At 38.3% G+C, this 269,327-nt stretch overlaps 2 protein-coding genes across 3 annotated transcripts; one reads left to right on the forward strand and one right to left on the reverse strand.

Annotated features, from left to right (window-relative positions):
* Positions 1-9,997: 9,997 nt before the first annotated feature.
* On the reverse strand, positions 9,998-230,174 carry USP32 (ubiquitin specific peptidase 32). 2 transcript variants are annotated; one of them, XM_058560459.1, is made up of 34 exons: positions 230,060-230,174; positions 167,386-167,513; positions 122,882-122,987; positions 118,974-119,092; positions 113,122-113,281; positions 84,662-84,793; positions 82,393-82,500; positions 80,072-80,187; positions 79,641-79,703; positions 77,350-77,433; positions 71,899-71,960; positions 62,322-62,424; positions 53,859-54,054; positions 51,883-52,058; positions 51,217-51,357; positions 46,177-46,336; positions 42,688-42,842; positions 41,174-41,255; positions 40,305-40,379; positions 39,451-39,589; positions 39,082-39,187; positions 37,505-37,678; positions 36,670-36,844; positions 36,044-36,195; positions 35,027-35,138; positions 33,424-33,635; positions 27,527-27,711; positions 22,937-23,023; positions 21,877-21,997; positions 16,939-17,130; positions 14,872-15,160; positions 13,334-13,758; positions 12,766-12,858; positions 9,998-12,283 (listed from the first exon to the last, which is right to left on the reverse strand). In XM_058560459.1, the coding sequence occupies exons 1-34, from the start codon at positions 230,115-230,117 to the stop codon at positions 12,110-12,112; spliced, it is 4,860 nt and encodes a 1,619-aa protein (XP_058416442.1). In that variant the 5' UTR covers positions 230,118-230,174; the 3' UTR covers positions 9,998-12,109. The 2 variants fall into 2 exon arrangements, with proteins under 2 accessions (XP_058416442.1, XP_058416443.1); XM_058560460.1 differs by having other exon boundaries at positions 46,219-46,336; positions 230,060-230,173.
* Positions 230,175-253,793: 23,619 nt separating this feature from the next.
* CHCT1 (CHD1 helical C-terminal domain containing 1) lies at positions 253,794-260,186 on the forward strand (the record flags this gene model as incomplete). Its single annotated transcript, XM_058562027.1, has 5 exons — positions 253,794-253,916; positions 254,197-254,372; positions 254,828-254,927; positions 256,784-256,979; positions 259,907-260,186. Coding segments are annotated over 5 exons (681 nt in total), but the record flags the coding sequence as incomplete, so codon positions are not given.
* Positions 260,187-269,327: the final 9,141 nt, after the last annotated feature.

Genomic DNA, 269,327 nt, shown 5'->3' on the forward strand with positions numbered 1-269,327 from the left:
GTGTAAAATAGGGATGATGACGGCATTTACCTCAGAGGGTTACTGTAGAGATGAAACAAGATGCCCGGGCAAGAGGCTGTATGCAATAATTTATAGTTATCATTATGATTCTTTTTGTTAGAGAGAGCATTACGGATGGGTAGGACCTACAGCTGGGGAGAAACTAGTGCTTCCAGGGAAGGGGGTAGGGAACGGCGGGTGGAGGTTGGAATTCCGAGTGATACACCGGCTCCCTCTATGGTAAGCAGCAGATGCATGGTGGGATGGCAGTCCTGCTCCTATGCAAGGGAGAAACTGCAAGACCCCTTGTGGGGCCCATCTCTCTGCTCAGACACTCGGACATCCCCCAGCGCTGCACCCCAGCCATATACAGAGCAGTCCACTGAGGCAGGCCTCCCAGCCTGACCTTTGCCAAGAGTTGCCTAAGGTCACCCAGAACAACAGGGGGAGTCAAGGGGGCCAGCTGAGGCCCAGGCTGCTCTGTAGCTCTCATGTCCCTGCCTTGTTGGGTGGGGGTCAGGGTTGGAGTCAGGCTGAGCCCACCCAGGGCACCTCTGCTTTCCTGCGATGGGGATGGATCGGGCTGGGGACCAGTTTCCCATTTCACTCTCCTCCAGCCCTTCCCCTCCTTCTTCCCAAGGAGCCGCAGGATCACCGAGTGTGCCTGCCGATGTGTCCCTTTCTCCATCACTGGCTCTGTCCCTGGCTGTCTGCCAGGAAACCTGTCCCATCTGGTTTTGCTGCAGTCTTCCCCCAGTGCATGGTCTGCGCCCACCTAGGGTTGCCAGATAAACCTGAATTTCAGATAAAACACAATTTTTTTTATTAGTATAAGTATGTCCCCAAAATTGCACGGGGCATACTTACACTAAAATATCATTTGTTGTTTATCTGAAATTTAAATTTAACTGGGCATTCTATATTTGTATTTACTAGGTCTGGTGACCCTATTCCCATCCCACCTACCTCAGGGAAACTGAAATTAAGAGAGGAGGGTGGACAAAAGAAGGGACAAGAGGCTGAGACTGCCACCACCACGTCCTGTCCTCTGGGCCATCTCCCTCCCCCTCCAGCTGGACACTTTCCACCAACTGGAGCAGATGAGGGGGCTTCCCTCCCGGAATGGGTGATTCCAGTACTGGACGCCCTGTGGGGAGGGCAGCTGGGCACAGCTCAGAGAGGGGCTTGGAGCAGGCCCTTCTGCCTGTGGATTTCCTCATTATAGTTTTCTAATGGCTTGGGAGAGGCCAGTGCCAAGGAAATCTCTTATTCCTTCTCCCTTGGTCCCTGCCTGACTCCTGCCTCACTGAGCTGGAGGTGCCAGGGCTCCCTTCCTGCAGCCCAGCTCCCACCCATCATCCCAGCCACCTCTTGCAGAAGTGAACTCTCAGGCAGCATCTGGCTGCCATCCCCGGGGAGGTGAGGTGGGCCTGATGCCAGGGTTTTATTTACAAACTGAGGAGAGACTGCAGAGGTGCAGGATCCCATCAGGATTGGAGTGCCTGTCCATGGCATAGCCTGGAGTGCAGGAAACGCAGGATCCAGACGCCGGCAGGCAGTGGAGTTCCCTCTGTCTTTTCACCTGGTAATCTCCTAGGTTTGTTTTACTATATTTAGCTATCATTGTTTTCACGCCTACTCTGTTATGCCAGGCCCTTTATAAAGTACTTTACACCCTTTACCTCATTTAATCCTAACAGCAACCTTTGGAACATAAGCTCCCACTGGAACAGCCTCTTCGGGAGAGCAGGGATTCTCCTCTGTTTTATTTACTGCTTGTGGTGGAGGCTGTGATGCATGGCTCAGAACCCCCTTCAAGGAACGGCTTGTCCCAGCTGTGAGTGCTGTCAGAGGGCAGACGCCTTCAGCTGTTGGCCTCTCCAGGGAGAGGAAGCCTCTTCACTCAAGGTCACACTTCTTTCCCTGGTGGCCCTCAGCCAGTACTGGTCAACGTTGGGGTATAAGTGGCTGGCTCAATTCAGGGTGACTCCGATGGGCCATTCCAGCTCCAGAGCTCCCGGTGGGGCCACAGAGGTTACCGCTGGGCCTGCGTGGCTGTTCCACTTCGCCTTCCCCATCTTGCTTCCGTCCTCTCCCTTCCACAGCTGTCAGTCCTCGAGGCACTTCTTAGTAAACATCCTGAACACGACTCTGTCAGTTTTTTGGGGAAGCCAGCCTACGGGACTGGGGCACATCCGTGCCCAGAGAGCCCAGAGCATCTAGTAGGCTCTCAATCAGTACTGGATTAAGAACCCTGGGGCAGGCATTGCTGGTCCTGACTCCACACAAATAACAGTACACAGTCATGTGTTGCTTGACGACAGGGATACGTTCTGAGAAACGTGTTGTTAGATGATTTTGTTGCTGTGTGAACATCACGGACTGTACTTGCACAAACCTAGATGGTATAGCCCACTACACACCTAGGCCATATGGTACTAATCTTATGGGACTACTGTCATATATGTGGTTCGTCGTTGACTGAAACATCATTATGCAGCACAAACTTGTACTAACAGCAGCTAATATTTACTTAGGTAAAAATATTTAACATGCTTTATATCTCACTTAATCCTTAGAACAAGTTTCTGAGTTGGGCATTTCCATTTTCTCCATTTTCACATGAGGAAACGAAATACACAGGACCCATGGCTAGCAAGTAGGAGAGTAGTAGCAGGATTTGGACCCAGAGAATTTGATACTCAAGCCCACCGTCTGATCATCACCATGCTCCGCCATTTTTCTGAAGGAAACTGAGGCTTAGAGAGGTAAAGGAACTGGCCCTTTGCCAGCCAGCGAGTGGCCACCAGACCTACAAACCCTGCAGTCCATGCTGCTTCCCTTGAACTAGTGCTGCTGGCCTTAAAGAGCTTCTAGGGAGTTCTCACCCACAGGGAAGACCGGATGTAGAAATCACCAAGCCAGCTAGAGATGCTGGGGACACAAGCTGTTCCCTAGACCTGGAACGCTCTCCCCTGCCCCTCGCCCCCTTGTGGTTCTCATGAGGTCTACACACCAGCCAAAACTCAGCTTAAAAGTGACTCTTTTGTGAAGACTTCCCCAATCTCTGCTCCCCTCCTTCTTCCCAACCAAGACCCACTGACCCTGCCCCTCGCCCCCTTGTGGTTCCCATGAGGTCTACACACCAGCCAAAACCCAGTTTAAAAGTGATTCCTTTGTGAAGCCTTCCCCAATCTCTGCTCCTCTGCTTCTCCCCACCTAAGACCCGCTGAGGGAAGACTGGAGGATCACATCTTAGCCATCAGTATGGATGTGCCAGGCCAAGGCTGGCCACACAGAGTGGGGCAGGCAACAAATGTTTGCAGGATGAATGAATAAAAGGAAAAATGGTAGCAAAGCACAGATTAGCAAGCATCATTCCCAGGACTAAATATTTACCTTACTAAATATTTACCTTGCCCATTGGGCAATCTTGGGAGACAGGCCTGGTTTTCCGAGCTCTGTTTATGCTGACTTTGCTTCAGTGACTGACACAATCAACCTGGTTTTGTTACAGTTTGAACAGCTGTTTCCACACAGGGGGCCTGAGTGGACAAGATGCTTGATCCTCGGCTCCACTGTTCCCCAGCATCATGCGTCCTCCTCAGGGAATCCGCTTCCCAATCCTTGGGCCCTAGGTGACTTTGCTGCTCCATTCTGCAGGCCTGGCCTGGCCACAATCTCCATGAAGCTTCAGGTCATGTTGGGATCTCACTCTAGTTTAAGCCGTGGGTTCCTGTGAAGCCATGGTGTTGAGCCAAAAGCAAGAGCTGCATGGAGCATGGTAGGACAGACTTGCCTGGGTCTACTGCCTGAGTGGCCTCCTGGGAGACACCTCTCTTAAGGTAAAGGGGTTGGGTGTGACATGCTGGGTCCAAATGAAACTTCAGAGTTGTAGTGGAGGAGGGACTCGGAGTTTGGCTTGGCCTCTGGGATTCACATTGGGGTCATGAGGGGGATGGGAGTGGCATATGAAAATAGAAAGAACAATTTCACTAAAACACTAACACTGCTTGTGGGGGGCAAGCAGCTCTTTGGGAACACTCTAGTGGCGTATGAGAGTCCAGTGAGCAACTCCGACCCTGGTGCCCAGTCTCTGAGAAGATGCCTGGGGGAGGCGGTGGTGGGGTTGCCTGAGGGGTACCCAGATTGAGTGGTCCTGCCCAGTGGATACCACGTGGCAGCTGAAATGACTAGTTTAAGGCACGTCTGAGATACTCTCCAGAGGCTGCCATCAATATGTAGAGGGAGAGTGGGACTTTGAGGGGGTTAAGAGTAAGTAAGCTCCAGTGAAACCTGCGTTATCACAGTGAGTGACCTTTCACTGAGCCTGAGACTGCTGTGGCCAGGCCAGCACAGCCAGCACAGAAGCTGATTCGTGAGATGCTGCTGCGTGGAATTTGGTGATGATTAAGTTCAGGGAGTGAGGCGAGGCTGGCCTATGCTCTAGAGGAGGAAAATTTTTCCTCAATACTGTCAATGCAAACAGGATGACAGGTGAAATGTCATCCAAGCCTCTGCCACCTCCAGAGGGGTACTCCCTGGGCTGTGCAGCAGGCCCTCAATTCAACATGCCTTTTCAAATCAGTTACGGCGTTTAGATTTTCCTCCAAATTTAGGCATGCTCTCTCTCTCTCCCTCCCTTCCTTCCCTTTCTTTCTCTTTCTTTTCTTTCCCTCTCTTTTTCTCTTTCCTTTTCTTTCTCTCTCTCTCTCCCTTTCTCTCTTCCTCTCTCCCGTTTTGACGTATATCAGCTTTGGATTGAGGCAACCAAAATTGGGCTCATAAGCCTTGGGGTAAGAGACAGACGATGGGCTGCCTCTCTGAGGCTCAGCACAGCCAGGATTGAATGGAAGGCAGCTGAGGAGTCTGCCTGCTGTGTGACGGGCCTGTCATGGTGGCCGGATGGACATGTGGTGTTTGGTTTAGAGCCCAGGCTGATGGGCGCAAACACCTGGGTATAGACCGTCAGGCTCAATTGTTCTCCCTCCCTTCCCAGGAAAGGCCAGGAAGGAAAAGCCCCCAGCTTAAGGGAGGAGGTATTGTCCTCAGTGGGTTAAGCATCATTAGGTAGCCCAGTCTGGCAGGGGGCCACTGGGGAGCACGGGAATCTCATGGCTGCTGTGGTTGGTGGCTGGTTTCCCAAGAACAGCTCATTCAATCCTTGTCTTTCCCATCCTGCCTCTGGAACTATCACATCCTGTTAAATCCCTGATAAGATACTGTCAGACACTCCAAGCTCCATTTTGGAGCTAGAGTCCTTGACCTGACCCAGAGTCCTTTCTCCCTCCCTCCCTAGTCCCACCTTCCCTTTCTAGCCCCCTCTTCCTCCCTCTGTCCAGCTCCTACACCCCCCTTCCTCCCTCTGTCCAGCTCCCTCGGCCACCAGGAAGAGAACAAACCTAGCATGTCAGTCTGTGCATGGCTACGTGGCTCCCAAGAGTTTTTGATCTTCCAGGAAGAAGGGGAGGAGGCTGCTTTCAGGACACCCACTTCCTCTCCTATGTAACAAAAAGGGTTATTGTTTATAAAAGGGTTTATATTCACTTTCTCATTCAGTACTTATCACAACATTATAAGAAAGTCAGGGTCATGATGACTCTCATCCCTTGTCAAAGGCCACTGAGGCTGAGTGATTGACTGTCTTGCTATCAGTTGCTAAGTGGTGGATTACAGACTCCAGTTCAGCGGGAAGTGGGGTGGTACAGAAGCAGCCAGATTATCCTGGGTTTGAATCCAGCTTGGAAACGTTCCATCTGCGTGACACTTTGGGCAAGAGACAATCTCATTGAGTGTGTTTGTTTCCTCATTTATAAAAAGGGATGATGACACATCCTCACAGAGCTTCGGTGAGCATTAAATAATAATGAACCATGCATAGCATGAGGTCGGGCAAATAGTAGATGTCTGTTCAAGGTCTAAGTGCCCTCTCCAACTTTTCTTCCGGTTCCAAGTGCAAGACTATCTTTATGCCACGTAGTAGGTACTCAATAAACATTTGACATGTCAGTGATACTCTGCCCTCTCCCTTTGCCATCTCTCCCACAGGGAGAGGATGTTTATTTGCAGCTCCAAACCGCAGGGAGCTCTGCAAACAAGGAGTGGCAGCAGTAACTTTCTCCAGCTGGCACAATGAAAGGCCTCAGGCCCTGAGGCTGGCTCCCCATAGATGCTCAGCCACAGGTGCTCCAGGTACTACCCGTGGTCTCTGCAGGGAGGGAGGCTGACTGGCCTTCACCCTACTTGACTGGCTTTTCCTCCCTGCCCAGATGTTCTGAGAGTAGCAAAATGGCTTCGGAAAGGTCCCCCTTGCTGCCACCGTGATTTCCAAACCAAATGAGACTCTTATATTGCTGGGGACAATTCTCTAGGAGCTCCTCAGGCCCTGCAGCAGCACTCCATGGTCGACTTTCTGAATGCTTAGAGGTCAAAGGTGCTTTAGTGGAAATTTGATCCAGAGCCCTCGCAGGTTGCTCAAGCAGCACCCCACCCCCACCCTCACTTCAGCCTGAGCAACTCCAACCTCATGCTTTAGCTATCGGTCCTTCAGATAAAACGTAGTTGGAAGCAAGGGTCCACTCCCAATTTTGTTTCAAAATAAAAACTGAAGAGCACTGACCTAATGCAACCCCTTCATTATTCACAAAGGGAACTGAGGAGCAGAGGAGACAGGTGACCTGCTCAAGGTCATACAATTCTGCAAGGAGCAGAGCAAACACTACAGACTAGATTTCTAGTCCATTGCTAGACTAGATCTAGCAATGATCTAGCTGATCCTGTGGTATCAGCTAAGATGACTGCCTCGAACTTGGGGCTACAGCAGCCTCTGACGACCATAGGCATCTCCTGATCCACTGTGGGAGGCTCCCTGCTGATCCCTAATATGGAAGTCCCCATCCCCCTACCCCACCTATAATCCCAGTGAGCACTGGAGTTTAGCCATGAGCAGCAGAGGATCCTGCTGTGGAGAACTGAAGAAGCCTGCCCCTGTGGCCTCCAAGGGCCTTGGACCCCTCCACCAGCCCACCCTTCTTTCTGGGCTCTCCTCTCCTCTGTTCTCTAGGCTGCACCCAGCTGTGACTGGGCTCCTTTCTCTGGCATGCCTTCTCCCTTTCCAAAGCCCTTCTAGTTTTATCCCATTTCTTGCTTGATTCCTTTTTTCTTTTTCCTCCACTTACTTTGATCTTCTCAGGGCACTTTAAGCCTCGTATCCATCTGTGTTCCTCTTGGGCTTGTGGTAAGGTCCAATGTTCATTATCAAGAGAAATTTCAGCAAAAGTGAATTGTGTGTATGGAAAAGAGAGTTAAATTACAGCAAACAAAAATTTGTGTATAATAAAATGGTCTCACATAGATTAGTGTTTACTTAAGTAAATCATATGAAAATGTTTTGCAACCACACCAAAATACGTGGCAACGTGAGACACTTTTATTATAATTGGTCTGACGTTCAAAGGCTTTCACAACATGGTTTCTGCCTGCTTGGTATCTTCTACTGTGCTCCTCATGCACCTTCACCTCAGCTCTAACAGGTCTACACAGCCTCTGGGATGCACTACCCCTGCTCCCTTGTCTGTCTAGACTGTTAGACTATTCTGCACACTTCTGACGATAAAATCCTGATTTTACTTCATGGTGCAGCCCACTTCCCTTTACCATTCGGTTTTCTCTAAGAACTTTGTCAACGGCCTACTGTTTAATGTCCTTAGTCGGCACTTCATCAGATACGATTCTATCTAGGGAGCTTTGGTTAATTACCATCACGCCTCCTTACATGCGTGCAGCTGCATATCATCTTTCCCTAATTAGACTGGAAGTAATGATTCATTCCCTGGAGCAGTGGTTTCCATAAATGATCAATCTGCAGACCAGTGCAAACTGGCTCCAAACTTATTAAAATGCAGATTCTTGGATTACATGGGAGATGATCTCATAAATCTAGGTGTAGACAGGCACAGAACACAGGTGTAATACGACAATGATGGGTGGGACCCTTGAATCAGCACATTTAACAAGCTCCTAGTTGATTTTGATGATGATAATGAATTGCCAAGTTGGGAACTGCTGCCCCCAGAAAACTTAGCACAGACCTCTGCACCTAGACTGTGCTCACATGTTGTCAGCTGTATGCCACTGGACTGGTAATAAACTTGATCATAACATTATTGTTATATTGTACCTGTGTTCTGTTTCCCTAAGTAAGGAAACAATACTATTATTTGAGTATCTAATAGGTGTCAGGCTCTGTGCCTATTTACAAACGTTATCCATTCCTTATAACAACCCTTTAAAGTAAAGGGGTATTCTCATTGGGCATGACAAATCTGAGAGTCTAAAGAACTTGTTTTAGTTCACAGATGTTGTAACAGCAAAGCTAGAATCTGACCTCTGACTTAATGGGCTCAAAGTCCATGACCCCTCTACTTATCAGAGTGCATAAACTGGTGGCTTGTATCTGGCTTGCAGATAGGTTTTATTTGGACAGTATGATGTCGACAATTTTTAAAAAATTAACCACCATTTCTAAATGGGATATTTTGTATTAACATCTGGATTTCTGGCCTCTCTTTAGGGGAAAAAACGGATTTGGTAACATTGGGGCCCACATTCCTTCATGGCAACAATCAAATGAAACCTTTAGATGGATGTGTACCCTAGAACTCACCAAAGTCCCCCCTACTCTCCATTCTCATCCATGGCTGGATCTGCTTCTCTTACATCCTGTTCCCAACCTGGTCCCTGTAGGCTCTCCGAGTTTGCAACTCTTGCCCTTATTTACTATCTTGCTTCCCGTTGTTCAGAAAGTTTGGCAAACCTAAGGACAACCTCTTTTTATTGCTCTGACTTGTATGGGTCTCTGATCATAAAGGTGTGTGCATTTCTGACTGTGAGTTCAATACTAAGGAACCTGCTGGTATACCATCCAGGAAAACTGGGATCTCTAGTCTCTAAGCTACACATTCTGGCTCTGGCCTAGTAAAATTCTATATTGAACCTTTAAAATAGTTGGGGAAAGTGTGGCAATTCATCTAGTTACTCCAATTCAATGGTATCTGCAACTAAGAAAAGAACTCACAGTGAGCAATGCCACTAAGTGATGGCGAGATTCCATGTAGAATTGCCACCCTCAGCCAGAGAGGCTGGGAGGTTGAAGATCTCCCTCAATTTATAGGGCCATTCAGAAAGTAAAAACAAAATGCTTGCCTATCTCCATAAGCTGGTCCTTTTCAAGGTCGTCTTTTAAAGACATTGGCAGTTTAGAAGCTGTGCTTCATTTTTGATGACTTTTTGGATCCTTTTTCTATTTGTTTCCTTAAACAAGCTACCACTGCTGCTGATTCAACATGTTTCACTCTATACATTTTTAATGTGTATTCCTGTTTTTGGAGAATGTGAGCAGAGAGCTATTAAATTCTTTTAGCATCAGGATAGCAAGGGAGTAATAAAACCCCTTTGCAAAAGAGGACTGAATCTCATGGGGGTAGTATTTCACATTCCTTGAGCACTTACCAAGAAATTGTGCCAGGCGTTTATATACTTCATTTACTTAATATAAGCCTGAGAGGTAGGTATTCTAATTTTAAAGGTAAACAAACAGGAACTGAGGGTGAAGGACCCATAGCTCTAAATCTTTGACTCTTCTCAATACTGCCAACTGCCTCTTTGGAGACAATCAGGACATCCCTGGTTTCTCAGTGCCCCCTAGAAACCCAGGATCATTTCCAGACATTACACAAATAAGAAATCTTCCTCTTCTTCACCTTATCTCCTAATCTGCATGAACACTATTGTAAGACCTCCTTCATCAATTCTCAGCTCACCACTAACAGGGATGTGAGCCAAGTTTAAATCAATTCACCTGGTCACTGCAGGTATCTTGTTCTACCTTCAACACAGTTTCCATTCTCTCAGAGATGGAGCATCCACTCTATAAGTCAGGTAGGTATTACTCAACTAGGAGAATTAAAACAGGATCACAGAGAGAGAGGCTGAAGAATTTGACTTTTTTTGTGTTTACTTGTATAGAGGAAAAACAGCACATAGATGCATCCACAGTATTTAATTTGTTTGGATAATAGTTACAGATAAACAGGAACACTCCATATACAATTACCAATACTTTTTTATACAGTTCATATTTCAGTACATCAACACTATTTTATTTACACTCTATTTATGTACATTAACATCTTTCTAAAGTCAGTGCATTGTCAACAAGTTTTATACACTAATTTACAAGGTGAATGTAGTTAATAGTTAATTTAATAAATTTCCTGCTAGCCATGAATTTAAAAAATTAATTACAACCAATATAACAAACACAGATCAAACAACATTAGTAGATTGTGCTACCTGCTTAAATAAAACATCTATAATGAAATTATTTAAAATCTTCCACTTTTCATGGGGCTTGTCCAGGTTGGAATGGACAGATTTTATATATTGAAAATCATGGAACTATAAGTCTGCATTTTGTCTGACTTCATCACATTACACCATTTAAGCCATTCCTTCCCACTTGCAACTACAGTCTTCTTCTGAACAGGGTTCTTTTTAGGTAGCCACTTAAGACAACCTTTCCAAACACTCTGAGAAGAAGTGGATAGTAACCAGCTTCAGATATCAGAACACAAATGCTTAATTACACTGGTACCTACAATCTATGAGGAAGGAAGGGTAATGGAATCTGACAATTAATGTAAGAATCAACTTCCAGGGTCCAGATGAATAAAAGAAGACTTTTGGAAAAAAAAAAAACGAAATATTTACTTTGAATATATATTTAAAAACAACAAAGGAAAAAAAAATGCTGCCTGAAATAAATAACATTTATATTTTTGTTCCAGTCTTGAATTATTGGAGGAAAAAATGAAGTCAGCAAAGAAATATAACTCTTGATGACCACTACTGTGCAATTAAAAAAAAAGACAAACACCAAAAAAAAAAAAACACGCAAACAAAACAAAAATTTACTTCCTAAAACCACCAATTTCATTAAAAACACACATTATCAATGTTTGAGATGTGTTTTGTTTTTAAATTTAATATGAAAGGAGAAAATAATCCACTCAAGTTAATTTATAGCCCTTACAGCCATCAAATATGAACAGATTTTGAAAAGTTCATTTGCATGTATTCTCTTTTTAAAGTGCAAAACAAAGAAACGAAGAAAAAACCACCACTAATAGTGAAAACCATCTAGCTTTGATGACACTTTCCCTCTCAGAAGCTCTTTGTGCAACGTGTGCATGTGAAGATGGTGCAAATATTGGCAACTACCCTACCATACTCAGCAATGGGGGGAATATATTTTTGAGGACACTTGAAGTATCCTCAAAGTAAGATGCCTCTTATCTGGAGGGCCATTTTAGCTGGATTTCCTAGGGTGCTTTTTTTTTCTACAGGGTCTCCCAACCAAGGCCCTGGGTAGAAGGCACACAGCTCTTAAGAGATTCTCTCTTTCAGACTGACCACTATATATGCCTCTGCCACCAACGACTAGTTGTGTCTCAAACACAAACACAACAAAAACAAAAAGCAAGAAAGACATACAAAGTGGGAAAATGGTTTAAAAAATAAATTGAAAAGTCTGTGTCTATGCTATAAGAATCCTTTGCACACCTTCATGATCTTGCTTTCTCCATCTTGTCAATATAATGGAATAAAACTTCAGGAAAAAGGAGGTAGCATATCATGTCGTCCCCAGACAACACTACAATTTTTTGTTTTGACTCCAAGGAAATTCTTAGTATTTTGTTATGATTATTGATAACTCTATACTTACTTCATGTTTGTTCATATCTGGACAAGCAGAATTTAGTTCTTAGTTGGTCCCAGGTGGCTGGTGCCAAACCCTTTTGTTTACAGGCTAATGGTGGGCTCTGCCTGAAAGTTCTCTACCAGAGAGCTTGTGTGAGACACTTCCAAACAAAATTATTACTACTGTTATGTTAACTGCTATTTTAATTAGAATCTTTATTTTGTGCTTCAGGGTCACAGGATAAAATAACTACATTTAGCCTGCCTTTCAATGATGCTTTTGCCAAATGTCAGCTACAGGGAGTCATCTCCCTCACCACCAGCCTGTCTAGCAGCCAGAGTGGTAGCTTTACTGTAACACACAGTACTTTTTGTAATCGGACTCAAAGTCTTCATCCATGCTGCTTGTGTCTGCCATCTTTTTGCCATCGATCTTTGGCAGAAATTGTGCATAGTCTATCCCCTGCTGCTCATAGAAAAGAATGTAGGCAGAGTCGGTGTCAATCTCATCAGGGTGAAGTTCCTGAAGGGGCAAGAAAAGTCTTGAACAAAAAACTCATCACTATGCTGGCTCTTAATCCTTACCAGGGAAGGGAGGACCAACCCTCTTTAATTACCAAATCTGACTGCTACCAATCAGCTTAATATTGTGGCTGTCTCATACCTGCCCTAAAATAAGCCCCATTATTTTCAATGTTTGTTTTGGGGAAAATATTCTGACCATAGACAAGTCAAAAGAATGGCAAAAAAAACCTCCATTAAATTCTAATAGTTCAAAAGACAAGAACTTTTTTTCATTAACCAATACCTTTTTTTCCCTCACTACTCATGTTTTCATTCTCTACTCTGCATATCACTTTTTGTTCCTTTAATACTGAAGGCATCTATACACTGATTCTAGCAGAAATATTTACTTCCTATTCGAGCAAGTCCATTATTTCAACAAATGTCCCCCAGATCTGCTGACGTTTCTGTTTCTTTTATTCAAAGATTGGAGATATTTACCTTACAGCTGCTGTCATTGTAACAGTACCACTTGCTGTTTGGGTTTTTGGCATAAGTGACGTAATGGCCCCCGCCCAGAATTCCAGAATGGCACTGTAAGACAGAAGAAAGTGGAGGTATGTTAGTACTAACAGTACTCTGGCCAGGGCACAGTACTAGGATCTGATCAGGAAAACAGTGAATACTTAGATGGTTAAGAAAGAATGTTGTGGAATCATCTACCTTTTTCCAAAAACAAAACGCAAAATTTAAAATTCAAAATCTCCAACTTTAACCATTTTATAGTTGTAATTATTTTTTAGAAAGTAAAAATTCTTTAGGAACACACAACTGTGAATGACTTGAACCTGTGACTCTAGTTATAATGAATATGTGACTATTCCCAGCATTACACTATATCTTGGATTCTAACCAGAAGGCCAAGACATCTACTGCTAACTTTGTCCATCACCAAGCTCAATGTCTAGCAGATATATAGGCCCTGAAAAAAGGATGAATGAATGAATATGAATGAACAAGCTACTGAAAAGTGCAGATTATTCTGAAAACCATACAACAAAGCACTTACCGAAATTGCATACAGATTATAAATAGGCCTAACATGAATATCTTCTCTTTGGTCATCAGTGCTGTCTTCTTCACTGTGGTTTTCAAGCTGACCATTGCTGTAGCCATTGCTACAGGCCTCATGCTCATAAAGGAATCCATTGGCCAAAGCTACTTCATGGTCCTGAGCGGTGACCAGCTCAGGTTGGCTGCCCCCTAGCACTTGCCCTTGGCTCAAAGTATCAGCCAACTCACAAACTTGCACAGTCCCATTCTCTTTGCTGGAATCCAAGTTCTCCTTACTACTTGACAGTTTATTTTTGCTGCCGATCTGGGGTAGCCGGAGCCTCCCTTTGCTCCTCCCTAAAGTCCGTGGGCTGCTGTTAGGGCTGCTGTTTTTGCTGGAGGGACAGCTGGTTCCACTTTTTCTTGATGAAGAAGGTGAACCTGTGAAAGGGAGAGAGGGAAAGATTTATAAATTCAAATGCCACAAGTTAACCGGCCACCAAATGCTAACTTTGAAGTCAACTTCACAACTGTACAAGGTAAAGACAGGGGCGTCCTGACTGACTACTCTCCAGTTCCTTTTATGAAGCCAATAAGTTATATTCTGTCTTCCTCAATGCCAAGCCTCTAAAGGCAGCAATGTCCTGAAAATGTAAAGTATCATGTAGGGACTTAGAAAATAGCAGAAAGGTGATTTTGGTCAGGTTCACTTTAAAATAAGATTATTAGACTAAGGAGTTTTACAAATACGTATTTTCCTTTGTAAAATTAGATTAAAAAAATACGATCACCAATTATCAAGCACTTAGTATTGCTAGGTAAGGTATTGGGAACTCTATATTATCTCTACCGCTCACAAAAATCCTATACAGTAGTGAGTCAAACTTTTTGGTCACAGCCCCCTCACCTTCTTATATACTCTTAAAAATTGTTGAGGACCCCTAGAACGTTTGTTTGTATGGGTTATATCTAACAATATCTACCATATTAGAAATTAAAATTGAAGAATTTAAAAAATATAATACACAGCACATACTTCACTGATGATATCATCATATGTCATGCTGGCTCTGACTTCACTGTCCACTTGTGAGAAAATGAGAGTGAAAAGGCAAATGCTGTCTTAGTATTTTTACGAAAATAGTTCTAATCCTCCAGGCCCTCTGAAAGGGTCTCAGGGACCCTGTAGGGATTCCCAGACTATACTTTAAGAACTTCTGCTGTAAGGGAAGAAGGATGACAACTTGCATTCATGTTCACCTATGTCAGGCATTATGTTAAGTGCTTCACTCCTGATGTATCAAATCCTCACACTGTGAACTTGGTATTATCTCCATTTTATGAAAGAGAAAATACATTTAGAGAGGCTGTATTTCTTGCTAGAAGTCACACAGCTCAAATCTAGATAGGTCTGATTCCAGACAGGTTCCTTCTACCTCACCAAGCTGTTGCTCCAGAGTGGAAGACAGAGGGAAATATGCAGTCTACATGGGTCCCAGGAAAGCCCCTCTCAGGGTGACGTCTAGCTCCATGAGCTCCCCCAGGCCTCCTCACCTTTTGGGCTACTGACGATGTTTGCGCTAAGTGAGGATGGGCTTTTGCTCAGGAGCACATCCTCTTCCCCAGCTGAGTTATGGGCATCCACTTTCTTCACCTCTCCTGCAGGAATCCTGGGCTCAGAGAGGTCATCCCCCTGGGGTGTGAGTGGTTTATGCTGGCAGAGAGCCGGGTCTCTTGGTACCAAAAAAGCACTAGGGTCAAAACTTTCACGAGGAAATTTAACAATTTTCTGCGATTTTATCCATCGACCATTTACAAATTGAAATCGTTTAAGGTGAATAATCTGGTGAAGAAAAGGTAGACAATGTGGTAAAGGGTTCTGAAGATACAAAATTTACGTTAAAAAAAAACAACCAAGTCTCATACACGTGAATGTTCAAGAATATACAACATTCTTCCTTCAAAAAGAATATATTTTATTATGTAACATAGCTATCAGTGGGGCCAATACCCTTTAGATATGTGGCTAACATGGTAATCTCCCTAATTTCATAGCCAGTGTGTATCTAAAACTCTCTCCCAAATTTCTTCAACATCCTAAGAGCCTATATTTCAATGTCCTCCTCTGCTTTCTGGGTTCATCACCCACACTGACCTCTACCTCTTTCCAACATCACAGAAGATCCATTCACAAACATACTTATGAGGATAGGAGACTATACTGAATAATTTGAAGAAAAAAGGAAGAGTTTTTTATAGATGAAACTTACCTAATCTCCAATAGGAGGTCTCTCCTTTCTTACCATATCCTTCGGCTGCTACCAGGGAATTTCACTGTCATGAAGAGCATAAGAATCGCCCTTCTCCTTTTTGGCTTCTCTTCTACTTTTCCAGAGCAATGAATTCCTCTACTATTATACGGTGTTATTACGCTCTCTAGTGTGGGCACAGATCTTTGGATGGCTACCTTTACCATAAATGCTTAACAATTTGCTGTTCATATAAAGAGAATCCCTTCCTAACGGGCATGCTGGTGTGTGGATCTAGTTGAAACCCACCAAGCTCTCAACATTTACTCTTTATTATTCTTTAAAGACTTCAAAAACATAGTTTTTATAAATGCCTTTACGCCATGATATGTGTTATGCGATGGTTATATGAGTATATATAATTGTCAAAACTCATCAAACTAGACATTTAAAATCCAGGCATTTAATTTCACGTTACTTATACCTCAATTAAAAAACAACCTTCCCTCTTCCCACCTGCCTGTCCCCAAGCCTGCCCCTGGCCCTCTTCTTCCCTTCCCTCAGTTCCCATCCCCAGAGCTAGCTAATCAATGTTATTAATTTCTTGTGCCTTCTTCACTGGGAAGTTGTTCTGGTCTGAGGAAAGAAAAACCTAAATTCACAGTCTCACAGAGTAGTAGGAAGAAGATACAAATAAAAAAATACAAACCCTGGTTAAAATATACCAGTGGCTTACAGTTATAGTTGATATGATACTTCTACCCTTAAGGAAAAAGCTTTCTTAAATGAATAGGAAGATTTGTCACTTCAAGCTCTCCTGACAAGCAACAGGAGAGTCTCCTAATCCATGAAGAGAGAAGGCAGAAGTAAATCAAATGTAAAAGAATACATAAGCCCCAGGGCACTTGTGTGCTTGTGCACACAAACTTAACTCAGCAGTGTGCTGTGACCATATGACCAGGCATAGCAGGACTGGAAGTTCCAGGCTCAGTTGCTCGTCTCTAGTCCACTAAGGGCAAGCCTAAAGCTTCCTCTCTCCCTACAGCCAGAAGCACTCGCACCCTCTTCTGAGCTTCAAATGCACCACATTGCACCACTTGTGGCATTTCTCACATATCATGATGAACTGCAGTTATTGGTCTATATGACTTCTCTCTCTTTCTAGGCTGTAGGCTCTTTAGGAAAAGGAACTAGTAAATACCTGTAGAACAATTAATCTCTGTGTGCAACATAAAAACCTTGCACAGCAAAGTGTCTTAAACATTGCTGCACGGTGGGTCTTACTCTCAAAAACAACAAAAATTCTTATTTGTTCATGGCTTCTTTCCTTTTTATAGACTCTTGCTTTCTCAGAGGTAGGGCTATAACATACCAGGACGGGGGGAAGCCTCCAGAGATCCAGCTTCTTGGTTGCCAAGCAATGGGTCTTACACTTGGAGCAGTAGTACATCTCATTTTCCCCTAGCTCCTCCTCACTCGTGAAAGCACGGAGACAGCTGTCCAAGTTGATGGGCTCAGCTTGTGCTTGTCGGCTCTGTTCCACACTCTCGTGCTCATCTACAACCTGCAGGTGGAGAGAACAGGAGGAATGGATGAAGGAGTGGGAGGGAGGGAGTGAGTCTAAAATGGTCACTTGGGGGCCGGCCCCGTGGCTTAGTGGTTAAGTGCACACGCTCTGCTACTGGCAGCCCGGGTTCAGATCCCGGGCGCACACGACACACCACTTCTCCAGCCAGGCTGAGGCCATGTCCCACATACAGCAATTAGAAGGATGTGCAGCTATGACATACAGCTATCTACTGGAGCATTGGGGAAAAAATAAAAAAAAAAAATTAAAAAAAAAAAAGGTCACTTGGCTATGCATCAACCTCTAGGTGACCCACCCTCATTTTTATTCTACATGAAGAAAAAGAAAATACAACCCAAATTAGAGTCTGTGAGCAAATACAGCATTTGCACATTTATTCACAAATATCACATCAATAGCATCCTGGATGAAATTTCTATTTATATGACCATAGCTTTTCTTGAAACATTTCTGAATGCTTCAAAATGACAAAAATAAAAACAAATAAGGAATTGCCTCTTTATTTTATAGTTCTGAAATCCTAAAACAGCTTACATGTGAGCTGGCCCTCAAGCCAGGGGTATTGAGATTAGGTCATTTATTTTTTAACCAGAAAGACAGAACATTATTAGTATGCTGCAGGCTTTATAGAAGCTAGGAGAAATAATATCACTGGAACACAGATGCCAGATCTGGATTAAATAAGAAAGGGCACAGAAAAGCTCACCATGAGAAGAGAACACACCAGAGTGTTAAACTCCGCAGGATACAACTCATTTGCATATTGATATCATGTACCACAGAGTTATCAGAATCCCATCTCCTGCTTCATGGGGCCCTTTTATCTGAGATGGAAATAAAAGGAAGAGCAGGCTCAAAAGAGCCTGATTTTGTTGAGAAGGCCTCTAATACCTGCCCAAACCTTTGTGGTCCTGTTAACCAGCATGCTAGGCTTTAGAGTAAGAGAGTGGTAAGTATAAGAAAGGAGAGAGGGGGCCGGCCCCATGGCTTAACAGTTAAGTGCGCGCGCTCCGCTGCTGGCGGCCCGGGGTTCGGATCCCGGGCGTGCACCGACGCACTGCTTGTCCAGCCATGCTGAGGTGGCGTCCCACATACAGCAACTAGAAGGATGTGCAACTATGACATACAACTATCTACTGGGGCTTTGGGGAGAAAAAGGGCAAAACAAAAGGAGGAAGATTGGCAATAGATGTTAGCTCAGGGCTGGTCTTCCTCAGCAAAAAGAGGAGGATTGGCACGGATGTTAGCTCAGGGCTGATCTTCCTCACACAAAAAAAGGGGGGGGGGGAGAGCAAAGGGGAGTAGGTATGTAAGGATGTGTGCTGGAGGTGGCGTAGGATCAGGAGGAGGGAGAGGAGGAGAGACCTAGAATGCAACAGAAAAGGAAGAATTTTTCCCTTTCCAATTCTTGGCTGCCACTTAATAAGCAATCAAGAACCATGACGGGTGAGGCACAGCATCAGGACTATGAACGCTACCATGAGACTTTACATAGGGATCTTTTCAGCCCAAGGTGGAGCCTGGACTACAAGTCCAACAATAAATGTCTCTCTTTCTGGCAAGGTCACACACATATCCATCACTCCACTTATTACTCCTCTCTTCCAGAGGTGAACTGGTTCTCTTTGCCTGAGGCAATTTCCCTTCTTTCTCTTCCTGAACTCACTGCCTAGATTACAAACAGGTGCAGCTCAGGACATTCAGTTTAGAATAGGTTTTCAGGTACAACTTTCTCCCTACACGAAAGGATGGCTGAGTCATAGGCTATCAAATGCTTCGATACACTACCAAGGTTGAGGTTGATCATGAAATTTGGGGATTTAACACTGCATCATCATCCATTTCTAAAGAACTCATTTAAAAAGGGGAACTTAAGAGGAAAACTCTTTTTTTAGAAAGGGAAATCTGGCTTGACCTTGGGTCACTGATACTACCTCTCATCATCTTTAGAGCTGGTCATCCAAAGGAAAAATTCATACGCTTCAAAAAGAAACATGCCGTATCACGGCTGTTGGAATCAGAATAGCAAAAGAGGTGTCTCAAATACAGTAGTGTCCTTTTTCTCATAGCCAGTTAAACATTATCTCTATTATCTCTCTCAAAGATGCTTTATGGCCAACCATAAATTACAGTAAGCCAGTAAAGAATGTTGATTTTTATTGACTATATTTTCTATGGAACATACAGGCTATAGAGCTAGATGGAGACAGGCAGGAAGACTGATAAAAAAACATATTTGTGGACTGACAATAATTTTTATTTATCAATAAAATTTCCCTAAATGACAAAGATTCCCTTTACCTCTTGGGATCCATTCCCACATACTCTACTATTAATAGTCTCAAGTACTTATTGGCACCCTTTTCCTTTTTTTCGAAGATTCCTGAAAGCTTATCCTTAAAACAAAACATAAGGAATGAAGTAATAGCTCTTACACATTATAAGACTATTAGAAAAAGAGGGAGATCTAAGAAGTTATCTAGTTTAATTTTTTATTGAGGAATGTGAGGTCCAAACAGGGGAAAAATAAAAAGAATAAGAGCAATTGCCTCTCTAGTTTTTTTTTCTGCTTTACCAAATAAAATATTCAGGTAGAAATGTTGGAAAGCAGAGAAAAATGTAAAAAGGCAGGGAACCTTCTATATTCTTTTTTTTTTTTTTTTTTTTTTTTTGGTGAGGAAGAGGGGCCTTGAGTTAACATCTGTGCCAAATCTTCCTCTATTTTGTATGTGGGTTGCCGCCACAGTACGGCTTGATGAGTGATGTAGGTCTATGTCCAGGATCTGAACCCTGGGAACCCTGGGCCACCAAAGCGAAGCATGCTGAACTTAACCACTACACCACCAGGCTGGCCCCAGAACCTTTTATATTCTTAACAGAAATGCAAACACTGTCAAAATATTGGCAGATTTTCTTCTGTCCTTTTCCTAACTAGTATTTTTTTATATTGAAGAGATTTTTCAGTATATAAAATTTTATATTTTGCTTTTTAAAAAACTTAACATGATATCACAAGTATCTTCTATGTCAGTAAAAACTCCTGGTAATCATCATTTTCAATAACTGCATAATATTTTACCCAATTAATAGTTCACACTTTAGTTAACCATTCCTATAATGCGGGTCAAATGGAAGTTGTGTCTAATTTTTTACTATTCTAAAAAATGCTATGATGAAGACTTGTCAGCAAATTACAGACTATTTCCCTAGGATAAATTCCTAGAAGGGAAAATCACTGGAATAAGACACATAAAACATATGGTCAATAATCTCAGTTTTGAACCAATGTATCTTCTTTTGTCTACGTGATTCTCTAAGCACATGCAAAAACCACGTGTGGGAAGAGAAATTATGTAGGAAGAAATTAGTCATGTGGCTCCACTCCCCAGCAAGGCAGGATATCTCAATAGCAACTTGGTTTCCATGGTGTCCTAAAAGCATCACTGAAAGTGGAAGTGCGATGAGATTTAACAGGTCACGTAGGCCCTTCTTCCTATAAGGAGGATGTCCTCCAGAGCTTTTCAGATTGCACACTGGGCTTGTTAAAAAGGGAAAGAGATTTACAGAGCCACATAATTTTTCAGCTTTGACAGGAGTGTCTTGTCACGATAATGTCCTGTCAGATTTTGTGCTAACAACGATTTAGGGATCTTTCTATCAATTGCTAAAATGTTCCCTCCTCAAACAAAGCATGGCTGAGGTTACTAAATTAACCTGGTGCAGTGAGCATGATCTGTTAGAACATCAACTTCCCTTCAGCTTCCTTTAGCATAACGATCTTTCATTTGGCAAGTATCCACAAATTATACTCATCTTTGGCTAGTGAGAGCTGCCAGGAGCCTCAGAGTGTGTGGGGGCATATTTAGGGATCCAAATAAGGAACTAGGTCTGGAATTGGTAGCTTCCCCACTCACTCCTCAACAGCACAAAAGAGAGAAAAGGCAATTATCATTACTAACTTAACTAAAGGGTACAGTTTAAGAAATCATGAAGGAAATTTCCATTGACAGCCATACAACTGCAAGAGCCACTGCAATTTTTCATGTGACTAAAAAGACTCCTCTGATTCTGTTGCTTTTACCTCTCCATCAGATTCTTCATATCTCTACCCACAAGCTACCCAGTCAATCTACCCTTCAAACAATATTTGGCAAACATTTTTGGGTATGGAGTTAGTATTCTTTTTGAAGTAACATTTTCAAAACTTAAAAATTGCTCTGGCCAGACAGTGGCAGTAGAGAATGCCAAGTGTGAAGAACAGCCATTGAGACGTATTCTCAGCTGCTCAGTCTTGAAATATTCCAACCTTTCTCTAATTTTTCTGATCACTATGCCCATTAAAGGTAGCAGCTATAGCTCTGGGATTCATTTGAGCTAAGTAACTGTGCTTCAATAATAATTAATAAGTAGGCAGAGAGATATTTACTGGCTGGTATGTCATGGCCACAGAATATAACTTTTTAATTACACCCAGAGTTTTGTTATAAGATTTACTTATTATTAGTATTTTTGAAATGTAATGCCCCAATACAATTAACTAATAGTGGGAAAACTGAAACATTCATGTAATCATGTCACTATATTATGTGTCATAGAGAATGCCAATGAATGTTTTTCTGGTTGTTATTTAAATTGTCTAAAACATAAATGGCATGATAGAGTTAAACTGGGAAAAATTTTACATATAAAGGCCACCATCTTATGGTGGCCCTGAGTACTTACCCTTTCCTGTGATGTTTGATAGCGGAGGTGAAGGGCCGTGGGGTCCCAATCCACAGCAATATAGGCATTTCCAATGAAAGCTCTGTCTTCCCCACAATCAATTTTACAGCCTCTGCAAAATCTAAAGGGGGGGTAAAAGGTCTACTGAGGAAAGAATAATTATGAAGGTATCCAAATTTTCTTTACCAGAAATATTCTCCCTTTCTACTTCCCTCCTTTCTTTCTTGGGCTTCACAATTTGTCATGGGCTTACTTCAGACTGATAACTGCATGAATATGTATTAATAATTATTAGTATTTCAGGGCATCATGCTTATCACTTCTCAAGTCTCCAATTTTTCAAAGCACTTGATAACCATTTGTTAACCCACATGAATATGTGAACTTTATGGCAAATAAATGTTATGAGAATTGGATATTTGAGATAATACACTGCTAAAGAAATTCTAAACTCAGTTACATTTAATGCTCTGAGGTAGGACAATTTATCAGGTATAACAATGCCTATTTCCTTGTTTGTAAAATGGCACATTAAATAACTGTGTATAAAAATTTATGGGGGCGGGGGGAGAGCATGACAAAGTCATGGTTCCAATGCCTATTTTAGACTCAATTTGGTAAGTCTATTACAGTTCTCAGAAGGCTGACTTCAGTATTCAGGCATTTTCCAAGCTGGAACAGTACTGATCAATCAATCTCCATAATTCTTCTAAAGACCAAAAACAGACTTCCATCAAGGTCTAGTAAGTAAACTATGTTCTACTGGGCTCAGAATTGCTAAACTGATTTATATTTAAGGAGCAGAAGATACATAACAATAAATGTTGGTCATAAACTATGAATTTGATGAGGATCGTAAAGTTCACAAAACCAGCTAAGTCTCAAGAGCAAAACTTAGCTATGGATCTCATAAGGAAGAGATAAATGAACAATTCCTAAGTTTATCTCAAGCTTCTCATTATTCACTACTACTTCTAAAAACTGAAAACCTTATGAAAAAGGTATAACATCTGAAGCTGCAATTCTACTAAAATGTTTCTTCTGCAGAAGGTCACTTTACCTATACCATGGGCACCATGCACAGGAGTTCCCATCTTTCTGCACAACTCGTAGAGTGAATGGATATTGATAGCCCATACTGTCATCACTGAAACAGAACAGAAACCAAAGAGTATAAGAAACATTTCTGATCTGAGGTCTCAACTCCTTTTCATCTTCTCTTGAATTCTAGGAAGGGACATCTGTCATAGCACTATGCTCATGATGACAGCTCAATGCTGCTTATCCTAACCCATTAGCTGCAGCCCTACACCAACCATACTCAGCATCTATGCTGTATCCCTGCTTATAGAAGGGTAGACATACTAGACTGCCAGATGTCTCTAAGAGAGACCATGTGGTCCACACAAATTTTATAAGATAAGCTAATCATGAAATCAAACACCAATTATCCTTCAGCCTTAATTCTATCAGAAGCCTTAATTCAAATTAAACTAAAATAATTAGACCTTTCCATGGCAAGAACATTGACACACCACAGAAGGCTGAAAGGTCATAACGGTTTTTTGTGGAGTTGACTAACTGTATATTTAGAAGTTTTCTTTAATCAGAATCCCTTATGTGGTACATGTTAGGTACGCCTTTTTCCCTGCCGTAACTACTCAATGCTATAAGCTACATAACATTTTTAGAGTAACACCTTTTTTTTTGTGAGGAAGATCAGCCCTGAGCTAACATCAGTGCTAATCCTCCTCTTTTTGCTGAGGAAGACCGGCTCTGAGCTAACATCTATTGCCAAATCTACTGTCAATCCTCCTCATTTTTTTTCCCCAAAGCTCCAGTAGATAGGTGTATGTCATAGTTGCACATCCTTTTTAGTTGCTGTATGTGGGACGCGGCCTCAGCATGGCCGGAGAAGCAGTGCGTCGGTGCGCGCCCAGGGATCTGAACCCAGGCCGCCAGTAGCGGAGCGCGTGCACTTAACCGCTAAGCCATGGGGCTGGCCCTGAATAAGTTTTTTTTAAAGTTGGAGAACACACAAAGCTATCTCGCAGTCAAAAGATGTTACTCTAAAAGGGGCTGGCCCGGTGGCTTAGCGGTTAAGTGCATGCGCTCCGCTACTGGCGGCCCGGGGTTCAGATCCCCGGGTGCGCACCGACACACTGCTTCTCCGGCCATGCTGAGGCCGCGTCCCACATACAGCAACTAGAAGGATGTGCAACTATGACATACAACTATCTACTGGGGCTTTGGGGAAAAAAAATGAGGAGGAGGATTGGCAACAGATGTTAGCTCAGAGCTGGTTTTCCTCAGCAAAAAGAGGAGGATTAGCACGAATGTTAGCTCTGGGCTGATCTTCCTCACACACACACACACACACAAACAACTTATTCATCCTTGCCCCAGTAAGAAGAAATGCAATGAATATAATGTAAGACCAGTATACTTTATGGCTCATTTGGCAATTGGTGGTGGCTATTACATGGTTGCTGAAGGTAATGAAACCATGATAAGGACTCATTTTAAGGGCAAAAGTGAGTACTGTATCATGTCTGTCACAGAGTTCCCATCTTTCTGTATGACTTGTCAAGTGAATGATTATTGATAGCCCATGCTGTCCAGTATTATGTCATAATCAGGTCAATAGTAAATGAGGAATCAAAAGAAAGATAAAGGGGCAAAATCACCAGGAAGCACTCTGGCAGAGAACTGTGCAGCACCTCTCTTCTGAACATTTTCTTTACCGTTTTGCTCTAACTGAAGACTGGCTTTCCTGAGGACTCTGCTTCCCCTACAATCTCTTAACTGCTGTCTCTTCTCATACATCCCAGAACCTGGAGGTGATATGGGTCTCCTCCTTACTCCTCTTTGCCACTTCTAGATGATTTCTCCTTCTAAAAATTTCTAGTTTCTTCGTACCATGTGCTATTGAATTATACCACCTGCTACTCCTCCTTGGTAGGCACATCTCTTCTCTATTCACTAAAGATTTTAGCATTCGGCTCACTGTTTTTCTGTCCATTACTTCTCCTGCTATTACTCTTGGTGACTTCAACATCAATGTAACTTATCCAACAACATCTAGGCCTTCTCTCTTCCAACAATAATTTCCTCCACCCTATATAACTACCCTCTCCAATGGTCATATTCTAGACCTTGTCAATTGGTAGTGGCTATTACACGGTAGTGAAAACAATGATAAGGACTTTACTATCTCCAAAAATCTCAATTCCAAATATCCTACTTTGCAACAACCATCTCCTATTTTTTTGGATCACTTATTCAAATATCACTATTCTAACAATTCTTTGACCCAGTAGAAATCTCTAATCACTGCCCTCAAAGCCTCACTTTCCTCCTCATCCACCGTCCCTCAAAATAATCACCTTTATATAGATCCTCAATTCTAGGAATTTGTCCATTTAATCTAATTTTTCAAATTTATTGACAAACATTCACAAAAGTAGAGAATTGCACAATAAATCCCCATGTATTCATCACCTAACTACGACAATCATCAATTCTTGGCCACTCTTATTTCATCTATACCCTTACCTAGCCCCACTAGATTATTTTATTCCATTTTTTAAAATTGTGGTAAAATATACATAAAATTTACCATTTAACCATATTTAAGTGTACAATTCAGTGGCATTAAGTGCATTCACAATGTTGTGCAACAATCACCGCCATCCATCTCCAGAACTTTTTCACCTTCCCAAACAGAAATTTCGTACCCATTAAGCAATAACAACTCCCCCTCTCCCCTACTCCCAGACCCTGGTAACCTCTAAACTATTTTCTGTTTATGAATTTTCCTATTCGAGATACCTCATAAAAGTGTACTCATATAATCTTTCTCCTTTTGAATCTGGCTTATTTCACTTAGCGTAGTGTTTTCAAGGTTCATCTATGCTGTAGTATGTATCAGAATTTCATTCCTTTTTATGGCTGAATAATACTCCATTGTATGTATATACCACATTTTGTTTATCCATTCATCTGGACATTTGGGATGTTTCCACCTCTTGGCTATTGTGACTCACTAGATTCTTCTGAAGGAAATCAGAGGCAATTTTATCATCTTCATCCATAAATATTTCAGTGTGTTATCTCTAGAAGATAAGCTCTTATTATCTTTTTAATGTCCATAGGACCATTTTCTCTTTAACCTACTTCAACCTCCATGTCTTCATCTATGCTACTCCACTAAAACAGCTTTTGCAAAGGTCACCAAGGACTGCTATTTTATCAGATCCAGTGGTCAATTCCCAGTTTTCTTACTCAATCTCTCTGTAGCATTTGAAACTGATCAATCCTTCTTTCAAACACTTCTTTCACTTAACTTTTGGGACAATACTCACTCCTGCTTTTCTTCTTATATCACTGGTTCCTCCTTCTCAATCTCCTTTGTTGCTTCTTCCTCCTGTTTCCAACCTCTAAATGTTGGAATGCATCAGGAATTAGATCTTGGGCAACTTCTCCATCTAACTTTTACTCTCTAAATGATATCATCTGCTCTCAGGGCTTTAAATATCAACTATTTGTTGATGACACCTATATGTCTCCAACAAAGAAATCTTAAGTCTATGTCCCACTTGAAAATATAACACACATCTTGAATTTAACTTGATTCCTGTTATCTCTCACCAAAACCTGCTCCTTCTCCAGTCTTCCTCATTTCATTAAACAGTACCACAATTCACAAACAATTGCTCAGGCTGAAAATCTAGCCTGGACTCCTCTTTCCCTCATATTCTATATCCAATTCATTAGCAAGCCCTCACCTAGAGCCCTGTTAATTCAATCAGACTTGGACTTCAAATTTAATCTCGCCCTACTGTTATTTTTACTAAACACAACATTCATCAATTAAATTGCTTATCTATTATTTGCAGTTTTTTTTAAGATTTATTTATCTTAAGCCTTATCCTAATCATCAGTAGAATCCAAACCATAACAAATAACCTATCAGCAAAGAGAACTTCTTTACTCAGTTAACATAGAAACAGAACTCTCACTTGCACCATGATAGCAAGAAAATGATCTGCAATTCAATTGAGATATAAATTAGGCACAAAATCCCAGCAACTGTTAGAAGTAAATAAATTTACTAATTCAACAGAACAGTGATAGGAGGAATGGAAAGAAAAAAGAAAATCTTTATTTTCTTTACCTTATGAAATTATTCTATGTTAAAATGACATAGTATGGAAATAATCCAACTGAATCACTTGTTATGGCATGAAACTTTTTCAGAGTTCAGGTACAGACATGCACACTAATGCTCCCATTCTGAATTTCAGAGGGTGGAGATGATACAAATTTCCTGAGGAATTTACACTCTCTACTTTTGTAACAATAGAAGTCAAGGATATTACCTGAAGCATTTAAAACATTAACAGGAGGGATTTAGGCAAGACACTAGAGAATGAAAGGATTATTAGATAGTAGTGTCTAGGTGATGAAAAGAAGCTGTAGCCTCTCCTAATCAAAAGATCAAACCAAATGGTTAATGCTGTCTGGAGGGTTCTTCACAGAGTGATTAACCTGACATGGAATGGGTCCTATAAATCACACAGAATTCACAAAAATTCTTCTCTCTCTAACGTTTAGAAACCACAGGTCTAGGCTGATCCCCTGAACTCACCAATCCTGAGCATGGTTACTAGCTTCCTGAGGTGGGAGTGGGCTGGCTAATCGAGATACTTGAATCCAAACGGCATCATATAGGTCTTTTTTCCGGGTATGCACAGTACATGGAACAATCAGTGGCATTCCAAAGAGGCTGGGACGATTCTTCTGAGATGACAGGAAATACAGTTCTGTCCTCATCTATACAAACAAGAGAAGAGAGAGCTGAGAAGACAGGCCTCTAATTCCTCCCTTTTGTTCTTCTACAACTGCCAGTAACAGGCGTCAGCGCCATTTTCAAATTAGTCACTACCACTCTTCTCTCTTTACTTATAGAACCATCTTTATTAATACAAAGAGAATGGTTATTGAAAGTGAAGTCATTGAAAGGCTGAGGTAATTGCCAATTTCAGAGTTGCTGTCTATCTATCAAACTTGGGTTTTCAGCATTTAATATTTTCAAATTAGCTTTCTCTTATAAACATTTCTCACACACGCTGCATCGCATGTAAAACTACTAATAGTTTTGGGGCCGGCGTAGTGGTTAAGTTTGCGCACTCCACTTCAGCGGCCTGGGGTTCACAGGTTTGGATCTCGAGCACGGACATACACACTGCTCATCAAGCCATGCTGTGGCAGCATCCCACATACAAAAATGGAGGAAGACTGGCACAGATGTTGGCTCAGGGACAACCTTCCTCAAGCAAAAAGAGGAAGATTGGCAACAGATGTTAGCTTAGGGCCAGACTTCCCCGCCAAAAACCAAAAAACCCTAGTAACAGTTTCATAGCTCAAGGCTTTTAACAATTAAAACCCTTTCTCTACAAAGTATGCCAGTAAACCAAAAGTCCCTCAAAATGCAATTTTCTAAGAATAAGCTGTTGATAACTGTTGTTAGAGCAGCAATTCCCAAACTTTTGGAGACTTGTAAAAATCCAGTCATTTAATTTTGTAACAACTTACCCACCTTCCTAAAAGAAAGTGAGTGACTTTAGTTTTATTTTTTAAATACATGATAGAATAAAAGGTAAAATTTAAAAATATTTGCTTTGAGTATGTGAAGATTTTTATGATATTCCTTAATACAGACATAGTGCACAGAATTAGCTTGGAAATGCTTGCTTAATAAAACAAAAATTTAGATTAATATAAAGGTTGGTGGGAGTTCAGGATTACTCAAAAAGCTGTTGAGCACTTGGATATTTAATTCTTTGTTTAATTCTTTATGTAGTAGAGAAGCTAAATCCATAACTATAAACTCACTAAGGGTTAGCTAGTTTCTAAGTGAAAAAACTCTTTTATTTCAGATTCTCAAGCATTTTATTTTGCCATTGTTCCTTTAAGCTTAGTTAAATACATGATTTTAAGACTCCGTTTCATGTGTTGGTATTATTGTAAGACCCACAGAAACGTGGACAGAGTTCAGAATAACTATTTTTTAAAAATCTAACAACTTAGATTTGTTCTCCTCTCCTTAAATTTCTACCTTTCTTCCACTCTCTCAGCAGATGAGATCATTTAAGCAAGGATCTCTTTCCTCTACTCTTTTCAGTCTATCTTTTCTAAACCCACACAATTTTCATCCTCTTGAAGGTAACTTCTCCCAGTGCCCTAGGGCCCACATCTGCTCAGTTCCTCATAGGAAAATGCTCCCAGCTTTACCGCACCAGGAATTTTCCTTTTGTCCTTTCCTAACAATTTTCTCTCTCATCTGAAAAAACTTGACCTGACTACGCTAAATTCTTGCCCTATTTCTTTACTTGGTTACACTGCCAAACTTTGCAGTTTTCAGTGTTTTTAACTTCTCTGGTCCACGTAACTACTTCTTTCTTTCTTATTTATTTATTTATTTATTTTTTTGAAATTGACTTGTCCTTTAGTTGTGTCAATATACTGTTTTTCTATTTCTCCCTTTATTCTCTAAACATCCTTGCCTATGTTGCCTTGCCGTATTGCTCTTCTTTTTCTACCTTACAGAAGGGAGTAGAAGAAAAATAAACTACTTTCAAAGTAATTCAACCGTGAGATCAAAAGGGTCTGAAAGAAGGTGGCAATAAAAATGAAGAAATGGTAAATTTAAATAGTATTTTGAAAGAAAAAATTAAAAGCACAATGATATATTGAATATAGGGTTTCAGAAGAAAAGAGAAAAAAATCTAAGAACATTCCCACCTTTTAGTAGCCTTTAGCACGTAAAGAATGGTGTTGCCTTCCACCGAAATAATGTGAAAAGGGAGCTGACTTGGGACAGACAGATGATAAAATCAATTTTAGGCATTCCCCAAAGCTGGCTAGATCATGAAGGAAACCGGAAATAGAGGACTGGTTAAAAGGTGAAAATTTAGAGCTGCTAATATGGCTTTATGGTCCAATAATTAGAAAAACCTGTACAAATGCTTTAGCACTTACCAAGCACTTTATATAACATATACATGATAACTGAAGAGAGCTGTTTCCTAAGAAAGATTTAAAAAGTACATCGGAGTTCTTAATATATGATCTGATAATGCTTGGTAAAAAAAAGACATGGGGAAATGCATGAATCACCCAATTATTTTAGCTGATGGGACCAGTTGGAGCTGTGCTTAAAAAAAATTCCAAGTCACAAATATATCCCTTACTTCTCTAGGCTGTCTGCTCATACAATCCTGCCTAGAACATGATCCACAGAACATCATCCACGTGGTCAGAAACTCACTTTGAGTCAAGAGTTACTAATTTAAAGGGGAGAAAAAAGTACATTTCAAAGAATTATTACAAAGCAAATAGCCATGTAATCACCAGCCAGGTCAAGAAACAGAATACAGACAGCACTCCAAAAGCTTCCCTTTTGCTTCCTCCCAACCATGAATTCTCCCTTCCTCCTAAAGGTAACAGTTATTCTGAATTTTATGGTAATCATTTTCTTGCTTTTCTTTATAGTTTTATATCCTATGCATAAACAGTAAATTTCATTTTCCATGTTTTAAAAGTTTTTATTTATAAATAGAATCCTATAATTTGTATTTCTTTTGTGTCTTGCTTCTTTCCCACAACATTATGAGATTCATTTATATTGGTTACAACTATAAATCTATTCATTTTCATTAGTGTATAATATTCTATTGTATGAACATATATCAACTTCCTTATCCTTTCTATTACTAATGGGGATTTAACGTTTCATTTTGTGTTTTCACCTTTGGGCTATTATAGACAATGCTGCTATGAATCCTCTTGTATACATTGCCTGGCACATGATCTGCTGCGTGGACACTTAGGAGTGGAACTGCTTATCTTTAACTAGAAAACTATTTTACAAAGTAGTTGTTAATTTACACTCTTATCAGCAGTGTATGAGAGTTCTTGTTGTTCCATTATCCTTACTAACACTTTCAATCTGTTTAATTTTACCTATTTTGGTGGGTGTGCAGTGATATCACAATGTGGTCTTAATTTGCATTTCCCTGATTAGTAGTTCAGCTGATCACTTTTTCATATGCTTATGGCTATATGACTTTTTGTGAAATGCCTATTTAAATATTGACAATTTTTTACGGAATTGTTTGTTTTTTCTTAATGACTGATAGGAGTTCTTTATGTTTTCTGGATTGAGCCCCTTTGTTGGTTATATTAATTGCAAACATCTTCTAATCCAAGGCTTGCCTTTTTACTATGGTGCCTTTTGATGGAACTAAAGTTCTCAATTTTAATGATGTCTAATTTATCGATCTTTTCCTTTATGGTTAGTGCTTTCCATGTCCTATTTAAGCAGTCTTTCCCTACACCAAGGACATGAATATATTCACCATTATTATCTTCTAGCGGCTATTTTATTGTTTTGCTTTCATATGTAGTTCTACAGTCTACCTGGAATTGACTTATATGATGAGAGGTAGGTGCCAAGTTTCATATGGATATCCAATTATCCCAGCACCATTTACTGAGAAAATTGTCTTCCTCTCACTGCTCTGCAAGGCCATCTTTGTTATAAATCAAATGTTCATACATGGATGAACCTGTTCCTGGGCTCTCTATTCTACTCCATTGGTCTGTTTGTCTTTTCTCACACCAATATCTTTACGTCACAATGTCTTAAATATCATAGCTTTATAAAGTAAATCATATCTGGTAGCTCAATTCCTCATGCTTTGTTCTTCTTGAAGACCGTCTTGGATATTTTGTGCTTTGTACTTCCACATGTTAGAATCAGCTTATTGAGTTATATAACACACAAGCATACATACACAAAGTTATATTTGAGTCTTCTTTAATTTCTATCAATAATATTTTATTGTTTTCTATGTAGATGCCTTGTATATTTTTTATAACGTTTATTTCTAGGTACTTAATTTTTTTGATACTATGACAAATGATATCTATAGTGGATTGAATAGTGGCCCCCCAAAAGATATATCCACATCCTAACCCTAAGAATTTGGGAATATAACCTCATTTGGCAAAATGTTTTTTGCAGATGTAATTATGTTGAGGATATCGAGGTGAGATCATCCTAGATTATCTGGATGGCCCCTAAATCCAATGACAAGTGTTATCAGTGAAAGGCAGAGGGAGAAGCAGAAGAAGGCCATGTGAAAACAGAGGCAGAGACTGGAGTTATGCAACTACAAGCTAAGTAATGCCTGTGGCAGTCGGAAAAGACAAGGAAAGATTATCCCCTAAAGCCTTTGGAGGGAGCACGGCCCTGTTGATGCCTTGATTTCGGACTTCTGGCCTCCAGAACTGTGCAAGAATAAATTACTGTTGTTTTAAGCCACCAAGTTAGTGGTAATTGGTTACAGCAGTCCCAAGAAACTAATACCGTGCTTTTTTTTTTAACAACTTCATTTTCTCTTGTTGCTGCTATATAATTAATGTACTTGACTTTTTTGTATTGACCTTGTATCTAGCATCCTTACAAAACTCAGTTCACTTGCTTTTTTAAATGAGTAGAAAACACTACGCTTTATGCAATAAATATAACAAATATGGTGGGAATAAAAAAATAATAAAAAGGAAACCAGAAAAATCTACAAAGAAAATGAGATAAGAAAACAGGAGACAAAGACTGAAGAGAAAAATAAAGAAAATCTGAGAGGAAAAAGTGATGAGAGAGCCAAGCTTGGTGTCTTCTATGATGTCAGGGTGAACTAGTTTGGTCAGATTCTGATGTTTATTTGTGCTTTAATCATAAATGAAAGTTATAACCTGTTATCCCTTGGAAATCAGAAGACTAGAGGGAATTTTTGAACAGAAGTAAAGGTAACTAATAGATCTTAGAAATTATCTAGCAGTCCTATTTCTCATTTTATAAAATTAGGACACTGAGGCCCAAAGAGCTCAATCGGCTTTCTAGTGGCAGAATTAGAACTAAATCATACACCACTGAGTTCCTAGTTCAGTGCTCTTTCTACTCCACCAAGCTGCCAGCATATACAATGATTACCTTTTTAACAATTATCCACTGATCAGAGTTTTCAAATTTTCGTTTTTTAATCAGAGTCAGCCTTTAATGCAATAGCTATATATTAGTCTACCAAAGGAGGAATTATGCACAACTTGTCTTGCCAAAGAACATTCTTGTCGTCCCCCTCCCTCCAATAAACAAACAAAACTTTCCCCAAAGGCATCCACACTTATATGGCAGAGAAGAAGATGAATATGCTTACAAGAACATATAGGAGACACAAACTTTTCAAAGAAAGTAGCATTCAGATGCACCAGCTATCCTGCTGCTTCTTAATTATGAGTGACGAATGTCATTTCATATATAGGCCGTCACGTGTATACTAAATCCTGGCCCCGATCACGTGCAATAGCATACGTAACACACTGAAAGTGCATGCAATGAAGATGATGCAAAGACAGAAAATGGCTATGTTTCACAAATGACACTGGCAAGACCAGCAGTAACTTGCCTAACATTAAACTAACCATTTTTCGGTGGACTGCAATGATGTAGCCTGTAAAGGGATTGTCAGGAAGAGATGGCATATGACCATTCACCATTCCATTTGTGAAGTTCTTCTCAGTTCCACATGGCACAATAGTGTTTGGCATTCCATTGGGGATGAATATTGGTCGGGACAGGTCCCCATTGGTGGTTAGGGTGAACATTCCATTCATAGATGGGGAAGAGGAGAAATCTACAAATTCAAAGATAAGTATAGCATCATAAGCTTGTGGTACCTTCATCTTTGCTCTTTTCTCAATTACCATGGGGACCCAGACCACTGATGGCATAGTCTCTTTTAACAAAGAACAGGGAGAAATCATAGTTCAAATAATAATTGTAGACTGATTGGAAGATTTTAATTTCTGTATTGTATGGCAAAGATTATAGAAGATTTGCATCACTGCAGAGAATTCTACTGGACAGTGATAATCTAAACAAAAAAGTAGGGGCCGGCCCAGTGGCGTAGCGGTTAAGTTTGTGCACTCTGCTGTGGTGGCCCGGGGTTCGCTGGTTTAGATCCTGGGCACAGACCTACTCACCGCTCATCAAGCCATGCTGAGGCAGCGTCCCACATAGAGCAACTAGAAGGATGTACAGGGCTGGCCCCGTGGCTTAGCGGTTAAGTGCGCGCGCTCTGCTACCAGCGGCCTGGGTTTGGATCCCGGGAGCGCACTGATGCACCGCTTCTCTGGCCATGCTGAGGCCGCGTCCCACATACAGCAACTAGAAGGATGTGCAACTATGACATACAACTATCTACTGGGGCTTTGGGGAAAAAAAAAAAGGAGGAGGATTGGCAACAGATGTTAGCTCAGAGCTGGTCTTCCTCAGGAAAAAGAGGATTAGCACAAATGTTAGCTCAGGGCTGATCTTCCTCACAAAAAAAGGAAAAAAAAAAAAGAAGGATGTACAACTATGACATACAACTATCTACTGGGGCTTTGGGGAGAAAAAAGGAGGGAGATTGGCAACAGATGTTAGCTCAGGGCCTACCTTCCTGAAAAAAAAATTTTTTAAATAAATAAATAAAAAATAAACAAAAGAGTAATATTAAATCATCCACCAACCCACCATCACTACTATCTACTAAGTGCCATTGAGAGGAGCCTCATTCTCTCTGAAGCCCTTTATAGTTGAGGAATGACTCTAATTATCAGCAGTATAGAGAAGAACAGGCAACCCACATTAATGGCCAAAAAGACTCACTGAATGACCATATTAAATTATATGCAATATGAGATAAACAGATTCCTTTTTAGTCATATTTATTTTTTTGTATATTCCAAATATACAAAATATTTCTCATACCATCTGTTGCCATTTAGTATTAGATAAAAGAGTTAAAAGAGATCTGAATTCCAGTGGTAGATTTAGCTAATAACTATCTATCTAACTTAGTCACTTAGGTTCGCTGAATTTTAGGTTTCTCATCTATAAAATAAGGAAGTTGAGACAAATGATCACCAAGGTTTCTTTCAGGCTCCAAAATTCTTTTGCTCTAATACAAATATAAAGACGATGACAATGCTTAGACCAACATTTAAAGCTGAAATCATGAGAGGAGCTCTAGTTCTATCTTACCCGTCTGTATTGGACTAGAAGCTGAAATTGGAGATCCAGGGATGGGAATTTCAAATGCACACAAAAATCCACTCACTGAGAGTCGTACTTTTTGGTTGTCCTGAGGGAAATTCTACAGAAAAAGAGGCAAGATGAGAAGGGGGAGATGTTTCAGATAAAACGAAAAATCATCTCTCTGACATATTTGAAATGAATGTCTTAGATGCTTTCATCAGTAACACAAACAAGATGATTAAATAATTTGTCTCAAATAACTAAAAGATGAAAGCTTGATAAACTCACCTTACTGACAAAACTGTTATCCCTTTACATACGAAGGAAGTATATTGTATATAGTTGACTTACGTTTTGCCCTTCATTTCAAGTATCTAAATTGAAAACTCTCAGAGAGATCTCACCTTTGCATTACATATGAAAAAAAAGGTCAAAGAGGTAGGAGTTTGCTCAGAAACCCCAAAGATGAATAAAAATACTACTACTGGTAGGAGCTCAATTTAGGGTAGGCAATACATTTATTACAATGTCTCTTTCTCTAGCTGGTATGCAGGAAGAAGTGATTTGTGTTAATTTGTCTTTACTCTCTTAACTTCTTAGTGCACTGAAAGGCCAGGTATTTATATTCATAAGTAAATACCGAAAGCATACACTCATAAATGCACAAAATACTTTAACCTAGGAAGAATTCCAGTGACAGTGGTAATACAGAATAGCTGTCAAGTGCAGCAGCAGCAGTCACTGGGGGAAACCTATATGGTAGTGACATAGCTAGATCACTCCATACAGGTAGTCTTGGGCTTACATATTTCCCCTCTTCAAAAATATGACCATCACCATTATTCCTTTATTCTGGTAGACAATCCTTTTAAGTTTCTGGGATGGAAAACTTGACAATTTTTTGGTTTAGTTTTTTTTTTTTTGTTTTAATATCTCCCTCAGTCAATCAACATAATAATTGAGAAAACTGTGACCCTTGAAAGATGGAATCAAAGGTTTCCTAGAAAGAATAGTTAATATTACCTTTATGTTGGAACCATGTACTTCTGCAAGAAGGATTTGCTCTGATTTAAGTCCACAGAGATCACTCAGCTGTTTTTTTAAACCTGTGTACTTTTCATCCATATTCAGTCTTAGTCCATATCTTACAGGGGTAGTACCATCCAACTTAATAACTAGTAAAGATAAAAGATCTTTTATCAGTAAAATGCAGGTTTCCTTGAAAGCTTTACACCATATATGTGTGTTGTGTGTGTGTGTATGACTTGGAAATAGCAAACATTTCAGCTTAGAATTTTTATTTTATATGTAAACGCTACAACAGATGGTACTTAAGGATAATATTAAATGAAATCATTATTTTTTGATGTTCACCTGGTATAGAAGTGTGAGTGGCTTTGCAAGAATTTAAAGAGAGTTTCTGGCATGTCTGGACTAATAGAGAATCAAAAATGGACCAAAAATGGACCCATGTTCCGTCTTTCAAACCTCAAATCATGCCTGAAATTAGATTGTTCGATTATAACATGCTGACTACCAATCTTCATGAGAATGCATTATAAACAAATGACTATACTCACAAATTCAGGCTGCTTGAATAAGGTAAAAGACAATGAAGTTAAATGATTTTTCAGAACTTCGTGACCTACCTGTTATTTCTAAGTGCATATAACTGTCCATTGGTAGTGGCAAAGACAAAAAATTGAAAGGGTCAAATCGAACACTTATATGTCCACATGTCTTGCATTTGACTTGGGACCGTAGCTGCCCATGGAACAAATCCACAACAATCGACCTATTCCTTCTCAGATGGTTGTCCCAGGCCTAGCAAGGAAAAACATTAGGGAATTTTTTTTTTTTTCAAAATTCAAAAAATAAGTATTTCTGAACAAATTCAAAGAAACTAGTTAAATATATTGGATTTAAATGCAAGAATATAATCCTCAATCTTCACTTAAAATATAAAAGCTTTCCGCCTACAAATTTACAATTCAGATATGTAATTTAAAATGTATTGCCTACTGAGATAGTAGAGAAACCCAGTTATGAAATAGAATGTGATTCTTTCTGCTCAACCTATAAAATATTAAATTCAGATGGAAAATTTGATTTTTTTCTTTGTTCTTAGCATGGTAACACAGATGAGAATTAAAGTTTTGTCCATTAAAAAGCAGATAAAACACGTCTATTTGTCACTGTACACATTACTTCAGCATTTATAGGGACTCCTGAAGTTCTACTGAATAATTATTCCTACGTCCTTTCTCACAAGCTTACAACGTGAAAAGGCATTTTTCTATTTTCATTAAAGGTGCTTTGTTTTGGCATTACTGCACAAGAATTAAGTAGAAAAATATAAATTCCTTTATTTTCACAGTAAAAATCTGATCACAGAATAGTTTAGTTAGCATTAAGTTGTGCAACACACATTTATGGCCAGAACATTTTACCTATTGCTTACTTAGAAGCTCAAAACCGACAAACCTCTGCAGCCACTTCCCAGTCTGGTCGGCCATCACTGTCCTTCAATTCCACATATGGCTTCTCATGAACTCGGTTGAGATCTTCATGAAGACCATCCAAGAGAAAAGCCAGAAGTTCTTGGGAGTCTTGTTGCTGGAACCCATTAAACCTGGGAGCATATTTTGCTATGGTCCACTATAAATATAAGAGGAATCAAACTCATTATTCACTACTCTGTAAAATTTGGAAAGAATATGTCCCAAAATTCAATCAGAGGGATTATAAGAAGGTAAATAGTATATAGTATTTAGTCTGTCTCTATTTCAGCAAATATATTTTGGATAATCATGAAATCTTTCTACTCTTAATCTCAAAAGACAAAAAAAAAAAAAAAAAAAAAAAGCAAAAAACGTATTTTGGCCAATACTCTATCCCAGTTCAGTATCATATAAGCAAACAGTTCTTTAGGTACACAGAAGACATTTAAGACAGATAAGACTATTAAAATAGCATTTGCTCACAATGAAAGATTTCCTGTTATACTGTTTTCTTCTACAGTTAATTTTTCTGGTCTTGGTATATCCTAATTTTTATTATCAGAGGCAGAACAGCCTCGTGTTTATTTTATTTATTTATTTGTTTGTTTTTGTTTTTTTTGTGAGGAAGATGAGCCCTGGGCTAACATCTGTGCCCAACTTCCTCTACTTTATATGGGACGTCGCCACAGCATGGCTTGACAAGCAGTGCCTCGGTTGGCACCCGGGATCGAACTCATGAACCCCGGGCTGCTGAAGCGGACCGGGTGAACTTAACCCATATGCCACCGGGCCGGCCCCTAGCCGCGTGTTTAACTGTGAGGATTTATTAACTAGCTTGCAACTTTGTGCTTGCTATTTACTGCTCTGAGCATTAGTTTCCTGAGCCATAAAATGGAGATAATAAGGCCATTTAGAAAATTAAATGAGTTAATACACATAAAGTAATTAGAATAGTGCCTGGTAAGTGGTAAGTAATCAAATTTCTAACTATTATGATTATGATTATTAATTTTTAACCTAAAAATTAGCTTTTGCCTTGTTTTTAAATCAAGATAAAAAATAATCCTAACTTCAATAAAATTCACTACATATAATATTAATGTAAAATTTGTATCCGTTAATTACATGTTTTCTTTCTGCTTTTTTTATTCTACAGATAGACCTACTTATCCTAGTAATGTTAAAAGTATTGAGTATTGAGTATTATTCATTAGATTCAGAGGTCTACCCTGCAGTTAGAATACTTCTAATAGTGAAGAACTAACAAAGAAAGGTTTACTATATATACAAGTAAGATACCTGACTAATTAGTAAAATGAATGATATCCCAAATTTAGAATGTGGCTTTGATCTTTTCCTACCCACTACATCTATAGCAATATTACACATATATTTGAACAAGTAAAAGTATTTGACATTCAATTTCTGCCTAGCGAAGGACCCAAAAACCTTAGTTAAACTAAAACTAAAAAGGTAAATATAAAAAACATGTAGAGAAAAATAATTACTTAAACAACTGCTTAGGACTTAAATACTTTCATATTATTTTAACCTGCTTACCCGAAGCTTTAATGGGGCGACGTTCTTCTGAGTTCCACTCCAAAGTTCCTGTACTAAATCCCCATAGCATTTAGCCATATGCCCCTTCATACCAATGGGATTTGTCCTAGAAGTTTGAGAGGAAAATTTGTTGCCAAGGATTCTCATAAATCACAATCACGTAGGCACAGAAAAGCCTAGCATCTATTTTCTCACATCAAAATATCTTTTTAAAACAAAAGAAGTATCCCCAGGTCCTTATTTCATACTAAATACGGCAAATAAGAAAGACTTTTCTCCCCTGGGGTGAAGAAAGAGGATAGTTAGGTGATACTGGGTTCATTTCAAAGTTATAAAAAGTTAAGAGGCTGATGACTCAAGAAAGATTACCTGTTGAGTTCATAAAGATGTCTTCCTGAGATAAAATACTGTGTCAGTGGCTGTGTGTTACTAACACACTGGATACTTGAGTTCATGAAGCATGTGTTTCCCAGATTACTCAGACCTGTGGCTCCCTTTTCTGTGGGAACTGCAACAAACAATATGAGAACCAAAGCCTAGCTGTAGTAAGATAAACAGTTACTTGTATGATGCAATGATTTTTATAACTCTTTTAACAGCTAAATGGAGCTAATATTTCTCTACCTGGTCTTTCAATGCTAAAGTAGAGGGTTTTTTATGGAGTGTCATTGGCAATCATGATAATCCATGCTCATCTATAATCTAGAAGCAGCAATGATTCTCTTTTTTTAATTTTTAATTTTATTTATTTATTTATTTTTTCCCCCAAAGCCCTGGTAGATAGTTGTATGTCATAGTTGCACATCCTTCTAGTTGTTGTATGTGGGACACAGCCTCAGCATGGCAGGAGAAGCGGTATGTCGGTGCACGCCCGGGATCTGAACCCCGGGCCGCCAGCAGCGGAGCGCATGCACTTAACCACAAAGCCACGGGGCCGGCCCAGCAATGATTCTCTTTAATTGCCACAATAGTTTTTTCGAATTCAAACAGTTCTCTCCTAGTATTGTGTGTTTAAAAATATATAAATTATTTTATTGCAAGGATAGAAAGAAATCTGATGTTTTCCTGCTTCAGGAAAAAGAAACATAATAGCAAAAAGAAACATAATAGGCGGCCTAATCACTTTTGAACTAGAAAGCTAAAGTTCCTAACACTTCAATAATTGAGAGGAAAAAAAACAATTTTAAGATAATCTTTTTAAATATAATACACTGGAGACTTACCCTTGTGTCTATCTATTTTACTACTGTTTGCTATAAAGGACATTTCCTCAGGCCAACTCATATCTTTGTTGCGAACTGGAAAAGACAGAGAGAGGAGTGTGTTAATTTCTTATCCATTCAAATCAGACCCACTCAATTACTTCTGTTAAAAAAAAAAAAAAAAGAGTTATTCCTAAATCAGAAACTGAAAAAAAATCAAGTTAATTTTAGTAATTGACTCTGAAACCATTCCAACTCTTTATATTGTGGATTTTATAGTCACTTGGTCAGAATTAATTAGTAAGCTATTCCCTCAATCACCTACCTGAAAGTAAAATTATACTCAACCATCTATAGAAATAATCAATGCTTTTAAACTTAATACATTAGAACTATTACAATTCTTTTAAAATTGTGACAACTGTCAGAGTAATCTATTCATTTTAATACAAAAGCAGCTAGCAATGTTTCCATGAATCTTTTTTTTCATTGAGGTAACACTGGTTTATGACATTATATAAATTTCAGGAATCTTGATGGGAAAAGACACACTTTATGTTTTCAACGATATGTGCATGCCAGTGTGTCAACCTATGTGTGAATATACAAGTAAGCTCTGTTGTGGAGTCCAGTGTTGACGACTAATGAAAGCCTATGCCACTAACTATGCAAGAAAGTTAGTCTCTTTACTCAAACTCAAAGAGGCTGCCTGAAAATTTTAAGAAACTTGCTAAACTTATAACTAAAGGGTTTGATGGATTTTCTTTACCATTAAGAATACATGAACAAATAACAGTTGGCAAAATTAGAAAATGGGTTATTAGTGAGTAAATAAATCTTTAAATTCTTCCCTTAAAAATCTAATATAGATGCATGCTTCCATCTTGTACCTTCAATTACCAGGTGCTGCTCATCCTGGATCTTCAAATATTCCAATCTATGATCCTCATCATCCAGAAGAGTAAGGTAATTCTATGTATGGAAGAGGAAATGTTTTTGTTAATTGATTACTAAACATGAAAAAAACATGGAAATAAAAATGAATGACAATTAAAAACGTCCTTGTAGTTACATAACTCATGGGACAGTATTTGGCATACTATAGTTGTTCAGAAATACTCATAATTTAGGTGGCAAAATGAGAGAAAAATAATGTATACTTCATAAACATATACTTTGTTTCTAAAGCAAAGTTACATAGAATTTTGGGGAGACCAGAAGAAGACTCATCACACATCAAACCAAAATTCACTGAGCTTTAGATTTTCTGAAGAGCTTACAGAAAAGAAATTTTCTTTAGCACCTAGTATGAAATTCCATAAATGTGCTTGTGATTAAGATGGAACTTGATCACTTACTAGAGATAAAAAATGTAAAACCTAATGTCATGCAATAGAATTATATATATTTTCGTTTATGCTCACTCTGTCTAAAGTGCTCAATTAATTCATTTAATTCTCACAACTACCCTAAGAGAGAAACTATTATTTTCCACATTTACTCATGAGAAAACTGATGCAGAAAGTTAACTGACTTGCCCTTGGTTATACAACTAACAAGAGCCAGGATTTAATCCCTGGCCATGTGGCTCCAGGAGCTGTGTTCTTAACTATTATACTATACTGCCTCTCAATGGTGACCAAAGGAGGATGTAAGAAAGAAGGAACTAGGGAACAGAGAACTGGGTAATTTATGATCCAATTTCAGAGTACAATCTGAAAATATATTACATATGTGAGGAAGAATATATAAGCAATTAACATCACTGCCTCTGAAGAGAGTGAAATTTAGGGGTCAGAGGATGGGAAGAAAGAATTTTCACTATACATTTTTGTATTGTTTGAATTTTTTTTAATATGTGTATAATTTACCTTAAAACAAATTCAAAATAAACTCTACTTAGTAAAAAAACAAAAGATATTTGCTGTTACTTTATAAGATGATTATCAACTCTTATTATGGATTTCAGGTGACAAATATCTACATGTATGCATGCAGTAATTTATTTATTTATTTTTTTGCTGAGGAAGACTGGCTCTGAGCTAACATCTATTGCCAATCCTCCTCCTTTTTTTCTCCCAAAGCCCCAGTAGATAGCTGTATGTCGTCGTTGCACATCCTTCTAATTGCTGTATGTGGGACGCGGTCTCAGCATGGCCGGAAACGTGGTGTGTCAGTGCGCGCCCAGGATCCGAACCCGGGCCGCTAGCAGTGGAGCACACGCACTTAACCGCTAAGCCACGGGGCCAGCCCTGCATGCAGTAATTTACAAGTTGAAGTTTTCACTGAGATCCCAGATATGGCTTTCAGCATAACTACTGTAGACAAAACCCCATACTCATGAAATATGGATTTAATCAGGACACTTAATCAGGACACTTCATGACTCTGAGATGCCTCTTACCTCACTATTGTAAAGCCACAGACGCATATCCTCCTCTTTGATACGCAGCCTCTGAGATAGATACTCATGAATTTCCTTGATGGTCTGCATTCGACTAAAACAGCCTGTATAGGCTAAGACCCGCTTTAATGGCGCATTCGGAGAAGGTACATTTCCTATGGTCATAGTAATCACAATAAGGAAAAAGGCAGATGTAAAAAAGAAAAAAAGCACCCCTCTCAGCAACGGGGACCATACTATTTTAGGAAATATTGATGAGAAATGGGAATTACAGGTTTAATAATTTTATATATTAAGAAGCTTTAAAATGAAGACAGGAGACCCAAGTGTCTTAGAGTCAGTCCAAAGCCTTAACTTTGAAAGGAAGAGTAACAAAATCAAAGAGGCCCAAATAATTGGCAGTATTCGGGTCCCAAGAAGAGAGGCAAATATCAGTAATAAGCCCTGGTTTCTTGGTCCCCCTTACACTCAAAAGCAAAATCAAAACTCAGTGTAAGAATGGGGAAGATAAAATGGGACAGGATTTGAATTCCACAGAGAGATAATTGGATTCACCTGATTTACTTTCTTAAAATAAACTGTCTTTGAATTGCTAATCCCATCATTCTGTCATTAAGGGGCCCAATTACCTAACACACTGGTACAATTACACAAAAAAATTTTACTTAAAATTCTAAGCACATGTAGACTCTACATGGCCACACAGAGCTTTAAAATGAAGCTAAGAAGCTTCCTGTGACAAAAAAAATTGCCCTATTGAAAGGCAGAAGGGGGGAAAAAATCATATTGCCTGCCTGCCCAATAAGATCACAGCAGACATGACTTTGAATTCCTGAAGGGCTCAAGGTGGAAACAAAAGGAGTGGCAACAAAGGGAAAGAGTGAAGAATATATCAAGTCTAACCATATACTGTCAAGCACCACATTAACAGACGGACCACATTTATGATGGTGGTCCCATTAGTACCATACAGCCTAGGTGTGTAGTAGGCGAAACCACCTAGGTTTCTGTAAGTATACTCTATGATGTTTGCACAATGACGAAATCACCTAATGATGCATTTCTCAGAATGTATTTCCATTGTTAAGCAACACATGACCATACTTCAAAAGAGAAGCAGGATGAAATGACAAGAGATTATGGAAATCAAAGACAGATCGCTAAAACAATCTGCTAAACCCCGGTTAACTAATCAGCCAAAAGTCCAGACAAAAGCTGTAGCTTAAACTAGTTATCTCTGCCTATGGGAGGTTATAGTTTATTGAGCAACCTGAAACAAAAATAAACAACATATCAATATAATTCATCTAGGGTACAATTAAACATTCTAGGTAGTTTTCCACCCATTCAACGGTGACTTAGCTTTTTTCCTCCCATTAAATGTGCTGGCATCATCTGCTTTTTTATTTTTATTTTTTTTGTGAGGAAGATCAGCCCTGAGCTAACATCTGATGCCAATCCTCTTTTTTCTGAGGAAGACTGGCCCTGAGCTAACATCCGTGGCCATCTTCCTCTACTTTATATGGGATGCTGCCACAGCATGGCTTCACAAGCAGTGTGTCGGTGTGCACCCGGGATCCGAACCGGCGAACCCCGGGCCACCGCAGCGGAGTGCATGCACTTAACAGCTTGTGCCACCGGGCTGGCCCCATCATCCGCTTTTTTAGAGCTTCCAAAAACAATTCACCCACTTAAAATAGGCTGAAAAATCATCTAAGAAATGACTTCTGTAGCCTTGTCTGTCAAAAAGGCTACGTTTAAGTCATGGTAACTGTGGCAACGTTTGTATACCTGTCCACTTCAAAAGGACTAAAAGAGCCTAGTAAACAGCCATCTTAAGTGGAATAATGAGAAAAATGAAAACTATGTTATGGCAGAATAAAACCCAACCATGAACAATTTTTAAACATATAACAAAACAAATCTCTTACTATAAGCAAGCAAAAGATAATCCCTAAAAGAAAACAGAAGAGCAAATTTCTCCAATTATACATCAGAGGATTAGTTATAAGATTACAGCAAGAAAAGCATATTTTTATAAACTTCAAAATGATTAATGATTGATTTCACAACTAATTAGTAAGGAATAAAATTTCAAATTAAGAACAAATTTGGAACATAATAACTACCCAGTTCTAGGATTCAGAAGCATTTGCAAGTGTAGTGTCCAAGTCAATTTCTATTGTCCTAAGCCACATAAGAAATTTATTTGAATTCTAGACAGTTTTTATAGCATAGCTCATTAAGCAGGCGGCCACTTATTACATATAATTTTGTGCTTTTGAATAGCACCAACAAATCTAGTGGAATTTACAGAAGCAGCAAAAATCTAGGATCAGCACAAGAGTTACAAAGAATACTTACTAAAAGCACAACACATCTTGCCTCTCATGTTATCTTTCAAAGAGAATCAAACAAGGTATGCGCGATGGATGCCATGGAAGTAAGGCAAATACTTTTATTCAATGGAAAATTAAATCAAGAATGTTTCATAGAGATGCTATTTCACTGTTCCTTGATTTTGACATTTTCCCCAAAGACAAAGTTTGGTTAGGCAGAGGCCACTGCTTCGCTATAATTCTTACCAAACAATATGTATGAGAATCTCCATATATTATCTGAATATAACCTTTAAGGAAGACATAAAACTAACCTTATTCAATTTCAAAGGAGGGATGGTACTTATAGGGTTGGTTTGGGTTCACAGGTAGTTCTTGCATACTAAGTCATATTAATTATAATAACAATTTGGCATTGTTAACACAAAGTCTGAGACTTTGTGTAAATGGATAAATTCATTATTTCTGCTGAAGAACAATTTCAAATATTTGCAAGGCAAAAGCATAGAGCAAGTGCTGACCATCAATAAAATGTAACCTCATAGAGAAATGAAAGGATAACTTTTCGCATGTAATACATTAAAACGGGCACATATTTATATGTCATTTTGATAGCCTGATGTTTTTCAAAGCATCACTTTCATTTTAAAAAATATATCCTTTGCTCTGTATTATCTGTCTCTTACAAAGGCTCCTTGGACCTCGCATGAGAAATGTATCATGTTCCGTCAAAAACATACCAAAAAGCAAACAAAAAAAGATGATATTGTCCAACAGATTACCTCTTAGAAATTTGAGTGGAGTTGAAAAGACCAGTCATTGACTGGTAGACTCTAACTTAGGTCAATCAAATAATTTATAGTCGCTTGTTCTCAAAGAAACAAAGTTTGTAAAATCTATTTCTGTTTATTATCTTTGTATGTTTACAAACCAGAAAAGGAAACAACCCTTCCCAGTTTGCTGCTGAGATTTTGGCTCTACTCCATTTAGTCTTGCGCATGACCATAGATCTAAGCCCCACAAGTGCTTTACTGATTCTGTATGAAACCAGACGGGAATGTGTATTAGTACAGTGGCACCAGACTTTGAGCAACTTGGTTTTTATTTTTTTAAGGAAATCCATTGTATTCTTGCTGCATTCTTAAATTACCTCTTGGCAAATGCTGAGGAAACATTCTCAGGCTCATCATACCCATATTCACCCAGATGTTAGACTGCTGTGTCCGAGTGGCAGGCTGCTGTCTCAGGAAGAGAAGATATCGAGGAAATAATTCCAGCTCTGGGATTTCTGTCCTGCTATTCTTGATCACCTGTTATTTCAAAAGATATAGAGTGATCACTTTCTTCTTTTATAGAAGAAACACAACTTGTCACTTTTATTTAACTTCTGAGATTTATTTTTAAATGTCCAATGTCCAATAGGTTCACTACCTATATTTCAGTTGGATTACAGAAAATCATAGATTAAAATTACTTGAGTTTATATACTCTTAGCCTCCTGCTCCTAAATCTATCTTCCAAGATTAGAACTCCTGGTAGGTATTTTCTCCCCTTTCATTTAAAAGCAAGTAACATCAAAATTAAGGGAAAAAATCTTAAATATTATCTACAATTCTACTACGCTCACACTATAACTCTTTTCACTTTTACATATTTCATATATATAAATGATAGTCTTTCTTTTTTTAATTTTTATTTATTTATTTTTTCCCCCCAAAGCCCCAGTAGATAGTTGTATGTCATAGCTGCACATCCTTCTAGTTGCTGCATGTGGGACACAGCCTCAGCATGGCTGGAGAAGTGGTGCGTCGGTGCGTGCCCGGGATCCGAACCCGGGCCGCCAGCAGCGGAGCGCACACACCTAACCACTAAGCCACGGGGCTGGCCCAATGACAGTCTTTTCAAAGGACAAATTCTTAGGACTGGAGTTACAAGTCAAAAAGTGTGGAAGTTTTCATGTCACTAACTGTATAAGTCATATTGCCACCCAAAGTGTAGCAATTTGCAATATTCCCAGAAATGTATGAATGTACTACTCTCATAAAACCTTATCACTGGACATCATTTAAAAACATCCTATTTCTTTAATACATATACAAAGTATTATAAATTTGCTTAAAAGTTTATTTCTTGGTGGCGTAATGGTTAGGTTCGCGCACTCTGCTTCCGACCTAACCTAAAAAAAAAAAAAAAAAAGTTATTTCTTGTATTAGTAGTGAGGACAAAAATGTTTCCATACAAAAATTTACTGTCTATGGTTCTATGTAACTGGTTTGTTCATATATTTTTTGTCTACGACTAAAACAATTGTATTGGATGTAGAAAACTGGGAGTCATATTGTTGAAATAGGATTTTTCAGTAACCCCCTCCAACAACCTGCCTGCCAGCCCAAAGACACATGAAAACATTTCATTATCAAAACAGTGCTTTAAGAGTTTTAAAAGTAGCACATAATCAATTTAGTATTCCAAAAGGAGAGCAAGGTTAACACTCAAACTCTTCAAAACATAAAATGTTAAAGAGCCTTCACTAGTTGCAAGTGATCAGGCTTTATTTTATTTCTCTTTGCCCTAGTAACTGTCTTCTGTAACAGCGTGGTTTTTTTCTTTTTTCTTTTTTTTTTGTGAGGAAGATTAGCCATGAGCTAACATCTGTTGTCCATCTTCCTCTTTTTGCTGAGGAAGATTGGCCCTGGACTAACATCTGTGCTCATCTTCCTCTACTTTACATGTGGGATGCCTGCCTCAGCATGGCTTGATAAGTGGTGCACAGGTCCGTGCCCTGGATCTGAACCTGTGAACCCCGGGCTGCCAAAGTGGAGTGTGTGAACTTAACTGCTACACCACCAGGCCAGTCCCTATAACAGAGCCATTTTTAATATCAAGAAGGGTCAGTAAAGAACCAAATAAAAATAACACTACAAACCAAACCTTTAGGATTATTTCTTAAAAGTATTCTGCACATTCTGATACACTACAGTATGGCACTCAGAAAGCTCCATTTGGGAGTTTTTCAACTCCTATTTAAATGGTAAGCAGTAAAAAGAGCTCTCTTGACACTCTCCTCTAAGACCACTGGAAGAAAAGAAAGTCTGGACATCCATCCTTCCCATCCTTCTAGGTAGACACTGACAGCTGCAAAACCAACTGTAATTTTTTTATGATTTCAGTTTAAGTGATTTGGGGAAAGATTAATAATTTAGCATCTGTAGTTGTCAGGCCACATAAAAACATACCTTTGGCAGAATTTGAACTAATACTGAAGTAGTTTTTATAATATGCATCTTGCTTTCCAAGATACATACATAAACACATATTTATTTACATTTTAATTATTCTCATCTATAAACTTGTTAATTTCAATGACAACCAGCAAACAATACATGTAATTCCATTTACAGGAATATACCTTAAAGAGATTATCATACATGTTTGGAAAGAGAATGTGCACCAGAAAATTGTTTTAAACAACTACAAGCTAGAGGCAAACTAAATACCCATCAGTAAGTGATTGGTTAATAAATTATGATTTATGTACACACGTATGTGTATGTGTATGCAATGTATAAAAAGGAACACTATGCAATTATTAAAAATAATGGTATAGATCTAAATTTATTAACCTAGAGAGATATCCATAGCATCTATACTAGATTGAAAATAGCAGATCACAAAATATCAGGTATAACATGATTCAATTTCATAAAATTATCCATATATATCTATATATGTTTATGAATAGGCACAGAGGAATGTTTGAAAAGATGCACTCCAAAATGTTAATAGTGTTATCTCTTAAGTAGCAGGATATGGCATGATTTTTATTTTCTTCTCTGTTTTTTCTATATTGCTTAATTTATCATCGGGCATGTACAACATGTGCAAATTAAATACAGCTATTTCTTTAAAAATGGTATGATTTATGTAAAGTAAGAGGGTGAAAGCATTCATTTTTAACCTTGCCAGGCAAATATATTTAGTATTCTCTAACTGGGAACACCATATTTTAAATGTTTTCACAGCACTTTTTCCTGAAATCAGGAAAGTTTATCATATTTAGAGATGAAAAAATACTGTCAAGCCAGCAAAATGAAGCTTTAATCTAATAAAATTACAGCTTACTAATACTTGTCTGACATCAATGTAAAACACATGACCTTTTTGTGAGACTCTGAAAAAACCCATTTAATAATTATAATAATGATGATGATAGCAGCAATAGTCAACATTTACTGACCAGTCACTATAAATAAGATGCTGTGCTAATCGTATGTACTATTTAATTATTAAAACAACTCTAATGAGGTAGATATTACTGTTATCTCTATTTTACAGATGAGGAAACTAAGACTTAGAGATTAGAACTCTGGAAATCTGAAACCAGGCAGGCTCTAATACATCAAACTATATATATCAAACACAATTATCACAATTGTTTCCCTACAGATATGGAATATTAAAATAGAGCAGCGGGCTGGCCCCATGGCTTAGCGGTTAAGTGCGTGCGCTCCGCTATTGGTGGCCCGGGTTCGTATCCTGGGCGCACACTGATGCATCGCTTCTCCGGCCATGCTGAGGCCGCGTCCCACATACAGCAACTAGAAGGATGTGCAACTATGACATACAACTATCTACTGGGGCTTTGGGGAAAAAAAGGAGGAGGACTGGCAATAGACGTTAGCTCAGAGCCAGTCTTTCTCAGTAAAAAGGGGAGGATTAGCACGGATGTTAGCTCAGGGCTGATCTTCCTCACACAAAAAATAAATAAATAAAAAAAAATAAAATAGAGCAGGAAAGTCTCAGGAATTAAGCGACTAACTCAAGGACCACCCCAATAAATAAAGAATAATATAATATATATGTATATGTATCTATGTATATTCATATTTATACATATCTATCTAGGAGTCCTGATGTCAAACACAGTAGGAACCTTTTGGAGCCAACAAACAGAAACCCTCAATTCCTGATTCCAACTTAAACATAATTTTCAATAAACATAATTATTAACAACTCAAAATCAATGTCAAAATTACAGACTAAGGCTTCATAGCAGACTTTTACTCTTTTTGGAAGTGATCAAACTTACTATATCTCATCTACGCAAAACCTTCCTAGTGTAAGAAAGTTCTAGTTTGGATATTACATAAGGGAGAATGTTTCTTGATATACCAAAAGAATCTTCTTATAAAGTATTTTACTGCATTGACAATGTAAAGAGTATTCAGGGTAATGAGTCCTGCTGTTTACTGTATAAGCACAACAAATGATGCATAGTTAACTCACTAATATTTTGATATTACATGCTCTAGGTCCTTTAAATTATTTTAGAGCATTTTACTTATGCTCTAAATGACTCATTCTAACAATGGCAACAATCAGAATTCACTAACTTGGAATTCCTGTTATCATATGTTATGATCTTTTATATGTCTCTCTTTCAAAAAGACAAATCACAAAAATCCACCAGCAGGTACAAGATGAACCCAATCCCTAACTGGATGTCTGGGAATAACTGTTTCAGAAGTAACCTCTGGGCCAGCCCCATGGCTTAGCGGTTGGGTGCTCGCGCTCCACTGCTGGCGGCCTGGGTTTGGATCCCGGGCGCGCACCGACGCACCGCTTCTCCGGCCATGCTGAGGCCGTGTCCCACGTGCAGAGACTGGAAGGATGTGCAGCTATGACATACAGCTGTCTACTGGGGCTTTGGGGGAAAAGGTAAATAAATTAAAAAAAAAAAATTATAAAAAAAAAAAAAAGAAGTAACCTCTGCACCACTTCCCCTACATTCACTGAACTTTTTGGCACTGGCTCTCAGACTTCTGCTCCAGCCTAAGTCCTGTATTATCCTAACATCTGCATTTATGTGGATGACTGACTTAATAGCCTAGCCTCATAATTCCTTGACTTTATTTAGTCCAGTGACTATTCCCTTCACTCCATATAAGCCACCCACTCCCACAGGCACATCATTGTATGGCTGGTACACAATACAGTGCTCAACAAATGTATGAATAAATGAATGAACGTGAAAGAACCTAAAAGCTGTTCAACTAATGTGAACAGGTACTGAATACTCCTGTTATCATAGGTAAGAACTAATCTGTGGATAGTGAGGTTCATATAGAAAAGTAATAGAAGACCCCATCTACGACTGCTCCTTATATAAGGCATTATTGGCTATACTTACAGGTCTAGGTAGGGCCAGGTTTGCTCCATACCAATGATAAAGTGCTCTCCACACAGGTTCTGGGACCATTTCATAATCTCTTCCATGGATCAGCTGTGGGGTTCGTTTTAATCGTCCTCCTTCTAGTGTTAATGATGTGGCCTTAGAAAGAATGGAATGTAAATGTTGATTTTTAATATTACAGTGTGTTGTGTTTTAACAAAACCTAGACACAGGAAAACAGATACATATGTCACTACTCAGTTTCATGTTACTGGAAGAAAATGAACTTTCTAAAAAGAGATTTTTATTTTTAATTTTCAAAATAAACTAAGAAAGGGAATTCATGGCAAATCATTTGAAAAAAATCACTGGGGCATTTGGAAATAATAAGATTGGTTTTCACAGATTTCTTTCAAACAATAAAAAATATTATTTTGGAAAAAAAAATTCCATATACATATGAAACTACATTTTCACAGTAGCCATCCTAAGTCAAAACAGCATTTCCAAGGATCACCACACTGTTTCTATATGAGAACTAAATCATAAAATATTCTCACAGAAATGAGATTTCCATCCACAACAGGTCCCCCACTAATGTTCTGCTGTGTGCTAAAACCTCTAGGATGAAATTTATTAGCAACTTGAAAGAGAATGGTTTTAAGTAGATGTCAAATTACTTACCTTTACTGGTTCTTGAGTTACTAGTGGCTGGTTATCAATAGCCCCTGGTTTCTGAGGATTGAGGTGCAACAAAATATTCCCATTGGCTCCTAGCATACACTGGTTGTTATTGTCAGAAGTGTTATGTTGTCGAGCAAAGCATATATCTGCCCCTGGTGTGGCAGAATACAGAAAGCCTGTAAGGAAAAAGAGGATGGAATCTCTTTATTTTTAGTTATTATACATAAATAGGCTTAAAGATAGGAACTCAATGTCCACTATTACCTTAATGCTATTATTCTGTTGGCATGTTAGTACACTGTAGATTCTGATAAATATGTAGAAGATAAGAAATACAGATGTATTTCTTTCTGGACAATACCTAGCCTAATGCTAGGTAGGATAAAAGCTTCAAAAATTATTACCAAGTGAACATTTGGCCAGCCTCCTAGAATATCTAATAATTCCCAACAAGAATTATACGTCCTCTGATAGGAAAGGAAAAAGTATGGCCAAGTAGCTGGGATCTCACATAGTCTCCCTTAATTCTTCTCTTCCACCTGCAAACACATTCCTAATGTTCTTGGTAGATACTGGTGATATGAAGTCTCTAAACCAAAGGGAAGGAGCTAAAATAAGAACTCCAAAAGAGGAGTGCCTAGTGGGGTAGAAACTGTTCCCTAATTAATCTATTTGAAAGGAAGGCATGAACGTTACAATAGAAAAATACACATAGGAGCCGGCCCAGTGGCGCAAAGGGTTAAGTGCGCGCGCTCCGCTGCAGCCGCCCGGGGTTCGCCAGTTCGAATCCCGGGCACGCACCGATACATTGCTTGGAAAGCCATGCTGTAGCGGTGTCCCATATAAAGTGGAGGAAGATGGGCACGGATGTTAGCCCAGGGCCAGTCTTCCTTGGCAAAAAAAGAGGAGGATTGGCAGAGGTTAGCACAGGGCTGATCTCCTCACAAAAAAGAAAAGAAAAAGAAAAATACACATAGAAAAATGATTAATGATGACTTAAGAGTTGTGAACCTCAATGGTATTTTAACGTATTTCAACACTCAACTACGTGTTAGTCTCAAGTAAACATTCTAGCCATCAGTTACTTTGAACCTTCTATCTGTGGCACTGTTCAGCCTGTGGATAACACAGGTTATAGAGTGAGCACGTATCAATAAGGACCTTAGAGAGGGAGAAGAAATAATCTTGGCGTTAAAGCCAATCAGGAGAGAACTTCTGGGACTACTAAGTGATCTTTGTAATGTCAGATGGGGAATGAGAAGCAGTAGATTCTACAAAGAGCTTTGCAGAAAAAATACTATCTCTGTCCAATTTGCCTACTCCCTCCACAGAAAAGGAGAAAAGATCTCAAAAATGAAAGAACAGAGTAAGATGGAGAGTCCTGCTACTGTATCAGCTGAATAATAGGGATCAATTTAATTCAGATGGGCCACAAAAACACCAAAGCATCTTCCCCATAAGTGTAGAACAACTAAGTTTTAGGCAGGTACCAAGGACTAACGAGAATTATGGGAAGCATTTTGAATTCTTTCTCAATATTATAACAAAATAATCCTCAAATTCCGGCCCAAAATGTACGTAGAATCTGATATGAGGGTGCATTTAATTCAAAGAAGTTATGCTTATGGTTAGAGAGAGGCATTGAGATGGAAATTTAGATTTTCTCAAAAACTGTCTTCCCAAATCTAAATCTATTGACAAAATAGTTTAATCGCAATATGGAGAGATGTAGCTTATTCAATGAAAACAGTGAAAATAATTTCAAATTGAGAGATTAATGAAGTAGAATATAGAAAAGATTCTTTTTGTAAAGGTACTAATACATTCAAGATTCTTATAATTGACCATTTCATTAAAACTCATTTCTGTGAATGGGAGCCTGATGCTCAATGTCTTACCAAGCACACTCTCTGACAAAATATACTCCTTTATGAACTGATCCTGACTAAACCTCATGGGAAACAAGTCATACTTACTGCTGCCAGCAGTTTCGGAGGCTTCAGATGCAGTAGAAATGTTGTCCGAAAATTTCTCTTCTGTGGGGTTCACATAACTGAGACTGCCTCCTCCGATTCTATCTTCACTCTGCTCTACAGGATGTACTGGTGTTCCAAATGAATATTTTCCTCCATTCAGAACAGATGATGGCTCAATTACAACAGGGCTGGCATCCTAAAAATCATGAAGTCAGAGATTAAGAGGTAAAATTTAATAATCTGACAACTACGCAGCCTTCAAAAATGAATTCCCAAATTATCTATTGTGGAAATAATAGATCCTCTTGTGGTGGGCTACAGACATTTAAAAACATTTTAATGTATAATTAAATTTTTATTTCTTCAAAGGGGAAGAGTATGTATAACTAAATTGGTCAAGTAGACTGGGAACAGACTGCAAAGGACTCTGTGCCACATAAAGGCTTTTTTTTGATACTAAAAAATTAAATAGAGGGAAGGACTCTGTGCCACATAAAGTAATTTAGGTTTTATTCTGTTGAAAACTGGAAACCATGGAAGGCCATTTTTTTTTTTTTTTTGGTGAGGAAGATCAGCTCTGAGCTAACATCTGCCAATCCTCTTCCTTTTTTATTTTTTATTTTTTTTACTGAGGAAGACTGGCCCTGGGCTAACATCCTATCTTCCTCCACTTTATATGGGATGCCGCCACAGCATGGCTTGACAAGCAGTGCGTCGGTGCACGCCCGGGATCTGAACTGGCAAACCCCGGGACACGCAGCGGAGCTTGCGCGCTTAACCGCTTGCGCCACTGGGCCGGCCCTGGAGGGCTTTTTTTTGATACTAAAAAATTAAATAGAGGGCTGGCCCTGTGGCCTAGTGGTTAAGTTCGGCGTGCCCCGCTTCAGCAGCCTGGGGTTCATGGGTTCGGTTCCTGGGTGTGGACCTATACCACTTTTTGGCAGCCATGCTATGGTGGTGACCCACATACAAAATAGAGGAAGATTGGCACAGATGTTAGCTTAGGGCTAATCTTCCTCAAGTAAAAAAAGAAGAAGATTGGCAACAGATGTTAGCTCAGGGCAAATCTTTCTCAGCCAAAAAAAAAAAAAAATTAAATAATATTTATTCATTTTATTACTAAAGATTACATTGTCACTGTAGAAAATATAGAAAAATATGAAGAAAATATTACAAGTACTCAAATTCCATCATTTAGCCTTAACTATAGTTGACATTTTGATGTGCTTCCTTTATTTCTTGTGACTGAAGATATATATGTATATATAAAAAAACAAGTAGCATGGAGTATATACACAGTCATGTGCTGCAAAATGATGTTTTGGTCAACAACAGACTGAATACACGATGGTGAACCCATAAGATTAGTACCATATAGCCTATGTGTGTAGTAAGCTATACCATCTAGGTTTGTGTGTGAACAAAACTGGGACCCCTCTCCCTGGTCTAACAGGCAAATCTAACAAGGGAGCAGCATAGGCTTCAAGTCAGTACAACAAGAATCCGTGCTGTACTGTGAAGCAGCCATGTACGCTTCATAAGCCTGTGTCTAAATGACCTTGCAACCCCTACCTCATGACTGACGACACCAGCAGGATGAATCAGCAACAGGAAGAGATAATGGGTCCCTCACTCTCACATTTCCCAACTATGTTTCTTAGAGATTAAGGGAAAAGTGACGACCCTGGTCCTTGCCTCCTTCCTCACATAGATAACACCAATATTACAAGCATTGTTTGACACACAACCAAAAGTTCTTGTTCATGGTAACTTTCAAGTATGTGACTATTAGATGTGAAAGCCCTTTCCTGTACGTAAACTGCTTTGTTAAACAGTATATAAACTACACTCAGATCTGTAGACTCAGAGCAGTTCCTTAGAATACTCTGTTGGACTGTTTCCCAGGATTCGAATTCCTCACTTCAATTATCAAATGAACTCCTTAATTAACCTTTACCCAGACTCTTTATTTCAGCCGACACTCTAAGTACACTCGATGTTCACACAACAGTGAAATCTACTAACGATGTATTTCTCAGAATGTATGCTGGTCGTTAAGTGACACATCTGTAGTTAGAACTAGGGGCAGGGTTCTGACTTACCAGCTATGTGACTTTTCACAATAAGTAAACTTCTAAGCCTCTGTTTCTTCACAGATAAAAAATAGGTTAATATTAGTATCTACCCCAGAGTTACTGTGAAGATTATATGAGCAACACATATAAAGTGCCTGGTATTTAGTAAATGTGAACTACCATTCTGGTTGTTGTTAAATAGATATCACATTTTAAACACAGCATAGTGTTTCTTTTTCTTTTACTTATTATATTGACAGGATTTTTCTGTGAGAGGCTTTTAAACAGGGGAATAGCATAATTCAGTTTTTGCTTTAAAAATAACTCTAGAGTGTAGAAAGGACTGGAGGCAGAAATTAAAAATTGAGACACAGGTTAGAAGACTCCTATAATAATTCAGGCAAGAGAATATGAGGTACTAAACCATAGACTAGATCCAAAAATAAGGAGATGGAGAGAAAAGCATGGATTTAGGAGATGTAGGAGGTGAAAAAATTTGACAACTATTTGTATATGAAAGAGGGGTAAAGATAATTCCAAGGTAGGTGCTGGCTTAGATGACTAGATGGGAGTTAACACCTTTATAAGATAAGGTATATGGGTGCATGGGATCGTTTTGGGAATGAGCTTATTCTGAATATTCTGGTTTGAGATACCTGGACTTTTGAGTCTAGTGCTCAGGACAGAGAAAGAGGCTGGATATAAAAATTGGGGGCTCAATAGACTTCCTGAAGCACAAGAAAATGGTATATGTAGAATAAGGAGAGAACAATATTTACAGGATAGGTAGTAGAAGAATCTGGGAAGGACAATGAGTCTGAATGATCAGAGAAAAATCAGATGTTTGTGGAGTACCAGAAGCAGAGACTGCTAGCATAGAACTATTTTCTACTAAGTTTAGCAGCGAAAAAAATAGAGCTAAGACTTGAGGAGATACAGGAGGGAAGGTATGAGAATGTGTACCGGTGAGTGTTTTAAAAAGATCAGGAATTTGTAACTCAGAGGGTAAAGAGAAAGACTAAAGGGATTAACCAGTGGAAAAAGATCCCATAGGCATCTGAGAAGACAGACAATAGCATGGGTAGAAGAACTCAAGTGGCATTCAATAAACACCGATGTGAATTTTAGTAGATAAAACTGATCAATGGATGTGAGTCTTGAAGGCACTGCTTATAAGGTAACTAACTGAAACCCAAGAAAAACATCAAATTTAAAAGACTAATTCCAAGCCACAGCATAGTAACAGCATAGTGGATGCTTTAGTTTCTTTTAATGCAATTATAACATCCCTAATTTTAGCCAAAATAGGGAGACATTGTATCAACATTTTATTAGACGTTGTCTCCTCTTTGATCTGTAAGGCAGGTGAATACTATCAATTTGTAGCTCCTTCTGAAACCAGTTCTCAAGAAATTCCAGTGCCTCTAATTGAAAGAGTGGCAAAAAGAATGACAATAAAACCTAGATTTCTTTCCACATACCAATTAACTTTGTCAGATCAAAAATTTTAAAACAGCCAAGATAGCTTTATTGTTAAAACTTCAAACAATTCAGAGGCACAGAGATTCACATTCTTTATTACAGATCCAGATGTTAGCATCTTCTGTCAATTACTAACTTTCTTAAAGTATGGTAAAGGTACTAGACTATTTGGGGCATTAAATAACCCTAGTTCACAATGATAAGGTTATTCCCTATTCACATCTCTTTCAATCCTCTGATTACTTCAAGGAAGGGGTCTTAGTTTGGTACTAATGTGCTAATCTAATACTTGATATGCTAATCTAACAGTTGATAATTTCTCTTTTTAACAGAGAACAGGCCTCAATATCAGTCTTCAAAAAGCGACACTATTTAGATGCAATTTAATAATATATTTTATTTTCATTGAATTTATTTTTATTTTTACTTTCTATTTCTGGAATGTGACACAGATTTTCTGTTTAAGATAGTGATATAAAGTTTCCTTTTAAAATACATTTATTTACATAAAAACGGTAAAGTTATTTATATTGACATATTAAGCAAATAACAGTATGGGCATTATATGGCAAAAAATGGTGACCACCGTACACAAATGACTAAAAACTGGGAATCTACATTAGATACAAATTTTGGGTCATCAGTATTTTAAATTGGACTATCCGCCAATGAGGTCAAAATTGTGTTGACAACAGAACAATAGAACCAAACTGCCCTACAGCCAAAAGTAGAAATGTAAATTAGACCTGAGTAGTTAATATTATTAATCATATGTTTAGACTTCAGTCTGTGAATTTCATAGCAATTTCTTAAAGATAATATTGATCTTCTTACAGCTTTTCTGATATTGAGTCCACACCAACAAAAATGCATTGAATTTAAATTAGGTTTCAAAAGAAAGTTGTCAGTAAATAAAAATGATGTACTATTTAAATCAATTAAACCCTTTTCTTCAATTATGATTTCTGGTCTGGAGTAGAGCACAGCCTTTTTTTTTAAAGCTCTCTATGTGATTCTACTATGCAGTCAGACTTGATAACCATTGTCCTAGTGAGGATTATAATCTCATACTTTTGTTTTCATAATGTGCTCCAAATGGTGAGAGTATAGTAACTGATTTCTTATTAAATCTATTACTTACTCTGGAATTTGTTTTTTAGAAAAAGATTCAGATCTTAATGAGATTTTGGGTCATTTCCATCTTGCATATAAAGCTGGAGTAAGACAGATAGCATAGCTATTTTGAAAGAATGACTTTCTGAAAATTTAAAGTCTTCTCCAAGGTCACTTTGTTATCCTCCAGAAAATCACTATTCTTGCTGTAAGTGTTCTTCAACTTAAATGATGTCTGCGTACCTATCATATGGTTGACAGGCAACTCCTTTTTAAATTTATATTCACTTCTCTATTCCATTTATACTAGGTTTATATATGCATTATAAGTTACTTTTTAAAAATTTGTAAAAATATTTTGGGGAAGATTAGGTCTCCTTAATCCTACTTGAGCAAACAATTTTCTTCAAGTTTTCCTCTGAGTTTGGCATTTAACAGAATTTCGAGAAGAAATATTTGGAATTGTATTTTTAAACGCTTTAATTGGTTTGGAAATCTTATACGGACTCTATGTTTCTAAACAAAATTTACATGAAATCATTCTTATAATATTTCTTATTATAAACAGCTTAGTCCACAGGTTGAATCTGTAGATATCACTGGCAAGAAAATAGGATGATATATTACCAGGTATTAAATCTGTTAGGTTGAGTTTTACAATAATTTAGCAATAGAATGATTATAATAGCTTATGAGAAGCTGTAATCATTGACCCCAGAGACTGCAAACAGTACCATATGCTTTTAACAAGGTACAATGAATGATATCCCTTAGACTTGGAAAATACAGGCTTTTTCTCCACTTCTTTTCCAATGTTTCAATCTACAGCGGTCTATCGTCTCACTGTCTTTGGTTTTCTTTTCTATTCTAGGAATCTGTTGCTCTCAGTGTATGGCACTGCCTGAAACTGTCACTACTCAGGTTCTCTCTTTTTCCTCCTTCTCTGCCCTATTTTCCTTGTCATTGCTTCCACCCTTCTTGGCTTTCAGTAAAATTGTCAACATTTTTAGTCAATTAATTAATCTTATCATTACTTTCCTTCCAAACATTGAACAAACCAATAATGATTATAGATTGTAGTCACTGGCTCTTTATAACTGTGTAATTTGCAGTTGCTCTGGGAGATCTTTTTCCCTAAATATCCAAGGAATCTTGTTTTGTTTTTACTGATTTCTGGGTCTGGAACTATCAGAAACTATCCCAGAAGCCCGGCTTTCAGGAAGATAGGTCTCTGGATTGGTAAAGTTTCACCCATGGTGAGAAATTTTCTCACTTTCTCTGAGTTGATGATTCCTAAAAGGACTATGTGGCACTTTAATATAAAATAATTCTATTTTGATAATTTTATGATTCCTTCTGAATTGTATGAACGGTTTATGACATTCCAAAATAAGGTTCAGGATTCACTTTCTTCTCTATCAGTGATAATGCTACTTCTTTTTAGGCTTTATACATATGTATACAGTTATGTGCCACAAAATGGAATTTCAGTCAACAACAGATTGCATATATGATGGTGGTCCCTTAAGATTAGTACCATATAGCCTAGGTGTGTAGGAGGCTATACCCTCTAGGTTTGTATAAGTACTGTAGGGAAGAAAGAAATTTTTCTCCACTATTCTAGGTTCTTCTGGCTGGTCTAAGAATTAAACTGACATGAGACAGAGTAACAGGAGAAAAACAAACAAAAGTTAATAACATGTATACATGGGAGAAATCCAGTAAAACCAAGTAACCAGCCAAAATGGCTAAAGCTCTCACCTTAAATACCATCCTCAGCTAAAGACAAAAGAAGTTGTTGGGGGTGGGGAGAGTTAGGGACTTCAAAGGGAAGGAAGGCAATTCATAGGTAGGTGAAAAGGAGCAAACGTTTGGAAAACAAGTGTTTGGACACACAGAAACAGAAGACCATGGAGGGGAGCCCAACAAACAGGCTTTTCTAGGTTCCTCCCTGTCTACTACCTAATTCACATTATGCTAAGGTGATAGCTTGCTTCCTGAGACAGGTTTTTTTGTAATCTTAATTCTTTTAGGCAGTTAAGCAGGAGGTAATAAAAATTTTTGAGTCTTTTGTTTCTTAAAAGTAGCCTAAAATAATCGTCATGTTAAAGAGATACATTTTGGAGTGGCAAATTTTGCTCCCCTTCAGTACACTCTATGATATTTACACAACAACAATCGCCTAATGATGCATTTCTCAGAACAAATCCCCATCATTAAGCAACACATGACTGTACTCAATAAGTTTGAGATACCAACTGGGCATCCAAGTAGAGTTCAGAGAGGTCTGGCCTAAAGATATAAATCTGTGTCATCAGCATTTATATAGTATTTAAATTATAGTCATTTTGTCATTGTGCGAACATCATAGAGTGCACTTACACAAACCTAGATGGTAGAGCCCACTACACACCTAGGCCAAATGGTAATAACCTTATGGGACCACCATTGTATATGGGATTTGTTATTGACTGAAACATTGTTATACAGCACATGACTGTATAAAGACCAAAAGGCATTTCAAAACAGACTGTGATGGGGCTGGCCCAGTAGCATAGTGGTTAAGTTTGCGTGCTCTGCTTCGGAGGCCTGGGGTTTGTGGGTTCAGATCCCAGGCGCGGACCTACACACCGCTCATCAAGCCACGCTGTGGTGGCATCCCACATACAAAATAGAGGAAGATTGGCATATATGTTATCTCAGGGCCAATCTTCCTTACCAAAAAAAAAAAAAAAAGACTGTGATGCTTTATCCCAATGTTCTCACTTGCTACCTACAATCATCATCATTATCTACCTACAAGGTCTTTGAAGTCATTTGCCTACTTTTATTCCTTCAGTGACACCAAAGTCTATCTTTTCCAATTTACATATTTTACATGTGACAACACAATACTAAACTCTGCAAAAGAGAAAAAGAACCATGCAGAATAACAAGGTAGATAACGTAAACAGTCTACCAATATTCTGATAAATAAACAATGACAGAAAAGGACATATAGGAAAAATATGAATCAAATTATTAAAATTTTGGTTAGTGATCTTTAGACAACTGACAATGAGTCTATATATCAACTGGCTCTCCAAGAATGAAGAAATTTGATTCCTGGCATTACTCTTTTTACTTTTCTAATTCTGAAAAAAATTCTTTCTATGCTTTAAATAAGACTACAGAATATTCACTAATGAGAATTTCTTTTTTAACTTTTTATTTGGAACAATGGCAGATTATCATTTAAAAATTGAGTTCTAATGTTAGTTCTGAAATTAACTTTCTTGAATAGAAAATCAGCACTTCTTACCCAAGAGTCTTCAACTTTTTGATGGAAAAGGTGAACAAATGAAGGATAACGTAAATGATGTGGCTAACACAACATTCACTGGCTTTAAAGTCAGTCCTTAGCTATGATCCCAGAACTTCCAACCTGAGCAAGATACTCAGATTACCTTTAATCTCAGCCTCAGGTTCCTCACAGGTAAAATGGGCATAATACCACCTTCCTCACAGGGATAGTGTGAGGATTAAATGAGACATGTAAAGTGCATATACATGCACCCCCGTGCCCAGTATTATCTTCTTCACAGAGTTTTTGCAAGGGAGGAAATTTATGTGGAAGTGTAAGCACAGAGCCTGGTCCACAGCAAGTATCATAAAAGTATTCATTTCTTTCCCCTCAAATCTTTATCTAGGTTAGAGCATTTTATTACTGGCCAGTAGTCACACAAAGTCTGATGGAGTTGAAAACACTATGAAAACACTATGAAAAATGTAGATAAACAGGAATCTTACTCACATATTTGACATATTCTTTCCACTGCTGCCACCACTGCATGGAGATGATAAACCAATTGTGTCCTGGCTGCAGACCATACCTGCTCTCTCGTTCTAACCATCCTCTGTACAGAGAAAAGAAATACAGTACATCAAATGGTGTGTGAAACAGATGACCACACACCCACAAATTATCATTAGAAATTTTCACAAAGGAAAAATATGAAACAAATGGAAATACTTGGGAGACTGTCACAATTTCAATTAGTGAAACATTGATAAGCCAATTTCAGGAGTCACACCCCCACTATCAAGCCTCATACTGATGTTTTAAAAACAGCTTTATTGAGGAATAATTTACACAACATAAAATTTACCTGAATTAAGTGTACAACTCAAATGATTTTGGTAAATTTACAAATGTGTGTAATCATCATTGCAATCCAATTTTAGAACACTTAAATTACCCCCAAAAGACACCTTGTGCCCATTTTTAATCAATCTGTCTTACCACTCTCAGCCTAAGAAACTACTAGTCTATTTTCTCTCTTATAAATTTCTCTTTTTTGAACATTTTGTATAAATAGAATGGTATAACACATGTTCTTTTGCATCTGGTCTCTTTTACTTAGTATAATGTTTCTGAGGTTCATCTATGTTGTTGCAGATATCATTAGTTTGTGCTTTTTTATTACTCAATAATAGTATTCCATAGGTACGTATATACCACATTTTGTTTACCCATCTAACATCTGATCATTTGAAACTGGAAAACTATTTTCCAAAGTGGTTGCACCATTTAACATTCCCATCAGTAATGTATGAAGGTTCTAGTTTCTCCACATTTTCGTCAGCACTTGTTACTGTCTGTCTTTTCTATCATAAAATTTTCAAGTGGGGGTGAAGTGGTATCACATTGTGATTTTTAAAACACTATTTTTATTGAGGAAAAATTCACATAAGATAAGGTGGCGACTGCACATTCTGAATGTACTAAATGCCACTGAATTGTATGCTTTAAAATCGTTTTGTTATGTGAATTTCTCCAAAACATTTTTATACATGCCAACTAAGCAGTAATATATTAAGCAGTTATTCCCTATTACTCCCTCACCCCAGCCCTTGACAATCAGCAATCTGCTTTCTGTACCTATGGATTTACCTATTCTGGACATTTCATTTAAATAGACTTATACAATATGTGATCTTTTGTGTCTGGCTTCCTTCATTTGTGAGGTTCATCCATGTTGTAGCATGTATCAGTACACCATTCCTTTTTATGGCTGAATAATATTCCATGGTATGTATATACCACACTTTGTTTATCCATTCACTCACTGATGGATACTTGGGCTGTTTCCACCTTTTGGCTATTGTGAATAGTGCTGCTATGAACATTTGTGTATAAGTATTTGAGTCCTTGTTTTCAATTCTTTTGGGTATAGAAGTGAAATTGCTGGGTTATATGTGGTAATTCCATCTTGAGGAACTACCAAACTGTTTCCTACAGCACCTACACCATTTTATATTTCTACTAACAATGTATGAGGGTTCCAATTTCTCCACATCCTCACAAAATTTATTTTCCATTTTTTAAATTATTACTTGTTCAGTGCTAATAAACAGCAATTCAATTGTTTTTTTTAATATATTGATCTTGTACGTTGCAACCTTGCTGAGCTAATTATTAATTCTAATCAATTTTCTGTGGATTCTTTAAGGTTTTCAATATATAAGATCATGTTAGCTGTAATCAGAGACAGTTTTACTTCTTTTATAATCGAGATGCATTTTATTTACTTACTTAATCTTGCCTGATTTCACTGGCTAGAACCTCTAATAGAATGTTGATAGATGTGCTCAGAGCCAGCATCCTTGCCTTTCTCTTGAGCTTATGGGAAATGCCTTCAGTGTTCCACTATTAGGTATAGCGTCAGCTGTAGGTTTTTCAAGAAACTTTTATTAGGTTAAGAAATTTCCACTCCCCAAAGGTTTTCTTGAATGAGCATAGTTGTGTTCCAATAAAACTTCATGCACATTGAAAGCTGAATTTCATATAATTGTAAGGTGTCACAAAATATTAATCCCCTTTTGATGTTTTTCAACCTTTTAAAATTGTAAAAAAGTCATTTTTAGTTTGCAGGCTGTATAAAACTAGGTAGTAGGCCAAAGTTAGTCAAAGGGCCACAGTAGGATAACCCATGGTCTAGCATATGGTCTGTCCTAGACAATATTCCATGTGCACTTGAATATGCATTCTGCTGTTGAGTGGAGTTGTTACTGGATGCATATATATTTACAATTGTTATACCTTCCTGATGAATTGAAACTTGTATCATTATAATATGTCTCTCGGTCTGTAGCAACATTTTTTTGCCTAAAAGCCATTTTTTCCTAATGTAAGTGCAGCCATTCCAACCCTCTTATGGTTACTATTTGCATGGTTATATATTTTCCATCCTTTACTTTCCATCTATTGGTGTCTTTGAATCTCAAGTAGTTGGATTTAAAAAAAGAATCCTATCTATGTTTAGTTTTTGATTAGACGGTTTAATCCATTTGTATTGAAGGTAATTATCGATATGGACATACGTCTACCATTTTGTAACTTGTTTTCTATTTATCTCATGCATTTTTTTGTGTGTGTGAGGAAGATCAGCCCTGAGCTAACACCCATGCTAATCCTCCTCTTTTTTTTGCTGAGGAAGACCAGCTTTGAGCTAACACCTATTGCCAATCCTCCTCCTTTTTTTCCCCAAAGCCCCAGTAGATAGTTGTATGTCACAGTTGCACATCCTTCTAGTTGCCGTATGTGGGACACAGCCTCAGCATGGCCACAGAAGCAGTGTGTCAGTGCACGCCCGGGATCGGAACCTGGGCCACCAGTAGCGGAGCGCACACACTTAACCACTAAGCCACGGGGCCAGCCCTATCTCATGCATTTTTATTTGTTCCCTCTATCCTCTTGGCCTTCCTTGTTTTGTGTTAAATAGATATTTTCTAGCATATCATTTTAATTATTTTTTTTTAAGAAGCTATATTTTAGGATTATTTTCTTAGTGGTTGCTCTAGAGCTACAATATTCTACTTCAGATTAATACTAACTTATTCCAGTAAAATATAGAAACTTTCCTCAAATATAACTTTACCCCCTACTCTCTCCTTTGTACTATTGTTGTCATACATATTACATATTTCTACATTATAAGAACAACATAGTTTTTAAACTGTTGTCTTATGAGTTTGTATTTTAAGTCAGTAAAAAGAAGAAATAGAAAAAACATATTTATACTGTCTTTTATTATTAACTATAAATTATGTTTACTGGCACTGTATATTTCTTTGTGTGGATTCAAATTACTTTCTAGTGTCACTTCCTTTCAGTCTGAAAACATTCCTTTAGTATTTATTTTAAGACATTTTTACTAGCAACAAATTCTCTCAATGTTTACATGGGAATGTTTTAAATTTACCTTCATTTCCGAGGGGTAGTTCTGCTGGATAGAGAATTCTAGGTTGACAGTTTTTCCCCTTTCAGCACTTCGAATGTCATGCCACTGTCTACTGACCTCCATCATTTCTAGAAAAACATTAGCCTTTAATCATACTGGGGTTGCCTTCTAGGAGGAGTTATTTTTCTCCTCCTGCTTTTAAGATCTTCTCTCTGTCTATAGCTTTGAACAGTTTGACCATGATACGTCTGGATGTGGATCGTTGTGTTTAACCTACTTGCAGTTCATTGGGCTTCTTGAATTAATGATTCTCAACATATTTTGAAAGGTCCAGCCATTACTTTGTCAAATATTTTCTCTGCTCCTTTCTCTCTCTCTCCTCTCCTTTGGGACTTCCATTACGTATATGTTGGTATATTTGTCTCTGGTGTTCCACATGTCTCTGAAGGTTTGTTCATTTTTATTTATTCTTTCTCTCTGTTCTTCACATTGGAAAATCTCTACTGATGTATATTCTATTCTGCTGGTTATCCCTCTGTTAGCGCAAATCTGTTGCTGAGTCCCTGTAGTGAATTTTTATTTCACTTACTTTTATTTCACTTTTCAACTCCACAATTTCCCTTTGTCTCTCTTTTAAAATTTTTACCTCTTTATTGATATTTTGTATTGTTGTCGTAAGACGTTCCTTTAATTCTTTTAGCAAAGCTTTTTTTTGTTAGCTCTTTTAAAATATTCATAATAGTGCTTTGAAGTCTTTGTGTGCTAAGTTCAACATGTGGGGCCACCTCAGAGATATTCTATTAATTAGTCTCTCCCTCCCTGTACATGGGGGTCACATTTGCCGATTTTGTTGCATGTCTCATAATTTTTTTGGTGTTGAAAACTGGACATATTTGATAACATACGTCAGCAACTTTGGATTCTGATTTTACCCTGTGTGTTCTGCCTTGTAACTTCCTGGATTAAATCTGTAGAGTCTGTCTCCCCTGCAGTGTGAGGCTGCTCAGTTTCTGCTCAGTTCTCTTTATAATTATTTCTTGTTTCTTTAAGTCTGGCTTCTTTGGGGAGAGCATAACTTACTGGGCAGCAAATGACTGGTGAGAGGTTGTGCTTAAACATCTTGAGCCAGTAACACCTGCACCTTTCTCCTGATGGATCTGTTCACAGTTTGGGAAACACATGCAAAGTTCAGGCAGGTTACAAACATTCCTTGGCTTTTACTTTCTGCATGTGCGAGGCCTCACATTTAATCAGAAATGAATAGATAGCTAAGGCCATCTTTAGTTTCTTCTGCGCTTGCGTGTAGCCTTGTGTATACAAGCAGCCTTCCAGATCATTTGGGACATGTGGAAGTTTATTAATATTCACTGTGGTCATCTCTTGTACGCTGGATCTCTTTGTTAAAATTTTCAGTGGTCTGACAGTCTGTTGCTTCCCTTTACCAGTATCTCAATCCCAAGCTAGTGATGTTCCCTGATTGTTTGCCACCATGATCTCTATTGTTTTTTTACAATGCTCTTGGGTAGACTTTCTTTTTTGTTTCTTTTTCTTTTAATAATTTTATTTATTTATTTATTTTTGCCCCCCAAAGCCCCAGTAGATAGTTGCATGTCATAGCTGCACATCCTTCTAGTTGCTGTACGTGGGACGCGGCCTCAGCATGGCTGGAGAAGTGGTGCGTCGGTGCACGCCCGGGATCCGAACCCGGGCCGCCAGCAGCGGAGCACGTGCACTTAATCGCTAAGCCATGGGGCCAGCCCCTCTTGGGTAGACTTTCATCCCTGCTCTACTCCAAACCAAGTCAGCCCTCACTGGCCTTCCCTGGTAAAGCTATCATGCAGAACTGCTAGATGGGAGGAAATGGGAACTGTCCCAGGTAAAATTACTATAGAGTCCCATTAGTCTCACCAAGGTTTAGTAGTTTTTCTTGAATAAAATTCAAAATTTGTTGAATACCTTTGGTCAGTTTCCAGAGTCCTGAAATGGTTAGTTGACAATTTTGTCCAGTTTTATATTTTGTCCAGTTGCTTTTTGGGGAGAGGATTTGCTGAGATCTTCACTCAGTCATTGTAGAAATCATGATACCAATTTTCACACAAAGTACTGATTCTTTAAGTTAGAGACAAATATTTCTTTCACCTCACTGCCTGTATACCAACCTGATTCATCCTTTAAAAATCATCACAATCAAATGAATTTTTAGAAGTGAAAAGGGAGGCAAAATAAAACAAAACTCAAAAAACCCAAATGAAATGAACCAATTTGGAATCTAGGATTTGAAATTCAGATTTATTGAAAAATAAGGAATACAGAAAGCAGTAGATTATTTGTGTTTTTAACAAAAATAGTCTTAGAATTGATTTTGCCACTTCTATGTAATTTCAGGTAAGTTCCTCAACTTTTGTGAATCTGCTTCCTCTTTTACAAAATGGGATGATGACACTAATTTCATGCTGTTATTCTGAGGATTAGATGAAATAATGCAAATGGAAGTATTTTACAAAGAACAAAGTTCTATAAAAACATAAGATTATATCAACATAACATTTTTTAAATAGGGATGCTATTAGCATTTACAAAACAATTAAGCCAAGAAATATATATATAGTTTACACATAGCATTCTTAATATCTCTAAGTCATATTGACTTCAGAAGATATTAGTATAACATGAAATTAGACTGCAATATTATAAGAACAAAATTATAACAAAATTATAAGAACAAAGGTACTGCAGCTACATAAAGCCTTTCAGTATTTCCTTACAATATCTCATTTGTACATGTCAATGTATTTTTAAATTTTATTTTAAATTTAGCTAAAAATTAAGAGAAAATCAAGACATTGTCAACATCTGAAAACTATGAACAAGAGAGTCTTCTGAGGGGCCGGCCCAGTGGCGCAAGCGGTTAAGTGCGCGAGCTCTGCTGCAGCGGCCCGGGGTTCGCAGGTTCGGATCCCGGGCGCGCACCGACATACCGCTTGTCAAGCCATGCTGTGGCGGCGTCCCATATAGAGTGGAGGAAGATGGGCATGGATGTTAGCCCAGGGCCAGTTTGCCTCAGCAAAAAGAGGAGGATTGGCAGATGTTAGCTCAGGGCCAATCTTCCTCATCAAAAAAAAAAAAAAAAGAAAGAATGAGTCTTCTGAGTATGAAGATTAAAAAGGCTACATGAGACTAGAGTCTTATGAAAATAACATTTTACAAAATGGATTCTGCTTAACTTTGATTTTGCTTAACCTTATTTAAGAGACAACCATTTTAAAAAATCCATTTTATGGCTATAATCACCAAGACAAAAAACAACAAATGTTGGAGAGGATGTGGAGAAACAGGAACCCTCATACACAGCTGATGGGAATGCAAATTTGTGCAGCCTCTATGGAAAACGGCATGGAGATTCCTCAAACAATTAAAAATAGAGATGCCCTATGATCCAGCCACTGGGAATCTATCCAATGAACCTGAAATCAACAATCCAAAGAGGCTTATGCACCCCTATGTTCATTGCAGCATTATTCACTATAGTCAAGAAGTGGAAGCAACCTAAGTGTCCCTCGACTGACAACTGGATCAAGAAAATGTGGTATATATATATACAATGGAATACTACTCAGCCAAAAAAAAAGACAAAATCGTCCCATTTGCAACAACATGGATGGGCCTGGAGGGTATTATGTTAAGTGAAGTAAGCCAGAAAGAGAAAGACAAACACTGTATGATCTCACTCATATGTGGAACATAAACCAACACATGGACAGAGAAAACTGTATTGTGGTTACCAGGGGCAATGGGGGTGGGGGGTGCGCACAAGGGGTGAAGGGAGACATATATGGTGATGGACAAATAAAAATGTACAACCCAAAATTTCACAATGTTAAAAACTATTAAAACATCAATAAAATAAATGAATAAATTTTAAAAAAATCCATTTTAAAAAGTTGGAAAATATACTTGCCATTTCAACTAATCTGAATCTCAATTGTCAATGCTTGTTTAAATGTTGACTATGTAATTCTGTACTCAGGTATTCCAAACAACTCTATTTCTGTAAACTCTTTTATCCAGTAGTCCAAAGCCAGAAGAAACTACTGAAAAATTTGTATACACACTATTTTTAAGAAAAAGTCAAGTGACAAGCTATATATTAAGAGTTTATTCTAAAAGCAAAGTTCAGTGGAGATTTAGTCCTCTTTCTGAACCTCTCTATACAAACATGTAGTATAATGGTAACCCTAAAGCAATGAAAGATACTCAAGGTATTAAAAATATATCTATAAAAATGTGCAGGCGTATTAACCCAGATATTTCACCTCAAGTAATTTTGTCTCGGTAAATCCCCAACCAAAGGTGTACAGATTTTATTACTAAATTGTTCCAGTATACTTATATTAAAGAAAAATACAGATAAAAATAGGGGATAAATAGGGCCTACTAGCCAATAATTTAAATTATAACTGGCTTTTATTGATATATAAAAGTATCATTTTAAGTGATTCACAGTGAAAAAGGAAGCAGAAAATACAACTGCTTCAGAATATTCTGATTTTTGTAAAAAATTTACAATCACATATGTGGGCATGTGAATGTTAAAAGTGTTAATAGTGCAACCATCAACAAAATGAAAAGGCAATCTATGGAATAGGAGAAAATATTTGCAAACCAGATATCCAATAAGGGGTTAATATCCAAAATATACAAGGAACTCATGTAACTCAATAGTGAGAAGCAAATAATTCAATTACAAAATGGACAAAGGACCTGACTAGACATTTTTCCAAAGAAGATATACAAATGGCCAACAGGTACCTGAAAAGGTGCTCAATACCACTAATCATCGGGGAAACAGAAATCAAAACCACAATGAGACATCACCTCACATCTGTTAGGATGGCTATTATCAAAAACATAAGAGATAAGAAATGCCAGCAAGGATGTGGAGAAAAGGGAACTCTTGTACACTGTTGGTAGGAATGTAAACTGGTACAGCCACTATAGAAAACAGTATGTAGGTTTCTCAAGAAATTAAAAATAGAACTACCATACAATCCAGCAATCCCACTTCTGGGTATGCAGCCAAAAGAAACAAAATCAGCTCGAAGAGATAGCTGTACTCCCATGTTCACTGCAGCATTATTCACAATAGCCAAGGTATGGAAACAACCTAAGTGTCCAACAACGGATGAATAGATAAAGAAAATGTGGTACATATACAATGGAATATTATTCAGCCTTAAAAAAGAAAGAAATCCTGTCATGTACCACATCCTGGATGAAACTGGAGGGCAATGCACTAAGTGAAATAAGCCAGAGAAAGACAAATACTGCATGGTATCACTCATATGTGGAACCTTACAAAACAAAACAAAAACAAAAACATGGAACTCAGAAACAGAGAGTAGAAAAGTGGTTGCCACAGGCTGGCAGCTGCAGGCAAAGAGGGAGGTTGGTAAAAGGGTACATACTTTCATTTGTAAGATGAATAAGGTCTGCAGATCTGATGCATAACATGGTGACTATAGTTGATAACACTGTGTTGTATAACTGAAATTTGCTAAGAGAATAAGAACTTAAATGTCTTACCAAAAAAAAAGGTAGATATGCAAGGTCATGGGTGATGGATGTGTTAATTAACTCAATGGGGGGGAATCCTTTCAGAAGGTACATATATATCAAATCATTTCATTGCATACTTTAATAACTTACAATTTTAGTGGTCAATTATACCTCAATAAAGCTGAAAAAAAATGTCAACAGCAATTATCCGTAAATACAGAGATGATGGGCATTTTTTGCTTCTTTCTGCTTAGCTCTACTTTCTAATCTTTCTACAATAAATGTCAACTATTTTGTTGGAAACAAAATTGCTACCTTTTATATTACGTCTTTTTATTTCAAAAAATTTAATTTATTACTCAGTGCAGTTTTAATATTAAATAGAATTTGATTTCTAAATTAATCCAATCTCTTGGCTAGGAAGTTACTTTAACAAAAATATTTCAATATATAACTATTTTGGAGAAATAGGGTGTCATTATAATGATTACACTAAAACGGCACATGCTACTGCTTAGTAACAATTTATTTCAGGTTTTAGAAATTTCAACTATATAGTGAAAAATACACAGATTGAAACTACAAACTTACCTAATGATTTGTCCTTCCTCTTCTGGAGTAGCTGGTCTTAACCCCAGAACTATGTGACATACCTAGAGAAAAAAGTGGTAAATTAAATTTCATTGACTGGTGCCAATGACTGGAATGTAGTAATTTTTCACATTCTCTGCATGAGAGCCACTTTCTAGATGGGAATTTGAATTAGCAATAGCTTTCAATTGATGAATTATCAATGCTTCACCTGAGCAAATCTGAACTTTCAACTTTAGCTGTTTGTTTTTAAAACAAGCCATTTCAGTGGAGGCCAACTTCAAAATCTCTATGTGAGATAGGAAAAAAAGAAAGATAAAGGAAGAAAGAAAAGAACCAACGACTTTTCAGAGTATTCATTAATACTACATGTTTTAATATATGTCACATAGAGAATATTATTTTCTTTCTTGAAATCTGAAGAGTACATCATGGCACTTGGGGAGGAAGGTAAAAGGGAGATGAAGAGGACACAGAAGATGAAAGATAAAGTATTTTAATTTGAACAGCTCTAAGAAAAAAATCATTGCCACTAATGCTAAATATGCTTTTTAAGGCTCATTTCCTCCAATTTACTTGCTTTCTCTAAATATCATCACAAAGGATGTAATTTCTTTTTCAACATTTTATCATGAAAATTTTCAAAAGTACAGAAAAATCGAAAGAATTTTACACTGAACACGTCATACCCATTACCTACATTCTCATATTAACATTTTATTATACTTGAATCTATCCATCCTTCAATTCATCCATCAATCCATCTTAATTTTTGGATACATTTCAAAGTAAATTACAGACATTAGTACAGCTCTCTGTAAGTATATCAGCATACCTAACATGAACTAGAGTTGAATATCTTTTTACAGTTTTGTTTACCTTTTGAGGAAACATTTACATAACAATGAAATATATAAATTAGGTTTTTGAGATTCATCCATGTATCAGCAGTTCATTTCTTATTGCTGAGTAGTATTCCATTGCTCCAATATACCACCATTTGTTCTACCCTTTCTCATATTGATGGATACTTGGGCTTTTGATATGTTTTTTGTAAGCAAACTTCAAACTTTTAATAAAATGGAAATATAATATACATGCTTAAAAGTGAACAAATCTTAAGGGCACAGTTCAATGACTTTTCACCAAGTAAACACACCTATACAACCTCCACCCAGTCAAGAAATAGAACATTGCTACCTCCCGCAAAGCTCTACTTTGGTTTCTTTCCCAAATACCAGTGCACCCCTTTGATGTATTCACTATCCTAAATTCTATCACCATGGATTGGTTTTTGTCTGCTTTTGAATTCTTTGGCTCAGTATTCTCCACTCAACATTATCTAAGATTCATCCATGTTGTTTTGTGTAGCGTTAGTATATTTATTTTCATTGCTGTAAAATATACCATTGTATGTATGCAAATTATTTATTATTGATAGGTATTTGGGTCATTTTCTGTTTGAGGCTATAAAAAATAGTGATTATAAGACTTTACTCATATGTCTTTCGGTGCTCAGATATACAAATCTCTGTAGGGTATACACATGAGTAGACTTGCTGGGTCACAGGGTATACATATGTTCAACTTTCATAAATACTGCCAAACAATTTTCAAAGTATTCATAACAATTTATATTCCCACTGGCAATGTGTACAAGTTCCAGCTGCTTGTTATCCTCACCAATACTTCATATCACTTAAAAACTAACCATTCTGGTGGATACCTAATGGTATTCCAAGTGTGGTTTTAATATGTATTTTCATGATGACTAAAGAGGTTAGCCCCTTTTCATAATATTTATTAGCTATTTGGATATTCTCTTTTGTGAAGCACCTGTTTAAGTTTTTTTGCACATTTTTGTATTGAAATTCTGCCTTTTCCTCATTGATTTTTGTTCTTTGTATGCCCTAGATATAACTCTTTTGTTGGATATAGGTATCGCAAACATTCTCTCCCACTGTGTGGCTTATCTTTTCACTTTCTTAATGGTATCTCTTGATAAAAAGAATTCTTAATTTTACTGAATTCCAACTTAAAAACTTTTCCTGTATTGTTAGTGCTGTGTCTTGTTTAAGAACTCTTTGCCACCTCAAAGTCATTACAATACTCTCCTATATTATTTTCTAGATGCTTTATTTTTTTACCTTTCACATTTATTAGATTTATAATCTACTTGGAATTATTTTCATTATGGTATGAGGTAGGAATAATGATGCATTTTTTTTCCCATATGGATACCAACTGACCCAGTACCATTTACTGAAAAGACTACTCCTGGAAGATAAACAAACACGTAGAACAGATTAGTGGTTACCAGGAGAACAGGGATCGGAGGAGGGCAAAAGGGGTAAAGGGGCACATATGTTTGGTGACAGATAAAAATTGGACTGTTGGTGGTGAACAAGATGCAGTCTATACAGAAACTGAAATATAGTGATGGACATCTGAAATTTACACAGTGTTGTAAGCCAATATGACCTCAATAAAATAATTAACAAAAAAAAAGACCATTCCTTCCCATCTGCAATGCAATGTCTTCTTTGTTATAAATCAAGTGATCACATATATGTAGGTCTGTTTAAGGACTCTCAATACTGTTCCATTGGTCTATTTGTCTAATTTTATGCAGATATCACATTGTCTTCATACTGTTGTTTTAGAGGAAGTCCTAATATCTGGTAATCTAAGTCCTCTAACATTGTTCTTTAATATTATCTTGGCTATTTTTGGCCCTTTGCACTTCAGTATGTATTTGGAATCAGCTTCTCAAGGTCCACAATGACAATAATAAACTTTTTGGGATTTTGATTGTGAATGCACCAAATCTATCAATCAATTTAAGGGAAATTGATGTCTTTAAAATATTGAGCCCTTCAATCCATAAATATGGATTATCTCCCTCTGTATTGGTTTTTTTATTACTGCTGTAACAAATTACCACAAACTCAGCAGCTTAAAAGAACACAAATTTATTATTTTACAGTTCTGTAGGTCAAAAGTCATACATGAGTCTCCCTAGGCTAAAAATCAAAACATCAGCAAGGCGGTATTCCTTCTAGAAGTTAAGGGAAGAATACGTTTCCTTGCCTTTTCCAGCTTGTAGAGTTCAGCCATATCCCTTTGCTCATGGCCCCTTCCTCTATCTTCAAAGCTAGCAACTTTGTATCTCTCTAACCCTTCTTCCAACATCATCTCTTTCTCTTTCTGACCACAGCTGGGCAAGACTGGGCCCACTTCATAATCCAGGCTAATCTCCCCGTCTCAGAGTCCTTAACCTGATATACCTGCAAAGTCTCTTTTGCCATGGAAGACAACATATTCACAGGTTCCAGGGATTAGGGCATGGATATTGCTTGGTGGGGTGCGGGGGGCATTATTCTGTCTACCACACTTTTTAACATTTGATACTTTTTGACAAAGGTATAGGACAGAAGATTCTGATTATGTTTAGCACGCTTTCTCTGCAAAATATTGGGCACTGAGTTTATAAAAAAGAATTGAAAATAAAGATATTACCACAGTGGTGGTTTTCTAATTCTACTGATACTGACATATGTTACACTTAAATACCCAAAACACTCAGCCAAGAATGGGAATCTTGGCAAATAAAATAAGAGGATAACTCAAGCTTTTATCACTCAACTTACCAGCTAACTCTACCAATTTTAAGACACAGATAGAAAACTTAGCACAACAGTCTGCTTACTCATATATTAAGTGAAAATACAGTTTTAAAAGCATATCTGAATATGGGATAAAGTGAGTATAGTAAAATGTAATGTTAAAATTTAGCTGACGAATAGATGGGTATTCAGTGAAAAATTCTTTCATCTTTTCATAATATAATGTTGGAAAACATAAACAAGCATATGCTTGTTTATGAATTAGAGTCACAGAAAAATAGTGCCACTGCAAGTCCCTGATAAGAATATAGGAAAGGCAATACAAAAGAATCAAAATGCTGTACTATGTGAGAGCTACAAGGTGACTCAGGTACAAACTTAAGTGATCAAAATGTTTATACAATTAATTATGAGATAAAGTAGTTGAGGATATTATTTTAAATAAGATAAAAATAGTTCATCAATTTTCATATTATCAAGCAAGTCATTTCTGTTTACAGTAGCGATTTATATTATTTTTGTACATATTTATATTTTATAAAGCCATTAACTTAAATCTCTGCTGAAAATTATACCTGACAGTGGAGCAATTGATTGATTTAAATGGATATTACAGGTCTATCAGATTGTATGTTTTAAATATACAATAATTAGTCATTAGCCGTCAGGAAGAGACCAATTTCCATTTATTCCAACACAGTTGTGTCACAAATAAGTTATTCTTTATTTACAATGGAAGACCATGATAGATATAAAGATATCAAACCTTTCTGACCTTCACAGGGGTGCTTTTACAAGGAAAGGAAAATGAAGAGAATCTAAAATAAGGAGAATCTAAAATCTAAAATTTGGACTTAGATCACCAGATATCAGGACTTACTATAAAACAACAGTATTAACACTATTAAATCTACTTAAATATTTATGAAGAACAATGAAAAATGGGAAACTGTAAATTATTTTTAAAAATTGGAGCAAGGGAACTACTTTAACTAGGAAAATAGAATCTGGCAACCTCTATGGCTTAATGTTCACTCCTGGCAGCTTCTTTCCCTCCTTCTCCCTCAATTTTTCTAGGGCTTTTTAAAGAATAAAACAAAATTAAGAAACAGCCTTGCAGGGGCCGGCCCAGTGGCGCAAGCAGTTAAGTGCGCGTGCTCCACTGCGGCGGCCCGGGGTTCACCGGTTCGGATCCTGGGCACACACCGACGCACTGTTTGGCAAGCCATGCTGTGGCGGCATCCCATACAAAGTAGAGGAAGATAGGCATGGATGTTAGCCCAGGGCCAGTCTTCCTCAGCAAAAAGAGGAGGATTGGCAGATGTTAGCTCAGGGCCGATCTTCCTCACACACACAAAAAAAGAAACAGCCTTGCAGCTAAGATAATCTCTTATCTGGAGACATGGTATACTTTAAAAAACTTACAGCTGCCTACTTATGATCCATCTCTCTGTTCACACTGCCTCACTTGTTAAGAAGGGCCTTTAAAAAAGACAACAGTGAAGAAAAATAGCAAATTATGATGGCTATTGTAATTTAAATTATTCTCTATGTGTCTACATGCTGTTCTATCATGAATTATGATAAGAGAAACAAACATAATCAGCTATATTTGGCTTTCTTATCCCCCACATCCTGATTTTCAGAAGCTTCAGTAGGCACTCATGCTTTATCTTACCATTTTTCAAGTGGTGTACAGGATAACATAGTTCTTTTTATAATATATGGTTTTGTAGCCTAGTTGCAATTAACTACTACATAATGAAAAAAATGTAGAATTACTGGTACTACTACCCTCTGTACCTGTCATTTACCTTAAACATACCTGGAAAAGTAGATTCAAAAATTCATTGGCAAGAACATTTTTCACACTCCAGATCTGATAGTCTTCTAGAGTAAGATGGCCCATCTGAAAGAGAAACAATATTGAAAAAGATCTCATGTTAGGGATGTTCTCATGTTTCATAGCATTTGAATAAAATCTGGCTTACTAAACTTATATTGGTCATTTGTCTGAAAGTAAACCAATAATTTAAAGCAGATGCTATGTGTTCATCTGAAAAAGTAGACCAGTTAGGATAAGTTTAAAAGTGACAAAACTCTGTTGAAGCAGTCAATGATAATGAGGACAATTTATCATCAACAATCTTCTTCCTCCAATAAGACCTGGGAAATAACTCACAATATCTTCTGCTTCAAGGGTTACCTATGGAAAATCACAAAAGACCTTGGGTAGTGAAAATGGAGTATTTACTAATTCTGAAAGCAAAAAGTAGACTCTCTGGATTACTCCCTTTCACCCTAACAATTCCCTAAGATCTTCATCGAAACATCTGGCAATATTATCAGACTTCTTAGATATTTAAAGGAACTTAATATATATAAAAAATGAATACCTACATTACCATTTCCCTAAAATACAATTTAACATAACTTTTATAAGTTGAGTAAAGTAACATTTTCGTGGTGTCACAGTGTAGCAAAAATAACATATGCATATAGAAGGCAAAATATATATTTTTTCCTTATCAGGCAAAAATATAATCAAATGCTTCTTACTTCATGTGTTCAACGAATTACCTGACAATCCTAGATGAATAATAATGTCTTTAGCTTTTAGTATTTAATGATAATTTATTTAATCATGAATAAGTTACTTATTTAGTATTTAACGATAATTTAGTATTTAATTATAATTATTGGCTTTCCTGAAACTTCTTCCTCTATTTTATATGTGGGACACCACCACAGGATGGCTTGATGAGCAGTGTGTAGGTCTGCGCCTGGGATCCAAACCCGTGAACCCCAGGCCGCTGAAGTGAACTTAACATGAACTTAACCACTATGCCAACCCAGCTGGTCCCATTATGTGTTTTTTTAATGTTCACAGCAGAGCTAGAAGTAGAAACTCCATCTTATATAAAAACAGACAGCAATAATGACGATATATTTATCAAACACCCAGAAAAAAGGTATTAGAAATTGTATCTCTACATAAGGCATTTTCTAACAGAAACTTTTCCAGGTTTCTGTTCTTATACATACCAAATAGAAGTGGATCCCTCAGTATTCTGCAGAGAGAGGTGAATGAAAGGAGAAGACTGCCTAAATTGCCAAACAAAGCTCAAGTCCTGTAAAACTCATTTCTATTATTTGTTTCTATTGAGCAACATTTAATAAGATTATGATGATTCATTTTGGAATTGTGATTGAAGAAAGGAAAAAAACTGATGTTACTTATTTTTTCTAAACCTCTATAATACCACTGTGGTCTATATCCTACCAATCTGTTACTTGGTACATGTAAATGTTTGCATGGAAAGGCTCAAATGAACCCAAATATGCTTCACATGTGGATTATTTTCAATTTTACAGGGACACATGGACATCACAGTAATGTAAACTACAGGAATAAACCTATTATAACATCCTTACCAATAAATGTTGTCAAACTAAAAAATTCAAGAATTTATGTTCTTTGTAAAGTACATGCTAATTCCTGTTATTACATACTTATTCTGGCTGCTATGAAAGAACTCAAGAGAGGCCCTTACCAACACTACTAAAAAAAATTTTTTTTAAGGAATATGTATATGCTTCACCCAGATTGGGATAAAAAATCATTTCCATCATCCCAGAAATGCTTATGGTCCTTCCCAGTTAATCCACTCATCCCTGAAATCATTATTCTAATGCCTATCACCATTTCTTAGTTTTGCCTCTGTTCTTGAATTTCATGTAATAGAATCATACATATGTATTCTTTTTGGTGTGGCTTCTTTTGCTTAATATGAGGGTAGCTTTAACATAACTTACTAAAATGGGAGAAAAAGATCATAAACTATAGATGATAATGTTTGTGTCTACTTAGTTTTTATAAAATGCCTAGCTTATAAAATATAATAAATGTTTTTATATTATAATACTTAATGGAGTTGTTTAAAGATGGAATGGGCTATCTCTAGAGACAATTTGGAAGTATTGTAACCACAGGTCCAAACAGGCACTTGGTGGAGATGATGCAGAAGAGATTCAAATATGTATATCAGCTACATACCCCAATTCAGAGTACATGGTATTTTTAGAAAAGGATAAATTAGTTCTAGCTAGACTCACCTTTGTGGTGTCATGTGCATTCAATATGCCTTCTACAATATCAGATAGATCCGTATGTAATTCCTTTAAAACAGAAATCCAAAGGAATAATTAGAAACAAGTAAATATCATTTTATCATTCAGTGGCTGAAGTATACTATGTTTTGGTCAAGTATTTTTTTAATTACCATATACAGGTTCTTCTATTTGCTTTAAAAAATTAACACAATTTTCCCATAGTTTCATTCTTACTTTATACAGTAAGTTCAGTTTATTAAATTTTCTAAGGCAAATTCTCTTCTCAATTTTGCACCTTTAGCTATGAATATTTTGAGCAGCATTATATAGCAACTAGGAATAATAATAGATCCTTTTCTATTTTTTAAAATTCTCCACTTTATTTTCCTGTTGGAAGTTCAACGTGCAACAAGACGTGCACAATCAGAACTTACGGGGATATCATCCATGCGGTTGTCCTTCCAGACCTCTAGAAGCGCAACCACCATGTCTCTCAGTTCAGTCCTGGAGAGAACTCCATCACGGTCAACATCAAACACCTTGAAGCAAACTAAAGAAAAGAAACTCTTATGGAAGGAAATTACTTTTATATTCTAGAGTACACTACATTTTACTAGAAGCTGCCCTAGAAAAATTACTTAGTTTCTCAAGCAAGTATATTCTTGATTAAGTTCTCATCTGGAGCAGACTATATATGTCATTAAAATCCTCTGAACTTGTAGGACTTCCTGCACACACTTCACAAATCTCTCTCTCTAAATCATTACCTAGGTTGGAAAGCCCTATCCTTCACCCAAATCTAGACTTAAATTCTTTGTAAACCAAAAGAAAAGGGCCAAGTTACTAAACAATAAATATTACAATACCTCATAGGTTTTGAGGAGGTAATTCAAGCCCTTAAATTAATTTCTAATATTTAAATATTATTTGTTATATATTAAATATATATTAAATCAGCAGAGCTGATTCTCTTAACACTGAAAATATTCCAACTACATTAAGAATCAATAACAAGGGGGCCAGCCCCATGGTGTAGTGGTTAAAGTCCAGCACATTCCACTTCGGTGGCCCAGGTTCGTGAGTTTGGATCCCAGGTGCGGACATACACCACTCGTCACCATGCTGTGGCGGCAATCGACATAGAAAATAGAGGAAGATTGGCACAGATGTTAGCTCAGGGCTAATCTTCCTCAAGCAAAAAAAAAAAGAGGAAGCTTGGCAACAGAGGTTAGCTCAGGGCTAATCTTCCTCAAGCCAAAAAAAAAGAGGAAGATTGGCAACAGATGTTAGCTCAGGGTGAATCTTCCTCGGCAACACAAAAAAAAAAGAATCAATAACAAGATGATATAAAGAGTCTGCTTCCATTTTGCCTCTCCAATGTAATTAATGCACACTCAATTTTTTGCCAAAGAACAATTTCAACTCTTCAATGAAGTTTATATACAACATGCTAAGAAGTAAAAATATCAGCACTTTGCTAATGAACTCCAACTGAGTCACTCTAGTTTGTTAACTTTCATTAGTCTATCAGCAAAAAAGGAACTAAAAAAAATTTTTAAGGCAATAATTAACCTCAATTGAGAAACAAAGATTTCAGCCTCCTTATTTAATATTAAACTTTTTGGTGTGTGTGTGAGGAAGATTAGCCTGGAGCTAACATCTGTCGCCAATCCTCCTCTTCTTGCTGAGGAAGACTGTCCCTGGGCTAACATCCATGTCCATCTTCCTCCACTTTATGTGGGACGCCGCCACAGCATGGCTTGACAAGCAGTGCGGTCAGTGAGCGCCTGGGATCGGAACCCCAGGCGGCCGCAGTGAAGTGCGTGCACTTAACCACCACGCCAACAGGCCGGCCCCTAATATTAAAATTTAATGGGAACAAATAATCTATCATAAAGCCAGGTTGGAGTAATGGTGAAGCATCAGGGAAGAAAAAATAAATCTGAATTTTTAAGATTAAATAATTACCTATTTCATACACCCCCATAAAAATTATACTATTTAATCAATTGAATACATCATAGTACAACATTACTAAAGCAGATCAAAATATCAAATAGCACACACAAAATAGGCAACATCTGTGAAGTTGCAGTTTAGAAAGACAGAAAGATAATGACCCTAGTAAATATTTTTTGTCACCATGTAACATGGTGACAAATGACCCTAGTAAATATGTTAGAATTAGGTTCCAATTAAATGTAAACTGCTGTATTTTTCTCAAATATGGTCAGGATCTAATAATGCAATATACTTATGCTTATAAATTATGCTATAATCACACTTTAGCTAGGTTAAAAAGACCATTTCAGTATTTAATAAAATTGTGTTTTGATCATAAATTTAATTTTGCTAATAAAAAATTAATGTATATAATTGACAGAAAATGAGTTGTACTTCAAATTATGCAAGACACAAAGTTACCTATAGAGACCACCAGAAAATATTTTCTAAATGGTAACATTTTCAAATACATCATGGCTGATTATAATTCATTTATCATGAACTGAAAATTCATCAGGAAAATAAACCCCATTATTAATAACAAAGATCCCAAACTATTCTACAGTAAAAAAGAATGGATGATTGACTCTTTAGACTGACCTCAGTAAAACTTCAACATGAGACTGCTATTTGCCAACCTGACAAACTGATGAAAATTCAGGCCTTACTCCACAGATGATTTTACATGAGTGAATGCTAATTTTTTCTCTGTATAGTTTGCAAATTTTGTGACAATGTTTAACACACTTACATTTTTGTCTTTCAGCCAGGGGTCCCCTGCAACAGGCTGATAACCCACAGGATATCTCCTTAAAATCTATGTGATTGTCACGATTTTCATCAAAAGCATTAAACAAACCTGTAAAATGGAAAAAGGCACCGTAAGTCAAAGCCAACAAACTTCTTAATGTTAATAATGATATGTTTATGAAAGGAGGCATGACTCTTTCCCATAAACTGGTCAAATTAAAAAAAAAAAGATTAGTAGTTGCCACTGTCTCAAGAAGTATTTCTTTTTCTCCTGGTATAATTACAACTGAAACTTAAGATCCTAGCAGAAAATACATTACTGTCATTTAGTATTTGGTTATGTTTGCCCATGTGTCTCTTATATCAACTCTAAAATGGCTATAGTATGTAAAAAATAAAAATCAATTAAAAAAATTGAAAACCAGGGAAAAAAAGGTCAGAAATTACAATTATCCTTACTTAGGTTGAGAAGAAAAAGGAAAAAGGAGAAAAGTTGAACTGTATACTCAAAAAGATAAACCGTGATGTTATTAATAAACTCCCATAAAGCTCTTTCATGAAGCAAAGAAAAATAACACACTATATTACAACAGAATGAAATTCTGTACTGCAGAGTCTTCTTTGTACTACTTAATATTTTATAAATGAATATTTTAAATTTCAGAAATAAAAGGGAATTTGAAAATTTAATCCTGTGGTTTTCTAAATTTTTATAAAAAATAGAAATGGAATAATTTTGTTTTCAAATGAAATGATTTATCAATCTCAAATTCTAAAAACGTAAAAACACAACTGCACTGTTCAAGTAGGTGGAAGCCCAGAGCCCTGTTTGCTCTGGCTCCCCTAACAAGTACTTCTGAAGTATCCTAGGAATCTGAAGAATACAGTGTATTTCAAGAATCCAATTCTGTGCCCTCAGTTTATTTTATTTTTTACTTTTTTTGTGAGGAAGATCTGCCCTGAGCTAACATCCATGCCAATCCTCCTCTTTTTGCTGAGGAAGACCAGCCCTGAGCTAACATCTATTGCCAATCCTCCTTTTTTTTTCCCCCATTTTCTCCCCAAAGCCCCAGTAGATAGTTGTATGTCATAGTTGCACACCCTTCTAGTTGCTGTATGTGGGACACGGCCTCAGCATGGCCGGACAAGCGGTGCGTCGGTGCGCACCCGGGATCCAAACCCGGGCCGCCAATAGCGGAGTGTGCGCACTTAACCACTAAGCCACGAGGCCGGCCCAGTGTGCCCTCAGTTTAAAGAGTAGAAAACTAAAGATTAGAAGGGGTTAAGTGATTTGCCAAAAGTAAGAAAAGTTATAAAAGGTCAGTACCACGGGGCTGGCCTGGTGGCTTAGTGGTTAAGTTTGCACGTTCCACGTCGGAGGCCCAGGATTCACTGGTTCGGATGCTGGGTGCGTGGACCTACTCACCACTCATCAAGCCATGCTGAGGCAGCGTCCCACATAGAACTAGAAGGACCTACAACTAGGATATACAACTATATACTGGGGCTTTGGGGAGAAAAAAGAAAAAGAGGAAGATTGGCAACAGATGTTAGCTCAGGGCCAATCTTCCTCAAAAAAATAAATAACTAAAGTAAAATAAAGTAGAGGCTGGTAAGTTTCACCATCAGGCTTTAAAAAACAAAACAAAACAAAACAAAAGGTCAGAACCAGAAGCAAAACCGAAGTATATGTGGTTTTTGTGATATTACCCACAATTACTCTTTGTATTCCTAATTTAAAAATAAAGTCATAGCAATGAGAAGTTTAGGGCTAGCGGGGACCTCAAAGATGGTATAGTCCAGTGGTTTCTTAATCTTTTTTGGGAGGGGAAGGATACAGCAGTGGAACCTTCTTATGTAAAAGAAAAAAGTAGAGGCACTTGAGCTGAGGAAGAGGTGGGATAATGTGTGGAAATCTGGACCTCTGCCCATTCAGTGGCCACCACCCTAATTCCTGCACCAGCTGCTGAGGCACCTCATTGGAATACAGTTTCACAACCACTGACTTGGTCAAATTCATTTTATATATGAGGATATTCAGGTGCAGAGAACTAAACTGATTTATGCAAGGTTACAAGGTAGAAGAGGAAGCTCAAGACTACAAACTTAATTCCCATTTTAGTTTTTTTCCACTAAACTATGCTATTTGCAAGAAACTCGCAAATCTATAACAATATGGCCTTTTGGAGTTAAAATGTATTGGTTAGAAATAAAAGATGGGCTCTGCGTGTTTACCAAAGAACATTTGTAGAAAACAGAATGATTCCTACCTTCACTTAGAGATGGACGAATAGGTGGTGAAACCAATGGGCCAAATGTCTCTAAATCAAATCGTCCAGTCCGAGATTGAGCCTTCAGCAACCAATAGCGTTTCTCCAGATCAATGATGTCTGATTCTTCCACTGAGAATCAAATCAAACAAGATTATAAAACCTCAAACTTCCCTTCTGGGCAGTTAGCTCATCCTGGTAATGTAACTTCCAAGGATATATTTTAATTTCCCAATTCAATTACTAAAAATAATCATTACCTAAAACAAAACACTGAAAGATAAATATATTTAAAATGGCATGAAAATTAAATTCAAATTAACATAAAAGAGGCTTTAAAAGCAGAAAAAATTTTTTTGTAATTTCTTATTCAGTAGGTTGTTTAAATTCAAAAATAATAAACAATTGAGACATTATTTTTTAGTTTCCCACACCACTTTTATCTGTATTCATTTTTGGTAATTTTCAATCTCTATCTTGGATTTAAAGATTCTACATACATAATCTCTCCTGGCTACACTGTAAATATCCTAATAGCAGGATCCATGTCTGATTCATCCTGTCAATATGGTAACTACTAACACACTCAATACTTATTAAATAAATGAAAAAGAATATGATAAAACATGTCATAAATAACAAAGTCAACAAATGACAGAGGAGGTAGAGTAGGATTTACAATGTGATAGGTAACAGGAGCATCATGAAAACATGAACATCTTTCTTTCCTCATTCATCAGAAGGTATATTTAAAAAATCACAGATAAACTCCAACCATGGCTGTATTTTATATGTTTCTTTTTCTCCGAGGAACTAAAGTAAGATTTAGAAAACAAACAAGGTGAGTCCTTCCACTGCCCTGGCTTTCTGCCTGTAGTCACTTTCCAGACCTTGGCAAGGTAAGAGGAACCTAAGCAGTGAGATTTCACTGAGTTAAGAAGAGAAGCTGCACTTCAGGGAGGTTGAGGTAGCTGAAATTTGCAGGGCAGAGTACTGGAGAGGAAAGAGTTATGCAAAGAAAAGAGCTCCAGAAATCTGCACAGGAGTCTTGTTGAATTTTGACAGAATACTAAGCTGTGTATGCAGAGTGAGATTCATTGAAGCTGGGCTAGGAGATGCCTAAATTCTGACCAGCCAAGTGGAGATACCTTGTTAAACACTGGGAGCCTTCATAGACTCAGAAGGTCACACTTAACTAGTAGGGGAAAAACTAACTCTAGAGTAAAGGCTAGTCCAGACTTGCCCCAACAAAGCTTTAAAGAAATCCCTGAAAATATCAAGCTGAACCATAAGTAACTTAACTGCCTAGCAAAACAAAACAAATTCTCTTTTTTAAAGGAAGACAACAGAATCCAATTAGCTATATAACATTCCCAATGTCTAGTATCCAAAAAAAAATATGAAACAAGCAGGAAAAAGTGACCCCAAACCAGGATAAAAATTAGTCAATAGAAAAAGCCACAGAAATAACAGAGATGATGGAATTAGCAGACAAGGCTTTAAAATATCTATTATAAACATCTCAAGAATTTAAGGAAAACTATGACCATACTGAGGAAAGAAATTAAAACTATAAAAAAGTACTAAATAGAACTAATAGAGATGAAGAATACAATATTTGAAATAAAAAAAATCCACTGGAATTTTAACATCAGATTTAAAACTACCGAGGAAAGATCAGTGAACTTCAAGACTGAGCAGTAGAAACTATCCAAATGGAAGCATAAGGAGAAAAAAAGGTGGAAAAAATAATTAGAATCTTAGTGACCTGTAAGACAATATCAAACAGTATAACATACATGCTATTGGGGTCTCAGAAAGGGATGGGCAGAAAACATTTGAAACAATAATAGCTGAAAAATTTCCAAATTTGATGAAAACTATAATCCTACAATTTTAGAAATTCAATGAACCCTGTGCAAGAAAAATTCAAAGAAAACCAAACCAAGGCAAGTCACAATCAAATCACTAATAAAAAGAAAATCTTAAGGGGCCGGCCCGGTGGCGCAAGCGGTTAAGTGCGCGCGCTCCGCTGCGGCGGCCCGGGGTTCGCTGGTTCGGATCCCGGGCGCGCACCGAAGTACTGCTTGGTAAGCCATGCTGTGGCGGCGTCCCATATAAAGTGGAGGAAGATAGGCACCGATGTTAGCCCAGGGCCGTCTTCCTCAGCCAAAAAAAAAAAAAAAAAGAGGAGGATTGGCGGATGTTAGCTCAGGGCTGATCTCCTCACAAAAAAAAAAAAAAAAAAAGAAAATCTTAAAAGCAACAACAGAATGGAGATTACATTACAAACAGTGTAACTAAGATAAGCAATGATTTCTCTTCAGAAACAAGACAGTCAGAAGACAACGGGGAAAAAAGTGTTGAAAGAAAAAAAAAGAACCTGTTAATCTCTAATTCTATATCCTATGAAATCATCCTTCAAAAATGAAGGCAAAATAAAAAATGTTTTGGACAAACAAAAGCTGAAAGGATTCATCAATACCAGAACTGCATCAAAAGGAATATTAAAAGACATTCTTCAGACTGAATAAAACGATAACAGATGGAAATCAGTCCCTAAACAAAGGAATGATGAAAACAGGAAATGCCCAGTCCCTAACTCCCATGGGAGTTCATCATTGATCATATCAGATTTTGGATGGGAGTGTGATTGCAGCTTTGGTTATTTGAAAGTGAGTTCAGATTTCTATTCAGGAGAGCCCAGAAACTGCTAGTGTTTGAAATTAGGAGTCCCTGAACTCCAGCCTGAAGGCTGCATGCATTTTTATATAAATTTATATAAATAATATTTTATTAGAACACAGCCATGCCATTTACTTACATATAGTTTATGGCTGCTAATGTGTTAAAATGGCAGAGTTGAGTTACTGTGACAGAAAGCCACATGGCTCACAAGTCTGAAATATTTACTATCTGCCTTTTTAAGGAAAAGTCTGCCAATCTCTGTGTTAGACCTTGAAATTGTATGACCATAGGACCTCAAGAGTATGAGACTCCACAAAATGACAACACCTCAGACCACAGAGCCATGAGACTGCAAGGCTTCAAGATTCTGAGACTTCAAAATGGTGAGGCCATGAAACTGCAAAATCAAGAGATCTCTTTTCACTTTTTAGCCTGCCCCCAATCTCAGCAAACTTTCCAAATGAGAGAATTACTCAGGGGAGAGGACTATCTTTGCATTTGGACTCTTTCAGATTCAAATCTGTAACAAGTTTGGCTGGTTTCTCCTAATCCAAAAGTTTGGCTGGTTTCTTCTCACCCCAGCAAAGACTGTCCTCAGGCAGGCTCACTCCTCTGACAGCCTTACCCCCAAGCTCAGCATCTGGCCTCAGATATTAAAGCACCCTACATCACTTGATCATCTGGGAAACGCTCGTCCCTCCGGAGTTCAGTTTTGTTTTGTTTTTTAAGATTTCTTTGCATTGTTACATCTTCAACGGCTTTAAAAAAGAAATCAACTATAATGGAGTCATTTTAAAATGGAGTCAGAGGGACCTTTCCAGAAAAACTACCTGGCTGTCTTGAACCTTGGAATGGGCCAAACCTTTGGACTGGGCCAAAATGGCAATTATTTTAGATAAGCAATTGTTTGAGAAGTCAGCAGGAGAACAGACATCCTGATCACAAAGACTGAGGACTGTGGACTTTCTGAAGACAGAATCAACAGTCAATCAACGTTTAGCCAAGACTAGCTCTCTGCCTCCAACGCCAATTAAAATTCTTTGTAATACAACCTCCCTTCTTTGCCTTTAAAAGCCCCTGACTTTTACTCCCTAGCGGAACACTATTTGGGTTTCCACTTGAATCTGTGCTCCCCAAACTGCAGTTCTTGAGACCCCAATTAAACTTTTTGCTTCTCTTGCAGTTTACACCTCTTATTCATTGAAAAGTTTATGTGGTGATTTCATGTTATTATAGTGAGTGTGACGGCTTTTCATGTCCTTCTACTTTCCAATATAAGGCAGAACCCTTCAATTACTACTTAACACGATTCTGAAAACTCTCACTAATGCAATAAGATATAAATATGAAGTATAATAGAAAAGAAAAAGCAAGATTATTTGCATATAAGCAGAATGTGTATCAAAAAACTCAAAGAGAAAATATTTACAAATTATAATTGGGTTAAAAAATCTGTAAGAGATACAAAATAAATATACAAAAATCAACGCTTTTCCTACATAATACAATAACATGTAAGAAAATATAAAAAGGGAAAAAGTGTATCAACAATAACAATTCCCCACAAGAAACAAATATCTAAAAATAAGCTTCAAGAAATGAGATTTTCATGAAGAAAATTTTATAAATAATATTATAGATTTGAATAAATGAAGAGGAATATCATGGCCTTAAACAGGGCCTTGATAGAGGCATACCATGGACTTTATTATAGAGTGGTTATGGAAGATCACACTACAGAAGGGTGACATATGAGCAGAGATATGAAGGAGGCAAAGGGGTAAATCATGGCGAAGAAACATTCTGAACAGAGAGAACCAGGACAGAGGTCTCGAGATGAGAGCATGCCTAGCAAGCTCAAGGAAGAGAAAGACCAGAGTGGCTGAAGTAGAGTGAATGAGGGGGAGAATAAAAATAGGATAGTAGTAGAAAATAAAGCCAGAGAGAAAATGGGGGTCAGATTATATACACCATTGTAATGACTTTGGTTTTCAGTGAAATTGTGAACCCACTGCAGGGTCTGAAGCAGAGGAGTGACATGATCTAACTGACAGGATCACTCTCGGCTGCTGAGTTGAGAACAGCTTGGTGTGCAGCAAGAATGGAAGCGGGAAGACCAGTGAGGTGTTTAATAAAAAGTTAAATCATGGGCCCGGCCCAGTGGCGCAAGCGGTTAAGTGCACACGCTCTGCTGTGGCTGCCCCGGGTTCACCGGTTCAGATCCCGGGCGTGCACCGACGCACCGCTTGTCAAGCTATGCTGTGGCGGCATCCCATATAAAGTGGAGGAAGATGGGCACGGATGTTAGCCCAGGGCCAGTCTTCCTCAGCAAAAAAAGAGGAGGATTGGCAGATGTTAGCCCAGGGCTGATCTTCCTCACAAAAAAAAAAAAAAAGGTTAAATCATCAATATATGCAATTAAAAAGCATTACTGGGGCTGGCCCAGTGGCGCAAGCGGTTAAGTGCGTGCACTCCGCTGCGGCAGCCCGAGGTTCACAGGTTCGGATCCCGGGCGCGCACGGACACACTGCTTGTTAAGCCATGCTGTGGCGGCGTCCCACATAAAGTAGAGGAAGATGGCCACGGCTGTTAGCTCAGGGCCAATGTTCCTCACGAAAAAAGGGGAGGATTGGCATCAGATGTTAGCTGAGGGCTAGTTCTCCTCACAAAAAAAAAAAAAAAAAAGGCATTACGATTACAACAGATTAACAAGCACAAGACAGACAATTCATAAAAACAGGGAGAAAAACTTTAATTTCACTAATAATGAAAAATCATTTCAAAAGAAAAATTTAAACAGAATCATGCTACTTCTCTGCTTCAAAACTTTTCAACATTCTTCCCCAAGATGTCTGCATGGCTATTGCCACAACTCCTTCAGATCCTTACTCAAATGTCACATTCTCAGACCATCCACACTATACCCCATCCAACGATACTCCTCCCTCCCTCTTCTCTGCTTACTTTGCTCCTTAATACATATAAACATTTGGCATAATTTACTTATTTGTTTTCTTTATTGGTTGTCTCCCCCAAGGAGAACATATGCTACTTGAGGGCAGGTTTTTTGGTCTGTTTTATTCATTGCTATATTCTAACACTTAGAATAATACCTGGTACATTTTGAGCACACAATAAATATTTTTTTAATGAACAATATCTATATGTTAGGGGCTCAACAAATCTTCTTTGTTCATTATATATACACACACACATACATATGTAAAATGTATACACGTGTGTTGTTTGTTTGTTTATTTTCAGGATAATGTTAACTATGATAAAAGATAAAGATTCGTATCAGTAGTGAGCCTTGGCCTCCAATAACTAACAGGTTACCTGGGAAGACAAGAACAATGCTCTCTAAATTTCCAGTGCCTTCATACATACTCTACTCCTTAGCAGTTTTTTTTTTTTAAACAGGCCATTTATTTATTTATTTATTTATTTTTTGTGAGGAAGATCAGCCCTGAGCTAACATCCATGCTAATCCTCCTCTTTTTGCTGAGGAATATGGCTCTGAGCTAACATCTATTGCCGATCCTCTTCCTTTTTTTCCCCCAAAGCCCCCCAGTAGATAGTTGTACATCATAGTTGCACATCCTTCTAGTTGCTGTATGTGGGACACGACCTCAGCATGGCCGGAGAAGCGGTGCGTAGGTGCGCGCCCGGGATCCAAACCCGGGCCGCCAGTAGCGGAGCGTGTGCACTTAACCACTCCTTAGCAGTTTTAATAAAAATTTGGGGGGAGAACTTTTCTCCTCACCAGCAAGATAACTAAGAGATACTAAAAAGTAAGTGTATCTGTACTATATTTGTACAAGTACTATCGTCATAAAAAGTGGTGAATAAATGAAAACACATACTCCACCAACTTCCATAAAATTTTAAGAGAAATTATATTCCTTTTGCTTGACCCTCAAGGTGAACCCAGGACTTAATGTTTCTCTCTCTTTCCTTCCTACCACCTACTCTGCCCTGACACTCATTAAGTCTGAAACCTGAGAGGTTTTTACTTAAATGACCTAGAAGCGAAATTCTTTTGAAAGCAAAATATAAAAAAGAAAAAAAAATCCTGCACTGGGAATACAAAATTTTTTACACATTATCACAAATGGAAGAACTGACATTTTCAGAAAGATACTGTTCTAATTTATTCTGAAGTAGGAGGAAAAGTTCATGGGAATGCCTACACCTGCCATAGCTAAAAACAAAAAGGCCTTGACAATAAGTACCTGGGGTCAAGTACACTGATACTAACTAGACCCCACTTTACAAATATAACTGTAATCATAGTAGTACATGTATTTAATTGAATGTCACCTGGGTTGTTTAGGAACATTATTTCTAATACTTTTATTCTATCATCTATACCACTGTATGATTTCTCAGATTACACAAAATCCTAGTTCATGATTTTAAATAATCAATGGGCTAAATTCATTTCTTAAATTTTACAGGAAAATCTTCAAGAAAGACTAATACCAGCTCAACACCAGGTTGACATAAGGGAAGCCATATTGTAGAAAAGAAACCATATTGTAACTTTGAATGACTTCTGACTAACTAACCCAGCTGGATATGCACCCTCCAGGAGACATACATGCTCTGTAGATTTTACGGCCCCTCCCAGCTGCAATAAGTCAATAACTTTGTTCTTTTGAGTTCTTTAGGAAAGTGACGACCCCCAGGCAGAGAGTCTATGCTGACAGCCATCATCAATCACAACTGAAAGATCTGGGTATAGGGTGTTGCTCTGGTCTCTGATGCATATCCAGTGAAACAAAAGATTATCAGGAACTAAGACCAGATGTCTGCCCCCACCCAGAGACCAGCCCCCTATTTAACTGGCCTGTAGTCTTTGCTCTGTAAGATGGTTCTTTCGGACGTTAGTCACCCATCTTTCCCCTTGCTAGCAAGCTGTAATAAAACCCTTTCTCTCCTACCGCCTTGCCTCTCGACTATTGGCATGTCTTGTGGTGAGCAGATGACGCCCCTTGGGCGGTAACAAATTTGGCACCCCAGGTGGGACCTTAAGTCCTGCTCGTGGCCAGTCGACCATGGATGGGCAACCTGTTGGGCAAGTCCCTAGTGGCTGCCAAGGCTCTCTTTGTCTCAGGGAGTTGCCCTTCCTGCTTTCCCGTACCAATTCCAGTTGCCTCTTAACGCTGACTGTGGTAGGAAGAGAAACGGCTACATCTGGTGAGTCCACGGGCTCAATCTGGAATAAGGTAAGTCATCTCAAGGATACCCGTGGACCCCCTTCCCCTCCATCTGGGGTCCTTCTGTTTACGGCAGGGCCATCTGAGGTCCAATAGGACCATCTGGGCACACACACAGAGTGGGAACAGTTGTAGGACTTTTTACACTAAACCTGCGAACTAGTTCACTGGTGTCTGGTTTTCTGTGTCTGTGTCAGTCAACAGCTTAAAATTGGCTGTTTGGGGACTTAGTTTCTCGGTAATTGTAACAAACTCTCTTTAGAAAATTACCTTGTTTGTTGCAGCCACCTTGGGAAAAGCTGCCTAAAATGCGGATACCTGTAAACAGCTGGCAAGATAACCTGGGAAATTTATAACTACAGTGGCTACTTTGGGTTCCTTTTGAGCTTTTGAACTGAGAAACAAAGAAATCTTTAAAGAGTCAAAGGCGCCACCTTTTGACCTAAAGGTTCCAGGAGCTGTAAATGTTTACAAAGAACTGCAGAATCTTACCAAGCTTGTTTTGTGTCCTGAGTGCTTGGCCTGATAATCGTCAGGTTGGGGTAAGATAAAAATGGTTGTACTCCACTTTGCGGTCAGAGATAGTGGGACAGAAATGCAGACTGCACTCCCATTTGTGGCTAAGGGTCCTACCAAACTGCTGTCAGCCTCAGAGAAATTACATTGGCCATTAGAAGACAGCCTTGGCTTGGCCTTCATTCTGAGGGTCTCGGTTTTAGGGACACCTGAAAATTTTCACAATCTGGTTCTAGCTGCAGCATAAATGTACTTTTGACCAGCCGGGTCTAAATTCTGAAACAATGGGAAGCGCTAATTCGATCCCCACCTATAGCCTCTTAGGCTGCATTTACCCAGATTGGGCGATGTTTAGCTATGAGTATGTATTACGAACTACTGAGTACTCATTGGTTTACTAACCCTTCTCCTCCCAGAGATGGTCACTCTATCTTTTGTGTCATTTCTTATAAAAAGGAAAAATCACAGGGCAAGAAGCGGGCATCTCTATAAGCCTGTTTGTCTGGGAATATGCACATGAGGTGAAAGCTGTTGCTAAGGAACATCTTGGAAGCCAAAAAAGGCTGCAATATTGGTGGGCACAGATCAAGCAGTTAAGAGCTATTAGGGCACTCACCACCTCAAGAAGACTCCTGTTATAGGATAAATTGGTTACAGAATGGGGTAGATGATGACAGTTCCCCCATCAACCTCAAGAAAATGTCCATGCTATGATGAAGTACTCTGTAAAGCACATAATCCCCAACCCCATGGCACCTTCTACCTAGGTAGTAATCTGGCTCCAAGAGACCCAAGGCTTGGCTAAAGCTGTTAATGTGCATATAAGATTAGGTTTTTTCTTTTGTCGTCTTCTATGTCTTGAGAGCTTGGCTTTGTGACCTCTTTGGTCTCTGCCCTCCAGAGGATGCACACACTGGCGTGCATCTTGGTGGCCAGTCAAAAAGAATGGGGTTCCAAGATGTATTCTCTCTGCCTGGCTGTGTCAGCTCTCTGGGGAGTTTGTCATAAGGGGTCCCAGCTGCTTTCATAAGGGGCCTTTGTTGTCTCAACCTTCACTGCTTGTTAGTGCACTACTGCTTGTGCAGTGGAACCCTTTGCTTTCTTGGCCTTTTTTTGGGAGTGAACATTTTGGATCTTGTGAAGGCTGTTTCTTTGGCACTCTCTTTTGGAGGATGCCTCTTGTGTCCATGATTAAGCCATAAAGGCTTATCGGTTTGAGTGGCTATTAAGATTCTACTCCTCAATGTGGCCAGATGATGGATTGTTTAAGTTGGAAAAACTTCTAAATTGGAAAAATTTTTAGGGAGCTCTCATCATAATTGTTTTATTGGTACTTATGAAAATAAAAAACAAATACAAAAATAATGATTAGTCTCAAGACCCTGACTCAGGATATCAACTTTACTGAGTGTATTTTGAAAATGGATGTTATGTTTGGCTAGGAATGCTTCCCTTACCCAATATTATAAGACCGAGACCTACTGATAAAGTCCTAATGGAAGCTCTAATTAGAGGTATAAGAGTTGATGGAATTCAGGTAAAATTTTGTAGGAAAATCGATACATTTGTGGGCTTTATGTGAAGTGACTGCATCTCTTTGCCTAACTGTATTATAGACTGTATTGTGGGGATAGACATTGTGTCTCACTGGGTAACGTTTCCCCTGCCTGACTCTAAGACAGCATATAAATCTGCCTTTCAGACAATGTTAATTAAACATGCTAACAGAAGTCATTACGGTTGCCTAAGTCCCCACATAGTATGAGATAAAAACTAGAGGCTAATATCAGGCGCTAATAAAAAGATAATAAAAGCCCCCCCCCAGGAAAATTGGTCTAGTGTCAAACTGCACATTTAGAAAGAAGGGCCTTTGTTAAACACTTTGCGCAAACTTTTAAAGGTGTGACACACTGTCCTGAAGTTTTAGAACATAAAAATCTTTTGATTCACCTCTTAAGTTAAAAATTTCCCTGATATAACGAAGCAATTGGAAAAATGTAGCTGGAAGGGTGGGTCAACCTCTTTTGTCATTCAGACTGTAATCCAGTTCTTTGGGGGAACTGGAAGCAACCATCTTTGTCTTGCAAATCTCTGCAAGGCCAGAGGTAGGGCTCTAGAAGGCAGTTTAAAGTTCACTTGTCCTTTTGCCAATCCCAAAACCTCCCCTGTTCATAGATATTGGGATGTTAGAAACTGATAAGGCAGATATGCCCCAGAAACTTCATCTTGGAGAAAACTTGACTGCTTTCTCTGTGCCTTTATGATGCAAATTCTCTGTTCCCATCTTCTCTAGGACCTAAGAGCCATTGTTTGAAACTCAAACGTTTCTCATAAACTAGTGAGTTTTATATTGCACCTGATTCATAAAAACTTAACAGAAACTATAAGGTCTCTGTCTGTGTCTACCTGTGTGCTCATGTATGTCAATATATATGTTATACATGTGTGATATTTTACCTACAGATGGTATGGCTAAAATTAAGAGCTCTAATCAATTGCCTTAAAGTAAGCGATGACATAAGTTATTTCTAAATGTAATAGAAACTAACCCAAATATCTTTCAAGTTAACAGGATATAAATTAATCTTTGGTAAACGAAAGCTTGTTTAAGTTTGTTGACTTGATTGAAATAGGCATGTCCTCAGAGTTGTCAGTATTTGGATATGATGCAGACATGCAGCCTGGGTTTACTAGTCAAATAAACTTATCTGTTACAAATTTGTCAGCAAAAGTAGCTTTAAATGATAGCCAATTTTGTCTAATGTCTCATGAAGTTTTCATGGGTAATCTAAACATAATTCTTGAGAGCAAATGATTTAGATATAAATGAGATAAGAGTTTACAGATAAACTTTTAGCAAGAAGTATAGTTAATGGCACCTGTATTTATAATAACTTCCAAAATCTGTTTGGTAACTGGAAACTTTGAAGTTTTGCTAGGTAAAATTAAATGATAAAAAAACTCATTGAACATCTGGGTCATTCTTAAATAAGACAAAATATTGAAACATTATTGTTAAACATATCTAAGTTTATCTACTTTTGGCTTCTTATTACAGAGAAACTAAAAAGTGTTTGGGTCTATTAGTAAACATGTCTTGTGTTTCATTAACAAATTGTACTATGAAGTAGCATGTTTCTAGAAATTATGAAAGGTGTTTAGAATGCTGATATAAAACACAGTTCATAATTGCTTACTTTTTAGTTTTTACTAAGTTCTGTAAGAGTTAAAAATTCTAATTAATATGTGTAATTAAAGCTACTAAAAATTAATAAGGAAAACACATTTGTATTCAAGGAAAGTAAGATATACGTTTTCAGTAAAAAAGGTATAAAGAAAGGAAATCTTTTTGTTTGTTTTGTTAAGAAGATAAATCTGTCCTAAAGCACTAGGAAAGAAAAAAGGAAAAAACTTGGGACAAATTCTGAACGTAAAAAAGTAAGCGACAAAAAGTTTGTGAAAGGAAAACCCTGAGGAGTCTTCTTTTGTTTTGTTTTAAGGTTATTGTATGGAATTTATGTATTTATTGCTAAGGAACATTAGCCCTGAGCTAACATCTGTGCCAATCTTCCTCTATTTTGTATGTGGGTTGCCGCCACAGCATGGCTGACGAGTGACGTAGGTCTGCACTTGGGATCCGAACCACAAACCCGGGCTGTCGAAGTGGAGTGCACAGAACTTACCCACTACTTCACAGGGCTGGGTTCCCTGAGGAGTTTTATACATGGTCAAATTGGCTAAGATTAAAGTAAATCCCGGGCCAGCCCCATGGCTTAGCAGTTAAGTGCGTGCGCTCCGCTGCTGGCGGCCCGGGTTTGGATCCCGGGCACGCACCGACACACTGCTTCTCTGGCCATGCTGAGGCCACGTCCCACATACAGCAACTAGAAGGATGTGCAACTATGACATACAACTATCTACTGGGGCTTTGGGGGAAAAAAAGGTGGAGGATTGGCAATAGATGTTAGCTCAGAGCCATTCTTCCTCAGCAAAAAGAGAAGGATTAGCATGGATGTTAGCTCAGGGCTGATCTTCCTCACAAAGATTAAAGCAAATCCAATTAAGGAAAAGAGTTTTAATGTCAAAAGTAAGCTGGTGCAAAATTAGAATTCTGTCTTCTCTCTCTTAAAAGGATAATTTTCTTGAACTTTCAGTCTGCTCTTGATAAAGAGATTATAAAAGGTTTTTCTTTATCTTTGAGTAAGCCTACCTAAAAGACAGAAATTCTATGTTTTGTCAAAATAATTTCCTATGTTCAAAAACCTGAGATCTAGTAAGGTTTTTTTTTTTTTACTGTTTCTGTTGTCACTTTCATTGAATGGATATTTAAGCATTGTATCCTATTTAGCCAAGTGTTTTAAAACTTCTTGATATTTTTGATGAACTTCCCCCCAAATTAAAGTCTTTCTTTTGACTTAAAAAGAAAAAAAAGGAAACTTGGAGAATTTCCAATTAGCCCTGGGAATACGCAGAGAAATTTGTTCTCTCTCTTCCTGTAAAGAGGATACTAAACTAAATAGGCTTATTGAGTATGTTAAATTAAATGGGGGCATTGTCAAATAAGTGATGATAAACCTTCTTAGGTGGTAGTATGTGGGTAAATGTTATTGATATAAGTGTTTTAAAATTATATGACATTCCTAAAATTCTGATCTGTGCTGGTTGTCAGCCATAATTCTGGTTATTATCTTGAAGTGTTATATGTCACAGAATTAGCCAAATTTCTTTGTCAATTGCCATTTTGAAGACTTTTATCGTTTACAGACAGTTATTGTTTTACTCTGATGCTTTTGCAAAATATGTTTCATCTTCAGAGAAATTCATGGAAAGGACTCTAACACTCTAGAGTACAGGTTTCTGATAAACTTCAGATTATAAAACTGAACTGCGTAAGAAATTACAAAACTCTAATGGAGAAGCTGATGACTTCATGAAACTGCTAACAGAAGATTAAAATCAAGAATTGATTACACAGGACTGAATGAACTGATCAGGATGATTATAATTTTTATGACTTTTGTTTGAAATACTGCTGATTTTTTTAATGTTTTGTTTTTTTCAGATTTAAGGAAACCTTTTTCTCTTTTCCTCAAGCTAACTATGACTTGACTTATAACAATGGTAAAATTATACCTTTGTAGGCTGAATTGAAACATTTATCTTTTTCTCCTTACCTGATCCCTCCAGAATTTGGAAACTCTTAGTGAGTGAGTGAGTATTGTTATTTTCATGGCAATATAGTTATTTGCATAAGTTCAATAAGAACCCATTCTCCTTATAACAGGACACAATTGGAAACATTGGTTATATTACCAAAGCTTTGACAAGAATGTCATATTTGAGAGAAACATGCATAGACTCAGATATGACCAGACAGCTTTTAAGGAATAAAGGTTGACTTTATGAAATAAAGCCACTTGGAAATATTGTCCTGGTACCTTGTTTACAGGGTTCCCAGCAACCTTACCAGATGACTGAAGGTCATTTCTCTGGCAGGTGCAAGGAACCTCAAAATATTTGGGAGGACCTGGAAAAGAGAGGAACTCACCCAAATCTATAGGTATTGCAGGTGGAGTCTAATGACAAACCCTTGGCTTGGCGTGGCTTCAAGAGGCCTTTAAACTTCAATTTGAGATTCCTTATAAAAAGTTCCAGGGGCCAGCCCCATGGCCTAGCGGTTGAGTTCGGTGTACTCCGCTTCAGCAGCCTTTGGTTCCCAGGCACAGACCTACACCACTTGTTGGCGGCCATGCTGTGGCAGCAACTCACATACAAAATGGAGAAGGATTGGCTCAGATGTTGGCTCAGGGAGAATTTTCCTCAAGCAAAAAGAGGAAGATTGGCAATGGATATTGGCTCAGGGTGAATCTTCCTCAACAAAAAAATATATAAAAATTAAAATTAAAAAAAAAAAAAAAGGTCCAGCAAAGCAGACTTAAAAAAGAGCCTATACAGTCAATTGCTATTCGTGCTGCATTTATGTAAATAACTGGACCAAGTTTTATTGTGAGACTTATTTTGCAAACCAGTTAGTCTTAATCTAGCTATCTTTGGTAAAAAATGAGGGTGATTTTAGATAGAAAAATTATATTTCAGCAGAAACTGTAGTACACATTCATGCTCTGTTAATTGTCTTTGAGGTTTTTGTTTTATATCTGTTAACTGGACTGGATCCTGAATTCTTCTAGTCTCTTGACATATCTGGCTACAAATCTCCAAACTAATGTTTTTGATTTTTTTCCATCATTTTCATTTGGAATCATTGAGAACCGAATCTGCCCTTTTTCCTGAAGCCTTGCAAACTGAAGCTGGACGACTTGATATACACTTAAGAGAGACTCATGTCTGTTGCTGTGTGAGCCACTCAGAAAGATACCTGAATACCCAATGATATCATCAGAGACATTTCAAACTGCAAAAGATGCTTCAACTCTGACATCCAGAAATCTTTTTAGCTGGCTGCCCCCTGGGCTCAGAAACTGGTTTATAATTTGCTCCCACCATTAACCTTTTTTTTCCTTTTTGTCTCTCTAGAAATGCTTTTTTTTTTTTTTTGTGAGGAAGATCAGCCCTGAGCTAACACCCATGCTAATCCTCCTCTTTTTGCTGAGGAAGACCGGCTCTGAGCTAACATCTATGGCCAATCCTCCTCCTTTTTTTTTTTCCCCCAAAGCCCCAGTAGATAGTTGTATGTCATAGTTGTACATCCTTCTAGTTGCTGTACGTGGGACGCGCCTCAGCATGGCCGGAGAAGTGGTGTGTCGGTGCGCACCTGGGATCTGAACCCGGGCCACCAGTAGCGGAGCGCACGCACTTAGCCACTAAGGCACCGGGCTGGCCCCTAGAAATGCTTCTTATTTAATACCTGGTTCACAATAGAGGCCTAACTTTGGGAGCCGACCTGCATTACTGTCTTACTAAGCAACTGGTTCAATGAGATGGAGCAACTTATGCCCCACATCAGCAGGATGAACCTCGACATTGAGAAACAAAAAACAAAAGGAGGGAATTGATACCAGCTCAACACAAGGTTGACATAAGGGAAGCATGTTGTAGAAAAGAAACCATATTGTAACTTTAATGACCTGATTAACTAACCCAGCTGGATATGTCCAGGAGACATACATGCTCTGTAGATTTTATGGCCTCTCCCAGCTGCAATAAGTCAATAACTTTGTTCTTTTGAGTTCCTTAGGAATTCGATGACCCCTGGGCAGAGAGTCTATGCTGAGAGCCATCATCAATCACAACTGAAAGATCTGGGTATAGGGCATTGCTCTGGTCTCTGATGCATATCCAGTAAATCAAAAGATTATCAGGAACTAAGACCAGATGTCTGCCCCCACCCAGAGACCAGCTGCATCCCCCACCAGGAGACCAGTTTAACTGGCCTGTTTAACTAGCCCATAGTCTTTGTTCTATAAGATGGTTCTTTTGGACATTAGTCAGCCATCTTCTCCCTTGCTAGCAAGCTGTAACAAAAACCCGTTCTCTCCTACCACCTTGCCTCTTGACTACTGGCACCTCTTGCAGAGGGGAGACGATCCCCTTTGGGTGGTAACAAGACTACCATACAAGAAAGATAAAATTTTCATACAGGACTACACACTGTCATATATTTTTTCTTTTTCTTTTTTTTTTTTTGTGAGGAAGATCAGCCCCGTGCTAACATCTGCCAACCCTCCTCTTTTTTTGCTGAGGAAGACTGGCCCTGGGCTAACATCTGTGCCCATCTTCCTCCACTTTATATGGGACGCCGCCACAGCATGGCTTGCCAAGCAGTGCATCAGTGCTCGCCCGGGATCCGAACTGGCAAACCCCGGGCTACCACAGCGGAGCGCGCGCACTTAACTGCTTGCGCTACTGGGCTGGCCCCTATTTTTTCTTTTTTAACCAAATAACAAATATATTACATTCAATACTACATTGTAACCTCCTAATGAATCAATCTTTGCAAAAGTTAAATTACTTTGGAATTGGAACCAACTTTAAAAATATACAAAACTTCTACATAAGCATGTAGCTTTCCTTTTTTAAAACAAAAGTATCTACTTCAAATATCTAGATAATTAAATTTACTTAACAGCAGCACTTCAAAATTTTAGCAATAGGGAGAGCAATCACAAAAGTCTGATATATAAATTGAGATGACATTACTGTTTCTTTTCCTAAATAAGATGTCTGCTAACTCCATTTATGATGTGAGAGAAACAAAGAGAAACCTCTTCTGTTTCTCCGGAGAAACTGCTTTCTCAAATTCTAAACTTACTTCCAAGTAGTAGATCTGCATATAAAAAATCTGACTCTGAAACAAGAGGAAGAGGACAGTAGCCTTCATAGAAACTATGTTCTTATTTCTATACTTTTATGTACTGAGCATATAATGGGTGCTCAAGAAATACTTTGGATTAATTAGCGTTTACATAATACACTAAATTAGAACACAGAGAAATCACACAAACTGCCTCCTAAATTATTTTACCTTTGAAAACTAAGTTTATTAATCTCCTTATGAAACACTGTTTCTTTGCTGAAGTAGAAATGTGGAAAGATAAGTAGAATATACTTAGAAGAAAAAAATGATCAAATTGGTCATGGTCACCAATTAAAACCATGCTTTAGAGCTCCTTTTTAAGCTCATGTGATCTGCTCATTTTTTGGTTATAGACTGCAATTCATTAATGAAATATTTGCCAAAAGTAAATTATATATATAATATTATTACCCAAACATTTTACATGAATTGGCAGCTAAATTAACGGGAAGAAGGCAGGCAACTAACCTTATTTTCACTTAAAGAAGTCAGAGATAATAATTACAGTAGTTACTCCACTTGCAATTATAAATCAATACCAAAATTTATACTTTACTAGCTAAATAGGAATGAATTTATCACTCACCTATAGGTATAATTTTTTCTGGTTCACAACAGCAGCATACCATATTCCCAACATTCTAAATAGCTCTTGGCCTGCACTTTGGGTCATCTTAATCAAGTCCCACCTTACTAGAGGCTCCAGTTGCAGAAATAGCTCTTTAATGCCAGAATTGGACTCTCATAAAAAAAGTCAGGCAAAATATCCAAGTATTTTCAAACAGTAACACAGTTTTTTAACATTTCTGAGGAAGCAATCTGTTCTCAAAAGCAATGACCTTCTGAGATCTACTTAAAATGGCTATAAGCCTTACATCACTTACAACCAGATACGAGGATAATGAAGGAGGGACGTGGAGATTTACTAGGCAGTTTATGGTCTAAAAATCACTGAAGTACTTTTTTTTCTTATTGAAAGAAGGTTTTAACACTGCAAACTAAAATGAGGCAAGGGAATATAATAATATATAGATTTTTAGTTGAGATAATAAATGCTAAAATAGACAGAGACAATAGAAATTTCAGTTAAATATGAAAAGAAAAACAATCAAAATGAGTTCTATGGCCCTAAAATTAGCCAAAAATACTACATTAATTACCTCAGAATCCAGAGTCTACTAAAAAGAAATCATTGAGTTAGCAGGCTTATTTGCACTTATGATACATTTTAGGGAAACTCCAAAAACTCTCTCTTAGTTTATTTAAAAACATATTTACAAGAAAGAATGATACTGGCTCAATACAAGGCTAACATAAGGGAAGCCATATTGCAGAAAAGAAACCATATTGTACCTTTAACGACCTCTGATTAACTAACCCAGATGGATATGCACCCTCCAGGAGACATACGTGCTCTGTAGATTTTATGGCCCCCTCCCAGCTGCGGTAAGTCAATAACTCTGTTCTTTTGAGTTCCTCAAGAATGTGATGACCCCCGGGGCAGAGAGTCTAAGCTTACAGCCAACATCAAAGACAACTGAAAGATCTGGTGTGGCAACTCTGGCTATTCCTTATAATTTAAACTGAGGATCAAACGTGTTTCTAAACTAATCTCTAAACTGTCTGCATCAGTGACTCAACAACTCCCTCTCCAGAGTCGTGGTGGCAAGACACGAGTGACTGTGTTTCATTCTATGGTCGCCCTACGCTGATCCCATTCAGCAGGAAGTAGCCAGATGGACAACGAAGACCCTGTTCCCATTACCAGCATATGATTATGCTGGGTTACAACTGACAGTGGGGAGTTATTGGTGCCACTCACGTAAACAGTAATCTTTACTATACATATTCAAGATTTTGTTCTCACTATCTTTAAACTAAATCAGGCTATAGTGCGTTGCTCCAGGTCTCTGATGCATATCCAGTAAAACAAAAGATTATCAGGAAGTAAGACCAGCTGCCTCCCCCACCCAGAAACCAGCTCCCTATATAACTGGCCTGTAGTCTTTGTTCTGTAAGATGGTTCTTTCGGACATTAGTTGGCCATCTTTCCTCTTGCTAGCAAGCTGTAATAAAACCCTTTCTCTCCTACCACCTTGCCTCTCAACTCTTGGCATGTCTTGCTGTGGGGGAGATGACCCTCCTTGGGCCGTAACAAGAATAGGAACACATATTTTCTTCCAAATAATATAGCTAAATTCTATGAAAATATGATCAACATTAAGGAAAACAACTGTCATTTAGTTCTTAAAATCATAGTTGTTCTATTACCTATTTCACTGTTGGTAAATGGGCAATCATTCAATGATCTTGCCTGGATCAAATAAAATTTATTATTGAAGAGAAATAAAAAATAATCATTTGTAAGTATCCCTAGGGGAAAAAAAGGAAATTGGAAAAGCGAATTTGCAAGCTTGTCTGAAGTGAGTCTAAAGAAGATGACTCACCACAACCACAACTACCACATGACCAATTCCTTTTATCTGCAATTATAAGCTACTCATAAAAGATTAAAGAATAAAATAACTATCAAGAAACTGTCTTCAAGTCCTAAAACGATAATAAGCATGTACTCTGAGGTTCAAACATCCCAATTTTGGCACCTATTAGCCATTTGATCTTGAGAAAGTTTCTTTAACTTCTCATAGCCTTGGTTTCCTCATTTTTAGATTGGAGAGCAAATGAGCCACAGAGATGGCACAAGGATTAAATGGGATAATTGTATACACAGAGTACAGTGCCTTCTCTAGTAAGTCCTCAATCTGCATGTGGTAAATTGGAACCTTCCAGAGGGCAAAGTATTTTTGAAAAAAAACAAAAAGTACAAGAGATATAGTCAAAGATCATTAAACATTCTACAAACATTCAATAAAAACATATTAATATTATGTGCCTGACATTGTGCTAAAAAACTAAGATACGATTGTGACCAGAACAACTATGTTTAGATTCTAGTAGAAGTGAAAACTGGTCATTTTAATCTAGCGTGGAAAGTACAATGAAGGAACAGACACAGCATTTTGGGGGAGCACATAAGCAGCTAGGCCCTGGAGGTCTTGATATTTAAAGGGGTACATTCAAAACATCTAAGGTTGACCAGGGAAAGGAAAAGGAGTATGGCAGAAAAAGAATATTACAATCAGAGGCAAAAGAACATGTGTAGAAGTCTGTAGGCAAGACAGGTAGTAACAGGACCGAAAAACAAAAACAACTGTTGTATTCTGCTATAAATTCAAAAACAAGGAAAAGGATAACCTATAGAAGGACTTACGCCATGGACCCAAGATAAACGACAAAAAACAAGAAAGAACTTTACTTTCCAGTGAGTTACAAAAAGAGTGTTAAAGATGACAGTTTAACCTGGAACTAGGAGGTAGTTTGGTCAGAATGTAGACATTTCAAAGGTTAACATCTAAAGGATGAGCCTTCCAACTCAAGCCGAGAGCTGCCAGATTGTGTTTGGCTAGGACTACGCATGTACAATAGTACAGAATGGGATACACTGATCTACATTTGTGAAAAGCCGATTAAAACAAATTACATTTTGAGTTTATAGCCTGTGTTTCCAAACTCCAACACTATGTGGTGCTAAATAACCACAAACAAAATGGATGGGGATGGGTATCACAAGAAAAAGCCAAAGGACCAGAGTTTGGTCTTAGAAAGTGGAATCTTCTCTCCAATATCAAAAAAAGAATGTAATAACACCTTAACTAACCTATTTCAAACACTTTATTATATAGAACATGTTTATGCTCTCTATACATGTTCTCTGAGTCTGAACATCATCATAAAATGTTCAGCATCATCACAACCATTCTGTCTGTCTATCCATCTATCTAGCTCTAGTACAAATGGCTTTAAAAATGAACTTGTCAGGGCAGGCCTGGTGGCATAGTGGTTAAGTTCATGCACTCCACTTTGGCGGCCTGGGGTTCAAAGGTTTGGATCCCGGGTACGGACCTACACACCACTTATCAAGCCATGCTGTGGCACGCATCCCACATATAAAAAGCAGAGGAAGATGGGCATGGATATTAGCCCAGGGCCAATCTTCCCCAGCAAAAAGAGGAAGATTGGCCACAGATGTTAGCTCAGGGCTAATCTTCCTCACCCCTCCCCACCCCAAAAATGAACTTATTAAAAACACTGTATATGCTTGACAAAACAAATTTTTTTTCGGAAATCTAATCTTAGATCTTAAATAGCAAATTATGATAGAAAAATATAAGTCTTGATAAAAATTTGGTTCAAGCATAAAAATTTGAACTTTGGGCTCAAGTTCTAATTCAATTTCTCAAATTTAAATAAAAGGTAAGCTAACAATAGTTTGGAATTCGCAGTTTTGAAAAATGTACTTGCCCATGACAAAATCTGAAGTCTTGTGTATCAAATCAATTAATTATTCTAATTTTGTACTGAACACAAATAGCTCCCCAGTTTCATCTCTGATTTACATAAAAGAGAACAAAATTTGATTAAATAGGGCAGTGTGTTCAACTTACTATGACTTCAAATTTTACTTCATAATTGTACGTGAAAAAGTAATTGAAGTCATCTGCACTCTAACATAAATGTTATTTACAAGTGAAAAGCTGTAATCCCTCTTTGTTTCCTGGATACATTGGCTCATTACACAAATTTAAATGGAGTCACTGATGCTTTAAAGTAAATATTTTCTGTCTACCAATAAATCAGTTAATAACATTTTCTATTTTTATCACAAGTTTCCACATTCCTAACAGATTATTTGAAAAGTTTAACATACCAAATATTCCTTGAGTGGAAGAGCCTGCAAAGACACCAATAGTGAACTCCTTAGCCAGAAAGCTGAGAATTTATAGATAACATGATAAATCACAGTCACCAGAATGTAAATCTGCCCATGTCAGAATTTCTTATTAAGAAGTTTAGCAGTAATTCTGACTTTGTGATAATGCTTTCATAGTAAGGTCCAGTAAGAAAGTAGCTATTTGCTAAAGCCAGTAGCAATGGAGTTGCCCTTGTACTAGTTTACTTTAGTTCTTTATTTTTATAAATTGAGAAATAAAACAAACTGGCAAAACAAACAAACAAACAAACAAAAACCACACTTTCTTCCCACAGATGTGGACAAGTTAATTTTTGTACTGGTCTACAGCCTTCTACTAGAAAACTGCTTGCTCCCAAAACAATTACTCTCTGGAGACAGTATGGGGATGCTCACCGACAATCACAAGCCAAGTGATCACTAATTCAACAGGATGTATATTCATTGTAAAGCACCTATTATATACCAGGCACAGGGCTGAGTCATGTAAAAAAGGTTACCATCTCAGGTACTCCTGAAGGGTACACAATATGCTACTCCAAATATGCCACTTTGGCATAAGGATTATTTTGAGTTGAAGACAACTAAGAAAAAGCAGATACAAGATAAGTTCTCTGCCCTCCCCCTATTTGCCTAATTTGCAAAGGTGTCTTCCTTGCCCCTCTACAGGAAGGACAGAAGCTAATTACCAGAGACAACTCTATTTCCTTATCAACCTGGAGATAGCATCAGAGGAATTAATCTACAAAACAAATCTTAGTAACCAGCCCGATTTACCATTAATTTCTCCACATATTTGCCTTCCTAAAATGTGCCACTCCTAGAAGTTCAAAGTCCTTTTCCTTTGTCTTGTCAATTCTCTACAAAACTATTGTTCTTTGCTCAGATGCTATATAAGCAAGCTCAAGTTCTAACCACTCCTTTGAGTTACTCATCACTGAATGCTTCCATGCACAAGCAATGTTAATAAACTTATGTTTTTCTCTTATTATCTGTTTTTTTGTCAGTCTAAGTCAAAGAGCCCCAGCCAATGAACCCAAGATGGATAGAGGAAAAAATTTTTCCTCCCCTACACTTCTTACAATACACCTATGAGGTAAGTTATATCATTATCTCTGTTTTCCAGAGGAGGAAAAAGAAGTTCAGAGACATTAAATAAATTTCCCACAGCTATATAAGTAATAAGTAGCAGGGCCAGAGTGTCTGACTCCGAGTTTGAAAAACTCCTAAACATCATCTCAGTACTTCTCAAAATGTAGTTCATGATCCATCTACACCAGAATTACCCTGGATGTCTGTTGAAGCAGAGTCCTAGGGCCCACTAAATAAAAATCTTTGAAGATCGAGCCAGTAACCTGCACTTTTAATACCTGCTCCAAATAATTCTAATGCTTAATAAAGGCTGTTAACTACCCATATACCACAGTTACCTTACAGTTGATTAATATTTTACTTGGGGGTATTCCTCTAACAAGAAACAAGGATATGAAAAAATTCAACTAAGATGTCAGCAATTCAAAATGTTATAAATAACTGAGAAAATTGAAAGCATAGTATTTCTTCAGGCTTTTACCATACACTACTGACTTATTTCCATGGCCACCAGGGAAATCAATGGGCACGTTATGAGAGCAGATAAAAATAATTAGTTCAGATGGATAATTCTTTTATATTTAAAGTAAGCTGATCCTCTATGTGCCTTAACGTAATGATAATCAATTTTCTGTATCTCAAATGATTTATCTACCAAAACTTTTAGAAGGAGGATCTTAGAACAACTAACTTGGCAACTTTCAGAAGTTCCTTAAATTTATAAATATCGTAATACATTTTCCCCCTAAAAACATGGTATGTCTCGGGCCGGCCCTGTGGCTTAGCGGTTAAGTGCTCGCATTCCGATGCTGGCGGCCCGGGTTCGGATTCCGGGCGCGCACCGACGCACTGCTTCTCTGGCCATGCTGAGGCCGCGTCCCACATACAGCAACTAGAAGGATGTGCAACTATGACATACAACTATCTACTGGGGCTTTGGGGGAAAATTAAATAAATAAAAACATGGTATGTCTTTATATGAGCACTCACATACTATGAAGTTGTTAAACCTTATTCAAACATGATGATTTACCTTAGCCCTTCTCCTTGGTATGGGTTTAGTTCTACAATCCTGAAACAACATATACCTCCTGCTCACTACTTGGGAAATCAAATATTTAAATCAGTACTTAGAAGTTAGACTTTTAGTGGCTGAAAATTTTTCAATACAGTTCAGTCCAATAACATGCATTTAGTCCATTGTACTAAGAAAAACTCAAAGATGAATAGGATATGAGCCTTGTCCTCAAGGGACTTGTAACTTCTGGGAAGGAAACAAAGCCATTTCCAACTGATTCTAAAGTAAAGCAAAAAGTATCTTAATTGTTTTAATTGAAAAGTAAAGAGAGCAGGAATGCAAATAAAAAATTAATTAATTCGAACTGAAGAAAAATGGAGAAGACATGACAAAAGGGGCAGCATCTGAGTTGGGCTTTGATGACAAAGAAGTATTTCAACTGTCAAGGGGTGAAAGATGGAAAGCAGTCTTAAATGAAGGAATATTAGAAGTGATGGTATATAGGGTAGCTATAAAAGTTCATGGTATAGTCATGGAATATTGACCAGTGCTCTGTAGTTGAAGGAGAACATATGTAAGGAGAAACGGGTATGGAAAATTAAGAACAGGCAGCTAAGAGACTTTAGAACCATGCTAAGGAGCTCAAACTTTGTTCTATAGAAAATGAAGAATCCTCGAAGGTTTCTGAGCAAAGAAATGAAGAGCGTTTTTGTTTTTTTATTAACGTCAACTAAAAAAAAAACCCTAAAAACTAAAAGAAATCCCACAATAAAAACCTTGTCCTTCATTCTTTCCTATCATTAACGTGTAGTCGGATAAATAAGGAAAACAATAATGACAGCAGGAAAGAAAGACACAAGAAATATGGCTGAGTTAAGATGGACAGGATCGGGGCCGGCCCTGCGGCTTAGCGGTTAAGTGCTTGCGCTCAGCTACTGGCGGCGCGGGTTCGGATCCCGGGCGTGCAACGACGCACTGCTTTTCCGGCCATGCTGAGGCTGTGTCCCACATACAGCAACTAGAAGGATGTGCAACTATGACGTACAACTATCTACTGGGGGGCTTTGGGGAAAAAAAAGGAGGAGGATTGGCAATGGATGTTAGCTCAGAGCCGTTCTTCCTCAGCAAAAAGAGGAGGACTAGCATGGATGTTACCTCAGGGCTGATCTTCCTCACACACACACACAAAAAAAGATGGACAGGATCTAATATAAAGCTTTATAAGGAAAAGTCAAAGGTAATCTCCAATTGGATGACTGAAATTACAAATACTATTAACCAAGATAGACAAGACAGGAGGAAGAATATATTGTTTGCTTTTTTTACCTTTAGATGGGTTGAAGCAAGGAAAGATGAATTTGGTTTTAGATGTAAGATTAAGATGTTAGAATATATATCCGGGAGGCATTTAAAATGAATATACAGTTTAAGAGATATTTCAAGACCAGAAAACTTCATCTAGGTATCACCTGCAAAGATACGAAGGATATGTGAAGCAATGGAAATGGCTGTAATGAAGCAAAGCATGCACGTCATCCAAGAATAAAATACAGCTAAAGGCCGATCCATGAGAAATAATTTATATTTAAAAAGTAGACAGAAATAGGAGAGTAGTAAAGAAAACTCAAAAGAAACAATAAAAATCTAGGAAACTACAATGTTTCAAATGCCAAAGGAGAAGAGAATTTCTAGAAAACTGAATGGTCAATAGTGCTAAAGTGCTGCAGATATTAGAAGGCACCATGACCCTAAGAAGAAACCACTCAGTTTAGAAATTAGGTCATTTTTGCAGGTGAAACGATGCATCTACATTAATATGTTTTAAATAGTTCAAGATAAATATTTTTTAACAAGGCAAAGGCATTGTAACTTTTAGATACTATTAAAAATCCAAAAATCTTCCCAAGTGATAAAAAAACAGAAAAGATCATTTTCAAATAAAAATGGAGCCATATAATAGGATAATATTTTTAACATTTTGAAAATTATTTTGACTCATTAAATTTAATTATCTGTAATTTTTAATAATACGGTACCTTCAAAAACAAGCAGTGAGCAGTATTTGCTCTTGCAAAAAGTGTCAGAACTAATTTAAGCAACTGACAAAGACTCTCTCCTTGACCAATCTTTAGTTCCACTCCTCTGAGCCCTCTTTTCCAGTAGGCCTTGAGTTTGGCCCCCATCTTGTCTTTGGCCTGCTCAGTGCAGCCTTAGCAAAGAATCCTGCTAAGTCATCCCCCTATCCTTGATATCTAATCAAGTTCCTCATACCCCATCTTTGATGAATAGGTCCTTAGCCTGCCTTTAGCAAGAACCCCTCTAACCTTGATGTCACCTCTTAGTAATTTTATTCCACTGGCCCCCTTACCCTGCTCCTTGGCTATAAGTCCTCACTTGTCCTCGTTATATTTGGAGTTAAGACCAATCTCTCTCCCCTACTGCAATACACTACTGCAAAAGTCTTGAATAAAGTCTTCCTTATAATTTTAACAAGTATCAGAATAATTTTTTCTTTATCATACGTCCTTCAAGGAAAGTAGTCACACTCTTAGCCAATATTAACAGAAAAATAATTCACCATACAATCACAAACAAAAGCAAAAGTTCAGCAAATATCCATAAGACTGACAACTTAAATATTAATGTTACTTGGAGCTTATAGTGAGTGTAAAATGATTCCCTAATTTTTTATGCAAAACAATTTTTTAAAAAAGGATTTCCTGTCAAAAATAAAGACAAGGGCACAGAAAAGTAGTAAAATCAAGTTCACTGCCTATTCATGTCAGAATTTATCAATCAGAACTTCTGGTAACAACAGAATGAAGATGGGGGGGGGGAACGTAGCTGGTGTATAATTAGTAACCAAGTCCCAAAGTATATAAAGCAATGGCTACAAATAGCACTGGACACCCAAGGCCCTATAGTCAGTCAACAAATACTTATTTAAGGCTTGGCACAGAGGAAGAAAAAAAGAGTAACACAGACTCTCTATGATTTAAGAAAGATGACATGTATAAATAAATAGAATGCTATAAAAAATTAATACAAGGATAAAAGTGACAAGTTCATTCAAGAAGCATTAAAAAAAGGTGTTATAAGAGTTCAGAGGAAGGAGAGATGATTCCTCATAGGAAGGCAAGAAAAGGTTGCACGAAAACAAAGTGGCATGTGATTTAAGTCTTCAAAGATGACTAGGATTTATAGGAAGAAGGAAAAGGAAAGGCATTCCAGTGCTAAGTAGCAGCATATGCAAAAGCCCAGTGTAGTTACTTTTCTGGAACCAAAGGAAAGAAGAACAGTAGTAGTTAACACTTAGGCCTGTGTACTGGTGGATTGAATAGTATCCCTCAAAAATTCATGATCACCTGGAACCTCAGAATGAGACCTTATTAGGAAATAGGGTCTTTGCAGATGTCATGAATTAAGGATCTTGAGGTAAAATCATCCTGGAATCCAACGACCAGTGTCCTTATACGAAGAGGAGAGGACACAGAGAGACGCACACAGAGAAGGGCAATGTGAAGACGGAGGCACAGATTGGAGTTATGCTGCCACAACCCAAGCAAACCCTGGGGTCACCAGAACCTGGGAGAGGCAAGGAAGGATTCTTCCTTAGAGCCTTCAGAAAGAACATGGCTATCTTAAGACCTTGATTTCAGCTTCCAGAACTGTGAGAGAATAATTTCTATTATTTCAGTTTACAAATTGTGGTAATTTGTTACAGCAGCCCTAAGAAACTAATATAGCTTGGTAAAGGACAATTAGTAGAGGGTTACTGTGAAATAATAAGAAATTGTTCTCTGCCTTCGGTTCCTGCTAATATTTGGTCTTTGACCAAACTCCTGTAACTTCCTGAGTGACAGAAGTTTCTTACACAGAGCTCTGGAATCCCTTGGAATTTCCTGGATGGAACTTTTGTTCTAATGCCTGAGGTGACTCTTGGTGGGCTCCTGGATGGAGGTTAGTCACCAGAAAGATCAACCCATAATGAGAAACTTGGAACTTTTGGCCCCACCCACCATTCTCTGGAGAGGGAAAAGGAGGTGGAAATTTGAGTTAATAATCAATCATGACTATGTGATGAAGCCTCCATAAAAATCCCAAAAGTATGGGGTTCAGAGAGCTTCTGGATTGGTGAACACATCTATGTGCCAGAAGGACTGGCTCATCCCAGCTCCATGGGGCCAGAAGCTCCTGTGCTTGAGATACTTTCAGACCTCGTCCTATATATCTCTTCCTCTGGCTGTTCATCTGTATCCTTTAACATATCCTTTATTATATAATAAATCAGTAAACATAACCGTTTCCCTGAGTTCTGTGAGCTGTTCTAACAAATTATCAAACACAAGGAGAGGGTCATGGGAACCTCTAATTTATAGCTGGTTGGTCAGAAGCATAGGCGACAACCTGGACTTGTGACTGGCATCTGAAGTAGGGGGCAGTGGGGAAGTCTTGTGGGACTGAGCCCTGAACCTGCGGGGTCTGTGCTAACCCTGGGTAGATAGTGTCAGAATTGAACTGAACTGTAGGATACCCAGTCAGTGTCCGCAGAGCACTGGAGAATTGCTTGGTGTGGGAAAAAACCTCCACACATTTGGAGTACAAAAGTATTCTAGGAATAGACAAAAAACAGACAGTTTTCCTTTTCAGCTATGTACTCAATGCTCCAGCATTTCATTTTATTACACTTTGGAAGAAAAAAACCCCTGATAATAGATTTCTCCTTTATAGGCATATTCTCCTATTACCAGGCAATTGTATTAAAAAGTGAACAGAAAACAATGAAATGTCATTACTTACAATGTGTGACTCCAGCCAGAGTTTGGTAGAAAGTGGGAGTATCACTATCATCAGTGAGGGTCACATATACACCTCCAGACAGTAGCCAACGAGAGAAGGTAAAAGCATCTTTGTTTAGAAGAAGCCAATTTCTAAACTTTTCATAGTTTACCTTTTCCCCCTACAATTAAAACAAGAAAATGTAAGTTTAGTCAAATTTTAAGGTATCTTACTTGGAACTTGCACAACTTGAAATCTGCAATTAGTTGACATTTACCTTTCTACTACCTACAAAGAAAGGATTATCTAAATAACACTACAGGCTGCATACTTGGAAATCAAACTGTTTTCAAAAATAATTGTACTTCAGAAATTCTACTTGCATAAAATCTATATGCTAACTGCAAATTATTTCACCAATTCCTTAAAGCGGTGCATTGCTACTAATAAACCACATTCTATTTGCTAAGGTATATCCTGAAATCAGTAAAGTACATTTCTTTCAATATGTAATAAAGCCAATTTTTCACTTGCCTTATTCAGCCTTCTCAGCACCTCAACCTCAGTCATAATTAGCATATTTTAATTAAATATGTATGAATTAAAATGCTCTTTTAAATTTCATTGGCAAATTAAAAACAACTATCTGAGAGTTCTCCTCCAAAAGGGATCACTGAAAACATGTATTCACAAGTCAACTAGAATATAAAAAGAAGCAAGTAGATTTCCATTTCTTTGCTTTCTTTCCAAGGATTTGTCTTGCTAAATCTCTGGAGAAAAAAAGTATCCAGGCTGAGAAAGAACATTATATGGCTGTGCAAGTTAATCTCTTTGGAAAACAAGAGGACCTAGGTTGAGTGAGGGCCAGATGTTTCTATAAGGAAAAGAGAGAAGCAACCCACATGGAAATACAATGAAGAACGACATTCAGCAGCCTGGCAGCTCTAATCATGATAAAGATATTAAGAGATACAAATAGCTTATAACTTAAAAGAGATATGGTAGAAATAATTTCTACATTGTTGAGTAGCATCCTATTAAGTACAGCAACATGCTTAGCGCAGTTAACGGAGCAACCCAAATAATCAAGACAATATAGACAGCCCTGTTTTTCTGAATGGAAGAATATGCCATTCAAACTTACTTTAGGGACACGTTAGGACACTGCCAGCATGTTTAGAGATTAGGGATCGTAACCATATTCTTTCTCTACCCCATGTTTAGTCTCGAAAGAGGGTTAGCAGTATAAATTCCACAAGCTGACGCACGTTTATACATGTTAACATCTCTGAAATTGGGATAAGTCTTAATTTAATAGTATCCTTCAATTATAACTGTCAGCTTTTTTCTTTTTTTATAATACATAAAGGTGAATCTTATAATCAATAGTATCTTAGACTCAGTGAAACATGGCAGTTTCAATGGTTTCAGTGAAGCTAAGATGTTGTTATAAGACGCACCTTCATGTACCACTAAGAAGGGGAAAAGCTGCCAATTATAATATGCACTTCCATCACCCTCACATATAGTTAATATTTACTGAGTATTTACAATACCCTAAGCACCGCTCTAAACATTTTTATATTAAATTAATCTTCAAAGCAACCCTCTATAGGAAATATGATTATCATCCCCATTTTACACATGAGCAAACTGAGGCACCACAAAGCTAAGTAATCTATCCAAGGTTACACAGTGACAAAGATAGGACTGAACCCAGACAGTCTATGCTCCCAAGTCTCTGTGCCTAAGCTACATACCACACTGCCTGGCCAACTTAGTGAAATACAAAGTAACCTCTGAAATCCACCTGCCCACTGGGATCACTCCACATAACTGGTAGCACCAAAATTCCATTTGACAAATCTGACTTTTTGTTTTTTGCGTCATGGATCTCTTCTAAAAAAGGAAGCAAAAGGAAAAGTCTCCTTTTATAAATTGTCATAATAGCAGTCTAGAAAAAAATTTCCAATTCTATAAAGGCAATTAAAAATAGACAGACTCCTGGGGCCGGTCAGGTGGCATAGTGGTTAAGTTTGCACACTCCACTTCTGGTGGCCCAGGGTTCGCAGGTTTGGATCCTGGGCGCAGACCTACACACCACTTATCAAGCCATGCTGTGGTCTAGCGGTTGAGATTCAGCACTCTCACCACAGCAGCCGGAGTTTGTTTCCAGGTCAGGGAACCACAACATCTGTCTGCTGGTTGTTACACTGCGGCAGCTGTGTGTTGCTGTGATGTTAAAACCTACACCATCGGTTATTTCAAATACAAGCAGGGTCAGCCACGGCAGACAGGTTTCAGTGGAGCTTCCAGACTAAGACAGACTACGAAGAAGGACCTGGTCACCCACTTCCGAAAAAACTGGCCATGAGTAGCAGCAGAGCATTGTCTGATATAGCGTCAGAAGATGAGAAGATGACAGAAAAAGACCGTGCAGGGTTCTGCTCTGCTGTACACAGGGTCACTAGGAGTCGGAATCGACTCCACGGCACTAACAAAAAAATATAAGTAACCTGATATTAAAACATGATAACTTGAAAAGCAAGGGTCTGGACACAATCATCAGACACATTACTCAAAATTTATAGCAGGTAAATACATCAAATAGTTGAATTAAATAAAATTAGCCCATTTACAGTAGTGGTTTTTTACCAACCATTAAATATCTAATTATTTAAATAGCCATATACATGAGTATTCCAAAAGCTTGGCCTCTCATTTCTTTGATCTTTCCTCTTCCAAAAATCTTGTCCTTCATACAACACTTCTCCAGCCATTTGCCACCATAGTCTTATCATCTTTTTACTATAATAGCCATTCCCCTTCCCATAAATGCAATTTTAAGCACGCCACTCTCCCCATCACAATTGCCTCTTATGAGTGCACTCCTTCTACTATCCCGACTCTAGTGATTTTTTGAACCCCACAGGATCTATACCAATGACCTACTCCACATTGCCAAATCTAACGATCACGTCTCAGTGATCAAAGATCAACTCACTTGACCTTGCAGTTTATTCGACATTGTTAAACACTCCTTCCTTTTAAAACATTTTCATCACTTGGCTTCCAGGACACCATTCTCTTTTGGTTCTCCTCACAGGCTATTCCTTAGGCTCCTGTTCTGATTCCTCTTCATCTCAACAATCTCTAAACAGTGGAGTATAGGACTCAGTCTTCCAATCTGTTTTCTATCTAAATTCACTCCTAGATGATCTCATCCTCATCTATAAGCCAACAAATCCTTTCCCCTGAACTCCAACTTACATGTCAAAAAGCAGAGTTGACAACTTCACTTTGAATGTCTAATATGATTCTCAAATTTCATTATGTCCTAAACCTCTCTTGATATCGAAACCCCAAACCTCTCTCTCCAGGAGTCTTAGCCATCTGTTAATGGCAACTTTATCCATTTACTAAAAAATCAGGCCAAACACCTTAGTCATTCTCTTCTCTTTATGTCACAGCCCATAATCAATACAAGAAAAGAGCCGGTCAACTCTACCTTCAAAATAAATGTAGACTCTAAAAACTTCTCATCACCTCACTGCTACACCATGATCTAAATAACCATCACTTCTTACCTGGATTATTCAGATACCTCAATTGGACTCTATTCAGCCTACCCTCCACATAAGAGCCAAGAGGATCACGTTAAAAAAAAAAGGGGGGCCAGCCCGGTGGCACAAGTGGTTAAGTGCGCGGAGCGCGGTGGCCCAGGGTTCGCCAGTTTGGATCCCGGGCGCGCACCGACGCACCGCTCGGCAAGCCATGCTGTGGCGGCATCCCATATAAAGCAGAGGAAGATGGGCATGGATGTTAGCCCATGGCCAGTCTTCCTCAGCAAAAAAGAGGAGGATTGTCATCGGATGTTAGCTCAGGGCTGGTCTTCCTCACAAAAAAAAAAAAAAAAAAAACTCATACATTCCTCTGCTCAAAACCCTCTAATGGTTTCCATCTTACTCAGGGTGAAACTGTCCTACAGGGACATATAATAATCTCCCCAACCTCTGTAACTTAATTTTCTACTACTCACTTGCTCACTCCATTCCAGCTAAACTGGCCTCTTTGTTGTTCCTTGTACATGTCAAGCACACTCTCACCTCAGGGCCTTTGCTGTATTCTCTTCATGGAAAGTGTTTCCCCAGATATCAGCCTGGTTTTATCTTTCACTTCCTTTAAATTCTTTGTTCAAATACCACTTTATCTGACAAGCCTTTCCTAACTATCCTACACAAAATACTGACACTCAGCTATCTCCTCCCTACAACCACCTAGCCTCCTTCTTCTACTTTATTTTTCCCTGTAGCACTAATTATCTCTAACATATGCACCTATTGTACCTAAATTTTAGAAAACTGGATGGCTAACCACATTTAATTCCCATCTATAAAATAGGAATGTCTGCATAAACCTTATTAAAACAAAAAAATATATATTCTTCCCCAAAATGAGCAGAGTATTAACGCATTTGACACCTCTGTGAAAAACCCAATTAATCAGGCCTGAAAAGATTACTCTTTTTTCTGACCAGCAAGTGTTTGTTATTGGAGACAAAAAACCATAGCCTAGTTTGTCTTAAAGTATTGAAATACAATCACAGCAACTTCCAGTCAATGTGTCAGAACCAAAAATACAGGAGGCTAATCCTTTTGCACCAAACACATAGAAATGCTGAGTAAAATGTAACACCATAACCACTACCAAAAACTGCACAGCCAAGCTTAAGAGCAAGAAAAGGAGATCTCCAGGTGCTATTGACACAGAGGAAACTCAAAACCAGAGTGGTGAAAAGCTAAGCCAGAGAGTCCAAATAGATAGTAGAACCAGATATATGCATACGGCTAGAGTATTGATAATTAATGCCTATATATAGTTAGGAAAGTGATTAAACTGAAGAATAAAAACTCCCTGAATAAACCAAGAGCAGAGAAAGACTGTCATATCTATAAAATGGAAGTGGGTCAAATAGCCACCCATAAGAAATCATGCAGCATTGAGTACTGCAGGAAAGGGTCACAAACTTCTAAAAGGGTTTTACTCTACCACCTCTAGGAACTTTTCCCATATTAGCAGACCTCTGAAAAGGAAAAAAAAGAATTTCCTTTGTAAAAGATACATATTTTCTATTGTTTAAGTTTTGTACAATGAAAATATATTTATGAAAACATAAAAAAAGACAAATTTTTTTTTGTTTGTTTTGTTCCCCCCAAAGCCCCAGCAGATAGTTGTATGTCATAGCTGCACATCCTTCTAGTTGCTGTATGTGGGACGCAGCCTCAGCATGGCCAGAGAAGCGGTGCATCGGTGCGCGCCCAGGATCCGAACCTGGGCCACCAGTAGCGGAGCGTGTGCACTTAACCACTAAGCCACAGGGCCGGCCCCAAAAATGAAAAATTTTTAAACCCAAATATGCCACTATACAAATCACCTGATTAAAATAAATGATAAAATAGGCCTTGATGGGTCACAGATGTCACAGAATTGTTCAAGGCCAATAAGTGATATACCTATATGTCCATGATGAAAAGCAAGGAACTACAACATGAACAATGCTCAGGTTCCTGCAGGATTACGTGTGTGTGTGTGTGTGTGTGTGTGTGTTGGTGTGGGAGTGTGTTTCATTATACCATAAGTGTAGACAGTTGCCTTTACAGTAGAATTGGGAATTTTCAGATTCACAAGTATAGCAATGATAAGTATTATGGACCTCTGAACATAGCACATAAATATTGAAACATCAACCGTTAAATACAAAAATGTCAAGAATATGCTGAATATAAACATCAATTCATCACAGCTGAACTTATACAACTAACAGCTAATACTCTGTCAACAGGTAGGGATGAAATGTAAATCTTTACATTTACCTCTGAGAAACACTTCCTGAGTGTATCTGGGACTTTACCATCCACCACATGGAGCATTCTTTCCATTTCTTCCCGTACAACATAGCTCCCAGATTCACTTGCAAAAAGACTAAAAATGTCTAGGAGAAAGAAAGAATATATTAATCTTACTATAGAGTAAATATACCCTGGTGGAAGTATGGAGGGAAGAGAAAGGTAACAATTACTGAGCAATTACTAGTGCCAAGCATTTTATAAATACATAATTTAATTTATTGCTAAAAAAATCAGCAATGCAAATTAAAAGAGCAATGGGATATCTTTTCAAACACACTAAGTTTGCAAAAATGTTTAGGTGTGACAATACAAAGTATTAGCAATAAATTGGGAGAAACAGGAACTCTTACACACTGTTAACGAGAGTATAAATTATTTCAACTGCTTTCGAGAGCAACTTGCCAAAACCTAGTAAAGGTGAAGATGTATGCTAGAACTTCACCTTCTAGGCAACTCCACTCCCACCTTTGAGAAACTTTAATACATGTGCATAAGGTACAACAATGTTCACTAGAGTATTGTTTGTAACAGCAAAATTTAGGGAAAAAAGATAAATGTCTACCAACAATAGGTAAACTGAGATACACACACACACAATGAAATACTATTAGAATAAAGGAACTAAGTGTTTCAAGATGGATAAATATCAAAATAATTCAGGGAAAAAGCAAATTGCAAAATAATCTGTATAGTACAGCACTTATTTTAAAAGTTTAAAATCTATAAAACAGGTGAAGATATGTTTAAGGATATATAAAAATGTCATAAATGTATAAAGACCTGCATAAGGAATGAAAGATCACCAAATTCATGAGAGTGGTTACCTCTGTGAAGGGAAGAAGAGGGATGGGACCACGGAGGGATACAGAGACAGAGCCTCACCTTGGCTGTAATATTTTATTTCTTAAAAAAAAAGATCTGGGACAAATATGACACAATATTAAGAAATAATAAAGCTCGGCAGAGGTACATATAATATGTATGCTTGAAATATTGCTATTATGGGTTGAACTGCATCCCTCAAAAAGATATATTGAAATCCTAACCTCTAGGTACCTGTGAATGTGACCTCATTTAGAAAGATAGAAAATAGAGGATAGAAGAGACATTCCATCTCTCTGAAGACCCAGCAGGTTCCACTACCTGCCCTTCTACATCCCATGGCCGATTCCCTCAGGAGCAGTATTTGCTGGAGGGCTCTGACCAAGGATTGATTTGTGTTCTCCCAAAAGATGTTGAAGTCCTAACCCCAGTACCTGTGAATGTGACCTTATTTGGAATACGGTCTTTGCAGATGTAATGGAGTTAAGATGAGGTCATTAGGGTGGGCCCTAATCCAATATGACTGATTATAAGAAAAGCAGACAGACACAGTTGGAAGAAAGTCATGTAATAACATAGGCAGAGATTGGAGGGATGCAGCTGCAAGTCATGGAATGCCAAGGATTGACAGCCACCACCAGAAGTTAGGAAGAAGGAAGGATTCTTCCTTACAGGTTTCAGAGGGAGCAAGGCCCTGCTAACATCTTGATTTTGGACTTCTGGCCTCTAGAATTGTGAGATAATAAATTTCTGTTGTTTTAAACGACCCAGTTTGTGGTACTTTGCTACGGCAGCCCTAGAAAACCAATACAATTGTATAATAAAAATGAAGAAAATTTTTAAATATATGTTTGTGTCACAAAAAATTGTTATTTTTAATTACTAGCTGCCTGGAGCCAGAGTATGTGTTTATTGGTAGTGATATGCTAATTTGAAAAAACCAGGATCACAGTTAAATTCCAATACATAAAATTGGGTTTATGGATATGTTCATTATCTTGATTATGATAATGTGGGTATATACATGTCTCAAAACATATCAAAATGTATACTTTATATACATGCATTTTATTGTATGTCAATTACCTCAATAAAACTGTAAAAAAGGAAATAGATTGAGAAGAACAGTCTAAATTGAGGAGTAAGAAAGATGACTCAGAGAAATTTAGAAGAAGCAGTCAGAGGGTAGGTTAGAAAAGGAAGAAGGAAGAGAGAAAGACTCAGCATCCAGTGGCTAAGGGTAAAAATCTAAGAATTTTTGGAACAAAATGTTATACTCTGTATAATGTGAATACCTTCTTTTACTTCCCCTGAGAAATTTTAAATAAAATTTACATTGCTTACTAATACTTTGGGCAAGAGCAGATTTGCCTTTGGGAGCTCAAATAAAAGAATGAGGGGACAAGAGATATTATAAATAATTAAATGAATGAATAAAAAATTAAGTAAATAAATGCATATCCTAGCAAACACAGACGAACACTGATCAGCTAAAGTTATCTTCCCTTTCACATTTAGGGGGTAAATGGTGCCCTCTCATTAAAACGTTTCCCTGCTTAGTATTATTTAAAGGTCATGGATGAGGCACCATCCTGTTCTGGGCTTAGATAATTCACCTAATAAAATTAATTTTTGAAGTCAAAAGTAAAACCATTAAAAAAATTAAACCTTTTACCAAGAATTTGTTATAAAACATTACCAAGTAAGTGAACTTTTGGTTCTCTTTGTCAAGTAAGGCAAGAATAGATTATTAAGCCTATGTCATTAGAACTTTTTTTAAATAACAGCTTTAATGAGATATAAGGCACGTCCCATATAATTCACCCTGTTAAACTGAATAATTCAGTGGTTTTTTAGTATATTTACAAGGTCATACAATCATCACCACTATCTAATTCCAGAATATTTTCAACCCAAAAAGAAACCCCATACTCATTAGCAGTTGCTCTCCATTTCTCTCTACCCCTAGCCTCTGGTAACTTCTAATCTACTTTCTGTCTCTATGAATTTGCCTAATCTGGACATTTCATATATAGTCGTCCCTTGGTATCCACGGGCGATTGGTTCTAGGACCCCTCAAGGATACCCAAATCCACAGATGTTCAATCCCTTATATAAAATGGTGTAGTATTTACATGAAACCTACATACATCCTCCAATATACTTTAAAAATCATCTCTAGATTACTTATAATAGCTAATACAATGTAAACACTACGTAAGTAGTTGTTATATTGTTTTGTTTAGGGAATAATGACAAGAAAACAAGTGTGTACATGTTTGGTACAGACACAACCATTGTAGGCCTTTCTCGATCTGCGGTTGGTTGAATCTGAGGATATAGAATCTGCGGATACAGAGGGCCAACTGCAAGTGGAATTATATAACATGAGGCCTAATTTGACTGGCATTTATCACTTACCATAATGTTTTCAGATTCATCCATGTTGTAGTATCTATCAGTACTTTATTCCTTTTTATTATCGAATAATGTTCTATTGTACGGATATATCATATTTTCTTAGGTTGAATACATCAGTTGGTGGATATTAGAATTGTTTCCATTTTGTGACTATTATGAACAGTGCTGCTACAAACATTTGTGTATGCTTCTTTTTATGAATATATGTTTCCAATTTCCTTGGGTATATACCTAGGAGTGGAATTTGTCATACGATAACTTGATGTTTAATAGTATGAATAACTGCCAAACAGTTTTCCAAAGTGGCTGCACTATTTTACACTCCTAGCAGCAACGATTGAGGGTTACAACTTTTCTACATCCTCACCCACACTATTATCTTTTTCATTTTAGCCATTCTAGTGGGTGTGAAATGATATCTCATTGTAATTTTAACTTATATTTCCCTAATAACTATGTTGAGCATTTTTTCAGGTGCTTATTGGCCATTCGTATATATTCTTTAAAAAAATATCAATTCAAATCTTTTGCCTGTCATCAGAATTTTGAGGTAAATTATTCTGATATTTACCTGAGGTAAATATTACACAGATGTAGTATTATCATTTGGAGATAGTATAAGTACTTACATTTTGCTTTCTCTTCATCTCTGCCTCTTGTAAGAAGGACAAGACCAACTATTAAGTTATTGAAGTGCAATCCTTTGGATGTTCCACCAAAAGAACAGTAAATCACCTAGGAAAAAATGATAAAGCCAACTTTAGATGTTTCAGTTGTTGAGGAATTTGAGGCTGATGTAACCTTTAACAAATCTTGTCTCCATCTCCAAACAAGGCCCTGGTAAACTTCAGTGAAATGATAAGTTTCTCCCTCTTCTTCCTCTTTTACACTTTGTTGTCACACTCAGCCAATAGCGTTGTTGCATTATACAGTATCTATTCTAAAGTATATATATATCACTGGCCACACATTGAATATTTATTCTTTCTCTTTGGAGTCCTTATCAAGGTCCAAGAAGATAAAGGTCCTCCCCTTCAACAGCTCCAATAATATGATAAGGATTTTGTGCAATTACAGAACTTCCTTCAACCTCTGTAAAACTTAAACACATTTTGATTTGAAAGACTAACATTCTCTAACTGAATGTTCAAAAATACAATGGCAATCATATTACAATATATAAATGTACCAAATTAACATGCTGTACACCTTAAATTTATACAATGTTGTACAGTCCTGCGCCACTTAAAAGACGGGGGGGGGGGTATGTTGTAAGAAATGCGTCGTTAGGCGATTTTGTTGTTGTATGAAACTCACAGTGTGTACTTACACAAATCTAGATGGTATAGCCTACCACACATATAGGCTATATGGTACTAATCTTATGGGAACACCATTGTATACCCAGTCCACAGTTGACCAAAATGTCATTATGCGGCACATAACTGTATGTCAAAAATATTCAATTTAAAAAAGAAGAAGAAAATACAGAGACCCCAAAAGACATTTTTTACACTCTTAGCAATGAACATTATAGTAATCAGAAATAAAGAAAAAAAGCTATGCATAAGAAAGAGACAGCAACAGCAATCACATAAATTCATTCATTCAACGATTCTTTCTTGAGTCCCTAGTGTGATATTGCGATATAATAAGAAATATATATTTGGTCTTCTGCCAGGTTCCTGACACAAGAGCTTCTAAAATCCTTGGAATTTCCTGAGTGATATAGGTGAAAGGAGTATCTTCTGTTATTCGTAATAAGCCCCTTTCAACCATACTTGAGTTTATGCTAATGAGGTGACTCTAGGTGGGCCCCAACAAAGCTTCAGAATGGGAGCTGGTAGTGAGCAGAACTAATGGCGTGATTAGAGGGTTGGAACTTTCAGCCCCACTCCCCAATCTCTGGAAAGGGGAGAGGGGCTGGAGATCGAGTTAATCACCAATGGCCAATGATTTAATCAATCATGCCTGTGTAATGGAGTTTCCATAAAAACCCCTAAACTATGGGATTTGGAGAGCTTCTGGGTTGGTGAATACATCAAGGTGCTAGAAGGGTGCAGCACCCAGAGAAGGCCTGAAGTTCTGTGCATTATCCCCTTCCTAACCCCCACTCCCCCACAATACTATGCCCTATGCATCTCTTTCCATTTGGCTGTTCCTGAGTTGTATTCTTTATAATAAACTGGTAATAGCAAATAAAGTGACTTCCTGAGTTCTGTGAGCCATTCTAGCAAATTATTGAACCCAACGAGGGGGTCATGGAACCCCTGATTTACAGCCAACTAGACAGGTCAGTACCGGAGGTCCAGGACCTGTGACTGACATCTGAAGTAGGGGGGCAGACCTGTGGGTAAAACTGGGGGCCAACTTGCTTTAACTATACTATAGTTACTATACTTGTCTGTTTGCAAAAGTAGTTACATAATGCATTACTAAAGCCCACCCTATAGAAAACATCTCTGATGCTTGGGTCACCATGATAACAGGTGGGGTGCTCAAGTTTTTCAGGAACTAAGAGTCAACTCCTTGCCCAGTTCAGGCCACTCCTTGTCCAGTTCAGGCCAGTTGAGACCACAAACTCACCAACTGGGACTGCGTGGATGACTGATAAATGACCCTTTGACATCAGGGAGCTAAAAACTCCACCCTCAGATCATGGGAATGCCACCATTTTGTGAACATGCATCCTATGAAGAGCCGTGAAGCTGGACGACACTTGCGCAAGATCATCAATTAGTTCACTTCTCCTTACCACCAATCATCTATTCCCAACTTCAGACCACACTGCCCCCTATCCCATAAATATTCCTGAGTCCCCATTTTCAGGGAGACAGATCTGAGATTGATTCTCCCACCTCCTTGCTTGGCTGCCTTGCAATTAAATCCTTTCTCTTTGCAAACTTGTTGTCTGGGTGATTTGCATAAACATGGGGTGGGCAAAATGAACCTGGTTCGGTAACATGGGGTCTGAACTAATTAACGCCAGGTAGTTAGTATTAGAATTGAATTGAACTGTAGGACATTCAGCTGATGTCCAGAGAGTTGAAGAATTGGTTGATGTGGGGAAAAAAACCCCACACATTTGGTGTCAGAAGTGCTGTGTTGTAAGAAAAAAAAAAAAAACAGATCCAACCTAGTAAATGCTATGCAGAACTTTTGTCAATAAAATGCATGATTAAAGAATAATTCAAAAAATAAAACTTAAATGGTCAATATGAAAAATAAAAAAATATATAGTTTTAAATGATATTTATAAATATATTTAATAACACTCTTACAGCTGATCCCCAAAACTATATCTCTAGTGTCACTGATAGCAAAACCTACCAAAAACTAGCCTAGGGAGATGGTTCCAAATCAGAACATAAAAAACATAAAAAGAGCATAACAAATACACTTCGTGGAATAACTATTTTAGTTGGCACCTGCATAAACTAGAGGAAGGTAACAGAAAAAACCCTCTATACTTAGGGCAGGGACAGAAAAACATCATAGCGCCAGATCTTTAGAGATCCCCTACCACTGTGGGGAGAGGCAGAATCACTGGGAAAGTCTCACCCTCTGAGACCCAGAAACACAGTGCCTGCCTAAATCTGAGATAGAAATAGGACAATAGAGAATGTCCCCTGCCCTAGCACTCCTCACCCACTTCCACCATTGTGTTAGCAAACACTGAGGAATAAATAACAGCAGTCTACTACTGGGGGAGAGGGAAGAGTGTGGAGAGAGACCCTCTCTGAGGCACAGTAACAAAGAGAAAATAAGATCAAAAGTTAAAGGTAGAGCAGACATTAAAAAAATCCTCTGGCAAATGAGCCCCCACCCTAAAAAAAAAGCCTAACCCTAGACTGGAATTTGAAAGCTATAGTGCACTGTGGGTAACCATAGCAACACAAAATACAGCTCAACTACAGACTAGACTGACTCAACTACTCATGCTAAAGACCTAGCCAGGCCTAAATACTATTTAGCTTACTCTCTACTGTCCTATACAAAATATTCATCTTCCAACCACAAATTATAAGTAACTTCACACAAAGAAGCAAAGAAAAAACACCCAACATACTGACAAAGGAAAAATACCAGAACAGAGTTCAATAAAGCTTTAGAATGGCTCAATAGTAAACTCAACAGAATTGAGCAGGAGATTATCCAAAATGAAACACAAAAGTGAAAAAATGTGGGAGTGGGAAGGAACAAAAAAGAGAATCCAAGAGCTGTGGGACAATATCAAATGATTTAACATACATGTCACTGAAATTCTAAAACTGAAAGAGAACAGGGCAGAAGAAATCTCCAAAGAGATAAAGGCTGAGAATTTTCCCACACTAATAAAGACACAAAACCACAGAGAGGGGCCGGCCCCGTGGGTTAGCGGTTAAGCGCACGCGCTCCGCTGCTGGCGGCCCGGGTTCGGATCCCAGGCGTGCACCGACGCACCGCTTCTCCGGCCATGCTGAGGACGTGTCTCACATACAGCAACTAGAAGGATGTGCAGCTATGACATACAACTATCTACTGGGGCTTTAGGGGAAAAAATAAATAAAAAACAAAAAATAAAATAAAATAAAATAAAAAATTAAAAAAAAAAAAAGCCACAGACAGAAGTTGTTCAGAGAACAGGCAGGATAAATCACACCTCTAACCCTCAAAAACTAACTAGCCAAATCATATTCAAACTACTCAAAACCACAGATAAAACAGAAAATCTATAAGGCAACCAGAGATACATTACATTGAGAAACATTTCTCATCAAAAACTACGTAAGCCAGAAGACAGTGAAATGACATATTTAAAGCACTAACAGAAAAACAACTGAGAATGCTATACCCAGCAAAAATCTTTCAAAAAGAAAGGAAAAACAGACTTTTTCAGGAAAATAAAAACAGAGAAGTCATTACCAGCAAACCTGCAGTACATAAAAGAGCAAAAGAAAGTACTTCAGGCTGAAGGAAATATGATACAGATACCTGTGTCTATAAAATAAATAAAAGTAAAAAATGCAATAAATGAAGGTAAATATAAAATGCAGTTGTTTTCTTATTTTTAATTGTTCTAAGAGATAACTGGCTGTCTAAAGAAATAATAGTAAAGTAAAAATTGAATGTGTTCACAGCACATGTAAAACTAAAACACATGACAATAGCACAGAAGATGGGAGAAAGGAATTGGAAGTATACTGTCGTATACTACACGTAAAATGGTATGATATTATACCACCTATCTCAATCTTAATATTGCCAGTCAGCAAGAAATTACTTAATCATAGCACTACAGTGTTTAACTCAACATTAGCTCCATTAATAAATATTTATTTTTATAATATAAACAATAACTAACATTTAAATGCTTATTATGTGGCATATAACTGTTTTTGTAAGTGCTTTACCAGTATTAAGCCTCAAGATGATTTCATGAGGAAGGTATTACTGGTGTTCCCATTTTGTGGTTGAGGAAAACTAGACCCCAAGGAGATTAAGTAACTTGTCCAAAGTCATATATCAATGAAGTGGCAGAGTCAAGATTCAAACCTAGGCAAGACAGGTTCCTGAAACTGAACTCTTAACCACTTCATAGTTCTACAGTACAATTACATAGATTCTCTAGTATTATATGAAATGAAAGACATCACCAGCAAGTGTTTCACCATTTTGGTGAAATCTATTGAAGATGAAACTAAGAAACTTCAAACAATCACAATTTATAAACACTGTCTTTGGCGTCTCGTTTCCCCTCACTTTAACTTGATAATGCAGTCTCTTCACTTTTGACCACTTCATTGACTTGAACACAAAGAGAGTAAAGAAGTGAGGGTAAAATTAACCAAGAAATCAGGGGTAAGATATGACTTTCAGTTTTGCAAGTATTTGTAAAATGTAGAAGATTTTATTCTGAATACGTTTAGTTGGAATGATGGAATATACTGGTACCTCACTCCCAAAATATAAGAACAGCAATAACCTTCTAAAACCACCAAATTCAAAAGTTCACTTGACAGATAAGGAAGGGAGGCCCAGGAAAATCACCATGTTTCCTGAATTCTAAGATGTATGTATTTTCCAACTTTTATTAAAGTTCCAGAAATCATCATGCATCTAACACATCTAACATATAATATCTTTTTTTCATCCCCAAAAAAGATATTTTTAAAGCTATGGTCACCTTACAACTGACGATGCTTTAACATTTACGAAATATTAAGTGCCATGCTCATTACTACTCAGCTTTGTTTTTAGGATTGAGGATAGGAAGTGTACACAGGATAGCAAGGATATTTTGATGCTACTTGTTAAAAAGCACTTGTGTTAACTATTATTATCATAACTTGTTATAAGATCTTTATTTAAAAATCCCTCTAATAATTTTCTGTAGCTATTAAAAAATAAAGGAGAATAAAAACAGATATTTTCTTAAACATTTGGTAGCCATGAATATCCAGACTGAGACTTGGCATACTGTTATGCTAATGTATAAAACTGATGCTTGTAATAACCTCACTAGCCTTCTTTCAGATAATGATATTATCTCAGTAAATAATATGATTAGTTCAGAAGACAGGGAAATTAGTCTGCATTTTCAAAGAGAAAGATTTATATTATACTATAGCAAGAAGCTACCTCTTGCCAAATAGTTAAAAGGTTAAAAAAGGGCAGATGTATGTAGGTCTCCAGAGTTAAAGAAAGGTTGTGTCGTCCTTCCATTGCTGCTCTATAGTCGTGGTCCCTCTCTTTCCACTGTCTTTAGGATATAAGGTACAAAGGTATTCCACTATTCCTTGGGGAAAGTAGTTAAGTAATGCATATTGATTCCTATCAGGGCTTTTGGAATCAGAGAGACCTGGATTTCAAGACAGGTTTTATTAATTTACCAGCTATGTGATCTTGGGCAAATCACTTAACTTCCTGAGCCTTAGCTCCATTGCATTCCATGTAGGTAGAAGCAATGTGTCACATGTCTTCTCATTCCAGGATCCAGGCTAAAGAGCAGCCCCTGTGTGGTAAATGCTATTCTCAGGGCATAAGGTAGAAGCCAGAGTTGGACTCCTCTTTGTTAATTAGTAAGAATTAATTCAGCATCGATGAACTCTTGACTTTTGCCTCGGAAAATATTTTTCCTGAATAAACCCTATTACAGCCTTTTAAACTGCTTGATTAATAGTCAATAGAACCAAATTAATGTTTTCAAATTTTCATTTTATTTTACATAATTTTCATGAGGATCAATACTTTTCCATTTAAATTTTTAATGAATATTTGATTCATCCGTTAGTTTTTCTCCATATCAAAAATTTTTATGTGCTATCTTTTGAAGATCTTATTTCTATCAAATCCAATTTTCTCACATCAAATCTAGCAGATCTAAATTTGTTAATGAAGAATTGATTTTTCTGGAAATGTCTCAACAACAGCACTCTTACTCTGTGCTTTAAAAAAAAATCTGCTATACAGTTTATTCTTAATTTGATATGCAAATATTTTATTATGCATCTCTACAAGATACTTTTAAAATATAATCATAATATTATTATCACACTAAAAAAAAACTGTCACCCCAAAATTCATATGTTGAAACTCAACGTGAGGTGGGACCTTTGGGAACTGATTAAGTTATGAGGGCAGAGCTCTCACGAATGGGATTAGTGTCCTTATAAAAGAGGTCTGATAGAGCTCCCTTGCTCCTTCTGCCATTCGAGGACACAGTGAAAAGACAGCCATCTATGAACCAGGAAGCGGGCCCTCACCAGACACTCAATCTGAGGACACCTTAATCTTGGACTTCTCAGCACCTCCAGAACTGAGAGAAGTAAATTTCTGTTGTTTATAAGCCACCCAGAATATGGTATTCTGTTATAGCAGGCCAAAGGAACTAAAACAAAAACTTACCAAAATTCCTTAGTATCATCAAATATCTAGTCAGTATTCAAATTACCCCAAGTGTCTCATAATTTTTTTTCAATCTGTTTGTTCAAATCAGGATCTAAAATATATTATAATTGGTTGCTAGTCTCTTTTTTTTTTTTTTGGTGAGGAAGATCGGCCCTGAGCTAACATCTGCCAATCCTCTTTTTTTTTTTTTTTTTTTTTTGCTGAGGAAGACTGGCCCTGGGCTAACATCCATGCCCATCTTCCTCTACTTTATATGGGATGCCGCCACAGCATGGCTTGCCAAGCAGTGCATTGGCGCACCTGGGATCCGAACGGGTGAACCTCGGGCCGCCGCAGCGAAGCACACGCACCTGACCGCTTGTGCCACCAGGCCAGCCCTGGTTGCTAGTCTCTTAAGTCTCTCAATCTGTAGGTTTTCTTTCTTTCTTCTTCCCACCCTCTCTCTCTTTTCCCTCACAGCTTATTTGCCAAAGAAACTAAGATGTTTGTACTGTAGAGTTTCCCAAAGTCTATACATTTTAATGATTGTTATCTTCTGTCCTCTCTATTTCCTGTGAAGTGGTAGTTAGATCCAGAGAATTGATCAAATTTAAATTATATTTTTTGGCAAGAACCATCTCCCAGTTGGTGCTACTGTCCCATCAGGAGGCACATAATGACTGCTTATCTCTCATTTTGTGATATTAGTAGCCACTGATAATCACTGCCTAGATTCATAAATTCATTAAAGGTTAGAAAACACTGGCAATTACAATTCTACCATTCTTCTGTTTATTGGCTGGAAGACTTTTAGAAAGAGAAGATTCCCCTAATCAACTACTTCGTTACCCTGAGGTATACTTTGTATAGAACAGCCAGAATAAATGCTTGATTCTTTTCCTTCATTAACCAGTTTTTTAAATAATGAGTGGGTTTCCCAGCATCTTTCAAAGGTATCAGTGCAGAAAAAAGAAAATATAGAAGACCTGAGACTGCTATTCTTAGGTCAGCTTGCAAGTTTGACTCCTGAGTGACATCTGCGAACTTAAACTTCAGGAAGGTTTCCACCATTCTCTAAATGTTAAATGTGGCTAACTGCCTAAACTGTTTGTACAAACAATATGGTTTATGCTCAACACCTGCTTTCCTTTTGGAAGTCTGGAATTTTGGTATGCGATAGGTAGTGAGTACCTATGTGACCAGCCCCAATAAAAACCCTGGGCACTGAGTCTCTCTTAATGAACTTCTCTGATACACAACATTTCACACCTACAGTAACAACTTACTGCTAGAGGAATTAAGTGCACCCTGTGTGATTCCAGTGGAAGATGACTAGGAAGCTTGCACCTGGTTTCCTGCAGACTTTGCCCCATATGCTTTTTCTCTTTACTGATTTTGCTTCGTATCCTTTTACTATAATAAGTCACAGCAGTCACTATGACTATACACTGAGTCCTGTGAGTCCTTCTAGTGAATTATGAATCTTGGGGTGGCCTTGGAAACCTGACAGTGTCCAAAGAGGGTATTTTTAAAATATCATTTTTGATATGTTTCAATTTCCTTATAATTATCCTTATTCCCATTGCATCTTTAAACTTTCCATTAAAATGCTATCAATGATAAGAAACAGCAGATCCATGGGACATATTAATGACTAAAATACATAGGATCCTAAACAATTTTGACGTTCCTGAACTCTATTTAATTCTTCTGAATATGAGCCCATTCCAACGTTAAAATGAGACAGAGTAGTAGTCTAGGATTCTCATCTTCCTATATTCCTTATAACCTCCCATTATTTTAGGAAACTTAAGACCTCCTTGAGACCAAAAGAACTGATACATATACCATTCTATTAATGTTATCTTAAAGGAAAGTTGAAGAGGATAAAATATGCAAGGTATAGTCATTTGGGAATTTTAAATGAGTGGCAATTTTTTCATTTTGTATGTTTTGTTTATTATCTGTCTCTCCCAACTCCCAACTAAAACGTAAGCTCCATGAGGGACAGGGATTTTACCTGACTGTTTACTGCTATATATGCAGCAGTCATTATTATTATTTATATCAATCTATACATATAAATAAATGATACTAGGAAAATATATATTTAAAGATAATTATAATAACCAGGTCATTTGTTTACTCCTTAAATAGGTCATTTTACATCAAATTTATACAGATATCACTTGTTTTTACTTCAAATGATTTTGAGTCTTATATAGAGATCCTGGCAAAGTTAACTTAAGACCTGGATTAATCTTATATTTCAGATTCTCCTCCAGTGGTGAGATGGACCTTTAGTTTTAGAAGAATAAACAGTCTATAGAACTGGCAAAAGGTCAACCTGATAAACCCTCTGTTTTACAATAATATAGTAAATAACTATTTTCAAATGAATAAAACAATCTTTTAATCACCGAATATATCAATTCTTAAATTTTTCTACTCCTATTTTGTAAAAGGGCTCAATTCAAACCTTCATAAAAGTGAATTTTTTAAAAAAATACACCTTTCTCTCTAAGAGATCACATATAAGAAGTAGAACAACTTCCTCATAAGCCTAACCCAAAGCTAGCCTAGAAGTTACAAAAAAATTAATTAAATTCCATGTTATGACAAAGATCACGTACCAGAAATTAAAAATAGTACAGTAATCAAATTAAGTAATAAGAATTAAGGTAAATGTATGCTGACTTTATTCACACAAGTATCTGACAAGGTCTCATAATACTACATTTTAGGGGCCGGCCCCATGGCATAGTGGTTAAGTGCGTGCACTCTGCTGCTGGCGGCCCGGGTTCAGATCCCAGGCGCACACTGACGCACCGCTTCTCAGGCCATGCTGTGGCGGCGTCCCACATAAAGTGGAGGAAGATCGGCATGAATATTAGCTCAGGGCCAGTCTTCCTCAGCAAAAAAAGAGGAGGATTGGCATGGATGTTAGCTCAGGGCTGATCTTCCTCACCGAAAAAAAAAAAATACTACATTTTAGATAATATGGTAAATTGTGGACTGAATAATTATAGTTGGTAAATTGTGGACTGAATAATTATAGTTAGGGCCATGCAAATCTGGTTGGAGAATTATAAACACAAACAGTGTTGATTAAAAATTCTCTATCTTCCTTGGAAAAAAGGCTCTAAAGAAGTGCCAATTGGACTTTATTTTTGATGATAATTATTAAACATTTTTTATCAGTGATTTGGATTGTAACATAGAAGGGATGTGTATTAATTTTGTAAATGATAAAGCTGGGAGGAATGGCTAATAAAATAGGTAACAGAATATAGAATGAAATTCACCTTAGGCTGGAACATTAGGCTAAAGGCGACAAGATTAAATGTAACGTATTTAAATTAGAGTTTCTTAAAAACTCAGTACAGTCATGCATCACTTAATGACAGGGATATTTCTGAGAAATGCGTCGTTAGGCAATTTCGTTATTAGAAAAACATCATAGAGTGCACTTATAAAAACCTATATGCTATAGCTTATTACACACCTAGACTACATGGTACTAATCTTATGGGTCCAGGTGGTATATGCAGTCCATCATTGACCAAAACGTTGTTAATGTGGCACATGACTTACATGTGGCACATGCAAGGATAGAAGAACAACATTAAGCTTGGAAATTTTAGCCAACAAACCTAGGACCTTTTTGCTTAAGTTAATACAATTTTATGCTGCATGGTAGTGATTAAAGAATTAAATGATTCCCCTACTGTTCACTAATCTAATTCCATCTAGAGAACAGCATGGGATTAACCAGAATGCATATTAACTATGGTTAAAGAGCTGCAGGGGGAAAGGACTTGTTCACATGCCTAGAAGGGAAGGTTCCAGTTTCCCAATTCAAATAGCTGAATTCCATCTCTGAGAGGTAGCAGTTTTCCAATGGAGGCTTCTAGTAAAGACAGCAAAAACTTTGGGATCATGATACTCCGCCAAAATCCCCAGTGGCTTCTAGCTCCACCCCCATCTCTAGAGCAGAAAATGAGGTTGAGACTAGGTCAGGTGAATACACAACGTTTCAGTGACCCCAAATTTAAATGGGGTGGAACCAAAACACAAAAATTTCACTGAATTCATGATAGTCTACATTTTCAAGTTGATTTGCCACATCAATTTACAATATCCAACACTTAGCAAGATATAAAAACTTTAACAATGTAAAAGAAATGTTAAACAGAGAAGGATGTTTGAGTGAAAAACTGACCGCTTTTAAAAGTTATTAGTTACTATGGGATATTATTCAGCCATAAAAAGGAATGAAGTTCTGATATATGCTACAACATGGATGAATCTTGAAAACATTATGCAAAGTGAAATAAGCCAGACGCAAAAAGACCAATATTGTGTGACTCCACTTAACATGAAATATTTAGAATAAGCAAATTCATAGAGATAGAAAGTAGATTAGGGAGGGGGAAAGGCAGCATTATTATTGCTTAATGGGTACAGAGTTTCTGTTTGGGGTGATGAAAATATTTTAGAAAAAGAAAGTAGTCATGGTTCCATAACATTGTGTATGTAATTAACACCACTGACATGTACACTTAAAAATGGTTAAAACGGCAAATTTTGTTAAATATATTTTACAAAAACACTTCTCTGCACTCTCTCAGCTCAGTAGGATCCAGCAAAGAAAGTGACTCACTCGAGGCCAGACCTATCTCACTTATTCAGTCCAAACCTGTGGTGTCATGAAATTACCTAGAAAATTCCAAGACTGACTAGCAGAATCAAACAAAACTTAACCCAAAAGTAACTCTTAAAATAACTCACAAGTAGTTCTAGTTATTAAGAAACAAAGAAATCATTCCCAACTTACAAACAAACCATACATCTACAGGTTATGAAAATGACCATTTAGAAGACAGAATGCATGTTCCCTCATAATTAATTATCAGACTTCTCTGGCTAACCCCTAGAATTCTACCTAAATAATAATGTAGTTAAAATACTGAGTAATTAACAACAATAATTATAAGAGGATTTTAAAAGCATACTACTGTGAATGTACGTATTTCATCTGTATTACGAACTACAGAAGCTTGGGGGCTAGTATAGGAATGTAGTCATCATTTACAAATATTGTTTCCAGGGGGAACCGTCTGCACTATGTGGTGAAAAGGTAATAAAAAGACAATATGGGGGCCAGCCTGGTGACGCAAGCGGTTAACTGCGCGCGTTCCACTGCGGCGGCCCGGGGTTCGCTGGTTCGGATCCTGGGCGTGCACTGACGCACTGCTTGTCGAGCCATGCTGTGGCGGCGTCCCATATAAAGTAGAGGAAGATGGGCATAGATGTTAGCTCAGGGCCAGTCTTCCTCAGAAAAAAGAGGAGGATTGGCATCAGATGTTAGCTCAGGGCTGATCTTCCTAACAAAAAAAATTAAAAAAGACAATATGAATATGTTTCTGTCCATCTCTCCTCCCTTTTCTAGTCCTTCCCAGTTCCCACTGTTGAGATTATTAAGCAGACAGCAGTAAGGTAAAGAAACAGTGAGCAACTGGAGTAGGGGCAGGGGACATTAAAAGGTTCCTTGCATCCCAGAAATGTCCTTGACAATACAGCTACCCAAAATCACATCCTGAGAACCTGGACCACCATTCCTCTAAGGATGGATCAATCAAGCAGGGTAGTAACATGTTTGGCTACCCTTTGTTCACTCCTTCCTCTCATTTCCAGGAATGCAGTTCAAGTCAAGAAGTAATGAGGCAATTGAGCCTAGAGCACACTTTTTGCACATATACACATTGGCTACTGGCAATAATAAACCTGGAGGGAAGTCAACAATGAAACTAAGGAATGTCAGCGAGGTGCTGTCATATGCGGATGCTGCCTTGGGGCTACCTTTAAAAAGATGTGGGCTCTAAAATGCTATTTTGAAGAATGGAGATAATTTTGTGCCAAAACATTCTTCTTTTACTTGTTCCCTCAGTAACTAAAGAAATACATTTAACAAATAAATATCACATATATGATAAGGAGTTAATATCCAAAATATATAAAGAACTCATACAATTCAATAGCAAAAAAAAAAAATCTGATTTTAAAAAGGGCAGAAGAACCAAATACACATTTTTTCAAAGACATATAAATGACCAACGGGTACATCAAAAGGTGCTCAACATCACTAATCATCAGGGAAATGCAAATCAAAACCAGAACGAGATATCACCTCGCACCTGTTAGAATGGCTATCATCAAAAAGATAAGAGACACTGCAGTATGGTATACATGAAAGTAGTAAAAGAGAGTAAATCCTACGAGTTCTCATCACAAGGAAAAATATAAATTTTTTTTTGTATCTATATGAAATGATGGATGTTAACTAAACTTATTGTGGTAACATTTCATGAAATATGTAAGTCAAATCATTATGCTGTACACTTTAAACTTATACAGTGCTGTGTGTCAATTATATCTCAATAAAACTGAGGAAAAAAAGACAAGGTAAGTGTTGGCAAGGATGTGGAGAAAAGGGAACCCTCATTCACTGCTGGTGAGAATGCAAACTGGTACAGCCTCAATGGAAAACAGTATGGAGATTCCTCAAATAATTAAAAATAGAAATACCCTATGATCCAGCTATCCCACTTCTGGGTATCTATCCAAAGAACCTGAAATCAACAATCGAAAGAGGCTTATGCTCCCCTATGTTCACTGCAGCATTATTCACTATAGCCAAGACATGGAAGCAACCCAAGTGTCCCTCAAAAGATGACTGGATAAAGAAGACGTGGTATATACATGCAATGGAATACTACTCAGCCATAAAAAAAGACAAAATTGTACCATCTGCAACAACATGGATGGACCTGGAGGGTATTATGTTAAGCAAAATAAGCCAGACAGAGAAAGACAAACACCATATGACTTCACTTATATGTGGAAGGCAAACTAACACATGGACAGAGAGAACAGTTTGGTGGTTACCAGTGGGAAGGGGGTTGGGGGGTGGGCACAAGGGGTGAAGGGGTGCATTTATATGGTGACCAACAAATAATAATGTACAAGTGAAATCTTACAATGTTATAAACTATTAGGACATCAATTTAAAAAAATTAAAAATAGAACTACCATATGATCCAGCAATCCCCTTCTGGGCATATATCCAAAGGAAATGAAGACAGAATATCAAAGAGATATCTGCACTTCCATGTTCACTGCAGCATTGTCCACAAAAGCCAAGATATGGAAACAACCTAAGTATCCATCAACGGATGAATAGATAAAGAAAACGTGGTATATATATACAATGGAACATTATTCAGCCATAAGAAAGAAAGAAATCCTGCCAGCAACAACATGGATGGACCTTGAGGGCATTATGCTACATGAAATAAGCAAGACAGAGAAAAACAAATATTACATAGTATCACTTATATGTGGAATCTTTAAAAAAAAAAAAGTCAAACTCTTAGAAGCAGAGAGCAGGAGAATGGTTGCCCAGGGGCTAGGGGTGGGGGAAATAGGGAGAGGTTGGTAAAAGAATACAAACTTGAAGCTGTAAGATGAACAGGGTCTGAGGATCTAATGCAAAACATGGTGGGTATAGTTGATACCACTGTATTGTATAATTGAAATTCGCTAAGAGAGTAGAACTTAAATGTTCTCACCAAAAAAAAAAAAAAAAAAAAAAAAATCCCTGAGAGTTAAATACTGTAAACTCCAGGGGAACAAAGTGTTTTAGAAACTTAAGCAAACTGTTACAATGGCAATTTTCTAAAAACAGTAAATATCTCAATTCATATTTGTAAGATACATCTAACTCTGACAGAATACATCAAAAACTAGTAAGATCCTTCCTTCCAGAAAGACAAAGAAGGTGTCCAGGGGACTGAGGAAAGGAGATTTTTCACTGTCTGTTCTTTTCAAAAATTTGAACCATGAGAATGTATCATCTGTTAAATAGTAGAAAAAGAAAGCAAAAAGAGATACATTTCCCAACTGCCCTTACAAGCCATATCATACTGACAGAGACATAACTCAGGTGAAAAATGAAGTCTTAGTCACCAGACAAGACAGTTTTCCAGTAGAACAAATAAGACAATAGTATGCACCTTACATACAAGAATCAACATGACAAATCAATGTATGAGTATGCAATTGCAGGCGAGTTTTCAGCAAAACATAGTGATTAACAATTCTGAAACCAAACACAGACTTGGGGTCAAGTCCTAGCTCTTCTACTTACAGGTTCTGTGGAGTTGGATAAATTATAAAGCTTCAGCCTGTTCATCTAGAAAATGGGATTAATAATAATAGTACCTACACCTCAGATGGTACCGTGACAAGTACCTACACCTCAGATGGTACCGTGACAACTACTTGAGATAACTTACATAAAATGTTTAGCATAGTGCCAGGTACATGTTAAATAACTCTATAAATGTTATCATCATCAGTGGGAGGCAACATAGAACAATAGCTAATATAGATTTGAATACCTGGACTTGAATCCTGGATCTGCTCATTAGCTTTATTACTTGGGCAAGTAACCTAACCTCTTTAAGCCTCAATATCTTTTCCTCATTAATAAAATAGTAATAACATTAGTACTTGCATCATGACAAACATCCTATAACTTAAATGAGTTGTCAGATAAAAATTCGTGAATTCACTAGGCAAATACAATCTTAACTAAGTGTTCAAAGTTAACATCCCCATTAAAAGGATAAACCAGCTACATGTAGTTGCTCAAAGTACTAAATGACATATTTGCAAAGCAGCTAATGAAGTAACTATCACATTATATTAATGAACAACAACCAAAGTCCTTCACAGTGATACAGTACCTCTGAGGGAAAAGTTTGGTTTCAAATAAACAAATTGCTTTTATTTGTACCTCCTGTAACATTTGCAAACTATGTTAATATATATAACTATGTTATTGCCAGTTGTGAGTTCAGATGAAAGTAGCCATAGGAGGATAAAACTAACAATCTTGGCCATTGTAGTATGATGCTCTCAAATGAGCTAACAAGAAGTAGACTAATGATAATTAAACAGTTCAGGTAGTATCTCTTTGGAGTTCAAGGACAGTAAATAAATATCCTATTACCCTTCAAATAAATAGGCTGGTGAGGGCTTAATGTGGTTCCCAGAGATTACTGAAAAAATAATCCTGACCCTAATGACAAAACAACAAAAAAAGACAATGAAAATCAGTAATAGAGACTATTTTTCAGTCCAAAATCTTTTTAATACATAGTTTTCAAAATTTCAGTACAATTTAGCTGCTGATCCTTTTTCTGGGCTGTCTGGACAAACAAAAGGATCCTAAAACACACCTGGATGACGGATGCCAACCCTCAGGAACAAAAAGCTACTATGAGAAATACCCCAAACCAAACCCAATTAGAACCAGGAACCAAAGGAACTTTGCTCGAAGAAGACTAATGAATGGACAGCAGCAAACCATACCGCACATGCGTTCCATGCTGCGACTTCTACCAACAGAAGACCTATAACACCAGAAAATCCAAAGGTTATCAAACTATCAAGCTTTGGTGACTTACCAACTGTTTAGTATCCTGACCACAGTAGTGGATACATGAACCCACACAGTTATAGAATTGTATAGAATTTAATGCATGTGCATGTAAAACTGGGGAAAGTGGAATAAAATCAGTGGATGGTATCAGTGTCAATATCCTGGTTGTGATATTATGTATTTGCAAAATGTTACCTTTAGGGGAAACTGGCAAAGTACAGAAAGGATCTCTCTGTATTCTTTCTTATTAACTTTATGTGAATTTGTATTAATCTTAATAAAAATTTCAATTAAAAAATTTAGAATGAACAGATCTTCAGAATATTTGAGTAAATGTACCACAGAAAGAATTTTTAAGAAAAATTTTATATTAAATGTATTCTAAATAACATTTTCTCCCCAATACTAGCTTTAATAGCTAGTTTTTCTCCTAAGAGCACAATGACCAAGGGAAAAAATTCCACAAAGATTCACACATTTAGAACTTGAACCTATGTGAAAACAAGAAGTAACATAATACTTTTCCAATTAAAAAGAGGAAACACAAACTATTCAAGCCAAATAACTAATAAAAGTTATACTCCACATAATAAATATTTATTGTGCATCTACATGCCAGGCATCAAACAGGGTAAGGGAGACACAGTGAAGAAGGGAAATTTGGTCTTTCTTGGCACCAACATTCTGTAGAACTTTAATCAAAAACAGATGTATACATCTTCCTTTACATGTGCTTGATTTGCTTTCTTACTCTTCATCTTCCTCATCTCATCAATAAGTGTCTTGGTTTTGAAGGAAGACATTTTCTTAGACTTTTAGAAGTCCTTTGAGATGGAGAAAGATTTGATCTAATGGTACATCATTCCTAATTCTTAAATGTAAAAATTGCAGTAAGCAAGGCTCTTCTGAGAACTACTTTCACAGTCAAAAACTGTTTCACTTAGACAAGGAATGAGCAAACTATTAAGTAAATACTATATAACTCTATAAAAAAATGGGAAAATCAATACTTAACTTCAAAAACTTGTATGAGAGTATGAGAAACACTGTGTCAACAGCTGAATTTTATTTTATTAAATCACAATGGCAACTACAATACTCATTATAAAACAAAAGAGGCTAGGTTATAAATATCTTCACTATCATCATTAGAACAACGTCACTCACACAATGAATTTTCAGAGAGTAATCACTATGAAAATCTCAAGCTGAGATTTAAACAACCAAGAATACATAATTATATAAACCTATTTCCAATAGTCAAGGAAAATTTCCCTAATTAAACAAATTAAAATATTTCAAATAGAGTAATAAGTAATAAACCTGGCATTTTAGAACATGCACATTTATTACCACAAATCCACAGACACATGCCACATGCAGGTTCTAGAGATTAGGACTTGGGGGGGCATTATTCAGCCTACCACACTCTCCAATCAGAGTAGCAAGGGTCCCAAGAGGGTGGGACAAATTCCCATCATTTTGTTCCTCTCTCTGTTGTTCTACAGCTCGGCTCTGGATACAGGCACTGTAGCAGGAAGTGTGTGGCACAGCAAGGTAATTAAAGCACCAGATTTCTGACAGGAGGACAGAAAATGGGAGCTCTAGGGAAAGGGAAAGTACTATGGATACTGAGAGGAGGAAGCAGCTTGGGGAAGTTGTTTTTGAACTCCTGGGTTCACCTCCTAGCTGCACATGCATGGATCTGACCCTATTTAAATAACATAACAAGTCTGAGAACTAAAATTCAGGATAGATCACTGCCCAAGTTCCAGACTGGTGATTGGGTGGTGCACATGTGGGACAGATCCAGATAACATTGCAAAGGCTTTGAAAACTTAACTGACGTTGGAACCCAAACCAAAAGAAGACTGGTTGGAACTTTCAAACTGAACCCATCAATATCAATGATCTGATAAAACAAATACACCAACATCTCCATAAGATTTTAAAAGACTCAGAATCTCATAACTAATATTAAAAATGTCTAGAATATAATCCAAAATTACTCAGCATATAAAGAACCAGGAAAGTCTCAATTCAATTAGGAAAAGACAATCAACAGGCATCAACAATTACATGAGACAGATGTTGGACTTATCAAAGACTGGTGCAGCCATTATAAAAATGCCCAAAGAAATGAGGGCAAACACTTTTGAATGGAAAGATGGAAAGTCTCACACAGAAACAGAAGATATAAAGAAAAGCCAAACGGAAATTTTAGAACTGAAAAACACAATAACAACAAAATCACTCCCCTAAATCTACTGATTGGAAATCTGGGAAAACAAGCTCCTCTTTTAAGAGTGACAACTCCTCGTAAAGGCCAACTCTATTAATCATTAACATCCTGTTAATTATTTTAATCAGATGGTTTTCTTCATAACCCTAGTGATACCAAGTAAAAAGACATAGTATTTCAACTTTGTCACCCTTTTCAATAAAGTGCCCATAGTTGGCTCTCAGTGATTACTGAATAAAGTTAGTGAACAGAAATAAATAGTATCAAAGCATAAGTCCTTATGAGACGGAGTAAAAAAAATTAAGTAAACTATGATTACTAGGTACAAAACAGGTTCACTGTTTTACAAGATGTGTTTTAATATATCTTGAGAGTCAACATGCTGTTTCTTTACAGTGAGAAGGGTAGGTACCTCGGTAGACCTAAATCGTATTTATGTGTTTAAAATATTGTTCTTAGAGGGATGAATTTAATAAGTATTATACTACAAACCAAGACAATGTATGTTACATGTGACTTAAAATCCAATGGCATTTCATCTTGTTTCTCTATGTTAGTACGTCTTCACAAAAATTTATTTATACAACATTAATAGCTAAATAGATATTATAAAAAATGGATTTTTAAAAGTAGATATAATTTCAGAAAAGGATCAAGATTGCAAAACATCAAAATTAAATGACTTGGGGTTCAAAAAAGAGGAGATAGTCCCTGGGTTCTAAACCTGGAGTTGTATTTATAGAACCACCATATAAAATATACATTAAATCCTTTATATCAACGTTAAATTTGATTAATGATTATTACTTTAAATTTTTAAAAATATTTATTGGTGAAATAAAGAAACCCTCAAATTCTTCAGTACCCTGAAATGGCTTGAGCCAATTAAGCCAAACACAAATTCCCATAAACACGCACACCACAGAATGTATAAATCTTTACTATACATTTAAGATCCACTAATATATTTAATCAGGATACCTGAATAGTTGGAGATTATTTTCAAATATTCTTTTTTAAATATTAAAAACTTTACTATTGGGGTGAGCACAATGTAGTCTATACAGAAGACTCAATAATGTACACCTAAAATTACATAATGCTATAAACCAGTATGACCTTAATAAAATAATTTTTTTAAAAAATTAAAAACCTGATTTCAAGATACCACTATTCAGGGAAATGCAAATCAAAACCACAATAACATATCACTTCACACCCACTAGGATGTCTATAATCAAAACACAGATGGGCCAGTCCCGTGGCTCAGCGGTTAAGTGCGCATGCTCTGCTACTGGCAGCCCGGGCTTCACATCCCGGGGTTCGCATCCCGGGCGCACACCGACGCACCGCTTCTCCGGCCATGCTGAGGCCGAGTCCCACATACAGCAACTAGAAGGATGTGCAACTATGACATACAACTATCTGCTGGGGCTTTGGGGAAAAAAAAGGAGGAGGATTGGCAATAGATGTTAGCTCAGAGCCGGTCTTCCTCAGCAAAAAGCGGAGGATTAGCATGGATGTTAGCTCAGGGCTGATCTTCCTCACAAAAAAAAAAAAAAAAAAAAAACACAGATAATCACAATGTTGACAAGGATATAGAGAAACTGAACCCTCACTGTTGGTGGTAATGTAAAATGGTGCAGCCACTTTGGAAAACAGTCTGGCAATTCCTCAAAAGGTTAAACACAGTTATATCATACAATCCAGAAATTCCATCCAAGGTATATATATATCCAAGAGATATGTTCACAAAAATGCACATGAATGTTCACAGCATCTTTATTTATAATAACCAAAAAGTGTAAATAACCCAAATATGCATCAATTGAATGAATGAACAAAATGTGATATACTCATACAACGGAATATTATTCACCAATAAAAAGGAATGAAGGACTGATACATACTGCAACATAGCATAATGTTTTCAAGATTCATCTAAATCAAAGAAGCCAGTTACAGAAGACCATATATAATTCCATTTATATGAAATGTCCAGAATAGGTAAATCTATAAAGATGGAAAATAGATGAGTATATTAGTTATCTACAGGACTAGCAGAGGAAGAGATGAAGAGAACAAGGGTGACAAAGGGTATATGGTTTCTTTTTGGGGTAATGAAGTTGATTGTGGTGATGGTTGCACAACTCCGTGAAGAAACCAACTGCATACTTTAAATGGGTGAATTGAATAGCATATCTCAGTAATTAGCAAACTGTTAGGAATAAAGCTGTTAGGAAAAAAATACCACTATTTCATTTAAAGCAAAGATCTGGTATACATAGCAAAGTCAGTTTAACACACTTTTCTGAAGACTGCTCCTATAAGCCTTTTTATTCTTCATCTAAAATTTTGGAAAGTCAAATGTAGCAACAAGAAAGAATGAAGATGGGAAAAACAGCTCAGAATGAATCTTAATGTGAGGTATTATATGCCAGTATTATTTTCTATATAAACGTCAAAACACCTCTACTGCTTCTGTCACTTGGAAATTAATGAAGAAATTATTCTTCAGAGCTGGAATACAATTCAAGTTGCCACCCATACATAAAATAACATAAGCAACCTATTTTGCCTACTACTAATTTCTATGAACAATGCCAATTATAAACTATTTAAAAAGCTAAACTCTAGCCAGAATCTGTAAAAGATGAAAACACATTTTCAGAGATGCTACCAACTTGATTTTTAAAAAAATATCTCAGCTTCTTTCACATGAGGCAAGAAAAAAAAAAATTCTTAAGCCTGATTTCTCCTTGCTCTGAGGTCAACTGCTTTGTACAGATGGAATTTTATATTTAGTATATTCCCATTGTTGTTATTAATGGTAATTTAACAACATGCAAATGATGTTAAATTCAACCTCAATTCACCTCCTATATTTTATCTTGATGCCTTACATTACTTCAACAGCAAATAAAGAAAACTCACAAATTAAATTTTGCATCAGCATTTTTGTATTCACAGTTGGGACAAAGAAGGCCAAAAAGCTCAAAAATTCATGGAATATTAGAAGACAGAAAGACAGCCTGATTAGATAGATAAAGAGAGAGAGAGGTGATATATACATGTATCTATGACAACTAAAATACTTAAGCTAAAAATACATTTAGAAGATCAATGTAAAAAATTAACCTTGTCTCATGGAAAATTATACTAAAAAGCTATTGGAAGGTATGGGATGATTTAGCCACAGGTATGAAAACCAAGCAAATGAAAAAATAAGGCAATCGTTAACTCCAGGAAAAAACAAAAAACTGAATCAGAAAGAAAACTAAGTCATACTACACTATGTTGTGATAAATAAAAAATGCTGATTTAACCAAAAATTGTGATATAATTGCACTGGAAAGATGTGCAGGAGAGTGTATAAGAAAACTAAATATCTTCTTCATTAGATTAGAATTTGAAGAGCAAAGGATAAAATCTAAAATTAACTAAGAGGGCCGGCCCCATAGCATACTGGTTAAGTTCAGCACACTCCGCTTCAGCAACCCAGGTTCACAGGTTCAGATCCCAGCGTGGACCTACACCACTCATCAGCCATGCTGTGGTGGTGACCCACATACAAAATACAGGAAAACTTGCACATATGTTAGCTCAGGGCCAATCTTCCTCAAGCAAAAAGAGGAATATTGGCAAGAGATGTTAGCTCAGGGTGAATCTTCCTCAGAAAAAAATAATAATAATAAAATTAACTAAGAAATAGCAGTTAAGAATAGTATTTAGAAAATGGAGGTATATATCAGAAGCTATTACCAGTAAATGGTTGCCTCTGGAACCAGGATAAGACTGAGGTAGGTGGGGGACAAGGACTCTTGTTTTTCACTAGCTCTTTCTGATTCTGCTTTAACTATCTACATATATCACTTTGATAAAAATAATAATTTAAAAGTTTTATTTGCAAAACAGGTAACTAGTTGCTGCTGAGGAAGGACTCTAGGTAACGGGGATATAATGGAGAAGGCTTACTTTTCACTAAAAATATTTCTTTATTTCTTTTAAATCAATTAATACATAATAGTTCACAGGACTATAAAATATGAAATACAGAGCAACTGAAAACAAAAGAGCACTGTAATTCAATTTAAATAATACAACTAAAACACTTATTGCATACATTTTTTAAAAGGCAATTTTATTAAATAAAATTTTCATCTATATAGGAATAACAAGCCTCCATGATACTGTCCAATCTATGATATGGCTTGCACCAGAAACTGTTAGCTGTCTACACAATATGCATTTTTCCTTTCTTCCTTAGTGATACAATCCTAATTTCTTCCAAGATATTAATGTGCCCGCTTAAACTTATATTTTCCAGGGTCTCTTGCAACTAGGAACAGCCAATGCGATGTAACTGGAAGTCAATGAGTGGACTTCTGGAAAGGCTCTTTGATCAAACGGGGCGTGGGTCCCTAATGACAAAGTGGAGCTGCCATTCAATCCCTGCAATGCCTACCTTTGAAATTCTTTTACATGAAAGAAAAATAAAAGTAATATATTTAGTCAGTGTGGGTTTTGAGGGGCAGAGGGTAGTGATGACTTTCCCACTGATAAAGAGATCAATCATAAATCAAAGCCTGCATTTCAGACTATTTGCCCTTGTAACTTGATTTCGGGTCCATATCTGACACCATGGTTTATTTTCTCATTCAACTGCAACTTAATACTTGTGGTAGTCACATGGAATTCTTGGACATCAGTATGAGATACTCGGTAAGATGCCTATCTCTTTGAGGTTCCCCCAGAAAATCACCAAAGGAAAACTCATGCACATAGTATAGAATAGTTTATAACTTAAGTCCCATCTCCCCAAACAGATTTACCAAGCTTTATGAAAATAAGTCTGGTTATTTTCACAGGATGTTCTAAGAGACAGAAATTAATTTTATTTATCTAGATTACTATCCTGCCAAGTTACTTTATTGTTAAAGAATAAATTGTTCAATTTATTGTTAAAGGGAAAATATTAAATACTATTTTTAGAAAAAACTAAAACATGTTAGCTGCTCCATATTCTTGGTATATTATATTATATTTGCCCTACAATCCATATTTTTTTCACATAAGAACTATCCTAGGGCTTCATAGGCCTGTGTCAGGTATATATCCCACAGAATTGTTGACCATATATTGGTCAACATGAGCCTATACCATAAAATGTTTATGTAACAGAAGAGTCAGAAAGTAAGTTAACTAATACTCTTCTTAAATTTAGAGAACAGAACATTCCTTATTACTTCTCTCCCTTCCTTAAGTTCAAAAGCAAAGGAGCCCTGCCTAAACAAAATATCCAGAATACCTCTGTACATTACTTCTTCATAGCGGACAGACTGTCAGACCAAAAAGCTAATCCCAGGATTGATTGGACAAACCAGACTACTACTACCTCTGTTTGTCTTAGGTAACTTCCTGCTGCCACCTGACCAGACAGCAAGTCCTGAGATTCACAGTCTCTATCTCTTTTCTTGTCTCTGAAGATACCTTGCCTATTTAAGTCTATTCAAATACACAACTACAAGAGATACTAAGAGCATAAACTACAGTATCACTAGACATCAGTGAGGTAAATTATTGGTATACCCTACCCCTTGAATTAGCTTGGCATTGGTTTAAAATAATTAAATAATTTCTTTGAAGTTCTGGATTGTCACTCCCCTTCCACTCAGTAGCTTCCTTTAAAGCAAATATTTGTCGCTTTTGGATGGTTGATTTATTCCCATCCCAAGAAAGAAGCTGAATTCTCCTCAGACCCACTAGTGCTTGAAGAAGACTATTGAGGCTTCAGGTTCAACTAGTAGGTTTCAAGTCAAAATTCCTCTCCTTGGAGTTAGTATCCCTGAATTCTGCCTATGGAGATATCCTGGCTAGCTTTTTTCTTTGCTATTCTACCCCTTGATCCATGATCCTAAGATTGGATTCTTGTCCTCACAACTGGCTCCACTTGTCTGTTCTTATCCTACTTTATTATCCATACTTTTCTTAGAAGCTAATTATCCTGGCTCTTCTATTCTTAATGATCTCATTCTGGAATCTCTTTGCTTTAACTTCAATTTTCTAAAAGCTTAATTTAACCCATAACTTTAAATCAGGAGAGAAAAGGCAGAGTTCCAAATTTATCATTGGGAATTCCTTCCTTTCACTGTCCCAACTTTCCTAGCCTAACCTAGGTCATATCCTTCTCCCCTCCATTGCAGGCAGATCTCGAAGTCAGCAGAATATCACAATTTAACTGCACTTCTAGCACTTCTAATTACAGTCAACCTGGTCATATACCTAAATTTCTACAATTCTGAACAAAAGTTTGGAGGTTCTTTTGCCTCAGAACTTAAGCGACTATGAAAAGATCATGAAGTAAATAAAGTCACAACTAAAATCCAAATATCCTAAGATTGAAAAGGAAATGATATATTCTGTCAATAGTCAATTTTTATATTCAGGCTTACTTGTCCAAATAATATAAATATTCTTCCTGAAAAACTCAAAAGTAGATCTAATTAAATCTTGTACAAAGTTTTTGAGGAATAACTGAAGTACAACAAACCGCACATATTTAAAGTGTACAACTAATCAGTTTTGTCATATATCATGTCATACCATTGAAACCATTACCACAATCAAGAAAACAAATAGCAAACATTTCTATCACTCAAAAGTTTCCTCATGTCCCCATGTAATCTATACCTCCGTATTCTTCCTCCTACACCAACACCAGCACTCGGTCTCCAGCAAGCTTCCTTTCATGACAGATTACTTTGCATTTTTTAGAATTTTATATGAATGGAATCATAAGCACGTACTCTATTTTTACTTGGATTCTTTCACTTAGCATAATGATTCTGAGATTAATTCATGTTGTCGCATATATCAACAGATCTTCCTTTATATTGCTGAGTCATCGAATATAATTTTACAAAGTGGTAAAAAGAAAATTCTCATCGTGAAAAACATTTTACTATATTTATGATGAATAGAATGGACATTTTTAATATGCTTCTATTTTAAAAGGAAGAATGTCAAAGAAAGAGAGCCCAATAAAGAAATATATTGTATTAGTACCATCACCTCTGAGAAAAAATCAGAAATTAAAGACTTCAGTTATCTATCTTTAGCAGCTAAAAATATAGGACAAGATGTCTTTAAAACATATTCCCATGGATCAATTTTAAAATGTATATTGTTAAGAAAAGTTAACTAATATGGAAGAAAAATACAGTGATACTGTACACATCATAATTCATTTATTATCAGCTATTATTTTGAGTTCATTTCAAAGAACGTTTATGCATTCACAAAAAATCGTAGACATTTTACAACAAATATCTAATTTAAATAATGGGAATAAATGAAAGAGCCTTACTAAAGAAAAATACTGTAAAAAAAAGATGGACTACACTAAGGACTTCCTTTTTAGCTGTAATATATAACCATTTTGCAATAAATAAATTGCTTTCCTATACCAGTTTGCATGAATACAGAAAGATATATTGCTGTTTCTTCATGCCATTTATTTCCTGAGAATACATCCCTGGAAATCCCAAAATAGACTGAAATGTTCCTTACTTACAAAATTAATCCTAAAATCACCATTTTTGATGATTACAAAATTTTATATATTTCTATTTGAAACCACAATATATGTAGTTACACTGCTTATATATTGTACATATTTGTATAGTCATGCACCGCATAATGATGTTTCCGTCAACAGACCACATATACGACAGTGGTCCATAAGATTAGTACCATATAGTGTATAGTAGGATATACCACCTAGGTTTGTATAAGTACACTCTATGATGTTCGCACAACGACAAAATCATCTCAACAACGCATTTCTCAGACTGTATCCTCATCATTAAGCAACATATGACTGTATTTAAAACTGCAATGTATGTAGTATGTAATGTTAGCCATTACATAGCTAACACTATTTTAAAGTCTATCAATTTTCATAATATCATAATATTTGGGACAACACCTCCAATTCTCAGAATGGTGCTTCAGAATGTGCTTACAGCTTAAAGGAGAAATGGGCAGGAAAGTAAAGTATACCCTAAATCTGTAAGTATAAATGACTCTGAACACAAATTCTTTCCTTTCATATGTTCAATCAGCTACTCAGAAAAAATAAAGCATCCAGTAATTACATTTAGAAGTACATTAAGGAAGGATTCTTATATTTATCATTTAATGACAAAAATATAGAAATATAGAAAGTTCAAATGTATTTTACAACTCTTCTCCCTACATTTTAATCTAAATAGTGAATATAATAACTCATACAAGTCAAAGATGACAGTTTTAAAAGATGATAACTACCATATGTAAGGCAAACATAAAAACAGTTCCACTTCTGCCACAAATATAAATTTATCAGGTAGGTACTCAATAAAATACAGCTATATTTATTCCACCTATAGCCCTAGGAGTAGATGGGAAAAGGATAAGAATTCAGATGCCTCCCTTCTATACTCACTCAAGTTTAGCAAATTTAGAATTCTTTTTATATGAATTTTACAATTTCTATAGTAAAACAGCTAAATTTTATTAGCTAAATTTTGACAGAGGCTTTAACACTGCAAGTTATGAATTAAATCAACCTCACTTTACCTTGTAATACCAATTAAGGATATGCTATTGGATAGAAGTGTCTTATCAAGACTGGCTGGAAAAGGACACCAATTATTTTTATCATCTACTACACTGGTCATGTCAGTAGCTCAGTTAATACATCAAGGATTCAAAATAAGTGATTATGCATAAGTTATTTTCTGTAAGAGTAATTTTTAGTACCAATATAAATGAATAACTTCTTTGACATCTGGCATACCACTTATAATATTCATAATTTATATAACGTACTTGATGTAATGCTCTATACAGGGAACTCACTAGTCCCATTATGCTTAATGATATGTTAGCTCTTCTACTATAAACTCTGTTTTTCAATAGTTTATGAAGCTGCTTAAAAATCACTCTAGGATAATACTTGACAGTTAAGAATCATCAAGATAATAAGGCACATTTTTTAAAAAGTCCTTATGTAATTTTACAAGAAGAGAGTGATACATTCTGTTATTATGTTCATCTAATAGAACCCTTGGAATCTTTTTTTATCTAGTCTTGGAAAGAGAAATACTGAGGGCCGGCCCCATGGCTTAGCGGTTAAGTGTGCAACGATCCGCTACTGGCGGCCCGGGTTCGGATCCGGGCGCGCACTGACACACCGCTTCTCCGGCCATGTTGAGGCCGCGTCCCATATACAGCAACTAGAAGGGTGTGCAACTATGACATACAACTATCTATTGGGGTTTTGAGGGAAAAAAGGAGGAGGATTGGCAATAGATGTTAGCTCAGAGCTGGTCTTCCTCAGCAAAAAAAGAGGAGGATTAGCATGGATGTTAGCTCAGGGCTGATCTTCCTCACACAAAAAAAAAAAGAGAGAGAGAGAAATACTGAAAGATCAATAAACTTAAGAACTAGCATGAATATTACACTGTGAAAAAAAGTGATGCAATTAAGATAAAGACTAGGGAATATTTTACAGATTCTAGCTACAAAGAAATATTCTAAACCAGTACCCTTCTTAGTGTGCTCCTGTCAGCTATAATGTCAAGATCAGGATTTATTGTAACAAATGAAAACATTAGACATTATTCTCTGGTTGATATAAATACATTAGTTATTTCAGTATGTAATATACTGAATACAGTCAATGATCAATAGTATCAAGAGCTAACAATCAATGACTAGAGTAGTTAAGAAAGTTCTTAACCCATGACGCTAGTAAATCCAACATAATGACATAATCAATAATACTGATCAACTAACATCAAAACAAGAAAACAAACACAAATCAATATTCGATGATCAAATAGTCCCCTTAAACCTGGACTGTCTAGTAAATGAATGTCCTTACTCCCAAGGGGCATCTAAATGCAATATGAATATCTCAGCATAAATTACCAACATTAATGGAAAAATATCCTACTAATCAGCTGTTTGTTTTCACATGTTCATCACTGTGTCTGAAAACACTCCAGGCTCTAAGATTGCTTTTGCTTAAAATGTACATTTCCCTCTAATTTGGAAAAGGTTAAATGTTCAAAGATTGCAAAGTTAGCAAAGTTAACTGACTTCAAGAGTATGGTTTCTTGGTCACTGTACTGGTCATTCTTGTAATCGGATTTTGCAGAATAATATAATTAATTAAAAAAAGCATTAATAACTCAAATACTAAGTTTATACTATAGGCACACCACTGTGAAGCATATTTTTGTTTTTTTGGTGAGGAAGATCAGCCCTGACCTAACGTCTGATGTCAGTCGTCCTCATTTTGCCAAGGAAGATTGGCCGTGGGCTAACATATGTGCCCATCTTCCTCTACTTTACATGGGACGCCGCCACAGCATGGCTTAACAAGCGGTGCCTCGGTGCGCGCCCGGGATCCGAACCTGTGAACCCTCAGGCCGCCGAAGCGGAGCATGCGTGCTTAACCACTATGCCACCGGGCCGGCCCCTGAAGCATATTTTTAAAAAGTCATAAAGTCTACCCATCAAGAATCATAACTTAGGAGTGATGTCAGCAACATGGCAGAGGGAGCTTTCCCTGTAAACTCTCCTCTGCTAAGATACCACAAAAAGGACATCTGCATACCAGCAAACAACCCTCACACAAGACAAAAAACGTTTGAGAGACCCATGCTGCCATACATCTGAAGGTGAAGATGCTGGAACCCTTGGAGGAAGTGGGGAAAGGTAAGGAGAAATCCTCCCCTTCCCCTATCAATCGGCAACTCTGGGTCTGTGGCTCCCAAAGAGAGAGGGGGGAGGGGCGGCCCTCTGTGGGAAAATCATCACTCTCCAAGTTCTCTCACAGCCTGTGGGAAATTACCTTATGGAGGATACTGAACTGTTGCAGGGGTGCCATCAACATCTGAGCACCCCAGGAGAGCAGATAGTGAGGGAAGAATAAGAAGCCCCCAGGATCAGGGGCCAGCCCCGTGGCGTAGTGGTTAAGTGCACACGCTCCGCTGCTGGAGCCCCAGGTTTGGATCCTGGGCACGCACCGACACACCACTTGTCAGGCCATGCTGTGGCGGCGTCCCATATAAAGTGGAGGAAGATGGGCACAGATGGTAGCCCAGGGCCAGTCTTCCTCAGCAAAAAGAAGAGGATTGGCATGGATGTTAGCTCACGGCTGATCTTCCTCACAAAAAAAAAAAAAAAGAGAGAGAAGCCCCCAGCATCAGACAGGTGAAAGAGAGAGCCCCTTCCCACGCACAACAGGTGCTTCAGCACAACCAGTGGGCCAGAGTGCCCACGGATTGCAGCGGGCTCAGAATACACAGCTCTTGATGCCTCAGCCAGTGGTGGCAGGTGGAAACTGCAACCAGATACTTTCAGAATGAGGAAAAACAAGCCAACATCTGCAAGCAAAAATATATTAAATCTCCAGACCAGAAGGAAAATGACAAGCACCCAGGAATCAACGCTGAAGGCACAGAAATTTATAACCTAAACAACAGAGAATTCAAAATATCTATCATAAAAGAGCTCAACAAATTACAGGAAAATACAGACAGACAATTCAATGAAATCAGGAATTTCTTCACAAAAGAGATTGAAACCATGAAGAAAAACCAATCAGAAATGTTGGAGATGAAAAACACAATGGAGGAGATACAGGAAACTCTAGAATCTTTAAAGAACAGAGCTGACAATATGGAGGAAAGAATTAGCATTATTGAGGATAGGAATGCAGAAATGCTCCAGATAGAGGAGGAGAGAAAACTAAGACTAAAACGAAATGAAGAAAATCTCTGATAAATATGACTCAATTAGGAAATGCAACATAAGAATTACAGGTATTCCTGAGGGAGAAGAGAGCAAAAAAGGAGCATAGAGCTTGTTCAAGGAAATAATAGCTGAGAACTTCCCAAATCTGGGAAAGGGGCTAAAAATACCAGTGAATGAAGTCAATAGATCTCCTGAATATATCAACATGAAAAGACCCTCTCCAAAGCATATAGTAATAAAGCTGTCAAAAGTCAATGAAAAAGAAACAATATTAAGAGCAGCTAGACAAAAAAAATAATAATAACAACGTACAAAGGAATTCCCATCAGGCTCTCAGCAGATTTCTCAACAGAAACCTTACAGGCTAGGAGAGACTGGAATGATATATTCAGAATTCTGAAAGACAAAAATTTTCAGTGAAGAATACTCTATCCAGCGAAATTATCCTTCAGATATGTCGGAAAAATAATAACTTTCCCAGATAAACAAAAGCTAAGGGAGTTCATTGCCACAACACCCCCACTACGAGAAATGCTCAAGAAGGCCCTTAAGCCTGAAAAAAAAAAAAAAGAGAAAGGGGATACAAAGCTTTGAGCAAGGAGAAAAATAGGTGGACAAAAATTAGAAAAATTGCAGCTCTCTATCAGAATCAGTTAGCAAACACTTAACTATAAAAATCAAAGATTATGGGAAGGAAAACACCAACAATAAATATAACCTCATCACTTGAAACACACATTCACAATACAAGATGGAATAAGTTGTGACAATAATAACTTAGAAGAGGAAGAGGAAAGGGATCAAATCGACTTAGTCTAAGGAAATAATAGGTCATCAGATAATGGACTATCTCATCCCCAAGATTTTTTATACAAATCTCATGGTAACCACTAAACAAACAATCAGAACAGAGTCACATATGATAAATAAAGAGAAAACTAAAAGAATCATCATACGGAACTACTAAACTGATTTGGTAGTCGAAACACACAGGGAGAGAAACAAAGGAAGTACAAAAGAACCGAAAAGTAACAAAAAAATAGCAACATTAAGCCCTCATATATCAATAATCAGTCTAAATGTAAATGGATTGAATTCTCCAATCAAAACACAGAGAGGGCCGGCCCCGTGGCTTAGCGGTTAAGTGCGTGTGCTCCGACGCTGGCGGCCTGGGTTCGGATCCCGGATGCGCACCGACGCACCACTTGTCCTGCCATGCTGAGGCCGTGTCCCACATACAGCAACTAGAAGGATGTGCAGCTATGACATACAACTATCTACTGGGGCTTTGGGGGTGGGGGGAAGACAGAGAGTGGTGGGATGGATTAAAAAACAAGATCCAACAATATGTTGCCTCCAGGAAACACATCTCAGCTCTAAAGACAAACACAGGCTCAGAGTGAGAGGATAGAAGACAATACTCCAAGCTAATGGCACACAAAAGAAAGCAGGTGTTGCCATACTTATATCAGACAAAGTAGACTTCAAGATAAAAAAGGTAATGAGAGACAAAGAGGGTCAATATATAATGATAAAAGGGACACTCCACCAAGAAGACACAGCAATTATAAATATATATGCACCCAACACAGGTGCACCAAAGTACATAAAGCAACTATTAACAAACCTAAAAGGAGATATTCACAACAACACAATAATAGTAGGGGATCTTAACACCCCACTTACATCAATGGATAGACCATCCAGACAAAAAGTCAATAAGGAAATAGTGGACTTAAACAAAAAACTAGACAAGATGGACTTAATAGACATATACAGAGCACTCCATCCAAAAACAGCAGACTACACATTCTTCTCAAGCATGCATGGAACATTGTCAAGGATAGATCATATGTTGGGAAAGCCTCTATAAACTTAAGAAGATTGAAATCATAACAAGCATCTTTTCTGACCATAATGCTATGAAACTAGAAATCAACTACAAGAAAATAACTGGGAAAGTGACAAAGATATGAACACTAAACAACATGCTACTGAACAACCAGTGGATCACTGATGAAATTAAAGGAGAAATTGAAAAATATCTGGAGACAAATGAAAATGAAAATTGTCTCTCATTACCTTTTTACACCATACCAACTCATATGGGATGCAGCCTAAGCGGTGCTGAGAGGGAAACTCATAGCAGCAGTACAGGCCCACCTTAACAAACAGGAAAAATCCCAAATAAGCAACCTTAAACTGAACCTAATAGAATTAGAAAAAGAAGAACAAACAAAGCCCAAAGTCAGCAGAAGGAGGGAAATAATAAAAATTAGAGGAGAAATAAATGAAATTGAAACCAAAAAATCAGTAGAAAGGATTGATGAAACAAAGAGTTGGTTCTTTGAGAAGATAAACGAAATTGACAGACCCTTAGCCAGACTCACTAAGAAAAAAAGAGAGAAGGCTCAAATAAAATTAGAAACGAAAGAGGAGAAATTACAATGGATACCACAGAAATACAAAGGATTATAAGAGCATACTATATGCCAATAAATTGGACAATCTAGAAGAAATGGATAAATTCTTAGACTCATACAACCTCCCAAAACTGAACCAAGAAGAAATAGAGAATTTGAATAAACCAATCACAAGTAAAGAAATTGAAACAGTAATCAAAAGCTTCCCAAAAAATAAAAGTCCAGGACCAGATGGCTTCTCCAGATAATTCTACCAAACATTCAAAGAAGATTTAATGCCTATCCTTCTTAAAATATTCCAAAAAATAGAGGAAGATTGAACACTTCCTAACATATTCTACGAGGCCAACATTACCCTGATACCAAAGCCAGACAAAGACAATACAAAGGAAAACTACAGGCCAATATCGCTAATGAACATAGATGCAAAAATCCTCAACAAAATATTGGCAAACCAAATGCAGCACTATGTTAAAAAGATCATATACCATGACCAAGTGGGATTCATACCAGGGTCACTGGGATGGTTCAACATCTGCAAATCAATCGACGTGATACACCACATTAACAAAACGAGGAATAAACACCACATGATCATCTCAATACATGTAGAGAAGTCTTTTGACAAGATCTAACATCGATTTATGATAAAAACTCTCAACAAAATGGGTATAGAAGGAAAGTACCACAACATAATAAAGGCTATATATGATAAACCCACAGCCAACATGATACTCAACAGGGAAAAACTGAAAGCCATTCCTCTGAGAACAGGAACAAGACAAGGGTGCCCACTCTAGCAACTCTTATCTAACACAGTATTGGAGATTTGGCCAGAGCAATTAAGCAAGAAAAAGGAATAAAAGGAATCCAAATAGGCAACAAAGGAGTAAAACTCTCACTACTTGCAGATGACATGATTTTACATATAGAAATCCCTAAAGAATCCATTGGAAAACTATTAGAAATAATCAACAACTACAGCAAAGTCACAGGGTACAAAATCAACTTACAAAAATCAGTTGCATTTCTGTATGCTAATAATGAACTAACAGAAAGAGAACTCAAAAAGACAACCCCATTTACAATCACAACAAAAAGAATAAAATATCCAGGAATAAATTTAACCAAGGAGGTGAAAGACCTATACAATGAAAACTATAAAACATTATTGAAAGAAATCGATGATGACACAAAGAAATGGAAAAATATCCTATGCACATGGATTGGAAGAATAAACATAGTTAAAATGTCCATATTACCTAAAGCAATCTACAGATTCAATGCAAACCCAATCAGAATCCCAATGACATTATTTATGGAAATAAAACAAAGAATACTAAAATTCTTATGGGGCAACAAAAGACCACAAATAGCTAAAGCAATCCTGAGAAAAAAGAATAAAACTGGAGGCATCACAATCCCTGATTTCAAAATAGTATACAAAGCAATAGTAATCAAAACAGCATGGTACTGGTACAAAAACAGACACACAGATCAACGGAACAGAATTGAAAGCCCAGAAATAAAACCACACATCTGCGGACAGCTAATCTTCGACAAAGGAGCTAAGAACATACAATGGAGAAAGAAAAGTCTCTTCAATAAATGGTGCTGGGAAAACTGGATGGCCACTTGCAAAAGAATGAAAGGAGAGCATCTTCCGCCATTCACAAAAATTAACTCAAAATGGAGCAAAGACCTAAAGGTGAGACCTGAAACTATAAAACTCCTGGAAGAAAATATAGGCAGTACACTATTTGACATGGGTCATAAAGGAATCTTTTCGAATTCCATGTCTACTCAGACAAGGGAAACAAAAGAAAAAATAAACAAGCGGGACTGCCTCAGATTAAAGAGCTTCTACAAGGCAAATGAAAGCAGGATCAAAATGAATAGATAACCCACCAGCTGGGAGAAAATATTTGCAAATTATATATCCAACAAGCGGTTAATCTCCATAACATATAAAGAACTCACACAACTGAACAACAAAAAAACAAACCACCCGATCAAAAAATGGGCAGAGGACATGAACAGATACTTTCCCAAGGAAGATATACAGATGGCCAATAAGCACATGAAAAGATATTCAACATCACTAATCATCAGGGAAATGCAAATCAAAACGACACTAAGATATCACCTTACACGCGTTACAATGGCTATAATCACCTAGACAAAAAACAACAAACGTTGGAGAGGTTGTGGAGAATCGGGAACCCTAATTCTCTGTTGGTGGGAATGCAAACTGGTACAGCCTCTATGGAAAACAGATGGAGATTCCTCAAAAAATTAAAAATAGAAATACCTTATGATCCAGCTATCCCATTACTGGGTATCTACCCAACGAACCTGAAATCAACAATCCCTATGTTCATTGCAGCATTATTCACTATAGCCAAGAAGTGGAAGCAACCCAAGTGTCCCTCGACTGATGACTGGATAAAGAAAATGTGGTCTATATATACAATCAAATACCACTTGGCCATAAAAAAAAAAAAAAAAACTGCCCCATTTGCAACAACACCCATGGATCTGGAGGGTGTTATGTCAAGCCAAAGAGAGAAAGACAACCACATGATTTCACTCATATGTGGAAAACAAACTAACACACAGACAGAGAGAACTGTTTGGTGGTTACCAGGGGCAAGGGGATTGGGGGCTGGGCACAAGGGGTGAAGGGGTGCATTTATATGGTGACTGACAAACAATAATGTACAACTAAAATTTCACAATGGTACTGGGCCGGCCCCGTGGCTTAGCGGTTAAGTGCGTGCGCACCGCTGCCGGCGGCCCGGGTTCGGATCCCGGGCGCACACCGACGCACTGCTTCTCCGGCCATGCTGAGGCTGCGTCCCACATACAGCAACTAGAAGGATGTGCAGCTACGACATACAACTATCTACTGGGGCTTTGGGGGAAAAAATAAATAAATAAAAATTAAAAAAAAAACAATGTTATAAACTATTAAGACAATCAATTTAAAAAAAAGAACCATAACTTATTTGAGAGACAAGATTCAAATGAATAATTAGTGAACAAGCCATTATCTAATAAAATGCTGTGCTACGTAGTACAGAAGCAGGCTTTAAAGCCTGTAGGAGTTAGGGATGGGTGAAAAACAATGTGGGCTAAAATTGTCAGAGGCAGATTTATGGAGGGAAGCGGAGTGGTATTACTATACTAGCCAGTATCCAGAATTGAAATCAATCCTGGGATAGAGATTTAGGACTGTTCAGTTAAAAGAAATAGTTAATGAGTAGCTACTATAAATTCACTTGCCTAGCAGATTTTGTAAATGGTGAAAACCACTTTTAAGTGAATGTGAAAACCATAGGAAATGATTACAGATTAATACCACATGGAAATGTTCTGTTAGATTTCTTGGGGGGGGGGTAGGGGTGGGGGATGGACAACACCCTGAAAAATATAAACACTGGATTATTAAGAGTGAGTGGCCTTGGTTCAGAAAGTCCAAATTTAAGTAGAACACATTTTTCATTTACTTCCTTCCCATTTACCTTGTTTTGACTTGTTTTCTCAATCCCCTCAAATTCTATTCATTTAATATTTTAATCAAATAATACATGATTACTATTATAAGCAAGATAAGAATTGCATTAAAATATTAATTACATTAATCTATCCTAGAAACAATGAATCTAACGAAATCGATGCTTAAATTCTAAAAATTGTAAACTGCCATGAGTTCTTATTCCTCATCCTAAATAGCCTCTATCTTGGAATTTATCACAGCAAGTCTTCAGAGAAGGTAAAAAATGGGAGTTCAGTTCAATCCTAGATAAATCTCTTTCCCTCTAAAAATATACAGCTCCTCTCTTCTAGAAAATAATTTAGAAATTTACATTGCTTTCTTAATTAATATATTAAGGACTAAAGCTATTGTCTTTTTAAGTTCATCATCCTTTTGCACTAAGATTCCAAAAATACTTTTCCTTGCCCTTGAAAGATATACAATCCTGTGTCGCTTAACAACAGGGATACATTCTGAGAAATGCATCATCAGGCAGTTTCACCACTGTGCGAACATCATAAAGTGTACTTATATAGCCTACTACACACCTAGGCCATGTGGTAGAGCCCATTGCTCCTACGCTAAAAACCTGTACAGCATGTTACTGCAATCAGTACTGTAGGCAAGTGTAATGCAACGGTATTTGTGTACCTAAACACCGAAAAGGTACAGTAAAAATATGGTATAAAAGATAAAAAATGGTACACCTATATAGGGCACTTACCATGAATGGAGCTTGCAAGACTAGAAGGTGCTCTAGGTGAGGCAGTGAGTGAGTGGTGAGTAAACGTGAAGGTCTGAGACGTTACTGTACACTACTTGACAAACACGTACACTTAGGCTACACTAAGTTTATAAACAAAAATTTTTCTTCAATAATAAATTAATCTTGGCTTAGTATAACTTTTTTACTTTGTATTTTTTTTTTAATTTTTGATTCTTTTGTAATAACACTTAGCTTAAAACACAAACAGAGGGGCCGGCCCCGTGGCTTAGCGGTTAAGTGCGCGTGCCCCACTAGTGGCGGCCCGGGTTCGGATCCCGGGCACGCACCGACACACCGCTTGTCCGGCCACACTGAGGCGGCGTCCCACATAAAGCAACTAGAAGGATGTGCAACTATGACATACAACTATCTACTGGGGCTTTGGGGAGAAAAAGGGAAAAAAAAGGAGGAGGATTGGCAATAGATGTTAGCTCAGGGCTAGTCTTCCTCAGCAAAAAGAGGAGGATTGGCATGGATGTTAGCTCAGGGCTGATCTTCCTCACAAAAAAAATATAAATAAATAAATTAAATAAATAAATAACACAAAGATCGTATAGCTGTACAAAAATATTTTCTTTCCTTATATCCTTACTCTATAAGCTTTTTTCTATTTTTAAAATGTTTTATTTTTCTTTACTTTTTAAACTTTTTGTTAAAAACTAAGGCACAAACCCACACATTAGCCTAGGCCTACAGAGGGTCAGGATCATCAATATTACTGTCTTCCACCTGCACGTCTTGTCCCACCGTAAGGTCTTCAGAGGCAGTAACATACATGGAGCTGTCATCTGCTATGATAACAATGCCTTCTTCTAGAATACCTCCTGAAGGACCTGCTTGAGCCTTTTCATGAGGAGGTGTCACTCTTTTCAGAACTATGTCCATGGTGGTTTGCTTGGTTTGTTTCTTTTTCTCATCATAGATTTGCTTTTAAGCAGATAACACACCACGAACATTCCTCTCTATTAGTAAAAACCTTTCAGTGTTGGGGTCCATGTTTCAAACCTTTTAAGGAGCTTGTTGAGGTCTGCAAAAGCTTCTGCTACACCCTTCACTGTGAGTTTTCTTCGGGATTCTTTTTCTTCTCCTGCAGTTTTTTTCTCTTACCTCTTCTTCAACTATATGTTTCTGTTCCAGTTCCAATAACTCTTCATTAGTCAATTCCTCAGGAACCACCTCTAGGTGATCCTCAGTGTCATCCTCATCCACATCCAGGTGAAAGTTGTTTGCCATCTCAACCACAGTCTTGTTGATTTTTGCAACCTCCTCATTCTTGGCAAATCATTTGAAGTTATGGATGAACCAGAGCATCTTCTTCCAGATGCCATTCATATACTCCTTGGTGACATCACCACAAGCCCAAGCAAGGTTCTTGATGTAGTCATAGATGTTGTAATCCTTCCAGAATTGCATCGGTATCTTCTCAGTGTCTTCCTCAGTTGCAGCAATAGCCTAGGCAAAGGTCTTCCTCAGGTAGCTGGCCTTAAAAACTGCTACAGGCACACCTCATTTTATTGCACTTCGCAGATATTGCATATTTTACAATATGCAACCAGCAAAGATTACGACTCACTGAAGGCTCAGATGATGGTTAGCAAATTTTAGCAATTATTTTTTAATTAAAGTATGGACATTGTGTTTTTAGACATAATGCTATAGAACACTTAATAGACTACAGCATAGTGTAAACACAACTTTTATATGCACTGGGAAACCCAAATATTCATGTGACTTGCTTTATTGCAGTGGCCTGAAACTGAACCTGCAATGTCTCTGAGGTATGCCTATATAACTCCTTGATCCATTGGTTGGATCAAACACCGCTTTGATATTGGGATGAAGATCACCAATAAAAGGAGGATGTCTGGGAGCATTACCAACAATAAGCAAAATCTTGAAAGGTATGTTATTCCCCAAATAGTATTTATCTATTTTGCTGGCATAGCAATTCAGGAGGGCATCTTGGAAGAGGAGCTGGGTCATCCATGACATCTTACTGCTCCAGGTAGTGTGTGCTTACTGATATGCTTGAAGGCCCTGAGGTTCTCACTGTGCCAGATCACAAAAAGTTTCAATTTGTAGCCTGCCACATTGCCCCAAAGAAAGACTATTACACTGTCCTTAAAAGCCCTGAAACCTGGCATTGTCTTGGCCTCCTTATGGACAAAAGTTCTTTCAGGCATCTGTTTCCAGAATAGGGAGGTTTCATCCATATACAATATTTGCTCTGGAAAGTAAATTTCCTTCACAACCAGCTTATCTAGAGTTTCCAAAAATTCTTCAGCTGCCCTCACATCAGCACTCACAGACTCACCACTCACTTTCACATTATGTAATGAATAACAATTCTTGAATCGTTTAAACCACCCAGAGCCAGCATTAAATTCAGCAGCTCGCAGTCAAACATCAGCCTTTTCTTTCAACATTGCAAACAAACTTTTTGCTTTGGCTGTGCTCATGACTGTCATGGTGCTGAGAGGGATACGCTTCTGTGTCTTCAACCCAAGTCATTATAGGTTTCTCCACGTCTGATATAGGCCCTTCTCGAATTTTTGTTAATTTCTTTGCCTTCAAGAAAGCAGATCCTTTCACAGCGTCCCTCACTTTGTTCCTGCTCTTCAAGATCACAGCTATGGTGGAATGGGCATGCCTGACTGGCAAGCAATAACCATCACTGATTTTCCACCTCTGCAGTCCTTTATCACTTTTAATTCAATTTCCAGGTCAATTACTTGACGTGGCCTCTTACTGGCAAAATTAGCAATAGATTTTGTATGCTAGGGGCCATGATGAACAAAACAATAGGAGAGTAAATCAAGCACAAGAGAAAATGATGCAATCCAGAAATGCGGTAAACACAAGACAGATGAGGTTGCTGCTGGCATAACATGACATACTGTTTTACAGTAAACCTTTTTTCTAATGAGTAGAAACAGTACACTCTAAAATAACAATAAAAAGTATAGTACAGTAAATACATAAACCAGTAACATAGTCTTTTATTATTATTATCAAGTATTATGTAGTGTACATAATTGTATGTGGTATACTTGTATATGACTGGCTGCGCAGTAGGTTTGTTTACACCAGTATCACCACAAATATGTGAGTAATGCATTGCACTATGATGTTACGATGGCTACAATGTCACTAGGTAATAGAAAATTTTCAGCTCCATTATAATCTTATGGGAGTGCCATCATATACGCGGTCCATTGTTGACGAAAACATCATCATGGGGCACATGACTGTATGTTATTACTTCTACTATAAAGAAAAACACTGATTAACTAGGGAATAAAGTTCTCTTTTCCATTCACAATTGGCAGCTTAAGTCGTTCCTGTGGCTTTTCTCATAGAGATATTGACATTAAAATGTTGTTGTTGCGCCTCAAAACATTAATTTCAGAATCTCGCCAAGAGCAGGTGACCCTCTTGACCCAGATTTAAGGCCCAAGCTCGCCACAAGATTTTAAGAAAGGTCTCACAAAGGCTATATACAGTGGAATAATTACTTCCTTAGCTTTGCAACTAATCACTTTGTTTATAAATCCCATCAGTTAATTTGATTCCCCTGCAGCGACAGAATACAGACTCTCCATTCTGAGTCTACCCATCCACTAAAACTAAATTCAAGCTTCAAAACTACCTGCCCGACCTATACATCCATTTAAAATATATCATTTCCAGTTTAGCAAATAACTTTGTACTCTGCAAGATGAATTATACTCAGAAATTCTCTCCCTTTCCCAAATTCACATAAAAGCTAATGAAGTCAATCTACTGATCTGCCTGTTTTGGAGAGATGGCTCAAATAAGCCACAAGCTCATTTTATATGAATGCTGAAAATGTTCCAGAACTGAGCTTAATGGGGTTCACTTATCCTTTGAGATTACTGTGTGAGAAACTATAAAGACCTCCTTTCCTGAGAAAATACCAGAGATTAATTGAAGATAGAAGTACTTAGTTCCTTATAATACTTTATAATTTACACAATATATTACATGTACTAATCAATACCCATATGATAACAGTACCCTTCCTCACTTAAAATAAGCCTAGGTCAGTAAATAATAGGGCAAAAGAAGTTCATCACTAAAACTATTTATAAAATTTTTATTTGTGTTTAATACTGTGCTAGAGTTTACACAAAAAAGTGTTAACTACAATGAAACTGAAGCTTGAAACTATCATTGCGGATTTTACAACTTTAAATGAAGATCGTTCTTGTAAAACAATTACTTTAATTATTCCATCCAGTGATAACTCTTAACAGGTAGTCCAAAGGACAGAGCAAGACTCTTGAAACAGTTTTGGGTGAAATGAAATTTATGAAATATTCATATAAAAATTATGCTGCAGGGAGTTCCACTTCCACCTTAGATGCAGAAAGCCTGAAAGAGGGTCACTCCTAATCCAAAAACAATAAAAAGCCAGATAAACTATCATATTACAACATTTCTTGAGCCCATCAAAGAGCTGAGATCACAGGGCAATCAAGTAGCCTGACATCCCAGGAAGGATAGATTCCTCCAAAACACAAGATGCATGGACTGTGTCTCCAAAATCAGAGCAGGGGAGGAAGTCACAGCTGCCAAGCAAGCAAGTAAGAAAAAAAATAAACCCCTAAATTTTTAACAAACTACCACTAATCTATTTTCTGTCTCTATAGATTTGACTACTGTGGCCATTTCATATAAATGTAAAAAAAAAAAAATGTGGTCTTTTGTGTTTGGCTTCTTTGACTTAGCATGTTTTAAAGGTTCATCCATGCACATAACAGAAAACTTCATTCTTTTTTATTAACAAATAATATTCCACTGTATATAGATATACTACATTTTGTTCAGATGATGGACATCTGACTTGTACACTGAAAACGATAAAACATCACTGAAGGAAATTAAAAATCTAAATAAATGGAAAGACACTCTAATTTCATGAATCAGAAGACTTTAATATTTGTTAAAAATGGCAGTGCTCTCCAAATCAACCTACAGATTCAACGCAATCCCTATCAAAATCCCTTTTTTGCAGAAATTGACAAGCTGATTCTAAAACTGACATGTAAATGCAAGGGACCCAGAATAGACAAAACAACTTGAAAAAGAAGAACAAAGCTGGAAGAATGACATTGTCTGATTTCAAAACTTACTATAAAGCTAGAGTAATCAAGACAATGTGATACTGACATAAGGACAGACACAGAAATCAATGAAATAGAACTGAGAAACCAGAAATAAAACCTTATGGTCAACTGATTTTCAGCAAGACTGACGAGACAATTCAATGGGGTAAGAACAGTCTTTTCAACAAACAGTGCTAAGACAACTGAGAAACTATACGCAAAAGAATGAAGTTGGACTCCTCACATCATACATAAAAATTAACACAAAATGGATGAAACCCGAACGTAAGAGCTAAAAACTCTTAGAGGAAAACAGAAGAGTAAATGTTTGTGACCTTGGGTTAGGCAATGGTGTCTTAGATAAACCAAAACTACAAGTGATAAAACGAAAAACAGGCAAATTGGACTTTATTAAAATTTTAAAGTTTTGTGTTTCAAAAGGCACTACCAAGAGAGTGAAAAGAAAATCTACAGAATGGGAGAATATATTTGCAAATCATGTATCTTATGAGGGACTTGTATCTGGAATATATAAATAACTCTTACAACTCAAGAATAAAAAGACAAACAACCCAATTAAAAAATGGACAAAAACTTGATTGAATATCTGTCTTTAGGTGTATAGACATACGCATGTAAATCTTTATATATGATCCAAAGTGATGAGGCAGATATTCTGACCCAAGTTATTCCCAGCACCATGAATTACAGAGTCTGACAGTTTTGATCTTAAGAAAGGAGCTGAGGGGAGAGAAAGGCTGAAGTCAGTATATATTTGAATTTGGAAACATCTTGTACTAATTACTATGGACTCAGTTTAAATCACTTCCTCTAACTGGCAACTTACACTGTATCTCATTAAATTGCCAGTTATATCCTAAAATGAAAAATTCTAAATTCCAAATCTTTATATTATACTAGCATTCAAGACAAAAAAATGAAAAGAAAATAGGAAGATGAATTCATACTGAAATAGAGAAGCCAATAAATAGTATTAAGAAAAAAGATAACCCTGTCATAAATCCAAAATAATGGCAGAACAAGAAAGTACATAATTTTACACAAGAATACATATAAGATAATTAATGCAACATATAGCCCCACCAAAATAAGATTAAAACACACAAAAAAACAACAAATGTAATCTCCCTATTATATAAACCACAAGGTTCAAAAGCACACAACACAGGTTAGAAATAGAACTTGTCACTAATTAGGAATGGTGAATTAAGGTTCTATGCAGTATGCTAAGCTTAAAATTCCTATAATTTTCACTGTTTTATTAATGTTATTCTCATTTCACATTTAGAATGACATAATGCATACATGTATATATACCTATAGAATAGTATATTCATTACTTTTAGAAAGGGAATATTTATATCAACTAACTGCATTTCATCTCTACCTAAAAATTTTAGTAGACTTTAAATAAGACTTTACAAGTTCCAATAAGTTAGTGTTTCACTTACAACATTTAATTTTATAGAATTAATTTAAGTTTTACTATATGGAAAGATTTTCTTTAACACAAAATTTATAAAACATAATCCCAATAAAAATTACATGTCAGAGGGATAAAGTTTATAAGAAGCCAGTCACAAAAATGGTCCCATGATTGTAATCAGTGGCTTTAAAGCTCAGATACACAAAAGAAGCAGAATTGCAGCTCTGTAGTACTCCCATTTGGCCTCTAAGAGCCATACTGACATCTAAAGCAAGACCTGTTTACCTACTCAGCAAGAAAATTAACTGTGGGGAAGATTAAATCTGTTAACACCAGGAGGCCCCTCAAACATTCAGGCTGATGGATAACTATCTCACAGTAAAGTCTAGAACATAATGATTACCTCAGCAACTTTTGGAGGCACTCCATCCCCAAGCACTTCCCTGATGAAACAGTGCTGGCCCATGTAATATGAGAGTCCACAGGTCCTCTTGAAGGCATCTTTCAGTCGTTTCAGCTCTACATCTGTAACTGCAATTCAGAAATAGAAGATGGGTAAGAAACCAGAAGAAAAAAGTCTCTCAAAATCTTTAGATTTTTTCAACCCAGTTTCCTAATAAAAATTGGCAATTATTACTTCTCTTTCCAGATAAGTAAAACAAACCCAAAGATGTTTTCTCATAATTCTAATATTTTCAAATCTAATCTAGAAAATAAATAAGAAAATTCTTGACCCACTATCTTAAAACGACAGAACATTAAATTATACATACAAATTATAGGCAGGGGCAAGGAAGGAGTAACAAGTGTTTCAAATTAGCAGGTAAGTTAAATGGCATTAGATTCTGGCATTAATATGTTTTCAGCAGCAACACACTTATTTCCTTTAGGATAAAAATTACATTATTTGTACTCCTTGAGCAAGCATCTATCCTTGTGGAGGATAGCCCCCAAGTTTAGCCTAGATTTTGTTATCATTTACAAAGAAAGTAATCTGTAAATAGATGATTCTATCAACCTACAATTCTTAGACACCCACTATCAAAAAAAAATTACTGAGCCATTACTTTATTTTAGCCATTGAAGACTTTTTTTCACTGAATAGAACAATCTACAATGACAGAAAAATAAATACTCTAATATTATGCAGTCAGTACAATGATCACAATGGAAGCACAGAAACTGGTACCTTTAGCCCATCGTGGAAGAAAGAGAAGACTTCTGCACAGAGAGAATAATTACATAAAATTTTAAAGGCTAACCCAAGCAAAAAGGACAAGCACAAGCCAGGCAGAGATAATAGTTTATTTCAAAGTACAATGATGTATACAGCATATGGAGAATTGTGTGTTACTGGAACAAAATAAATAAGGCAGGGAGTCGTAAATGATAAACCTAGAGAGGCAGGCAATGACCAATTCACAGAGACTCTGTTCTGTTACAATAAGGAAGGGATACAGTCAGATATAATTCAGATACAAACTCTAGGCAGATAGGAAACAGGGCACAGTCAGATACAATTCAGATAGTTCACTCTACCAGCAGTGTATAGAACAGGACAAACCTGGAAGCAAAAAGTAGACTGCTACTACAAGAAGAAAAGAAGGAGCTAACTCTGGGAAATAGCTAGAAGAACAAGTCATTAGAAGTTAAAGCTTGAATCAGAGGAGAAGCAATCTAGAAGTAATACCCCGGATTCTATCCTGGGAAACTTGAAGGATGGTAATATCATATAAAAACGGAATGTAAGAAAAAGAGTAAGTAAAGAAGAAAAGATGATAAATTCTGGTAAGGACATACTGAGTTAAGAGGAACCTTGGGGAGATCCATTGGGCTTTTACAATTATGACTGTAAAACATAGGAGAGGTTTGATGGGCATCATCAGCATATAGGTGGCAATTAAAAACCATCAATAAGAAGCACAATGAGATAGAGACAAAACTGAAAGAAACCAATGCCTACAGTGTCTGCAGAGGAAGAAAAAATACTCAAAGAAGATTGACAAGGAATAGTTAGGGCTGGCCCTGTGGCCTAGTGGTTAAGTTCAGCACACTCCACTTCAGCAGTTGGGATTCATTTCCTGGGCGCAGATCTACACCACTCATCAGTGGCCATGTTGTGGGGGTGACCCACATACAAACAGAAGAAGATTGGCAACAGATGTTAGCTCAGGGCGTATCTTCCTCAGCAAAAAAAAACAGATTGCTGGGAAGATGGTGGCATAAGAGAACTCTGAACTCACCTCTTCCCACAGACACAACAAATTTACAACTGCTCTTGGAACAATTACCCCTGAGAGAGAACTGAAAACTGGATAAAAACAACTCCCACAACAAGGAACAGCTCTGACTGAGGTGGAAGAGGCAGAAATTCCTTTCTGGAGAGGAAAAAGCCACATTTTGGGCACAGCACTTCAGCTGGAAGCAATCTTAAGCCACACAGGGGATTAGCCCCACCTTCAATGCCTGAAAAAACTGTGTGCTGCCACACCTGGGGCCAGGGCTGGCCTCACCCAGCTGCACTCCTGAAAGAGATGACAACAGCCTTGCAGGCTGGAGGCCTACAGCAATTGTAAGCCCCTGAGCCTAACAACCAGCTATGCTGGGGGCCTACTCACTTAACAGAAAAACTGCAGCAGGAATGCGCTATTAGACCTTGCAGCCAACTGTGCTGGGGTTCCCCATGCCCGATAAAGTGACCAAAGGCACAATAGCAGCCACACACAGCTGAGCATTACAACCAGCCAGCCAGGGGGACAGCCTAGCCTCCCTGTACACCTGCCAACAAGAGCAACCCTGCCACAAGAGAAGGACACACCGAGCCCACACAGGGGACACTCCTGCAACATCTGGAACTGCTGACGAGAGGGAAGCACAGTGTTGGGCCTCATAAGGCATCTCTTACCTAAAGCCACCTCTCCAAGATCAAGAGATGTAGTTGATCTACCTAATAAACAGATATAAACACAGAGACAGAGGCAAAATGAGGAGACAAAGGAATATGTTCCAAATAAGGGAACAGGATAAATCCTCAGAGAAAGAACTAAATGAAACAGAGATAAACAATCTTCCTGATAAAGACTACAAACTAATAGTCATAAGGATGCTCACTGATGTTAGGAGAAGAATGGATGAATTCAGTTAGAACTTCAACAAAGAATTGGAAAATATAAAAAAGAACCAATCAGAAATGAAGAATACAATAATGGAAATAAAAAATTCACTAGAGGGACTCAACAGCAGAGTAGATGATACTGAAGAATGGATCACTGAGCTGGATGAAAGACTAGAGGAAATCACCCAAGCTGAATAGATAAAAGAAAAAAAAATTAAAAAATCGAGGAGAGTCTAAGGGACCTCTGGGACAACATCAAGCGCACTAACATCCGTATTATACATGTCCCAGAAGGAGAAGAGAGAAACAAAGGGGCAGAGAATCTATTTGAAGAAATAACAGCTGAAAACTTTCCTAACCTAAAGAAGGAAACAGATATCCAGATATAGGAAGCACAGAGAGCACCAAACAAGATAAACTCAAAGAGGCCCACACCAAGACACATTATAAATAAAATGGCAGGAGTTAAAGCTAAAAAGAGAATCCTAAAAGCTGCAAAAGAAAGGCAACAAGTTACATACAATGGAAACCTCATAAGACTATCAGCTGACTTCTCAGCTTACAAGCTAGAAGGGAGTGGCATGATATATCTGAAGTGCTCAAAGGAAAAAACCTACAGCCAAGAATACTCTACCAAGCAAGGTTATTATTCAGAATAGAAGGAGAGATAAAGCATTTTCCAGACAAGCAGAAACTAAAGGAGTTTATTACCAATAAACCAGCCTTACAAGAAATGCTAAAGGGACTTATTTAAATAGAAAAGACCACAAATGGGAATAAGAAAATTATCAAAAACAAACAATAAAATCACTGATAAAGGCAAAGATACAGTAAAGGTAGCAGATCAACCAACTATGAAGCTAATATGAAGGTCAAAAAACCAAAGTACTAAAATTATCTGTTTCTATGATAAGAGGATAATGGATACACATGCACAAAAAAGAAGTTAAACATGATATCTAAAACATAAAACGTGGGAGGAGAGGAGTAAAAGAGTAGAGCTTTTAGCAAGAGATCAAACTTAAGAGACAATCAACTTAATATAGATTGCTATATACGTAGGTTATTATATATGAACCTCATGGTAATCACAAACCAGAAACCTATAATATAATACACAAAAAATTAAGAGAAAGGAACTCACACATAATACTAAAGAAACCCAACAAACCACAAGGAAAGAGAGCAAGAGAAGAAGAAAGGAACAGAGAAGAACTACTAAAACACCCAGAAAAAAAGTAACAAAATGGCAATAAGTACATACTTATCAATAGCTACTTTAAACATCAATGGACTAAATGCTCCAATCAAAAGACACAGCGGGGCTGACTGGATAAAAAAACAAGACCCATATATATGCCACATACAAGAGACACAATTCAGATCTAAAGACACCCACAAACTGAAAGTGAAGGGATGGAAAAGGATACTCCATGTAAATGGCAATGAAAAGAAAGCTGGGGTAGCAATACTTATATCAGACAAAAGAGACTTTAAAACAGAAATTGTAACAAAAGACAAAGAAGGGCACTACATAATGATAAAGGGAACAATCCAACAAGAGGATACAAAACTTGTAAATATCTATGCACCCAACGTACGAGCACCTAAATATATAAAGCAATTATTAACAGACATAAATAGTGAAATAGACAGTTACACAATAATAGTAGGGGACTTTAACACTCCGCTTATACCAATAAATAGATCATCCAAACAGAACATCAACAAGGAAACATTGGCCTTAAATAACACATTAGACCACGTGGACTTAGTAGGTATATACAGAACATTCCATCCAAAAACTGCAGAATACACATTCTCTTCAAATGCACATGGAACATTCTCCAGGATAAATCACATATTAGGCCACAAAACAAGTCTCAATAAATTTAAGAAGACTGAAATAATACCAAGCATCTTTTCCAACCACAATGGTATGAAACTAGAAATCAACTACAAGAAGAAAACTGGAAAAGCCACAAATATGTGGAGATTAAATAAAATGCTACTGAACAACGACTAGGTCAATGAAAAAATCAAAGGAGAAATCAAAAAATACCTGGAGACAAATGAAAATGAAAATACAACATGCCAAAATTTATGAGGTACAGCAAAAGCGGTTCTAAGAGGGAAGTTGATAGCAATACAGGCCTATCCCAACAAACAAGAAAAGTCTCAAATAAACAATCTAACAGTGCACCTAAAGGAGCTAGAAAAAGAAGAACAAAGTCCAAAATCAGTAGAAGGAAGGAAATAATAAAAATCAGACCAGAAATAAATGAAATAGAGACTAAAAAAACAATAGAAAAAAATCAATGAAATGAAAAGCTGGTTCTTTGAAAAGATAAACAAAATTGATAAACCATTAGCTAGACTCACCCAAAAAAAAAAAAAGAGAAGGCTCAAATAAATAAAATCAGAAATGAGAGAGGAGAAATTACAACAGAACACCTCAGAAATACAAAAGATTATAAGAGAATACTACAAAAAGCTATATGCCAATAAACTGGATAATCTAGAAGAAAAGGATAAATTCGTAGAATCATACAACCTTCCAAAACTGAATCAAGAAGAAATAGAGAATTTAATCACCAGTAAGGAGATCAAAACAGTAATCAAAAACCTCCCAAAAAATAAAAGTCCAGGGCCAGATGGCTTCCCTGGTGAATTCTACCAAACATTCAAAGAAGACTTAATACCTATCCTTCTCAAACTCTTCCAAAAAATTGAAGAGGAGGAGAAGCTTCCTAACTCATTCTATGAGGCCAACATTACCTTGATACCAAAACCAGACAAGGACAACAAAAAAAGAAAATTACAGGCCAATATCACTGATGAACGTCGATGCAAAAATCCTCAACAAAATACTAGCAAAATTAAAACACCACCACATTAAAAAGATCATACACGGGGGCCGGTCCAGTGGTGTAGCAGTTAAGTGCATGCACTCCGCTTTGGCAGCCTGGGGTTCGCAGGTTCGGATCCTGGTGCACAACAATGCACCACTTGTCAAGCCATGCTGTGGTGGTGTCCCACATAAAGTAGAGGAAGCTGGGCACAGATGTTAGCCCAGGGCCGATCTTCCTCAGCAAAAAGAGGAGGACTGGCATCGGATGTTAGCTCAGGGCTAATCCTCTTCACCAAAAAAAAAAAAAAAAAAAAAGATCATACACCATGATCAAGTGGGATTTATTACAGGGATGCAGGGATGGTTCAATATCCGCAAATCAATCAACGCGATACACCACAATAACAAAATGAAGAATAAAAATCACATGATCATCTCAATAGACACACAGAAAGCATATGACAAGATACAGCATCCATTTATGATAAAAACCCTGAATAAAATGGGTACAGCAGAAAAGTACCTCAACATAATAAAGGCTATATATGACAAACCCACAGCTAACATCATACTCAACGGAGAACAACTGAAAGCTATCCTTCTAAGAACAGGAACTAGACAAGCATGCCCACTTTTGCGTGTGTGTGAGGAAGATTAGCCCTGAGCTAACATCGGAAGCCAATCCTCCTCTTTTGTTGCTGTGGAAGACTGGCCCTGGGCTAACATCCGTGCCCATCTTTCTCTACTTTATATGGGATGCTGCCACAGCATGGCTTGACAAGCAGTGCATTGGTGCACGCCTGGGATCCGAACCTGCGAACCCCGGGCCACTGAAATGGAGCATGCGCACTTAACCACTATGCCCCCACGCCAGCCCCAAGGATGCCCGCTTTTGTGTGTGTGTGTGAGGAAGATCAGCCCTGAGCTAACATCTGCCAATCCTCCTCTTTTTGCTGAGGAAGACTGGCCCTGGGTTAACATCCATGACCACCTTCCTCCACTTTACATGGGACGCTGCCACAGCATGGCTTGACAAGCAGTGCGTCAGTGCACGCCCGGATCCAAACTGGCGAACCCTGGGCTGCTGCAGCAAAGTGCACGCACTTAACCGCTTGCACCACTGGGCTGGCCCCAGGATGCCCACTTTTGACACTCTTATTTAACATATTATTGGAAGTCCTACCCAGAGCAATCAGGCAACAAAAAGAAATAAAACGGATGCAAATTGGAAAGGAAGAAGTGAAACTGTCACCATTTGCAGATGACATGATTTTATATACAGAAAACCCTACAGAATTCACCAAAAAACTTTTAGAAATAATAAATGAATACGGTAAAGGTGCAGGATACAAAATCAACATACAAAAATCAGTTGCTTTTCTATACACTAACAACATAGTAGTAGAAAGGGAAATTAAGAATACTATCCCATTTACAATTGCAACAAAAAGAATAAAGTACCTAGGAATAAATTTAACCAGGTAGGTGAAAGATCTGTACACTGAAAACTATAAAAAACAGTGTTGAAAGAAATTGAAAAAGATACAAAGAAATGGAAAGATATTCCGTGCTCTTTGATTGGAAGAATTAACATAGTTAAATGTCGATACTTCCTAAAGCAATCTACAGATTCAATGCAATCCCTATCAAAGTTGCAACAACATTTTTCACAGAAATAGAACAAAGAATCCTAAAATTCATATGGAACAACAAAAGACCCCAAATAGCCAAAAGAATCCTGAGAAAAAAGAACAAAGCTGGAGGTATCACACTCCCTGATTTCAAAATATACTACAAACCTATAGTAACCAGAACAGCATGGTACTGGCACAAAAACAGACATGCAGATCAATGGAACAGAATCCAGAGCCCAGAAATAAACCCATACATCTATGGACAGCTAATTTTCAACAAGGGAGCCAAGAACATACAATGGAGAAAGGAAAGTCTCTTCAATAAATGGTGTTGGAAAACTGTACAGCCACATGCAAAAGAATAAAGTACACCATTATCTTTCACCATCCACAAAAATTAACTCAAAACAGATGAAAGACATGAATGTAAGACCTGAAACCATAAAAACTCCAGAAGAAAACATAGGCAGTGTGCTCTTTAACATCGGTCTTAGCAACATATTTTCAAGTACCATGTCTGACAAGGCAAGGAAAACAGTAGAAAAAATAAACAAATGGGACTACACCAAACTAAGAAGCTTCTGCACAGCAAAGGAAACCATCAACAAAACAAAAAGACAACCTAACAATTAGCAGAAGACATTTGCAAACCATATATCTGATAAGGGGTTAATATCCAAAATATATAAAGAACTCATACAAGTCAACAACAAAAAAAATAACAACCAGGAGGGCGAAAGGGGTGATTCACACATGTGTATGGTAATGGATGGTAATTAGTCTTTGGGTGGTGAACGTGACGTAATCTACACAGAAATTGAAATATAACGATGTACAGCTGAAATTTATATAATGTTATAAACTAATGTTACCTCAATAAAAAAAATAATAAAAGAAAAATAAATGTTTAAATATTAATTTAAAAAGAATAGTTAAAACATGAGAAACAAAAGAGTGTGGTCTCCAAAAGACAGGAAGAAGGGCCTAGTCCACAGTCTCAAGTAAGGCAGAAAGGACCGGCAAGATAAAGACTGAACAGTGCCTGGCACATAGATTATCATTGAATAAATGTTTGTCATAGGGAGGGAAAGTTCATGGTTTAGCAACATGTAAGGCAACGATAAAACACTAAGAACTAATACTTGAATAAGTAGCTAGAGAAAAGTGTGAATACCAGATATTTAATTCATTAAAAATTGGACTCATAATATTAACATCCCCAATATACTGACAAGAGATTTTCACATATTGAGGTATATGGGGTAACCATTTGGTTCAAAACTGATTCAGCTTGAACTAAAAAGCCTGACTATGGCCTATCAAACATACATTGTACATTTGCTTTAACCATTAAAGTAAAGAATCCACTCTCAAGATAACAATGCATACTTTCCCTCCCCTCCTACACCCTATTGGTAATGCCAGGATTAGTCCCTTTCCTAACATCAGGGTCATGTTGACCTGCTAATTTGCAACTAAATACCTCTTTGAAACTTGGATGAAAATGTATCCTGGGTGTGTTTTTTGTTCTAAAAAGATATAAGACTGTAGTGAAAACCATGCTTCTCCAGAACACTTTCTAAGGCCTTCCCAGGTTACAATCCTCACTCTGGCTCAAGTAAAACTCACCTTACTTCTCTTATCTATAGAATGCTTATTGGTTATTTTGCATTGACAATACTAATTTTTTTTTTCCTTTGTAGAAGGCAAAAATGAAAAATAGAACAAAGCTCATCTTATAAATTACTGTAATGGAGAAGAAATGACTTCAGCTATTGGAATACCTATTTCTTCAAGATGTCTAATTTTCGTTAATGGCTTTACTAACAAATTAGGATGCTCATAGTCTAGTGGAGGAGACAAGAAAATCAATCATTGGGATATAAAATGATAATCTCATACACTGTTGGTTACCAATTATTTGAAGGACTGTTTGGTAATATGTTTAAAAAAATAGCAATCTGATGACTAATGAATTTATTCATTTATAACCTGAGAAAATGTATACATAGGCTTTTTAAAGCATTTAAAAGAAGCAAACAACGTCCGTCAACAGAGGACAGATTAAATAAGTTATTGTATATGCTCAAAATAGAATATCAAAATATTGCCACAGATCCATATTTACTGAAAATAAACCCACTAACAATTGGTTAATCTGTAGACAAGAAGTACAGAAAACTGTTCATTGTACAAGTGAGACTGTGAAAACTTTAAAAATTTAGGCAAGACAGGAAATAGAATAGAATCAAGCCTAGTAAAATTTTAAGGTACAAAAACATAATATTAATGTAGTTATTTTAGTTTTAGAAACAAAAAGCAATTTCAGAAAAAAATGAAAACCTGAACATGTGTTTTTTTATTTCTTCTCTCTCTAGATCTCACTAAAATTATAGCAAGAATAAAAAAAGATATAAATTCACAAGGACAAAGAGAACAGGAGAAGAGAGAACTGAGGACCTAGGAGATAGTCAAATTTTTCTGGTGGAACATTAAGTATCTAGAGGAGTGGTGACTGACCTAAGCAGACCAAAGAAAGTTGAAACCTAAGCAGTAGCAGCAGTTGGGAAATGTGAACAAGAAGTAAACTAATTTATCCTGTCCAGAACACCCAAAAAAGGCTCAGGAATCGATGGTATCAATTATCACAAAAGGCAGAGGGGTAAAGGTGGGACTAAAGAGAGACTGGTTGGAAGTCTATGTGAGGAATGGTTAGACTCTCAAGTCCCTTGCAGCAAGATGCAGTCAGGCACCAGTATACCACCTACCCACACAACTACCACTTTCACACCAACCTTTTACATGTAGATATATATCAAAAGACTGGAGATACACTCTCTGGAGAAACTAAGACAGAAAGGCTCCATACATGGAAACACCAGATGCAGCTGAAAGCTATAGAAGGGATAATGAGGTATGAAAAAAGAGGAAGATTAAGTGAGCATTTGCATCTAGCCACCCGCCCTTACCCTACTCTGACATGTAAGCCACAAAGGCAGAACAAATGAGGACTCTTCTTTGAAGAAAGTAAATGAGCCTAGAACAAAGATCTACCGCTACTGACATAGGGTGAGGGGAGGGTCTCCATTCTCCCTATAGAAATGGCTGGGTTCTTAACTAATTACCCAGCAGGAAAATCCACAAGTCAACAAGCGATATAGTCAAACACCTAAGTCTTCCAATCAACCTTTTAATGCATCACTCTTAAAAATAAACGAGCAGCTTGGCAGTTTTTATAAAGTTAAGCATATACTTACCCTATGATCCATCAATTCCACTCCGTGTTATTTACCCAAGAGAAATGAAAATACTGTACAGAAATGTATATTGCAGCTTTATTAATAATAGCCAAAAAACTAGAAACAACAACCCCTTTGTCCATGGATAGGTGAATAAATAAATGTGGTATATCCATAAAATGAAATACTATTCTGCAAAAAAAAATGAAGAAACCCCTGATTAATGCAACAACATAAATGCATCTCAAAAACTATGCTGAGTAAAAGAAGCCAGATACAAAAGAATCTGTATGATTCTTTTGCACTGTATAACTGTGTTATATGAAAGTATTAAAGAGGCAAAACTAGCTATAATGATAAAGATAGTGATTGACAGATGGTGGCGTGAGGGGCGTGTGGGTGGGACTGTAGGTAACAGAGACTGCAAAGACGTAGGAGGGAAGTGATGGAAATGTTTTATATAATTGATTGGGGTGATAGTAACATAAGTGAATATATTTATCAAAATTTATTAAACTGAATAATTAAAATCTTTGCATTTTATTCTATGTAAATTATATATCAACGGAGTGGACTTTTAAACAATGAATGAACAGCTAAGGAACACCAAACATTGAGGAAGATTCCAACAAGAAAGGTACCAAAACAAATAGGGGAAAGAGGGGTGAACGGAAATAATGAAGAAAGAAAAAAAAAACATTAAAACCTCCAAAGAGTCTTAGAGAAGAAAAAGAAAATTACATCCAAGTAAGAATACAGTACTATAAAAATGTAACGAGAAAGTAAAAACAATCTCTTGCACCCTTTCCCAACAAGCTACAAGAGAATGTCCTACAACAAAATGAAAGGGTAAACAAAGGAAGGAAAACAAAGGAAATACTGACTCCAGCATGAGAGAGGTAAAGGGAATTCCCAGGATGATTATGATATGACATCCCAGGAAGACAACTGTGCAGTAGGCCTAGAGAACAAGACTAGATTAGACATGAAGAAGTGCTCCAAAATAAAAAAGGAGAGCAGGACAGTAAACCAACTCATACAGTTGACCATGATGGGAGTAACTTTAAGAGGTATTTCACCTTCAAAAACTAAATCTCGGGGGGCGCGTGTGCTCTGCTGCTGGCGGCCCAGGTTCAGATCCGGGCCACACACCGACGCACCGCTTGTCAGGCCCTGCTGTGGCAGCGTCCCACATAAAGTGGAGGAAGATCAGCACGGATGTTAGCTCAGGGCCAGTCTTCCTCAGCAAAAAGAGGAGGATTGGCATGGATGTTAGCTCAGCACTGATCTTCCTCACAAAATTAATTAATTAATTAATCAATCAATCTATCTATCTCAGGGCCGGCCCGGAGGCATAGTGGTTAAGTTCGCGCATTCCACTTTTTGGCGGCCCAGGGTTCACCGGTGGTTCGGATCCTGGGTGCAGACCTACTCACCATTCATCAAGCCATGCTGAGGTGGCAACCCACACAGAAGAACCAGACAGACCTACAACTAGGATATACAACTACGTACTGGGGCTTTAGGGAGAAAAAAGAGAAAAAGAGGAAGATTGGCAACAGATGTTAGCTCAGGACCAATCTTCCTCAAAGAAATAAATAAATAAAAAATAAAAATAAAAAAATAAATCTCAAGGACTGGTTTTACTTTCGGTTTTTCTTAACAAACTAATGAAGTGGAGAGACATTTCAAAGTACACCTGTAACACTCTGTCATGAGAGTTAAGAAACCAACCAGTATCTTATTGAAAGCTATAGGGACAAAACCAGAATCCCTCCTCAAACAGGAAATTTAAGTGTGAACAGAAGACAAGAACAAGAAAACACTAATGGCAATGAACCAAGGGAGAAATTTTTCTTTTCTCATATCAAAACAGATTTTCAAAGGAATTTAACACAAATCTCATCCAACAAAAAGCCTTGGTGATTTCAAGACATCTCAGTTTTTTAAATATTCAATTGGTGAGAATTAGTAACTCAGAATCAAAGATGATCTGGTAAGAAAAACAAAGTACTTGATAATCACTTTCTGACTATAGCACAAAAGAAGTAAAAGCAATTACACAGGAAGGGCAGATACTGGAACAGAGATAAACATTACGGTGTTCACCACTGAAACAGAATCCTTCCAGTAAGACTCTCTTGAAATGCAAAAAATAAAGATTAAAAAATTAAAAGCTACTGAGCCCTTATCATATGCCACAACACTGTGCTAGGCAATGAGGAACAGAACACTAGTAAGACATTCAACTCTGCCTTCAAGGAACTCACAGCTAAGAGACAGACACGTTCATAAATAATGACAATATTTTAAATATTGTAAATATGAAAGACATAGTTGTGCACAGAGGAAGAAGACCTAAAAGGGGGGGAATAGTGCTCTTAAACTATATTACTAAGCACAACTTAGAGCAAGACAGCTAACTGCATCTAGTGACTACTTGCATATATACTTTTTTGTAAAGATCTTATTGTAAATTCTTCTTAAATTTGATCAACTATAGCATGACATTCTAAAGACCTATTTGATCTATAATAAACCTAACATAGCAACTTATCAACATAAACAACCTAATCACCAGTTACAATAATGTTTTTAAGAGAAAATTGTAGTCTTCTGGGAGAAGATTTACAGGTTATATCAACTGACTGTGACTAATGTGTCTGCCTTTGAGTTCACTGTGATGGGAAAGAGAACAGATAACTTCAGGAATTCCCCATGTGGTTTAAGGCCTTCAACCTCCTCACCTGAACAGGAGACAGAACAGCCCTTAGACATAAACAACGCTGCTAGCCCTGAATTTGTGCTTCCTGGATCCCACTCATCCCAGATTTTCCCATTCTCTTTCATCACTTGGTTTTCAGGGCAGGGCGAAGGCAACAGTGTACTCTGGTGAGCTAATGGGGAACACTGAATTCACTCCAGGCAGTCTATGTCGCACTGAAGGACTTCATATTCAGGGCAGTAGGTGCTGATAAGCAACCTGTGCTTCTTCAATACTCTCCACTATTTCTGAACCACATTACATCTGATCCTTTACAGCATTATCAATAAATATTACCTAAAAAAATGAAAATACGTGCATAACTCCAACTCAAAAGGCCAGAAACATAAGGCATCTCCCTTATACATCACTATTCTCAGACCCAACATTGGGTAGAAAAGCTGTATGAATAAAAACATTCTGTGGCTCCTTTGCTCTGGAACACAAGTACAGGCATAAAAGGAATTACTGGAGGTAGTAAAGAGTGATGATGCAAAGCTCAAAAACTGAAATACCTACAGGGACCAGGAGGGTAAGATAAATGATGAAGTGGGCCAGGTAGGGTCTGTGATACCCAGAGAGCACATATCCCTTCCACAGGGTAGGTGCTACTAAGTTCCAAGCATTTGCAGCAATGTGGCCATGAAGAAACCAGGAATGTGAATTTTTTGTAAAATGTCTCTACTTTAAAAGTGTTGGCAGAGTTAGTTTTCCTGGGTTTCTCTCATGTATACATGTTATTAATCTCTGTTTCATTTTCTCCTGTTAAAAAATAATAATAAAATAAATAAAAACACAAAAGTGTTGGCAGCTGATTTTTAAGAAATTTTAAACAACTCAATATGGCCCACGAGCTGCCAGGTTTGGCAACCTCTGACCAAATAGTTAAGGGCACAAACAAAACACACATATGTTCAAATCCACCTGTCACTTAATAGCTGTGAGAACATGGACAAGTTACTTAATATCTCTGTGCTTCAGCATACTCATCCGTAAAAGGGATATAATAACACCTAATTCCTGGCAGTGTCATAACAATTTAATGAGAATATATAAAGAGACTTAATAAAGACAGGAAAATAATGGATGCTAAATAAATGAGTCTGGGAGGAGGGGATTTTTAGCAGTAATGAGGGTGTCACCTGCTCACTTTCTACTCCTAACTGTGGAGGAAAGTTGTGAAAATGAGGACTGGAGAAAGGAAGTAAAAGCCAAACAAACAATAACAACAAATTTTTCTGCCCCATCCTCTTTTTTCCTTATCTATAGACCAATATCACCATCTCAGCTGACCTAGCTGCCATCTAACATTGGAACAAAGGGGCAGGAAAGAAAAGGCAGAAAGTGGAAGAGGAAGAAGGGAAATATCACGAAGAGGAAGGTAATTTCTGCAGCTTTGACAGACAACCATTAGGGAAGAGTATTGTCATTCATTGTAAAGAACGTACCCAAGTCACTGCATTAGATTTGAGCATGAGTGCTGTCTTACTCAAAGCCAGGTCAAGTCACATTACTATGAGTATTCATAAACACTTTAAAAGGTCATTAACATCCCATAAAATTATAAACAAAATCTTCCTTCAGAAAACAGTTTGCTATCAACATTACATAAAAGAAGCAAGTCAGGAGTCCCCTGGTCTTAACAGATCAAAGGTTCACAATCTGGTAATTCTGCTGCAGTCGCTGGCTACAGGTTGGAATAAATTTAATATTTACTCAAAAGCATGGTACATTCATTTCCTGTATTATATCTATCTATAAAGGCTCTTAATCATAGTTGAACTAAAGTCATCAAGAATTCAATATATACACATTTTATGAAGACTACCTTGTAACAAATTAAAGAATGGGGCTTATTCTATTTAACCCATAGATCAAAGACAAGACTAGTTTAGAGTTCACTAAATCCAAGACTTCTTTAGAAGGTATTTTTTAACTTGTTTTAAAAATACAAACAAGAGCAGAAAAAACATTTCACAGTTTTGTTTGTCTAGCAGTTTCTAGTTACACAGTAATCCAAGTATATTCTGAGTAGCCCATACAACTACATGAAATATCATGAAAACTGTATAAAACTATGTATTTTGCCTATTTATATATATATATATATATATATATATATATATATATATATATAAATAATAATTGGCAATAGTTTGTTGGGTGCTATGGGAGATGCAAAGATAAGGTATGGTCCTTGGTTTTAAAAGCTTAAAATCTGTCAACAAATATCTGAGCATTTATTACAGGCCAGGCACTGTGTTATACCTTTATTCCATAAGTTCTTAACCCTGGAATCACCTGAGGAGTATTTAAAGCATATTGATGCCAAAGCTCCACCCCAAACCACAACATCAGAGTCTGGAAGTAGGGCCCAGAGATTCAAATGTTTGCTAAATAAGTGAATGCATAATTAGCAAATAATAACACAAAGTAGAATGTAATAAATAGCCTAGGGGGTATAAACAAGTACTATGGGAGTACAGAAGAGATTACAGGGGAGGAATCTAGGAAAGTTTCATAAAAAGGGGGCAGTTCTCATGCTAGAAAATCCAGAATGAGTACAAGACGAGAAACATAAAGAACACGTCAAGCATCAGGAAGGGAATAAGCAATGGCACAAAGGTCAGAAGATGTCAGGAATGGTTGGAGGACAGTTTGAGAGGCTGGAATGTATGGTGTGCGGACTGCAAGAGAGAAAAGTATGGAAAGAGAAGTGGAAGGAATATCTAGGGTGATAAATATGCTAATGATTTTTTACTTTTTCAGGAGTTATTCTGGTGAGAGTGTGAAAGCATAAGGTGTACAATTTTTAAATTGGGCATTCAAATCTAGAAGCTACTGAAAAACTAAATCTGATTTAAGAGTTCTATTAAGTGCTCAGTGTTCATACAGCCACAACATATTCCACACTGAAAAAGTTTACATTTTGAAAAAGAAAGCCTGGAGAGACATAACATCAGCCCTTATACAAACCCACCCCTCCTCGTTTTATTTCATTTTCTGATAACAAAGGAGAAGGAAGAAGGGCCATTGGGCCTCAGTTTGAGATCTCCTGCATTATGGAAAAATATTTACCAAAATGCCCACCATCTTCTCCTTGGCCAAAGAAATGATGCACGAAACAGAAAGAGGACAAGATTGAGAAAAGTGAAGAAAATAAAACAAGAAAAGTTAAAGTTAAAAAAAGAGAAAGATTAGAGAGAAAATATTAGACAAAGAGCCAAAGGAAATCAACATGCATTTCACTGGTATCCCTAATAAAGTTAAAAAAGAAGACTGTCACTTCTGCTACAGTCACAAACCTGCCCAAATTCAAAAGGCACATACATAGATTCCACTTCTCATGGGAGAAGTGTCCAAGTCACATTGTAAGAAGCATTTGGGTTGGGAGATATTGGCATAGCCATGTTTTGAAAATATAATCTGCCATATTACATGAATAAGTGTTACATTTATATTGGGTTTTCTTTTTTCCATAGGCACCTGAAGAATTCTACATCATCTATTCCCCTTTTAAATATTTACAAATCTCTGCAAGACAAGTTAGATACACAAGTACTAAAAAAAAATGGTACTTCAGCAAAAAAAAGAAGTGCAACTGAAGAAGTTAACTCTAAAATAGTCAACCACACAACTTTCCTTCAGGATTACTAAACCATTATAGAGGATTACCTCCAGCCATAGATAGAACTAAACTAAAGATTTAAACTTCCAACCTAACATCTTAGAAAAGGTACAAAATCACAGAGAGAAGACACAGAACAAAACTATATGACCTGCTACCCGCAATGGGACAGATCAAAATCCCATCTGTACCATCTAAGGGCACTATTTCAGAAACTGGGAGTAACCTAGCCTTAGAGAAAAAAAGGGGGGGGATAGCAGATTATGATCTGTTTCTTCACAAAGAAATTCAGTATCTAAGAACTATCAAAAGAAAAATATATACATATATATACTCCAAGGCAAAAGGATAAAAAATTTTAGGCTAGCTTTAAGTGACTCTCTGATCTGAGGCTCTAAGGTCTATCAAGAGCCTTTCTTCCTGAGAGTTTAAATGAAAACTTTGTCTTTTCCCATAGTCAACTTGACTTCCACAATGAAGTACAGCTTACCAAGGCAATGGACATGCTGTCCCTAGGAAAGAAAATCAAAGATAAAACAGAGCTAGTTAGAGGTATAACTGTTTTTGTCAGAGATTTTTTAAAAGAAGAAAGGGAAGTAAAGTCTGCATCAACAAAAAAAATCCATTTACAAAAATTCATTTATAGGGGCCGGCCCGGTGACGCAAGCGGTTAAGTGCGCACCCTCCACTGCGGTGGGCCGCGGTTCGCCGGTTCGGATCCCGGGCGCACACCGACGCACCGCTTGGAAAGCCATGCTGTGGCGGCATCCCCTATAAAGTGGAGGAAGATGGGCATGGATGTTAGCCCAGGGCCAGTCTTCCTTAGCAAAAAAAGAGGAGGATTGGCAGATGTTAGCACAGGGCTGATCTTCCTCACAAAAAAAAAAAAATGCATTTACAAAGCAGAGCTATCAGGACTAATTCTGTTTAACTTTATTTTAAGCAATAAATATCTTCAAATCACTCAACCAGGGATTTTAGAACTTTCTCTAACTCCATCATTGGTAATGTTGTAGCCCGTATACCGCACATATTCATTATCTGTAGTTCCTAGAGGCAGTTCCTAACTGTATCCGGCCTACAAGCATAACATTCCTCCTAGCTATTTTTAAATTTAAATTTAAAATTTAAATTTTAGCTGATTTTTTTTTACCAATCATTTATTAAATGTCGACTATGCGTCAGGCACGGTCAAGATGAATAAGACATAGTCCTCGCATTCTGCTACTTCAAATTTAGTAGGGAAGATCAACACACAACCAAAATAATTGCAATATCAGATAGGAAATGTGAAAGTGGAGGTATGAAAATGGAGTCCCAAAATAAGGAGTGGTTAATTCTGCTTGAGTTGATAGTTAAAAAGACTTCCAAGAGGTGTTGGACCCTTGAAGAGTAGGAGTTCGCCTGGCAAAAAAAAGGCAAGATGGTATTCCATGTGAGGAAAACACACATAAAAGAATGAAGTAGCATAGATAATCAGGGAACTGCGAGTAGTTTGATATAAATGGAAGACAGGGTGCAAGAAGCAGAGCTGTAGGAAATGATAACTGGCAGATAAACAAAATCCTGACTTTATTCAAGGTAATAATGTTCCTAGCTAAAAGACTATACTTCTAGCTTCCCTTGCAACTAGAAATGGCCAATGAAACGTAATAGAAATTGATAGGGAGGACCTCCAAGAAGACTCCTTAAAAGCTCCAGATAGCTAGCAATGTCCATTTGCTTTTGTCTCTTCTTCCCACTGGGAACTCAGAAGCATTGGCTGCCTCTCCAGCAGCCATTTTACACTATGAGTGAACTTGAAGTTATAAACCATACACTAAAGACGGTGAGGTCAAAAAGATAGAAAAAGCTTAGATGACCACGGAATTGCCAAACAACTTCTGGATATCCTATCTCCGTATGTGTGTGATAAAAATAAATGCTGTATCTTATTTAAGTTATTATCTGTTTAATATTCATCCACATTTAATCCTGATAGTGGTATCAGGTGCAACTGTATGGAAGGACACTCTAAGCTATTCCTGAGTTTTAAACAAAGAACTAACAATTAGATTTATGTTCACACTGGTGTTAACGTATTAAAAAGATTGGAAAAAGGCCAGATAGGCAGCATAAAGACCAGTTGAAGCTACTGCATTAGTTCAGACAAGAGATGAGGGCCTAAACTAAAGCAGGAGGTAAGATAAGGCAGATTCAAGAGAGATTAAAGTTGACTGAACATGGTTCAGTGGATAATTAGCTCTGAAAGGACAAGAAAGAAAAAGTATCTATGATGATTTCTAGATGTCTGCTGGGTTCTAAGGTGTCGTCAATGTCATCGATGAAGATAAAGTCCGTAGAAGAATTTGAATATTTTACATCGTGTTTACATTTCTGTTACGGACTAAATGTATGTGTCACTCCCCAAATTCATATGTTGAAGCCCTAACCCCCAGTGTGGCTGCATTTGGAGTTAAGAAGTAATTACTGTTAAATGAGGTTGTATGGGTGGGGCTGATAGGATTAGTGTCCGTATAAGAAGAAACACCAAAGAACATGCTCTTCCCTCCCCACCTTTCCTCCATGCACACAGACGAAGAGCCATGTGAGGACCCAGAGAGAAGGCAGCTATCTGCAAGTCAAGAAGAGAGTCCTCACCAGAAACCAAACCCTGCTGGAACCTTGATCTTGGACTTTCCAGCCTCCAGAACCGTGAGAAAATAAATTTCTGTTGTTTAAGCCACCCAGTCTATGATATTTTGTTATGGCAGCCCAAGCTAATATAGAATTTGGTACTGGGAAGTGGAGGGCTGCTATAAAAAAACAACTAAAAATGTGTAAGTGGCTTTGGAACTGGGTAATGGGTAGAGGCTGAAGTTTTGAGGTACATGTTAGTAAAGGCTTAGATTGCTGTGAAGGGACTGTTGGTAGAAATATGGACATCAAAGGTGATTCTAGTGAGCGCAAAGACAAAAATGAGGAACATGTTATTGGAAACCAGAAGAGAAGAGACCCTTGTCAAAAAATGGCAAAGAACTTGGCTGAATTGTGTTCATGTTCTAATGTTTTGTGGAAAATAGAACTTTTGAGGTTTAAAAGTGGATATTTAGGTGATGAGTTTTCTAAGTGAAGTGTTGAAGACTTGTTTTCTCCTTACTGCTTTTAGTAGAATGCAAGAGGAAAGAGATAAATTTAAGGAACTGTTAAGCAAAAAGAACCCAGAACTTAAAGATTTGGAAAATTTTCAGCATATCCATTCTACATAAAAATGATAAAGCTTGGGGCCAGACCCGTGGCTTAGCGGTTAAGTGCGCGCGCTCCACTGCTGGCGGCCCGGGTTCGGATCCCGGGCGTGCACCGACACACCGCTTCTCTGGCCATGCTGAGGCCGAGTCCCATATACAGCAACTAGAAAGATGTGCAGCTATGACACACAACTATCTACTGGGGCTTTGGGGGAAAAAATAAATAAATAAAATTATTAAAAAAAAATGATAAAGCTTGTTCTGAAGAGGACACTAAGGGTGTGGCTGAACAACTATTTGACAAGGAGATCAGTACGGGTGTGAAACACAAATTTAATCAATCACCTCAGAAGAAGCCATGAATAAAGATGGGATTATACCAGCAGAAACACTGCCAGCTGGGACTAGAGGGAACAGAAAAAAATGGGACAGAATTAAAGAAGGCTGTCAGACATCTGGGATTCTACAGTATGGGACAATAAAGTTATCCAGCTACAAATGTGCAATATCCTTCAAGAAAAGGGAAAACTGACCCCAAAGGTCAGAGATGGCAGGGCTGCCACTTCCACCACAGTCCAGGGCCAGGGCTAGTTCCTCCTCACTTTCAAAAGGCGAGGACTCCCTGGTTTGGGGGTGAGGGACCAGGATGCCACCACCCAGGCCTCAAGAGCAAGGCCATGGCAACCCCCTGCCTGGGGCTAGGGCTGCCCCACAAAGCCACAGGGGTGACACTTCCTCCCCAGTGGGCCTGGAGGGCAGTGCATCAAACCAAAGAGGATTATTATTGAGCCTTAACATCTAACGGAATTTGCCTTGTTAATTTTTGGACTTGCTTGGGAACTGTCACTCCTTTCTTCTTTCCAATTTCTCCCTTTCGGAATGAGAATGTCTATCTTATTCTGTCCCACCATTGTATTTTGGAAGCACATAACATGTCTGGTTTCACAGGTTCACAGCTGGAGAGGAATTCTGCCTCAGGATGAATCATATCTCCAGTCTCACTCATATCTGGATTTAGATGATATTTAGATGAGACTATGGACTTCATACTTTAGAGTTGATGCAGGAATGAGTTAAGACTTTGGGGACTGTTGGGATGGAATGAATGTATTCTAGATGCCAAGAGGACATAAATTTTGGGGGGCCAGGAGCGGAATGTTATGGACTGAATGTATATTTTCCCCAAAATTCATATGTTGAAACCTTAACCCCAGTGTGGCTGTATTTGGAGTTGGAAAGTAATTTAGATTAAATGAGGTCATAAGGGTCCTGATAAAATAATGTAAGATTAGCATCCTTAAAAGAAGAGACACCAGAAAGCTTGAGAGCTCACTCCCTTGCTCTCCCTTCAGGCACACAGAGGAAAGGTCACACAAAGGGGCAGAGAGTAGGTGGCCATCTGCAAGCCAGGAAGAGAGTCATTGCCAGAAACCAAACCATGCTCGAACCTTGATACTGGAGATTTCAGTTTCTAGAACTTCAAGAAAATTTCTGTTTTTATAACCATTCAGTCTGTGGTATTTTGTTATGGCAGCCCTTGCAGACTAATACAATTTCTATAGTACTGATAATAAATAGGCCAACTCCTCCTTTCTTATTTCGGTAGAGAAGCTATTGAATGGCTTTTGCAGGATCACATGAGGAGATTAGAACTCACTGGCCTTGAAAGGAAAATAAATGTACTTTAATGATTGCACAAAAAAACTGAGTATAAAAGAAGGGCACAATGCTCATGTCTAAATTCTTGTAATTTTTTTGTCTATACCAGTAGTTATCAACCTTATGGATGTTTTCATTTCCATGGTCATTCCTTGAACTCAAGCTGTAATTACACTCTTTTTACTTCCATTCAAGAAATCATAGGCATATGTGAAGTACATGAACTTTAATCCACTTTTGTAAAGGTGAGCTTTTTTTTACAAAGTTCAGTACTTCATTACTACTCATTACATGGTTATAAAATATTTCACAATAGACCACAATACTGTGTTCTATACTCCTATTATATATTACCTTATATCATGACTTTTTTTCAAAGGTAATGATTAAGTCTTATCTCCCCAAGTAGATTTTAAGTCTCTGGAAGGCAGAAACCAATTAATCTATTTCTCCATCTGTCTCATAGAGCCAAGGCACTGTCATGCATTCAGAGTTTTGCTAAAAGATAGGAGTTGCTGTTTTAACAGTCTGGTTCCAAAGGCATGGATGAAAATCTAACAACATCTGAATCAGAGGACAACCACAGAGGCAAACAAACCCTGGGAAATACGCTTTTCACTGCCAAAGTATGGTAAGAATTTCCAAATACAGAAGAAGCAAAATGCCGAATGTAGCAAAGAAATCACAACCAATATTAATTCATAATTGTGCTTGGTACAATTGATCTAAAGTGAATGTACTACCAAAAGTCTCTCTAGCAGGCTATCTACAGCAAAAGCTACTGCAAAGCCACTTCAGGTAGATAATAAAGGGCATCCTAGATGGAATATCTTAGGCAAGAGGCAGCCTACAATTAGCAAGTTTTATGCCACTAGTGACTTTATCAAGAACACAACTCCACCAGAGGTTCAGAATGTATCTAGGGCTAAATGGTGTCATAAGAGTTTTTTCTCTGGTAAGAAGGGGCAAAGCAAAGTTGAAGAGTTAAACTCTCACACATATTCATAATCTTTAATCAAGCAGCACAAAATTGGAAATTCTGAAACTGGCCTAACATTCGTTCTATAAACTAGACTCTCTAACAATATAAAGGAGTCAGTTCCTTCAAAGTAGACTATCATTTTGATTTTAAATTGGTTAGGATGTATTTTAAGGGTTAACAAAAAGCACAGAAGGAAATTAGCTCTAAATAATGTAAAAAAATAATTTTAATAATTATATATTTATTCTTCTAAAAAGATTAAAGAACTTCTGAGAGCCACAGTTTTACACAGTACCTCCATAAGGCAGGAAAGAAGTTCTCAATTTTTATAACTGAGACCAACAGATTGATCTGGCTAATTAAGGACAATGCTAACACTATAATTACCAATTTTGATCTCTAAGCAATACTACCCTCAAAAAACGTAATGGCTCATAGGACTTATGACGATGTTTATACAAACTGTTTCTGTAACAGATAATGGTAGATATGGTTATAGTTGTACCTGTGAATCTGAAGTATAAACTCTGTTATTAGAATTTAAATTCAATAAGCTCTCTACCTATATTGAATTCTGTCCATCAAAATACAAAAAGCAAATGAGGTCATTAAAATTCCAATGCTAAGACCCTTGGTCAATCCAAAAAACAGTCATTGCCAGATTAAAGAGTATTAACTACACTGCTTCTGAACATCTACAACTTCGTGTCATAGGGAATAATCTCTAAGTATCAGACTCCTTTTCTTTTTTTGTGTGTGAGGAAGATCAGCCCTGAGCTAACATCTGCCAATTCTCCTCTTTTTGCTGAGGAAGACTGGCCCTGGGCTAACATCCATGCCCATCTTCCTCCACTTTACATGGGACGCCGCCACAGCATGGCTTGCCAAGCGGTGCGTCGGTGCGCGCCCAGGATCCGAACCGGCGAACCCCAGGCCACCGCAGCAGAGCGGGCGCACTTAACCGCTTGCGCCACCGGGCCGGCCCCTCAGACTCCTTTTCTTATCTTGTTTTAAAGCATGTATTAGAAAGACAGAGAGCCCAGTTGAAAGACGGGAAAAAAAACTTAAATGGGCATTTCATAAAAGAGGATAGGCAGACGTCCAATAAACAATTGTAGAAAATGTGTTCAATTTCATTAGTAATCAAAGAAATGCAAATTAAAACCATGAGATACTACTACACAACTATTAAAATAGCTAAAATTAACAAGGCTGAGAACACCAAATGTTGACAAGGATATAGAGGAAGTGAAACTCTTATTCATTGCTAATGGAAATGTAAAATGGTATTATCTGCTTTGGAACAAGGTTTAGCAGTTTCTTATTAAGTTAAACATATACCTATCCCATGACCTAGCAATCTCACTCCTAGGCATTTACCTAAGAGAAATGAAAACATATGATTCCAAAGGACTTGTACAAAATGTTCACAGTAACTTCACTGATAAGAGCCAAAAACTGGAAATGACCCAAATGTCCATGAAGAAGTGAACAAAAAAATAATAAAAATTAACATTATAGAATACTATTCAGCAATAAAGAGGAAAAAGATACTCATATAAGTAACAACATGAATGAAAGTGATAGATATTATACTGAGCAAGAGAAGGTTCATTAAAAAAAGAGTGGATTCGGGCCAGCCCCAGTGGCCTAGTGGTTAAGTTCAGCACGCTCTGCTTCGGGGATGGACCTACACGGCTCTGTCAGCAGCCATGCTGTACTGGCGGCCCACATACTAAAAAAAATAGAGGAAGACTGGGACAGGTGCTAGTTCAGGGCAAATCTTCCTCAGCAAAAAAAAAAAAAATAGTGGCTTCTACTTACATGAAAAACTAATAAATATCCCAGATACATGGGAACAATCCTACAGATACAAATATCTGACTTACTAATCACTCCCCAGCTCCTTACAAATAGACAAAAATTCCCTAAGGATACTCTTACGCCTCTATGTGACTAACAGTAGTTGATAAACACTCTGAGGCTGCATCTGACCTAGCAGGAAAGGGAATTCCATACCTTCAAACATTAGCATTTAGATACATTTTTAAAAGACTTTTTCAATTTTATTGTTATTGTGCTTCATCTAGTACTCCCACAGTATTGTTTCTACTAGTTTTTTTATTGCAAATATACAGTATTTCAGTTAAATAAGCCAACACCTTATGAATCTAATCACCATTTATAACATTGTTTCTATGGAGAAATAAATTTTAAATTCTGAATAAACTTTTTGAAATCAATCTACAGAGTACTTTAAAACTAGGCTTACTCTCTCTTAGATGAAAAAAACATGTTCCAATAGCTTAGTTAATCCAATGTTTCTCTAATCTCATTAAATCACTCAATAGCACAAATCTAATCTTTGACAGTGAATATGTCTACCAAAATGACATTTTCACAAATCCCTTTAAGAAACCACAATATTTTGTTTTTACTCTAAACTAAAACATATAAATATAGCATTTTGAAAGTAAAGCCAAAAATAACCATTCCTCCAGTTTCCAAAATATCTCTTAGAGAGAAAAAGAATGGTAAAATATAAACAGTTAACTAAACATAAAAGTAGAAGTAATACAGAAGAAATCCCACAACAGAAACAAATTTCTACACATACGACAGATAAGAAAATCTGAAAAAGCAAACTAATGATTAAATTATAGTTGGCATGAGTAGACTGTAAAGGTAAGTACTCGATATATTAATCTAGTAGAAAAGACAACTTCTGGACTAGATCTGGATATCTAAGATAGTAAGGAGAGTACATAAAAGACAATTAATGGCTACTTGAAATATATAAAAATGTATAGGAAGCAACCAGAAAAAATCAGTTATAAGTCAGAACCTCACAACTGAGAAACAGTATTAGAAAAATGAAGATAGGGCCGGCCAAGTGGCTTATCGGTTAAGTACACGCGCTCCGCTACTGGCGGCCCGGATTCAGATCCTGGGTGCGCACCGATGCACCGCTTCTCCAGCCATTCTGAGGCCACGTCCCACATACAGCAACTAGAAGGATGTGCAACTAAGACATACAACTATCTACTAGGGCTTTGCCGGGGGGGGGGTGGGGGGATTGGCAATAGATGTTAGCTCAGAGCTGGTCTTCCTCAGCAAAAAGAGGAGGATTAGCATGGATGTTAGCTCAGGGCTGATCTTCCTCACACAAAAAAAAAAAGAAGAAAAAGAAAAATTAAGATAATGCAAAATTCAAAAGAGCAGACTACCCATAAAGAAAGTCAAGGTTTAATAAAAGTAACGTTAATGTTACTCTGCACATCAAGAATGTCAAAGACCACTCAGAAAACAGGAGCCCAAGCAAGAGTTTTTCCTTCTAAAACTTAGATTAAAAATGAAAGTAATTTTTACAGAAAGAGTTTATTATAGATCAAATTTGGAGAAACTAGACAAGACCAGAATATTGAGAATGAGGATGGTTGCCAAGGCTTTCGATTCTACTGCATGGGACATTATCAGAAACTAAGAAAATATAGCTTATACTATGGTTACAAGGCGAGGAAGATGTCACCTGCCAAGGTGAGAATGCTTGGCTTAGGCCAAAAAAATCTAAAGTATTCTAACATGCAATAAATAGATGAAAATTTTAAGTGTAAACCTTAGAACCAGAAGTAGAGATACATACAAAGGCTCCAGCTATTCTGACTACTCACTATTCCCCTAACCACATTATGCTCACTGCCATCATCCTTGCAGTGTCCTCTGCGTATTATCCTCAATTACTCTAATTGGCCCAGCATCCTTCAAGTCGGCTCAATGTCTCTCCTTTATTTTTCAGAAGCCTATTCTAAATGCTTCCATGCGCCTACTAGTTAGGTGTCCCTCCTACAGAATGACCTTTCTTATAATCACTCAATATCAAATTTTCAATGCTTTAATTTTAAAATAATACTTGTACTGTATTTGATTTAATTGTATATCTCCCTTCTGCTCTTTGAGAATAAATAGTCTTATTTATCTGTTCTCCAATAAGAGAACCTTATCAAAGAACCTTAAATATTACTGATGTTCAATAAATTTTTGGATAAAGATTAGATTTTTTTTAAAGGATCAAATGAAGTCCTATCTATTCTCTCCTTCACAGCCCTCCACTTACTACTGAACCACAGCATCTAGAATACTATCTGACTCATAGTAAGGGCTCAATAAAAATGTTTTTTCATTATCCCACACCTGATGTTTCTCATCAATAATTGTATCTCCTCCTCCCATCCAGCCTAAGATCCAATTTGGAATCAGGTTCATTTAGTAACCTACTAAATGAAACCCAGGCGGGAAATATAGTACGTTATTTCAGAAAGTGCTGGAATAGGTATAACTTAAGACATTTACCTGCCCGAAGGCAGAAAATCAAATAGTCATGCATCACTTAACGACGGGGATATATTCTGAGAAATGTGTCATTAGGCAATTTCCTTATTGTGCAAACATCATAGAGTGTACTTACACAAAGCTAGATGGTACAGCCTATTGCTCCTAGGCTACAAACCTGTACAGCATGTTACTATACTGAATGCTGTAGGCAACTGTAACACAATAGTAAGTATGTATCTAGACATAGAAAAGGTACAGTAAAAATATGGTATGAAAGATAAAAAATTACACACCTGTATAGGGCATTTACCATGAATGGAGCTTGCAGGACTGGAAGTTGCTCTGGGTGAGGCAGTGAGTGACTGGTGAGTGAGTGTGAAGGCCTGTGACATTACTGTACACTACTGTAGACTTTATAAACACTGTACAGTTAGGCTACATTAAATTTATAAAAAAAATTTTTTTCTTCAATAATAAATTAACCAGGGGCCAGCCCAGTGGCATAGTGGTTAAGTGCACACGCTCCACTGCGGCGGCCCGAGGGTTTACAAGTGCGGATCCCTGGCACACATGGACGCACTGCTTGTCAAGCCATGCTGTGGCAGTGTCCCATATAAACTAGAGGAAGATGGGCACGGATGTTAGCCCAGGGCCAATCTTCCTCGGCAAAAAAAGAAGAGGACTGGCATCGGATGTTAGCGCAGGGCTGATCTTACACACACACACAAAATAATAATAATAATAAATTAACCTTAGCTTACTGTAACATTTTTACTTTACAAACTTTTCAAATTTTTTTTTTTCAATTCAGGTAGGATGTTTCTTTTTTTTTTTTTTTTGAGGAAAATTGGCCCTGCACTACCATCTGTTGCCAATCTTCCTCCTGTTTTTTTTTTTTTTTTCCTCCCGAAAGCCCCAGTACATAGTTGTGTATCATAGTTGCAGAGCTGGAGCTCTTCTATACGGGACACTGCCTCAGCATGGCTTGATGAGTGGTGAACAGGTCCGTGCCCAGGGAAACTGGCGAACCTCAGGCCGCCAAAACAGAATGCACAAACTTAACCACCACGCCACGGGGCTGGCTCCCAATTTTTTTTAACTTTTTGACTTTTTAAACTTTTTAAAAACTTTTTGTGTTTTTAAAACACAAACAGATTGTACAGCTGTATAAAAATATTTTCTTTCTTTATATCCTTATTCTATAAGCTCCTTTCTACTTATAAAAAAATTTTATTTTTTACTTTTTAAACTTTTTTGTTAAAATTTAAGACATAAACACACACATTAGCCTAGGCCCACACATGGTCAGGACCATCAATATCACTGTCTTCCATCTCCACATCTTGTCCCATTGGAAGGTCTTCAGGGGCAATAACACACATGGAGCTATCACCAGCATCACCCCAAACATGTGAGTAACGCATTGCACTATGATGTCACTAGGCAATAGGAATTTTTCAGCTCCATCATAATCTTATGTGACCACCGTTGTGTATGCAGTCCATAGCTGACCAAAACACCATTATGCAGTGCATGACTATAATGACTTTCTCAAAATCTCTTATCTTTGATAAATGCATCTTTCTCCTTATCACTAAAACAGGTACCTTATACTCAAAAATCATGAATTTATACATTTATGTAGTACGTTTTTGCTTCAAATGACAAAAAGTGACAAATTTTAGAAGTAAAATAATCACACAATATCAATCAAACGAGGTAGATAAGATACAAACTGTATACAATACAGTCTTGCTCCAAACTTCCTCCAAATTATCATTTTCTTTTAATTTTATCACTTACTCTATGCCAGGCACTATTCTAGGTGTTTTACAAATATTATTTCATTTAATCCTTGTAACAACCCTACATAATAGAATGTTATTATTCCCATTTTACAGATGAGGAAGTTGAAGCACAAAAGTCAAGTCATTTGTCCAAGGTTACACAGTTAACCATACTCTTAATCTCTATCTTATGCTTTTCAAAAGAAATTTGAATGGTGAAGTTAGTGTACTTCCATTGCTAGTAGCATCATACACTGGTAAAGTCCTTTGGTTAAGGAGTAATATGGCAATACTTAAGAAGAGCCAGAAATGTTCATATCCTTTGATCATGTGATTAATTCTTGGGAATTTTGTTTAAAGAAATAATTTAAGAGAAATAATTTAAATTAAGAAATAATTTAAATTGATAGTAAGAGAATATCTTAATTAAAGATTAAGATATTATACATATCACATATCACAATGCAACTTATTCCTAATACATATAGACCTAGCTCATTCCTTTATGTGCTGCATAGTATTCCATTATATAACAATACTACAGTTTATCCAGCTATTCACTTACTGCTGGACATTTAGGCCGTTTCTCATTTTTTCTTTCATACACTTGCCATGAAATATCATGTACATGCCTCCTTTGAGAAATATGAAATGCGTGTAAATGTAAATATAAATAGAAATATATGCTTCTCTAGTAAGCACTAGATCATTCACATTTTTTGGTTTAATAAATATTGCCAAACCTCCTTCCAAGTGGCTCTACCAATTTACATTCCCACAATTGTGTTTTTCCTAGTCTTTCATTCTCTATTCTTTACATAGTCTCTGTAATTCAAACAAAGAAAAATTTCTAAAAGAATCTATCCTGTATAGCCCATCTAAGTGTAACTGTTTAAATAATGAAGAAAATAGGGCCGGCCCTGTGGCTTAGTGGTTAAGTGCGCGTGCTCTGCTGCTGGCGGCCCGGGGTTCAGATCGCGGGCGCGCACCGGCGCACCACTGCTCCGGCCATGCTGAGGCCGCGTCCCACATACAGCAACTAGAAGGATGTGCAGCTATGACATACAACTATCTAGTGGGGCTTCGGGGGAAAAAAATAAATAAATAATGAAGAAAATAAATCTCCACTTCTCTGTTATCAAGAAGGTATAAATCTAGCTCCCTGCTATTATATCCTAGTTTATATTCCTGAGCACATCATTTGTCATTCAAAGTAGAAAATGGTGTGGCCTTAGTGCTCAGAGATATAATGCTGACGGTATTGCTATGTGTGGGTGTGTGGAAACTAAAAGTAGATACAGTCATCTCTTCTACTACGTCCATACAAAGTTGTTCTTGGCTTTACCACAACACACACGGTTAGTGCAGGCTGTAGAATAGATTGTGGCTCCGTATCTTCATTTCACAGACTGCTAGTGTCTGTAATCAAAAGAACCACCCTATCTTTGCAAAGCATCAGGTTGGACCATCTGCCACTACTTCTGCTCCCCAGTATCCCTGAGCTTTGCTACACTGCATAAAAAAATTGAAGAAGTCTAAGAAAAAATTGTTTCCTCCTTCCTATTAGTTTTTATTAATGAGCATAAAAATGTGAAGAAAAAATAATATAGAATGGAATCTGTGTGCTGGACAACAAAGCTACTTTGTCAGTGAATGAAATCAGTAACAACTTAAAAACTTCGAGTACAAGTGGAGAAAACATGCAAGCTGTACAAGTTTTCTTCTACTAAGAATGACAGCTCCCATTCTGAAACATGCCAAATATGTCACTTTATAGTTAACAACTTCAAATAATTTTTAGAGAAGAATGTGTCTTTGAAAACTGCCCAATAGAAAAGAACATAAATCAAAAAAGACACCACTCAGTTTATGGTCGCAGGAAATCTGCTGTATACTAAAACGCTGCAGGAGAGTCTTTAGAATGTCATGGAAAGAATGCCTTTAAGTATTCATTAGCTTTTTTTATTCTCCATAATACAACAAAATGACTATTTAACATGTTGATGACAAGTTTTCTAGTTCATTCACCAGCTTCCAACAGTTTCTCAAATTAAACACACAATTTATCATTCTCCTGGTTCATAAACTTCTGAGCTATCAGCAACATGGCATTCATCAGTTCGACTATATTAAAATACAGGTTTCCAAGTACCCTCCTTTGGGGGGACCTGGGGGAGATGACTTAGTCAAAAGACATCTAGTAGCCCAAATCCCTTTGCAAATCTAACCAAAATGTAATGACAGGTCATCAGTGCCTTTAACCTTAAACAAAATAAGTAAATGTTATATCTAACCTAGCATTTCACTCTTTAAAAAGCACTTTCACAGACACTCTCTCCTAAGATTCTTACAATAGCCTTATGAGATAAGGATAACTTATATCTCTGTGTTGGTTCTTTTGTTTTTGGGAGAAGAGGAAGAGAGGAAGGGACTGAAGGCAAGGAGGGAGGGAATGGAGAGGAGGTAAGGAGGCAGAAAGGCAGGATGGAACCAAGGAGGCAAAGCTGACCCACATACAAGTACATAAGTTTTCAGGTTCCCTAAAGGAACCAATGACGTTTCTCTTTTACCACCATCCCCAAAACCTGCTATGCCAATCATATTTAATATCCAAGAATTTAAAATTATTTATTACAGGGCCGGCCCCGTGGTTTAGTGGTTAAGTGCACGCGCTCCGCTACTGGCGGCCCGGGTTCGGATCCCGGGCGCGCACCGACGCACTGCTTCTCTGGCCATGCTGAAGCCGCATCCCACATACAGCAACTAGAAGGATGTGCAAGTATGACATACAACTATCTACTGCGGCTTTGGGGGAAAAAAGGAGGAGGATCAGCAGTGGATGTTAGCTCAGAGCCGGTCTTCCTCAGCAAAAAGAGGAGGATTAGCATGGATGTTAGCTCAGGGTTGATCTTCCTCACAAAAAATAAATAAATAAATAAATAAAATAAAATTATTTATTACCTCCATTCTATTTCACTTTAAGAGCAGTCTTTTACAACATAATATATCCTAAACCTCCCCTTTCCAGAAACTTTATTCACTGTGTTTGCCAAGAAAAAAAAGCCTAATCCTCCAATGAGATTCATCCTGCAGGTAAAAGTCAAATTTTGTATTTTAGGCTCCCATCTGTAAAGAAAGCCACAAATAACAACATAGATTTACCTTTCATCAAATGATTATAGAATTAAAAGTCAGACCTTCTACATTCTACTACTAGTACTAGCTAAATGCATAATATTCAAGTTGAAAGTTATTTTCTTCTGCCTTTTAATTAAGAAATCATGAAATTTTTCCCACAATTTTTTGAGAATTCACCCATCCTTATGTGTCACTAAGATCCTTGCTGAAAAGCACTACAAAAAAACCACCCTAGAAGAGAACAAATTAATGAAATCTGGAAACTATTTAATCAGCAGAAAACATATTAATGAAATTTGGAATTATTCTTCTGCTTTCCAAACAGAGTGGAAATAACTGGAATTTTTTAACATCCTTCTTGGCAAACTGGTGAAAACGAACATTTCTCTATTCTCAATGCTGCTGTCATTTGGGAAGAAATACTGTTGAAAACAAACTGACAAGGGCTGGCCCAGTGGCACAGTAGTTAAATTCGCATGCTCCACTTCAACGGCCTGGGGTTCGCGGGTTCAGATCCCGGTCGCGGACATATGCACCGCTTATCAAGCCACGCTGTAGCAGGCATCCCACATAGAAAGTAAAGGAAGATGGGCACGGATGTTAGCCCAGGGCCAATCTTCCTCAGCAAAAAAGAGAAGGATTGGCAACAGATGTTAGCTCAAGGCTAATCTTCCTCACCCAAAAAAGAAAAAAGAAAACAAAGTGACGTCTTAGCAACCACTACACCTAACAAGTTACAGGAAAAATGTCATTTTTCAGTACTATTAATGGTCACAACATATAATATCTGACAAACCTTCATATGTTATTCCTTCTGATACCAAAAGCAATTCTGAAAAAATTATATAAATGGATAAGAGTCAGGTGTGGACAATTCCGAATTCTTTAAAGCAATTCACATATTTATACTGTCAAACTGAGTTCTTGCTTTATATTTTCTTAAGAGCATTTATCAATACTTTATGATTAGAAGGTCCACACCAAGTTGGTAATGACAAATGTTTTCATCTGAAATTTTAAAATTAAAATTATAATAAAATCTAACAGCTTCAAATTTTTGAAGAAAGGTTTCATATACCATACATACTTAATTTTCATGGGTATTTTAGATGTTGTTCCTTTTTGTCCCCTGATCTCAGATTTTCTAATAGCAATTATATATATTCTTTCTACCCTAAACTCTCAATCATAACCTCTAGATGGGTACCTAACTATAGAACTACTGGCTTAGATAACAACATACTAAGATCACCCACAAGCATGGGAAAAAAATCATTACTGTTCTACTGAACATACGGGTAGAGAAACTGACAAAGCATTACCATTTCATGGTTTGAAGAAAAATGAAAAACAAGTAGAAGTTAATTTTGTCTAAATGAAGAAAATTTCATTGTTTTCCAGTTTTCCTTACCAACCAAGCTCTAATTATTCAGTTAATTTAGTTTCATAAATGAGTTTATTTCTTTAAAAATTACTGCATTTTAAACTTGAATTTAACTTTCAAGACAATTAATCTGTAACTAAAGAATTACCTTCCCGGTAATCATTCACTCTATATTTCCCCAAGGAATTCTTGTCCTAGTTAGGTACAAAAATTATATTACTTTTTTTCATTACACTGTGACTTCATGGTAGTGGTTATGAAGTCGTCAGGAAACAAAATAATTACTAAAAGGATTTATTCAGAGAAGGCATTTTTAGAAATAAAATTTTATACATAATTTTATTAAAATACTAAAAATAATGCCACAGAATAAATATATAAGAGAAAAACTACAACAAAGCTACCAAAAAGAGTTTGGCCTTGAATTCAAACTTCTGCAAAGGATAGGCTTCAAAAGGACATGAGAAACGGATTCATATCTTTAATAGTAATAGTTCTAGTACTCTGACATTTAAAACTGAAATGAATATTTCACTGTACTTTTAGGAAAATAAATATAATTTAGATTTGGTAAGAGTCTGCTATTGATTCTTGATTTCTACAACTCTAAAAATATTCTAATTTAAGTCTATTGTTGAAAATTGTGGTGCTGCTTTTCTCCCAGAAACAGAAACTCACTGCTATTAGAATGAACGAGAATCTTAAGCTCACTTTACAAAAAGAAACACATATACCTCGAAAAACCATATAAACTAACAGATAGTAAACAAACAAACAAATAAAAAGAAAATGCAAGGGCTGAGAGTAAGTAAAAATTTCATCTAACCAAGTTCACCCTGTCTCATAAAACACAATTCCATCCTTCCTGCTGCAAGAGAAATACATTATTTAGAGATAATAAAGCACTTCATGCTCTACTACTGTACTAGACAGTGTAGTGCTTGCTGCTTATTTATTTTAACAAACTTACTAAGAAACTTGACAGTTATATAAACATTAAATTGCTTTTCATTCCAATATGTAATTTTGTTTTGTTTTGTTTTTTTACTTTATAGAAATCAAGGGGGGGATTCTCTTGCTTATAGTTAATAAGAAATCATGATCTAAAGACCTATAAGAGCTTCTCTACTAGAGGAAAATCTTTTCACGAAAAGGCCCTGGTGCAAAAGAAACAAGTCTACTAGTTGTAGGGCCATTATAAGGAGGGAAAAAAAGAGCTGAAGGGAAAATCTATTTTAAATTGAGGTCCTAGTTAAACAAAAACAAAACAAACTGTTAAAACGAAGACTTGAATCTGGTCATCAAAAAATAAACATAAAATGAAAGTCTAGAAGTTTATTTTCTTTATTTCACCGAGCAAGCACTTCAGAGTTGTCAGCAATTTCCTGATAACCATACATGGTTTTATGAACAACCCCAAGATGGCAACATTCTGAAGTTTTATTACATAAAAGCAAAAGTGTACAAACACTTCCCAAACAACCAAAGCAGAACAAAATAATTTACAATAAGGAAGCCTAGACTTCATATGATGCTATGCAAGTTTTTCTGAGAAAATACACAAATTTTTTGATGCAAGACTACATGGAGGAATAATTGGAACAGAATTTATGAGTCAAACTAGGAGTTATTACAAATATTCAAATTATTTTTTTACAGATTTTTTTTAATGAGAATGCAAATGATTCCCTGGCTCATACTGGATCAGCTGCTTAGCAGCTAAAAAAAAAAACATATATTTAGATCCTAATTTTTACCACATTCCAAAATAAATTTCAGGCGAAGAAAAAAAAAGTTGAATACTAAAAATATGAAGTCATAAATTAGATTATTTTTCAGACATGTTAGAGTGCAAATGTGAAACTTCAGAAGGGATACAAAACACAACAGTTGGCAGATCTGACTACAGTGTATATACAAATTTTAAACTCATGCACATTAAAAACAACAGCAAAAAAAGCAATAAAATGGTAAACCAATTAGAGAAGATATTTGTAGCAAATTTGTCAGATGGTTAACATTCAAGGCATTTATTATAAAGAGTTCTACAAATTGATTTAAAAAAAATTTTTAAGAACTAAAAATGTTGATAAGCAAAAAGAAAGAACAAAAACAAACAAACAATGAGGAAATACAACTACCAAAAAATGTGGCAAAAGGTTCTACCTTGACAACTAATCCAAAAAATACAAATTAAAACAAGGTGCCATTTTAGACTATTCAACTAGCAAATAAATTTTTTTTGCAACTTCTGATAAATGTTTAGTAAAATCAACACTCATATATCACTTTCAGAAAATTACCTGAGGGGCCAGCCCAGTGGCGCAAGCAGTTAAGTGCGCGCGCTCCACTGCAGCAGCCCAGGGTTCGCAGGTTCGGATCCCAGGCGCGCACCGACACACCGCCTGTTAAGCCATGCTGTGGCAGCGTCCCATATAAAGTGGAGGAAGATGGGCATGGATGTTAGCCCAGGGCCAGTCTTCGTCAGCAAAAAGAGGAGGATTGGCAGTTGTTAGCTCAGGGCTGATCTTCCTCACACATAAAAAATAAATTAATTAAATTAAATTTAAAAAAAAAAGAAAATTATTTGAGTCAAAAGATTTTTATTTCTTGAGGGGGCCAGCCCGGTGGCGCAAGCAGTTAAGTGCTCGCGCTCCACTGCAGTGGCCCGGGATTCGCCGGTTCGGATCCCGGGCGCACACTGACGCACCGCATGGCATGGCAAGCCATGCTGTGGAGGCATCCCATATAAAGAGGGAGATGGGCATGGATGTCAGCCCAGGGCCAGTCTTCCTCAGCAAAAAGAGGAGGATTGGCAGATGTTAGCTCAGGGCCAATCTTCCTCACAAAAAAAAAAAAAAGATTTTTATTTCTTGAAATCTATTCTAAGGAAATAATCCTAAAAGTGGGGGACACATACAAAAATATACAGAGTTCTGATAAAAGAACACTGGATTGAAACACATTTAATTTCACTTCCTTCTTAAAGCCCACCAAAACTGAATAAAGGAATTGTTTTCTTCCTTAAAGGCATAAACATAAAGAAAAAGCAATCAGGATAGAAGATAAAACTCAAAAAATTTTGAAAGCTAGAAAGCAGATCGACACATATTAAAGGACTTAGATGTAAGAAAGTTGAATCCTAGGAAAAGGTAAGTTTTTTATACGGCAGAATTCAATAAAGGTTCAGAATTAGTGGGACTAGGGTACCTTTAGAAGGTGTAGGAGCACAGGGGTAAAGAAGGCAGTTGTGCTATTGGCTCAAAGCTATGCAAGAGGCAGTGACATTCCAGAGATCCTCATTCCAATTCCACACAGCCTGGCTACCAAGCCTCTCCAACCATGGCAAAAGACTAGAAGTTTACTGTCTGGAAGATATGAAACACTTCTCTGGACACCGGAAAGTCTCTCTCTGATATAAATGAGGTTAACTGAGCCATTCTTAAAACACAGGTATTAAATAAACACATGCATGGGAATGTAAAAACATCTCCCCTCTTCCTCCTCTAAGCAGAATTCCAAAAGCTGACAGCCAGATCTTTACCCTCCAGGCAGAAGACCTGAGGAGCCTTCTCTGAGTAAAGACCTAAAGATACTGACTTAGGGTAGGGTTGGAGGGTTCCACAATGAAAATGCTCAGCAACAAGCCCCACTAACACAGAACTCCTAATCAGCTTTATGAGTAGAGAAACAAGATTATTAGACATCTGCGAAAAGCCTCTAATATGAAAGAAGCGAAAAACAAACAAAAAAATTTTTGAGGAAACGCTACATAAATGGAAGAAAAAAAATTTTTCTAATGTATATTATCCTCAAAGAGATAAGATATGACAAAGGTGAAAATAGAACAAAGATGCCACTAGACAAAATTTCATAGAATAAAAAAGGACTCAAGTGACATACAAACGGCCAACATGCACAAGTAAAGGTGTTCATTAGTCATCAAAGAAATACAAATTAAAACCACAATGAGAAACTATTTCCCACCAATCTGAATGTCTAAAATTAAAAAGACACACAATATCAAGCATTAGCGAGGAGGCAGAGCAACTAAAACCAGTAGAAGTGAAAAAATTACATAACCGCTTTGGAAAACTATTTGATGCTTTCAATAAAGCTACGCACTGCATAACAACGTTTCAGTCAACGACAGACCAAATATACAATGGTGGTCCCATAAGATTAGTACCATATAGCCTAGGTGTGTAGTAGGCTATACCATCTAGGTTTGTGTAAGTATACTCTACCATGTTTGCACAACGACAAAATCACCTAACAACACATTTCTCAGAATGTATCTAGTTGTTAAGTGACGCATGACTGTAAAGCTAAAAATATAATATTCTATGACACAGCCATTCCACTCCACCCCTAGGTATATAAGATAGATGAAAGCATACGTGCAGAAAGACGGTTACAAAAACGTTTATAATTCATAATAGCCAAAACCAGGAAACTCAAATGTCCAACTGAACAGATAAATAATTGTCTTATGTTCATACAGTAGAATACCACTCAGCAACAACACGGATGAATATCACATCTCTCAGACATCATGCTGAGCAAAAGAAGCCAGATAAAAAAAGAATACATACTATATGATTCCATTTATATTAAGTGCAAGAACAAATAAAACTAGTACCTGGTGACAGAAACTAGAGAGAAAACTAATACACTGGTTCCCTCTGGTGGGTGGGGATGACTGACTGAAAGGAAGCATGAAGGATCTTTCTGGGGTGATGAAATATTCTATATTCTGAATTTGGTGATAACAAAAGCGTAAAGCATTTATCAAAATTCATTGAACATTTAAGATCTATACCTTGATGAGAGCGTAGGTTACATGGGTGTACGTATTTTTTTGTTTGTTTTGTGAGGAAGATCAGCCCTGAGCTAACATCCATGCTAATCCTCCTATTTTTGCTGAGGAAGACCGGCTCTGAGCTAACATCTATTGCCAATCCTCCTCCTTTTATTCCCCAAAGCCCCAGTAGATAGTTGTATGTCACAGTTGCACATCCTTCTAGTTGCTGTATGTGGGACGCGGCCTCAGCATGGCCGGAGAAGCAGTGCATCGGTGCGTGCCTGGGATCCAAACCCGGGCCGCCAGTAGCGGAGCGCGTGCACTTAACCGCTAAGCCACGGGGCCGGCCTGCGTGTATGTATTTTTAAACTCATTGAAGAATACACTTAAGATTTGTGGATTTTTCCACATGTAAAATTTTATCACATGTAAATTCATCACATGAAAATTTTCAATACAGGCATACCTTGGAGATATTGCAGGTTTGGTTCCAGACCACCACAATAAAGCAAGTCACATGAATTTTTTGGTTTCCCAGCACATATAAGTTATATTTACATTATATTGTAGTTTATTAAGTGTGCAACAGCATTGTCTAAAGAAAATGTACATATCTTAATTAAAAAATACTTTATTGCTAAAAATTGCTAACCACCATCTGAGCCTTCAGCAAGTTGTAATCTTTTTGCTGGTGGAGGGTCTCGCCTTGATGTTGATGGCTGCTGACTGATCAGGGTGGTGGTTGCTGAAGGTTGGGATAGCTGTGGCAATTTCTTAAAATAAGACAACAATGAAGTTTGCAGCATCCATTGACTCTTCCTTTCACGAACGATTTCTCCGTAGCACGCAATGTTATGTGATAGCATTTTACCCACAGAACTTCTTTCAAAACTGGAGGCAATCCTCTCAAACCCTGTCCCTGCTTTATCAACTAAGTTTATATAATATTCTAAATCCTTTGTTATCATAACAACAATCTTCACGCATCTTCACCAGGAGTAGATTCCATCTCAAGAAACCACTTTCTTTGCTCATCCATAAGAAGCAACTCCTCATCTAAGTTTTATCATGACATTGCAGCAATTCAGTCACATCTTTAGGCTCCACTTCTAATTCTAGTTCTCTTGCTATTTCTACCACATCTGCAGCTACTTCCTCCACTGAAGTCTTGAACCCCTCAATGTCATCCAGGAAGGTTGGAATCAACTTCTTCCAAACTCCTGTTAATGTTGATATTTTGACCTCTTCCCATGAATCACAAATGTTCTTAATGGTATCTAGAATGATGAATCCTTTCCAGAAGATTTTCAACTTACTTTGCCCAGATCCATCCAAGGAATCACTATCTAAGGCTAATCACCATCTAAGCCTTACAAAATGTATTTCTTTAATAATAAGACTTGAAAGTCAAAATTACTCCTCGATCCACGGGCTGCAGAATGGATGTTGTGTTAGCAGGCATGAAAACAACATTAATCATTAATTTCATTGCACATCTCCATCCGAGCTCTTGGGTGACCAGGTGCATTGTCAATGAGCAGTAATATTTTAAAAGGAATCTTTTTTTCTGAGTAGGTCTCCACAGTGGGCTTAAAATATTCACTAAACTATGTTATAAACAGATGTGCTGTCATCTACACTTTGTTGTTCCACTTACAGAGCACAAGCAGAGTAAATTTAGCTTAATTCTTAAGGTCCCTAGGATTTTCAGAATGGTAAATGAGCATTGGTTTCAACTTAAAGTCACCAGCTGCATTAGCCCCTAACAAGAGAGTCAGCCTGTCCTTTAAAGCTTTGAAGCCCGGCATTGACTTCTCCTGTCTAGCTATGAAAGTCCTACATGGCATCTTCTTCCAATATAAGGCTGTTGTGTCTACATTGAAAATCTTTTGTTTCGTGTAGCCATCTTCTTTGATCATCTTAGCTAGATCTTCTGGATAATTTACTGCAGCTCCTACACCAGCACTTGCTACTTCACCTTGCACTTTTATGTTCTGGAGATAGCGTCTTTCTTTAAACCTCAGGAACCAACTTCTGCCAGCTTCAAACTTTTCTTCTGCAGCTTCCTCACCTCTCTCAGCCTTCACAGAATTAAAGTGAGTTAGGGCCTTGCTCTAGATTAGGCTTTGACTTAAGGGAATGTTGTGGCTGGTTTGATCTTCTACACAGACCACTAAAACTTTCTCCATATTAGCAATAAGACTGTTTCGCTTTCTTATCATTTGTGTGTTCACTGGAGTAGCATTTTAATGTCCTTCAAGAACTTTTCCTTAGCATTCACAACTTGGCTAATTGTTTGGCACAAGAGGCCTAGCTTTAGGCCTATCTTGACTTTCAACACGCCTTCCTCACTAGGCTTAGTCATTTCTAGCTTTTGATTTAAAGTGAGAGATGTGTGACTCTTCCTTTTACCTGAACACTTACAGGCCATTGTAGGGTTATTAACTGGCCTAATTTCAATATTGTAGTGTCTCAGGGAATAGGGAGGCCAGAGGAGAGGGAGAGCCACAGGGAACAGCTGGTTGGTGGAGCAGTCAGAACACAAACAACATTTATCTATTAAGTTTGCCTACTTATATGGGCACAGTTTGTGGCTCCTCAGAATAATTACAATAGTAACATCAAAGATCACTGACCACAGATCACCATAACAAATACAATAATGAAAAAGTCTGAAATATTGAAAGAATTACCAAATGTGACACAGACACAAAAAGCAAGCAAAGGCTGTTGGAAAAATGGTGCCAATAGACTTACTAGACACAGGGTTGCCACAAATCTTCAATTTGTAGAAAATGTAATATTTGCGAGGCACAATAAAGCAAAGCACAATGAAACAAGGTATGCCTGTAAAGAAAAACACTAAGAGCTCTTAAAAATTAAAAAATGAGAGCAGAAAGGAAAAGATCAATTGAAAGATTGGAAGCTAAGGTCAAAGAAATGTCCCAAAAAGTAGTAAAAAGACAAAGATAGAAAAAGGTAAGAAAATTAGAAGATCAGTCTAGGAGGTCCAATATCCAAACACAAATTTCTGAAGAAAGAAAATCTAAGAGAGGAAGTAATGTATGAGATAATTAAAGAAAATTTCCTAGAACTGATGGACATCAGCCCTCAGATTAAAGGAGCCCATTTTTACTAGCAAATAGGTGAAAACAGAGCCACACTAAAGAACATCACTGAAATTTCAGAACACTGTGGATAAAGATCCTATAAGCTTCCAGAAACAGAAACAAATATAATGGTCCAAGAATTAGAATGGCACTGGATATCTCAACATGGAAAGCCAGACTAAAAATGAAGCAATACTTTTTCAAAATTCCAGAGAAAAATGATTTCTAACTTAGAATTTTAACTCAGAGAAACTTTCAGTCAAGTATGAGGACAGATTTAAGATATTTTCAGACTTACAAATCTCAAATAACTTACCTCACATAAACTCTTTCTCAAAAAGTTCCTGGAGGAAGTCATCCACCAAAACAAGAGAAAATTCAGAGCAGAAGATATGGGATAGAGGTAACAAAAGATCTCATACAGAAGAATCCCCAGGATAAGAGTAAAGGAAGTTCCCAGGATCAAAACTATGGGCCAGGTTCAAAGAGCAACCAGTCCCGTTTAAAGCCAGTCCAAAGGCTACATGAAAACATTAGAAGAAACCGATAATATCTGATATCTTGAGAGTTGGGCAAGTGACAGGGTGTACAGTTGAATTAGTGATAAATACTTAGAACAGTAAACAAATACAAATAAAACAATTATTAACTCTAGGGAAAACAAAAAATTGTGCTAGAAAAGCAATCATAGCTTACTACACAACTTCAGCTGTGAATCCTATGTACATACTCATAAGGTAAACACTGAATATCTAACCAAAATTACCGTGTAATTATAGTGGTAAGATGAAGTAATAGGCACAGGGGAAGAGAAAGTGACTAAGGGGAAAGGAGAGGGGAAGAAAGTTAAATTCTCATGCTTAGAAGTAGGAAGTCAACAGATAATGCCTAAAACTAAAAATCAATACCAAATACCAAAGACCAACTAAGAGAGTAGACAGTGGTGGTCTCTTCTGAGAAGGAAAAAATGTCAAGGAAGATTAAGCAACTGCTTCTTATTCAACAAATCTTATACAAACTATTTAACACTTTAACTACATGCATGTACAACATTGATAAAAATAGACATTTCAGAAAAAACAAGATTTAAAATTGCATGTTTGTATGATTAAAACAATATAAAACACTTATCTGAAAAAAGACTAAAAGCAAATAATTAGCTGTATTAGGTGACAGGATCATTAGTGGAATTTTCTCCCTTTTCCAATCTCTCAGTAATGTTGTTATAATGCTTTTATAATTGGTAAACAAATTTTACAGAAGGTGCTATTGGTTGTTAGTTTACATTCCTGTTTGCCTTTGTTTACAATGCTCCCTCCTTCTCTGTGGATACCACCAGACTTCTTGCAATGCCACAGGAACACCTAACTAATCCTCTTTTACGACTTGGTTAAAATATCACTTCCTTTTTCCTTTCATCTCCAGACTACTCTCTCCTTCATGACCCTGCTCTATCTTGTATGGATAATAAGCTCCTTGAGGGTAATATCGTATCTTATTTGTCCTGGTATCCCTAGCACTCAGCACAGAGCCTAGAACAGCATGTAAGCAAGTAATAAATAAATAATTAATCCTTCAATTATGTATTTATTCCAATAACCATACGAAATCTAAGTGCTTTTTTCAAATCTAAGCATGGATCATAAATTTTTAAAAAGAGGAAAGAAAGGCAAAAACAACTAATAAATTACACACAAAAGAGACTTCTAAAAAGGAAATATAATTTCTTATTATTAAATTTCTTTTTTCTACTTTAACACTTTTAAAATAATCTCCCTTCAACTTCTCTATATAACTCAGATTGGCAAAATATTACTGAAATCTTAACTAGAAACTTGTCTAGATTACCTTAAGGATAAACTCAAAATGTCTTAAATTCTTCATAAGCTAATGAAAGAAACAGCTATCAGTTAGTTTTCTAAACTTTGATGTTGAAGAGAACGTTTTATAATTTTTTTAAAAAATTTTCAACAAGAACTAGAGCCCTTTACTTGATCATCTTCTTTCTACACAAACACTTTTGATGGTGATGCCCAAAAAGTCTCAATTTTTCTGCTGCCCAAAAAACTTTAAACAGCTGTTAAATAATAAAGTGAATAAATTAAAAGAGCTGTTGAAAGCATCACAAAACACAAATATATTTTCACAAAACAACTGACTACTAAACACACAAAAAGCATTTACATATTAACCTGAAAAAATTAACCTTAAAAAAAGTCACAAAAACTTTACAATGGGACTTTAATTCCATTGGAATATCAAAAGAAATGTAACTCCTTATTACATCTAAATGTGAAAGAAACACAGGTCGTTCATGAAGAGACCTAAAAGATGATGTTTCTTCTGTTTTTTTTATAAGAAAAATAGTTTTAAAAATACAATTGAGGGGGGCCGGCCCGGTGGCGCAAGCGGTTAAGTGCGCGCGCTCCGCTGCGGCGGCCCGGGGTTCGCTGGTTCGGATCCCGGGCGCGCACCGACGCACTGCTTGGTAAGCCGTGCTGTGGCGGCGTCCCATATAAAGTGGAGGAAGATGGGCACCGATGTTAGCCCAGGGCCGTCTTCCTCAGCAAAAAAGGAGGAGGATTGGCGGATGTTAGCTCAGGGCTGATCTCCTCGCAAAAAAAAAAAAAAAAAAAAAATACAATTGAGGGCCGGCCCCATGGCTTAGCGGTTAAGTGCGCGCACTCCGCTACTGGCGGCCCGGGTTCAGATCCCTGGCACGCACCAACGCACCGCTTGTCCGGCCATGCTGAGGCCGCGTCCCACATACAGCAACTGGAAGGATGTGCAACTATGACGTATAACTATCTACTGAGGCTTTGGGGAGGAAAAAAAAAAGGAGGACTGGCAATAGATGCTAGCTCAGGGCCGGTCTTCCTCAGCAAAAAGAGGAGGATTGGCATGGATGTTAGCTCAGAGCTGATCTTCCTCACCAAAAAAAAAAAAAATCACCTTCAACTTCACAACACAGAGATAATCTGTTAATGTTTTGCAATATATTCTTCAAATTTGTTCTCCTTTACATGTATATAATTTTTACAAAATGATATCACACATTATATTCTTTCAGGTTTTCCTCACTGTACCATATTGGGAACAGTGTTCCATGTTCTTAAACATCAGCTGTAATGGATATATGATATTCATTATACGGATATAACAATTTATTTTACTAATCTCCTACTGGTGGACACTTAGGCTGTTCATAATTTTTTTTAAACTATAAAAAATCTAAAATAAATAGTCTTGTAATTAAATCTTTTTGGTTAAAAAAGAATATCTTCGTTAATCAGTCCCAAAAGGTAAGAACTGAAAACATCTAATCCTAAAAAATGTATCCACAGAAAATAAGCACATCACACATTCATTGTCTGTATTAAAGGCAGTAAGCTCACAGAATTTTATAAGTGTTAAGAAAAAAACTGAGGTTATATAGCTAAGCCTCATATCCTTTTCTCTACAAACCACACACATTCCTTCCTTCCTTTTTTTTTTTTTTGGTTTTGTTTTCCTCTTTTTTTTTTTTTTGGTGAGGAAGATGGGCTCTGAGCTAATGTCTGTTGCCAATCTTCCTCTTTTTTTTTTTGCTGAGGAAGACTGGCTATGAGTTCACATCTCTGCCCATCTTCCTCTATTTTATATGTGGGATGCCACTACAGCGTGGCTTGATAAGTGCGTTGGTCCATGCCTGGGACTCGAATGCCTCGGATTCGAACACCTGGAATTCGAATCTGTGAACCCCGGGCCACCAAAGTGGAGAGTGCAAACTTAACCACTATGCCACTGGGCCGGCCCCTCCTTTCTTTCTTGAGAAATCAAATCCTCATGTTTTCAAAATGTGTGTTTCACAAACAATCAGGGAAACTAAGGTTAATTCTTTTTAATATAAAGGCAGTCTTTGCATGGTTATGATATGCATAAATGTCTACTACTATAGTTTAGTTCAATAACACAAGTCCCCCCAAAACCCAGTTCAAATTTCAGTCACCATATTATAATAACTGTAAATAATTGCATAAAGTACAAACTTCGCTGCTAGCTCTTCAGTTCACAAATCCCTACGGAAATAAAAGATGCACATCATGATCAGTGACCAATCATGTCACTGGTTTCAAAGTCTGTCTGTAATTGGTCACTGTACATCTGTTATTCAGTTCATACATAGAGAGCAAAGGTGTGGTAGTTGTGTGATAAATCAACATGATATTTTATGAAAATGGATAATCGAAAGAGGGAACTTGCCAACAGAGACAAAAAATGCAGCAGAGAAATGAAAAGTGATAATGCTAAACTCGAATTGAATGTAAATATTTAAAAGAAATACCTGACCATGGAAATACTGACATTGCTACCTTTGAAGAGACACTAGACATGCATTCAGAGGAACCTAGTGAAAGGTAAATGAGGAAAGCAATTGTGACAAAAAGGATGATGTCCCAGAGGAAGCAATACTGGAAAAAAACTTTTCAAGAACTCTCAGAGATACTTTCACAACATTGAAACCACTAAAGAGAAAATGTTGGAAGCTAATCCAAACTTAGAAAGGAATATAACAATTCACCAAAGCATAGAAAAGATGCCCACTCCATATTTTAAGTTATGCAACAAGAAGGCAAGCTTGAATAGGTTTTTTACAAAGAAACAAAACACTAATTCTGATATTTTAAATTACAGCGTGCAGGGCCGGTCTCATAGAAGAAAATATAGGCAACACACTATTTGACATTGGTTATAAAGGAATCTTTTCGGATGACATGCCTACCCAGACTAGGGAAACTAAAGAAAAAATAAACAAGTGGGACTTTATCAGATTAAAGAGCTTCTATAAGACAAACGAAACCAGAATCAAGATGAACAGACAACCCACCAGCTGGGAGAGAATATTTGCAAAACATACATCTGACAAGGGGTTGATCTCCCTAATATATAAAGAACTCACACAACTGAACAACAAAAAAACAAACAACCCAATCAAAAAATGGGCAGAGGAAATGAACAGACACTTCTCCAAAGAAGATATACAGATGGCCAATAGGCACATGAAAAGATGTTCAACATCACTAATCATCAGGGAAACGCAAATCAAAACAACACTAAGATACCACCTCACGCCTGTTAGAATGACTATAATCACCAAGACAAAAAGCAAGTGTTGGAGAGGATGTGGAGAAACAGGCACCCTCATACACAGCTGGTGGGAATGCAAACTGGTGCAGCCTCTATGGAAAACGGTATGGAGATTCCTCAAAGAATTAAAAATAGAGATATCCTATGACCCAGCCATCCCACTACTGGGAATCTATCCAACAAACCTGAAATCAACAATCCAAAGAGGCTTATGCACCCCTATGTTTATTGCAGCATTATTCACCATAGCCAAGAAGTGGAAGCAACCTAAGTGTCCCTCGACTGACGACTGGATTAAGAAAATGTGGTATATATATACAATGGAATACTACTCAGCCATAAAAAAAGACAAAATCGTCCCATTTGCAACAACATGGATGGGCCTGGAGCATATTATGTTAAGTGAAATAAGCCAGAAAGAGAAAGACGAACACTGTATGATCTCACTCATATGTGGAATATAAACCAACACATGGACAGAGAAAACTGTACTGTGGTTACCAGGGGCAGTGGGGGTGGGGAGTGGGCACAAGGGGTGAAGGGAGTCATATATATGGTGATGGACAAACAAAAATGCACAACCCAAAATTTCACAATGTTAAAAATCATTAAAACATCAATTAAAAAAAAACCAGTAAATCAGAATATGCATTACATTTTCACTATCACTCAATTTTTTGCCCATTATACTCTGATTTTTCTTTTTTTTTTTTTTGAGGAAGATTAGCCCTGAGCTAACATCTGTTGCCAATCCTCCTCTTTTTTTTGCTGAGGAAGATTGGCCTTGGGCTAAAATCCGTGGCCATCTTCCTCTACTTTATATGGGACACTGCCACAGCATGGCTTGATAAGCGGTACATAGGTCCACACCCAGGATCCGAACCCACAAACCCCAGGCCGCCAAAGCGGAGCACTTGAACTTAACTGCTACACCACCAGGCCAGCCCCATATACTCTGATATTTTATTTTATGAAAAGCAACAGCATCTAAAAGATGAAGAAAATTTAATTTCTTCTTCGGAGTACTCCACTGTAACTGCACTAAGCTACAGTATGTCAATAATAACATTAATGTTTAACACAACATTAAAGCATCAACAATCAATTAAAACCATTCAGTTAAACAACATTCATAATTTGGAAACAATTTTTGAGACTAACACAGCATATCAGCCTTCAGTCTAGAATAAATGCTTTTTCCAATACATGAAGTTATAAAAAGCCACTACCAAGAGAAAAACTTAACGGAAGAATTACTAGACGAATGACTGACAATCTCTAATAAAAACACACAAAGTACTCCGCTGTAATAAAATTTTGACATGCAAAGGTCATGAAAACCCCCCATACATCTGAGAGGTTACATAGCTAAAAAGAAACCTCTAACAGCCAGTATTTATCACCCCCTTAAACTCACCTATTAATCTACATATGCCCATTAAGATATAACTTTTGAGAACCTGCCTCCAGACACAAAGTTAAAAAAAACACCGGCAGATCTCTCTTTAAAAGGGTGCCTATTACAAAAACAAAAGATTTTAAAACATATAAATGTCATTTGCATCACTAAGTACCATCTTAACCATCAAATGGTCTCTACTCCAGCAGCACATATAACACATAAGCCTTTGCCCTCTACAGCAATTGGATTAACACAGGTTGAATTTTAGAATTCATGAAGAACCAAGGCACTTCTCCTTATTAGGGAAGAGACTACCTGCTATCATTTGTGTACATGTTTGCAACAATAGAGGCCAACCTTTTTGATGTTCCTCAGTGAATATCCTGATTTTCCACCCTAGCTAAGATTTGCTAATAAAGTTGGCTCTCCTGTGCCTTCATTACAGGCAGCACTGCTTTTACGAATATTGTTTGCTTTTAATTTACCCCACAGGCTGTGTGGATTATCTGGAAAATTATTTCCAAAAGATTCTCTTTATTTGGTGAGATCTTTTGGGTATAGGGAATAGAGTTCTTTCTACTCTGGTTTTCTGCAGCTGCGGGGTTGGTCAGTCTTTCAGAGTTTTGTGGTTATATCCTCTGCATGATATATAACATTATTTAAATTCAAAACTAAATATCTAGGGGCCAGTCTGGCGGTGTAGTGGTTAAGTTCACGTGCTCCACTTCGGCAGCCCAGGGTTCGCAGGTTCGAATCCCAGGCAGGGACTCACGCACCACTCATCAAGCCATGCTGTGGCAGGTGTCCCACATATAAAGTAAAGGAAGATGGGCACGGATGTTAGCCCACTGCCCATCTTTCTCAGCGAAAAGAGGAGGATTGGCAACAGATCTTAGCTTGGGGCTAATCTTCCTCACCAAAAAATAAATATATAAATAAATAAAATCAGAGATTATCAGAAACTTAAAAAAGAAAACTATCTTACATAGTCAAAACTCAAAACTTTTGAGCATCAAAAGACACTCTCAAGATCATGAAATACACTCTACAAAGGGAGGAAATATTGGCAAATCATTTATCTATAAGAGATTAACATACAGAGGATATAAAGAATTCCTACAACAAACAACCCAATTCAAAAAGAAGCAAAGAAGATACAGTACAAATGACCAAGCACAGGTAAAGATGCTCAATATCACTAGCTATTAGGAAAACACAAATCAAAACTACAAAGAGATACCACTTTACACCCACTAGGATGGCTAAAATAAGCAAGATATAACAAGTGTTGACAAGGATGTGGAAAAATTGTAACCCTCATACATTGCTGGTGGGAGCATAAAATAGTACTCTCACTTTGGAAAACAGTTTGGTAGTTCCTCAAACTTTTGTTAAACATCAAGTCATCATATGACCAAGCAATTCCACTCCTAGGTATATACTCAAAAGAACTGAAAGCAGGGACTTAAAACAGATCTTTGTACACCAATGTTCATAGCAGCATTATTCACAATAGCAAAAAGGTAGAAACAACCCAAATGCCCATCAACAGATGAATGGAAAACAAAATGTGGTATATACATATTATTCAGCCATAAAAAGGAATGAAATTCTGCTACATGCTACAACATGGATGAAACTTGAAAACATTATGCTAAGTGAAATAAGATAAATGAAAGGATAAATACTGCATAATTCCACTTATATGAGGTAGCCAGAATAGGTAAATTCACAGACACAAAGCAGAATAGAGATTACCAAGGACTGGGGGGGTAGCGAGAATAGGAAGTTATGATTACAGTTTTTGTTTGAGATGATGAACAAGTTCTGGATGTGGATATCGGTGATAGTTGCACAACATTATGAATGTACTTAATGCCACTGAATTCTATATTTTTAAATAGTTCAAACAATAAATTTCACATTATGTACAGTTTACCACAGTAATAATGAATTGGTGAAGCCAGGAAAAAAAAAAAAACTATTTACATACCTGACTTTGTGAAGATGAGACAAAAAGTCACACAAAATATTTTAGAAGTCCCATACAATGATCCTAAGACATCTAGTTGAGACTACAATACTGAGTGTAAGGCTATATTCCTATTATAATCAGAAATCATAATTTAATGCAATTTGTGCTGTCTCTCATACATATGACAAAAAGTATTTTATTTGTTACTATTAAGGAAACACAGATAATATAGCTTTTAGAAAGAGTTTTACAGAAATGCAAATGTCAAATTAGCTCTGTCATAAGGAAAATAGATTTTTTTTTAACTATTAGGAGATAACTGTGAAGGACTTAATAAATTTGAAAACCTGAAAAATCCATTTGTAGTGGTTTCACTTGCATATGGAATTACATAAACATCTATTATTCCAAGTATAGAGACTCAGGATACTAAGATAAACAGAAAAGTCTACCCTTTTAGGTTAGCTTTATCCCTGCCAGAATCACCAGAGTCACTGGTGAGAAGCAGACATCTCGGGTGCATTTTCAAATCCTCAAACCGACACCAATACACAAAATGAGTAAAAGTCTTCTAAATTCCAGTGCAACTTTCAATAGTCTATCTTCTAACAAATTCTTTTAACACATATAGAACTGACAGGCAGTACAGTTCTCTTAGACCTATAATTGCAACCTTCAATCACATTCCTATAAACTTGCAAATTGGGAGTCTGAGATACGAGCCACATGTTATTTCAACATTCAGAAGAAGACATGGAAATGAAAGTTAAAAAGCATATTTTAAAAGATAACTAAATAAGACATAACCATTGATTGTAAAAAGCAACACATCACAATCATATAAAGACACCAATAACTGTAACCATCTGGTTCTCTTGATCATCGAACATATGCCGAACACATCTACCTGTACTTAAAACATGCAAAGTGGTTTTATTAAAAAAAAGGTCCTCCTCAAGAAACTTGCAATCCAGTGATGAGATTAGTACACACAAAACAATACCATATGTATGTAAAAATATTCAAATACCAAGGATACAAATTAAGAGTCACAGGAATTTAAAAGAGATAAGTAAATACTAGATAGACGAGGAACGGTCCAGAGAAAAGGTAAGATTTTGGCAAAGCCTATTAAGTCTAGAAAGATGGGTAGAATCAAATAAGAATTTCATAATCTAGCCTTTGCCTGTCCAACACTTTATACAATATAAAATTATTAGAATAAAGAAGAGAAAAACTCACTTCAGATAAGACAAATCACAGAAATATGAAATAAAGAAAGCAAACCAATTAGCCCACATAATGCTTATCGTGGAAAAGAGGTTAAAATGTTTAAATAGAAGTACATATCAAATTATGTAAATTATATGAAAAAAAGGTTCCAAAAATTGCACGGAATTTTGACATGACTTTCCTATTCACACCAGTAAGTATTTGCTGTTTATGAGAAACGTGATTGTCTCAGAACCAAACCAAGGCTTATCTACAAATGTGGGCACTCTAACTTAATCAAAGGTGCTAATTATAACACAAATTAGAAATCTACTAGTCTTTACACATAAGGTTGTGTTTTTTCCTTTGTATTTTCTACTGAGTGCTTCATGGATTCAGATAATTTTACTTTAGAACCAGGAGGCATTCTTTTTAACCCAAATTTTAAATGTTTACATTCCTGGAACACTTAAAACACTTGCATATATGTCATGAAATAACCATAATTCATCCTGTAAAAATACAATTTACCAGATTATTACTATTAGCTCTATTTATTGACTAAAGCGTTCTCCTTTATTCAAAGGGCACTACGTTCTCCCAACCATTCAGTCAACATTTTAAGAAGCCCTGCCAGGTACCTTCCCGACCCCAGAGTTCTTATTCTCAAGGATTTCACAACTCATATGAAGTAAAGGAGACAGCCAATTAAACTAGCAGCTGTACTGCAATGGGATAGCTACTACAATAAAAGTGTCTTACAACAGAAAGGGAGAGAGAAAGCGGGAGCAATATCAGGGAAGGCTTCTGAGAGGACTTGATGCCTGGGCTTCGTTTTGATGGATGAGGATCTGATGAGGCAGATAGTTCAGGGAGAAAGATGCATGTCAATTCATCAATGAGCAATTACTTCATGCCAGCCACTATGCCAGCTTCTGGAAATAAAAATAACACACTGACCCTAATTTCAAGACACTAGTAACCTTTTCAAGACTTTGCTTCATAGAAAAAAGGATTAAAATTTGGTCTTAAAAGTAAGTTCACATCTCAATTTAAAAAAAAGTTCACCATGAACACACAAAAAGAAGTAAATATTGTAGATTTTACTTATACAAGATTCGAAAATAGGCAACACTGGGGCTGGCCCCGTGGCCTAGTAGTTAAGTTCAGTGCACTCCGCGCTTTGGCAGCCCAGGTTCACGGGTTCAGATCCCGGGTGCAAACCTACACCACTCATCAGCTATGCTGTGGCGGCAACCCACATACAAAACAGAGGAAGGCTGGCACACACGTTAGCTCAGGGCAAATCTTGCTCAAGCAAACAGACGAAGACTGGCAACAGATGTTAGCTCAGGGCGAATCTTCCTCACCAAAAAAAAAAAAAAAATAGGCAAAACTAATCTATAGCCTAGAAGTCAGAACAGTGTTACCTTTGAGGGGTAGTATCGACTGGGAGAGGGCAGGAGGGAGCCTACTGGGGTGCTGGAAATGTTCTATATCTTGGTTTTGCATGGTAGTTACTAGATACATACATAAAATTTCATCAAGCTATACAGTAAGATTTATGCACTTTACTTTATGTAAATAATAAAGGAGGGCATTCCAAGATCTAGGAAGCAGCATTTTGAAAGGCACAGACTAAAATCAAAGAAACTACCAAAGTTTGTACCACACTAAAAAGATTGACTTCAAACTACAGGTGTGGGTACCTTCCAAGGACATGCACCTGAGTAAGATGACCAGATGTGGGGGCCGGCCTGGCGGCATAGCGGTTAAGCGCGTGCATTCGGCTTCAGCGGCCGGGGGTTCACCAGTTTGGATCCTGGGCACCAGCCTACTCACCGCTCATCAAGCCATGCTGAGGTGGCATCCTACATAGAAGAGCTACAACTCTACAACTATGATATACATCTATATACTGGGGCTTTGGGGAGAAAAAAAAAGATGACCAGATGTGTATTTCAGAGAGATCATTCTGGTGAAAATACAAAGAACGGATTGGAGGAGTAGGAGAAACAGAGTCCACGGGGGCAGATGAAGGCCTTTTCTAATGCAGTGACTTTAAAGATGGAGGAGAAGCAGAAGATAATAAAGAAGGTAGTACCAAAGGGACACTGTGATTAATTAAATGAACAGAGGGAAAAAAGGAAAAGGCTCAACTGATGACCAACTTTCTGGCTTGGGCCCACAGAAGAATCACAAAGACAAGCAATATATAAGCAGATCTGTGGGAAAAAGTTGCATTTAGTTTTGGACTCTACTGAAACAATACAAAAAACATGCTCCACTCAAAACAGAACATTTTTCTATGAGATGTTATTTACTGCCAAGTGCTCATTCAGTTGATATCCTATTTCTTTCATTATTTAAATATATATGCTTGGCAATATTCTGTCAACTTAAATTTGAATCTCTATGGTACCAGTGATGTGACAATATAAAATGCTTTCACCGTTAGATAATTGCTCCTTACTACACTGCTAAGCCTATAAACAATAACCAATTTTGTCCTTCCATAATCAGCTGTAAAGAGGTATTCTCAAGTCAGCACCTCTGACAAAGAATAACTTCTGATCTATAAAAATCCACACAGCCAAAGATTTCATTTATGGATGCTTGCATAAACTAAACAATCTCTATACCAAATTTATTAATCAAACGACTGTTATAAACCCACCACAGCTGCTCACCAACAGATTCCAAAACCAACTTCAAAGCAGAGCCAAAAATGACACAATAACATGTTTAATACAACTATTTTTTAAAAGCAGAAGATACATTTAAACATAGATATACATATAAAAATATGAGTTTTAACACTCAGGACACACACATATGAGCACACACATATCCTGAACCAAGTTTCCTCTAAAAGTCCAATCTGGTTTTTAGAAAAGACTACTTTGGGGCCAGCCCTGGTAACCTAGTGGTTAAGTTCAGCATGCTCCATTTCGGCAGCCCAGGTTTGGTTCCTGGGCACGGACCTACACTACTCTGCTAGCAGCCATGCTGTGCTGGCAGCCCACATACTGAAAAAAGAAAAAATAATAGAGGAAGACTGGCATGGATGTTAGCTCCGGGCAAATCTTCCTCAGCAAAAAAAAAAAAAAAAGACTACTTTGATATGCAGTTCACTCATTCAACAATATGTATTTTTTTGTGTGTGTGAGGAAGATCAGCCCTGAGCTAACATCCATGCCAATCCTCCTCTTTTTGCTGAGGAAGACGGGCTCTGAGCTAACATCTATTGCCAATCCTCCTCCTTTTGTTCCCCAAAGCCCCTGTAGATAGTTCTATGTCATAGATGCACATCCTTCTAGTTGCTGTATGTGGGACACGGCCTCAGCATGGCCGGAGAAGCGGTGCGTCGGTGCGCGCCCGGGATCCGAACCCAGGCCGCCAGTAGCGGAGAGCGCACACTTAACGGCTAAGCCACGGGGCCGGCCCCTCAACAATATGTATTGAGTAGCTAATACATGACAGGCACTGTGCAAGTAAATGAGAGATCAAGTACAAAGACTATTAAAAAGGAACTTCAGAATAATTACTTAGTAAAAATATAGAGCCTCTCGTAAACTAAAGAGTAGAAGGAGGGCCGGCCCCGTGGCTTAGCGGTTAAGTGCGTGCGCTCCGATGCTGGCAGCCCGGGTTCGGATCCCAGGCTCGCACCGACGCACCGCTTCTCCGGCCATGCTGAGGCCGCGTCCCACATACAGCAACTAGAGGGATGTGCAACTATGACATACAACTATCTACTGGGGCCTTGGGGGAAAAATAAATACATAAAAATTAAAAAAAAAAAAAGAGTAGAAGGAAAGAGTAGAGACATAAGAATTATTTTAAAGTAAGAAAGCACCAGCTCAAGAGTGAAGGTCTCAAAACTTTACTTCCCATGCATCTTTTTTCAGGAAGCGACCAGAGAATGAGCTCTACCAAAATGGAAGAGTAAATCAAGAAAGAGAAAACAAAGGATACAGAAAACAGGGGATCCAACACAGGACAGCAAAAGGAATCTCCAGGATGATGTGAAGGAAGATCCTAGGACGGCAGCTATGCTTTGAGCAACAAGGGCAACTGGTACAAACTGAAGCAGGCCAGATGGCTCAGCAAGTTTCTTCCAACATAATGAACTGAGTGAGCATCTGATGTATATGAACATACAGAGTAGATTTAACAATTGGTAGGAACTTTTGGGGTTGAATTATAGTAAATAGAAACCTAAGCAAATAAAATAAAGGCAATTATTAAAAGAAATATTCAGGAGCAAATCAAGCATACAGGAAAGGAAAAGTAATCCTAGTACATTAAATGACTTAGCTATGAACTGCGTTTACAAAGGCCTAAACATGTAAACACTGAACGATGATCTAACCAAAATTACAATGTGACAAGATGAGGAAACAGGAGGATAGGAAGAGCACATGTGTATGTGGGGAGTGGCAGCAGTGTAATAAAGAGCTAAATCCTCATCTTTAATAGTGAGAAGCCAATAAATACTCCTTAAATCGGTAAAAAAAAAAAAAAAGCAGCAATATAAGCATATTATTTCCAGATATAAAGGCAAAGACCAAATTAATAAATTTAAAGCGTTAAAACTATTGGCCAATGGGTAGAGGAAAACTGGCAAGGGAGGGAGGATAACAGTACTATTGTTTCCATAACAGCCCTGTAGAACCATGTGATTCTAAATTATGTGCATATATCACTGTGATAAACATTAAAACTAAAAGGCTAAGAAGGGGAAAAAAAGGATTAGCCATGGAGTGTAAGAGAAAAAGAATCCTAGACAAAAAGAAGCTAAAGATAGTCACAAAAATTAGTTTAAAATCACCAGGATTATTTGGAACCAGTGAAAGAACTCTGTATGTTGACACGAACTTTATTCTCAGCTTCCAAAGTAACTCTGTACAACACTTTCAGCAAATAAGTTTCCAACTCTAACCTCACATATGGCAGTTGGATGATACTGCTCATCACAGACATTGTATAAAAATAAGTAATTTCATGAGCACAATTATTAAATGTTATATATTACCAAAAGACATTCTCAAGTGTTCATAAGGTCAATAATACTGCCATACTAGTGTCTCAATGACTACTCAGGAATTTACATTATTAGGTATCAACTTTACATATTTGAAGTAAGCAGACAAAATTACGTATTACATTTACGGCTCTTACTTGTTTGTGTGTGTGTGTGAGGAAGATTAGCCCTGAGCTAACATCCATTGCCAGTCCTCCTTTTGCTGAGGAAGATTGGCCCTGGGTTAACATCTGTGCCCATCTTCCTCTACTTTATATGTGGGGCACCTGCCACAGCACGGCTTGACAAGCAGTGCATCGGTCCGCACCTGGGATCTGAACCTGTGAACCCGGGCCACTGAAGTGGAGCGGGAGAACTTAACTGCTACACCACCAGGCCGAACTTAACTACTAAGCCACCAGGCCGGCCCCAAGGCTCTTACTTTTTTTTTTTTTAATTTTTATTTATTTATTTATTTATTTTTTCCCCCAAAGCTCCAGTAGATAGTTGTATGTCATAGTTGCACATCCTTATAGTTGCTGTATGTGGGACGCGGCCTCAGCATGGCCGGAGAAGCGGTGCGTCGGTGCAAGCCCGGGATGCGAACCCGGGCCACCAGCAGCAGAGCGCGCACACTTAACCGCTAAGCCACCGGGCCAGCTCCGGCTCTTAAATTTTTAACGATCATTCAAACCTTCAGCACAAATTTTTTCAAACCTGATGAAAGGAAAAGAAATTCTGAGATAGATACATTGCTTAATATACTTTCCTGGTCAGCGTTCCAATCTTTACCCACCAACCTTACAAACGTTATGCAAGTTCTCCAAATCCTCTCTCCATCATTTGTATATTTATACATTCACCCAACTCTCCTCTATTTACTGAGCACTTAAAATAGACCAGGCACTGCACCTACCCTAGCACTGATGATTCAGCATCATGCCTGACAATAAACATAATAATTACATACTATGAAAGACTATAAATGAACTATACAGAACAGTACAATAGTGACAGAAAACCACATCATATAAGGTGATAAAAGAAGGCCTCGCTAAGACGCTCAGGGCTGGGACTTCAGGTATGAAGAATGAGCCACAGGTGTAAAAATTTGTAAATAGCCTTTCCAGGCTGAGAGGAAAGGAATGGCAGGATCTGATTTGGATTTTAAGATGATACTGGATGCTGCGTGAAACTAGGAAACCACTGCACAGTATCTTAGCAAGAGATGATGGTAGCTGGCACTAGAGCAGCGGTGAAGATGAGCAGAAGTTAACAGACTGGAATGGATACCAAACGAAGAGGACTGCATGAAAGCCTCAAACTGGGGTAAAAAGGATAGGTCAGATGGTGAGAGAAAGGGAGGAACTGAGGATGTCTCTAGATTTTTGGCTTTAGCAATTGGGTTGAAATAGTGGTGCTATTTACTGTCGCGAGAAAGACTACAGAAGGCCTACCTTGACAGAAGTCTTTTTCATAATGGAATCTCTCTAAACTCTTTCACAAGTCATTAGGAAAAGGCAAGAGATCATAGCACAAACCTTATAAGGCTTTTTCTGCAAGGGATAAGATGCTGAGACAATCTAACTTCTTTATAGAAATGAAAGAGAAGTTGGAGAACTTCCTCTGTAAAACCTCATTTTAGCATAGTTTTGCTTTTGATACAATCCAGTATCAAGGACTCTAAGAACTATGTTATAGCAAGATTTCAAAATATCAATTTTCCTGAACCTTGTTCACAAGATAATGAACTTGGGATTTCACTAAAATAAAGAGAGCCTTATGTTAATGAATAAATCTCTAATAAGGAGCGGTGTAAAGGGAAGGCCTTCAACTTTGAATAGATAGATCTTCTAATAGACAGGTCTCTGACTCTAACAGTAAATACCAAAAAGCTAGTTTTATCAGGCTTTTGCGTCAGTAATTAACTATCTACCTCTGACCTCCAACAGCTCTTTATTATTAGATGAGAGGAACAAGAGAACTTCTTGGCATGCAGAATGAGGTGGAGTGGCTCAATTTAAACAGAAATATCATGAAGCCCAAAAGGTAAAGCAGAAACATAAACAAACCCAGAAAAGAGAAGCCACACTTCCTGGATACAGTATGAAAAGAACTGTCAATGCCATTTTAGTCTCCTCAATACCACTATCAAATCACCAACTTTTAATTCATAAATAAAATCTCTCCACCCCCAGCTGTTTAACATTAAAGTTTCTAATCCAAACTCGCAGCATTTATCTCTAGTACTCCAAAAACAAATTTTCTACAGTTACAGCAAGAATAATAATCACTTCCCTAGCTTTTCCTGTGACCTATCATATAATCAAGCACCAAAAATCTTCCCTATCTCCTGAGAAAACACCTGGCTATTAGTTGGTCACCACATTCCTAACTCTAGGTTACTTCTACATCTTTCTGGAAGGCAATCCTGAATGCTGTCACTGTGAAGTCGCATAACGAAGCACAAAGACAAACAATGAACAAGAAAAAACAAACAACAGCTGTCCAGTTTGGTAAACGGGGAGGCCATTTACCATCAAGTGATGTCACCTCATTCTGCTCATCCCCCCAAATCCAGGGTTCATTGGTATATTTATCTCCTCTTTGTCACTGATACTCCATATAGAGTGTCAAACTGGAGATTATGAAGAACGGCACCTTTGTAACTACTCAAGTGACTACATATAAGCAGACTAATTTAAAACTGCCCCATTTTTCTCCTTTACATATAATAACAGCTGCTAGGTATACTTGCAAAAGACTTAACCAAACCTCCAATTCCACATTAATGCTAGAGAGTTCACTGGTAAATTTAACAAATTCAGATAAAGGCAAATAAGTGCTTTAATAAGAGAGAACAGTGCATCCCAGAAGGTGCCAACTGTGAAATTCAATTTTCATTTACACAATGATACATTATGCTAAACCAGCTAACATAACATCATAGGTAGTATAATACTCATGAAATTTTAACATTAATACCAGGAAACTTGGTGATAAAATCTTGGTTGGGGAGGCAATGTTTTAGACCATATTCGAGTTGGTGGATAAGCAAAATGAAAAGTACTGGAATCTTCAACTACTACATGCTTAATTATTCCACTAGCAAACACAACAACTTTTAAGTGACTAGGAAATTAAATTCTTTAAGACACAATTATCGAGCACATACTATGAAACGAGTAGTGTTAGAACACTTCCAGGGCACCAAATACACCCCCACACACTTTCCATTCCCATAGCACTTCCTTCTATAGCACTGTAGCACTTAATATACTATATGTTAATCATTTATAAATGACATACATATATACTACTTTTTGAAAATATTATGTACATTATCAAACATACACAAAATAGAACTTTAAATATAAGTTCTAAAATTTTATTGCCACCCCCCAAGGATAGTCTTGCATACACCTTGAGGTATATACACTTCAGTGAAGATCACTGACCCAGGATATATGCTCCTACAGAGACAGTCTTAGTCATCTTCGTTTCTTCAGTGCCTAAATCACAGCCAGCGCTCAGTAAAAATTCGCTGAACGAACGAGCAAAGGGACACTCAAAAACATGAATCCACAACATAACTTTTTGACATGCTATAGATCATCACTCAGCTACCTAGTCCAATATCAGTGCCAAATTCCACTTAAAGAAACGGATTAGAAGAAATTTACCCACTGTATTTTAGTACCGCAATTTAAAAGCTAAGAACAAAGAACAATTTTAATTCAGCCAATTCTTGAAAGAAAAAAGAAAAGCCTTATAATTCTCCGTTTCCAGAATGAGAGAGGGAGTAGCAGGAAAAAAGAATTAAAGAACTGGAGAAGATTCTTAAGGTTTCTTGGAGTTCTAAAATGCTCTAAACTGCAACTCATCTTTCATTCAATGTTTTCTTAATGCTATGTCCCAAGCATTTAGAACACATTTTTAGGAAAACACAAGGCACAAACTTAGATGTAAGCTTAGAAGTAAAGGAATGAAGAACATAGCTGCTCAAATTCTCAGCACCCATCAAGTACTGTAGGTATACTTTAGAAAACATATGCAATCTAAACCAGAGTCAAGCCTTCAAGGGAAGGCTTATTTGCGTTCTATTCAAAATATTTAAGAAAGATATACACAAGCCAAAAATAAAAGCTACCACTAATACATCTCCCTTAAAAAATTTTTTAAGGTATACTGATGGACCATCTAGCTAAAATAGTATGCAAAACCAATCTTCCTACTTTCTAGAACTTCTGAAATGTAAATGAGAAGTCACTAGACTGCCCTTTCACTCAGGTCCAGTAAGTGTTATGTTATTAACGTAACACTCCATTTCCAAGGCCCCATTTTGCAAGATAAAACTGCCTGCAATTCCATGTTTGTATGTGGCAATATATACTTGACTATCTTTTTAATGCTATCTAATTATGGTCAGGCATTATTTAGTGCTCAATAATTTTAAGTAAAGCAAAGGGTGTAGCTATTTCAGTAGTTTATCAAGCTTGCTTTTTACTTGTACTATGATTCATGTAACACACATTGTGTTTGTCCAATTTTCCCTCCCTGCTCCATTCACCTTATATAATATAAGCAAGCAGATAAGACTAACAGATGGAGGTTTTAGTACCTATTTAGATTATTCAAATACCCCAAAAAAGTTCTCAAACCATTTTTTTAGCTCTATCAAAAGCTTTATAAATTCTTTCTGTAACCTTACTAAAAGAAATTCTATATTAAAGTCTGACATGTACTAGAGTAAATAGCATCATGTTCAAAAGAACTGCCCACTTAAAAAAAAAAAAAGCTACTGGTTTACATTTAGAAATGCTATTTTATCAACTTGCTTCTCTCTTTTGCTTTAATTTTCTTCTGCAGCAAAATGGATAAAACACAAATTCATTCAAACAATACATAAGGTTTTAACAAATATTTTGCTACTCATCTTTCAAATATAAGTTAAATATAAGTTAAAATTCAAAAGGCAGACACACTTCACAAGTTGAACAAAAACCTTCAGTCAAATCAGTTTAAGACGTACCAACTATTAATTTCATTTATATTTACAAAGGTACAATCTTAGTTTGATATGAGAGCAAGCAGACTAGAGGTGGATAAAAGTTTAATTTTAGAATTCCTTAATGCCAGCTACATCATCCTCAAACTTAGGAAACTAAACACTTCTGGACCTTGAAGCTGTAAATCAGTTTGACTGATGTCTTCTTTCACGCCATGTAAGCCATTGCCTAATTGAGGCCAGACCTGTCAGGCTCAACAGCATCCCGGAAATGACTAGCCTACTAGAGCTGGAAACACATCAAGAATTTGGAATATTTCTCATATTGAGGCAAGGAAAAAAGTTCGAGAGAGACTGTCCATAATAACAATCATTATACTGTTCCACAGGAAAGACATAAAAAGCATATTTTTGTTATTCTGGTCAGTCCACAATACACCTAAACTCTGTATCTACTTTCAGGTAATGGTCCACTGAACTTTTATACCTTTTCTTCCTACATATGAACAAGAGTTCACCACTAAATTTTCAGTTTGAATGCCTTTGAATCTAATTTTTATTTTACATCCTGAGGTACCAAAACCATTCCCTGGAGCACGGCTAACTTCTTGACTTAGAAACCTGTGAACAATAATGCCTGGCACCTAACCTACTTAATGTTTTTCACTTCTTACCAAGAAAATCCATTAAACGTCGAAAAGACTCAAACCCCAGTCATGAAAAATTAAGCCACATTCCGGCCATAAACTGTGCAAGAGACACTTTCAGTTAGCGTGTGCTTTAGTGATCATGGACAGCGGTATCAAAATAAGTGGTAGGGGGTTGGGGCCGTTAACAACACACTGTGCATCAGAGCCAATAAACAGCAGGCTAGGACTGGCAGCAGGCTAGGACTGGCAGCAAGGCCGGTCTCTAAAGGCAGCTATAACACGATATCAGAATGCTGGGTTTCCGAATGCCATTTTATGGGGGGGAGTGAGTACTGGGGATCAAGTGCAATAAAAGGCTCTGGCCAACGTCTCTGGAGATGAAACTAAGACAAGGTCTTGTGGCAACACCAGTTGTCCAGTCTCGTCTCACCTCAAACACAACTTAATTTCAGGTCGTTCTGATCAAAGTCAGTCGCTCAAAGGGCGAGGGGGTGGCAGGAGGGGGTGGTGATAACCCCTAAGGCCCTCGGAAAAGGCAGACTGCACAATTGAAAGGCCATTCTACTAGTAAAGAGGGCTTTGCAGCCGCCTCCCCTCTCCTTTCCAGCCAAGGCCGTTAGGTACCAGGGTAGGATGTTGCTGGAGGTTTTTAGGAAGGAGCGATATGAGAAAATGGCAGTAAAGGATGAGGGGGCTGGAAGGGCTGGTGCCACCCAAGGAAAGGGGGCAAGGAGGGCTTCCCTGGACACATCCAAGATAACAACGCCACCAGAGGACGGGCACTGCCCTGCCAGCGCCAGATACCCGTCTCTGGGAGAGCTTCGCCTCGTTCCAGACGGTCCCAATTCGCAAACACTGCTCCCACCCGACCCTTCCCCCTCATAATATTCCCCATCGCTGGCCTCCTTTCCCTTCCGCCTCAGGCGCCCCACGCCCTCAACCTCCTCTCCCCTCCCCCGGTCACCCACCCTCTGGGCAGTCCGTCGGGGCCTCCCCAGCAGCTCGCCCAGACCCCTCCCCCCTCACCTCTCCTCAGCGCCTCCTCGTAGCTGAGGAATCCGATCCGTGACTCCTTGGCGCCCATGCTCCCCTCATCCCCTCGGCCGGGGGTCGGAGCCTGATCTCGCCCCTATCCCCCCCTCCTGCCTTCTCTTCGGCGACCCCGGCTGACGGTGTCGGCGTCCCCAGCCCCTCCTCCCCCCACACTAACAAGTGCGGCTTCTGCCTCGGCGGCTCCTCCCGGCCGCCGCCACCGCCTCCATGCCGAATCACGTGACCCGCTCCCACTCCGCCCCCTTCCCCTCCCTCTTACTCCGCCCTTCTCCTCTCTCCTCCCCTCCCTTCCCTTCTCTCCTCACACCCTCTTCCTTTCCTCCCTGCCCCCCTCACGCCAGCCCAGCCGAGGGTCACCTGACCCCAAGGCCAGGGATTGTTCCGGGTAATGGCAGCCAGGAACCACACACTCCGCCCCGCCCCACGTTAACCGCGCGCAGGGGCGTAGGGGCGGGGCCGGATCCCGCGCGTCACGCATCATCCCCACCTTCCCGCCTATCCGAAGCCGCGAGGCCCGGCAGCCTCCGCCCGCGTGAGGGGCGGTGACTTCCGGGGCGCTTGAGGCCGTCCCTCCGCCCACAAGTTCTGGCGCTCGCGGGGCAGGATCGGAGCAGTTGGCGGTTGTTCTGGCCATGGCCGGGACCCGTCTTGGAAGACCAGTGGAGTCTTCGGGAACTGGGGTCTGATGGGTGTGGTTCGCGAGAGAAAGGGCGGAGCTGACGGGCGAGGAATTCCTAACGTTAAGGAAATTCTTGACTGGGAGGGAGTTGTGGAAGGAAAGGAGACTCTCAGGGATTTCCTGTGACGAAAGAATTCTTAATTCTAGTGGGGAGATCCCTAAAGAGAGTGAAACTTGTGACAAAGCCTAGAATATCTTCCCTTTTCGCTTTATCTCATCCCCCCACCCAGTTGACTGGATTTCTTTTCACATCCGCAGGCCCAACTGCCCCTTGGCCCAACTGCCTCTCTGAGGCTGCCTCTTGTACAGATGCTTCTGAAACTGTTCTGCAAAGGCTTAGCTTGCTTCTCTCCAAGAGTTTGCACTTCCCCAGAAATGTGAGGGTTACAAGACTTGTAATGGAGTTCCTTTTTTTTTTCAATTATTTTTTTAATTGAGTAAAGTATACATAATTTACCATTTGAACCATTTTTAAGTACTTCTTAAGTGGGGTCTTACAGTATTCCTCTTGTGACTAGCTTATTTCATTTAGCATAATGTCCTCAGAGTTCATCCATGTTGTAGCATGTATCGGAATTTCCCAGGTTTCCCATATGATCTAGCAATTCCACTCATGAGTACATATCCCAAAGAACTGAAAGTGGGGACATGAACAGATATTTATACACCCATGTTTAGAGAACTTTATTCACAATAGCCAAAAGGTGGAAGCAACCCAAGTGTCCATCAAGGGACAGATGAATAGATAAATAAAATGGGGTATGTATACATACAACGGAATACTACTCAGTTCCTTGTTTTTTAACTCTATTCAGTTTGGTTTTGTTAGCGCTCACGCTTGAAAGTCATGGTGTAAAGCTTCTGGATAAGGAAACAAATTTGAAAAATAACCATTTGGATTAGATTAGATTCAAGGTGCCAGTTAGGTAATTCAGGGCCAGCAGAAGGATTTGAGCTCCTAAAGCCAACAGATTATAATATGCCCTGCTAGAGAAAGAATTAGGTAATACTCTGTCTACTCACCTTTCCTGGCAGACCAGATCAGCAGCGTGGCATTAGTCACAGTGCTGCCCTTTCCAGTTCACTGCAAGGTAGTTAATTTTAAGACCTCAGATAAGTTTCATTACTAAAAGTCCTTGATTAAGGGAGTTGGGAGTGTACTTCAAAGGTTTTAATTTCCAGGCCATTAGTTAGATGTAGACATAAGTGTCCAGACAAAACAACTCAGTCATCTTCAGCCTGCGGTTAGATTATGGTAATTATTGGGAAGTGGATCTTAAGAAGGGATTCAGGTGTGGGGGAAAAGACCCTGAAGAGTTCAATTGCAACATACCTAGGCATTCATTGTTACTGCCCTAAATAATCAGTGCTTAAAGGTGATCTTACCGTACAAAGGATGGACCTGAGTAATTATCTACCCACTTGATTTACAGTGGAATCGGAAACAAATTATTTCTTTGTAGTGCTTGCCCCACTTAAAAGGTGGCACTAGAGTTGGAATTAATCTGTCTCATGAAATACTAAATTATTACAAAATACTCGGGAAAGAAAAGAATATAAACTTTTGAATGAAAGATTTAGAGCAGTACTAACATACAGGAACTTTTAAAATTTCCTCCTGTGACTCAGGCCTGGCTTCCCCTAGGGCCATAAAAATTTTCGCCCCATTAAAGCATTTATCATGGATTGAACACTTCTCAAAATTATGGGTTGAGATAGCAAACTTAAGAAATACTGCTTCTCCTTTGTCTGAGTTAAATTAAGCATATTATTAAAGGCAGTGAAGCAGATAGTTATGTCTGATGGGAATTTTAAATGTTAAACTGGGATTAAAACCTGCCTTTTGGTTTGTATTACACAGTATCAGGCAGGCAAATGTTAAACATCCCTCTATAACTTAAAATTGATACAGTACTTAAATTTGATGATGTAGAAAGTCTAAAGTCTTCTTGTCATGCTGAAAGAAATTCTATTAATCATTTAGTTTGTTCAGTTTCATTATATTTCACTTAATCCACTGAAGAGTTGGCCAGCCACCTGACTTTAAGCATTAGGTTGCACTTGGGGAACCATTGCTTTAACTATAATTTTACGCCTGAGGAAGAGTTGTCCGTATGAAGATTGAAAGCATGGGAGATTGGTATGTAATTTCAACTTCTAGTTGGGTAACCTAAATGACAGTGTTCCTCAGTTTCTACTCCAAGAGAAATGACATACGAATAGGACAGTCATTTTAGTACTTGCCAAAGAAGCTTAGGTCATAGACAGGGAGGTCAATACAGTGAAGAAGGGGTGGAACAGCACCTAATTTATGTATAACTTGATTGCCACAAAATAAGGCCAACAGTGTATGCAGTGTGACTATACAATAAGAGAATTGATTTTCCAGTATCATGGACTTGTTACCTTATAGGGACACAATATAAGAATGTGATCACTTGTATTATATTTTTATTTACTCTAATGCACTTTAAGCTTTTTGTGTGTGTGTGTGTGAGGAAGATCAGCCCTGCACTAACATCTGCCAATCCTCTTTTTTTTTTTTTTTTTTGCTGAGGAAGACTGGCCCTGGGCTAACATCCATGCCCATCTTCCTCCACTTTATATGGGACACCGCCACAGCATGGCTTGCCAAGCGGTGCACGCCTGGGATCCAAACCGGCGAACCCCGGGCTGCCACAGAGTACACGCACTTAACCGCTTTCACCGCCAGGCCAGCCCTGAGTTGATTTACATTCTAATCAAGAGTATCTGAGAAAGCCAATTTCCCCTCACCCCTGCAACATTAATATCAATTTAAGCTGATTTTTGTCATTACCCTTTACCTATTACAAATCCTACCAACAAATAATTAAATCCCTGCTTTTCTAGACATGAGATTCATTTTCATTTTAAACCTGGACAGAATATTTGAAGAGTGAGTAAAGAGATGTCATTCTCTAATCTGCAATTAAAGATGTTTCTCCTTTCTGTTTATTGTTCTTTAAAAGGTGCCTAAAGCCAGCTCTAATGGCCTAGCAGTTAAAGTTTGGCACACTCCACTTCGGCAGCCTGGGTTTGGTTCCCGGGTATGGAACCACACCGCTTGTCCATCAATAGCGTCTATGGCGGTGGCTCACATAGAACTAGAAGGACTTACAACTAGAATATACAACTATGTACTGGGGCTTTGCAGAGGAAAAAAAAAAAGAGAGAGAGAAAGCTTGGCAAAAAATGTTAGCTCAGAGCAAATCTTTCCCAGCAAAAAAAAAAAAAAAAGTGCCTAAAATTGGCAAAATTTCAACAGGGCGCATCCCCTAAAAACTTCCAACTCACAAGATACCTAAACTAAAACCAAGAATGGGAAAGAAGTTAAATATTCAGAGTGAGGGCCTTTAACTTAGACTTGCTTTAGAAGTTCTTTTTCTGTCTTACCACAATCCGTGGTTGGCAAACAATTACCCTACCCATTGAACCTGTGAGTAAATGTTTACTCTTTATAATACCCTTGTATTGCCCTTCTCCACCCCAACTGCAATGAAGTTGTGTTTGTGTCTCTTTCAAATTAACAGTTTACAAAGGTTAGGAATGGATCTTGTGGACCACCAGTGGTTGCTTTTTCTTGTTAGGTCCTGAAAAATCGAGCACCTTCTTTTTAGTCCTCCTCTAATCTCCTTATTCCTGCTAATGTGGTAACTGCCTTGTACTCTTCGGCCAGTCTTTTTCAGCAAAATAGAAACTACAAGTTTGAGAATAAGTACATTAATTGAATTCTAATTAGCAATTAAAACATACAATAGTACAGAATCCAGCTCCGAACAGATAGGATATAACTTACTTCAGTTTCTAGGTTCTAAATAGCTTTGTCAAGTCATCTAAAGTCCGGCTTATCACTCTAATATGCTTTCTTAGGTATCTGAGAAATGCAACTCTAGCTTTGTACCTTTGACTTTGAATTCTTCATCTAGTAAATAAGAGATTTAAACTGAGGGGCTTTTTCCAGTTGTTAAATTCTGTTATCTTATTATCTCTTGAAATGTACATTCTCTTGCCAGCTCAAATCTGTTTTTATTTTTAGTTCAGGCTGAGTTTTTTCTCACCTGGCTGTTAATACAGTGCTTCTGTTCTGTTTCCCACCTTTTACTGAACTTCCAGTCTTCTTGTATAATTGTCCTCTCTTTCTTGACTCCAGGCTTCCTTTTGATCAATAATTATTATTTTGATGGGGGAGGCTATGCGTGTGTGGGGACAACGGGTATATGGGAAATCTCTGTACCTTCTGCTCAGTTTGACTGTGTACCTAAAACTGCTCTAAAAAAATAAAGTCTGATAAAAATTCTTATACAGAGCTGTGCCTGCCTGCTCACAGGTATTTAACAGCTAGTTATTGTGGTATAATTTGAAAACTCTCAGGGATTTACAGTGGGAGTGAGGGTGGGGTAAAACATTAGCGTCTTAAAAGGAGTTAGGAGGTGAAGCTAGATACACAGTATGTGAGTGTGATTCCAGGTTTAGGTAAAACTTTTTGCTTGGTGGTACTGATCCAACAATTAACATTTTTTTAAATCCCAATAGGATTTGAAAGCTATAAAAATAGCATTTGGTCAAAAGTTTTTTGACAATTATGTTCAATTACTGGCACTCAGGGGGGTGGGGGAGTGGAATAAAATCTGTGTTTCTTTGAAAGAGGAAGGAAATTCACTTAAAAAAAAGAAGAAGTTGACAAGTCGCTCACTCATGCCTATTTAACATCTTCCCACTGCCCCAACATTTGGTGTGGATGTTGCAAATAGTTCATTTTAACCTTTATTAAACATTTTCTGTGTGTGAAGATGCTTTTGTGTGTGTGTGTGAGAAAGATTAGTCCTGAGCTAACATCCATTGCCAATCCTCCTCTTTTTGCTGAGGAAGATTGGCCCTGGGCTAACATTCGTTCCCATCTTCCTCTACTTTATATGTGAGACACCAGCCACAGCAGGGCTTGATGAGCAGTGTGTAGGTCCATGCCCAGGACCCGAACCTGGGAACCCCGGACCGCCAAAGCAGAGTGCACGAACTTAACCACTACACCACCAGGCTGGCCCCGAAGATGAATTTTTTAGAAAGCCTATGGGAAGTACTACAATAGAGATAAGTATAGTATATTATTGGAACTGAGAGTAGGGAGAAGTATTAGTCCAAACTGAAGAAGTGGGGGAGGGAGGAAAACCTTGGGGGATGGAAGTCTTAAAGGATGAGTAAGAAACCAGCCATTCATTCACTCCTTCAACAAATTCCAAGTGCCTACTATGTGGCAGGCATTGTCCTAGGCACTAAAGATACAGAATTGAACAAAGTAAAAATTCCTGCTCTTATGAAATTTACATTTTAGTGGGAAAAGAAAGACAATAAACAAAATAAGTAAAATAGTGGTAAGTCAGTTGGTAACAACTTCTGTGGAGAAAAAATTGCAGAGACGGGAGAGAGGAAGTGCTGAGATGAAGGTATTTAAGCCAAAATCTGAAGGAGATGATAGAGCAAAACTTGTGGATATCCAAGGGAAAATTGTCCTAGGCACTGAGGCAAGAGCATCCTGGCGGTTGTGAGGACTAGCAAGGAGCCAGTATGACTGCAACAGTGAGGGAAGTGGATAGAGGCAGATCCTCCCTAAAGACTTTGGCTCTTACTCTTTGGAAAATAGGATGCCACTGCAGGCTTTTGAACAGAGAAGAGATCAGTCATACATTTTTAAAGAATCCCTGTGACTGCTGTGTTAAAAATGGACTGGGGTGACAGAAGAGATGAAAGGGTAAACACAGGGAGACCAGTTAGGATGCTATTGCAGCTATCCAGGCAGTGAGGGTTAAGGAGTGAGAGATTGGGTCCAAGACAATATTTTGAAGGAAGGGCGAACAAGATTTACTGATAGATTGGATTGGGATGTCTGAGAGAATATCAAGGATGACTCCAAAGTTGGTGGCCTAAAAAACTAAAAAGATAGAATTGCTATTCATTAAGATGAGGAAGACAATAGGAGGAGCAGGTTCGTGGGGCAAGATCAGGAGCTCAGCTTTGGATCTGTTATGTTTGAGCTCATTAGACATCCAAGTGGAGATCCTGAATAGAGAGTTAAATGTTTGTCTGAGGTTAGAAAAAGTCCAGGCTGTAGATGTAAATTGAGGAGTCGTTAGAAATTGATGGTGTTTAAAGTCATGAGACTGGATGAGATCTCCAAGGACATGATCCACTCCCAAGGTAACTGGGGCTTCCAACATTAAAAGTTCAGAGATAGGGAACTTCCAACATTAAAAGAACGGAAATAGGTGAAGCCAGTGAAGAAGAGAAGAGGACATGCCAAGAGAAAAGAAAAGTGTGAATAAAGGCACAGAGGTAAAAAGTAAAACTCAAAAGATAAGCTCTGCCTCATCAGAAATACCTTTTGTACCAAGAAAATCAAAGCTAGTTACTAAAACAACTGAAAAATCAAAATCCGCTATTAACTAGCAAGGTAATAGTTCTCACTTTTAACACTTGGTAAGACTTGTAAGCATTTGAGGAATGCTTTCAGGTAGATTTTAAGAGCTTAGTTGGTTTTTGTCTGATTTCTGTTTTGCTGTGATCTCTTCGAGCTATCAGTGGGTAATACTTGACAGGAGGTTCTGGAGACAGTAGGTACCCTTAAAATTTTATCTAAAAGAGTGAATTAGGGGCCGGCCCATGGCATAGTGGTTAAGTTTGGTGCAGTGGTTAAGTTTGGCGCGCTGCACTTCGGAGGCCCAGGTTCACTGGTTTGGTTCCTGGATGTGGACCCACACCACTCATCAGCCATGCTGTGGTGGTGACCCACTACAAAATAGAGGAAGATTGGCACAGATGTTAGTTCAGGGCTAATCTTCTTCAGGCAAAAAAAAAAAGAGAGAAAGATTGGCAATAGATGTTAGCTCAGGGCGAATCTTCCTTACACACACAAAAAAGAATGAATTAGGCTAAATTATGATAAAGTATGATAATTAATGATTGAAAGTAGATCTCTACCTATGCATGAACTTCAGCCAGGATGTGACTCAGAAGAGATTGTTGAGGCCCATACTTATGTGCACATTAGTAAATAATACTGACATCCCTATTAATTGATGAAAAAATTGAAAGGAGTAGCCAATAGATACAGAGATTGTTCCCAGAAAATCTGTTGGGAAGGGGTTCCCATTTGCCCCACTCAGATAAACTCTCTCTTTTTTTTTAATTTATCTATTTTTTTTTGGTGAGGAAGATTAGCCCTGAGCTAACATCTGTGCCCATCTTCCTCTATTTTGTATATGGGATGTCGCCACAGCATGGCTTGATGAGCTGTGCATTATGTCCACGACCGGGACCCGAACCTGTGAACCCCAGGCCGCAGAAGCAGAGTGCGAGAACTAACCGGGCCAGTCCAAACTCTTAATTAGTAGCTCAGACCACATAATAGACAAATGGGCAAACTATCCGAAAAAGGGTGCTATATTAACCCAAATCTTCTAGTTTCTGTGGATATGGAACAAAAGCAAAAGTGGGCAGAGTTAAATTCTAGTTAATAGATCACTGTGTGCATTTATTAACTGTACTCAATCTTGCATTATACAAACACTAATATAACAATTTTCTCCATCCTCAATATTCTATCCCTCATTGATTTTAAACTTACTTTTTCGTTCTTCTGAAGTGCTAAAGAACTAATTGGAATTACATTCTAATATGTATATCTTTGTTTACACGAGGGAGTGTACCTGTACTACTGTATGTGATTCTGGTTATTATTGCTGCACAAGAAAAATTACCCCAAAGACTCAGTGGCATAAAACAATGTTAACATTTATTTTGCTTGTGAATCTGCAATTTGGGCAAGGTTCAGGGGGCATAGCTAACCTCTGCTCCATATAGTGTCAGCTGCAACAACTTGAAAGCTAGATACTGGAATCGTCGGAAGGCTTGCTCACTCACGTGTCTGGCAGTTGATGCTGGTTGTTGGCTGAGACCTTAGCTGGAACCATCGACTGGAACAAATACACATGTAATATGCATGTGTATTTCCTCACAACATTGTGGCTAGGTTCTAAAGGTGAGTAGAGAGAGAGAGATCAGCCTAAGCTGTATAGCCTTTTGTGACCTAGCCTTAGATGTAACGCAGTGTCACTTCTGCTGCATTCTAGTCATTGGAGCAGTCACAAAGTTCTCCCTAGGTTCAAGGGGAGGAGAAATAGTCTCCAGAAATATTGCTGTGCCACAGTCTTCCCTCTGGTCACAGCAATTTACATTCTTCTCATATGCAATATACATTCACCTCTTTCTCCAAAATCCCCTTTATATGACATCAGGTTCAAGCTTGGAGTCTAGGATCTCATCATCTATATCAGGTCCAGGTGTGAATGAGGCTCCCTGGGCCTCATTTGTTTTCTCAACTACAGTATCTCTTGACTTGAATATCTGTTCTTAATAAACATACAGTGGGGTTATTTAGGGGAAAGGGACCATGATGTATGAAATTTACTTTTAAATGGTTCAGGAAAAACTATTTTTACACACACACACACACACACCCTTCTGGAAACTATTTTCCCCTCCTTGAGCCTGAGCAGAACTTTGTGATTGCTTCAATGAATAGAATGCAGTAGAAATGGTACTCTGTTATATCTGAGACTAGGAGATACACATATGTATGTATTGCATGTACATATATGTGTATTGCATGTGTGTGTATATATATATAGAGAGAGAGAGAATGGGAGAGAGGGAGAATGCAAATGATAAAGCAAATTGAGTAAAATGTCAACAATAGATGAATCTGAGTAAAGAGTATGCAAATATTCTTTGTACTATTATTATTTTTGCAACTTTTGTGTAAGCCTGAAATTATTTCCAAATAAAAAGTTTTTAAAATGTGATGTGGGGGCTGGCCTGGTGGCATAGTGGTTGGGTTCATGTGCTCCACTTCGGCAGCCTAGGGTTCGAGGATTCGGATCCTGGGCACAGATGTTAGCTCGGGGCCAATCTTCCTCAGCAAAAAGAGGAAGATTGGCAATGGATGTTAGCTCGGGGCTAAGCTTCCTCACCAAAAAATAAAATAAAAAATGTGATGCACATGGAATAGGTCCTGAGCATTAATATTTTGATATTTTTAATTCCAGGGGCAAGTTCTGATTTGACTTTTCTATTAAATTTTGGGGTTGAGGATAGACCCTTTAGTTCTTCCTTTTCCCAGATATCTACAAGAAGACACCATCATCTCCCACACTGTAGCCCACATTTCTCCACATCCCATTTCCTTAAAGAACTAGTTTGGGAAAGATCCCTCTTTGAGAGGGGAGATTTGGCCCTGCTGAAACTCAGCTTTTCAATGGTCTTTGCATTACCTACCACGCTAAAGGCATCTATTAAGTGTGACTTGGCTTTTAGAGAAATTGTAGAAGGATGCACATTAGCCTCCTTGTAACAAAAGAGACTGGGATTGGCTCCCTTGAAGCACCATCATTGTGCTCCCAGAGCACAAACTCTAAAAATAGTGGCGGCCAAGAAACAACTTTCTCATGCTTCCAGTTTGAAAAGGATACTTTAATAGAAGGCGAGTCTTTTTAGCCACAGTGTCACTATCCCTGAAGAAACAAAGAATAATCACTAGTAAAAGTCCCAGTTTAGGAACCGTCAGTACGTCTAAAAGGCACAAGCTGAGGTCCAGCCCCATGGCCTAGCATGCGTTAAGTTCATTATGCTGCATTTCAACGGCCCTGGTTCAGTTCCTGGGTGCGGACCCACACTCATTGGCAGCCATGCTGTGGCGGTGATCTACATACAAAATAAAGGAAGATGGACACAGATATTAGCTCAGGGCCAATCTTCCTCAGCAAAAAGAGGAGGATTGGCATCAGATGTTAGCTCAGGGCTAATCTTCCTCACAAAAAACAACAACAAAAAAGGCTTCCCAGGTTGACACTAATCTTAGTGCAGTCACCTAAGTTGAGAAAATTTTAGGTCTACAAACTCCATTCTGTCAGATTGGTCAGTTTCTCAAAGACTGGCTTATGCTAATCAAATGACCATAAAACAGAGTACCTTTGTTTCTGACTGTGATGGACTAAAAGGAACCAAATTTACCCTTCTGGCATAGACAACTAGGAAACTAGACAAAATTTATAAAACAACTGTTTTCAGACGTGGGACAATAAGCAGTGCAGAACTGACGTCGTTGAGACAAGGAAAACACATGAGGTGAGTTCTACAATTGCCCTGGTTTTCTGCCTAGAGGCACACATTCTGGATCATAAATTCAGCAGAACACGGCAGTCTCACTGAGTTGAGGAGACAGGTCGGAGTTCGTGGACTCTGAGGCAGCTGGAAGTTGCTACACAGAATAGCAAAATGGAAGAAGGTATACAAAAAAGGAGCTCCAAAAATCTGCATAAGGTCTTGAGTCTTTGTTAAATACTAATGTGGTCATACATAGAGTTAAATTCCAGGAGGATGAGCACAGACTAATCAAAGAGATGTAACTGAATAATTCCCAGAGCTCATACAGGGCTAGGAAACATTCAGATTCTGGCCAGCTAGAGTAGAAAGATCTCATTGACCACTCAAGACGTTCAAGAGAAACCTCAGAAGAGTCAAACATTACTAATAGGTCTAAACTAGCCCTAGAGTAAAGCATATTCTAGACATGCTTTAACAAAGCTTAAAAAGAAGCCTCAAAAACATGAAACTAATCTGAAAGTAACTTAACTGTCTGGCAAAACAAAGGTCTACACTCTTTAAGGGAAGACTACAAAATTGAGACACTCAACAATGTAACATCCTAGCATCCAATAAAAAATTACCATATATGTCAAGAAGCAGGAAAAAAAAATAACCAGGAGAAAAATTAGTCAATAGAAACAGACCAGAAGTGACAGAGATGATGAAATTAGCAGACAAGAATGATAAAACTGCTATTATATCTATATCTGGATATTTAAAGGAAAACACAAACATAATGAGGAAAGAAATTGAAGATATAGGAGCCAAATAAAACTTCTGGAAGTGAAAAATACAATATCTGAAATGAAAAATTTGGCATGGCAGCTGGCTTCCACCAGAGCAACTGATCAGAGAAAGAAAAAGAGGGAGCAAGGAAGAAGGCACATGCCTTTTATGACCTAATGTATTCATTTTCTATTGCAGTAATAAATTACCACAAAAGTAGTAACTTAAAACAATACAAATTTATTATCTTACAGTTGTGTAGGCTAGAAGTCTGACATAACTGTCATGTTGTAAGGAGACTCAAGGAGACTTTTGGAGACATCCAGATAGTGAGAAACTGAAGCCTCTTGCCAACAACTAGCACTAAGTTTCTAGGCATGCAAGTGAGCCACCTTGGAAGTGGATCCTCCAGCCCCAGTCAAGTCTTCAGGTGACTACAGCCCCGGCGGACATCTTGACTGCAACTTCATAAGAAACATTAAGTCAGAATCACCAAGCTAAGCCACTGCTGGATTCTCGACCCACAGAAATTGTGAGAAATAATAAGTATTTATTGTCTTAAGCCATTAAAATTTAAAACAATTTGTTTCCCAGGGGTAAATAACTAATGCAAGAGTCTGTTCAACAAATAGTGCTGAAACAACTGGATAGCCATATGTAAAAAAGCTCTCGAAAAACTGGTATAGTCATACAATAGAATACAACTCAGCAATGAAAAGGAATGAACTATTGATACACGCAACAACATAAAGAATCTCAAAAACATTCTGCTGTGGAAAAGAAGTCAGACAGGGAAAAGTACATCTTGTATTGTTATTCATATGAAACTATAGAAAAGACAATTGATGATGGAAAGCAGACCAATGGTTGCCTGGGGCTGGGGTGAAGGCAGAGGGAGGAGGGAAGAGTGAAGATTGGCAGGCAAAGAACAAAGGGAGCTTTTGGGTGTGATGGAAATGTTCTATATTTTGATTGTAGCTATACAGGTTATAAGGGTGCATTTGTTAAAACTCACTGAGCTCTACACTTGAAATGAGTTGATTTTATATAAATTTTAATTACATAATTATAATTTACATAAAATTTACCTCAATAAAGTTGAATTTTTAAACTGAAAAAAAATTCCATGAAACAAATATACATACTTAAATGGTTATTGCCTTTTATAGAGGAGAAGTTTCTTCCAGGATATATGATAATCTTGGTTCCTGTTAAGGATTTCCCCTTCTCAGCATCAGGGAACCTGGGAAACTAAATTAGCAATCAAAAGATTATTTTGGTCAGCAGGGCCCCTTGTTTTAGCCCTCATTATACCTGATATCATACTTGTCACAAAAATTACAAATTTCTGGGAGTACTTGACTGATGTCTTTCTCCCTCATTAGACAATAAGCTCACCAAGGGCAGAGACTGGGCCTGTTTCACGCACTTCTTTTTTTTTTTTTTTTTGCCGAGGAAGATTCGCCCTGAGCTAACATCTGTACCAATCTTCCTCTATTTTGTATGTAGGTCACCACCAGCCATGGCCACCGACAAGTGATGTAGGTGCACCCCCGAGAACCGAACCCAGGTCGCCAAAGCCAAGAGGACCAAATTTAACCACTAGGCCACAGAGCCAGCCCCGTTTCACTCACTTCTTTATCTCCAGAGTCTAGTGTAGTGGTTGGCACAGTGTAAGTACTCAATATGTATTTGGTAAACCACTTCTCTACTTTATTCAAGGTATACAGGCTAATGCTATAAACACAAAATCTTGCTCTCTTTTACAGGTGAAGAATTGCTTTCCTTGAAACCAGTGGGTGGAGAAACTATGCCCTCAAACACCTCACCCTGCCATGTTCTTCGTGAGTGTTCCCTTTCCCTTCCCTTTCTCTTCCCACGCCCCCTCCCCAGCCCATCTCTCCTCTTTAACTCATGTGACTCACTTCTCTACCTGTTGAAGACATCGGAGATGCTGCTTTTGGCTTGGCTGGCTGTCTTCCTTGACATTCTAATCTCTTAATCTGGCTTCTCCACTTCAGTCAGGCTAATGTGATCCCTTTCCTCCACACAATTCTTCCTTTGTTACCATCTCCATGACTTTGCCTATGCTATTCCTTCCACCGAGAGAAATGCTAATCCCTCTAGCCAATCCATCAAATTTGGCCTATAAATTATTTATTTAAAAAAACCATTTCTGCCTAACACTCAACCTCTATGCTCTGCGTCTCACCAGCCCTTTGGATTCAGCCTGAAGCATTTGCACTTATGGAGACGTCACCCACTTATACCATCGTGAGGGATTGTATGCAGTTGTGATACTTTCCACAATCTATAAATTCCTTCCAAATGGTACCTGCTTGCTTCTTTCCCTTGTACCTGTTTTCCTTTCTTATGCAACCACTCAGGACAGAGTTCTGCCCAGAGTTGCACTTGATCTCAGTATATTACTGTATCACAAATGAAGCATCCATGGGTAATTCACCCCAGAGTGCAGGCCTGGAAAGGAAGCCAGGTTTGTTCCTATAGAAACAGCTGAAGGGAGAATGTCTTTCCTGGGACCAGGTTCTTGAATGCTCTTTTTTGTGGGCTAGCAGAACCCAGAGAAAAGGTGTTATTGTTTCTTTGCCAATGGGGATAAATGAAGATTCCTTGAAATATACTCTGCTAGGCAGCACAAATAAACCATATAATTATATTCTCTTAGACAGAAAAGCTCAGAACAAAGGGCTATGTGGCTTCCCTGGGTCAGAACAAAGACCATGTAATTCAGATGTTTCTTCAAATAAACTTTTTATTTGGAAATATTTTTAGATTTACAGAAAAGTTGTAAAGATTGTCTAGAGAGTTCCTGTATACTCCTTACTCAACTTCCACTAGTGTTAACATATTATTACCATGGTACATTTGTCAAAGCTAAGAAATTGACATTGGTATATTATTATTATCTAAACTCCAGGCTTTATTTGTATCTCACCAGTTTTTCCATCAGTGTTCGCTTTCTGTTCCAGGATCCAACTCAGAGTACCATGTTGCATTTAGTTGTCCTATCTCCCGAGTCTTCTCTAATCTGTGACAGTTGTTTGGTCTTTTCTTGTTTTTCATGACTTTACCTTGACATTCTTGAGGAATACTAGCCAGATATCCTGTAGAATGTCTCCCAATTTGGCTTTGTCTGATGTTTTTCTCATGATTAGACTGGGGTTGTGAATTTTTTGAAAGAATACTGCAGAGATGAAGTGCCCTTCTCATCACACATCATATCTGGGAGTATACATGATACCCACATGACACCATTGATCATATTAACCTTCATCACTAGGTTAATGTAGTGTCTACCAGTCTTATCCACTGTGAAGTTACTATCATTCCTTTTTCCTACTCTATTCTTTGGATAGCTCAGATTTTGATAGGCATCAAAAACCATTTTGTATGAGAGCAGGATAATTTGACATTATAATGGCCTTAGGTTTTATGGATTTATCCATAACATTCCTAATTCCAGCAGAAGTCCAAAAAGACAAAGAATCTTCTCAAAGTCTAATGCTCTGAACTATAGGAATAAGCCAAAATGTATTAATACCCACTGGTCAAGCAATGGAACATTACATAGCTCTAAACATTTCAACGTAATTGAATGTAGTCCTCTGGCAATAGAGATCTCCCAGCTCCTTAAAATCTATTCAGATCTCCAATCTATAGACCATGGAAGTCCAAAGTGCTTCTCAAGATTTCTCCAAATTCCCAGGAATTTATGTCATCTTGGTGGTCCCTTCTGGTTGCATTTCTTGCCTCTGCCATGTTTTTCCCTCTGTACCATATCTTGTTGCTGTCCTTTTATCTCTCACTGGCAGTCTGGGCCCAAAATAGGATAGTCCAGCTTCTTTTTGATTCAACTCATGTCAAAACAAACACAAATCCAAGGTTGTTGAGCAGAGTAGACATGAAGGGTTATGATGAAGGGTTGCATCTCATACCTCACAGCAAACAAATACAATCCATATTAATTCTTTTGGCCACCCTTTCCCAGGAATGTCTTCTTGGAAGTGTCGCCTCACTTCCTCCACAACCTCCAACTCACCCCATGGTGACCCGGCCTCTCACAGTCTGTTTTGCTGGCTTCTAACTCTGCAGTGCCCCCTCTCTTCCTTTCCCTTCTGGCATCCTTTTCTAGATCAAAAACAAAAACAAAAGCCAAATTCTTCTCATTTTCTCTTTGAAAGCAGCTTAGCTATCTCTTTTTGGTGCTAAGGCTCCTGCCTTGCCCCCCGATCTCAGCTTCTGCCCCAGCAGCTTATGAAGTTGTTTCCTTTCCTAAAAGTAATTCTGATGCTAGCTGTTAAGATAATAACATTTCCTCCATTTGTAACAGGAACATCCATCCATTCATTCATTTATTCAATTCAACACACATTTCTTGTGCCCCTGTAATAGAGATTTGGAGGATATAAAGCTAATTTAAGCAGGAATCTGCCCTTGAGGAGCTTATTGTCTCTGGTCAAAGGGAATGTTAACCAAACACTATGTGGCAGGCGCATTGATGGGCCCTTTTACCTGAACGATCTTTTTGTTTTAATTTTACTTTTCATTGACATATAACATTGTATTAGTTTAAGGTGTACAGTATAAAGATTTATGTATATATTGCGAAACGATTACCACAATAAGTTTAGTTAACTTCTATCACCTCACATAGTGAACTATTTTTATTCAATCCTCAGAGAAACTCTGTGAGGTAGGTTTTGTTATTTTCTTTTTGCCATTGAGGAAATTATGGCTTAGAGACAGTGGTGTGCTGGTAAATACTTAAGAATTTAGTGGGGCAGAGAGAACCCTGATTTGTAGCGTTTTTGATTTCTGTTGTGTAAATACTCCCACTGCAGCCAAAATCCAGCTACAGATGTGACATCACTGCGCAGTTGGGAAGAGATGCTCAGCAGCACACCATTATACAGTATTTCCATCATACAGATAGAATGGACATAAATAACCTCAAGGGCAAAGAAAATTATAAAATGTGGAAGGACAATCAGGAACTGCTGAATTTTGAGTATTATTTTTTCAATATAATTTATTTAATTGTAAGTTAATATTTAATTTTATTTTTACAGAATTAACTTTCTTATTGTGGTAAAATATACATAACAAAATTTACCATTTTAACCATTTTTATTTTATCTTACATTTATTTATTTATTTATTTATTTATTTATTTATTTATTTATTTATTTTGAGGAAGATTGGCCCTGTGCTAACATCTGTTGGTAATCTTCCTCTTTTTCTTTTCTTCTCTCCAAAGCCCCAGTACATAGTTGTGCATCATAGTTGTAGAGTTGTAATTCTTCTATGTGGGACGCCGCCTCAGCGTGGCTTAATGAGTGGTGAGTAGGTCTGCTCCCAGGATCCGAACCAGTGAACCCTGGGCTGGGATCCTGGGCTTGCCGAAGTGGAACACACAAACTTAACCACTACACCACTGGGCTGGCCCCTATTTTATTTTATGTGTTAATTTTTTTTGGTGAGGAAGATTGGCCCTGAGCTAACATCTGTTGCCAATCTTCCTTTTTTTTTTTTTTTTTGCTTGAGGAAGATTGTCGCTGAGCTAACATCTATGTCAATCTTCCTCTACTTTGCATGTGGGACACTGCCACAGCATGGCTTGATGAGTGGTGCGTAGGTCCATGCCTGGGATCTGCACCCATGGACCCCAGGCCGCTGGAGCGGAGTAGGCAAACTTAACCACTACACCACTGGGCCAGCCCCTTAACCATTTTTAAATGTACAATTCAGAGGCAGTAAGTATATTCACAACGTTGTACAACCATTACCACTATTTATTTCCAGAACTTTTTCATCATCCCAAACAGAAACTCTGTAATTATTCCTCCTTCCTCCCAAACACTGGTAACTTCTGTTCTACTTTCTGTCTCTATGAATTTTCCTATGCTAGATATTTAATATAAATTGAATCATACAATATTTGTTTGTGTCTGGCTTATTTCACTTAGCATAATGGTTTCAAGATTCATCCATATTGTAGCACACATAAAAATTTCATTCCTTTTTATGGCTGAATAAAATTATATTGTATGTATGTACACATTTGGTTTATTCATTCATCTGCTGATGGACACTTGAGTTGTTTCCACCTTTTGACTATTGTGAATAACGCTGCTAAGAACATTAGTGTACAAGTATGTGTTTGAGTCCCTGCTTTTAATATCATTTAATAATGTCTGTGTTTAACAAGCAGCTGGCAAAATTCCTGAAAATTTAATAATCAGCTCTGGTGAGTCTGTTAGAGCCTGTTACAGTGGGCTCTAGCACAACATTGGAGAGCCATAATTTACCCAGTTGTACTCAACCAAGGGCCAATTTGGATACAACTCACCACACCAGCATCTTCCACATTTGCCTAATAATAATTGCCTGAGGGGCTGGCCCAGTGGCGTAGTGGTTAAGTTCGTACACTCCGCTTCAGCAGCCTGGGGTTCACGGGTTCAAATCCTGAGTGTGGACCTACACCACTGCTCAAGCCATGCTGTGGCGGTGACCCACATACAAAATAGAGGAAGACATGGGCTACAAATATAGTGCCCTGGAAGAGAGGAGGCGAGAGTAAGTCCTTTGGGGAGAACTTGCCACAAATTTGGGGGTGCCATTTTTTTCTCTCCAAATCTTTCCCAGCTCCTATATTCATTGACACACAATTCTCTCCTGCTCATCTCCCTGAATTTCATCTAGGAAAGAACACCTTCCAGAGAGAGCCAAGTGGAAATCATTAGGCCCAGTAATTTGACATGATCGCAGAAGCTTGCATATCATTATACTGTTTAGAAACATGCTCTGAGGATGCCATTCTGCAGCGTTATTTTGATACCCTGACAAGATATTTTTAGAGCACATGAAGCCTAAATTAAAACACTGCTACCAAAAAAAGGGGAATTAAACCAGGGCTCCATTAAATGGCAAACTACAGTAAATATCAGATAGGAGTGAAGGAAAAAGTACCAAACATTTTTGGGAACTATTTTGAGAGGAAAGGAGATGAAGAGATACTCCTGACCAGCATACGGAGATGAGCCTTTGTCCTGCCAGTGTGGGAGGGAGAGGCCTCATGCCTGTAGGCCCTGACCTGACAGGATCTCACCCTTTATTAGAGCAGGAGGAACTTCCTTCCCACTGGTGAGGGCTGGATGCAGGCTACTGGCAGGCAACACAGAACTTTGGCTTTACTGGACACAGTCAAGGATCTCACTGGCCTTCTGCTTAGTCCCTGGTTCATGGGTTGTGTCTGAAATATGGTTAGTTAGGCCCCAAACCCTCTCACCTTCTTCCTTCCTCCTGTTTCTCTCTAGACTAGCCGTGTTTTTGGCATTTCTCACAGTGTCTCTATTTGAGGGCTTCCATGAGCTCAGATTTAAAGACCCATCCAAAAAACTACTTCTGAGAAAAAGGTCCACACCCGTTTTTAGACCTTGTAGAACATTGGTTCCTAACTTCTTTGGGGCTACAGACGTCTGATTACCTGACGAAAGCTGCGGGTCTTTCATCTACAATTTGGTAGTTAGAGTTTCAAAGAGTTTGTTGACCCCCTCAAGCCCGTCAGTGGATCCTATGTTAAGAGACCCTGCCTTAGGTAGTGATTCAGACCCCGGTGGCCTTGGAGCAGTGATGCCCTTGGCCTTCAGCTGGGTACTGTCACATGCCCCGTAGTCTCAGCACTCCAGCTATGACAGGAATTTGAAAGGCTCTCCTTTTCTTGGAGTCTTGATACAGTTCTAACTGGTAAGTAGATAATTCAGAGCAAGATCAAGAGGCTTCTTTTGGCAATGCTAAAATATCCTTAGGTTTCTTAACAAAGAAAGAGATAGAGGAGAGTTCTTTTGAGGAATAAAAAGTCTCTGAGTCACTGTTTATCCCAGAGAGAGAGATGGAAAGATCTTCAGGTCTATGAGAGGAAGTGTAGGCAGTAGATGCTAAGAGTCGTTTTCCATGTTCACTGAATTCAGGGCATACCAGAATTTTGTGATCTCTGTCACGTGCCCTGGGGAGTGAAGATGAAATGTGATGATTATGAAACCGGTCCGTACCATCAAGGAACACACCAGCCTGCATAAAGTGGAGGGTGGACAAATTAACACTCCCACCCTCCACCCTCCTCACCCCCACTTGCCTAAAGTACAGGGCACATAGAATTTTTTTATTAATTTTTATTTAATTAATTAAATACTGGAGGAATGAATCTGTCGAATGAGTTGGCTTGCCCTACAGGGTCATTTTATACTGACCAATTGGATTTTGAAGCATGTCTCCAGAGGCAATGGATTTTTATTTTGTCTTTGTTGAGTGTTGAGCCATTATTCCTGGTTGCTGTTAGCTTCGACTGTCTCTTCAGGCTACTCCCTATGGTTGATAATAAAACCATTATGGGAATAGGGCAGGCATCCAGAGTCTAGGACTTGCTGAAGGCTCTGGGAGGGACAAGAAGGGGTGGAGTGGGGTGAGGGAGCTGGCAGGGACAGATAAGCTTTGAGGTTCTGACACTTCTTTCCCCCTTCTGAATTGCAGATAGTATTTGGGGCAGGGGGTGGGGTGGGGAGTGAGGGCTAGATATATATTATCTGTATACACATATATTCAATTCCTCGTTTCTTTTTTCACTGTGCTTTTTTCCAGTCTTCGTCCATATTCATGTTCGCTTACCTAAGTATGAGTCATAATGTAATACTCTTGTGTTTTGTTTCTAAACTTAGCATTATATAACATTTTTAGTGATATTTATTTGTTATGAGTAGCTTTTAAAAACAGACAGAGCTCTCCTGTTTTTTCTGACTATAAACATAAAGCATATTCATTATTTTTAAAAATGCAGACAATATGAAAAGAAAGTGAAAAATCACCCCTGATATTTTGAAGTGTATCCTTCAAGACTTTTTTCTATGCATATATAAATACATACAAAAATGGGATCATACCATACATGCTGTTTTGTGTGTGTGTGTGTGTGTGAGGAAGATCAGCCCTGAGCTAACATCCATGCCAATCCTCCTCTTTTTGCTGAGGAAGACTGGCCCTGGACTAACATCCGTGCCCATTTTCCTCTACTTTAAATGGGATGCCGCCACAGCATGCCCTGACAAGCGGTGCATCGGTGCGCGGCCAGGATCCAACAGGGCCACCAGCAGCCGCTATGCCGCAGGCCAGCCCCAATACGTGCTGTTTTAGTTCCTGTTTTCCATGTCATTAAATAGAGTAGTAATTTAAATTTTTAAAATTTTAATTAGTATTATATAGATACAGAGTAGTATTTTAATAATTAGTAGTTTTTTAGTAGTAAAGTATTTTTAAAAATTAATTTTTAATATTTAATAGAGTAGTATTTTTAAGGATGGATGTACCACAGTTTATTTACCCTTTTCTATTGATGACAATTCAGTTTTTTCCAAATTGTCACCATTGTAATAGTTCCCATACATACATCTTCTCTCCTTAGGACCAATTCCTAGAAGTAGAATTTGTGGTCAAAGGGAATGCACATTTAACATTTTGCGTTGCATTGTTTACCAGTTATCACTCCCAACAGAAGTGTATAAGATAGCTCCTTTTCTCTCCCTCTTGCCAATATAATTATCCTTCTTAATAGCCGCAAAATAATCCTGAAGTAATGCTCAAAGAACAGACCTTCCAGTTTGGAGGCAGAGCCACATGGTCCCCTAGGAACGTCATGAGCCACAGTGTCCCTGCCATGTGCAGGTACCGCCGCCAGATGGCGAGAGGGAGGCCTGGGAGGACGTGCGTAGGACCCAAGCCCCGGCTCCGTTCGCCGACGGCGGTCCGACCCGGTGCCCGGGAAGGCAGGGGAGGCCGAGGGCCGAACTGTGTGGGGAAAACGGGACCCCGGGCCCAGAGGATACGAAGGCAGGGCCAGGAGATGTAGTTCGGCGTTCCAGGGAAGAAGATGCGGGCTAAGTGAGGAAACGGAGGCTGCAACGGTCTTACCACCGCCGGTACCCCGCCGTGTGCGCTGATGGAGGACGCGAGGGGGCGCGGCTGCCGCGGGAGGGGCGAGGTCGCGGCGTGGACCCGGCGCCTCCGAGCGCCTCCGGGGACCTCCGGGCCAAGCGGACCAGGGAGACGCCCGGACCCCGCCAGCTGCGTTTTCTGCGCAGCCTCGGATTCCCGGAGGGAGGCGCTGGTGGGAAGAGCCAGAGCCGTGGGAATCCGACCGAAACCCCCCCGCCCCACTTAGTGGCCGCGGACCTAAGGCAAGTCACAGGACCTGCATGCGTCTCGGCTCCTTTTTTATGAAATGGGATCACTGCTGGTACCTACCCCAGGGAAGACTGTACAGTGAAGATTAATTGAGATAATATATGGTGGCTGGTATTTTTGTACACCTCCCTAAAAACACCACTACCCCCACCCACCACCCAACACAACTGACTTCTTAACTTCCTGTAAGCTACAGAGGGATGAAAGAGAAGATCTCTCAGTAGAAATTTACTGTATCCCATTCTTTCAGTGCACCCTCTAGTCCTTTGTCCCAAATCCGGAAAGAAATGTTACAAACCCTTGTCCTCACTCTCGGGGATCCCACGGTGTAACTGAGGAGTCGTGAATGGTACACATGCAGGAAAATTACTTCAAAAGCCTTAGCAGGGTTCAAAATCAACGCATCTGACAGTTCTCTTGGGAGAAGGGGTGCCAGCCCCTCCCGGCCGGTTTTGAGCTCTGACAAAATCCTGGGTCTACCCGGCACATCTTGCTCACTTCCCTAGTCCAGTTCCCAGTTGATGGAGATGGCTGGTGGCCGCTCCGAGGAATGAGGGCATGGGAGGGGGAGGGGGCCGGGCTCTGTGTTGGCAGTTGCCATGGTTTTGCTCCGAGTTCTGGAGCCAACCCACCCACTGCCTGAGACACTCAGGTCGCAGAAGCAGTAGGTCAGAAGCCCAAGGGGCTGTGAGGAGTGCCACTCTGGAGCCCACCAGCGCCCCTGTTGAGATGGAGGCCTCAGATGGGCAAGGGGGTGAAGGGGACAAGCCACTAGAGAAGGTTAAGTGGGGCTGGGGGTGTGAGGGAGGGAGGAAAGGAGGGTCCTTGAGGGGCTGGTTTTGGAAAGCAGAGAACATGAAATTCAAGGAAGAAGAGAAGAGGGAAAAATGGTGAGGTACATGAGTTAGCAAAAGACGGAAAGAACAAGAGAATGTTAATTCATTCAAACAGATGTTTATCAAGGACATGTTTTCCTGGCAAGATGATTGTTGGTTATGAAGACACAAGGGCTCGTGTGTGGTTGTGTGGTCTGTTTATGGAGTTGACCAGCCAGAGTCCCCTCTCTCTGGGGCCTGGAGGAGCCTGTGTCCCATACCCCCTCCACCCACCTCCTTCCCCCTTTCTGGTGTCTCCCTTCAGAGTGGTCTGGGCCTGGATCTTCCTTGTTCCCACCGAACACAGGCAGGAATTAATGCTCACTTTCCTGAGAGGCTTTTGAAAGGTTAGGTGCAAATCCAACCGTGTCAATCTAATCCCCTTCTCTGACATCGAGTATTATTTCACAGTCACTTTGTCTTCATGAATTTTCAGTTTTCTTTGCCTCACTTTTGCTTTCAAGACGTTCCTTTTCGTCATTACCATCACCATCACACGTTTTTTCTGAGTGCCCATTAGCATGACATGATGCTAAAGATTAGAGATACAAAGAAGTGGGCCTGGGACTTAGGCACTCAATAAATGTTTGCTGAATGGATGAGTAAATGAATCCCTGCTCGTTCCTCCAAAGAGTTACTTCAATCTCTTGGTGCCTCAGTGTTCTCCTCTATAACCAGGGATAGTGATATCTAACCTCACAGAGTTTGTGGGAGAATAAAATGGGTTAGTGTTTAGCAAATGCTTTACAAAGTTAGCTAGTATGCTGTGCTACAATTATAAAAGGAATGGGTAGGGCAGTCTCGATTTTCTAAGCAGAGATTCTCAGAGATGAGTTTCTTTGCCCAGGTTCACTTGCCTCAGAGCTGGGTCAAGGAGAGGGCATTGGGAAAATGGAGAAGGGCTTTGGCTGGCATTTGGACCAATGGTTGCCCGGCACTGCCCCTCAGCTGACCACTGCCCCCTGCCTCGTCCCAGGTGACAGATGGGCCCTGCTTAGAGGGGAGCGCCAGCACCATCCCTGCCGGAGACTCACTCGTGCGCCATGCCAAGGGCCTGGGCCACGACACCTTCAAAATTGTAAGTAAGGGGCCAGTCCAGGCCCCTGTCCCCTGTTCCCCACAGGTCAGGAAACCTAGGTCAGAAACTGGTAGGGCTCAGACCATAGCTCATTGCCCAATTTGTCACACTCTTGGGAAGGAAGTGCAGTAAGAGGCTGACAGGAACTTCCTCACTTAACGTGAGCAACCCTTCCTGGGCTGTAAGGGCTGTAGCCAGGTCAACCTGCTGGTTACTTGAGGCTGCCCATCTGCCTTTTCTTTTCCCCTATGGTCCCTCATTTCAGCTTTTGCCTCCTCAGTGTAAAGAATACCTAAGGCCACTGAAGAAGTTCTTGCGAAAGTTGCACCTGCCCAGGGACCTTCCTCAGAAGAAGAGGCTAAAATACATGAAGCAGAGCCTGATGGTCCTAGGGGACCACATCAACACCTTTCTGCAGCACTACTGCCGAGCCTGGGAAATCAAGCACTGGAGAAAGTAAGGCAGCCTCCTTGTGCTTCCCTCTATACCCACTCCTGGGCCACTCCCTCTAAATTCAAGGTCATACCTCAGTCAAGATCCCCCAGTCCTTCATCTTTATATGAGTCAGGATCCTGGAGTGAGCATGGTGAAGGGGGCATGGAGAGAACAAGGTCCTCTAGTCTCTCAGGGCAACATTGATTGCTCCAGAGCTGTACACACAGTGGGCAAAGACCTCTCCTGACCCTGAGGAGAATGACCTCTGATTGAACAACTGCTGTGTGGTGTGTGTGCTCATCACCAGGATAGCATATTCAAGGTCTGGCAAATCCCCTCCTTTCCATGCCCCCAACCAAAAACCAAGGAGGTAGCACGTAGCCCATTTCTCCATGAGTGGGTCCTGGCCACAGACAAATGCTGAAGGGAGAGGGGCTGTGCTCCGCTGCCCTCAGCCTCGGGTTTCCCCCCTGCAGGATGCTCTGGCGATTTGTCTCGCTCTTCTCGGAGCTGGAGGCGAAGCAGCTTCGCAGGCTCTACAAGTACACCAAGAGTAACCAGACAGCCAAGTTCCTGGTGAGACACTCGGGAAAGCTCCTCCCGGGACCATCCGAGAGTTGGTTGGTGTGTTCTTGGATTGTGGGGGGAGGATGGGACTGAGGGGCCCTCTGATACACCCGGCACCCCTCCAGTCCTTTCTACGGCTCAGTGCCTGAGGAAGAGCCCTCTGCCCCTACCTTTACCCCTGCAATGGGCACAGAATGGGGCTGAAGATGATGGAGACTCAGCCCCAAGTTCTTGAGATTTATTCACCCTCCACGCCCACACCCTGATGTTGGCAGGGGCAGGGACATCCCTGAGGAGCCATGGGTGGAGACAGTTGAGGCCCGGCAGAAAGGCACAGCCAGCTTGGGGAAGGCTGTGGGGACTGTCGACAGAGCCTGGCCTGGCTTTGTCCAAAAACAGTGATTCTCATAATTTTGGTCTCAGGTCACTTCTACCCTCAGAAATTTAACTGAGAACCCCAGAAAGCATTTGTTTATGTAGGTTATATCTATTGATAGTTCCCCTATTAAAAATTAAGGCTAAAGAAAAATTCAAAAATGTGTATTTACTAATCTGTTTAAAAATAAAAGCAAGGAGCCCAATACATATTAACGTAAATAATTTTTATGAGAAATAACTGTATATTCCAAAACAAAAAAATTTAGTGAGAAGAGTGGCATTGTTTTACATTTTTGCAAATCTCTTTAGTGTCTGGCTTAATAGAAGACAGCTGGATTCCCATTTCTGCTTCTGCATTCAATCTCTTATGATATATTGATTTGGGTGAAGTACATGAAGAAAACCCACCCTCGTACAGATATATAGTTAGAAAAGAGAGGAGTGTTTTATTAGCATTTTCAGATAATTGTGGATATTTTTCTCTGACACCACACCAAAACTCAACAAGTGGCAGTTATCACTGATGTTTTTACTGTCACCATAGTTTTGACTTTTCCAGAATGTCATGTAGTTGGACTCATACAGTATGTAGCCTTTTCAGATTTGTATGAATGAACTTTTCACACTGGGTTTCATTAGAATCCATTGGTTTCTCTCTTGTGCTTTGAGTGGACCCCACTTTTCAGGGGGTCCGTGAGGTCAAAATTCAGGGACCTCCAGGGTTTCACAGAGCACATTTTGAGAACCACTGGTCCAAAATCATAATCACAGGGAACAGTGTCTATGTGCCCGGCACTTTATGTTCCCTCCTGTAATCTTCAGAAGTAACTCTAAGTGGTAATTGGAATTACTGTCCATGGTGTGTAAATGAAGGTGCCACGTGTAGGAAGGTAAAGTAACCACCTGGACCTCATAGCAAGTGGGAGAGAAGAGCCGGGTTCAAACCTCATCTGGCTCAGAGGAGAGCCCAGCTCTAACCACGGCCCCCCAACCCGGCTACCCACCCCTCCAGTGCACAGCTTTGACCAAATCCTCTCCCTTTCTTCCTCTGAATGTGAATGGGTGGATTGTTTCAGTGATTCCTCCTCTGAATATGAGGAGCTACCATTTTAATGATTCCTGGATTTTGCTGACCAGGAAAATTGCAAAAGATATTTTCAGGCTCTCAATTTTAATTTTGCAAAGGACTTTAAAACGAGTACCCTTGTTTCATTACAAACAAACACATAAGACACTATAACGGAAAAAAAGAGATGAGGACATATCTCAAAATAAAGAACTACCCAAGAAGAGACAGTTGGGAGCCTGGCCTTAATGTCCCCATGGTCCTTTGTCTCCCGCCTCTGTGGCTCTCATCCATCCTTCTGGCTGGGCAGGTGTGGGTGCAGCCAGACCGCAGCAGTTTCCTAACACGGGTAGAGATGGGGCTCTGGAACGTGGGCCCCTCTCTTCTCCACACCCTCCTCGACACCATGACCCCATTGCAGGTGGCATTCTGCCCCTCGGACGCACCGGAGAGCTCCTTGATGGCTGGCCAGGAAGACAGTCTGCCCAAGCTCTGCAATGCCTGGGGGCTGCACAGCAACATCAGCAGCATGAAGGAGAGGCTGTCCAAGATGCAGGCCCCAGGCCATGAGGCTGCCCCGCTGGGGGAGCCGGGATCCCAGGTCCACGCAGGGAGAGGTCATGCGCCTTAGGTGTGGGGGAAGTGCGCTGCCGGCGTGCCCCCCAGAGCAGCCTGACGCGTCCCTCTTCCTGCTTCTATCTTCTCATCTCTGCATTTCTCTCTCTGTCCATTTTACTTCCCCTTCTCCACTTTTTCCTTCCTCTTGTTCATCCCACTCCCCTCAGGTATGCTCGTTATAGAAAGTTTGAAATATGCAGATTAGTATAAAACAGAAGAGAGAAAAGTCACCCATCACCCAGAGGCCATGACTATTCATGTGTTCTGTATAATTTCCTCCTGGAGGTCTCATGATACATACAATTTTGAATCCTGCATTTTTCAGTTAACATTGAAACCAAGGCACTTTCCCATCTGACTAGAAGCAGAGCAGAGATCATGTCTTGTGGCCAAGAGCGGGGACTCCAGGAAGTGTCCAGGCAGCAGCAGGACGGCCACTCGCGGTGCTGGGTGGAGAGTGGGCTAAGGGAGGCGTTCACCTCACGGTGAGCAGGAGGGCCCGGCGCATGGCCCGGGGATGGCCTTCCCAGCAGCTTTGGCCTCTGTGGGGACTGCCCTGCCTGGCTCTCTGGACAGAGGCCGTGGGGTTAGAGGATAGAGACTCTTCATGGAAAGGGAGGGCCCCAGCCACGGTTGGAACCTGTGAAGGCCCCTCCTGTGCACTGAGGTGCAGAGAGATGTTGGAACTCCCCACCCCTCACCCTTCTGGAACTGGCTTCTGGGGCCACAGTTAGCTGTTCTTGCTTAGCTACTGGGGGAGAAAGTAAAGGCGAACAGGGCAGCCTAGGACCTCAGAGTGTTGTCCTAAATTGGGCCCAGAGGATCCTCTGAAGTCAGGCTGGCTGAGGCTAAAGCCCGCCGCCGGCAGCCCTCGGGGCCGCTTCCACCAGCCACAGCTAGACGAGCGGAGAGCAGGACTTAGGACAGATCAGGTGCGGTGGGCACGAGCTAGGCAGCTACTGAGACCCAGAGCCCTGCCTGGGCTCTGCGAGGACCCATCGCCCCGGTGCCTTCAGTTTAAATTGAGGAAGTAAAGCACGCAACGGAATGAAGGCCAGTCCATCATGAAGATGATCTAGGCCAAGCAGTCCATGGATCACATGAGGAAAGTGAGCTCTGGGCTTTTGGGCCAGCCTCTCCCTGAACCAGGTGCTTTATTTCTCTTAATTACACTTGGCTCCGGGCAGCATTCCGATAAGAGGATGTTATTATCCCCCTTTTACAAATGAGCAATCCGAGGCCATAGGGCAAAGGGTAGGACAGGCTGTCTGGAGGAGGTAAGTTTGGGACAGGCTTTAAAGGGATAAGGAGAGGGCGTGGGGAGGAAGGGAAAGAGGTGGAAGGAAAGGCTTGTGCAGAGGTGAGGGGCAACGAGCACCGTCTGGGCTTGGAGGGGAAGGGAAGGGCAGGCTAGAGAAGTACAGGATAGGAGTGTAACAGGAAAAAGCCTTTGATGGTGGGTTAAGACGCTTGGCTCTCATGCACTTCTTAAAATAACATCTTATTACTACAAACAGAAGCATATCATAGAAAATTAGATAACACAGTTAAGCAAAAATAAGAAAATATAAACATCACATTGTGATCACCACTGCCAGCACTTTCTAGGTGGTTTTTTTTTTGGCTGATTTTGTGTGTGTGTGTGAGGAAGATTAGCCCTGAGCTAACATATGTGGCCAATCCTCCTCTTTTTTTTTTTTTTTTTTGCTGAAGAAGATTGGCCCTGGGCTAACATCCATGCCCATCTTCCTCTACTTTATATGAGACGCCGCCATAGCACGGCTTGACATGTGGTATGTCTGTCTGCACCTGGGAACTTGTGCACCCCAGGCACTGAAGTGGAGCACGCGAACCTAACTGCTACGCTACCGGGCCAGGCCCTCTAGATGTTTTTATGTATATAAATACATATATTTTAACCAAAAAGAGACCATCCTGTATATACGATTTAGTTATATCAACCTTCCATGTCAACGTCTTCATTTCATCTAATTGTTAGATTAAATACTCCATATTCAAATTTTCTCAATAGTCAAAGATATCTTTTGTACTGGTTTCCTAAACCCTGCATTTTACCTGGTTATGTCTCTCAAGTCTCTTTTAACCTAACAAAGTCCCCTTTTTCACCCCCTGACCTGTTGAAGAGATCAGGCTATTGTTCTGTGGAATGTTCCACTTTCTGCTTTTTTCTTGTTGCTTCCTTTTGGCATCTTTTAAGCTTGTTCCTCTATCTATAAACAAGACTTTAAATCAAAAGTCTTGATGAATTCATGTTAAACATGAATACATTGGGTGTTAAATGTATTTCATTTAACATTAAATCCATGTTAAATATTAGATACATTAGATACATTCTTGGGGTACATTAGAGATGAAGTTTCTCATCTTCACATTGTGTCAGATGAGAAAACACATCCCATCTGGTGGACCCAGCGTGAATGGGCTGAGGTTAATCATGGAGTCTATCTGTGCAACTAAAGGTAACCCACGTGGTGTTTCTTTGGCACTACGTTCGTCAGTCAGTTCTTCGATAAAGGATGGTAATGGTGTTTGCAAACAGTCCAGCAGCCAAGTGCTGGGAAGTGGGTCATGAAACCGGAGAGGAGTGGGGAGGAATCAGAGTCCAGAGCCAGAGGTCAAGAAACGTGGGTCTGGTTCTGACTGTGCCCCTCACTTGCCTTAGGCCCTGGGCAGCCCATTTGCTCACTCTGTGCCTGGGTGGGATCCCTCGCCTGTAACTTGGGGTGATTCCATCTCCCTACCCCACAGGGGCTCTAGAGAAACGACTAAGGGACGTAGGCTGGAAGTAACATAAGATTTTGTCGTTCCTCCTTTTGGTCGCTGCCACACCCCCAAATGTTCTAGACCAAGGTTCTCTTCCTATTCGTGATGTCATCAGGACTGTCTCTGACCTTCCCTTTTTCAGGTTCTCTAAGTAAACTTCCTCAAAAACCAAAACTCAAGAGAAAGAGGATTAAGGGAGCCCCAGAAAGTCTAGAGACCTACCCGTAAGAAGACCCAGCTGGGACAGAGAGCTGGCTGGCCTGGGTCCCAGAGCTCCTGTCTGTCTTCAACACCTCTGAACCTGGGGGGATGGCGACCAATGAGGGGAGAGAAGAAAGTTGTCTTTATCATAAAGGACACTCAGGTCTTAATTATGTATAAATGGGGTGCAAAATAAACAACCTTAAGACAGTTCTACTTTACTTGGCTGACAATCATCATTCATCCATTTTTTTATTTCTTTAAACAATACTCACCAGTCACCTTCTTGAGTGGCAGATGCACCACACATACACAGATGAATAAGAGGTGGTTGCTTGTGTCAAGGACCGTCACAGTCTAGTGGAGGAGACACATGTAAATAGATATTGCATGGGGGTGAATACAGGTGCCTGGGGAGGCCTCAGGGGAGGTAACAAAGGAGCTGATGTACATTTGCCAGGAGAGAGTACAGGTGGGAGCGGAGAGCCTGGGGTCAGTAAGAGAGTGACACATCTGGCAGCCTTCCTGAATTGACCAGATCTTGTGAGTAACTTGGGGGTGAGTAACAGGGAGATGTCAAGCAGTGGAATGAGCTGGTGTGACTTGGGTATTGGGGAGATGCTCTGGAGACTATGAGCATGGAAGTGAGGGAGGGTAGAGGCAGGAGACCAAAGAAGAAACAACATCAGTAGTCTTAGCTAGGATGGTGGTTCAAACCAGTGGTCAAAAATTGGCAGCCTGGGGCTGGCCTCATGGCCTAGTGGTTAAGTTCGGCACACTCCACTTTGGTGGCCCAGGATCGGTTCCTGGGTGTGGAGCTACACCACTTGTCAGCCATGCTGTGGCAGCAACCCACATGCAAAATAGGGGATTGGCACATATGTTAGCTCAGGGCAAATCTTCCTCAAGCAAAAAGAGGAAGATTGACAAGAGATGTTAGCTCAGGGTGAATCTTCCTCAGATAAAAAAAAAACTTGGCAGCCTGCATGCTGAAAATTCAGATCACTGATATGTTTTATTTGCCCCTTGTGGTGTCCTACTTGTTGCTTAAAACATTTTTTTAAAAATTAGTTGCCAATATTAACTTGGTACATTTCACATTAAAAACAAAACAACAGGGGCTGGCCCGGTGGTGTAGTGGTTAAGTGCATGCTTTCTGCTTCGGCGGCCTTGGGTTCACAGGTTCGGATCCCGGGCGTGGACTGACGTACCACATGTCAAACCATGCTGTGGCGGTGTCCCATATAAAGTAGGGGAAGATGGACACGGATGTTTGCCCAGGGCCAACTTCCTCAGCAAAAAGAGGAGGATTGGCATGGGATGTTAGCTCAGGGCTGATTTTCCTCACCAAAATAAATAAACAAAAATAAAAACAACAACAGATTGCTGGCTTTTAAAAACTGGCCCCACTGGGACCTGCCTTTCCCGCTGACAACACCTGGCTGGGGCTGAGAAGCAGTTGTTTAGGCTTCACTGATATTCCTTCCAGTTCGCCACAGTCTCCACCCCTCCCTGTTGCCTTACACACTGGCCTCTTCACTCATTTATATCACCTCTTTGACCCTTTTAGCTGTTCGCATTGGCTACCCTTGGGTACACAAAGACAATGAAGGTGTGCATGAAAGGGGGAGAGGCGAATTTGTGAGATTATATAAGGTAAAATCGGCAGTTTTTGGTGGCAAATGTGGGAGATGAGAAAGGGAGGGAGGGGGAGGAAGTGAAGACAGTACATTGTTTCTAGCTGGAAAGATGAGGTGGATGGTGGTCAACTCCAGGAGGGGAAGCAGGTCCAGTCATTTTCCAAAAACACAGGAGAATCAGGGCTCTGCCTGAGGCAGCAGCACACAGTGCCCAGTGCTGCCTGGAGTGGGTAGGACCAGAACACAAATGTGTGTGACCCTTTGTCCTCCCCTCCCTCAATTTATATTCAGGAGTGAATACCATCAAAGATTTAAAGTGTTAAAGTGAATATCAATCTAGACTTGAAGAATAAGTACAGGGGAGCAGAAATAGGGAAGAATGGGGCAGCCTCAGCTCTTTCCTTGTGCCTTGTACCCATTGCCTCCTGGAAGTGGCTAAGGCATGGGCCTGGGGTCAGCCTTGCTGGGGTGGTCCCTGACAGTCCTGACAAAAAAGGGAGGATTTGCGAAAGAAGGGCAAGCAGCCTGGAGGGTGTCCCTGGTAACTGGGGGCTCTCCAATTTTCTCTACTCCTGAGAGATTTTGCTAACAAGGTCCCAGGGAAAGGGCTGGATGTTTTGGGAACAGATGGAAATAGGGCGGTGTCCTCTGTGTGTGAGGCAGCACTGCCACCTAGAGGAATTGTGGGACTCTACAGCCGTATTCTTCCAACCAGGGCAGAGTGTGAGCAAAGAAATGGAGACCAGGAGCAAGTGGGGAAGCTTCATATCAGCGTTGGGGACAGTCAGGAGGCCTGAAAGCAAAACGAGCAACGGGTGAGGCTTGGTTTGGGCGCTCTCTTAACTCTTTCCTCAAATTCAGCAGGATCTCAGAATTCCAAAAAGGCAGATCACACGACATCGCCCCACTCAAAACCCTCCAACAGCACAGAGACAGGATTTTGAGGGCAGTGAAAATACTCTGTATGATACTAGAATACTAAAATGGTGGGTACATGTGTCCACATCAATAGAATGTGCAACACCAAGAGTGAACCTTAATGTAAACTATGGACTCTGGGTGATGATGATGTGTCAATGTAGGTTCATCTATTGTAACAAATGTACCACTCTGACAGGGGATGTGGATAATGGGGGAGGCTGTGCATGTGTGGGGGAAGGGGATATATGAGAAATCTCTGTACCTTCTGCTCAATTTTGCTGTGAACCTAAAACTGCTCTAAAAAATTAAGTATTAAAATAAACGAACCAAACAAAACCCTCCAACAGCTCTTTATCTCACGCAGATTAAAAGCCAGAGTCTTTGCAAGGGCTGACAAGGCCCTCTGTGATCTACCCCCACCATTTATTCTGTTACCTCTCTGCCCTCATCCTTGCTTTTCTCCTACTTGTCAAGCATACTCCTGCCTCAGGGCCTTTTCACTGTTTCCCCGAGATATCCACTCAGCTAACTCCTTCAATGCCTTGAAATAGTTGTTCAAACGTCACCTCCTCAGTGTAGCCTAGCATGAGCCCCTGTTTTATTTATTTATTTCTTTATTTTATTTTTTAAATTTTTTGTTTATTGCAGTAACATTGGTTTATAACATTGTATAAATTTCAGGTGTACATCGTTATACTTATATTTCTGCATAGATTACATCATGTTCACCACCCAAATACTAATTACAACCTCTCACCACAGACATGTGCCGAATTATTCCTTTCACCCTCCTCCCCCCCACTTCCCCTCTGGTAACCACCAATCCAATCTCTGTCTCTATGTGTTTCTTTGTTATTATCTACTACCTAATGAGGGAGATCATACAGTATTTGACCTTCTCCCTCTGACTTATTTCACTTTGCATAATACCCTCAAGGTCCATCCGTGTTGTCACAAATGGCTGGATTTCATCATTTCTTATGGCTGAGTAGTATTCCATTGTGTATATATACCACATCTTCTTTATCCAGAGCCCCTGTTTTAAATTCCAATCCTCCTGCATACTCTGAATATCCCTTACTTTGTTTTTGTTTTCCTAAAGCACTTATACCCCTCAAATGTTATATAATTTGGTTAATGATTATATTTCTTATTTATTGACGGTCTCCTCCCACAAAAATGTAAGTTCCACAGGGCAGAGCTTTTTGTCTGTTTTGTTCAGTGCTGTATCCCAAGCAATTACAACAGTACCCAGCACGTGGTAGGTACTCAACAAACATTTGTAGAATGAATGATTGAACAAACCAAGAGAAACCATTTAGTCCAACCACCTCCTGGTTCAGAGGGGAAACAAGAGGCCCAAGAAGAAAGGTGACTTCTCCAAGGTTGTAGAAGAAGTCAACGCCAGAACTGGGCCTAGAACTCAGACCTGATGACGCCCGGGCCAGTGCACTTCCCGCATACCAATGACACATGCTCCACCTTCTCTCAGCCAAAACACACATTTCCCGCAAAATGTAAATGACCCACAAGACTCCGAGGGTTTGTATTTTCTTAGTTAACATCTCTCTACCCAGAGTATGATTCCTTAAGGTGGACATGGGGACACCAGAAACAGGTGGTTGGGAGAGGCTGTTTGGAGGTGGGGAGCCTTGGTGGAAACCTCCACATCACACCTTGGCTTATGCTGCCTTATGGGTAGGCTCACCCTAGAGAAAATGCCTCACTGATGGCCGGACCAGGCGGCCCTCAAGAAGGGCCCCTCTCCTGGAAAATAATGGATACCTTCCCTAAAGACTTACATGGAAGACCTCCTGAGCGCAGGTGTAATGATTGACCACTGGCTGACCCACCCCCATCCCAGGCTACAGGAGTCACCTGGTATCTCTTCTGCATAGAAACACTGCCACAAATGCACGTAACTGGGGATGCTTTGCATCCATTCTCATCGGATCTCCATGTCAAACTTGTGAGGGAGACTCCTCCCCATTACAGAGAAGAAAACAGGGGCTTAGCGGCTGACACAGCTGAATGAGATATTGACTTTCCAGGTCTCCTGACTCCACATCCAGTGCTCCTGTGTTTTGACTTTATGATTTTTGCTTTGTGCATGCAGATATTTTCTATTTTTACACAGTTAAATTATCAGTCCTTTCTTTTATCACTTCTTTATGATTTTGAAAGGTCTTCACTCAGAGAATATTTAAAATTCTTCTAGCACTAGGGTTTCAGTTTTTACATTTAAATTTTTGGTCTATCTGAGTTTATTTTGGTTTAAGTTGTATAATAGGAATCCAATACATTTTTTTCAGATGGCTAAACAGTCATCTTTGCACATGGAGTGTATTTATAGAATATACCATATAGGGAAAAATCCATCTTTTCTACACTAATTTTAAATGGCATCCTTATTATATATTAAATTCCTGATTTATTTGGGTCTATTTCTGAACTTTATGTTTTGGTCCAATTGAGCTGTCTGTCCACATAGGGTTGGGTTTTAATGAAAAAGGAGAAAAAGATACTATAATAAGAAAACAAGATATGATAGGAAAAGAGTAGACAGATTCTAAAAAGAACAAAATAGAACTTTTAGAAATGAAAAATAGTTATTGATATTAAAAACCTAACGCTCAAGTTGAACAGTAGAGAACATCTGAATTCATGGGTCAATCTTAACGTCATAAAGAAATAACCAGACATTATGGGCCTCCAGTTAAGCAGTATTCTTGCAAAAGCTTTGAACCTGAATCTGATCAAATTTCCAGATCTAATTACCAGTTCATAGGAAATACAAGGGACTGAGGAGCATATTAAATGACACCATGGGGACAGAATCAGCAAACTCTAGACTATGGGAAAATCCACAGAACAAACAAACTAGTTACTTTAATAAGTAAACTGCAAAGCGCAGGGGGAAAGAGAGGAAGAGGGAATCTAAAGATCAGAAGAGGGCTGGTCTTGTGGCTTAGTGGTTAAGTTCAGTGCACTTTGCTTCGGTGGCCAAGGTTTGGTTCCCCGGTGTGGACCTACAGCACTTGTTGGTGGCCGTGCTGTGGCGGCAACCCACATACAAAATAGAGGAAAATTGGCATAGATGTTAGCTCAGGGCGAATCTTCCTCAAGCAAAAAGAGGAAGATTGGCAACAGATGTTAGCATCTGAGAAGATACTGCCAAATGAGATACAAGGACCATGTATGCATCCTGATTAGAACAAACCAATTATACAAAAAGATTTATGAAACAATCAGGGAAATTGAACTTGGTTTGATTACATGATAATATAAAGGGATAATAACAGTTTTTAGATGTGGTAATGGCATATATATATTATACATATATATATATATATATTTTTTTTTTTTTGGTGAGGAAGATTAGCCCTGAGCTAACATCTGATGCCAACCCTCCTTTTTTTTTTTTCTGAGGGAGATTGGCCCTGGGCTAACATCCGTGCCCGTCTTCCTCTACTTTATATGGGACGCTGCCACAGCATGGCTTGACAAGCGGTGCGTCAGTCCGCGCCTGGGATACCAACCTGTGAACCCCAGGCCGCTGAAGCAGAGCGTGCACACTTAACTGCTTGCACCACCGGGCCGGCCCCTGTAGTTATATATTTTTAAAGTACTTATGTTTAGAGATAAATAGTGAAATATTTGTGGACACAATAATATGAAGTCTGGGATTTGATTTAAAATAATCCAGTGGCAAAGGCAGGGTGCATAGTGGCTGAGAGACTAGTCGTAACAAGACTGGCCGTGTATTTATCAGCTAGATGAGAGGTACAAGGGAGTTTCTTATATTTGTCTTTCTACTTTTGCATATGTTTGAAAATTTCCAAAATAGAAAATTTCGAGACATTAGCCACGCCATTGCCCCTCTCCTATTTCTAAAAGAGCCATAATTCTCCTGGTTTAAAACGGAGGATAGTCTTCAGCCTTCATGTAAGCCTAGAAGCTTACCCCAACACAGATTCCTCCCCGAGGAATCGTTTTCTATAAGGAAGAGGGATGCAGGGGCAGACTGGAGTCCAAATCAAGTCTTGAACTTCAGATAGCCGACAAGTTTCCAGAGAATTGGGACAGGAGTGTCAGAGGCATGGGAGATGCTCTGGAATAAGGAAATGCTCTTGGAGCAGACAGGACTGACACAGGCGCATTGCTTACCAGCAAGAGGCTCCTGACAGTTAAGACTCTGAAAAGTCAACCAGTCACAGACCCAACATGTGTATCCTCATTGCTAATCCAAAAAATGCAAAGGAAAAGAATAAGATTCTTTCTTTGTATCATATTGGCAATGAAAAAAAAAAATCATAAAGCCTAGCGTTGATGTGGGTGTGGAAAAATAAGAACTTGGATACATTATAACCCCAAAGGAAATTGATACAACCTTGCAGCATGTGTCAAAATCTCACCCAGCAACTCCACTACCAGGAATTTTTAAGACAAGAATAAGAGATGTGCAGGAAGCTTTCGTGTCAAGGATAATCATCAGAGAGGTATTTACAGTAGAGAAAAACTGGGAGCAATTTAAATGTCCAGCGTGGTGGTTTTAAAATATATCCACAAATTCTGATACTGCTCCTTTCAAGACGCAGGGCTTAATTCCCTTTCCCTATGTATGAGCTGTACTTGGTGATCAACTTGTAATGAAGAGAATATGGCGAAAATGGTAAGTGTGACTTCCTAGGATAGGTCGTGAAAGATATTGTGGCTTGTGTCTTGCTCTCTCTGTTAGAATCACTTGTTCTGGGGGAAGTCAGCTGCCGTGTCACTCAAGCAGCCGTATAGAGAGGCTCCCGTGATGAGGAACGGAGACTTCTGGTCAGCAGCCATGTGAGTGAGCCATCTTGGAAGCAGATCCTCCAGCTGCAGCCAAGTCTTCGATGACTGCAACTCTGGTTGCCATCTTTACACAATCTCATGAAACACTCTAAATCAGAACCATTCAGCTAAGTCACTCCTGAATTCCAATTCCATAGGAATTGTTAATTAATATTTTTTGTTTAGGCCATTAAGTTTTAGAGTAATTTGTTAAGCAGCAATAAATAACTAATACTTCCAGCAATAGAGGATGCATTAAGTAGATTATGGCCCATCCATAAAAGTGTTAAAAAATAACACTTTCCATATATAATAGTGTCCAGAAATGGTCATGATAGGGATAAAGCTGGATATCAAAATGTATATGAAGCAAGAATGAAACGTGAAACAAATATGCACACATAGGAAAAAAAGTAACAATATACTAAATGTAGTTATCTCTTGGTTATAGGGTTACAAGTTGTGTAAGGCCCCACAGCCAGTGAAAGGCAGCTCCTCTGGACTCGGAAGTCCTCCTTCTCATCGTAAGCACCCTGCCTCCCTAGAACTCTCACCTTCTGCCTTTAGGTAAATCATATTTCTAAAAACCAAAAGTTGAAGACTTGATTTGAATGATCAAATATATACTAGGTAAACTTCATCCCAATCAAAAAGCACCAAAGGGAGTTTTTAAATGACTCTCGTCTTCTGTGTGTGTGCGTGCATGTGGAGAGAAATTTGATTACTGCCACCGACATCACAGATGCAGAAGGTGCACTGGCGATGGGTCACAGCTGGTAACAGGAACGAAAAATACTCAAAACTATTTAAGTAGCAGCAGAGTGAAAAACAAAGCCTGATTCTGTGGTGAGCAGAAATTTAAATGCCAATCAACTGGGACACATCAACCTTCTCCTTCAGAAATAAACCACACCTGAGGTTTATCCAGGCACTGTCTGAAAGAGATCATTCACAGATTTCTTTCAAACTTTATGTGTCACGTCTGATTTAACTGCTTATGCAAGTTGAAAGCCTTTGTCCTGAAATTTTTTTTAAATTGCAGTAACTCATAAAATTACCATCTTATTTTTAAGCGTCCAGTTCAGTATTAATTATATTCATCGTGTGCAAGCAATCTCCAGAACTTCTTCATCTTGCAAAACTGAAATGCTACACCCATTAAGCCACCACTCCTCATTTTCCCCTCCTCCCAGCCCTGGCAACCACCCTTCTACTCTCTGAGTTTGACTACTCTAGATACCTTATACAAGCGGAATCATTCAGTATTTACTCTCTCTCCTCCCTTTTGTGACTGGCTCGTACCATTTAGCATAATGCCCTCAAGGTTCATTCATGTTGTGGCATGAGTCAGAACTTCCTTCCTTTTTAAGGCTGATTAATATTCCACTGTATGTATATATCACATTTTGTTTATCTGTTCATCTGTTGATGGACATTTGGGTTGCTTCCACCTTTTGGCTACTGTGAATAAGGCTGCTATGAACATGGGTGTACGAATATCTGTTCAAGATGCTGGTTTCAATTTTTTTGGATATATACCCAGAAGAGGGAAGGCTGGATCACACGGTAATTCTATTATTTTTGGGGGAACCACTGTTTTCCATAGCAGATGCACCATTTTATATAGCCACCAATAAGGCACAAGGGTTCCAATTTCTCTACATCCTTGCCAACACTTTTTAAATTTTTTGATAGTAGCCATCCTAACAAGTAGCAAGTTTGCCTTGAATTTTCAAACTATAGAAGTAAATGTGTATAAACTAAGTGGGTGTGGTTTGCTAACACATTTAGAATAGTATCTAACAGAGTAAACTCTGTATCAAATTTGTTACAGAAATGCACACATCAGCGAAGTTTGTAAGCTGGAAATAGTCTTTTTTTTTTTTTTTAAAGATTTTATTTATTTATTTTTTTCCCCCCAAAGCCCCAGTAGATAGTTGTATGTCATAGCTGCACATCCTTCTAGTTGCTGTATGT

This window comes from Diceros bicornis, chromosome 18 (assembly GCF_020826845.1).
Source record: "Diceros bicornis minor isolate mBicDic1 chromosome 18, mDicBic1.mat.cur, whole genome shotgun sequence".
NCBI classification, from domain to species: Eukaryota; Metazoa; Chordata; class Mammalia; order Perissodactyla; family Rhinocerotidae; genus Diceros; species Diceros bicornis.

Excerpts from the sequence above, each read along its gene's own strand:
- USP32 (XM_058560459.1), bottom strand. The coding sequence starts at position 230,117 with ATGGGCGCCAAGGAGTCACGGATCGGATTCCTCAGCTACGAGGAGGCG. Across the intron at positions 33,636-35,026 it reads TTCTAGTCCAATACAGACGG|ATTTCTCCTCTTCCCCATCT; the intron begins GTAAGATAGAAC and ends TTGAATTTGTAG. Across the intron at positions 27,712-33,423 it reads TTGCAGTCCACCGAAAAATG|ATGAGGACAGAACTGTATTT; the intron begins GTTAGTTTAATG and ends TTGTTTGTATAG.